This window comes from Haliotis cracherodii, unplaced genomic scaffold (genome assembly GCF_022045235.1).
Source record: "Haliotis cracherodii isolate W230 unplaced genomic scaffold, xgHalCrac1.p SCAF_4, whole genome shotgun sequence".
NCBI classification, from domain to species: domain Eukaryota; kingdom Metazoa; phylum Mollusca; class Gastropoda; order Lepetellida; family Haliotidae; genus Haliotis; species Haliotis cracherodii.
Genome location: NW_027266297.1, coordinates 65,693,816 through 65,954,234, shown reverse-complemented (window position 1 = coordinate 65,954,234; position 260,419 = coordinate 65,693,816). Strand labels below are relative to the sequence as shown.

The window sequence follows — 260,419 nt, the reverse complement described above, 5'->3', positions numbered from 1 at the left end:
AAAGAAGCCCGATGTACAGTAAGGATAACAAATAACACACAGGTAGTGAAGCACACGGGTAATGAAGCCAGATGTACAGTAAGGATAACAAATAACACACAGGTAGTGAAGCACACGGGTAATGAAGCCAGATGTACAGTAAGAATAACAAATAACACACAGGTAGTGAAGCACACGGGTAAAGAAGCCAGATGTACAATAAGAATAACAAATAGCACACAGGTAGTGAAGCACACGGGTAATGAAGCCAGATGTACAGTAGGAATAACAAATAACACACAGGTAGTGAAGCACACGGGTAAAGAAGCCAGATGTACAATAAGAATAACAAATAGCACACAGGTAGTGAAGCACACGGGTAATGAAGCCAGATGTACAGTAGGAATAACAAATAACACACAGGTAGTGAAGCACACGGGTAACGAAGCCAGATGTACAGTAGGAATAACAAATAACACACAGGTAGTGAAGCACACGGGTAAAGAAGCCCGATGTACAGTAAGGATAACAAATAGCACACAGGTAGTGAAGCACACGGGTAAAGAAGCCAGATGTACAGTAAGAATAACAAATAACACACAGGTAGTGAAGCACACGGGTAATGAAGCCAGATGTACAGTAGGAATAACAAATAACACACAGGTAGTGAAGCACACGGGTAAAGAAGCCCGATGTACAGTAAGGATAACAAATAGCACACAGGTAGTGAAGCACACGGGTAAAGAAGCCAGATGTACAGTGAGGATAACAAATAGCACACAGGTAGTGAAGCACACGGGTAATGAAGCCAGATAGACAGTAAGAATAACAAATAGCACACAGGTATTGAAGCACACGGGTAATGAAGCCAGATGTACAGTAAGAATAACAAATAGCACACAGGCAGTGAAGCACACGGGTAATGAAGCCAGATGTACAGTAAGAATAACAAATAGCACACAGGTAGTGAAGCACACGGGTAAAGAAGCCCGATGTACAGTAAGGATAACAAATAACACACAGGTAGTGAAGCACACGGGTAATGAAGCCAGATGCACAGTAAGGATAACAAATAACACACAGGTAGTGAAGCACACGGGTAAAGAAGCCCGATGTACAGTAAGGATAACAAATAACACACAGGTAGTGAAGCACACGGGTAATGAAGCCAGATGTACAGTAAGGATAACAAATAACACACAGGTAGTGAAGCACACGGATAATGAAGCCAGATGCACAGTAAGGATAACAAATAACACACAGGTAGTGAAGCACACGGGTAATGAAGCCAGATGTACAGTAAGGATAACAAATAACACACAGGTAGTGAAGCACACGGGTAATGAAGCCAGATGCACAGTAAGGATAACAAATAACACACAGGTAGTGAAGCACACGGATAATGAAGCCAGATGTACAGTAAGGATAACAAATAACACACAGGTATTGAAGCACACGGGTAAAGAAGCCCGATGTACAGTAAGGATAACAAATAACACACAGGTAGTGAAGCACACGGGTAATGAAGCCAGATGTACAGTAAGGATAACAAATAACACACAGGTAGTGAAGCACACGGGTAATGAAGCCAGATGTACAGTAAGAATAACAAATAACACACAGGTAGTGAAGCACACGGGTAAAGAAGCCAGATGTACAATAAGAATAACAAATAGCACACAGGTAGTGAAGCACACGGGTAATGAAGCCAGATGTACAGTAGGAATAACAAATAACACACAGGTAGTGAAGCACACGGGTAACGAAGCCAGATGTACAGTAGGAATAACAAATAACACACAGGTAGTGAAGCACACGGGTAAAGAAGCCCGATGTACAGTAAGGATAACAAATAGCACACAGGTAGTGAAGCACACGGGTAAAGAAGCCAGATGTACAGTAAGAATAACAAATAACACACAGGTAGTGAAGCACACGGGTAAAGAAGCCCGATGTACAGTAAGAATAACAAATAACACACAGGTAGTGAAGCACACGGGTAAAGAAGCCAGATGTACAGTAAGAATAACAAATAACACACAGGTAGTGAAGCACACGGGTAATGAAGCCAGATGTACAATAAGAATAACAAATAGCACACAGGTAGTGAAGCACACGGGTAAAGAAGCCCGATGTACAGTAAGGATAACAAATAACACACAGGTAGTGAAGCACACGGGTAATGAAGCCAGATGTACAGTAGGAATAACAAATAACACACAGGTAGTGAAGCACACGGGTAAAGAAGCCCGATGTACAGTAAGGATAACAAATAACACACAGGTAGTGAAGCACACGGGTAACGAAGCCAGATGTACAGTAAGGATAACAAATAACACACAGGTAGTGAAGCACACGGGTAATGAAGCCAGATGTACAGTAAGAATAACAAATAACACACAGGTAGTGAAGCACACGGGTAATGAAGCCAGATGTACAGTAAGGATAACAAATAACACACAGGTAGTGAAGCACACGGGTAAAGAAGCCCGATGTGCAGTGAGGATAACAAATAACACACAGGTAGTGAAGCACACGGGTAACGAAGCCCGATGTACAGTAAGAATAACAAATAGCACACAGGTAGTGAAGCACACGGGTAAAGAAGCCAGATGTACAGTAAGGATAACAAATAGCACACAGGTAGTGAAGCACACGGGTAATGAAGCCAGATGTACAGTCAGGATAAGGATAAACAGGATTAAACATTTGTGACAAGCTGATTTGATCATAAGGGGCAAAACCTACAGGCTTAAAGTTATCGGGCCTCGCTCATATAATATTAAATTCTAGTATGCTCCTTCATATACGAAGGCGCGGGGTTCTGAGTGGGGTATTCATGTTAAACTGTGACATGGTATCTCAGTGGGCTTGCACTATAAAATCGGCATCAGTCCGAACTAGTACAAGAAGACACACACACACACACACACACACACACACACACACACACACACACACACACATGCACGTCGCTATATAAGTGCAATGATCTTGGACGCGACGTTAAACCTCATTTCACCTCACCTTTTAAAGGGCAATTCAATTTTCCAGTCTGGATTGAAGAACTGCATAATTTGTTCACGCTTTTATGTACTGTCAATGACCAAATCATGTATATTCCATATTTACTTTGTGATCTCTCTATTGGAATCCATCTTCTGAAAAAGTCTTGATGTTATCGTAAGTTCTGGACCAGACTTATCAAATTCCTTATTAGTTCTACCCTGTGTAGCTATTCGTGATGACGTATACTTTAATGTGTAGATTTTGCAACATTGCCGCAAACATATATTTGACATGTGTTAGATGTGGGACACAGGTTAGTATGCAACACGCTTGATACTTCTGATTACGAATGGCTTAAACATGAAATTAACAGTCTACAATCACGCCACCAATGATACCATGTTTTAGAATGCTTTACATGCAGTCGTCATATTGCTGGCAGCACAGTGAAACATACTCAAACAAGAAAACAAACGTGTTTGTTTAAGTTTCCATTCCGAACAGCAGAATAGCATTCCGGAAGATGAAATTGTCTTCGATCAATTAAAGTGTATTTATGTTGAATCTCAAAGGCTTTAACACTCAAGCACTTCATTTTTTCCACGTTATTTCCACATTTTCGGGTGGCACGGGGTCAAGGAAGGTCGTCGCTGCAATTCGCTTTGCGGAGTTACCTCCCTTGGGCAAGCCAGAAACCTATGATTGTGGGTTCGAATCCCGGTTCGCCCCGATTATATTTCTAGATTGTCAGCACCATACCCGTGCACGTGGGTGTCACTAAAGTGGTAAACGTCTGAGACTTTCATCACTTTGGGTTTACTCCCACATTAAGCTGACTGATCGTGACATAACTGGATTACTGTCAAAAGCGGCGTTAAAACCCCAACTCCCCCACTCCTCATTTTTAGGGGACCGCCTCCGTGTTCTTGTGGTAGAGCGTCCGCCCGGAGAGCTGAAGGTCCGGGGTTCGGTCCCCGACCGCGTCATACCAAAAGATGTTAAAAGATGGTACTTGTTGTTACCCTGTCTGGCGCTCGGCATTAAGGGGCTAAAACAAAGGCTGCGGCATGGTATCTCAGTGGGCTAGCACTATAAATCGCACTAGTGAAAACACTCTCTCTCTCTCTCTCTCTCTCTCTCTCTCTCTCTCTCTCTCTCTCTCTCTCTCACGCACGCACGCACGCACGCACGCACACGTCGCTATATAAGTGCAATAATCTTGGACGCGACGTTAAACCCCATTTTACCTCACCTCACCTCATTTTCAGGGCCAGTGGATAAAACTAGAGCCGAGTTGCAGTTTGCCTTTTGCTCCCAGTGGAATCTGTTTGGGCGGAAAATCGAGACAGGTTCTTCTCTGGTGTTGACGTTTTTGTGTATACATACGTAAAATTCGGGGGCACGGGTGGCCCAGTCGTATAAGGCGCCGCGATTCGCTTTGCAGAGTTGCGTCCCTTGGGCACGCCAGAAACCTATCATTGTGAGGTCGAATGCCGGTTCGCCCCGAATATGTTTCTAGGTTTGTCAGCACCATACCCGTGCTCGTGGGTTTCATCAAAGTTGAAAACGTCTGAGACCTGCACCACTTCGGGCTTTCCTCGCCTCGATGTAACTGGAATACTGTTAAAAGCGGTGTTAAACCCAACTCACTCACTCGCTGTTTTCACTCTAGCTTGATAACAGTGTAAGGATCTACATTGAAACGTCGCTATCTGCAATAAACCAGAAGTTGTTGTCCATAAGGTTGTACGTTTTCTTACAATTTCTCCATCACTCTATAGTCATCCAATGGGAGCCCGTGTCCATCATTGTTTTCTTTGTCAAACCCTGGGGGGACAGTATTCGAAATGAGTTTCAAATTCACATGGATCCTCATGGACCACAATATATGTACGTCTCGATTTATCTGCCACAATAAGCTGCAGTGTTGTTGTTTTTGTTTCGAACACAACATGAGGACCCAGAACAGAATATGTGTCTGGCACTCTACTGCTTGTCAACCGGTGGGGATCCGGGTTAGAATGTGACTCCATCACTTTGGTGTGTTTCTCAACCCATGGTTGCCCGCGTAAGGATAGGTCCCCATTACTCGTCCACCCATTGTGACCTCGGTTAGGATAGGTCCCCATTACTCGTCACCCCATTACTCGTCACCCCATTGGGACCTCGGTTAGGAAAGGTCCCTATTACTCGTCATCCCATTGAGACCTCGGTTAGGATAGGTCCCCATTACTCCAGTCGTCACCCCATTGTGACCTCGGTTAGGATAGGTCCCCATTATTCCATTACTCGTCACCCCATTGTGACGTCGGTTAGGATAGGTCCCCCTTATTCCATTACTCGTCACCCCATTGTGACGTCGGTTAGGATAGGTCCCCATTTCTCCATTACTCGTCACCCCATTTGGACCTCGGTTAGGAAAGGTCCCCATTATTCCATTACTCGTCACTTCATTGTGACCTCGGTTAGGAAAGGTCCCCATTTCTCCATTACTCGTCACCCCATTTGGACCTCGGTTAGGAAAGGTCCCCATTATTCCCTTACTCGTCAGCCCATTGGGACTTCGGTCAGGATAGGTCCCCATTACTCGTTACCCTATTGTGACATCGGTTAGAATAGGTCCACGTGACTACATTGCTTGTCACTTCAATGGGACCAAGGTTAGAATAGGTCCCCATTATTCCCTTACTCGTCAGCCCATTGGGACTTCGGTCAGGATATAGGTCCCCATTACTCGTCACACCATTGTGACGTCGGTTACGATAGGTCCCCATTATTCCATTACTCGTCACCCTAGTGTGACATCGGTTAGAATAGGTCTACATGACTCCATTGCTTGTCACTTCAATGGGACCAAGGTTAGAATAGGTCCCCGTCAGTTTATTGCTTGTCCATCGATTGGGACCAGGGTTAGCACATGTCTCCATCATTCCATTGCTTGTCAACCCATGGGGACCCGGGTCAGAATGGGTCCTCGTCAATTTATTGCTTGTCACAACCTGCAGTCCATGTTAGAGCACCACAACAACCGCTACCCATCACTCTACTGCATGGGACCCTATTCGGACCTTGGTTAGAACAGGTCTCCATTCCTCCATTGCATGTCACCTCTTTGGGTGAGCATTGAAATTTTCCTTGTACGAGGAAACATTGGAATATGTCAAATGCCTCAATACGTTATCCATAACTTATTTTAAGCGCATACATGCAATGCTATATGGCAGAGAAATGTATTTTTATACATTGTTTGAATTTATTACATTATTTCTGTTAAGTTCATGACATTGTGTTTTAACAATAACTAGTTGTCAGAAAAATAGTACTGTCTAATGTAAGAAGTGGTGTGGAAGCTACTATATTTTGATGCTCAAGTGTCAAGTGTCGTCTGAAATCTTCTTGAGGAGTAATAGACTTATCCAGAATGGTATGGAGCTTTCTAGAAGCTATTTAGACAATGCAAGTGGGCAAGCGCATGCCTCTGCCATCTCACATTACATCTCACATTACACCAAGACCGGCAATAGTGTGAAGATCATATTTTCACCCTGGGTATCCAGCATGAGCCTATTTTAGAAGCTTGCTGCTGGATGAATATTATTGTCTCTGGCTTTATTTTAAGCTACCATTATAATTATAATTGTATTCTGTAGTGCCACACTATCGTGTACTGCCACTGTAACAACTTTGGAATAATTTGTCTTGAATGTAAACATAGTTTATTTTAGAATACAAGTGTTACTTGTATAACATCTCTTTGTTACTTGTTGCTTTCACACTGAATTCTTTAGCGTTTTGATTTCTTGGTCAACTTATTGTTTCAATTTGAAAGTCGACACGTAACAGTTAATGTTTTGTATATGCTCATATTACATGTGCTACAAGAATGATGATTATATATTGCCTTTACTATATCGGGCCTAAAAATAAAAACTAACCTGTGTTAAAAAACACAGAAATGTTATTGTTATTTGTCTCTTTTTCACAATAAACTATCGATAAGCAGGAATATGAGTAGATTCTGCACACTCCAACTATTCACTGGGTTGTGTACGAGTCGACAATGTATTCAGAAAACGACAATAAAGCAGGAGCTGGACTGTCTATGGACGTTTTCTGAATACATTGTCGACAATGTATGTTTTCATAGTTGGTTGGTTGGTTTGTTGTTTAACGCCGCACTCAGCAATATCCCAGCTATATGACGGCGGTCTGTAAATAATCGAGTCTGGACCAGACAATCCAGTGATTAATATCATGAGCATCGATCCACGCAATTGGGACCGATGACATGTATCAACCAAGTCAGCGAGTCTGACCACCCGATCCCATTAGTCGCCTTTTACGACAAGCATAGTCGCCTTTTACGGCAAGCATGGGTTGGTGAAGACCTATTCTACCCCGGAATCTTCCCGGGTCTGTTCATAGACATTCGTGTTATCGCTTTCGGTCAAATGTGTGTCGTTGACGGCGTCATTAGGCACGACTAGTCCCATTTTATATCTGAAATGCAAGATCGTTTTTTATTTATTTATTTATTTATTTATTTATTTATTTATTTATTTATTTATTTATTTATTTATTTATTCATATTTATTTAGTTATTTAGTTATTTTGTATTCATTCATTTATTTATTTATTTATTTATTTATTCATTCATATTTATTTAGTTATTTAGTTATTTTGTATTCATTCATTCATTCATTCATTCATTCATTCATTTATTTATTTATTTATTTATTTATTTATTTATCTATCTATCTATTTATTTATCAAATGAGTTTAATCCGTTTCCTATCCTCATCTATCCAGGCTTATCACAGTAAGAATTTTTCTCAATGTATACATTTCATGGATAATTGTTTCCGTGTTCATGATTCTTTCTGTCTTCATGCCGGAATATTATTTCGAATGGGGAAATGTTTCTCCAGGTGGTATTCCATTCCTCCGAAAAAGCTTTCCCAGCAGAACGTTTCATCGCTTACATTTGCAGACTCATGAATATTTTAGACCATTGTAGGTTTAAGGGCACAAACACACGGCAACGACGAAGCAGGCCGTGATATATGCTCTTAGACTAACGCTTAGTCTCTGAAAATACATAATTTTGATGAAAAAAACAACAACTTCACATAAACTGAAAAGTATCCCTAGTGAGATAGGCGATTCAGAACCTGTGTAAAATTTAGGCTTACTTCATTTAGGTCATTAAAAGAAAGTAATGTGGTTCAGGGCCTGTGAGACAGACCATAGTGGACTCAAATTCCCTTTGAACCTGCTTAAAGATTATACAACGTCACTGAAATATTACAACGGTACCATTTTAGGCAGACATCGTCGCTTCCACTTCTTTGTCTATAAGTATGAACACAAACTACATGCGATACTCTGGTCTTTGCATTGCTTCAATTTTGCTAAAAAACAGTGTTTGTGTTTGTTGTTTAACGCTGCATATTGTAATTTTGCATCTTTATGACAGCGGTCTGTAAATTGTTGAATCTGGACCAAACAAACAAGTGATTGATACTAGCAACGTCCCGCGAATATTCGTTCCTGACATGCCTGCAGGACGAAACTCAGCACAAACGTATTTCTTTTCTATTATGTTCACTGAACGTGCTGACTGGACAAGATTCACTAAACGTGCTGACTGGACAAGAGTCACTCGAAACGTGCTGACTGGACAAGAGTCACTCGAAACGTGCTGACTGCAGGGACAAGATTCACTAGACGTGCTGACTGGACCAGATTCACTGAACGTGCTGACTGGACCAGATTCACTGAACGTGCTGACTAGACAAGATTCACTAGACGTGCTGACTGGACAAGATTCACTGAACGTGCTGACTGGACAAGATTCACTGAACGTGCTGACTGGACAAGAGTCACTGAACGTGCTGACTGGACGAGAGTCACTCGAAACGTGCTGACTGGACAAGATTCACTGGACGTGCTGACTGGACAAGAGTCACTCGAAACGTGCTGACTGCAGGGACAAGATTCACTAGACGTGCTGGCTGGACCAGATTCACTGAACGTGCTGATTGGACAAGATTCACTGAACGTGCTGACTGGACAAGAGTCACTCGAAACGTGCTGACTGCAGGGACAAGATTCACTAGATGTGCTGACTGGACCAGATTCACCGAACGTGCTGACTGGACAAGAGTCACTCGAAACGTGCTGACTGCAGGGACAAGATTCACTAGATGTGCTGACTGGACCAGATTCACTGAACGTGCTGACTGGACAAGAGTCACTCGAAACGTGCTGGCTGCAGGGACAAGATTCACTAGACGTGCTGGCTGGACCAGATTCACTGAACGTGCTGACTGGACAAGAGTCACTCGAAACGTGCTGACTGCAGGGACAAGATTCACTAGACGTGCTGACTGGACCAGATTCACTGAACGTGCTGACTGGACAAGATTCACTGAACGTGCTGACTAGACAAGATTCACTAGACGTGCTGACTGGACAAGATTCACTGAACGTGCTGACTGGACAAGATTCACTGAACGTGCTGACTAGACAAGATTCACTAGACGTGCTGACTGGACAAGATTCACTGAACGTGCTGACTGGACAAGATTCACTGAATGTGCTGACTGGACCAGATTCACTGAACGTGCTGACTGGACGAGAGTCACTCGAAACGTGCTGACTGGACAAGATTCACTGGACGTGCTGACTGGACAAGAGTCACTCGAAACGTGCTGACTGCAGGGACAAGATTCACTAGACGTGCTGGCTGGACCAGATTCACTGAACGTGCTGATTGGACAAGAGTCACTGAACGTGCTGACTGGACAAGAGTCACTCGAAACGTGCTGACTGCAGGGACAAGATTCACTAGACGTGCTGACTGGACCAGATTCACCGAACGTGCTGACTGGACAAGAGTCACTCGAAACGTGCTGACTGCAGGGACAAGATTCACTAGATGTGCTGACTGGACCAGATTCACTGAACGTGCTGACTGGACAAGAGTCACTCGAAACGTGCTGGCTGCAGGGACAAGATTCACTGAACGTGCTGACTGGACAAGGTTGTATGTTCAACATGGTACCGGGATCACCATGAACTCACCCACCTTCGGTAGTCATGCACTACGCAGGCAACACATCGGCGGAGTCACACTGTAGCCATGGTTACATACCGGGAACACCATGAACTCACCCACCTTCGGTAGTCATGCACATACGCAGGCAACACATCGGCGGAGTCACACTGTAGCCATGGTTACATACCGGGAACACCATGAACTCACCCACCTTCGGTAGTCATGCACTACGCAGGCAACACATCGGCGGAGTCACACTGTAGCCATGGTTACATACCGGGAACACCATGAACTCACCCACTTTCGGTAGTCATGCACTAGGCAGGCAACACATCGGCGGAGTCACACTGTAGCCATGGTTACATACCGGGAACACCATGAACTCACCCACCTTCGGTAGTCATGCACATACGAAGGCATGTATCAACCAAGTCAGCGAGCCTGACCACCCGATCCCGTTAGTCGCCTTTTACGACAAGCATAGTCACCTTTTACGGCAAGCATGGGTTGCTGAAGACCTATTCTATCCCGGAATCTTCACGGGTCACATTTTCTACATGTTTTCTGTACGGTGGTACATCTAGACGGTTATACATCTCATAGCAACATGTGCATGTGATGCACAAATCCTGGTAACGGCGTGGACGGACAACGGTTGATGATGTAGGTGTCGTGTCGAAATGAACTTTCGTCTCTTCGTTACATTACGCCAATGTCAGCAATATCCCAGCAATTGCGTTGCAGCTGTACATATATGCTGGGGTGGTGGAAATGGCGCTTTCGGGTTAAGACCCCAAATTGGACGACCGAGGTTCGACTCGATCATTGGCCTTAAAATCCGTAATTACTCTCCTATAATGCGAAGGTATCTTTTTAAATCGTTCGAGTCGAACCAACTTTTGTCACATGTCCTGGAACATCGTTTTCTTACGTCCATTCATCATCCAAAATGGCTCCCACAGGAGATATCGCATCACAATGCTTTGCAGACCATTGTGACATCATTGGTTACCATGACGTCACAATCAAATGACATCATTAATGGCTCTGCTACTGATGCTGTTAGCAGTACTTTTTATTATTGTCTACAAACTGAAAAAGATTGAAATGATGTTGGGTGATGAATAAAATCTCACCCTTGTGTCTTTTGATATCAAATATATCAACTCGTTTATATATTTGATATCAAAAGACAAGAGGGTGAGATTCTCTAAATAAAAACCCAGACCTCATGTTTGTGTCGTGATGGAGAAATACTGAAGCCGACTGACCGGTTACTCATCCCTCTGTTGATTCTCTTCCTGTTCAAAGTGTTCTGTCTCTCTTGCTTCATCAAAAGGCTTTCACCGAAGTGGTAACCGTCTGAGACCTGCATCACTTCGGGCTTTCCTCCCACATTAGCGGACACGCCGTGATATAGCTGGAACACTGTTAAAAGCGGCGTTAAACCCAACTCACTCACTCATTAAAAATGTAACTGTTGAATTTGTTATTATGTTTATGTTTTGGGGGCGCATTTTTGCCCTTTAGCAGAACACATATCTGCCTCACCCGAACATATATCTGACTGACCAGTACAAACACTCCGATGACCAGTACAAACACTCCGATGACCAGTACCAACACTCAGATGACCAGTACAAACACTCCGATGACCAGTACAAACACTCTGATGACCAGTACAAACACTCAGATGACCAGTACCAACACTCCGATGACCAGTACCAACACTCCGATGACCAGTACAAACACTCCGATGACCAGTACAAACACTCCGATGACCAGTACAAACACTCAGATGACCAGTACAAACACTCTGATGACCAGTACAAACACTCTGATGACCAGTACAAACACTCAGATGACCAGTACAAACACTCAGATGACCAGTACAAACACTCTGATGACCAGTACAAACACTCCGATGACCAGTACAAACACTCTGATGACCAGTACAAACACTCCGATGACCAGTACAAACACTCCGATGACCAGTACAAACACTCCGATGTCCAGTACAAACACTCCGATGACCAGTACAAACACTCAGATGACCAGTACAAACACTCTGATGACCAGTACAAACACTCCGATGACCAGTACAAACACTCTGATGACCAGTACAAACACTCCGATGACCAGTACAAACACTCCGATGACCAGTACAAACACTCTGATGACCAGTACAAACACTCCGATGACCAGTACAAACACTCTGATGACCAGTACAAACACTCCGATGACCAGTACAAACACTCTGATGACCAGTACAAACACTCTGATGACCAGTACAAACACTCCGATGACCAGTACAAACACTCTGATGACCAGTACAAACACTCTGATCACCAGTACCAACACTCCGATGACCAGTACGAACACTCCGATGACCAGTACACACACTCCAATGACCAGTACAAACACTCCGATGACCAGTACAAACACTCTGATGACCAGTACAAACACTCCGATGACCAGTACAAACACTCTGATGACCAGTACAAACACTCTGATGACCAGTACAAACACTCCGATGACCAGTACAAACACTCAGATGACCAGTACAAACACTCTGATGACCAGTACAAACACTCTGATGACCAGTACAAACACTCAGATGACCAGTACAAACACTCTGATGACCAGTACAAACACTCTGATGACCAGTACAAACACTTCGATGACCAGTACAAACACTCTGATGACCAGTACACACACTCCGATGACCAGTACAAACACTCCGATGACCAGTACAAACACTCTGATGACCAGTACAAACACTCTGATGACCAGTACAAACACTCCGATGACCAGTACAAACACTCTGATGACCAGTACAAACACTCCGATGACCAGTACAAACACTCTTATGACCAGTACAAACACTCCGATGACCAGTACAAACACTCTGATGACCAGTACACACACTCTGATGACCAGTACACACACTCCGATGACCAGTACAAACACTCCGATGACCAGTACAAACACTCTGATGACCAGTACAAACACTCCGATGACCAGTACAAACACTCCGATGACCAGTACAAACACTCTGATGACCAGTACAAACACTCTGATGACCAGTACAAACACTCCGATGACCAGTACAAACACTCTGATGACCAGTACCAACACTCTGATCACCAGTACCAACACTCCGATGGCCAGTACCAACACTCAGATGACCAGTACACACACTCCAATGACCAGTACAAACACTCCGATCACCAGTACAAACACTCCGATGACCAGTACAAACACTCTGATGACCAGTACCAACACTCTGATGACCAGTACAAACATTCTGATGACCAGTACAAACACTCCGATGACCAGTACAAACACTCTGATGACCAGTACAAACACTCCGATGACCAGTACCAACACTCTGATGACCAGTACAAACACTCTGATGACCAGTACAAACACTCCGATGACCAGTACAAACACTCTGATGACCAGTACAAACACTCTGATGACCAGTAAAAACACTCCGATGACCAGTACAAACACTCTGATGACCAGTACAAACACTCTGATGACCAGTACAAACACTCCGATGACCAATACGAATACTCAGATGACCAGTACACACACTCTGATGACCAGTACAAACACTCCGATGACCAGTACAAACACTCTGATGACCAGTACAAACACTCCGATGACCAGTACCAACACTCAGATGACCAGTACAAACACTCTGATGACCAGTACAAACACTCCGATGACCATTACAAACACTCTGATGACCAGTACAAACACTCTGATCACCAGTACAAACACTCCGATGACCAGTACAAACACTCTTATGACCAGTACAAACACTCCGATGACCAGTACAAACACTCAGATGACCAGTACAAACACTCTGATGACCAGTACACACACTCTGATGACCAGTACACACACTCCGATGACCAGTACAAACACTCCGATGACCAGTACAAACACTCTGATGACCAGTACAAACACTCCGATGACCAGTACAAACACTCCGATGACCAGTACAAACACTCTGATGACCAGTACAAACACTCCGATGACCAGTACAAACACTCTGATGACCAGTACAAACACTCTGATGACCAGTACCAACACTCTGATGACCAGTACAAACACTCTGATGACCAGTACAAACACTCCGATGACCAGTACAAACACTCTGATGACCAGTACAAACCCTCCGATGACCAGTACCAACACTCTGATGACCAGTACAAACACTCTGATGACCAGTACAAACACTCCGATGACCAGTACAAACACTCTGATGACCAGTACAAACACTCTGATGACCAGTACAAACACTCCGATGACCAGTACGAATACTCAGATGACCAGTACACACACTCCGATGACCAGTACAAACACTCCTATCACCAGTACAAACACTCCGATGACCAGTACAAACACTCTGATGACCAGTACAAACACTCTGATGACCAGTACCAACACTCAGATGACCAGTACAAACACTCTGATGACCAGTACAAACACTCCGATGACCAGTACAAACACTCTGATGACCAGTACAAACACTCCGATGACCAGGACAAACACTCTGATGACCAGTACCAACACTCCGATGGCTAGTACAAACACTCTGATGGCCAGTACCAACACTCAGATGACCAGTACACACACTCCGATGACCAGTACAAACACTCTGATGTACTCCGATGACCAGTACAAACACTCCGATGGACTCCGATGACCAGTACAAACACTCCGATGGCCAGTACAAACACTCCGATGACCAGTACAAACACTCCGATGGACTCCGATGACCAGTACCAACACTCCAATGACCAGTACAAACACTCTGATGACCAGTACAAACACTCAGATGTACTCCGATGACCAGTACAAACACTCCGATGACCAGTACGCACCTGCCTAGCATGTACACACATTTAGTGGACCAGCACAAGTGCAAACTTTGCTGATCAACACACACACTTAGATGACCAGTGGACGCACATCTGCCTGCTCCGTACACACACTTGGATGACCAGTGGACGCACATCTGCCTGCTCCGTACACACACTTGGATGACCAGTGGACGCACATCTGCCTGCTCCGTACACACACTGAGATGACCAGTGGACGCACATCTGCCCGCTCCGTACACACACTTGGATGACCAGTGGACGCACATCTGCCCGCTCCGTACACACACTTGGATGACCAGTGGACGCACATCTGCCTGCTCCGTACACACACTGAGATGACCAGTGGACGCACATCTGCCTGCTCCGTACACACACTTGGATGACCAGTGGACGCACATCTGCCTGCTCCGTACACACACTTGGATGACCAGTGGACGCACATCTGCCCGCTCCGTACACACACTTGGATGACCAGTGGACGCACATCTGCCCGCTCCGTACACACACTTGGATGACCAGTGGACGCACATCTGCCTGCTCCGTACACACACTGAGATGACCAGTGGACGCACATCTGCCTGCTCCGTACACACACTTGGATGACCAGTGGACGCACATCTGCCTGCTCCGTACACACACTTGGATGACCAGTGGACGCACATCTGCCCGCTCCGTACACACACTTGGATGACCAGTGGACGCACATCTGCCTGCTCCGTACACACACTGAGATGACCAGTGGACGCACATCTGCCTGCTCCGTACACACACTGAGATGACCAGTGGACGCACATCTGCCTGCTCCGTACACACACTTGGATGACCAGTGGACGCACATCTGCCTGCTCCGTACACACACTTGGATGACCAGTGGACGCACATCTGCCCGCTCCGTACACACACTTGGATGACCAGTGGACGCACACCTGCCTGCTCCGTACACACACTTGGATGACCAGTGGACGCACATCTGCCTGCTCCGTACACACACTTGGATGACCAGTACAAACACTCAGATGACCAGTTCACACAGTGCCCGGTCCGCACATACACGTAACTGACCAGAACACACAATTCTGGCTGATTGTCAGAACAAAATACCACTGACATGGTCACATCAATGGCGCTACCATCTCTATTGTACTTCGATATCTTGTTATATCGAGTCACAACAACACAACTCCACAGTCATAATTTTGACATACATTTAAACGAGTTCAAACAAAATTGCTTTCATCTCGATAACTAATAAATATGCATATCAAATATCGCTCTACGTATTGCTTACCCGTGAAGATCCGGGTTAGAAGAGGTCTTCAGCAACCCATGCTTGTCGTAAGAGGCGACTAACGGTATGGTCAAGCTCGCTGACTTGGTTGATCCATGTCATCGTATCCCCATTGCGCGATCGATGATCCTGATGACAATCACTGGATTGTCTTGTCTAGACTCGATTATTTACAGACCGCCGTCATAGCTGGAATATTGGTAGTGCGGCGTTAACAAACAAACAATTAACATACATAAGCACAAATACATTTTAGTGAAGACAGGACCCGTTTCACAAAGCCATGATAACGCTACGACTGTCGTAATCAACATTATCACCGCTTTGTGAACTCGGTCCCAGGTACCCCCTACATACTTAATTTTGGACGTCCCTCGTACGTTTCTGCGCAGTGCGGAAATAGACTTTAATCGGTATTTAATTAGTTATATCACTTATTCATTTAATAATATCACTTGCTCCAAACTACAATTACAATAATTACTTATTCAGTTGGTATACCTTAACGCGGTATTGATTGGAGACCACATTGACGCCCATACCCCACTTTCATCTGTTTTAGGAACAAACATGTTGGGATCCTTAACTGAGAAAGTGGAGGATGAAAATTGTTGAGCAACATGAGGCCGAGTTACACGTTACTGTTGATACAGCTAAATCATCGTTACGCATGGTCGGTTCTATTCGGGACACCTTTATATGAGATGTCAACTCTCCTTTAAGAGGAATAGTATGGCTGGCAAACGTGTTCTCTAAATAAGATGTCTTCAAAAATGTCTACTTTGCTAAATGGGAAAATTCCACCAATCCAGAAGCATTCGATCACTTTAAAAATGTGCACTTGGCGTTTACTATCGTTTGATTGTGGGGATATAGCCAAACACTAGAAACGGATGTAAAGGAAGAATGATTCTCAGTCAATGCCAAAGAGCACATAGAAAAATCTACCGTGCATGGAGTCCCTGTTTTCTGAACATTTCATCAGAGTCTTTGAACCACTAACAGAGATTGTTTTGGTGTTTGATTTGAAATATAATAATATATGATATATAACTGTAATTATAGCCGATATGAAGTTTTATATCTATAGACTCTAAGAGGAAAAACTGAAGCTCTACAACTCTACCAGTGTAAGGAGCTGGAAACACTCAAGGGGAGATAATTCACGGGGTCAACGTCATCAAAAGTTAACAGACGGCATAAACAAAGAAGGTGAGTGTGTAAATAAAGTTATAAACATATTATTTATCTCAAATTCGTGTGGAATTCACAATTTCTTAATACGTTGATCATGGCATGGCTTCTATGTGACCCTTTTCAGTGAAAGAATTAGGCTTGATCCAATTATAATTGAGCTTTTTTTCCCGAAGGGAGTTTTTCATGTTCTTCTATAGCATGTCCTTCGTATCTTCATATGATTATTTATCCATTGTTACAATTACTAAACTAGAACATTTAAAACTGAAACATAGTGTCTCGTTTTTTTCACATTCAAATATAAATGATGGCTATAAAATCAGGGTTAGAAACTAACAGTTTTTGTCCACTAGTCCTTATAATGATAACATATTGACTAGTGCCAATTTCTAACGCTGGGCTATGTAAGGCAGATCTACACTGTAAGGTGACAATGTCACATATTTTCATGCAACTTGGACGGTCAGTTGAACGGGACAAACAAGGAATGCAATCTGCTTTGACTGCTTTGACATGTCACTGAGATGGTCATGAAATGCTGACTGTCAATACATTACAATCTATAGAGGGCCTATTTCATCCTAGTGTCACTTTTGGCATTCTTCTTTTGGTACTCTACAGGTATACAAGTACAACATGCGAACATAAAGAACTACTTGTATACATCTATTGTCTATCTGTAGAAGAAAGAAAAATTGTATGAAAAAGAAATGAAATTATTTTATGTGTAAAATTGTACTGTTTGTTTGTTTGTTTGTTTGTTTGTTGTTTAATGACACACTCAGCAATATTCCAGCTATATGACAGCGGTCTGTAAATATCGAATATGAACCAAACAATCCAGTGATTGACATCATGAGCATCAATCCACACAACTGGGATACAATGACATGCATCAACCAAGTCAGCGAGCCTGACCGCCTGATGCGGTTAGTCACCTCTTACGACATAGAATTGTACTGAACAGACTTGTATTTATATCTTGAAACAATCATAAATAATTCCTCCCAAGTGGTATTAATAGCAGTCATAAGAGGTGATCATGACCCCATTTCAGAAACAGATCATTGCTGACAGTAGTACTAAAACTGAGTATGGAAGTTACAAATCTGAACTCTAATCGCTTTGTGAAACTGGGCTTGTCACTTGACTGTAAGTGAAATGACAATTTAACAGCATTTTCAACATTTTCTGAGAAACTTGAATACTGAAATAAATAGTCTATTTTATTAAATTGAGAGGCAATGGAACAACTTAATAATCATAGCTACAAGAGATAAAGAATAGAGAAAATATAACTATAAAAAATTACTGAGACCTGAAATACAAATACAACTGGGACATGTTGCAAGATATCTTACCCCCCTGAGAGCTTTATCATCTTGCTTCCTGAAAAAGACTGCATGAGTTGTAGGGTCAAGTCATGATGATAACATTAGCGTACTGAGACACAAAGTCTACCTTGGGAGGCCAGGGTTTCAAAAAAGAAGACCAATAATATCACATGAGTTTCTGCTTGCACTGGCAGTACATGATATACAACTTACAGTAACAATGCAAAGGTATGCAACAATCCTATTTTCAGGGGTCAATATTATTTTGGGAATTTTATTGATGGAGGTGGTGTATGTGTATTTAAAATATTTATGTATAGAGTTGACATGGGTTCCACATTTGAAATAGCAATTGACTATGTCTTTTCTTAACATTTGATAAGACAGATTAGATATTGATTATAATCAATCATGAGAAGATTGCTCGTAGCATTACTCTGATAAGAAGAGCTATATATATTTAATAAGTCATGTGGAATACGCTTTCATTTTCTCCTGGGACAATATGACACCTACTCCTTCCTTATCTATTATAATTAGTCTTATTTCCGCTATCATTAGGCACACAATTGATTGGTTTGTAACTTTACCCTGCTTTCACACGTGTCATGTTCCTGAAGCAAGTTACATTTAGGGGAAATATCCATTGAAAAGTTAACTTTATCTTACAAATATATGAGTTAGAACTCATCTAACAAACTCCTTGACCTTTCTTTCTCGTGAAGTTGTCACATCTGTATCGGACAGCGAGATACACACTCCTTCCATACAGAATCTGATTTTGACCTCAGAACTTTGATAAACTTAATGTCACCTAAAAATGATAGGTGATATTATTTGTGATGCTGTGGAGCAGATTCAAAGTCTGATGTGAATAAAACAGAATACCTGATGTGGGGGTTTTGGAGTTTTCTATTTTAGATGGTTTGGAGTAGTGTTAGTTTATGCATAATAGAAGTGTTGGTTGATTTGGCATCTCCCCCTCACACTTTTCTCCCACACCATTGACACATTCTCAGCTAAATGTTGAAAAAAACATGAGCAAGGCCTTTTAAATCTAATCTCAAAATCTATTCATCACAAAAATACAGCTCTTAATCCAAGTCTTTGCTGAGGTTTTTCTATAGTTCAGGTTTGACATGAAGTGAAAAGACATGGAATAAGAGCTGTCCGATACCCCTTCTCAGTCTTCGTACAAATAGGATATTACTTTTCTTAGGTCTTTACCAAGCCAAGGTAGGATTTAATTTTGTATAGTTCTGTAGGAGTGTGGATCATGTCTAGTTTGTCATATGTGTTTTACCGAACAAACACAGTTCAAGAAAGCTGCGTTTAAGTGTTATCGAATGTGGATCAAGTTTTACAACACACCTTAAATAACAAATTGATCTGTTTCTTGAGTTTATGACTATAACTGTGTTGTTTTGTTTCGTTTATGACATGTCCATTACCAACCACGCCAGTTTATTGATCTCTGACTTGGCGCTTTTTGAATGTTTTCGTGTTAATGTGCTGCAATTAGTGTAGATTAACAAGGAACAAATGAATTATTGTTAGCAACTAGCCCCATTAGTTTGTGTTTTACCGTGCACTAATTACCTGTGTCGTCCGTCTCACCTTCCAGTTACACCTGTACCAGGCTTTGATGCTCACACCTGTGTCACACTTCCAGTTACGTGAATCATTACAGTAGCAGTTACATCTATCATTACGTCTTAAAGCTTACGTTGCCATGATGTGATCGATAATTAAGGGAAACGGTCGAGATACAACCCGTAGACAATAGCTACTGCCACTTGATTATCTATAAGCTGATAAATCATTGATGGTTGTGTCTCTAATTGCATGTGTGCAATTTAATTGAAGCCAGATGTTGGTTGTAACATGGCTGCATGTTTTGGAGACCAGCAATGAGTTTGTCTACTTGAGGCTGAAGTACACAATCACTCTAGCAGCAGTTTGACTCCATTGTCAATGATTCTCACGAGTTTTATAATGCCTATTGATTGAAAACAAAAGGATGGAAGCATGTTGCTATGGTAATCAGTAGTTTGTTTCCATGGCAATAAAGGAAGTTCCCTTGGACTTGTGGTGTGATCATATATAGGAGAGCGCATTATCAAGTCTTGTGTCATTTCATCTCCAGTCTCTGTGTGTGTTAAGTTTCTTTTATCTGGATTACACACCAACTTGGACAATGTTTAGAAGGTAAGGAATAAGGAACTCAATTAACTTCTGTACAATTACTATTGTTAAACATTAAGCTGTAGTTAGGTTCCAGGAAGTTTACAATTATGTGTATTATCATTTCAGTGAATCCCTATTAGAACAAGAAGAAAATTAATGGGCATCAAACTCTAGTGTGATGTTTTGAAGTGGTATGAAGATGTTCTAAGTGGTTAATCTGATGTTGATACTTTAAGATACTGATCCTAATCCTTAGCTTTAAATGGAATGGTTTAATAACATGTGTCTTAGGAATGATTCCCTCATTGTTTACATGTTTAAAGTAGTGCGCTGCATGAAAACATCCTGTTTGCTAATGATTGATGTATCACTACACAGCATAGAAATAACAATAGTAATGTGATCATTACAGCGGGAAAATATTGGCGACATTTTAGGCCAGCCTATATAATGTATAAATATCTTGTATTTTGTCAACAGAAAGTCATTGGGATGTCTTTGTATGGACATATGGCTAAGCTTTACCATGAACATAGATGATTGAAATATTGAACAACTCCTCGCAAGCCTGAAGTGTTAACACTGAAATAATGTTTCGAATATCTTATGTCATTACAGAAATTTCAAATTAATTACAACCCTACAGTAAAACAGATATCTTCATATGTAAACATATTCTATATAACACATTTCTCAGTTACATTTTGTGTCGATGCTTCAAAAGCTGTTGATAGAGATGTGGATAATACATGGTTTAATTACTTGGGTCTGTTATTTGTAACTTAAGGACCATAACAGGGATCCTTGACTTTCATCCACTGGTAATGCATCCAACATTCTAGGTGCAGGTCTTCAGATCAGTTCGTTTTCAAGAAAACCGACTTATTGTGGTCCAAAAGCCTGTGAAGATTTTTTTTCAAATTTCATAATGATATTTTATCTAAAGGTAATAAGATCATGGAAATGTCTTATTGCCATTTGATCCAGCAAATTCACTGAGGTGTGTAACATGTGGGTATGTGTTATCAGCATGATCAGGGATTATCTAGGATTTTTCACTAAGTACCCCTGGCAGGCAAATTTGGGGGAAATGGTTGTTTTGTTCCAAATTTGGATTTTCATAAATATCATATTTTCTTAAAGTCAGAGGTATTTTGTGATTGTGTAATAGTGCAATACTATAAAACGAAGTATTAAAACGTGTTCCTGTTTATTGGTTTTGTTACAAGTGCATACATGTTACTTCTACAAGAGGGGGCGTGGGTGGCCCAGTCATCTAAGCGCCTCGATTCACTGTGCAGAGTTGCTTCCCCTGGACACGCCAGAAATCTATGAATGTGGGTTCGAATCCCGGTTGACCCCGATTATGTTTCTAGGTTTGTCGGCACCATACCCGTGCTCGTGGGTTTCACCGAAGTGGTAAACGTCTGAGACCTGCATCACTTTGGGCTTTCCTCCCTCATTAAGCTGACACGCCGTGATATAACTGGAATAATGTTAAAAGCGGCGTTAAACCCAACTCACTCACTAACTACTTCTACAAGATCCATACAGGCATGAAAAGGCCTTGAATTTTAAGGTTGCTCTTGAAAAGACTTGATTATTAGTGTTAACCTTGAAAAGTCATGAAAATCACCAAAATAGCTTGAAAAGCCTTGAATTTTTTCAAAGTGACATAACCTTGTTAATATAAGTGTTTTAAATTAAAACATATAATAATTATACCTATGTACCAAGGATGTACAAGTGTGCTTTATAACATTAATAAAGCTATACAAAAGACCTTGAACAATTCATGACAGACTTAATTTCTTTTATTTGTTGGTTGTGAAAATCAGCCTTGATTAAAAATTTGTGATGTTCATACTGCTTTTTAAGTCTTACGACTAAGTATGCTGGGTTTAAACAAGAGTCAACAAGTGACAAATCCCCCCAGCCCCTACAAAATCGAAAGAGCGAATTATCTGCCTGTTAAGTCCACTTGAAGAATTTCTATCTGATCTGTCTGTCAGTATACAAGAGTAGTTATTGAGCTATCAAAACAATACCATAGAATTTGGATACGGAACTTTGTATTTCTATGTCATGTACACACCAACATGAACAGTCAAAGTCAAACTTGTTGCCAGGGAAACAGAAAAAAAATAAATTCTAACAATCCCTAAATAGCAAAAGGCACCAGATGACAAACTGGTCATATGTGTGCATAGTTTCAAGGAAGAATACCAATTAGTTTTAAAGATGTTGTCAAAGTCAAACTTCTTGCCATGGAAACAGGAAAAAAAAATATCTAAATTCCTACATAGCAAAAGGCACCACTTCAACCCCTGAATGATACATGTTCCAAGTTTGATTCAACACTGTTGATAAAAACTAAAGACAGACTGAGGCTTATAACCCAACTCAAAAGCCTTGAAAATGGCCGTTGAAAGGCCTTGAATTTTAGTGTTCCATATCTGTATGAACCTTGTTCAACAAAACCATAGCTATTAGTATTATTCATTATACATTGTAACATGCAGCATTAGAAACTAATATTTTTAGTCAACTTCTCCTTGATAATGATAACATGTAACAAAAGCCTTAAATATGGCAAAGTCCTTATGATACCTTTACTATTGGGCAGTTTGGCAAGGTTTATAGGACTAGTGCCAATTTCTAACACTGACAGCAATTGGGAAGTGTTTAATTCCTAATTGGGAATTTTAAGTGACATTTACTGCAGACCAGGTGCCTAATATCTGAGCATGTCTACATACTGCCCTGGTTATGGACAATAAGTAAGGACATGAATTGTATGTATGGACATGACATCAGTTTTATTGTTGTGTATTTATGCCTTCCTAATCATTTCACGGTTTCTGTCGGTGTACAACATGAGCAGACGGTCACAGGTGCTGTTGTAGAATAACTGTGTCTAGCGAAGTACAGAATATTCTGTTTGTCTACTACCTGAAAGGGTTATTACAACAGGCATGTGGACGTGATTAATAATTAATGCTGGTTCGTGCTAGCCATCTCTTCTGATTAATTAGGCATCTGCAAGACATGGCAATGTATAGATGAAGCTATCAGACAGTGGACACAATCTATTTCTTCATTGATCAGGGATGGATTAGCTACTTAGAGCTTGCATTTCAAAATAAAAGACCTTGTTGTTTTGATGGTTTGCATGTTTTAGACGACGAAGTAAAAAAAAGATTGATTGATTAGATTAACTGAAACAGATTGCCTACTCTGAATGTTTGCTTGGCACAAGTGTATCCTATGCAGAGAAAGATTAGCTCATCCCAGTTGGATTATTCGTTGTACAGATATAACTTGGCCATGATGTCCAGGAGAGGGTGGGGTGAGATGTGGGTGGGTGGATGTAATTTAATAGGTGAGGTGAAATGGGGTCAACATCGCATCCAAGATTATTGCATTTATATAGCGACGTGCATGCACGTGTGTGTGTGGCTGCAGCGCTTATACTAGTCCGGACTGATGTCGATTTATAGTGCTTATATAAGCCCACTGAGATGCCATGCCGCAGTTTAACATGAATACCCCACTCAGACACACTATACTGACTCCGAGTCGACCAATCCTTGTTTTAGCCCTTTTAATGCCGTGCGCTAGACAAGGTATCAACAAGTACCATCTTTTAACATCTTTTGGTATGATGCGGCCGGGTATCCGTTGAGGTATTTACTTAATCATGCATGGTTTGGAAAATATTGGTAAAGCTTCAAATGATTTCTTTGAGAGATGCCCATGAAGTAGATGCATACAAAGACTAAACTAAACATCTCGGCAACTAAAGATGCCACCACCTAGAATCACTTTCCTTTTGAGGAGCAAACAGGAGCTTCATCTTTCATGTTTATAAAGCAGTGGATATTTTACTTCATATTGGGTCTGAATTCCAAGATATGCACAGGCTCATATTTAAAAAGATAGAATGCCAGTGAGTTTTGTTCTTGTAAGTGATTCTCTGTTTGAAGAAAAAGGATGAGCCTGTTTAGCTAAACTGTAAAATGTTCCATTTTTTCTATCCTCAGTTGAAAAAAACACAAGACAGCAATGGATTTTTTTCCCCCTCTATTACATGTAACCTATTATATGATTTTGTTAGTCGTTACTGAGAATGTTCTTGTCCCCCTTTCTCTCTTCTCTCGGTCAGAGGGATGGGTACAGCTCAATATATTTAGAAGTTGACAATATATTTATTTATTTGTATATATTTATTTCAACCAACCTTTGTCACAAAGTACAATTGATTTGTATATCTGGTATTGTGTGTGCTTGCTAGATTTAACTCATGAATTACCCTTGATAGAAATCACAAGTATTATAACATTTCTGATATAAAACCTTACCCAGGTTTCAACATGTCCCTAGAGAGAAGACAAAGTGGATCAGGTGGTCAGGCTTTCTTGATTGCATGTCATCATACTCTGACACATTGGGCATTGCTCATAATATTCATCACTTGTGAAGATCCAGGGTAGAATGGGGTCTTCAGCAACCCATGCTTGCCGTAAAAGGCAACTGATGCTTGTCGTAAGAGGCGACTAACGGGATTAGGTGGTCAGACTCGCTGACTTGGTTGAAGTACGTCATCAATCCAGATTGCGTTGATCGATGCTCATGATATCAATGACTGGATTGTCTGGTCCAGACTCGATTATTGACAGACCGCCATCATATAGCTGGAATATTGCTGTGTGTGGCGTAAAACAACAAACTAAAACCAAACCAGACTAATGTGATAGCACTGGAATAATGCTGCCTACTAATGCTATGTTGAACAACAAACTAGAAACCCCTGTTCTGTTGCAGCTACTACAACTGGGGTGAGAGGTGGTATGTATGTACACCAATCATGGACAATCTAACTGCTGTCACTGCTGGGGGATCCAGTCTGTTTGACCTCACTGGGAAAAGGCTTGCCAACGCAGGGTCTAGCATCACCTCATTTGCCTGCGAACCAAACCAGGATGACATCAGACCTCCTCGAAGGGTGAGACGTGTTTGTGTGGAATGTCTTTGTCTTTCTGTTCTAAACATGCCAACATTGGGAGATCCTGCAAGACTTACGTTTAGTTTCTTAATATTGAATATTGAAAATATTTTGAAGATTTCTTTTGTTAAGTCGTTCGAAATATAATAGAAAGGAGCCCAGGGTGTATCTATCTTGTCAGGCTGAAATGGAAGAAATATAGACTTGCCAAAGTATTGTAGACTTGCTTGGGATTTTGAATATTTTTTTATTCAGTGTCTGTATGAGTTTATGTTTGTTTGTTGTTTAACACCACACTCAGCAATATTCCAGCTATATGACGGCGGTCTGTAAATAATCAAGTCTGGACCAGTCAATCCTGTGATTGACATCATGAGCATCAATCCATGCAATTGGGATATGATGACATGCAGCAACCAAGTCAGCGAGGCTGACCACCCGATCCCGTTAGTCGCCTCTTACAACAAGCCTGACCACCCGATCCCGTTAGTCGCCTCTTACGACAAGCCTGACCACCCGATCCCATTTGTGGCCTCTTACGACAAGCCTGACCACCCGATCCCGTTAGTCACCTTTAACGACAAGCCTGACCACCCGATCACGTTAGTCACCTCTTACGACAAGCCTGACCACCCGATCCCATTAGTCGCCTCTTACGACAAGCCTGACCACCCGATCCCGTTAGTCGCCTCTTACGACTAGCCTGACCACCCGATCACGTTAGTCACCTCTTATGACAAGCAAGTCACCTGTATGAGAGACTGTTACAATCTGTTTGTAGTTATTCCTGGATACCTTTACAGGAACAGTAGTCATTCATGCTGAGAGAATCTACGCAATTGTTACATTAGTGGGGAGACCTCTGCTACATATAATAGTGGTATGGATTCCATGTATGTCAACAGTATGGCTAGTGGGGACGTGTCAAGTGACCTTGATTTAGCGAGAATTATATAATTTTAATGTTGTAAGATATTTTGCTGCTCAATTGTAGGAGCGTGAGTTCCACCACACCTCAAACAGTGCTGTCATAATGATAGACATCAATTGATCTTTGTAGCCAATTAGTGCTAATTAACCAAAACAGTATTTGTCTCACCTACAGTCACTCATCTCACAACAACATGCAACTGCAGCAGATTATTGCATAATGTATGCCAGCAGGCAGCCCAGGTATCATAAAACACTCCGCCATGTGTACAATGTAAAACAGCATGTTAGCAAGTGACCTGGATTCACAGAGTCTGTGATATGTCGCTTGATCTTTGTAGTACCAACAGGATATTGTGATTTGTAGAAAATACATATAACAAGGGAACCAATCTGTGTTTTGAAATCACTTGCAGGGGTAGAAACTAACATATTTAGTCCACTAGTCCTTATAATGATAACATATAGCCAAACCAGAGACCATATAATCTATTATATGGTCTCTGGCCAAACCCTTAAAAATGGCAAATTTCTACTTGGCACGGACTACAGGACTAGTGCCAATTTCTAACGCTGACTTGTAATCCATGTGTCCAAGAGGGGGTCACCCTGATTATTTTCGTCACCATCGTCGGTCACAGGTAGGGGTTCAATTGTACTTCTTCCAAAATTACAGTTCATCTTCCATGAAACATTCACATTTCTTGATAACGTGAAAACTATTGTCACTGCTAGAGTCGGGTATATCAGCAAGTTGTGATCAGCATGCCACAAAGAGGAAGGAAGAAAGAATGATCGGTGCTTCCTCATTTGATACACAGATCAACTAATAAGACACAGAAAAGACTCACAACCAAAAAAATGAAAGTACCGAAACGAGAACAATAACACAACTGAAGAAATAGTAGTATGTTTCGCACTTTGTTTTCTTACCAAATAGTGAACTCAGTTTAGTGATGTAAATGGCAGAGCTGGAGATAAGCTCATGGTTATTTGGGTATTTTACCCAGGGATTTGATTTTGATTGGGTATCCCTAATTTTGAGAGAGTATTCAAATACTTTTGTACCCACCTGTTTCTTGACATTTGGGAATTTTGACTTGAATAGAAGTATACACGTCTGCTGTTTTTGTTTGTAGAACCTAGCATTGTAAGAAAGGTGCTGTTTTTTTAATCTCCAATCAGCGACTGTTTAAGATACAACATGTGCATTGACTAGGCATGATGTGCATTTCAATTGGCATCTATCAGTATGGTTGTTGCACAAGTTTTTTCAAATGCAACTGTCCGTAAGTGAATTTCGCGATCGACTGATACACGATCAATTTATCTAACAGTTGTAATATGCACAATCACTTTATCTGATGGTTGTAATATACACATTAATTATATTTTAATAGCGTATTTATAGTTTTTGTTGCAGATTTGATACGCTAGGATTTGATTTGTCTATGTATTTCAGTTTATTTAATGCATATTTTTTACACAGATATGCAGTTTATCTCGAGCTCTGAATGGCCTTTGTCACATTTCCATTGTTAATTGTGGATAGGAGAATGTCTAAGGAGAAGAATAAAAGGTTTGGTTTGCTTAGTGCAAATGGAGGGACGGGCTTTTTGTGCAATCAAGTGTGTAAAATTGGAGGTAATTGCCTCCAACAAGACCATATATGGTGCATCTCTATATATAGGCTCCGCCTCTGCTCTATTTTCATTTCAGCCTTTAAAGTTGATAGACAGGACAAAAGTTCAAAATCTCATTTATGTGCCTCTTTGCATATTTGCATTAACAATGTTACAATCTATCCAAATCTGCAAAGTTGCATGCACCCATGAGACTTGCACTTTAAAGAATGACAATGTTCCATAAATCCAGTGTAATTACACTTGACTTTTGTCCTTGTGTTTCATGACATGGGTTAATTCAATAATGTTTTTCTTTTCTTTGTTAATAATATTTATTAAAACAGTGTTTCCAGAGTGTGGAGATGTTTCAGGTGTGCTATGAGAACACGTACCAGCTGGAGCCTCCCGCTACGTTCCGACCTGACCAGGTGAAGCCCATCATAGAGAAGGTGCTCACCACTAACCTGTCAGGTAACAACATCTCTAACATCTCACCAAGCAGTCAAACCATCTCACCTACAGGACCACCTATCCATAGCCTCGCATCCAGGTCCAAACATCTCATCTACAAGTCCACCTATCCATAGCCTCGCATCCAGGTCCAAACACCTCACTTCCAGGACCACCTATCCATAGCCTCACTTCCAGGTCCAAACATCTCATCTACAGGTCCACCTATCCATAGCCTCTTATCCAGGTCCAAACACCTCACTCCCAGGTCCACCTATCTATAGCCTCTTATCCAGGTCCAAACACCTCACTTCGAGGACCACCTATCCATAGCCTCTTATCCAGGTCCAAACATCTCACCTACAGGACCGCCTATCCATAGCCTCTTATCCAGGTCCGAACATCTCATCTACAGGTCCACCTATCCATAGCCTCACATCCAGGTCCAAACACCTCACTTCCAGGTCTACCTATCCATAGCCTCGCATCCAGGTAAAAAAACCTCACTTCCAGGACCACTTATCCATAGCCTCTTATCCAGGTCCAAACACCTCACTTCCAGAACATCTATCCATACCCTCGCATCCAGGTCCAAACACCTCACTTCCAGGACCATCTATCCGTAGCCTCACATCCAGGTCCAAATAATTTCTTTCATTCACACTTCAGGTAAAAAGTATGATCCCATCGAGTGCTCGCTGCTTTGCAAATTTCTCTCTGATGACATCAAGGCAAAGGTGAAGGAACTTAATTTCAAACGGTAAGAAGTGATTCACTGAGAGTGATAGGGTATTATGGGACATTTATCAGTTTATCTGTGAATTAGTTATACATTTCAAGGGGTTGAACTTGAGGCAAATACCGCATGTGACAGGGGGGGGTAGTCAAGGAGCCTGCAGAGATGGGTGAGATCTCCACAGCACATTACTACACTTGCCAAGTAGTTCGATTTGTATATTAGAGAGAGTGAGTGACTTGACTCTTCACACTCTTGAACTTAACAGTATATTAGTCATATCTGTTGCATTATGTGAGGAAGACCCGACAAGAAGCAGGCTTTTACTCTGATAAAACCCATGAGCACTGACATATTACAGATCTGAGGGAGACTATTAAACTTCCTGTGACATCATATGAAACACATCAGTAGCCTAAATGATAAGATGTCAAATAAAACTCTAGTAGACTAACAGTAATACATGTATATTGCATAACTAACCTGAATATTGAAGGTTAAATTTGACGAATTACGACTATGGTCTTTGAATTTAACTCTTTTCATGCAGGATATAAATCATCAAAATGGATGTGAAAGATATTAATAGCATTTAGTGCTGAGAACTAATTTTTTTTCAAAGAAACAATTTTTCACTTCTTTTTTATTTTGCAAAGCTGACAATTCTTTGGGACCACCAACTCAATGGTAAGCCAGTGACTTTAAACAATAAGGCCAAGTAACAGCCGCAAGTTGGCTTTCTCCACTAAACAACTAAGTCATCAGATCACTATCTGATTTAATGAGGCCCCAGGTCTCACTCTCTAGCTGTGTGTATATCTGTCTGCCTTGTACCACTGCAGGTACAAGATCATTTCTCAGGTGACAATTGGGGAGAAGAAAGACCAGGGGGTTCGAGTGGGCAGCCGCTTCCTGTGGGATTCGGACAGGGACAACTTTGCCTCAGCAGAGTTTGACAACCGCAGCCTCTACGCAGTTGGAATGGTGTATGGGGTCTACTTTGAGTGACCATACCTTGTGTTGACCACATGTCATATCATGGGACTTGGACAAAATGGTTGAGTTTTGCATCACTGAGTCATGACATTTGTGATATATAAATATAAGTTATCATATTTGTGATGTCATTTGTTGGTCAGCTTTGAAAATGCCAGTGAGTTATTATGTGATATGCAAGATTATCAAGTCACTGGGTAAGCTAATGACATACCCAGTCCCATCTTCCCGTGGCAAGAGAGTTAACTGACTTTAAAAGTACAGTTTCCACCCTTGCCGAATTAGGCTGGAAGTACTGGGCTCGATCGTAGCGCCACCAGTGGCTATTACGAGTTATGTCCCTTCTAAGCCTCTCCTACGGACCAATCAGATTCCACTTCTCATATCACTTGTGTTTGCTTCACACAAAATGGTGGCGCCGAGTCAGGACGATCTGATCTATAATCAAGATCTATATTGTGATAAAACGGGTCTTACATCACGAAATGCATCAAATCACGTGAGCACCTTGATTAAAAACATGAAAAGATTTGGAAAATATCTGCTGACAACGGGTTGGCTGTGCACATGCTTTGCAAATCCTGCAATCGACCGAAATCTGCACGACAGTTTACGAACCAGATTTCGATTTCGGTGCGCGATTTTGATTGGACTATGCATAGACTCATTAGCCCAGCCAAAACGTAACTCCATAATACCAGCCAAGTTCGGCAAGGGTGGAAACTGGACTTTTATAGTCAGTTAACTCTCTTGCCTCGGGAAGATGACCCAGTCCAAGTATGCTCTGACTTAACAGATGATCCTTTGTCTCATGACTTCAATGCAATGACAAGGCTCCTGAAACAACCACCTACCATCAATGCATCGCATTTAGTCTATCATTCTAATGAAGTCAAAGGGCCATATGAATGAAAAGATTTCAATGCCTGAAGTCAAAATAGATAGTGCTTCATCTGATGTAACTAAATTCACAAGTGAATATTGGTCATTTTTTTATAAACTAGCATCTAGCATTTTGTTTACAAATTTCAAAAATAGATATACACTAAACTATGGTTATGACGAACTCAAAGGGACCACTTATTTTAGTTCGTTATAACCGTTTGTTATAAGCATATATGCAGCAAATGGCCGGGACCAAAAAATAAGTTCTCTATATCCATCAGTTTGTTATAAGAATGTTCATTATAAAACATATTTTACTGTACTTCACTCACGTTATAAACAAGACTGAATTAAGAACTAAACAGAGACTATGTAATGTTGTCGTGTGTTGATTTGAGTAGCCATTAATTGGACTAACGTCCAATGATTTGATACTGCTTAGTTTGTCCAAGGTAGTACACACTGGTCCACTTATCACCAGGAGCCTTGAGGAATGTCCCAGCTGGAGGTGTGAGTTCAGGTCAATGTGGTGTGATCAATACAGGCGTATGTCCATCGGTCAGCTGCACCTGCTGACCAGTAAGGTGTTACAGTATTAAATACATCAATACTCTAATGTTGGCTCAGCTCGAGTAGAGGTCTAAAAGGAGAGTTATTCTCGCACGTTGGAGTGGATTGGATTGAATAGTGGAAAACACTGACATTAAGTAAATACATGCTGAAGTGTATGCTTGCTGGTCGTCTTGGAAATATGTTTGTTTTACGAAGTCATTATTATATTGTACATGTTGAAAATTGTTTATGAGGGGTATGAAAAGTGCCCTAGTTGTGTTTGTGATTGTTTTATATTCAGTGACAACTTCTGCAATAAATGTTGTTTTTATTCTGCAAATCTTGAGTCTGTATGTTTGTAGTTAAAACATCACAAAATTTTGTTTCTTTATACTGTCATTGTTAGTCTTTACAGGAGATATGTGTTCAAGAATATCATAATATGAGAATTGCTCTCGTGAATGTTACTTTTTGTCAAGCCAAGTAGTTTCTTTGTTTGTTTTATAGTTTAAAAGTTGAAATTTAACACTTTGTTGAGAAGTTATTGTATGTCATACTCAAACTAATTTGAAAGTTCTTTTGTAATATAATTTATTTCTCTCCATTAAATAATAAATGATATACATTTTAAGAACATACTGATGTGTTCATTAGACTTTTATAATAATTATATGCAAAAGTTACATCGTAATTGAATTTGAATAAAGAAAATTTATACCCTTAAGTTTCCATCAAGCCAGTCACCAACCATCTTCCTGAGGCCAGGGAGTTAACTGACTATAAAAGTCCAGTTTCCACCCTTGCCTCGGGAAGATGGTCACCCCTGAAACAAGGCTACACAGTATCTCCCACACCTTCAAGGCTATGTGACTGTTGTCAAAGACTCCTTTCCCAAAATCTCTGGTACCTCCTGACAAGTGGGCCCCAAACTACATAGCATCCCTACCAGTGACACAGCGAACTTAACAGTATTAGCTTAAGACTGAGTGAGTGATTTGGGTTTTAACACAGCTTTTAACAGTATTCCACTTATATCATGGCGTGTCAGCCTAAACTGGGAGAAAAGCCAAAAGGGATATGCAGGTCTCAGACGTTTACCACTTTGGCGGAAGCAAAGATCATGGGTATGGTTCTGATAAACCTAGAAACATGTTCTGGGCGAACCAGGGTTCAAACCCATGGTCAAAAGTTACTGGTGTGCCCAAGGGACACAACGCTGCACAGCAAACGGAAAGGTAGATGACTGGGCCACCCACGGCCCCAGCTTGAGACTCAGAACCCTTGTGTGCAGCCATACTTTCCAGCTGGGCTGTTATTGATCTTGACACTCTTACACTTGTCTGTTTTCCAGAATAAATACAAAAATATATCAGACTTAAGTCGAAATTACTTTGCCAAGTCTATATTGCCTGAAAATTAAGCATTGGTTTTCTTAGATATCTATTTTAAATTAGAACTTTATTTCTGGGACTAAATGTTAGTCTGCCCTTCAACCTGAGCCTGTAATTTTGAAGCAGAACAACCAACTAACGTATGCTTCACGAACGCACTATGCTTTCACTTGTTGCATCAGTCAAAGTAGATTTGAAACAAACACTTTCTTCTTTCTTCATTCTCGGTTGTTGGATGTTGAGGATGTGAACTGTATAAGGTTATTGTGACTTGTGGTTAATTACCTCAGTGTTCCTTGTGGACTGGCAACTCGAAAAATTATCAGTCCCCCCTAAATTTTGCCAGTCCCAACTTTAAACAAATAAAAAAACATGTGACAATTATTTGGTTTTAATTCTTTCAACATCATGTTCAGTGCAAATATGTCATTTTTGAAGTAACTTAGTTAGGTCTATACATCATTCACCAAAACTTCAGTCCCAAGTTTCTCTCTTATTTTTTTACTATTTCAAGACAAAGTCGGTACAAATGGATATTTAACCTAGAAATAGACATGGGAAAAGCCTGATGGTAACAGAGAAGCTGACTTTGTTCGAAAAATGTACTTATATGAATATCACCGATGTTTTGTTCAACAACAAAGATTTATAAGGTACTTTATTTGCCACAGGGACCGGCAGTCACATGAATTACCAGTCCAAGCCTAATTTTACCGGTAAAAAACTGGTAATTACCGGTGAACAGGAACGCTGTGCTTGTCATGTATAATGTACAAGGTTATGGTGACATGCAGTTAGTTCATTTGCAAAAGAGAATTGCTGTCAAGAAAAACAAAACATTTATGTTTAAAGCAGGACAAATAATATTTAATTTTTCTTGCCTAAGTTCTGGTGGTGATTAGGTGCATTTTAACAAGAAATCATCAGTGCATAAGTGCAGTTAATGCCTGTTCAAACACAACATTATTGGTAGAACAAAAATATCCATTATCTAAGAGTATGTCCACATCTTGATCCACAGAAAAAGAAGTGAGTGAGTATGGTTTTATGCCGCTTTTAGCAATATTCCAGCAAGTTCACGGTGGGGGACACCAGAAATGGGCTTCACACATTGTACCCATGTTGGGAATCGAACCTGGGTCTTCGGCGAGACGAGCGAACGCTTTTACCACTAAGCTACCCGATCTCCCCCACAGAAAAAGGAATTTCAGAATCCAATCGTATATCACATATCGGAAACATTTATTTCAAGGTTATTACTAACATTGGTAGGTGCTAAAATAAAAGAGATCATGCTCAGTAGAAGTTTTCAAATCTTAGAATATTAAACATATCTGGAATTTATTACTAAATTTACTCTTTTGAGGACGGGCAACCATCAATTCATGTACCATTCGTCTCCATTCTATTATGATGAATACCCTGGACCCATCCGCTGCAATTGCTTCATTCTGAGTCAATGACAACACAATAACTAGCCATTAAGTCAAATTCCACCCGTGTTCCAGGGAATTCTGTCAGAAGTTACTGCTAAGGATGGAGATGGTGATGTCACTTCCCAAACTAAAGTACCAAGGGACCCTGGGTATCTACAACAATAGAAGACACTGGATAATCAACATCATATCCATGAATCCAAATTCAATTGCTGACAAATCAATATGAAGCACAACATATATTCCAACTTTTCACTAGGGTATGAATTTGTATACATGTATAAATATTTATAAAAATAGTAAAAATATTTAACAATGTATGTACAATCATTTATGAAATTATCACAATATTGAATCTATATATGATTAGTCTATTTTCACAGAAATCACATGTTTGATGAATAGAAATGCTAAGAAACTGAATGTTATCCACTTAATTGACTCAATCATATTAAGTCATCTTGGTTGTACATAATTATTCCATCAATATCATTCAAATTAGATTTTTTAATCCGATACAACACCTCTCTGATAGAACTAAGGCAGTCATATAATCCTCCTACACTATTAAGTATCGTTTCTATATAAAACAATCTGTAATGTACTGGTTACACAAGAAAATATGCACAGTTGCGTTAATGTTGATATTATTTCGGTGGGCTTGTAAAGATTACTGACAGACTGGTCAAGAAGTTAGTCTGTCGCCACTTGTTGGTGCAGGGTGCTTAATGTGGCAAATATGGTAATCGTAAATTCTACATCTACACTGAATTCGATTCTTATATGCCTTATTTCTAATATTCAAAGTATACAACATATTGCTCTTGAAATAAAGGACAAACGTGAAACAGTTTGTCAAATAGAAGGTTAAACAAACTTCAATACACCTTAATATTATACCCTAACAATTCTAAACAGGAACACAATGCAGTTCCTCTTGTGCCTCCTACAGAATATATATGTATCATCCATAGGATGCTATTCTGGCACACTGACATAAAATCGCATGCCCAGCTATTGGGATCGTACGTGGCAGGTAGTTGATGGCTGTAATCAAGGATTGGTAACTTTCTGACAGGAATTCTCAATGTGTGTCATATAGGGCTGGGACGGGTAACTCGGGTACCCGGATCGTGTGGGTACTAAGTAGGACCCGGGTACCCACAGGACTACCCGGACTTGTGGTTAGTCACGTGATATATTGTTTAATGGCAAAAATTATCTAGAACTCTATGGTAACACTACAAGTCACTAATGTTCACATTTCTTTCTGACTATGACCCATTCCTTCTGACTTTTCATGTGGTTGAATAAAGATACAACTTAATTCAACTTCAGTGTATAAATGACCAGATTGTTTAATACATGTATCTAAATACGTTTTGCCAGGTCTATCCTAAAAATGTTCCCAATCGGACATTTTGAGACATCTCCTTAGACCTACAGTGGGTACCCAGGTAGGGTCGGGTAATAGGGGGGCGGGTACCCGGGTAGGGTCGGGTAATAGGGGGGCAGGTACCCGGGTAGGGTCGGGTAATAGGGGAGTGGGTACCCGGGTAGTAAATTTGGACCGCTCCCAGCCCCAGTGTCATACACTGTAGGAGCCTGAATATTATAACACACACACACGCTTTCTATAAGGCTAAAGAAAATATAGTCTTGGTTGTCAGGCACCTCCCGCATCATCATAAAGTCTGCCGCATGTTTTGTTTTTATTTGCATTTTTAAAAAAATATATAAAATATTTATACTTAAAAAATATGTGATCCAACATAGCACGCAGTTACTTCCCTTTACATGCGGCGATAGGAGTTTGTATGATTGTTTTTATTGGGAGGTTGTTTCCCAGGTTGATTGTACACAACTGTTTATTTGGTTACATACTAGTTTGAACAAGCAAAAAAAAACACCGCCCACCTTTACTATATTTCCAAAGTCATTGCCTGAGAACCGATTCTTATATTTTGTTAAGCCTTATAAACATGATAGCTTACAAGCCATACAGACTTACAGACTTCAAGTTCAGATAAAACTAAACTGCATCAGACGATGAATCAGGATTCACTATCACAGTCATTATCGATATACTTCTGCTATTTCATTATCGATATACTTCTGCTATTGAAAAAGTTCCAGTAATAGCTGCTCAAGTAGATTGTGACTGAAGAAGAGTGATCTCCCTTGCAATGTTGGTCCGTGCTTGTTCTTCATACAACTGTGTGAACTCTTCTGTGGAGAAGATGTGTTCCCTAGTGAGGAAGTTCTGTAGGACCTGCAGCATGAAGGCGATACCAAGGATTGCTTTAAACTGACTAGTCCTGCACCATGACTGGAATTTATATTTCTGAGGTATTTTAATTTACTAAGAGCCTGGGCAAGTCTAGATCAAACTAACCAAGTCTAGTTTGCTTGAATCCACATATGAAGACAGCAGAAGAGGAAAGGTTCTTTCGAAGAAGAAAAAAATGAAATATATTAAAGACATGTTTTCATTGACTAAGTGTTAGTCCACAAACTGACAAACACACAACATGCACCATGTGCCTTATGTTTATATGCCTTAGAAATTCCTTTTTAAGACTTGGCCAGAGGACTAGTGTAAGCCTTATTTCACTAGTCCTAAAGTGTGTAGCTGGTCATCTTGAACGAGACGTATAATGTTTACTATGTTTACATTTTCTATTAGTTTTATTCAGTTCCAAAATAAAGCAAAATTAATGCATCGAGAACTGCTTCAGAGTTATAGCCCTCAAACAATACTTTTCGATGAGGACTACCATCACTGGATTTTTAACCTGTCCTCAACACAATTTAGTAGTCTCATGGTAGTGGACTAGCATTAATGTCAAAGATTTTTCTGCAATCTTCATAACAGCACAAATAGTAACATGTTACATCCATGACACATTATGTCATTGCAGTATTAAATGTGTTCGTTTGTTGTTTAACGCTGCACTCAGTAATATTCCCGCTATATGACAGTGGTTTGTAAATAATTGAGTCTTGACCAGACAATCTAGTGATTGATATCATAAGCATTGATCCACGCAACTGGGATATGATGACATGCATCAACCAAGTAAGCGGGCCTGACCTAATGTTGTTAGCTGCCTCTTACGACAAGCATAGTCGCCAGTTAAAGCAAGCATGGGTTGCTGAAAACCTATTCAACCCCGGATCTTCATCCAGTATTAAAACAAAAACATCAGTTACACCAGCTGGACAACATCCTGCACCAACATTTTGATATAGTAATCCAGTACCTGCCAGTAGTGACATCTGTTCATAGCTGACTTGAATACAATAATGACTGACATGCGTCCCAGACAATGTTTGAGTGGGTTGAAAACAAAATATTATTTTGCATACTTCCTTTATTGAAGGAAACTAAACATAAATATATACGATATATAATGAAACCACAAGATGAAATGATTTCGACAAATCTAGAGTAACAGCTATAGACAAATTCTATGTATTTGTTTGTTTGTTGTTTAACGCCACATTCAGCAACATTCCAGCTTCGTGACGGTCTGTAAATAATTGAGTCTGGACCAGACAATCTAGTGATTGACATCATGAACATCGATCCATGCAATTGGGAGATCAGCAAGTCTTACCACCCGATCTAGTTAGTCATTGAACATGGCTAGATAGTCATTGAACATGGCTAGATAGTCATTGATCATGGCTTGATAGTCATTGAACATGGCTAGTTAGTCATTGAACATGGCTAGTTAGTCATTGAGCATGACTAGTTAGTCATTGAACATGGCTAGATAGTCATTGAACATGGCTAGTTAGTCATTGAGCATGGCTAGATAGTCATTGAGCATGGCTAGTTAGTCATTGAGCATGGCTTGATAGTCATTGAACACGGCTAGTTAGTCATTGAGCATGGCTTGATAGTCATTGAACACGGCTAGATAGTCATTGATCATGGCTTGATAGTCATTGAACATGGCTAGTTAGTCATTGAGCATGGCTTGATAGTCATTGAACATGGCTAGATAGTCATTGAGCATGGTTTGATAGTCATTGAACATGGCTAGTTAGTCATTGAACATGGCTAGTTAGTCATTGAACATGGCTAGATAGTCATTGAACATGGCTAGTTAGTCATTGAGCATGGCTAGATAGTCATTGAGCATGGCTAGTTAGTCATTGCGCATGGCTAGTTAGTCATTGAACATGGCTAGTTAGTCATTGAACATGGCTAGTTAGTCATTGAACATGGCTAGTTAGTCATTGAACATGGCTAGTTAGTCATTGAATATGGCTAGTTAGTCATTGAGCATGGCTGGATAGTCATTGAACATGGCTAGTTAGTCATTGAGAATGGCTGGATAGTCATTGAATATGGCTAGTTAGTAGGGCTGGGACGAGTCAAAAATTTACTACCCGGGTACCCGACCCCCTATTACCCGGCCCTACCGGGTACCCACTGCAGGTCTCAAGAGTTGGGAACAAAATGTCTGATTGGGAATTGTTTTATTGCAGCCCTGGCCAAAACTATTTTGATTCTTGTATCAAACAATCAATACACTGAAGTTGACTGAAGTTTTACCTTTACTAAAACATACACCAGCCAAAAGGAATGTGTGCATCGTCAGAAAGAAATGCGAACATTAGCGACTTGTGGTGGAACCAATAAGCTATAGTGAGTTTTTGGCATCAAACAGTATATCACGTGACTAACCACGGGTCCGGGTAGTCCTGTGGGTACTCGGGTCCTACTAAGGACCTACCCGACCCGAGTACCTGAGTTACCCGTCCCAGCCCTACTAGATATTCATTGAACATGGCTAATTAGTCTTTGAGCATGGCGAGATAGTCATTGAACATGGCTAGTTAGTCTTTGAGCATGGGTAGTTAGTCTTTGTACATGGCTAGATAGTCATTGAACATGGCTAGTTAGTCATTGAACATGGCTAGTTAGCCATTGAACATGGCTAAATAGTCATTGAGCATGGCTAGATAGTCATTGAACATGGCTAGTTAGTCATTGAGCATGGCTAGATAATCATTGAACATGGCTAGTTAGTCATTGAGCATGGCTAGTTAGTCTTCGAACATAGCTAGTTAGTCTTCAAACCTGGTTAGTTTTCTGGGTTTGTCTTCATACTGGGCTGTGGGAACCAATGTCATGCTTTCACATAACACAATACTACTATTATTGTATTTCTATGTAGTAAAGTGTATTGTATTTCTATGTATTAAAGTGTAGGTTACCTGAGCTCTCTTGGTGTTGAATGTTTCTGTGTCCAGGTGACAGTACTCCCTCTGTATCTGACCAGCGTAGTCACGGTAACCTGGACAGTACAGTACTAGTTAACACAAACATATTACAGAAGCCGCCAAGCCAAACAAGCTCCCCCATGTCCCAGGTACCCCTTGAAGAAACAAAACATCCTTACTTTCAACAGTTTGCCTACGTTGTCGTTCAGGCAGTGTTGAGATAAATGAACCATTTTAATTATTTCTGACGATACAGAATATATATTCCTTCCAGACGCCTATAGCACCAGCACATCAGAAAACACATGTAAATCGGTGGTGACCACAAACAGTTATTGGTAATTTCCAGTTACCAGGGGTGAGAATCTTCCTGTATCCACAAATTTTCGTTACCACAATTTTGTTAAAATCTGATGGCTTCTCCATAAATACCCCCAATACCGCTCCATTGCAAATAAGTTTCAGCTGAAAAGGAAAATATCAATTCTTGTCCCTGACTAACACTGGCACAATCAAATTTCTCTAAACAAATAACATCATGATGTCATTGATATCATCAAATTCAACTATGACAGAACTGCCCAGATAGCAGAAATCAGAAATGTGAAGTAATATGAAGGGCTTCTGTCAAATATTAATTCATGTCGGCAGGTCAGTTTTTTTCCACAATTTTACAACTGACAAAAAGTGTATTCACACACCAAAATAAGTAAAGAATTGACAATATCATGTATTTTTAATAATAAAATAAATAAACCTATATTATTGTGAGTGACTGTCCATCTCACATGGAAAATATTTTTGTACCTTAGAATTGGGATAAATCATTTTAGTAACCATGGCAACAGGATAGAGGTAAGGAAACTGACAGCAAGATAACAAGGTTACCAATTATCACAGTAAAACTACGACAGACAGGTCAGTGGTCAACAGTAGCTAGCCATTGTTCTATCATGATATAACATTTACCGTATTCAACGTAATAAGCGCCCAGGGCGCTCTCAAAATTAGAAATAGGGGGCTCTTATTAAAATATTACTTTGGTGAAAAAAAAAACAGAGTTGAAAGATAGATTTTGTGGTTTATGCCGACAGCCTGAAATATTTTAATACGAGAGATACATTTTTGCAGAATTTAATTGCTCATAATTAAGGGTGCATATAACACAAAAGTGCGTATTATACGCAAATAAATAAGTATTGTGTACATTGATCAATCGGAAGTGGTGCTAATTGGGATTGTTCACTAGCCAATATATTAGCAAAAAAATGCCGTGGGCACTTATTAGAGCGGGGCGCTTATTACGTGGAATACGGTATGATGAGTTTTCATATAATAATTTGATCCACAGCAAGAGCTTTTATAAGTTATCATTGTGTAACATTTATACAACATTCCATATAATTATAGTTTAGCAAGTAATACATTAAAAATCAAAGTAAAATGCACATACAAAATATCAGTAGTTTCAGTTATAGCTTCGGTCTCAAAGGGTTGTTTGGGTTAATGAAAATGCAAGAATTTCCCTAAATGTCCTGTGTATGACGATACACGTGATCAGAAAGGGAATTCACTTGTCTGTCATATTGGGATTCCCGGACATTCCATACGTAGTTATAAAAGTAGTCCGCTTCTGTGGGCGTGGCTTAATTTTTTACATTCATTGGGAAATGAATGCAATAACACGTGACCAATTCAGCTAATCAGAATGCAGGAGTTACAAGGAACACAACGAAAATTTAATTATTAAGGCATAGATAATAATTTAATATGATATTATATAAGGACATGGCTCCATTATGACAGGCTCCGCTATCAGGCATGATGGTGGAACTTCAAATTAAGACAAGAGATATTATTGGATGAAATGGTCTCGGATGTGGAGGTACTGGTGGACTGCAGAAATGAGCTTAACCCCTGTTAAGCAACCCCAACTGCAGCAACCGCTGCCCTGCAACAACCGTTGCCAAGCAACCCATGTTGCTTACCGATGCAGAGCCTGCTGCCCTGCAACTACCGTTGCCAAGCAACCCATGTTGCTTACCGATGCAGCGCCTGCTGCCCTGCAACTACCGTTGCCAAGCAACCCATGTTTCTATGCAGCTATCGCTGCCAGGCAAGTACCATTGCCAAACCATGAGCGAGCTGTTTTCAAAATATATTTTACTCAAAATTATCATTTATGGCAAAGTCATTATAGTAGTATTCATCCTGTGGCAGTGAGTTGATCAAGGATTGTTGAGAAAAAAACATTTGAGAGAAGAAAAAAGGACGATGGTTCATAACAATTTTTACCTTACCGGTACTTTTCTAATGAAAACTGTTCATACCAAAGTACAGACAAAACTGATTAAGCCCAACCTGACTGGACTGATGATCAACTGCAAGATATACTGCACAAAGAAGTAAGGGATCATGAGTATTTTGGGGGATGCATTTTTTAAATGAAGGCTTCTATAAATGTGTGCAGAGCATAAACATATTTCATGATCTCTAACTTTTTTGTTCTGTATATTTCAACCTGATTGGACTGATGATAAACTACAGGGCAGCACTTTCCTATCGGGGGGGCACGGGTGGCCCAGTCGTCTAAGGCGCCGCAATTCACTGTGCAGAGTTGCATCCCTTGGCTACACCAGAAACCTATGATTGTGGGTTCGAATCCAGGTTCGCCCCGATTATGTTTCTAGGTTTGTCAGCACCATACCCATGCTCATGGGTTTCACTGAAGTGGTAAACGTCTTAGACCTGCATCACTTCGGGCTTTCCTCCCACATTAAGCTGACACGCCGTGATATAGCTGGAATACTGTGAAAAGCGGCGTTAAACCCAACTCACATTCCTATCGATAAATTTTTTGCTCAAAACCAAAACTAATGAAAGGATTTAACATATAGAATATACAAACGCTACATGCTACATGTTTGCAGGTCTGTTTGGGTGCATCGGCGGACTGAAGGAAGGGACATGTCTCTTGAAGACGGTATGTCCATAGGGTGTCACGGTAGACCGGTTGATCCACCCGGGAGCTTCCTGTTATTCCTATTGTGTTCTGTCAGGGTACTTGTACTGTTGTATATCTTGGGTTGATTGAACATGTTGTGTCCTGTCAGACGTGTAAACAAAGGTTTAGTGTGTCAGTCTCAAAACATTAAGCACCCGTGAAGATCCGGGGTAGAATAGGTCTTTAGTAACCCATGCTTGCCCTAAAAGGCAACTATGCTATAACGGGATCGGTTGGTCAGGCTCACTGATTTCATTGATGCATGTTATCGTATCCTAATTGTCTGGATCGATGCTCACGTTGTCAATCACTGGATTGTCTGGTACAGACACGATTATTTACAGACCGGTGTCATATAGATGGAATATTGCTGAGTCCAGCGTTAAACAACAAACAAATGAACAAACAAACCTGGTTGAACAAACACGAGGAGAAAGTAGGTTCCTGATAAAGACGTGAAGTTACTAAATTGATATACATGATTTCATTATATGATGATAGAAATCTTGTTACACACCATCAGCTGGTCGACCTAGCACTGCCATATCAAAATCCAGGAAAAACTTGAGGTCTCTGTTGTCATCGGCAACATTTGACAAATGAGTGATGGTTGCATCTATCAGTTGTATCGTTGCATCTACAAGATCTGCATTCTACAAAACAGAAAAATCAAAATCCTTTTGAAAGGGGATAGGTGTGATAGATCATAGAGCTTCATCATATTTTGCCGACTCCCACATTTTATGTAACATTTCTTCATGTACCTTTCCCCCCTATAATAAAAGACCATCCCTAATTAATGTTGAAAGTTATAACTTTTTTATTTAAAAAAATAGAACGGTGTTATTTTTTCATGCCCCTCCCTATTGTTCTGATAATTTTGAGCAACGCCCCTTTTTTGCTGTGTCATTTATCCATGACACCCCTCAGCCCCTTAATCTCACCCAGTTCACAGACTGTAGTATTGTATCAGCATATGTTCTTGGACAGGGACAAGTAACTCCGGTACTCGATCAGGTCAGGTGGGTGGGTTCTGCGTAGGACATGGTTACCCACAGGACTACCCAGACCCATGGTTAGTCACATAAATAACTAAGACAAAATTGTTATGGATGAGCAACTTCTTTATTAGAATTGGGCGACGTTTCGTTGTAGATTCTAACACCGTTATCAAGCAAATGATAGAATCTACAACAAAACGTCACCCAATTCTAATAAAGACGTTTCGGTGTAGATTCTAACACAGTTATCAAGCAAATGATAGAATCTACACCGAAATGGCGCCCAATTCTAATAAAGAAGTTGCTCATCCATAACAATTTTGTCTCAGTTACCATTCCAACTTCTAAATGCCACTCAAAGAAGAAACATAAATGACAATAACAATATAACCCCATGGTCACAATTCAAGTCGCTAACATTAGCATTACTTTCTGACAAATGAATGCATGCATTCCTTCTCACTCTTATATGTTTGAGTAAAGATAAAGCTTCAGTCAACTTCAGCATCATCAGATCGTTTAATACATGTACATGTATTAATGACCGATGTACTGACGCCCGCACTAAGCATTCCTATCAGAACACTTCATCCTGAATTCCCCCATTACTGTGAACGCATCCTGATCCCATCCTCGTCGCCAATGTGATGTATTTCCTTTAGTTCTCAAATTAAACTATCTACGTATCTATAACACAAATGCTGGAATACGATCATGGGTTTATATTTTCATCATGGCGTCAGTACATCAGTCTGCGCTGACGTCATCAGCTACGTCATAGCATGAGCTAGCTGGTACTATTTACTATAGCACTAATCACAATGACAATACACTACATAAATAGTTTTTGCCATAGATCCAGAAAAACAATTCCCAATTGGACATTTTGTACCCAACTCTTGAGACCCACAGCGGGTATACCCAGGTAGGGTCGGGTAATATGGCCAGGGGGTAGTAGATTTGGACTTGTCCCTGCCCTAATACATTCATATAACACTTACTAATTCAGCTTCAAGGGCAAAGACTCTGAACATCTGTATACTGTCTTGTTCATTGCATGAAGACTTAGGATCATACACAACGCTGAAAGAGACAATTGTTATTCAACATCATTATGTCAAAAATAGTCTTGCTCTGCAAAAGGTGACATAACTTAAAACTGAATAGAATCATTTAAAATACACCTTACCATGCTTAGTGGTCTAACACAGCTCTTTCGGGTTCGAGGACAGATAATTACTTGCAGGAATATAGTGTTAGTGTCGATTACCATTGTTTGAAATTTCTCAATTATCCTCTATTTATGTAAAATAACTACAGTATGTTTTCTGAGAGAAAACAGTTGACTAGCAGTCTTGTCTTACCAAGTTGAGTCTATTTTTAGTCAATACTATACTCAAACTGGGATCGAGTATCTAAATATAGAGGCTAAAAAGATTGATAATCGGAATTATCGTAGATGAGAAGAAATTAGTAACGAGTATCGATATGAAATTGTTGTCATCAATAAGTAACTTACATAAACTATGGTGATGAAAAAAAGTTTATATTTATTGAAACTGGCTTGTTATTGTCAATAATGTCAATTGTCAAAGACCAGAAAGCAAATGTTTTCATTATATTTCAAATGTCCACAAAGTAATCCATGCATAAATGTGTCATTGCTAACCATTGCCGTGGAATATGTCTTACTTGCATATTTGCTCAAGTTACTTCTCCGATTGTTATCGATAACTGATCGATATTTAGTTTGCGATTACCACCGATCTCCATAACCTACTGGTATTTCGATACCGGGTCCTGGTGAATATATCTGCATTTTTTAAAAACTAGCTACAACACAAGGCCAACTCACTCATGGAAGAATATTGCCAATGCGACTGCGTTGGAGTTCATTAATCGTTGATTCCAGCTATCGTAGAGCACAAACATGTCTGCAATGTGGTCAAGTGTGTGATAATGCCGCTGTACTTCTGTATATTTCTGTACAAGAGTTGTCCACCATTTGTCTGCTACTTGTGGACTTACGCGAATGCCTTGACAATGTTCTGTCCAAATAGCATGCAGTTCAGTAGTTGTCATTGCGTGTAGAAACCCGCTCTTGGGGTTCGTCTCAGATGTTTCAAAAGTCCCGCAAAATTAAGTTCATTCACTTCCCTGTTCGTGATCGTACTCTATTACGTGGTCCGATGTTCCGTGAAGTGGTCGACCAATGAAGCCATTGAATGGTGCACCAGACACTGGGCTTCAATGATGACTACTGTGGGGACGTTAAACGTTACATTGAAGTACGACCAGCCGGAAACAGCATGTGAGGAAGTGGCAATCAGCTGGTGACAGCTAAATTTAGGTTGTCCCGCGAAATCTGACTTTAGAGGTTTGATGGAGCAATTACTAGGGTTGTGATGGCGGTCGGAATTATGCATGAAACGACATATCTCGTATCATCAGTCATTCGACGATGACAACCTCAGCTACTTGCCAGTGAACAGGTGAAGGGGGTATATCGGAATATATCAAGTAACGTTTTTTCCAATTCGTTCTAATGCAGTACCATTTTAGCTATAACCCTGTTGAAATAATTTGTGACCTGTGGAGATCCGGGTTAAAACTGATCTTCAGCAAATCATGCTTGTTGTTAAGGAGCGATTAATGGGATCAGGTGATCAGACTCGACTTGGTTGATGCATGTCATCGTATCCCAATTGAGTGGATTGATGAGCATGATGTCAATCACTGGATTGTCTGGCTCAAACTTGATTATTAACAGACCGCTGGCATATAGCTGATTGCGGGGTTAAACAACAAACAAATAAAACTGAAATAATTTGTTTATGTATATATACATGTCATGCATTGTATCATTTAGTTAAGAGGGGACCCGTGAAGATCCACGGTAGAATAGGTCTTCACCAACCCATACTTGCCGTAAAAGGTGACTATGCTTGTCGTAAAAGGCGACTGACGGGATCGGGTGGTCAAGCTCGCTGACTTGGTTGATGCATGTCATCGATCCCAATTGCGTGGATCGATGCTCATGATATTAATCACTGGATTGTCTGGTCCAGACTCGATTATTTACAGACCGCCGTCATATAGCTGGAATATTGCTGAGTGCGGCGTAAAACAACAAACTAACCAAAGTTAAGAGGGTAAATGTGCTCCACCACCTGGTATCCTATCAATGTCTTAGCGTTGTTATGGAGACACTGCCTCTAAGTGAGTAGGGTAATTTGTACCTGTTAGACTGTTAAATGTAACACAGTTGAATCAAACTGAAGATCTGGGGTAGAATAGGACTTCAGCAACCCATTCTAGCCGTAAAAGGTGACTATGCTTGTCGTAAGAGGTGACTAACAGGATCAGGTGGTCAGGCTCCAACTGCGTGGATTGATGCTCATGATGTCATTCACTGTCTGGTCCAGACTCACTTATTATTTGTTTTTTTATCAGACCGCCATCATTTTGCTGGAATATTGGTGAGTGCGGCGTTAAACAAACAACAAACTAATCAAACTTGCTGGGATTGTCAGTTGGCCAAGTTTGGTCTCCAACAAGTCATCACACATGTGAATCATCTCGGCTGTATTCCAGATGCCATCCTGTAGAGGTGGGAGTTCCCAGGCGGCTAAAGACTGAACCACCAGCCATGACCGTGGTGTGTAAGACCGAGATGGGCTGGTTCATTGACCATCTACTGGCAGTGGACGTGGCCTATACAGGCCACCAGACCACCCCACACTACAGCCTCAAGTCAGCCATGTTTGATATGCAGTGTCCCTTCATGATGGATTCCCAGTTTGAGAAGTGGCACAAGTTCCAGGAGACGCAGCAGACTCCACAGACAAAGAAGAGAAAGGTGCAGTAACTTCTACTAAACTAATTTAAACCAACTTAAGAATAATCGGTGTGGACGCCATGCTTAAACTCACCAGCCAACCTCCCACCCCGACTGTTAACAACTGCACAGATTATCCAGATCTGCAGTTTCAATCGCACATGTTCTTCAAGTTCCTTCCCATCGCGTGACACCTTGGTTACACTCTGGTAACCATTATGGGCGCGGCCAATACAAGAATCTTGAAATTTGCCCTCTGACCCCAAACATAGTAACGTTTATACTCCAAGCATGGTTGTGACCACCTATCACAGTGGGGAGTTTTGACTGGTGGCAGCTATAGTATAGAGAGCTCCGCGAATGAGCTATCGCTGTGAGGAGCTTGACATGTTCCTGAGGCAAGGGAGTTAATTCAATATATAAGTCCAGTTTCCACCCTTACCAAACTAGGCTGGAATTTCCAGGCTCGCCACCAGTGCCTATTACAGGTTAAGTCCCTTCTATGTCCTTGCTATTGACCAATCAGATTCCATGTCTCATATCACATGTATTTACTTAAGACAAAATGTGGTGCCCAGTCAAGACGTTCTGATCGATACTCTTTATTGTAATAAAACGGGTGTTATCCCGTGAAGTGCATAAAATCACTTGAGCACTTTAATTAAAAACATGGCAGTACACATGCTTTGCAAATCCTGCATTTGACCGAAATCTGCGCGTTTAAACCCATGTTGTTTACGAACAGGATGTCTAGTTCGTTACACGATTTTGATTGGGCTATGCATAGACACATGAGTCGAGCCAAAATGTAACTCCAGTCTAATGCTACCAGGGTGGAAACTCGACTTTTATTATAACTTAACGCCCTTACCTCAGGAAGATGGTTCAATCATTGTCAAGCATGATGTTCTTAAAGGGCAAGTTCACACGGAAATGAACCATTTTTTCTTGTACTTTTTCCACATTAAAAGTGTTAACATAGAAGTGTCATAGACCAAAATATAAAAACATCATATTTAATTAACATATTTATTGCACTAAAACGATTTACATTTTTCACATTTACCAAGTGTTCTATTTCCATAACAAAAACACCATGGCTTATGCCCCTTGCAATATGACGTCATTGGTGCCAATTGATAAACATTATGACGTCATCATGCTTTGTTAGAGCCGCTTCACGTGGTGTAGGTACAGTTTTGTGATTCTAGCACTCTCAGATGCCAGCCAGAATTGTGTTATGCTGAGTCACCACTGCGCCGGAGTGTGTCGTAGACCATGTTGTTTTACCGCAAACTGGTCCTTGATAACTTTTGCGTTGAGAATAGACAGGGACCCAGTTGAATTGGCACCAATTACGTCATAATCTAAGGGGAATAACTCAGGCCTATTTCGCTCGTAAAACGAAGGCCTCACAACGGCATATCACTTTCACACTATTGTGAGCTTCCTACTTTCACTGTGAAAAAAAATGAGTGTATATTTTCAAACACAGATACTAACTAATTCTAAAATTGCGTTTTGTTTAGAAAAAGAAAGAAAGTGATTTTTGCGTGTACACTTCCCCTTTAAGTTGCAAAAAATGGAGAAATATCAATATTTATATCAACTCTTATGTTACCATGGTTACTGATACATGTAAGAATACATATTGAGTTTGTGACACCGAGATGTAACGTTGAGTAAACACAATTGTAGCGCTATGAGCATCCACTTGGTGAATGGAATCTGGCGCATTATAAATGCACTTATTATTATTATTATTATTATTAAGTATCTCTCGATGATTGCAGCGGAGGATACTAGACATGAGCCATGGCGGTGATACCAGCGAATCAAAAGAGGTTTGTACTTCCTGATCAAGTGATGTTGTGTCCAGTCTTTGTGTCATCAGCTCCAGCGAGGTTTGTCAGTGATTTATCTAGACCTGCTCCAAGTCTGCAGCAAATGTCATTAAAAATTCCCAAATTGGATTTAAGAAATTCCAAATTTCTTTAACTTTTCCCATCTCACACTATTCATTTCACGTTATGGTCTTTTACGACACAAGGCAGTGTTTCAGATATTATGTTTATTTCGCTGTTTAGCACCAGCTTCCTTGTGTATGTCTATGGTTGTAGTCACAAGGGTATCTGTGCTAAACCATCCAACCATGAGATAAGTGCATAGTGTGAGGTAGGATAGTTTAAAAATTTGATTTTTTAAAATAATAAATTGTATATTCATATATTTATCCTAACTCACACTTTATATGCCCCCCCCCCCCCCCCCCAACCATATCACGTCTCCTCTAGTCTGTTAATTCTGGGGGGCTCGGGTGGCCCTGTCGTCTGAGGCGCCGCAATTCACTGTACAGAGTTGCGTCCCTTGGGCATGCCAGAAACCTATGATCGTGGGTTCGAATCCCGGTTCGCCCCGATTATGTTTCTAGGTTTGTCAGCATCATACCCGTGCACATGGGTTTCACCAAAGTGGTAAACGTCTGAGACCTGCATCACTTCGGACTTTCCTCCCACCACATTAAGCTGACAAGCCGCGATATACCGTAACTGGAATACTGTTAAAAGCAGTGATAAACCTAACTCACTCACTCACTGTTAATTCTGGTGAAAGAGAATAATGTGACATGAGAAATCATATGATCTGGTCGTTATCATACGTATAGGTCGTTATACATGGGATTACAGTGCGTTACCTATTTGTTTTGGTGGTGACGATGGTGATGCTGGGATGTGTTCGGGTAAATTGTTTAGAGGGAAATGTCTGAATTGTATCAAAGTGGATCTTTTATAAATTCTTATCAAAACCAGGGAACGTCATTGTTCTCAGATGAGTATATAAGCTGATGACCAAATCATTTCCAGTGTAATTTAAGAAATACAGGTAAGGTCCACGGTGTCGTTGTACAAAGGGATCTTAGCGCTAAGGTGATCATAACTCCCATACCTTAACATAGACTTACGAAATGCGAACACTTATAGCCACCAGGGGTGCGTTGTACAAAGGGGTCTTAGCGCTAAGGTGATCATAACTCCCATATCTTAACATAGACTTACGAAATGCAAACACTTTTAGCCACCAGGGGTGCGTTGTACAATGGGGTCTTAGCGCTAAGGTGATCATAACTCCCATACCTTAACATAGACTTACGAAATGCGAACACTTTTAGCCACCAGGGGTGCGTTGTACAATGGGGTCTTAGCGCTAAGGTGATCATAACTCCCATATCTTAACATAGACTTACGAAATGCGAACACTTTTAGCCACCAGGGGTGCGTTGTTCAATGGGGTCTTAGCGCTAAGGTGATCATAACTCCCATACCTTAACATAGACTTACGAAATGCGAACACTTTTAGCCACCAGGGGTGCGTTGTACAATGGGGTCTTAGCGCTAAGGTGATCATAACTCCCATATCTTAACATAGACTTACGAATTGCGAACACTTTGGGCCACCAGGGGTGCGTTCTGCAAAGGGATCTTAGCACTAAGGTGATCATAACTCCCATACCTTAACATAGACTTACGAAATGCGAACACTTTTAGCCACCAGGGGTGCGTTGTACAATGGAGTCTTAGCGCTAAGGTGATCATAACTCCCATATCTTAACATAGACTTACGAATTGCGAACACTTTTAGCCACCAGGGGTGCGTTCTGCAAAGGGATCTTAGCACTAAGGTGATCATAACTCCCATACCTTAACATAGACTTACGAAATGCGAACACTTTTAGCCACCAGGGGTGCATTGTACATAGGGATCTTAGCGCTAAGGTGATCATAACTCCCATATCTTAACATAGACTTACGAAATGCGAACACTTTTAGCCACCAGGGGTGCGTTGTACAAAGGGATCTTAGCGCTAAGGGAATCATAACTCCCATACCTTAACATAGACTTACGAAATGCAAACACTTTTAGCCACCAGGGGTGCGTTGTACAAAGGGATCTTAGCGCTAAGGTAATGGTACCCCCATACCTTAATATAGCGCTAAGGTTGTTTTGTACAATGGCACCCGGGGGTTTAGTGTAAATATCTCTGATGCCAGTGTACAGTTGAAGATGAAGCCCTGGCTTGTTCATTAGCAACAATACATATTGTAATTGAAACAAAATTACCATATTTGACGTAATAAGCGCCCCACACTAATAAGCGTCCACTGCGATATTTGCTAATATATTGGCTAGTGAACAATCCCAATTAGCACCCCTTCCAATTGGTCAATGTACAAAAGACTTATTTATTCGCGTATAATACACGCTCGTGTTATATGCACCCTTAATTATGGGCAATTAAATTCTGGAAAAATATATCGGTCGTATATAAACATTTCAGTCTGTCAGCATAAACCACGAAATTTATCTTTCAACTCTGTTTTTTTTCTTCACCAAAACAATATTCTAATAAGAGCCCCCTATTTCTAATTTTTAGAGCATCCTGGGCTCTTATTACGTCAAATATGGTATATTGACAAAGTGCAAAGGATCAAAGTGAGCTACAGTGTCATCTCTCTGTTTTGAAGCTTGTTGAGAGACTGTCATCAGCTCACAAGGCACTAGTTGCCGCTGCTCGTCAACACAGACATCTGCTGGAGAGGAAGGGAGTCCCTAGCAACAACAACACTGCTGCCAGACTAGCAGCAAGTCTAGCTGGACCAGGGGATAGGCTGGCTGAGGTGGCCGAGTCATGGTCTAAGGGAGAGAACTCATGGCAGTCTCCACATCTCATCAATGACAGTGGAGCAGGTACTCATATTTTAACAGAAAGCTCCTAGTCTATTGTTTGAAGTAGTTGTCTAGATTGACTAAAGGCTGGCTTGTGGATTTGAAGACCTATTAATTTACCCCCATCCACCATTTTGAAAAATGTTTTCTGTTTCCGTTAAGCTGTTGAATATTTCTTGTTGACATTTGCTTAACAGATAAGCTGGTGCCTTTTAATGATTTGCAATTTTGCTTTTTTATTTTTTATGTATTCAAAACGACAAGATGACCAATACTGCAAATGAATATTTCTAGTTGTAATAGCTATACATTCTCTTGGTGAAAGGGTGCCTTTGGATGATTTGGGATATTGAAAAATACTAAACAGGATTATTTTTTTCTTCACTGAACTGAAGGTGTCCAATGGCGATGAACCAAAAATGGGGTACAGAAAGCCATATTCCATCTCTGCATTGCACCAGATCGGGGAGTGTGTCATCTCCTGGTGTCTTTTATTATATTTGATGTTGTTGTTGTTGTTGTTATTTGCCAACTTGTATTTATCACAACAAATGTGTTTTGATGCTGCTTGGTGCCTCTTCACTTGTCTCAAATGCCGACACTATTTTGTTACAGTCGTAAGTAAAAATCATGTGATATCAAAGCAGAATCTGATTGGTTGTGACGAACATACATTTGACAACCATTCACCCATCAAAATCAAGTTTGAAAACACTAAAATGTTGACCAACGTATTGGTGAGAATAGAAGCCGATTCTATTTCTTGCCACCAGTTTGTCAAACTTCACAAACGAGTTTGCATTCTGTTTTAATGTTGAATAAGGTCGAGTCAAGGTTCCTTGCTGTGCAGTGTCAACGCTGACATCAATTGTTGATATTGGCCTTTATGTTTGACAGCACTCAGCATGGCAGACGTCTTTCACCGGAGAGTGACATACAAGGGAGATAATCCTGTTGTCATGTGTCTTGATGGTCACCACTACCTAATTCCACCTCGGTCGTCATTCGTCATGTCTGACTTCAACCAGCTGCTGCAGAACTCCAACACTTTACAAGGTCAGGGGGAATAGTGGGAAAAGATTTAAAGAATAAGACATTTTGTATTTATTACTTGCCTGTGAAGAGATCACCTGTTTAATAAACATACAGCTGTATTACACATTGTGTAGTACCAAAGCTCATGCTTATGTACTGTTGGAACAAGTTACACTAACAAACATCGAAAACTCTCAACATCTCTTGGCTTATTCAACGACATTGCCTGAGAAGATAGATCACTGAGAGGAGCTTATGCACACTCAATGACCCCAGCAAATCCATTACTAACCTAATGTCACATGGCATTGTTTCACCCGTGGATCTTGCAACAAAATTCCACAAATCACGTCATTCAGTAGTGTGACGTGATTGTAAACTTTGTGGTGCAGATCATGATCTCAAATGAGTTCAAAAGTTGGTGACATTAATTAGGGCCCCTGCTCCTGCTTTTCAACTTAGCCTTCTCCATTTCATGGAGGATGCACTTTCTCACAAACTGATGAGGTTACGTCAATAAAAGTTTGCATGCTTATCTAAGAGTGTGGTCTATTGGCTGAACAGGCACACAGTGGTGTAGGGGAGGTAACTCTTCACATGCAAGGTGCGTCACACTCATTGAACTTCACAAGGGGTACAACACATGTGCTCGCTGGGGTCAGCCATCTTAAATGCTATGCATGACTAACATTCCTGAATAAACGTTTGAACCTGCTCAAGACTTACAACAAGGAGATACTTCTCAAGACTGAGATATATTTTTGTAGGGAAGGGGCGTTTTATGTGTATTGATTTGACATTTAATCATTTTTTCTGATGACATAAGTTGGCCCAAGTGCCTATCTCTTCTAAAGGGTTTATAGATTATATTCACTACAATTAGAAACAAAATTGTTATGTGACCCATCAAACACCTGGAATGTTGCTTAGTGCTGCTTTCAACAACAAAGAAAAGAAAACACTTCTATCATGCCTACTGCTGCTAGTGCTTTTATACTGTCACTGGCATCAAATGGTAATAGAATATGCTGTATGGGATTTTGGCCCTTCATTTTTTAAATAACCTAGAAATGATTGTTGCGTTAGTTCCAGGTGGGTATGACTTGATCGTTGTCGACCCTCCGTGGCAGAATAAGTCCGTGAAGAGGAAGAGGAGGTATGAGACACCAGGAATCCGAAAATCATATTAATGTTAATGTTCCAACAAAACTTTAGTAAGAAATAGAAAAAAGAAACTGATCAACTCACACGCCCGTATATGCCTGTATATGCCTGTCTATGCCTGTCTATGCCTGTCTATGCTAGTATATGCCCCTATATGCCAGTATATGCCCCTATATGCCTGTATAGGCCCATATATGCCCCTATATGCCAGTATATGCCCCTATATGCCTGTATAGGCCCCTATATGCCTGTATATGCCCCTATATGCCAGTATATGCCCCTATATGCCAGTATATGCCTGTATAGGACCCTATATGCCTGTATATGCCCATATATGCCCATATATGCCCGTACAGAATCACCATCAAATGTAAACATTGGGCCAAGATAGTCTGGGCCTACATTCCTGCGTGTTGTCCCACATCTCAGTTGTGAGACTTTGGCAAAGGGGCCCAGTACTAAGATCTAGCATCCACATGACACAGTGACTTCTGGAAGCTTGAAATACCAGCTTTACATACATGCTTTAAGGAATTGAACTAATGACAAGTTAGATTATTATGATTGTATAGATGACTTTCTTTCTCTCACTTTTACTCGTTCAGTCACTCACAGACTCTTTCTCACTCACTCACTCACTCACTCATTCGTTCTGTCACTCATTCGTTCTCTCACTCACTCACTCACTCACTCACTCACTCACTCACTCATTCATTCTGTCACCAGCTACTACAGTCTGGAGGAGGAGTCCCTGCTTCGGCTGCCAGTAGCTGACTTGGCCTCACCCTCCTGTCTCATTGTCGTGTGGGTCACAAACAAGCCTCGCCTTACTTCATTTGTACAAGACCAACTGCTGCCATGTTGGGGCGTCCAGCAGGTCATGCAGTGGCACTGGGTGAAGGTAAGGACGTCAGACACCTGGCCAACTGGTCACATCAGACACCTGGCCTACTGGTCACATCAGACACCTGGCTTACTGGTCACATCAGACACCTGGCCAACTGGTCACATCAGACACCTGGCTTACTGGTCACATCAGACACCTGGCCAACTGGTCACATCAGACACCTAGCCTACTGGTCACATCAGACCCCTGGCTTACTGGTCACATCAGACCCCTGGCTTACTGGTCACATCAGACCCCTGGCTTTCTGGCCACATCAGACACCCGGCTTACTGGTCACATCAGACCCCTGGCTTACTGGGCACATCAGACACCTGGCTTACTGGTCACATCAGACACCTGGCTTACTGGTCACATCAGACACCTGGCTTACTGGTCACATCAGACACCTGGCCAACTGGTCACATCAGACCCCTGGCCAACTGGTCACATCAGACACCTGGCCAACTGGTCACATTAGACACCTGGCCAACTGGTCACATTAGACACCTGGCCAACTGGCCATATCAGACACCTGGCCAACTGGCCATATCAGACACTGGTCACATCAGACACCTGGCCAACTGGTCACATCAGACACCTGGCCAACTGGTAACATAAGACACCTGGCCAACTGGTCACATCAGACACCTGGCTTACTGGCCACATCAGACACTGGTCACATCAGACACCTGGCTTACTGGCCACATCAGACACCTGGCCAACTGGCCACATCAGATCCCCGGCCTACTGGTCACATCAGACACCTGGCCTACTGGTCACATCAGACACCTGGCCAACTGGTCACATCAGACACCTGACCAACTGGTCACATCAGACACCTGGCCAACTGGTCACATCAGACACCTACCCATGAAGATCCCGGTTAGAATAGGTCTTCAGCAATCCATGTTGAAAGAGGTGACTAACAGTATCAGGTGGTCAGGCTCGCTGACTTGGTTGATGCATGTCATCGTATCCCAATTGCGTGTATTGATGCTTATGATTTCAATCACTGGAATGTCTGGTCCAGACCCAATTATTTACAGACCACCGTCATATAGCTGGAATATTGCTGAGGGTGGCGTTAAACATCAAACAAACAGACAAACATCAGACACCTGACTAACGGGTCACATTAGAAACATATTGTACAGTTCCAGGAGATGTACAGGATATTTCCTCGTCTGTGGTTACAGGTGACACTGGATGGGACCATGGTCTGTGATATTGCCTCCCCGACAAAGAAACCATATGAAACTCTGCTCCTCGGCCGATTGGTGAGGAAGGGAGGGGAGACAACTCAGGAAAAACAGGGTCCTCCAGACACTTCAGGTCACAGCTCAAGTTTTGTGGAGTCTCTCTCTGTGAAGGGTGTTAGTTCACCTCATTATGATCAACACACATCCGTCTCAATCACATCAAGGGCAGATAACTCAGATACGTCAGACCAGGACCTGTTGGCTTCATCAAGAGTAGATGACTCTGGTGTGATTGACCAGTATGTTGCCAAAGTCAAGGAAAATGACAGCTCAAGTCTTCTGCAGTCATCAAAGGGTAACAACTCTCATGTTACCCATGGTAACCTATCAGAGGGTAACATTTCAGATCTGCCAGACAATCGTGTGATCCTCAGTGTGCCTTGCAGTCTTCACTCCAAGAAACCCCCACTTCAAGGTCAGTGGCCATGATTAAAGTCAGTTTATTGAATTGTTAATAAGTCACGCACCCTGTTGTAGATTCAGGGGGCACGGGTGGCCCAGTCGTCTAAGGCGCTGCGATTCGCTGTGCAGAGTTGCGTCCCTTTGGCACGCCCGAAACCTATGATTGTGGGTTTGAATCCCAGTTCACCCCGATTATGTTTCTAGGTTTGTCAGCACCATACTCGTGATTGTGGGTTTCACTGAAGTGGTAAACGTCTTAGACCTGCATCACTTTGGGCTTTCCTCCCACATTAAGCTGACACGCCGTGATATAACTGGAATAATGTTAAAAGCGGCGTTAAACCCAACTCACTCACAATGTTATAGATTCACGTTATAACGATTTCTTCTCAGTGAACCTCAGCATCCATCTATGCATTGCTTTATTGTAACCTGAACACTCTGACGTCAGGATCCACACTTGTTATCACCTCAACATGGAGACTTATCACTTGCCTTGGCATCATCGTAGAACAAATTATACAATTACATGTTTAGTGCTTGCTATCGATGTAGATCTTAGAGATCGATAATCGTTAACCAAACATTGATCAATTATCGATAAATATCAGAGAAGTTACTTTCAGCAAATATACAAAAAGCCCAGAGACAAAACATCATATTTCACTTCACTGGTGACACATTTATACTTTGTGGACATTTAAGGTATAACAAATCACTTGCTTTCCGTCTTTGCCCCTGCACAAAAAAAAGTCTGCTTCGGTAACTTAAAAATTTATTTCATCACAATAGTTATGTAAGATATCAATGACACAATTTTCATATCGATTATCGTTTCTATTTCTTCTCATCGATGATATTTCCGATTATCGATCATTTTAGCCAGCCCTTGACATTCTAGAATAAAACGTATGAAATTAAACATTCAACCCCCTGAAAATATTGGACACAGACGTAACCACATCATCCATCTCTTCCTTGGTCAGCACAGAGTTGATTTTGTCATGGTAGAATGGAGATACCAATTGTCATTTCTATTTGAACACAGATGTGATACTTTTAACACGTTGGAATCTGAGACAGTGGGTTGAATTTATCGCCTAATTGTAAAATATGTCATCATTAGAACTGAAGCATGTGACATGTAAGTGATTATTACCTGTATTATTACCTGTGTATTGTGGCAGATGTTCTGGCGGAGTACCTACCGACAACACCAGCCTGTCTGGAGCTGTTTGCCCGGAACTTGTGGCCAGATTGGGTCAGCTGGGGACATGAAGTGAGTTACCTCCCTTTGTAAGGCACCTGCCAAGTTCCTTCCCAGCGTGTGACACCTTCGTTACACTCTCGGTAACATCGCTGCCACCAGTGTGGGTGTGGCCATTACAAGAATCTTGAAACTTGTCCTCTAACCCCATATGTAGTAACGTTTATACTTTTGCCATCATTTTGAAAAGGTTTATGACTGACCATGTTTTCCAGATGAATTTACTTTGTTGTTTTAATTATGAGATTGGTTCGAGATTGCAGACTAACGGAATATCAACCGACTTCTCCCTTACATTCTTACTATGTCAGTTAAAGATGATGGTTTTAATGAAATAGAAATTCAAATTGACAAACAAAAAAAGTAATTTATCAGCAGTAAGTGTATTTGGCGTGACAACAGCCGTCACTTGTTTGTAAACATAACGGTCATTCGGTTGGGAGTTCAACTCCAAGCATGGTTAGGGCGACCTATCACAGTGGGGAGGTTTGACTGGTGGCAGCGATAGTATAGAGAGCTCCGCAAACGGACTATCGCTGTGAGGAGTTTGGGCACCTGCCAATGTTTCTCCATTTCTTTCGTCAATAATAGCTGTACTTGTGATAGCCTGACCAACCATTTACAATTACATTTACGGTAAGAACGTTTACTTGTATTGCCCCAAGATTTAATCTGAGTAACATCAACATGTGCTATTAGAGAGACCTTGTATTGTATGTACTGCCAGTTTGTTCTGAAGGGGTGTTTGTCGTATGATGTAGTAAATAAATCTACCCAAGGTAGAACTCGGATACAGAAATGTACTTTACCAGGCAGTGCTAACAATGGGCATGTCAACCCCCATTCTGAAACGGGGCATCGGGTAGCCTACTGGTTAAAGCGTTTGCTCGTCACACCGAAGGCCCAGGTTCGATTCCTGACATGGGTACAGTGTGAAGCCCATTTCTGGTGTCCCCCGCCGTGATGTTGCTGGAATATTGCTAAAAGCAGCGTAAAACCATACTCACTCACTCACCCGTTCTGAAACCGGTTTGGTATTAAACTAACTCACGTTGTCCGCATGGATTTCCTTTCTGAGAAAGATAGCAACCACACACTAGATAATATTTATGATTTATTACAAACTAAAATTGACCTTGTAAATATTTAGGACTAGGTCTGTGAAAACAAAGAAAATAAACACAGAATTAGTGAATGCAGAATTTCAACAAACATATAACACGAGTGCATATTATATGTCCGGTAATAGGCGATCGGGTACCTGAGTAGCAAATTGGACTCGTCCCGGTCCTAATTTCTGTTGACCAAAATTGGACCGGGTAGATTTCTGAATACAAAAATTAACCTGGCCCTGATTTCTCAAAGCAAACTTAAGTTTTTACTCAAATCTCAAACTGAGATTGAAAAAAAACCTCAGCTGAGTTTTTAACTCAGAACTTAAGTTCGATCTCAGTTTGTTTTTGCATGCGATGTAAACGGCTTTGGCGCAGAATCTGACCAATGTAAACATGGAAGCGAGTCATCTTACGTTTTATCGTCTGCTGACATATCAGCAATGGCTGAAACAAGACTTCTATATACTACCTCGTACGACAATACTCCTCAGCGTCACTATGGTGATACCTAAATAGCGTGATGATTGGCACTGTGGTTCATAGCAAAGTTAGTGATAGGTTTTGATTTGGGTTCTTTTGATCTATTACCAGATTAACACCAGTAAAATATCCTGGATGTTTAGCTGTAGAGAGGAGTTGCCTCCCTTGCACAGTGCATCAATGTCCGAAGACTAATACTTGTAGCAATTGTGTGAGTGAGTGAGTATGGTTTAACGCCGCTTTTAGCAATATTCCACCAATAACACGGTGGGAGATACCAGAAATGGGCTTCACACATTGTACCCATGTTGGGAATCGAACCCAGGTCTTCGGCATGACGAGCGAACACTTAAACCACTAGGCTACCTGACCGCCTCTCAGCAAATGTATTTATCATTTTGGGGAGGAAGGGGCAGGGAGATAATAATGAGGATGGAAGGAGGGGGGTTCGGGGAGGGTCATGGAATTAAATCACACAATTATAGGTGTTTAAAGAAAAGGTGGCTCATTATGTTTCTATTGAAATGTTTATTACGTTCAAGTGGTTTTGGTAAGGATTACCAAAAATGAGTCTAATAAAGAAATACAAGTTAAAAATATGACAAGTTATTTCATGAGTCGGCCAAAATATTATTGTAAGAATGATGACATGTAGGAATCGGTCTCAGGAGAATTCTGTAGTCAAATTATCAAACTTCTGCAGTAAAAACAACCATTTCTCCCTAAAAAATTAATACAAACTCATTTTTCAAAAACTCAAATCCTAATCTGAAACGAAATGATACTACAAAATGTCATTATAAACAATTATCATGAGACATAACATCATGCAAATGTGCATAGTGTCACTGATATTTATTTATGGTCAGATATAAACATACTTTATATACCGTAGTCATAATAACATAACATTGTTTAAAAGTGAAAATTTGGTTTTATTGTAGGATTCATATTTTGTATGTTTGAATTGCTTGTTAAATGTATTGGCATATTCAAGTGCAAAATTTGATAGAAAAACATGAAAATTAGTGTGTTGATTGATGTAAAAAGGCAAATTTGCAATATTTCTGCAAGTTGCAGAAAATGTATCTGTGATTGCAGAATCGCAAAATTTGTCTAATGACTTATGAGAGATGGCATGTATGTTTCCTCCTAGGTACTTAAGCATCAGCACTTGGACTACTTTGAGGAGAAGACCTAGACCGTGTCTTAAAGGGGTATTCCACATAGACAACATGGCTGGTCCCAGTGATTGGCAGCTCAGGAGCCCATATCTTAAAGGGACGTTCCACACAGACATGGCTGACACCAGTGACTGACAGCCAAGGATCCATGTCTTAAAGGGGCGTTCCACACAGACAACATGGCTGGTTCCAGTGACTGACAGCCAAGGATCCATGTCTTAAAGGGGCGTTCCACACAGACAACATGGCTGATATCAGTAACTGGCAGGTTAGGACCCATGTCTTAAAGGGGTTTTCCACACAGACAACATGGCTGGTTCCAGTGACTGACAGCCAAGGATCCATGTCTTAAAGGGGCTTTCCACACAGACAACATGGCTGGTTCCAGTGACTGACAGCCAAGGATCCATGTCTTAAAGGGGCATTCAACACACAGACAACATGGCTGGTCCAGTGACTGACAGCCAAGGATCCATGTCAGCCATGACAGCTGGTTGGCAAGGTGGCAGCTGGTTGGCAAGGTGATAGATAGTTGGCAAGGTGACAGCTGGTTGGCAAGGTGATAGATAGTTGGCAAGGTTAGGTGGTTGGCAAGGTGACATGTGGTTCTCAAGATGACCAGCAGCCCACACACCTTCCTATGACAATGGGCAGCAATGGATGCTGGATTGTGTTACTAAACTGAGAGGACATGACTGAGGTTGTGACGGCTGCATGGTGACATTACCACACATTACCACACATTACCACACAGACACAGCATGACAGCAGTTCCAAGTAGTGCAACACACCAGTCCCATGACATATATAGTGAGGAGTGTGATAATGGCCTGTTTACAAACCACTTATCCCACATCCCTGAGGAAATCAGTATGGCTGGGATCAATCTGTTAGTCCACCCAGTCGTCTGTGCTGTGTTGGGAGACCCAGTCTTGAATATATTCCAACTGCAAGAAGATATTTTAAGTGCCGTTGTACAAAACAACCTTAGCACTACGATTGCCGTAAGTCTATGTTAAGGTATGGGAGTTACGATTACCTTAGCGCTAAGATCTCTTTGTACAACTACCCTGGACTGATCCTCTGTGCCACTGACGACTGTTATAGATACTGCCAAGTGGCAATATGTCTTACAGGCACTGGAGTTGTTCCTCGCAGACTTTCAGCAATATTGGTGTGACAGGAACTCAGTGAGGTGAGGTGAGGTGAAATGGGGTTTAACGTTGTGTCCAAGATTATTGCACTTATATAGCGACTTGCATGTACGTGTGTGTGTTTGTGGCTGCTTGTACTAGTCCGGACTGATGCCGATTTATAGTGCTAGCTCACTGAGATACCATGCTGCAGTTTAACATGAATACCCCACTCAGACACAGTGTACTGACTCCGAGCTGACCAGTCCTTGTTTTAGACCCTTTATGCCGAGTGCCAGACAGGGTTACAACAAGTACCATCTTTTAACGTCTTTTGGTATGACACGACCAGGGATCGAACCCTGGACCTTCCGCTCTCCGGGCGGACGCTCTACCACTAGACCACGGAGGCGGTCCAGGAACACAGTGAATGGAGTGAGGGGCTTCATGTTGTGACGAGCGTCTCACAGCAACAGATAAGAATGTGCTGCAGATAGAAGATGCATGGCTGAATGGAATAAAGATAATACTGAGACTGATCACAGTGTTTGATTTATCCTGTCTATCTTTGATAATGCTTGTTCAGACATAATGTGAAAACATTATCTTTGACACCCGTGGAGATCCGGGTTAGAATAGGTCATCTGCTACCCATACTTGCCATAAAAGTGACTTTGCTTTTCGATGAGGTGTCTAAAGGGATCGGGTGGTCAGGCTCGCTGACTTAGTTGATGTATGTCATCGTATCTCAATTGTGTAGAACGAATCTCTTGATGTCAATCACTGAATTGTCTGGCCCAGACTCTATTATTTACAGACCACAGTCATATATGTAGAATATTGCTGTGTGCGGCAGTCATATACCTGGAATATTGCTGAGTGCGGCGTTAAGCAACAAACAAACAAACAAACAAACAAACAAACGAAACATTCTATTTGATTGAACATGACCAAAACTCATTCGCGACCGGGATCCGTCTTAGCGCAAACGGGCATACCTAAAACAACAGTCAACTCGTTGCGTAATGGTTCACATATATTTCCCCATATATTATATATATTTCAGATGCAATTTAAAGTACTTCGGGACGTGCGGAATTATACAGTATGATTGAACACATTTAACTGTGTCTTTGGTATATTTTTAGATGCAAGACATTTCTGAGGGATTCATTTTTCTTGATTGTTATTTAAGTTCATCCAATGAGCATGATGAGGTGGTTTGGTTGTTGTTTTCAGTAGGCTACCAATGGCCGTCTACATCGTGAGTGAGTGTGTAGAGTTTATTGCCGCTAAGAGAGAGTTTTAGTTTCATGGCAACCTAACTCCCCAAGGGTCACAGGTCATAAATATTTCCCACTTTGCTGACAAACGGTCAGAATAAGGGATTCAAACTCACAATCTGTATGTATACCAGCAACCAAGGGAAGCCACTCTGCACAGAAAGTTACTGCACCTTAGAAGAACACTGCACCACTGGTGAGTCCTAGAATGTAGCAACATTGTGAGACATGGCTGGCTGTGTGTTGTGGTGCTTTCAAAGTCTGCCCTGCCTGGTCCTGACCTCGTCATTTACAGGCCATGGAGATATAGCTCACTCACTCACTCCGCACTACCATTGGTCCAGTCCTAACGTGTGTTTGTTGTTTAACACTGCGTTAACCAATATTCCAGCTATATGACGGCGGTCTGTAAATAATTGAGACTGGACCAGACAATCCAGTGATTGACATCATGAGCATGAATCCACTCAGCTGGAATATGGTAACATGCATCATCCAAGTCAGCGAGCCCGAGCATCCGATCCCGTTAGTCACCTCTTACAAGCATAGTTGCCTATTGCGGCAAGAATGGGTTGCTGAAGACCTATTCTACACCGGATCTTCACGGGTCGCAAGATTGTTTCAACTGTGTTACCGGTACATTTATCAGTCTAGCAGGTACAAATTACCCTACTCACTTAGAGGCAGTGTCTCTAAACAACACTAAGACACTGACAGGACACCAGGTGGTGGAGCATAGTTACCCCGGATCTTCACGGGTCGTATGTTGGTCTGAGCCAGTGTTCAGTGAACTGTCAGAGACTATCTCTGTTGTCTGGGGGCAGTGTTCAGTGAACTGTCAGAGACTATCTCTGTTGTCTGGGGGCAGTGTTCAGTGAACTGTCAGAGACTATCTCTGTTGTCTTGGGGCAGTGTTCAGTGAACTGTCAGAGACGATCTCTGTTGTCTTGGGGCAGTGTTCAGTGAACTGTCAGAGACTATCTCTGTTGTCTGGAGGCAGTGTTCAGTGAACTGTCAGAGATTATCTCTGTTGTCTTGGGGCAGTGTTCAGTGAACTGTCAGAGACTATCTCTGTTGTCTTGGGGCAGTGTTCAGTGAACTGTCAGAGACTATCTCTGTTGTCTGGGGGCAGTGTTCAGTGAACTGTCAGAGACTATCTCTGTTGTCTTGGGGCAGTGTTCAGTGAACTGTCAGAGACTATCTCTGTTGTCTGGGGGCAGTGTTCAGTGAACTGTCAGAGACTATCTCTGTTGTCTGGGGGCAGTGTTCAGTGAACTGTCAGAGACTATCTCTGTTGTCTGGGGGCAGTGTTCAGTGAACTGTCAGAGACTATCTCTAATGTCTGGGGGTAGTGTTCAGTGCATACCAGGCAGTCCCTTGACTTTATTCTATCATGTCAAAACGAATGAGTTTCTTTCATCAGGACATACCGTAAGCTATAAACGCAAAATCAGGTGTGCAAAATGTGAACATCAGTTTTATAAAAACTCCATAACCACGGCAACAATAATGACTTCACTGACTGGTTATTTGACCATTAACACACAAAAATTATGACAACTGAATAAAATCTGTGACATCATTTAGCACAGCAATGAACACAAGTCCTGCCCGTTCTGTAATCAGTCAATCAGGAAACAATAGCCTGTTAGTGGTCATGTCCTGATTTAAACAAAATTGTTGGTTAGCCAATCAAATGCTATGAGATCACTTGCAATTTATTTATACCCTAAACTACCGGTAGTAGTACCACCTGCTGGGATGTGGTATTAACACCTAGCCCGGACTAGTGCATTAACTAGCCGGCTGTTGTCCTAGGTTGAGGCTCCATGGCTCCATAAGGATCCAATCATCAGCTTCTATGAGATTTACCAGATTACATTGATGGAGTTGGGGACATGGCTGGCCAATGTAGTCAGAGCTTGCTGATTTCCTGACATGGCATCCCAGCTTCAGTGCCATGTGGCCTGGTCATTAACTGTGGTGTGTAAACAGCAATCTCCATGACACTGTTTAAGTGGCAGTAATACTGTTATGTCCGTCTATTTGTGTATAGATTATACAGTAGTTTCCATCTGTCAATCTGTCCGTGTCCAGTTACTTAACGCCCTATGTAGGTGTGACTCGCTGTTATCATAAAGCCTGGTGCAGTCAAACTCTTAGTTACGTGTAGGGGTGGTCGGGTAGCATAGTGGTTAAAGCGTTCGCTCGTCATGCCGAAGGCCCGGGTTCGATTCCCGACATGGGTACAATGTGTGAAGCCTATTTCTGGTGTCCCCCGGCATGACATTGCTGGAATATTGCTAAAAGCGGTGTAAACCATACTCACTCACTCCTTAAGTTGAATGTTGGATTTGTGGGCAGATTAGCTGATATGTCATTTATTGTGTGGGCTTTTAACCAACATTGGTTAATAAAAGCAAACTTGGTCCGTTTTGGTGTTATGCTTTTTCACTAAAGTACTCACGGAAATGAAAAAAACATGTTATTTCTATCTCAGATTTTAAATAAATGCAGTTAATATACAAAATATATAAATATTCAAACAACTCAATCAGTACTAATTGAGCCTTGGCACGAATACAGCGTATCAAAGGTTTTTATGTCATTTTACACGTAAAAGTGTTTAAAAATATGAACAAACAGGTGAAAACAGGTGCTTGAAACCCACGTGCATGTGATTTGTCAGTGGTTAGTGATTTGTTAGTGGCATTGTGGGATAGTGAATCATCGTCAAAATATCAGAACGTAAAAGTAACATATTTCTTCTCAAATAACAACTTACATGTCATTATTATTATGTACATAAACATAACTGTTATTTTTATTATTGTTTTGATAACTTTTTTTACAGGCTAATTTGCATAATGCCTATAGCCTGTTTCTGCGATGTCAATTTGGACTTAGTTTTATTTTTGAATGTTGAAAGTGCCTACAAATTACCTCCTGTAAAGTACATTTTGTATTGAGCACTGAGATATAACTAGCAAATCCAGACTAGTACTTTTCAAGTTGTTTTGTTATTTCGTATTCACATCAACGTAATGCTTTGTGTCGATTATTAAATCCAGCAAAACAGGGTTTTTTTCATTTCCATGAGTACTTTAGTAGTAGTGTGACCCATGAAGATCGGGGGTAAAATAAGTCTTCAGCAACCCATGCTTGTTGTAAAAGGCAACTATGATTGTCGTAAGAGGTGACTAATGAAATCAGTTGGTCAAACTCGCCAACTTGGTTGATGCATGTCATCGTATACCAGTCATGTAGATTCATGATCATGATGTCAATCACTGGATTGTCGGGTCCAGACTCGATTATTTACAGACTGCCTTCATATAGCTGGAATTTTGCTGAGTGCAGCGTTAAACAACAAACAAACAAACACTGGCTGTGCCAGTATACAGCGTTCTTTTAAATCCCAATGTTCCTTTGTTGGTACTGTAACCAGAATTGATTTCAGAAAGCATCCTTCACTAGTGGTAGCCACATCCATTGATTTCCCTTATCTTATGACCTCCACTAGTATTGAGACCGCCTCCGTGGTCTAGTGGTAGAACTTCCGGAAAGTCCAGGGTTCGATCCCAGGCCGTGTCATACCAAAAGACGTTAAAAGATGGTACTTGTTACCCTGTCTGGCACTCGGCATTAAGGGGCTAAAACAAGGACTCGTCGGCTCGGAGTCAGTATAATGTGTCTGAGTGGGATATTCATGTTAAACTGCGGCTTGGTATCTCAGTGAGCTAGCACTATAAATCGGCATCAGTCTGGACTAGTACAAGCAGCCACACAAACACATTCGTACATGCACGTCGCTATATAAGTGCAATAATCTTGGACGCGACGTTAAACCCCATTTCACCTCACCTCCACTAGTATTGATTCTCTTTAACAAGGCCATTGTGTTGATATGTCATTTAGTACATTGACATGTTTCATACCTCGCTCAACACCTGCTTCCAGACAACCTGCTGCCAAACACCCTGTGTAGAGGACACAACGCCCAACGTTTTTGTGTGTGCAGTAAACTACGGTTATAACAAACTCAAGGACCAACTTTTTTAGTTTGTTACAACCGCAGTTTGTTATATGCATATATATACAGCAAATGTACAGCCAAAATAAGTTTGTTAAATCTGTCAGTTCAAAGGTAGTTTACTGTATCTTGTATCTCAGAAAACTGAGACATGATGCACACATAAACCTATTTCACAAAACTCACAAGCATCATTTCATAATTGGGGAGAATCTGTGATCTTAACCAGCATATCCTGGAAGCAACAGGAGTCGACACAGCAAGTTGCAGTGGGATGGACCACTGGGCCACCGGTGCACCTTTTAAGGTACTCGTGTATCTGGGTTATAAAAGGTCTTCTGCAACCCATGTCGTAAGAGGCTACCAATGGGATCGGTTGGGCAGGCTCGCCGACTTGGTTCATGCATGTCATTGTATCCCATTTGTGTTGATCGACGCTCATGACATCAATCACAAGATTGTCTGGTCCATACTCACTTATTTACAGACTGCTATCATATAGCTGGAAAATTGCTGAGTGGGGCATTAAACAACAAAAACCAAACCAAACTTCTTAAGCTATAGAAGCTACCAAAGCTATAAAAAGACTATAATACAGTAAAACCACCATGAACATTAGAAAAAGCATGATCAATAAAAATCGTTTGCAAATTCCATTCTTGAAAGGTATTGCCAATTCTGTTGGTCACAAGTTTGATCTCTTCAGCTTCTGACCTAGGTTTATACGAAGGAGACAGTGATTGGTCCGCATACCAGACAGAATATCACTGATGTCATCATTACAGTATAATGTCAGTACACAATAAGTCTGAAACATCAGTTTGTTGGAGTCATAAACTTGTAGCTCCTCTCTTATCTTCCGTGAGGCTGTAACTTGGGGAGGCCTGACAAGCTGTCTGATATCAGCGAATCGTCTGGAATATCATGTTTTCAGAGGAAATCACCTTATCTCCAAATTCAGGACAGATAATTGAATGAAACTTGAGCATGAATTGTCTGTATGAATAATACTGGTGTTTGCAACTACTCGGAGTTGATTGCGATCCTAGTCTGGAGTTTTGAAGGTTAAGCCTTTCTCATTACTGGGATCTAGGCATGTATAGGATCTGCAGAGAGACCTCGTGGGCATCCTGGGTTAGAAAAGGTCCCCTCTTAAGATGCGACCAAATGGGTAGGGTGCTCAGGTTTGGTTATTTGTTTGATGGCATGTTATACCCAGACGGTGAAGATCGTTGCTCACATTATCAATCACTATTTTGTCTGGTCCAGACTCAATTATTTACAGGCCACTGTCATATAGCTGGAATATTGCAGAGAGCAGTGTTAAACAACAAGATAATATTGAGAGGAAGGTTTCCCTGTAGAAAGGCCTACAATTACATTGTTTTAAAGAGAGGATCTTTTGACTTTCTGACTAATTGTTTGATGTGTTGTAATTAAAAGTTCTGTCATATGGAGTGGCACATTGTTTCCAAGGACACCCACAGACTGGATTATTACTGCATGTAATGCTTACATGAGCACTGATTCACGCAACTGGAATTTGATGACATGCATCAACTAAGTCAGCAAGCCTGACCACCTGATCCCGTTGTCGCCTCTTACAACAGGATGTGAATGTCGCTTAATTAATGTAAAATATTGTACACATTTGTCCTGAAGTTTCATAAAAAATATCTCTGTACTTACAAAAGGTAGGTGTGTGTGTGTCTCTGTGTGTGTGTGTGTGTGTGTGTCTGTGTCTGTCTATCTTTGTGTGTGTCAGACGGTTAAAGTGTTAGTCCACTGAGATACTATGCTGCAGTTAAACATGGATACCCCTCTCACACTAAACTGACTGAGCTGAACAGTTTAATCCTCTGAATGCTGAGTGCAAGGCAGGGTAACAAATACCATCTTTAACGTCTTTATGACAAGGAGCTGCACACATTGTATCTACATGGGTAATTGAACCCATTTCATCATGATAAACAGAACACTTTCACCACCAGGCTATCCTTCATCTCGTGTCCTGTTCTGAAAGATAACTGCTGCGGAGGATTCAGGTTGAGTAGGTTCCCAATGTTGGCAGTCCGTGTCAGCCAAAGGGTTTGGGTGGTCAAGCTCAATGATCGTTTTGTTTGTTTGTTTGTTCTTTAAAACTGCACTCGGCAATATTCCAGCTTTTTGACGGCGATCTGTTAACAATCCAGTCTGGACTTGACAATCCAGTGATTGATATCATGAGCATTAATCCACGCACTTGGGATATGATGACATGCATCAACCAAGTCAGAGAGCCTGACCACACGACCCGATTAGTGGCTCTTACGACAAGCACGGGTTGCTGAAGACTAATTCTAACCCAGATCTTCACAGGTCCTAACTCAGTGACTTGTGTGTCATCGTAGATCAATAATATCAATCACTGGATACTGCCGTTATATGGCTGAGATACTGCTGAGTGCGGCTTAAACAACACACACACACTAGGTATTAGGGGGATAAACCCAGGACTGGTCGACTCGGAGTCAGTATACTGTCTGAGTGGGGTATTCATGTTAAACTGCTGCATAGTATCTCAGTGGGCTAGCACTATAAATCGGCATCTGCATACATCTACCATCGCTATATAAGTACAATAATCTTGGACACAACGTTAAACTCACTTTCACCTCACCATATGTGGAAACAAACCTTAGTCTTCAGCATGACAAGTCAGTGGTTGTTTAACCACAAGGCTGTAACACATTGTCAGTTGTGAGAAACATGTATGTGTATGGTCTTCTTGTATGGTCGGGCAGGGGACACAGGTGGCCATGTCGCCTAAGGCGCTGCGATTCGCTGTGCAGTTGGGTCCCTTGGGAACGTAAGCAACCTATGACTGTGGGTTCGAATTCTGTTTCGCCCCGATTATGTTTCTAGGTTTGTCAGCACCATACCCGTGCTCGTGGGTTTCACCGAAGTGGTAAATGTCCGAGACCTGCATCACTTCGGGCTTTCCTCCCACATTAAGCAACGTGATATAACTGGAATACTGTTAAAAGTGGCGTTAAACCCAACTTGCTCGCTCACTCTTGTATGGTCAATTTGCTCAGAAAAATGGACCGACATTGACATATACCACTGAAAAAAAGTTAAAGAACACCCAATTCTTTTTACTGTAGTTAATCTATCATTCGACAGATTAACAATATTGATATTAAAGAATTGAGTGTTCTTTCAACTTCTTTTGAGAATGTTTCAAATGTTTAACCTTTGTTTTACGATTATGGTTCTTTTTAAGCATTAAGTTTGAGAACGTACTACTACTTTATGCATAAACACTCTTGAGTAATCTGTTTTTAGTAAAAAAAAATTCTGTAATTGCTTAAGTTTATTCAAAATAAAATATTTTCAAGAAAGAGCTGTTAACTCTTCATCACAAAAAATATCTGATTACTTACTTTATGGACTGTTAAACTTTGTTTAACATGAAGATAAGTAGTTTCCTGTACCCACATAAGATAACATTCGTCTAACCAAAGAATGCTTCAGGAGGCCAGTCTTACCATGGAACTGTCGTACCATATGACCAGTACCGTATTCGACGTAAGGCGCTCTCAAAATTAGAAATAGGGGGCTCTTATTAGAATATTATTTTGGTGAAAAAAAGAGTTGAAAGATAAATTTCATGGTTTATGCTGACAGCCTTAAATGTTTATGTATGACAGATATATTTTTCTAGAATTTAATTGCCCATAATTAAGGGTGCATATGACACACGAATAAATAAGTCTTGTGAACATTGATCAATCGGAAGGGGTGCTAATTGGGATTGTTCACTAGCCAATATAATAGCAAATGTTGCCGTAAGCGCTTATTACGTCAAATACGGTAATACCATACTCTTAGGCGATAAGTTTGTTCACTCTTTCTAAGAGTCCTCTCCCATGCATAGTTTAGCAGCTTTTATAGTTGTTTGGTCAAACGTGTAATACATATTGCTAGGCACTCAGTGAATTTAATTGTGAGCTTCGGGACCCTAAATTTATTAGAACCAAGGTTAAGGTCAGTCCAAAGTTGGAGGGGGTTGTCAAGTTTGGGGAAGGTCTTGTACAAATTTACGGGTTAAACTTGACAAGTAGTACATTCACGGATAGAAAATCCACTCCAAAAATGTCCCACTCCAGATCAAGTTTGGTTAAAACAAGTATTTTGGCCTGGACCCTGTTCAAAGTGATGGCCAACAAAAGAGATCTCAAGTCCCATACCTCAGCATAGACTTACGATAGCGCTACGATCGCTTTGTGGAATGGGGCTCTGGCTTGTTATCATGATATACATCCAATTCCTGTGTTCCGCAGGATAATACTTTCTTAGGTTGTGAAAATCACAAGCAGGTAGCTGTCGCCCATGGCTGTCAACTACGGTTGTCCTATAGAAGCAGGTTTGTGCAGGGTAGTGTTGGGTACAGGTGTGGAGTAGGGAAGCTGATGTTCAATACGAAGGGTCCATGATGTCAGTGTTACCATGGTGATCGGGGAAGCTGGTGTGCCATGGACCATTCATATGTGTCGGTATGAAGGGTCCATGTTGTCAGTGTTGCCATGGAGATCGGGGAAGCTGGTGTGCCATGGACCATTCATGTGTCGGTATGAAGGGTCCATGATAACGGTGTTACCAAACTGATGGAGGTGATGTGGTAGCCATGCAGACAACAAACAGCGAGGCTTTATCATGACAGTTGAAGCAGACGTCACCCAGCGCCAGATAAATATATACAGAGAGAGATAGCTCACCATCACATTCATTGCCAGGAAAAATCATGCCAAAAAGGACACACATTTATCAATTTCATCCCAAACCAAATGCAAGGCCACATTTCAATGTCACTTGCAACATTTATACAAAACAATTCATTATCAACCAAAAGTTCTCCCATAAGGCAATGAGTGTGATAACATCTGCTGCCAATACGGCAGACGCCAAACCTTCAAGGTGTGGGTTGTCCAGTTGCTAGATCTGGCTTTAACTGGTTCTAACTAGCTGGTTGTGAGAGGCGAATGGAGGTAGCAGCAATGACAGAGGTAGAGAAGAAAGAAAGACGACAGCTGAGAGTGTTCTGTCCCACATCCAGGGATTTAATGTCAGCACAAGGTGAGTACAAAGGTTATTAGTGACAAAGACGTATGTACGTATGTACCAAGCTACATGTACACTACACTACGGCCAGTTGACAGGAAGTGATGCACCACAGAAAGAGTGCGCAGAAAGTCGTTATCAACTATTACTACAGCGAGCTCAATAGAAACAACAGATAGATGTCTTGCTAGTGCAGCACCCGTGTTGTGGTTTGACGTTGAAACATTTATATATGTGCATTACACATTGGCGTTGGCCAATCGGGCTCAAGGGCTGCTGCTGCGTCTAGATTAAATCGGTGCATGACAAATATTATCGTTTTATTACAAAATTGTACTTTAATATCTTCAGATTGCGCAATACAAGTTGTTTCTCTTAACGGATACATTATGAACTTTTCAAACATCAGAGGCTTGTAAATAACAATGGGACGCCTCAAAACAAAGGGCCCAAGGTAGAATTCAATAAATAAAAAAGCATTTATAAGAGATAAAAACTTTTCAAAACAGCCTGGTTTTATGTTGTTCCCATCAATGTTAGGCACAAAAGAACCCGTCTGGCATTATGCAAGACGAATCAGATCTTGGGGGTTCCCCCATCTGAGACGAGGGGTAGTAATACGACGTACATAATATATAGAATTTGTAAATATATATATGCAAATGACTGTATGAATCACGACATTGTCAATAGATTTGCCTAATAACAAGTTGATAGGTCGACATGGGCCTGGCTCAGATCTCAGAGAGGGGACTATTATTTTTTTCTAATTTGGACAGATCACCTCAATAATTTCTACAGACAGAATTGGTTCCAAACACAGACTGATGTCATGAATGAATCAATGGTTGTCATGGTTACATCTTCTCATCTTCACCTACCAAAAGAGTTAGTTTGTATAAAAGTACAAATATAAAATCTCCGTTCTGAAACATACACACCCTGTCCTGCCATTGACCATTCTTAGAAAAGTAGCAACTACAAATGGAGGAGGAGGCGGAGGCTGAACAGTTCCGTTCTGGAGACTCAGTATGTACAAAAGCTGTTGATCATTAAAACTGTCGTCTGCTCCAGGCCCGAGCCAACATTAAGTGAAAACCGCCACCAAGAATATGGAAATATGTCAAACAATGGCCGCGTAGGTGGATTTCAGATCAGGACATGTGCATCAACTAAACAAGGATGTTCCTTGAATTTATCCCAACCTGAACCTAGCTCTGCCGGTCAACCTCTCATCTCTTCCCAGAGGATGTAGGCCACATGTTCTTCAAACAGCGAGTTCATACATGTTCAAATTCAAAGCCAAATGCTAAAACTAATTGGGACTCAAATCAAAATAATCTCAAAATCAATGCCCAAGATCAGTGTTCAATTTGAAAATACTACTTGCAGAAAGGTCAAATGATACAACAGAAACCGATTCAATTCCACTTGGGCAGAGACCTCGCTGTACAACATCTGAGTTGACAATATTCCCAGATACTTTCATCAGAAGGGACTACAAGGCAATATAAGAATACTACAATAGATGGTCAGAAGATATGGAAAATTGATTCATTAAGGATTTACACTTATGGATAGATCAACTGAGAAATACACAGATAAAACACTCACTACAGATACAGAGAAACAAGGAGATACAATCAATCAGGAAATTACAAAGTTGTTATCGCTAGCAGCAAGGAGAGGCTAAGGGCGTATCTACAGCACTTTGTCGTGGGGCACCAACGCAACATCCCGTGACGGAGTGCGCATGCTATAATAACAATGGCAACTTAGCAAGTCTCGCGGCCACATGTCTTGTGGAATGCTGGGTAGCGAACGTAACACGAACTGGGCCATCCCGCCATGACAAGGCAGTTGCCATGGCAACATTCATCACATAGTCACATAATTTTTAATGATTACTTTCTTGACTTGGACAAGACGACAACGAGACACCAACAATCATCACCCTGGTAGTCACATGTAAAATAAATTCCCCATACAATAGTAACTCTCAAAATGCAAAAATATATATCGAAACCTCAGTATACTTGATCATAACACCAGAAATGCAAAAATAGAACTTACAAAATCATGGCCTAATCTACCGGCAAAACGACAGTGATCATCAGTACACTACCAAACAGCTGACCCATGGGATAAAAAAGAAACATGTATATCAACATCTCGCCCTGTCGTCTGCTTCACACACAAACAAGATGGCCGCCCCAAACCAGGAACGTGGGAACAAGGGAGGTTATCTTGATTGCCATGAAACAAGGGCTGATAGCCCAGAGTTTCTGACACCTGCTGAAGCTCTGAGGGGTATAAACTACCGGCAGCGTATCGCACAGTGCAGCCCTGGTTTCTTCTATCACAAACAAATGGATTTCTGAGAATAAAACCTGGCTAAAAGCCTGCTTAAGCGTAACCCCCCCACCAAATACTTTATTTGTAAAACATTCGAACACGAGAACATTGATTATGCAAGTAGGAAATAATAATAACAACTGATTGAGGAACAATTCAACAGCAGCGTCACAGAGGCCATCTCGTGAGGTAGTTTCCGACGACAGGTCCTGGTCTCAACTAGGCGACTAGACTTCAGGATGAAACAGTAACTAACGACAACATAACCTGTGTTTCACATCTCCGTACAAGGGTCGTGGGCAAGCAATACCCAACACTCTCTAGTTGTATGTTGCAGGACATGTCTTCAGACGCTGTTGCCATGGCAACACAAGAAGATCTGAGTGACCCCTAGTGTTGAAGAGTTCCGTAAGCAGACTTTTAGCCTAAGTTCTACAAGTGTGCACCAAAAACCGTGACCACACTGTTTTGTACGCTAATGGTTGGATATAAACGCTACTATATTATGAGCTCTTTAAAATATAATTCTCTCTCAAATTGACAAAACAATGCAAAACAGTACAATGAATTTGCTGCCTTTTCTTATGCACTGCAAACAACATAGCTTCAATCTTGTCTCGAGAAAAGCCAAATTCACTCTGGCCGGTCGCGGCTGTTTTAACGCTAGGTAGTGTGGGAACACAAGGACAGCCAATGACTGAACATAATGCACATTCCCTGTCGCCTGCTCGTCACCATGACAACCAGTGTTGTGTTGGTGATCGTGGTGTGACAGACGACACTACTAATGGAGGCAGAGATCCAACTGTTCAAACCCGTAGAGCAGACGCTGCTTTGGTTCATCTGTCCATCATTCTGTCTGTCCGACAACCACGCAGCAGGCAAAGGTGGACCAGTTGATCACCAAGCTGCAGCGTTTGTTAATCATGTCGAAGGCACTTGACCCCCGGAGTCAACAGGGCAGAAACTCCTCTCACAATGGGAGCTAGCTCCACGCAACAGGCAGGCGTGCGTCTGCTACTTCCATAGTTTGTACATTTAAAAATTTATCTTAGTCTCTGCAGCTGATCCAGTGATCACATGGTCAAAGTCACATTTGTATCATGGCGCAGACTGAATTCTAAATTGTGGATTTTGAGAAGGACACTCTCAGGTGGCTGTTTTCTCCCATCTGGAAGTTGTGCATAGCCTGCAAACAAACAGAAGATGATCAGTGATGTAATCCTTGCCGAGCAGACACAGCAGGCAACACAAACTATCAGTGTATTTCAGCTAACGTTACAGGGAATACTAATATCCTGATTCATAAATGTGATACAATTTTTGGGATTAAATGAAGCTGCTCAAATTCATCTACTGTTTTATCCTTTGAGGGAGAAATTAAACAAGAATGACAGAACTTTCGAGACATTATTAGAAATAAAAATGAAAATTTCACATAGCATCTTATAACGGCTGATTTTTTAGCGATTTTTGGAAGCAGCAAGTTGGTCAGGTACTCAGTAAACTGACGATTTGATAGAACAGCTTGGCAGTAGCCCTTCGGTTAGAAGCTAGGTTGTCATATGGTCCATTACAAAACTGTTCTTACTATTAAAGCCATGACTGCCTCATCCACAGAGCCCATCTGGATTAAGGCCATCTTTCTGTCTTTCCTGTAAACAAACAAAGCAGCATTTACTGAATGTGATGGAACACTGCAAGTCATCATTATCAATACATACTGACTTAGTTTGTTTGTTTGTTTATTGTTTAATGACGCACTCAGCAATATTCCAGCTACTGACTTAGTAAATGTACTCAAGCATATTTTGGTTTCAACTGTTTCACAACTGGTTAAACGTAAAAACGTGTGTTGACAAGTAGTGTGATCAATATCATCAATGCGTTGATATGCAAAGTGACACTTGTGTGTAATAATTATGAGTGTGCCACAAGCATGCCACTGGTACTTACGGGAAAAACTTGAATGCTTTAACAGCTCCGTGCTCGGCGAACTTTGTAGTGATTTCCCCTTCCTCTGTGTCTTTTCTGCAAGCAACAAAGTAATGAATGAGTAGATTATATTACTGTTATATCACTGCTTTGTTTGTTTGTTGTTTAACGCTGCACTCTGCAATATTCCAGCTATATGATGGCGGTCTGTAAATAATCAAGTCTGGACCAGACAATCCAGTGATTGACATCATGAGCATCGATCTACTCAATTACAATGACATGCATCAACCAAGTCACTGAGCCTGACCACCCGATCCTGTTAGTCGAAACTTAGACAAGCATAGTCGCCTCTTCCGACCAGCATGGGTTGCAGAAGACCTACTCTTCCCAGGATCTTCACGGGTCAATAGTATCAGTATTCAAAGACTGTCATATATTTGTTTGTTAAACTGTCGTCCAGTATGCAGTTTAAAGCACTATTCCCCCAAATTCACAACACGGACAGTCATAACGCATTTCCATACTGCCGCCATACAATGACTACAGGTTTATTCAGGCACATGACTGCATTGAGATTAACTTTTCTCCACTTACGGAATGTTGGATAAATGTAGCACTGCAGATGGCGGGAATATGTTCTGACAGTTCTTGGATCCTGGTCTCTTGAACCTGTGGAGAGGGGAGTTGACGTAGTCCTTCGTCAGACCAGCATCCTGCAACACACAAGAACACAAACTCATCTTACAGAACACAACACAACACAAGACAACTTAACAAACAGAATACAGTTCAACTAACACAACACAACACAACACAACACAACACAACACAACACAACACAAGACAACACACAGGGAAGGCCAGAAGCACATCCCTACACACGCCTACAGGGCAAAATTAACTACCCTTGTGAGTCTGCCAGACTAACCAAAACATTTTCAAACTTATTTCTTTTAACACTTTCAAACTGGGAACAGATTCACCTATTGTTTCATTTGCCATCATCAAATGCAAATCATGTCTCAGCACAAAGTAGATACAATTTATGGATAACAATTTCTTTAATACTGTAAAGGCGACATTTGTGTATAGATCCTTATTGTCAAGTAAGACTGACAATGGTATAAGGATCTATACCGAAATGTCGCCTTTACAGTATTTAAGAAGTTTTATCCATAAATTGTGTCTACTTTATCATCCGTCAACTTCTAAGTATGCCTATCAAACAATTCATGTCTGAGTTGTCATAAGGAAAACATTTCAAAATATTAAGGAAAAAAAAGAAACAAAATAACAGCATCTGTTGATGGCATGCTACTGAAACTCAAAGATTTACTGTAGTTGGGCGACATTAGAATGGAATCGTTCTACTCACAGGCTGTCCCTCCTTGGGCATCTGTACGACGGAGTGCTTGGATTGAGCCACCCGGATTGTCTTCCCCCACACCTTCACCTTGTCCAGGAACGTGATCGCTGCAGGCAGAAACATCCACAGTCACACACAAATCACACACAAGTCACAATGTCCACAACTCCCAACACGACATACTAGTGTCGCAGCTCACAGATTGATGTAGTTTTGGAAGGAGCATCTATTTTCTTTGCCGAAACTGATTTGTTTTCATATTTTTGGATGGAGAAATACATTGCTTGCACACTTAATTCATTCAACAATTGGCAAATGTTTCCCTTAAAGCTGAACCGAACACTGGTTCACTGAGGACCTTCAGGGTGTTTGCGTTTCTCCCCAAAGCTCTATACAGTGACACATGCCTCACTATGCAAGGAGGGCTTCTCACACAGGCAGCCTCGTGGTTTCCAGCACTATCATATCAAATAGTTGGTTTTTTTAAATCAAAATCAAAGTGCTTTCTCCTATGTAAAGAGGATATGAGTCTTGAGGGTTCAAGGTATTACACAACTCAAAAGATGCTGACATTAGATAATCTGAGTAGGTATTGCAACACACAGCCTTCCAATCGTGAGTCTTCTACTACTTTTGAGTAGTAAATTTTAAATCTGTAACTCCTGAGGTATTAACAGGACAAAATGAGCAAGACCCTTTAAACTTCCCCCATAATGTCTATCAGCGGCACTGGTATGTGGCTATCATACATGGTTGCATGGGGCCTCAGCTGTAACACTTTCTGGGTCCAAAGTGTTTTAGATGTGGTGGTGAAATGGAGCTTAACGTTGCATCCAAGATCATTGTCCTTATATAGCGACGTGCATGCACGTATGTGTGTGGCTGTTTGTACTAGTCCGAACTAATGCCAATTTTGAAGTGCAAGCCCACTGAGATACCAAGCCGCAGTTTAACATGAATAGTTGGATCCGGAGGTCTTGCATAATTGACAAAAACATCAATTTTGACAAAGATAAGTCTGTTGACTTAGCAGTGAGTGAGTTTAAATTTAACGTCATATCGGCAGTATTTCAGCCATGGAGTGACCAAAGGACAAACCAGAATCTGGAACTGTACATTTGTACCAGAATAAGGGGAGGGAAATGTGGTTAAACATCGCATCCAAGATTATTGCACTTATATAAAGACATGCATGGCTGTTAGTACTAGTCCGGACTGATGCCGATTTATAGTGCTAGCCCACTAAGATGTACCATGCCACAGTTTAACATGAATACCCCACTCAGACACAGTATACTGACTCCGAGCCAACCAGTCCTTGTTTTTGCCCCTTAATGCCGAGCACCAGGGTAACAACAAGTACCGTCTTTTAACATCTTTTGGTATGACACGGTCGGGCATCAAAACCTGACCTTCCGCTCTCCGAGCGGAAGTCCCACGACTAGACCATGCAGGCAGTCTGGTTCAGAAAGTGTCTTAGTGGGCATATGGTGTCCCTGTGTATGTCACAGGGTAATGTGTCTCAGGTCAAGCCACACCAGACTACTCCACACCAGTATGATGTGCGGAAATGGAGCTTAACGTCGCATCCAAGATCATTGTCCTGATATAACGATGTGCATGCACATATTTGTATGGCTGTGTATGTCACAGGGTAATGTGTCTCAGATCAAGCCACACGCTGTCTTGATCGATATGTTCTGTAACATCATCTGCCAGAGAATCCCACCAAAACAAACACCAGTATGAAGCCACACGATCAGCCAGGGCCAGTGCTACATCTCATGTAAGTCTATGTTTAAGTAAGGGAGTTACGATCATCTTAGCACTACGATCGCTTTGTGTAATGTGGGTCAACAACAAAAAATGGTCTTTCCCGACATCGAAATACTGATCAACATTAGCAACCACTATCACCAGTGGTTTTAAGAAAAAACATACATCTTGGCCTGAATGCTTCAAGATAACTTGCCGAAACTTTCAGCAAGAATTTTGGAGGGGAATACGACGATGCTGTAATTGATGAAACGACTCACCTAACTGCGCTTGGCTTGGTTCTGCCATCTGAATGAGTGCGTTATCCTTCTTATTAAAGAGGATCTTCACCCGATGTACGTCCCCATACACTCCTGCAAGTACAGCTAATAGGTCACACAAGTCCCACACAGACACAGGATAGACATTCTCGCAGCAATGTAAAGCGAAGCCAAGGTTTATCAATGTTGACAAAATTATATAAAGAAGAACTATCTCCACAAAAATCCCTCCAGGGCGGATTTACACACAATAGGAAGAGGAAACAAAACATACTCTTAACATTAGACAAATGAAATAAATCATGAGAATTGTTAGTAAGTTTATAAACTGGAAATGCAACAATATTTAAGCCAGAATTATTTATTTACCTCAAAGGAGAGACATTCATAAATACTCTGCGGAAGCGCAATATTACTGTGAGATCCTTTGATATTTGTGTAAGGGTGGGTAATACGGCCCCATATACAGCATTTCAGTTACAATGTTACATCTCTCTCCTGTGCGATATTATGATCTACATAAAGAGTGAGAGGAGTGCTAACGAACGTACCAAAAAGGGTAAAGAGAGCATCGGGCGTGACCGTCTACAGTAGACATAGACAGAGAGCATAGCATTGTCAGCAGCAGGAAGTAGTATGGACGAGAGATGATGAGTAGATCCGAGTAGGCGGAGTGGGCGAACCAAGAATAGACGAGCCAGCCACACGATGGATGTAGTAGACGTACGGCAGCATTGTAGTGGTGGATGGATGTATGGGTGTGGTGGACAGTGATTGGACGGGGGGAAAAAAAGAAAATGGGAACATTTTCATTAGAAGTGACGAATGACTGATTTGATACCAGCAAATTATTACTGAAGACACAGGGCTGGAATTGACCATGTGTCTGTCTCATTGTGACATTCACAGCTGGGCATTTGGATGACGGGGAGTGATCCACCCACAGAATAAGAGTCGGCTTCAATGTTGCTCGTTTCTAATCTAACATCGCAGTTGACATCGCTTTTTCCATCAGTGGACAGAAAGGAAATCTATCCTATATAGAAAATGCAAAATTGGTGCAAAAATGACTCGTGAACTGACAGAATTGGAATTCCAGCCCTGCATAACAACATAGAATTATTAATGCTTTACTATGACAGTAAGTTGAGAGTGACATGTGCTCCCGCCACTGTTAGTGCTGCCTCTTCCTCCGCTCATCAGCACATCGCTACCAACAGAGGTGGATCGGCGGCAACAGCGACAGACAAAATCATGCGATAGGCATGCACGTAACGTACTGACCCCACCTAGTGGAGCCGACCTACACCAATAAACATGGTAAGCAAAGATGGCTAATAAGAAGCAAAAGCATGCCCCACATTAACAGGAAGTGTCATGTACAATAGGGTGCCTACCAGACGGAGACCCACAACTCAAAACGTACATCGACAATCTCTACTTCTCCATCACAATAAGGAAAGCTTTTGTTAAATACAACTAGGTAAAAATACAAACAAATAGTTTTCAACATGTTATAGTTCTAGGTTTGGATTATACAGCTGTGGGACAACATACTATATCTGAGTGACCTCCACCAAATCAACAACAACAGCAGTAGTAGTACAGGACACGATAGCAGACGTACAAGTACAATTACGTCATAGTAAGGGAGATAATCAGAAGACTGCCAATATAACAAGTTAGTTTTTCAAGTTAGACAGCTAGGAAAGGGAGACAACATACCTGCTCATCTAGGTTGGAGACGAGGAGTACGGGACTGCCGACTTGAGCTTGGATGGGGATACCTAAACGGGCAGCGCCGTACGCTCCTGGAATTGGACCAAATCCAGTCATTGCAGGCATCGCCGAAGAGAACGGGTTTACACCTAAACAAAGGAAATGATACCTGTAGCAATAACATATATGAAGAACTTTGAATACCAAGGCAGGCCTGTGTCAAAACATCTACCCATGGTGCTTGTTTAGATTCCAGGTCCAGATTCCGGATTGTACAGCAATGTGTATCTGGTAGAATATTTCAATTTAGCCCGAGCGATCACACCGTCACTGTGCTGTAATTTGGTATTAATATATGGCAGGGCAATCCTGATGAGGACGCAGCTTAGATCAATATGTATGTTGGACTAGGACTTTGGTCATGATCAGAAATGAATTCATTGATAAAACTCTAAACACACTCATGAGAGAGTGGGGTTTTGACACAGTAGTAATTGAGACACGGTAAACGAGTGGGCGTGTCACAGAGGAAGCGTGACTCGTACATCCAATTATTAGAGAATTAGAATCCAGAACAGGAGAAGCTGAAACACAGGATGTGCACCATCAATTCATAACACCAATGTCAACAGCACACCAATGTCATCGATACACCAATGACACCAGCACACCAATGTTACCAGTACACCAATGTCACCAGTACACCAATGTCACCAGCACATCAATGTCATCGATACACCAATGTCACCAGCACATCAATGTCATCGATACACCAATGTCACCAGCACATCAATGTCATCAGCACACCAATGACACCAGCACACCAATGTCATCGATACACCAATGTCACCAGTACACCAATGTCACCAGCACATCAATGTCATTGATACACCAATGTCACCAGCACATCAATGTCATCGATACACCAATGTCACCAGCACATCAATGTCATCGATACACCAATGTCACCAGTACACCAATGTCATCAGCACACCAATGTCACCAGTACACCAATGTCATCGATACACCAATGTCACCAGCACATCAATGTCATCGATACACCAATGTCACCAGTACACCAATGTCATCGATACACCAATGTCACCAGCACATCAATGTCATCGATACACCAATGTCACCAGTACACCAATGTCATCAGCACACCAATGTCACCAGTACACCAATGTCATCAGCACACCAATGTCACCAGTACACCAATGTCACCAGTACACCAATGTCATCGATACACCAATGTCACCAGTACACCAATGTCACCAGTACACCAATTTCATCGATACAACAATGTCACCAGTACACCAATGTCACCAGCACACCAATGTCATCAGCACACCAATGTCACCAGTATACCAATGACACCAGCACACCAATGTCACCAGTACACCAGCATACCAATGACACCAGCACACCAATGTCACCAGTACACCAGCATACTAATGACACCAGCACACCAATGTCACCAGTACACCAGCACACCAATGACACCAGCACACCAATGTCACCAGCACACCAATGTCACCAGCACACCAATGTCACCAGTACACCAGCACACCAATGACACCAGCACACCAATGACACCAGCACACCAATGTCACCAGTACACCAGCATACCAATGACACCAGCACACCAATGTCACCAGTACACCAGCATACTAATGACACCAGCACACCAATGTCACCAGTACACCAATGACACCAGCACATCAATGTCACCAGTACACCAATGTCACCAGTACACCAATGACACCAGCACACCAATGTCACCAGCACACCAATGTCACCAGTACACCAGCACACCAATGACACCAGCACACCAATGTCACCAGTACACCAATGACACCAGCACACCAATGTCACCAGTACACCAGCACACCAATGACACCAGCACACCAATGTCACCAGCACATCAATGTCAACACCAATGTCACCAGTACACCAATGTCACCAGCACACCAATGTCACCAGCACACCAATGTCACCAGCACACCAATGTCACCAGTACACCAATGTCACCAGCACACCAATGTCACCAGTACACCAATGTCATCAGCACACCAATGTCACCAGTACACCAATGTCACCAGTACACCAATGTCACCAGTACACCAATGTCATCAGCACACCAATGTCACCAGCACACCAATGTCATCAGCACACCAATGTCATCAGCACACCAATGTCATCAGCACACCAATGTCACCAGCACACCAGTACACCAATGTCATCAGCACACAAATGTCACCAGTACACCATTGACACCAGCACACCAATGTCACCAGCACACCAATGTCACCAGTACACCAGCATACCATTGACACCAGTACACCAGCACACCCATGTCACCAGCACACCAATGTCTCCAGTACACCAGCACACCAATGTCACCAGCACACCAATGTCACCAGCACACCAGGACACCAATGACACCAGCACACCAATGTCACCAGCACACCAATGTCACCAGCACACCAATGTCACCAGTACACCAATGTCACCAGCACACCAGGACACCAGCACACCAATGTCACCAGCACACCAGGACACCAATGACACCAGCACACCAATGTCACCAGCACACCAGGACACCAATGACACCAGCACACCAATGTCACCAGCACACCAATGTCACCAGCACACCAATGTCACCAGGACACCAATGTGACCAGCACACCAATGCCATCAGACTCACAGATTACAGGAAATAAACAGTTATGTAAAACAGACAGATAGACAGCAGGAGAACTGAAAGAGAACAGAGAAACAAGAAAAGAAGTTTACATTAGTGAGGAACAACAAGACACCTGGAAAGTACGCTGTGAGCCACAACCTGCCAATCTCAATCAACACTGCACAACTGAGTACCACAGAGGGAGCCTGAGTGGTCTGGAGTCCATCTCCAGTCTGCATCTTGACCTTAATCCCTGCCAGGCTTAAATCTCTGCACTCTACTCCAGTCTGGCACATGAGAGTCAGGCTAAATTTGCAAAATTAGTCTACAGAGGACGTAAGTGTGCAAGCTATGCAGAGGCAATGAAGACTTTTCTTCAAGCGCTAGTCCATTAAATTCTTTTTCAAGAAAAATATCAATACGTCAAAAATCATTTTGTGCATGTTAAAGATTGCACTTCCAGATGTTGTTTTATCCAACATGCCGATCAACATGTGTGCTGAGTGAGGAGGACAGGAAGTAGGTGGTGCTATATGACCTTGACACTCACCTTGCAGACCACCAAACCCATGTGCTGAAGAGAAGAAAGGAGAGATACTAATGATCAGTTCCGCACATACATAAGGCAAGCAACTGGCTCGGAGGACATCACAAAATGCTCACGAAGCTGCTGCTGATGCTGCTGCTAAGCCGCCATGCTCCACCTTACAACCACATCAGGCAATGCTGGCTGAGACAAGTGTCAGCATTTCATTCTCAATCATAATTTTTCGAATGACGAAACATCATATTTTATATGGGAGTCAGAATGCAGGTATTCTAAACGGTTGCCCTGATGTGGCAGTAAGAACAAGACAAGCCTTAATTGAAATACATTAAATCATTCTACAGGCAAAATCAACAAAAGCACATCCAATTCAAGTCCCACATCAAGAGTCGTCTTTGTGTTAGTAGTGAACATCCCTTACTCCATCGATATAAAAAAAACACATTTACTGGATTACAGATCTGAAGTAAAGGGTGTTCATGTAAATAATGGCAAATATAATTTATTAATAAATATATGTATACACATGCACTAGCGTGAAGCCATACCTATATTAACACTGCACACAGATACTTCTAACAGCCCCATAAGTGTTCCAAATTTTACTGGCCCAGTACACCCTTATAAATAAACAGATTTGGATAGCAGTCAAGGACTTATTTCTATCCCTTACAGTTTACAAAATATATTCCAGCTATGATTAAGCTGTGAAGGAGCAACCCCACCCATCGTACCTCGTCCTGAATATATTTCCTTGTGCTTGTAAAATAAACAATATTTAAAATAATATCCTGAAAAGCAGGAAATATTTGCCTTTGTTCTCAATGTTTCGCGACTGAAACAAGTCCTGAGTTTGAGAGTCTGGTAATCAGGAAGAAGATTCCGCCAGGAAACAAGCCCTACACTGACACTAAGCTTTGTCCTCTGTACTGATGATGCGGAATGACACCCACAGATGCAACAGGGATGGTTCAGTTTCCTGGTAGGCACAAAGGCAGGGGGCTACACTGCTGAAGAGCTGTGCAGACAAATTAAAGTAATGAACAAGGCCATAGTGTCTGCTTACACAGGCTTCACCTTCGACGTCTACTTTGTCTAAGCACAGAAATATCTGCCTTCAGAATACACACAGTTCATATACCAGACAATCAGCTGTTATAAAGCAAGATCAGTCAAGAACTTAAGTCAAAAAACAAAGTTGGCTTATTGTCAAATCAAGATATGGGAGTGTTGAAATGACTGTTTCTTTGATGGTCAAATGGTAAATTGAGAATAAGGTTATAGGTCTGGATGGTTGTTTGAGGAATTCAAAAATAGTATTTCCCACTAAAGGTCACGAATAACAAACCTCCGAGAATGAAAAGCATTTGCCAATACAAAAGGTATCCTTTTTAAAAGATTGCCTACAATTCATCATCAGACAAGTGACATTCTCCATGGACAACTATGCATAATGTAGTAAGTTTACAAACGTAATATCAATATCTAGTATTTCTCTCTGTAGTCTAGTGGATAACTGTGTGCATTCTGGGCAGACAACCAGGTGTTACAAACATATATACACCACAAGGGATACAGCACAGGGCTGACAACAACTGAGGCAACCAATGAGATGTTAGTGTGAAAAGCGTGGAGGAGCATACCTGCAGCGGCTGCGGCTGCCGAAGGGGCACCATAGGCAGTTAGGGGGGCACCTCCCAAGCCCGGCATGGCAGCAGCGAACGGAGAGGCCATCACCCCCGGAGCACCTAACATAGTTGCAAATAACGGTCCACTGGTTAATGTGTATCACAGACTGGGAGACGGACAGATGGACAGTGGAGAGTGAGGAGGCAGGAGGAGAGACATACAGCAACTGGTTCATCTTATAGAATTCACGCATCAAAATATCACATAATCACAGCCATGTTTCATATACATAACCATCCCCACAATACAGATGTCAAAAAGTAACCCATCTTCCTCATCTGCTAAATAAATCCCCCCAAATCTTAAAATAACAAATCATCTCGAAATATTGCCGCGAGAAACACGATTTGGTGTTTATCACGTTACCATGCGCACAATGACCTCTCGCGTTTCTCACGTGATTACGAGGACTCGTAACACTGAGACAGAATCGTAAACATGAGACGAGGACAATTTTAATAATTTTAGAATATTTTTTTAGCGAAACATAATTGTGCGTTTCAGTTGCTTTGTGAGTGGGGAAGTACCCATTATTTGCCAAGGCATATGCTTGTTTCTATGGTAACTACGCCAACTCTAAAACCTCGTGAAGCAGCAGTGGCATGCAGTAAGTGGATGTCAGCGTATGTACACAGAACACGTCAGTAGAACCACAGCATTAGTGAGGAGATAATAGGGTACAGACATATATGTAGACTTGCCTAAATACATTGCAAACAAAATGCAATATACTGTTACATGTAAACATGGTTATACATATGTAAGAGAAAACGTACAAGAATGCCGTCTTGCGACCAAAATGATTTATGTATTCACTAAAAAGAAGAGTAATATTAACACATACACTTGCACCACATCAACAATGGCAGCCAAAACAGCTCTTGAAGAGAGAGTCAAGCTTCAGGATTTCAATTTCCGAAGCATTTTACCAAGACTGAGTGATCATGCTCGGACAGAAGAGACACCACAGTGAGGGTGTATTTCAGAGTCAGTAAGCTTTTTACAATTTCACCAAGATCCAGAAGATGCTTCGGCCATGTTGGAAATGGACCCCTGGGTATTTGGCGTAACTAGTGAGTGAGTTTGGTTTTACGTCCCTTTTAGCAATATTCCAGCAATATCGGGGGACACCAGAAATGGGCTTCATGCATTGAACCAATGTGGGGAATCGAACCCGGGTCTTTGGCGTGACGAGAGAACGCTTTAACCACTAGGCTACCCAACCGCCCCATTAGGCATAATGAGCAACTGATTTAACCACAATGAATGAATGAATGAATGAGTTAGGTTTAACGCCGCTTTAACAGTATTCCAGTTATATCACGGCTTGTCAGCTTGATGTCGAAGGAAAGCCCAAAGTGATGCAGGTCTCAGACCTTTACCACTTCAGTGAAACCCACGAGCACGGGTGTGGTGCTGACAAACCTAGAAACATAATTGGGGCGAACTGGGATTCGAACCCACAATCATAGCTTTCTGGTGTGCCCAAGGGACGCAATTCTGCACAGCAAATCACGGCGCCTTAGACAACTGGGCCCCCCGTGCCCCCGAATGAATGAATGAATGAATGAATGAATGAATGAATCAGCAGCTTTAACCACAAGGCTAAACCACTGTCCAATTCCAGACTGTAATGGAGACCATGCAAGGTTTGAACAGAGAGGTAGAAGGAGAGGTAGGCATATCTTAATGCAAAAGATGTTGATATTTGAGGATTGATTTGTACGGAAAAGTTCAAAACACAGCCAATGAGAAATGATTTCAACATGAACACAGTGAATCACAATCTGAGACAGTATGGAATATCGGAACTATACATACAGGCGGGAGCAAAGTAATCTGAAAGAAGAAAGTGTCTGTTTTACATCTGTTGCCATGACGATATTCCATCCAGCCATCACGTCCATGTTTCATGCACAGATACGAGGCAACTGCCAATAATCCAAACATCTTTTACATGCCTTGACCTTCCCTTCCAACCATTCAACCTTGCATCAGACGGAATCTCCACAACAATGGCAAGCTTATCAGTGATGTCAGTTCCAGATAGAACATGTTAATATTTCAATATATTTCTCCTTTATTTTCAAAGGAAAATGCAAAGCTGTTGCATGCAAACAAACTCAACACATGTGTTAACCGCCTCTCTTTCATTGTACGTACCCAGCATGCTTTGCTGCATGGTGGATTCTAGCGTCACTTCTCCCGTGGGCAACTCCGGTCGCGTGTAGTCTCGGCTCTTGTCATTGTTGTACTTCACATTGAGATTCATCAATCGAGAGTAGTCGATCTTCAGTGTGTCACAGCCATTGTAGACATTCTGACCATCCAGTGACTGGAGAAACAGTTGCACTATGTCAGTACATCATTCATACAAAATCTGAGCCACCAAATTAAGACCTTTTAACAGTCTTTTTATGTCTTAAAGTAAGACAAGAATGTTTGTTTGTTGTTTAACGAGCACTCAGCATTATTCCAGCTATATGACGCCGGTCTGAAAATAATCAAATCTGGACCAGACAATCCAGTGATTGACATCAAGAGCATCGATCCACGCAATTGGGATACGATGACGTGCATCAACCAAGTCACCGAGTCTGACGACCCGATCCTGTTAGTCGCCTCTTGATCTACAAGTATATTTTTACTTTCCTCATTGTCATAATTGCTCCATTTGTATACAAGGACCCTTTCAAAATACATAGGTCCACACAGCATTGACTGACTTATAGGCTGATCTTATGCAATCATGAAACTACTGGAGAAAAAATGTTTACAAAACCATCAAATCAAACCAATAACAGTTATCTCCCCTTGACCATCCATATTCTTTTCCAGGATTTTCACATTAACTGACTTGAGTATCAGGATCACTTACATCTTTAGCTGCTTTAGCCGAGATGGGGTCTGAAAACTGAATTAAGGCCTGGTAGGTGTCTGAAAGATAAAATATAAACTGTTAGCAATCATGTCAACCACACAGAGCCTTCTTTACACAACCAGAATCGTCAGTTACTGATGAACTTTGAAGGATTCAAAAGGTAGTGCTAAAGATATAAAATGAGTTTTGTTTTGCAGTTTAACATTGTAGTCAGCAACATTTCAACTACATCATGCAATTTAACACCACAGTATGTAATGTTTAAGCTATATTACATGGTTTTACCCCACAGTTAGAAATATTTCAGCCTGTAGTCAGCAACATTTCAACTACATCAAACGATTTAACACCACAGTATGTAATGTTTAAGTTATATTACATGGTTTTACCCCACTGTTAGAAATATTTCAGCCTGTAGTCAGCAACATTTCAACTACATCATGCGATTTAACACCACAGTATGTAATGTTTAAGCTATTTTACATTGTTTTACCCCACTGTTAGAAATATTTCAGCCTGTATTCAGCAACATTTCAACTACATCACACGGTTTAACACCACAGTATGTAATGTTTAAGTTATATTACATGGTTTTACCCTGCTGTTAGAAATATTTCAGCCATATTCCACAGTTTGTAAATAGTTAAGTCTAGACATTCCAATGTGAATTTTAAAAAAAGCTTTACTTACTGTTCTTGGTGAAAGTGATGATCTTGAGAACTTTTCCAAATCGAGAGAATAACTGAAAATAAATCAAGTATAATTGGTATCTGGTGTGATAAACTCGGAGGCTGGTGCTGCCATCTGGTGGATGCATCAGCAAGAGAATATCAACAGAAGGTTTTCAGATTTAGATGATACATATAGACATCATCTGCATCCTGGCCTACAGTTAATACACTTTGATAGATAGCAAAAGTCTTGAATGTATAAAGGAGCTAATACCTTGATTAGCAAGAACAACTCTACAGATGATAATCAAATTTCAATTTATGAATTATTTCAACCCATCCTAATCTGAAGACAGTGTACATCATGATTGCCCAGCAACAGAAACGTTTTTGATATCAAACAGACATGTCAATGAACATTCCCTGTGTAAGGCAGGGTATACGTACAGAGTGGAGCACATCGAGAGTGATGGGGTACAGGATGTTGTCAACGATCACGCGGAGCACCGTCTGATTACACTCATTTGTTTCGAGGAAGGCACCACTGTTGCCGCCGCGGGCGTGAATCACAGCTTGAGCTGCCTGCAAAGCCGCCTGAGCTGTGGCGTTCTGCAACATCAACATTTTAAGTCTCAGTGAGTTAGTCTGGATAAATGCTGCTATTATCACTAGTCCACTCACATCACAAAAAGCTTCACTCGGCTAAGAAAGGTATAATAGAAGTTGTAGACGTATCAACAAGGGCCTCCGGCTCCCGGCAGAGTGAGTGAGTGAGGTTTTATGCTGCTTTTAGCAATATTCCAGCAATATCACGGAAGGGGATACCAGAAATGGGCTTCACACATTGGACCCATGTCGGGAATCGAACCCGGGTTATTGGCATGACAAGCGAACGCTTTAACCACTAGGCTACCCAACCGCCCCGCTCATATAAAACCTAACACGGGACACATAAAACCACATGTACCCCTCGTGATAATGCTACAGCAAATTTATTTTACCAACATGTTTCAATATGACATTGTAAAATAAGTAATACAAATTCATAATTGATAGAAAACAGCTGTTTGATTGAGCTGAGTTTAACGTGTTGTATCACATGATTTTCAAGGACTCGGCTTTTTGCTTCAAAGCAGGGTGTAAGCGATTTATTCTCCCTCTCAGAAATCCATGTGCAGCCTGTTTTGGTCAGGGTGGGGTATAAAGCATTTATTCTCCTTTTTTAGAAATATATTTCCTTCCAAGGCGAGATGCGTAATATTTTATCAAAATCATGTGAACCATCAAGATCTCATCATTGTGACATGTAGGTATGATAAAATACTGTACACTTCTCCCAAGGTTGCCCTTACAATTCAAGAACTTATCGGTACACATTAAAGTACATTTTCAATATGCCAGTGTATATCCACTCACGGATATACAATGCATGTACAATTTTCTTTGTCAAATTGTGTTGGTATAATTATTGCTTGGAAAACTAACGGATCTGGGTGTGTAAATATCACTGGGCAAACTTGGACCGCCTCCGTGGTCTAGTGGTAGAGCGTCCGCCCGGAGAGCGGAAGGTCCGGGTTTGATCCCCGTCCGTGTCATACCAAAAGACGTTAAATGATGGTACTTGTTGTTACCCTGTCTGGCGCTCGGCATTAAGGGGCTAAAACAAGGACTGGTCGGTTCGGAGTCAGTATACTGTGTCTGAGTGGGGTATTCATGTTAAACTGCGGCATGGTATCTCAGTGGGCTAGCACCATAAATTGGCATCAGTCCGGACTAGTACAAGCAGCCAGCCACACACACACAAACACACACACACACGCACGTGCATGCAAGTGCAATAATCTTGGACGCGACGCTAAACCCAATTTCACCTCACCTCACCTAACCTCACTGAGCAAACTTGCTGAGTCTTCAAATGAGTCTTCATATGAACTATCTATATTCATGTGTTACGTTAATAAATCAATATAACAATTACTTTCATTATTAATGGATTTCTTGTTCTACATGGTGAACCCTACAACCCAACACTCTTCATGAATATTTATATATGACTTATTCCAAGAGCAGAAACAGGCTCAGAGAAACAGATGCCTAAGATACGAGTCCACAACGTTGTACTTATGTTGACCTGCCCTATATACTGTGATAGGTAGATCTGGCTAAAAAGACCAATAATTGGAATTATTGTCAATGGGAAGAACTATTAACGATACAATTTTTTTGACATCGACAATAACTTACATAAACTGACTATTGTGATGTTATTGTCAATAATGTCTATTGTCGAAGAAGGAAAGCAACTGTCTTTGTTATATAATAATTGATCAATGTTTAGTTCGTGATTATCGATCTCTATGATGTATATGGATAGCCAGCCCTAGTGCTAGTGTTGTGCCTCAGTCAGCCAGGGCAAACTTTCAGCTATATCATGGTGTAGAACACTAAGACAGGTTTCACTCATTGTGCCAACGTCTTTTGTTTGTTTGTTATTTAACAGTACTCAGCAATATTCCAACTATATGACAGTTGCTGTAAGTAATCGAATCTGGACCAAACAATCCAGTGAGCATATGCATGTCATTGAATTCCATTTGTGTGGATTGATGCTCATGATATCAATCAGTGAATTGTCTGGTCAAGACTTGATTATTTACAGACTGCCATTTACATACAGAGTGTGGCGTTACATACAATTAGGATGACCACTAGACTATGTAGATCAACTCGCCTCTCAGAACCAATATATAATCCACTTAGTTTGTTGTTTAACGCCGCACTCAGCAATATTCCAGCTATAAGACCGTGGTCTGTAAATAATCGAGTCTGAACCAGACAATCCAGTGATAAATATCGCGAGCATCGATCCACACAATTGGGATACGATGACATGCATCAACCAAGTCAGTGAGTCTGACCACCCGATCCCGTTAGTCGCCACTTACGACAAGCATAGTCACCTTTTACGGCAAGCATGGGTTGCTGAAGACCTAATCTGCCCCGGATCTTCACGGGTCTAATCCACTTAGTATGACAAGGAACAACTGCACTAGCTGATACCAAATAGATTTATGAAGTTCCTTATGTTACAGACATGTGAAAGCAATTTACACCACTTATAGCAAGTTATAGCACGACATCTCATTTTGTTGTCATGGAAACGAGGTGATTTAGAACAAATGATGATGTAAGCTGAGATGAAGACAATATATATTTCATGTCTTTCCTGAAACCTGAGCCTCAAAGAATTTAGATTACAAATTTGTCTTAACTTCTTTTTGTAGTTTAGAAACACTCCAGTAGACACCATAGATAATAAACATGGCAGGAATTCAGAACGGCACATCCCAAACGCCAAGAGATTTCTTTGAACAGGTATGGGGAGCCATATTCCAACTGACAAAGACGGATTTGTTTCAAGATCTCCTCGCCTGAATGACAGTGGGCAGAGAAGGAGCAGACTTATTCTCTCTCCCCCTCCCCCTCCTCCTCCCCCCCCTACACCTAAAGGATGTTATCAGAGCAACTGTTCCCTGCAGTGCAAACTCACTAATCAACTACTACTGAGGTGGCGAGACCACCAAAAATATTTAGGATTTGTTTTGGTTACAATAAAAGTCTGAAAGGGGAAATAAAGTAAGCCAAATTTGTGATTTATCTGGAAAGCAGGAGAGCCTGGGGAATGATAGTCACGTGAGATGTAATCTTGAATTGCAACAAAGGTGGGTCCTCTTCAAACGCAAAAGGCTTTGTTTTTCAGGACAGCTGTTTCTCACATACAGCTACCCCTTCAGCTAATACAGAAATTAATTCTCTTTCTTGCCACATCGACAGATCATGTATGGAAGAGTCAGTAACTGAAGCTAGAGCTTCCGAGGCAGTATGAAGAGATCTGGTGTCAGAATCTCAGGTGTGGACTTCAAAGAACTACAATCATAGTTTGGGAAGAATCTCACACAGCTAAATAAAATATTTCAACCTAAATTCAGGTGTGTTAGTGATAGAAACTAACACTTTTAGTCCACTAGTCCTTATAATGATAACACATAGGCAAACCTCAATAATGACAAATTTCTAGTAGTCCTTATAATCTATAACTATTGGGCAGTTTGGCAAGGACTATAGGACTAGTGCCAATATTTAGGGTTGTGTGTATGCGAGTGAGAGAAGTGGTTTAATGCCACTCTTAGACATTTCCAGCCACATCACGACAAAATGTTTCAACCTAAATTCAGGTGTGTGTGAGTGAGTGGGTGTGTAGGTTTAATGCCACTTTTAGGCATTTCCAGAAACATCACAACAAAATGTTTCAACCTAAATTCAGGTGTGTGAGCGAGTGAGTGATTAGGTTTAACGCCACTCTTAGCCATTTACAGTTTACGAATCGGATTTCGTTTTTGTTGCGCGATTTTGATTGGACTGTGCATAGACACGTTAGTCTAGCCAAAATGTAACTCCATAATATCAGCCTAGTTCGTCAAGGGTGGAAACTGGACTTTCATAGTCAGTTAACTCCCTTGCCTCAGGAGGATGGTAATCAGTAAGCACCACTCACCTGGTATGCATGTGAAGCATCAGTCTTGATACTGAGTTCCTTGTGGTTGGAGAACTGGACATAGCATGGTTTCAAGCGGACTTGGGAAGGCGTGGTCTGGTAGTAGGACACCATGTTGGCTGCAGACCCCTCGTCATTGAATTCCAGGAAAGCCTGTAAACGAACAACATGATTAGCATCTTTATTCAGGATTTCAAAATTCTCTGTATTGTATCGCCAACAGCACAGTTAAATTCATAAGAGTAAAATAAGTTTCTGTTGTCGTAAGTACACATCTAGAAATATCACTTTTAGCTAAAATATCGTGATGTCAATCACTGGATTGTGTGGACCGCTGTCATACAGCTGGAATATTGCTGAGTGCAGCGTAAAACAAAAAATGAGCATCGATCCACGCAATTGGGATAGATATCATTCTTCAACCAAGTCAACGAGTCTGACAACCCGATCCCGTTAGTCGCCTCTTACGACAAGCATAGTTACCTTTTACGGTAAGTGGGTGGCTGAAGACCTATTCTACCCCAGATCTTCATGGGTACTATTTTTAAGGCATTTTATCCATTTTTAAGGCCTTTTCAAAACAGATTCAACGTCAAGACCTTTCGAGCCCATGTGAACTTTTGGGTAGAATTGTTAACATGACCACATTCATATGTGAATACAGTCCACATGTTTGGTACTGAGCTAGTCGGTAACAAGAGGCTGGTGGAGATCTAGCAACGCTGGTTGTGACCAGTCACAAACCCGTGAATCAAGATGTACCAAGACTTACACTGATTCTTGTAATTAGCTGTATGTCAAATCTCACCACTCGCATGAGCTACTGGTCTAGACATTTGCCATAACTAATGACATAAGCCATGTTTTATGTCAATACTGACACTGGTCATGACCAGTTTTCTTGAAGACGCAGATTCTGACCAGTAATCTAACGGGGCTAAATAGCATCATAACAGATCTGGAGAGGGGAGATTTAGATCCTTCCCCAAACCTCACCCGTAACAATGTCCCCACTTCCCTGCCACAGGGCCATGGCCGTCGAGAAGCCCTATGAAATAATTAACTCTCTTTGTGAATTGCCAGACGATAATCCTGAGGCCGCAGGGTTTGGTCAGTGCCGTAGACTACGCTACAAGAACAATCGACACTAATGATAGCGAACTTGGCTATCGAGTTAATCGCAGAGCCAACCGTTACGGATGTGAAAGGCCTTGTGGCTATTCAAGCTGTTCTACCTTGCAGGGGGGATGAGACGACAACATCTATACCTTTGAGGAATGCTATCCTCCAACATGTCCGCCTCTAAGATGTGGCAATTTAGAATCATAATTGTCGGATCGATACTAACGATATATAATCTGTCAGACGTCAATACAATTCCCCAACTTTGCCATGTTTGGCAAACAGTAGGAAGATTTGGTAAAAATATCTTCAAGTAAACAGATTTAATTAAATTTGCAGGATTTAACCATATATATTTGGACCAGAAATATGAGGGCTATTTAGAAGCCTAAATGAGATGTACTCTCATAAAGAGTCTTGCCACAAATATGACTCTCCGTGTCAAGCAAGGGCTTTTGATTAAGTACATACAGCTAAAGTAGACCAGATGGAAAATAAATTGGCATGGTACAAAATCTCATTTCCCGTATTTCCGAGACAGAAACCAGAATAATATTATACCAGGATAATCATGATTTCCCTAAATTGTAGTATTCTAACAAATCTAACTGACCAATTCTTCTCATTTCATCAAATAAGGACCTAATCCATCACTACAATATTTCCACTCTGAAATAAAAGCTGTGCACACTATTAATCATGGAAGCCGTGTTTGCAAGCATCTGGCCTCAAATGACATGTTGGCTGTCTGTCAATTACTCTGTGATCTCCTCCTGACAGCCTCCAACTCAAGCTAACACAATAAAGGCCCACTCCAAAAGGCTTACACGCTATTCACAGATACACCATTGTACACGGCAAGTCAGTTCCAGATAGCTTCTTAATCTCGTCCCTCTCACAAGAAAAGATTCTTTCTTCATCGCTGTATCGACTCAAGACAACTGCCCTGCACATGAGTGGGAAAATCCACTCTTTCCATTTAAATCTCTTTCCTATGGGGACACTTGCTGTGAACTAGCACTGCCATCTATCAACACCTTCATTGAGAGTTGCAGAGAAAAAACGTGCATTTTACTGGCATCATTAGCACCGAAACTACAGGTGGATTGGCCTCAATCTATGGCCAAGCTCTTCAATCCTTGTTATCTCCATCCAAAAAGGTTTCTAGGATTTTCCAATTCTAAAGTTGCAAAATTCGTCAATGTCAATTTCTTGAACTGAATGAACAATACAAAGTTCATCAATGCAACCGACTGAATGAAGTAAAATAAGTTTTGTCTTCAAACAATCAGTGCCATCTAAGTCCACACATGTACTCTCTACTGTTCCCAGTCCACAAGTATTCTCTATGTCAAACATCTAACTTGAGGACTCAATAAATATATCTGTCGTATATAAACATTTCAGGCTGTCAGCATAAACCACAAAATTTACGATCTTTCAACTCTGTTTTTTTCCACTAAAATAATACTCTTATAAGAGCCCCCTATTTCTAATTTTGAGAGCGCCCTGGGAGCTTATTATGTTGAAGACAGTAATCAAGTCTTGACCAGACAATCCAGTGATTGATATTATGAGTCCTTCTTTAGGGAAGAAGGGCTTAGCAAATTCACTTGAAGCAGAACAACTGCTCTAGTCACGTTACAAGAAACTCAACCACCTCAACCAGCCATCTTGTGCAGCTTGTACATATTCTACCTTCTAGTTTCGCCCTCGAACTACCTCGTTCTATTTCTTAGACAAACAGTTAGTCCATGAAATATTTTATTCTCAAGTAATTAACCAAAATATTTAATCCCATTACAAAAGTTTTTTCTCTATCTCCACCTTCCATCGTGAACTGCTTCTTTCAATCATCTAGACTTGCTAAGCGTGGAAGGGAAACACACTGCAGATATTCCTGAGTGTCAGCCACCATGAACATACTTGTACACATATGTTCCATGGAGTCCACTGCCTCCACAAGAGCTGGAGGAGGACCTGGAGGAAACAATTTCCTGGCTGAGTGAATGTCTGAGCGATATCTCTCCTGCAATCTTTAGGGCCTGCGGAGCCCTGATAACAACCTCATACAACATGAACACAACACAGATAAGTCTCTCATTGCCTTCTCATTCCATGCTAGTGACTTTGCTGCCCTAGTCACTGTGTATCTTGGCAACTCACATAAACACACTTTGGCACTAAAAATCAGCTTTGAACTTCAACAAACCAATTATATTATGAAAAGAAATTAAGCATGGTTAAGATACAATCAAAACCTCAGAAAGAATGTCACAGATTGTTCAAAAATCTACTCTGGAAATAAAGTTTGCATTCTTCATAATGGCTGCACTTGACGATATTTCAGATATGTGATGGCGGTCTGTAAATAATCAAGTCTTGGTCAGACGATCCAGTGATTGACATCATGAGCATCGATTTATGCAAATGGGATACAATGACATGCCCTGAGCCTGACCACCCGAAGACAAGCATGGGTTGCTGAACATCAATTCTAACCAAGATCTTCAAAGGAAGAAATCAAGGTAACAGTGATCTTACCTATTTATCATTTTGATGACAATTGTGTTCCTACGTAATGCCACAATCGTGACAATTATGGTCCAAAATAAATTTCAAAGACATTTATTGATAGTAGATCTGGCAAAATATCAGATTAATATCAAATACCATACAAATGTTGAAGGTAATGGTAGTACAATACAAGATGAATGACAACTGTGACTGCTTCACAATGCTTCACAATGCTACATCAATGCTACATCAATGCCCACATGGCTAAAACAGGGGGCAGCACTTAAGGATCAAGCACCATAAAGGATTTTATATCAGCCTTGATCTTTCAATGAATTCAAGGTCATGTTCGGGCACTCTGGCCAAAGATATTGATAAATGCTAATCGCCAATTCTGCATCTTTGATGTCAGGGCAGATTGATTCTGCATCAAGTGCTAGATGACTATCTTTCTTTCATCATTTCTAAACTTCAATTTATAGTTGTCTGTTCTTGCATATCTCATGTTGTCCCAACTGCAGCTGAGAGCACACTTCTTGCCCGTGTCCCGTTTGAGGTGATCATGCAGGCTACTGCACAGATGTCTTTTTAAATTAATTATGTCATGTCATGAAATCCTCAGTGGCACGATTACATCTTGTACAAAGACAAACCTGGAAATATTGAGCTGCCAGATCGTTCGCACAAGGATTTATGACGCAGTGTTCTGGGGGATAGTTAATGACCATTCAACTGATTTGAACCAAGAAGGTTTTTTGTTCGTTTGTTATTTTTAACACTGCTGTATTCCAGCTTTATGACAGCAGACGGTAAAAAGGACCAGACAATCCAGTGATTGATATTGTGAACAATGATCTACACCGTCGGGTGTGATGATATGCAATCAACCAAGTCACCGAGTCAGACCACCCTGACCAGCAAAGGTTGTTGGGGGCGTATTTGAAACCAGAATCCAGAAAATCGTTTCAATTCCATGCATACATATTACTGAGCCGAATTAATGAATTAAATCTGCAATGAAAATAAAATAATCACTGGCGTATCAAAAATCTAATTTGTTTTGAAAATGTTCCATGTAAGACACCACAGCTATTTTCTCTTCGTCTCAAACGGAATACTCCCCATGGTACTACATCCTGGAGTAGGAAGTGTTTCTGTCCAATCATTGGCGAACATGTTTTTCACCTGCTAGGCAAGTGTACATGATTGGAAACAATTACAAGTTTATAATAACCCAACAGCTTATCATGTCTCCCAGCTGACCCAAACTTCTTTGAAATGAAGATTGCTTCATTTATCAAGTCTACCAAGGTCCATTCCTCGCAGTGTCCTCTACCAAGGTCCATTCCTCGCAGTGTCCTCTACCAAGGTCCATTCCTCGCGGTGTCCTCTACCGAGGTCCATTCCTCACGGTGTCCTCTACCAAGGTCCATTCCTCGCAGTGTCCTCTACCGAGGTCCATTCCTGGCAGTGTCCTCTACCGAGGTCCATTCCTGGCAGTGTCCTCTACCGAGGTCCATTCCTGGCAGTGTCCTCTACCAAGGTCCATTCCTCGCAGTGTCCTCTACCGAGGTCCATTCCTCGCAGTGTCCTCTACCGAGGTCCATTCCTGGCAGTGTCCTCTACCGAAGTCCATTCCTCGCAGTGTCCTCTACCGAGGTCCTGTGTGTGTGTGTACACAAACATCATACATTGTCAATGGCTGCCATCATAAATAATGTCCGTCAGTCAGTTAGTTTTATTGTCCAAATACTTCTAGCCATGAACTGTCAAGGAAGGATACATTTTACAGAACATGTTAATGATGGGGAGCAATCACATAGCAAGTCATCTTGTCATCTTGTCAACCACCAAAGGTTCCCCTCACCAAGGTCAGAGCAGCTGGATTGTTGTGCTTGTGTCTGTCCATTACTGTAACAGCGCTCTCCTCTTACCTGATTTTTCTGTTTGAGCAGTAGGACTTTGCTCATCTCTCCAAATGGTAATCCGAGCTGTACAATGTCGGTTTCCGCAACATCGTTGGGCAGACTGCGGATGTGAATGACCCTGGAAGGGGCATTTGTGTTGTTTGTCTGGTCTAGCTTCACCTGGCAACAAAAAAGGAAATAATTCAACTCAATCCTTCAATAAAAGTTTCAAATAACCCTGAAATATACACAGCATATATAGCATAATGTTATTACAAAACAAAACAAAATCAGACCCAGCATGATCGATCCCGAAGTCCTCCTTTCTGACAAATGCAATCAGATTATCTGTGAAACATGAGGACAATAACAAAGAGTTTGCTTTCCAGCGTGTATGAAATGTACAAAAATCCCTAAAACATTAGGATAATTATTAACTTTCAATTCATGTACATCTGCATTGTTTGTGTTCCAAGAAGCTAACACAACAGATAACAGACAAAGCGATTCCATTTCAGCGTAACAAAGAGACAAATGTTGTGAGTCGCAAAACATTCAATCAATGAACCACCATCCATCTTCCCATGATCCACAGCTATTTAAGCTAGCTGTCATCTTCTTCTACTTTCTATCTTATTTATGTGACAAGAGCAAATTTTCTCCACAGATATCAACGATATATGACTGCCAGCATCAAAAGCATGATTACCCCATTTGTATTACTTCGTTCAAAGCTCAGCGTGTGTGTAACGCAGCCTTCAAAGACAACAAAATCTGTAGATAAACAAGTGATGATTATGTTGATCACGGAACAAAGACAGATTGCGATTATCAACTCTATACAGCAATAGATGCAGCAGCACTGGCAGCACACAGAGACACTAATGGGTTATGGTGTCGCCTACAATCACTGTCAGTAAATGGAATTACGTGGCTGCCATACTGAAAACATCAACGCAGATCAAGACTCTGTAATCAAATTATAACGATCAAGATTGCAACTTTGAACTTGGTCAACTAACGAAATGTCACCTTCATCGGAGGATATTGGTAGGGATGAAAAAGATGGAATCAGAATAGAGCGGATCAAATACATCTCCCATAAATCTCTAAGAAAGCTATTGAATTCTTTTTTCTACCTTTTTATCTTTCATCCCTTTATTCTTTATCTTTTCAACTCCAACAATGTTTAACATTCACAACAGATTCATGAAAGACACTACACATCCTCGCTGATGAGAATGCTAAGGTATCCATGAATCCAAATAAAGTCACATGGCATGAATTGTTCATGTTGGTGACGTGACTGATTGTATAAGGAAATCACTTCTCGATTTTATATGATCCAGTAAAGAGAATTCCATGAATTATTGAAATATTCGTGTAGACAAGATGAGCAGTGAAAGCAAGTTAATTCTATGAAGAATCACTTAATGTGGTACCCATCAGCATATGTGTTAGCCGTAAGCTGTACTGAGGCTCTGATTTCACACAGTCTACTGCTCGTTGGTCAAAATTGCTTTTATTCCAGTTGTACATCAATTTAGAATAAAAAACAAGAGACAAAAGCAAAAACAAATTGTAACAATTGAGAGATGTTCCAAAATAAGCAACATTTTAAAAGCACCAATGTACTTTGCGACTGCATGGCACGAACTCCCATTCGCACCTTTCTACTTCAACAAACAGAATCTTAAAACACTTGATACTGTTTGGATGAAAATTAGGTTTATCTGACTGAAATCCAATTTATGTTTTGCCTTATCTAGTGACAAGACTGTTGGCGTCAACATAGCAACTACATTGTGCAATGACACCATCGCCCACTGCCTAAGTAAAAGTGTGATCACATAGCGGCCTTCTTTTCTGTCATATCAAAGCTCTCGGAAGCCACCAAGTAAAGCAGGAGTGTTTTTTATCATGTGATGAGATTTTGCCCCAAGAGAACAATTCGAAAGAAGTGTTACAGCAGAATACGTGGAGGAAGCTTCACAACAAAGCGCTGGGTAAATCTAAGCGTGGGTAATTGAGTCTCGGAGTTAATCAGGGCATCTGTTTCCCCTATTTACTAAACCATTCCTTAGGGGCAAGTTGGTTAGAAGCAAACAGCATTAGATGGAGGAAGAATTATTAATAAAGTATGGCAAAAAGTGTGAAATCATATCAATATGAATGTGTGAGGTGTGACTGGGACATAACAGATGAATATGATACAGGTTAGTATATGATCTCGTATTACACGTCTGGTATGCAGGCTTTATCTCTGTAAGCAGACTGGTTATGACAATTACACACACCAGAAATTCACAGCTATTTCCCTGTTGATTCATCAGAAACGTATCCGTTTTTTCACAACAGCAAAAAGTCAAGAAACAACTGGATACATCTTTTCAGAATCTATAGATCAACTTCATACAGATCTGTCAGCTGAGACATTAACAAGACATCAATAAGCCATGTTCTTCAGAATCACTCACTAAACAGCATGTGCTTACAAGAATCACCTGTGATATTCATTTCTTTGTAACCAGGAAAACTAGGAACTTGAGATTTATGCTGAATTTTGTGTAGTTTTTCACTGTTGCTACAAAACCTCTTGATCTGACTGTACGATATTACAGACACAATGTAGGAGGTTGTCCCAACGCTCGGGCAGGAGGGACTAGTTGGGGTTATAGTAGGAATGTCAGGCTTACGTTTATCATCTATTTGATACTAACAATGTTGATACACAGCCGGTGCTGATCACAGGGGAAATGTACCCTTCCTTAGGTCAATGTGGAATGTCAGACTGTTGAGCAGACGCCACCTGGCGGCCATCTTGAAACGGGTGAGAGAAGTGCAATTTGTGTCCTTTGGGAGCCATCTAGGCTGCACAATACGACTGCAATTCAGATGCAGATGCGTCTTTATCAGGTACCCTGTCACCACTGTTTCCTGAGCTGGATCAGCTAGATCAAGCTGGATCAAGCTGGATCAAGCTGGATCATGCATTGGTCTTATACGTTTCATTTGCACTTCATTTGAGAAAAACAAGTCTTCTGTCACAAATTGAAAACATCAAAAAGATGTTTGATCTTTACACATTCAGCCATGACACAGATTTGTGTATTCTTGCAGACTGTCCGTGGGGAAGAAAAGATGGTACCAGATTGCAAAACCCACTCAGTTCGGGAAAAAAGTGTACAGCGCCGTCCTGAATTGAATTAGGCTTAGACTTTTCACAATAGCGAAAGCAAACTACCTTTAACATAAGTATGTTTTTGTATCAGTGTGAAATTAACACTGTATCAACCTGCACAGCACTTTACAGTACAGAGGCGCCATCACCTATCTCGGGGGGACCACATCCAATTACCCACCATTAGATACACTCGCCACCCAGCTTGAATTAAACATTCTAGTGTCCTACTTCTTCCAGGGACAGCAGTGAATCAATACCAAGTCATAGAAATACTGGAAGGACTAGCCCACCAAAAACATAAATACAGGTTCAATGAGGCGGTATCATCCCCGCTGAACACAATGGTCTGATTCCAAACCCCAGAGAGGATGAGTCTAAGGGGACTTCATGGGTGTGTCAGGATGAAATGAAAGCAAGACTAGTTGCATTAATCCCTGCTGAGGAAGTGTCCCAGCGGACAGAGGGTCCAGATTGACTGACAATGCATCACATCTCCCACTAATGACACCACGTAGGCATTGGCACCAGCAATGCTGCAACCAATGATGAGAGTATGCAAGTAACAGTAGGAACATAGCCTTATGACCTAGCCAACTGAACAATATATACAGCTCCATAGACATCAACAGAACTAGCAAGACAGGAAAAGACATTTCAATCACAAAAACAAAGTACTGTATCTAACATTTATATTACATCAAGACGACTTGCAATGTAGACATTTCAATCACAAAAACAAAGTACTGTATCTAACATTTATATTACATCAAGACGACTTGCAATGCCATAGACAAGATTGCACTCCATGATTTTAGACGCCATCTTAAAGTTGGTATACATTGAAGTTCAATTTGGTGCACTTAGTTCATGACAGCCCATGTGTCTGTAAAATCTTATGTATAGGATAAAACACCTCAGAGGGGTTTTTTGAGATTCAAAACCCGTATCCATGGGTTTTAAATCTTGTAAAAACCTGAGGGTAAGTGTTATAAGCCAAAAAAAACAACTTAAAACAACATTTATCAAAACATTTATGTTTCAAACATACTTTCCATTAACTGGCGTAAAATATCTGTCGCTGGTTTACTTGGTACTTGAAAAAGATATTCTTAAAAGCATTGCCTCTGCAGCCTAGTGGTACGCTCACTTGGCTACACATACGAAGGTTGCATGATGGATCCGTGGGAATGTAAAGATAGCACTTGTCATTTAATGTTACATTTCATTACATTGTGATCAAATGCAAAATAAATTTCTATCATCACATCCGTGTTTTTGAGCCTTAACCCAACTGGAGAATAATAAGATCCTGTCACTGGAGGCTTATAAAAGCAGTAAGATGTTAGGAGGTACTGAGCTAAAATCTTAGCACTCAGGTGACTGTGGCAAGTCTATGTAAAAGTATGAGAGTTACAACCATCGTAGTAATGTGTAAGTCTATATAAAGGTATGGGAGTTACTATCGTTCTATCCCTATGCTAAGTCCATGTAACGATATGAGAGTTACGATCATCTGAGCATTGTAGACAGTCCCCATGAAAGTATGGGAGTTACGATCATTCCAGCTCTAAGTCTATGAAACAATATGGGTGTTACAATGATCAATGTTTTAAGTCTTTGTTAGAGTTTATGTCTCAGTGCTAAACCATCTTCAGGAATATGTTCCAGGTCCTGTTCAACAAATGATCTTATGGCTAAACAATGTCTCCCAAACACGAACATAGGGATAAGACAGTCATAACACAAGATCACATTGTGGAACGGGGCATCTATGTATAAGGCAAAGAAATAACCGCAAGGATATATTTGGAATAACAATTATTGCTTTGTGTAGGACACATCACCTAGCAACAGAACCCTCTGGTAAGCAGAATTCTATCCCACAGTCACCTAACCCATGCTGAATAGTTCCTGATCAGGGCAAGGCATTCATGTTGTGCTAATAAATAATATCTCTGACACTGAAATATTACTGCTGGGTAGCTTTTCATCTCTCTTGTCACCACACAAACCTATGGGGATCCACAAAGCTTGCACCAAACGAGGCTGTCTCTTTCATTTCCAATCAGTGTGGTGAGGTTTGTCTGGCGCACTGGCTTTCCGGCTATTGTACCAGCGACAAATGGAAACCATAGATACCAGCAGAGGGGTTGAGGTAAACACATATAAACTCACAGTCCGCCACTTTCACATAAATACCCTTCTAACAACGAACCAAATATTTGCAAGGCCCGAGACAGAAACCAATTCACTCAGCCATGAAACTGTCGCGGGACTTGCAAGGTATAGCAGTCCTCCCTAACATCATAAATATCGTTGTGGAAAGAAAGCAGTATCTGACCCCACGCTTATACACAATAAAGGTTTCTCCACCTACTTCCCTCACAACCAGTTCCCATCTGAAATCAATACATCTGTTGAATGTTCTCATAATGAATCTTCAGGCCGCAATGTTTCCCAACAGACACAAACAGTTTTATTATCATGTCAACAAATAAACAGCATATATTGCCATGATAATATCATTTGGCAGTACCTTTATCTCCCTAAACGACGCCTAATTCCTAAATTCATGCACGACATGGCAGGACTTAGAACGGGAAGAACCAAGAGTCAACAAGCTCATCGAGAAACACATATAAACATGTACAGCTTGTGAACCATTGCTTGGCATCCACTTAGTACACAAACAAAACATCTGGTTGCCTGGTTTGACGAGTTGCTAACACTTGCTGTAAAGGACCTCGAACACATATTTATTGAGTGAGATAAGGTTCAATTACACTATGAACAATATTCTACAAATATCACAGCATGGCTGCTTAAAGGTAGAAAAAAGCCCAAAGTGAAAAAAACCCAACTATTTCTGTTCAAATACTCTTTTTTTTAAGGAAGAGAATATATGGATGTTAACTTCTTTATTATGAGGAAGACACTATTTCGAAGTATATGCTTACTCCTTCACCTGAAGGAGTGAGTGAGTGAGTATGGTTTTGCGCCGCTTTTAGCAATATTCCAGCAATATCACGGCGGGGGACACCAGAAATGGGCTTCACACATTGTACCCATGGCAGGAATCGAACCCGGGTCTTCGGCGTGACGAGCTAACGCTTTAACCACTAGGCTACCCGACCGCCCCTTCACCTGAAGGAGTAAGCATATACTCTGAAACGTGTTCCTCATAATAAAGAAGTTGGCATCCATATATTTTCTTCCTTATGTGTATCACTTTTAAATGCCTTTCAAAGACCTGATACTTTTTCTTCGTCATATATCAAAATTGTCAATCAACTGGTCATGGAACCTAGTTTGCTGCCATTATTATAAGCACCATGTTGTAGGTTATGTATATTTAGTGATATGAGGTCATTGGCATTGCTGACATCCTAGAAACATTATCAGCATTGACTCAACAGCCCAATTCCCTTTGCTTCGGGAACTTAGGCCTTCTGTTTATTATTAGTTGATTTAAAACATATTTGGCTTAACCCTCTAGTAACCAGAACTATTTCTAGTTGTTCAAAAATTCTTAAAATCCTAATTTGACACACCTGTGGTCAAACTAAGACAGAGATGTGTTGATTTCCACTGTTTGTTCAATTGTTTACAAAATTTTGTTTGTATCACCTGTGATACGATGGGTATTAGTGTTTTGGGTTTGCCATGTATCACCTGTGATACGGACTGGAACTCAGCACTCAGGCCAAACATCTAAATAATAACAACTAAAAACATAGATAAGAGATTATTTTGGCTTATTATTCTATCATTTTCTATTTTTATGAACACAACCATTTTTCCTCTAGAAATCCTGAGCAACATGAAAAATAAATACAGTGAAATAATTGAATGAAATACAAACTGTATAATCACTTTCAGTGATTAACGACAAATCCTAAAACACTTTGCAGAAGCACAAAGACAGTCACTGACTGACTCCAAACAGTAACCAAACTCATGCAGGTTATTTCTCTCACTGAAACAGGTTCCTTTGATCAATTACAAGAGTCTATTTACAAATGTGGAAGTGTTCCTCTCTTTGACAAAGCCTGCATACTCTCTGCATTTAGAGCACATCACATATGTGAGGGGTGCACAGTTCCTGTTCTTGCATCGTTCACGTTTGACGGCCCACTCAGGAAGGTGAGACACTTGGTCCAAACAGACTACTGCAGGCAAGAGACCACGTCTTACTGTGCGTGATGGTGGAGGACTGAAGTCAGTAGCCCGAGAACGGCCAACCGTCTGCTTCCTGGACACCAAACTGCCAGCTATGCGTCCTTGAAATGTACATAGCTTCATGTGATGAGGGACACCAAGAAGTTTGCTGTGTCTGCGGTAGCGAAGCCAGGCATTAACCAATGCAATGTGGAGGGTATGGAACCAGATGTACATGTACCATCTCCTTGATTTGACTCCAGGTCTGTACAGAAATGTCAGAGAATCCAGCAGGTCTATTCCTCCCATGAATGTGTTATATTCCTGTACTATCTTGGGACAGGTGACCATGATATTCTTCTTCTCCTTTCTGTCAAAGCGCTTCACTTCACGCACAGGTTCCTGTCCAACATAGGTTGAAACCAGATCAACTGTGCGGTTGTCATACCACCTCAGTGCAATCACACCAGTGTTGAACTCTACTTTGGAGTCCATACTTCCACGACCTTCTTTCTTTAGGGTCTTCTGGTCTTTCAGTTTACACCCTTTCAGCCTGTTCATCCTCACTGTTCCAACATAGAGAATTCCTCGCTTGTTCAACTGGTCCACCAAATCTGGGGAAGTGAAAAGGTTGTCTGCAAAAACCTTGTAGTTTAGACCTTCAGGAATTGTTGATGTCATACGTATGACTACCTCACCTGTCATGCCAAGTGGGGAGCGTTCCGTAACATTCATGGCTGCTCCTTGGTACAACTCAAATTGATACAGTATTCCTGAGGCCCCAGCTCTGCCCCACATCTTGAACCCCCACTTGTGAGGTTTGTTCCTCATGTATTGTTTCACCGAGGACTTCCCTTTGAACGGGATCATAACTTCATCCACAGCACTATGTTCTTCTTGTGGGATCTCCTTACATCTCTCTTTCAAGGCCTCCAGCCACGGACATAGCTTCCAAGCAAATAAATCTAAGATTCTTTAAATATCCAAAATGTATCACTGCTGATACAAAGAAAAATAACATGTCCCATTGTATCACTGGTGATACAGATGTTTTTTTATTTGGTTGTATGTCACAAAATACAATTATTTTCACCAAATAATGACATCTACTTATAAACAAAACTATTCAAGAATCGAAAACAATACTTTATATACACATTTAAGTTGCCTTTACCTGGATGTCGATGGATTGACGACATACCCTTTTTGGCACCATGAGCACATGTCAAGAAGACCAAAACAGGAAGTGCCAAGTTAGATTTAAAATTAGGACTTCACTACAAAATGAAATATGATCTGAAAATATATCAACTTGTGAAACTACAGAAGGATTTGTTTACATATGATATGTTTATTAAGCTGACTCAGAAGAATTTAGAATCTGTGTATCACTGGTGATACGCTGGTTACTAGAGGGTTAAAGTTCAATTTTGGTGGTTGAATATATTTATTTTTCACAATGTAAACTTCCTGATTAGTACTCGTACTAATGAGAGAGAGACATGTTATAACATAGCAGCATATGGAATATAATGTTATTTTTTGGGTTAGAATATATGATTTTTTATGTCTTACTTTCCACATTTCTTATGAACAGCGATGATAAAATATCGTGTTTTTCTCATTTCACCAAAGTGTAAAACAGTTTCAGACAATTTTTGAGTGGTCAAAGGTTGTTTTTCCTTTTATTCTAATTTTAAGTTTTTTCTTGTCGGTTCGTCTCCTAAACCAACGAACACGTAAATACAAGGCCTTAACACAATCGCATCATCCTACTCTGTTGTAGCAGATCTCAAAACTGATGCATAATCATTTGCAAACACGATTTTGATGGGATATGTATGGAAATATATTCAACCTGAACACACGACCTGGCTCTACCATAAAGAACAAACTACAAAGTATCGCTGACATTTACAAACACAATTCAAGTTTTTGACATTTAGGATAGTAAAAGCTGTTGACAATATTAATTCTTTGGACTCCCAATTGCTGCTAATTTTGGAATCAATTATTCTCTGCTGTGACATCCCAGGGCATTGGGCTATTGCCTAGCAACAGCTTCTAGGCTGGGCGACAAAAGACCCAGGGACCAGCAGATATTGGTAGCTAATGTGCCTAAATGTTTCACACCAAACAGGACCACATTAAAAATTGATAATCTTGGTCCACCTCATAAATGTCACTAATACCAAGTCTACAAGCTTCTGTTTCATTGAGAATTCTTCACAATCATCACAGACAAATGTCAATGCTTTCAGTAGAAAGACTTTAAAAACATTTTGGACGAACAAACAAAACAGAATTCTCCATCCTCTCATTAGGTTCTGAAGCTAGCCTATTTTTCAAATATTGCAAGGGTTTGAAATCACACCACAAATGAATGCTCCATTCAGATTCTATCTGCTTTCAATCTTTGATGTCATGACAACAAGAATCATTGGTCTTTTATAGCTCTTGGCTTGTCAGTGATCAGACACCATAGACAAATTATGTATAACTGTTACAATTTGTTTTGTGGGAACCAATCTATATGATGCTGTAATGGCCGCACAGACATTTCATGGTCTCTTATCGTCAATATATGCAGGGTAATTACTCACTAAGAATGCGAGAAGAAACTGTCAGAATATGGTGTATGTCTGGTGTAAGACAGAGTTGTCGACTTATCAGTGCACTCAACATGGAGCAAGATGCCTTCATATTGTTCTCAAAACATACTCGAAACATCATAAATCCTTGTTCCAAATACCAACTTTTCACTAAAACAGAATTATCATACTTGCAAAAATATTATTTCAGAAAGTGTCAGATACCGAAGTGCTTATTCTGGCAGTATCTATACTGAACTGCACAAAGCAAAGGTCAAATGACAGTTATAGGCTATGCATGATGTCCTGAGGGAAGGGCAGATTAATGAAATTTTCTTCAATGCTGTTACAGGACTAACAATACCACTGCCACCAATGAATCTGGGAATTAGAAGTCATTACAATCCTGTATCACCAAATGTCAAATTGCTATAATATCTGAAGCTGACATTTTGAAATTCAAATGACTGGTTTCCTTTTGCATGGGCCTCTCTTCTAGGCCTCTAGTTACCATGCATGGCAGAGGGACGTAATGGCAGCCTTGACACCAGTCCTACTGTGGTACTCAACCAATTACAAGGCAAGCAAGCAATTGCACTGCAGTCCCCTTGCGGTAGGTACCATCTAGTCCCAAAATACAGCCTGCCCTCCATGGCACCAAGTGCACCTGTCGTTTCTTCTGCTAGCCACTCGACTAATGGCTTTAGTCTCAGCTGGAGGAGGGCACCTCAAACACACAATGCTGGTGTTGCTCATAAGGTGAAAGTACCAGTCACCACTCACATGTAAACTGTAGTATGTGAGATCTAAGTGCTGTCACCACTCACATGTAAACTGTAGTATGTGATGTCTAAGTGCAGTCACCACTCACATGTAAACTGTAGTATGTGAGACCTAAGTGCAGTCACCACTCACATGTAAACTGTAGCACGTGAGGTCTAAGTGCAGTCACCACTCACATGTAAACTGTAGTATGTGAGATCTAAGTGCTGTCACCACTCACATGTAAACTGTAGTATGTGAGGTCTAAGTGCTGTCACCACTCACATGTAAACTGTAGTACGTGAGGTCTAAGTGCTGTCACCACTCACATGTAAACTGTAGTATGTGAGATCTAAGTGCAGTCACCACTCACATGTAAACTGTAGTATGTGAGATCTAAGTGCAGTCACCACTCACATGTAAACTGTAGCATGTGAGGTCTAAGTGCAGTCACCACTCACATGTAAACTGTAGTATGTGAGGTCTAAGTGCAGTCACCACTCACATGTAAACTGTAGTATGTGAGGTCTAAGTGCTGTCACCACTCACATGTAAACTGTAGTATGTGAGATCTAAGTGCAGTCACCACTCACATGTAAACTGTAGTATGTGAGATCTACACTGGTCAATGGACATGTCTTGACAACAAAACCTAAAGCGGTCCTTGGACAGCAAAAGAAAGAATGAGTTTAAGAATTCACCCAACATATGACAACTTGTTTTCTGACAGAAATCCCACGCGGTAAGTACGGCAGCTTTCATGGTATTCTGATGACTTCCTGTCAGTCATTGTATCTTCAAGCTATTAAACTTAATCATAAAGAAAATCCTCTCCTAATATTCTCTAAATTGCTTTCCACTCCACGAGTGGATGTCTTCCACACAGAAACAGGGCTTAATGCCTACAACACAAAAACAGTAATCACCCAAATATCCAATTTCTTTGGTGCTGAGAACTAACGAGTGACACAGGAGAAGCGTCCATGCTGGTAGCATGTGCTGTGAACATTTGCAGGCATCAGATCCAACAACAATGAAACCAGGGCTGAGCATCACATCACTTCCACTGCTAACATGCACCAGTATGCCTGTGAGCACGTACAGATTCAGATACTGTACCTAGTGTCGAACATGTTGTATGTCAGCAGGAGACATACAGATAGATTGATTATACATGGTGTGGTACATGCATATGTCGATTGTTGTTAAAGATGCAGATTTACACGTATGTCAGGTTACAAACATTGAAATCTGCAGACAAGAAAGAAATCAGTAATTTTCCCTGAGATCGCTGAATCCTCCAGAGACTGAACAATTAATCCGACAAGCTGAACTGTAAAGCGTGATCTGCTGAAGGTTACTGAAGGCAGTTACAAACAAAGGTCATCTGGACCCGTTGACATTTCAAGGAGAGCTGGTCAAGAAACCGGACTTCAAACAAGAAATCAACCAAAACTTGTTCAACTGTAAGCATTACTTTAAGAGAGCCAACACCTAATTCCTATTTTTTTAGGGTCACAACCAAAGTGGGGTGGTAGGGTAGCCTTGTGGTTAAAGTGTTCGCTCTTTACGCGGAAGACCCAGGTTTGAATCCCGACAATGTGTGAAGCCCATATCTGATGTCCCCTGCCATGGTATTTCTAGAATATTGCTTAAAGCGGCGTAAAACCAAACTCACTCACTCACAACCAATGTCTTAATTGGGGAGCGTAACACACTTATTCCTACTTTTTGGGAGTCACAACCAAAGTCCTAATTTGACAGTGTCTGAAATTAAGTTCTAAGCAAACACCCAAGTCCTACTTGAGGGTTCTATAACAATTTAATAGAGCAACCTACCTTCTTGGCATCATTACTGATGTCAGAATTGTGAGCATGCTGAGGGCTCATCCCTGTGCCGTTCGTCACCATCGGGCTGTGCGACATCAGTTCTTCTGATCCTCTCTGCAAGACAACAACAAAAATACATGAATCACAAACAATAATCACAGATCATGAAAAAAAGTCACCATAATATGAACAAGTCACAAATAGGAAGAATGCAGGGATAGTTTCCTTATATAGATGTGGTTCACCATCACAGAAATGTTTTCTTCTGTAAAACAAGCAAGCAATAAATGTTCAATATAGAACCTCAGCACTAGCTACAGTAAAAACATGCCATATTCCCCCAATGACCTGTTGCTGCTGCTGCTGCTGCTGCTGCTACTGCTGCTGCTACTGCTGCTGCTACAATGTTACTGTTAACTGTTAACACTGGTCCGCAAGCTAGGCTTTTCTGAAACCGATGTCGGAACACTGTGACAACAGCGTGATATCCTCTTGTAAAGTAATATTCAATAACAAGTACATACAAACTATTGTCTCCTCGTCCTACTCACTTAATACAATCAGGCAAAATGTCACACAACAAACCATGTATTCTGCAGCAATATGGTTTGTAACAGCATCAATCAAATCTGATATTCGCCACCAAGAGACATGTTAAACAATAGCCAGGTAAATATTTCAACATTATCACGCGGCAAAAAGAAAATAGTACAGTTTGTTCACAAAGCACAACCTCATAATGATATCTGTGTAGAACACATCATTAATTGTTAATGAGCAATGAGGGATATTGAAACGGTTATCACACAGTATTCATCGGTTCAGTGACACAATATCCATCTTGAAATGACCACGACCAGGAAGACACATCATCTGTTCCAGCACATACATACTTCATATTTTGGCAAACATTTTACTGAAACAAGGTAACTACAATTTCCTGCCCTTAACAAAAAAAAAGGACATCTACCCCACCAGATTTACTTCAAGGCAGCCCAAGCCTTGTTTCTGGTAGAGAATATGAGATATTGTATCAAATGCATTACCTCCTTGTCACTGGTTTCTGGTTGTTAGGGGCAACAGTTGTTATGAATATCTCCCCAATCTACTTCTAACCTTTTGAGAATAATGTACAGCTCATAATCTGCTTCAATAATTCATGGCTGCTTACACCATTAAACACTTTACAACCCGATCACTGCAAGCCAAATAAAAAAAACACTCTAGCAAGTTCTTGATCAGATCACTATCAGTATGCATCATATAATCTATCAGTCAGATAGGAATCTATTAAGTTTTCATCATACTTCCAACATTCACATAAAGAACACCCAGACAAAAGGTGGTTTTTCCCCAATAATCCATGGAACTTTAATGGTCCTGTGATATAATACTGCAGAAAGGACATGATTATTTTATTACCCATACATCATATGCAAGCTTGATTCCACTCAACAAAGACCGGCATGGAATGGGTAGCCACGTAGTCACGGGTTTGCTTGTCAAGTGTGAGACCAGGTTCTATTCCCCAGCGTATAAAGTCCAGTCTTGGTGTTCACTTGCCATGCATATTGATGATGAAAACACCCTACTCACTCACTATTACGATTTGGAAAACAGTAAAAATATATTCTGCCATCATTAAACAAATGGCAGAAAATAAATGAATATGCCAAACCCAAAGATGGAAGAGTTTAAGGGTACAATCCAGCTCTGGCAGTACAAAGAATAATTCAAATCCTTCTCAGTATCCTAAACAGGAAACATGATAAACTATATTTTCTTCAGGGTTCAGGAAATTCTTATTCCTCCTTGCAAAAACTCAGTGATGGAACGCTATTAAAATCATTCTCTCTTAACAGCCATCACACAGAATCATCAGCAACTCTTTACCAGAGCCCAAGGCCCTTTCTCTCTCTGCATTTTTGTGTTGAGGTATTTCTTTGCTCTGTTTCTACACCCGACTACATGTACCACATTGTTACAATCGTAATCTTTCCCCAACATTCCTTTCTTAGCTTCTAACAAAGCAACCAGAGCCTAAGAATCTTCTTGGTGACAGATGTACATTAGTCCTCTCAGAACCATAATGGGATTCTCCCGGTGGATATCTCCACAGATGTAACCAACTAATAAACCTCATATTTCCCTATAATGTACCTGACATGACCACCCTTATTGCATATATCTTTATAGTTGTAGTATACAGAGAGCTCTATTGTATGTATCTTCATATCTACGTGGCATGGAAAGCCCTGTAGTACCGGTATACCTGTCGCCATATTCCTCCCACAAATGGAAATCTCTCTCTCTCTCTCTCTCTCTCTCTCTCTCTCTCTCTCGAGATAATCATTAGAACTAGGACACTGACACTCTTCATTGACTGGCTGAGATGAAATCGGAGCAGGTATCAGTATTGGTCATTATGAGAAAGATTGAACCGTGTATGGAATGACACGTCCAGTTGGAAGAAGTCCATAAAGAGATTTACTGTAATTTCTATCAGTCAACACTTCTCACTGTGATGGTTGACATGGCTCCCTCTTAGTCCGTGTATTTATAATTAACATCAATAGTATGCAGTTCCTCACTTCATAATGCCTCAGCAGAATATAGCATATATTCAGAACAAAGAACAAACCATCAATATTCAGAACAAAGAACAAACTGCATGTATAAATCAGGCCAAACAATATGCAAATTTAATTCAGTTTCAAAACCAGCAACGAAACAAGGATGTAATTATCAATTTCACCAACAGAGGAAGAGAGGGGGAAGCTGGGAGTCCAACTGGGATGATATCATATGCGAGTAGATGACTGTAAACAATGGCTGTGGACAGGCACTGCTTCCTGTCGATCGTATCAGTGAGGAACAGCTTGCTCCCTCCCCTCTTTCATCTCCCTACAGGACATCCAGGGCGAAAATCCTGGGCGGGGGGGGGTTATAGCTCATAAACACATCCCTGCCTATGCAGTGACCCGGATCGGCAGTGGAAAACAAGACCGAAATATGGATTGTTGAGGAACACAACACGTCAACCCATCACAGAGTGATGCATGAATTATCTTTACTATCATGTGATTATTCCAGAACTTGCAACAGATGTTGTGGACATCCAAGTTGTGAATTCCTAGTGCCATAGATAGCAGATGCTGCAGTCATATCTCCTGTTTTCACACGTTCTATGCACCAAACATAAAAACAGTTTCTGCACTTCACCACACTTTCAGTTGCCACATCGCTAAAACATCACTCACACTGATTGATTTTGATAGCATATTGCTAATCATACAAGCATGTCAGCATATATGGTGATTATCTGGCTGTTCCAAATGTTGGCAAACACACAAAGATACAGCACTGTAACAAATCCAACAGGACAGCCAGTTTGTAAAACAAAGAGACACCATGACAAGGAAATATATCTACTTACACACACAACAAAATTTATCAAAAGTTACAAAGACTTCAAGCCAGAAAAATTCTTTCTTCCACAAGCACACCACAGCAGTTACCAAAGGCATGGTAGGAACCATAATGAGTGTTCACACTAATAGCTAATGGTCCCATAAGCTCATAATGGTTTTGTGAAAATGAATATATGTTCTGGACCAAACAGATCCAAGTCATTTTATACCTCATTGACAAACAGCTCTCATTGCGAACACATCAAAACATCGTAAACATCAGGTGCTGTTCACTGATAAAACATGAAATGATTGTCACAATTTTTTAACAAAAGAATCCAACAAACAGACGAACAAAACCATCATGAACATTATCATCCAAACCATTGCGAGTGAATTGCACAACAGCAATCTACATTCTATGTGCAGATTAATCTATATGTCCCGTATGGCAAAACCAGGATATTAATCACATTCGTCATCAAAATGGCCATGGACACAACAAAGAGTAAAAAGTTAATATGGCTACAGAAAACGCTAGTACTAGCGTGATATTGTATATATGTCCCACCTTGACGGTATATATGACAGGCTGTCCAGGGGGGTAGTACATGTATTCTGGCGGCACCGGTGGGGCAGGGTGTGGAGGCACAACTGTATACATTGTAGCTATAGAGGAGCTGTGATGCTATAGTGCAAGCTGTGACGACTCTACCACTGCGCTGTACGGAGAATTGAGTTGGTCTCGCAAGCCCCACCCACAAGGACCAATAAGTGCCGGACTATCAGGAAGGATGTTATGACAAATACTTACATACACAGCACTGTGACTCACAACTGATGAAGATACAGGCAAATTAAAATTCCACCAAGATCTAATGAAGCCACTTATTTCAGGATTTGCTCATGTCAAAGAATTGATAGATACTGATTATTGCACGCTGGTAGTTACGACCCGGCGTACTGGGAAGCATTATAATCATTATTAACAATTTATCTTGCCGATGTGTGGAATCAGTTACTGCATATTGGATCAGGCATCGTTTGTCACTGGCCTAAATATGAGGCGGAGTATATATGTGAAGGTATTGGAATATCGGAGATACAACATATTCAATCCATTTATAACACATTGCTTGATTTGTGTACAGCGCATATTTCTCTTGAGGTTGCTCTTTGGTGTTTCTGGTCTCGAATGAAATAATTTTGACAAATATAGAAGTAAAAACATTCTTGACTGAAACAATTTTTTCAATTCAGATTACTTTTCCAGGCAAAACCCTTTTTCACGAAATCAGGCACTAAATTTGGGAATGGTGCAATAGGAACTTGAAGCTGCAAAAAGTGTGAACGCTATTACTCCTGCAACATCTGGACACTTTCAGGAGGCCAGTGCAGAATATACATAATGTCATCTGCTGGTGTTGGTCTCACACCTCTGCAATCAGCCACATGGGAGAAAGGTGATCATCTGATGTATTCCTGGCAGGGAAAATAGGGGTCAACCCAGCCCTAATTGATCCACTTCTGTGCAACCCAAGGTACCATGTGAAGTCATTGTACCAACATCCGATTTTGACCTTCGGTTTTGTCTGAGCGCAAGCACACATAGATCATTATCATAATTATGTTTCGGAGCAGTCATCATTTAAGTCAATTTAGGGTGAAATGTGTCTCGATTTGACACCCGTATCAAAGTGAGGTCTCAAATAAGATAATTCCCATTGGTAATGAAATCTATTTTTGACATAATTCATGACGGATAGCTTTGTGTTTGAAGTGAGCGATGGAGTGAATGAGGTTTCATTGAACAGGCAGAAACATTATACAGCTACACCACAGCTACTAATTACCAATCAAGCATTTTTAGGATTTGAAATTAACAAAGTCTGCTAATCCGGGACTTGTAAAATTCAGGAAGAAGTAGTGACATTACTTCGTGGACTACCACTTCCAGCTACTAATTACCAATCAAGCATTTTTAGGATTTGAAATTAACAAAGTCTGCTAATCCGGGACTTGTAAAATTCAGGAAGAAGTTGTGACATTACTTTGTGGACTACCACTTCCACCATTAGCTAGATGGCAACTCTGCAACAGAACTGTTTTGTGGACTTGACGATATATGTATTTCTAACTCTTTTTAAGACAAACCATTTGAAAACAGTCAGCGACAAATCACACTGATAGGATCCCTGGACACACAATCAGACAGGTCACAACTGACTTTATCATCCTACTTACACGTCACCAACCATTACGGCCCCACACAGTTTTTAGGACAAGATGAAGCGACTTAAGACCTCTTCTGTGAAATAATGTCCACAGGGTCGTGTAATAGCTTCTATGACACAATAAATAACATTAGCCAGAAAACATGGCTTCAATGACAAAAACAAGCAGTTTGATGTTCATCTGGAACGCCCTGAATGTCAGATCTGCCACCTACCCACTGAGCAGAAACGATGAATCTATGGGGGTGCTTTACGTAACAGACATGGATGGACTGCATAAGCCTCCACCTATTGTGCAGGTTCAATTACCCTTGAATCAACAGGCTCTTACCCTGCACTTGGAGAACACCTATCAAGCTCGCATCACAACACCACACGTCTCCATGTCAGTTTGATGTGGCAGCTCTCAACAATCTGGAGCTAGCTTTCATAAATCAGTTTGAACAAGAAATCATCACAGATCATGAAACCTTTATGAAACAGGCTCTTCTTTAACAGATCTCTTTCCTTCAAGAGATTCAGTTTACATAGTTTCTTTATTCCATGTGATTCTTGTAAATGATTAAGTTTTGACCTTTCAGAAGATGAAACAGCAATTAGATTAAAACCAAGAAGCCAGTGGGATGCCAAGATACACAATACAATATCACGTTTCTTCTAATCATACAGATTCTCTACATGGGCCTATTGACATTCTGGAACAATTTCCCTACAAATTAGCTGTGATATGGCCACTCCAGGTTCATTATTCATATTTACTACTCCCTAGTGCCATAACCATAAATGCCAGAAAAGGAATTCCACATTCTTTGTGTAAGGAGAGTTATATTGTAAAATGAGCTGCAATTACGCATGATGGCCTTTCGGCATGAATTAATACCATCATATACAATTATCATAATATGCAGATCTAACATCCAGGCAGTGACCGAAATAGAAAGTAATGTTGACCACATACTCCCCCGGTGGAGCCCCCTCCGTGGTTGTCAAGAGCACTCATAAACCCATTTTTTTTATGGCATTATTATTTCAGGTCTACTTTGTGGTTATGAAAGAATCATGAAACTTATCTGTAATTGCTCATACATGCTTCTGTTTTTGATCTATGAACATTGCTCTTTTCCATGGGGCTTTTCAGAGAATCAGCTCCTTGCTATGCTAACAAGGACAGACAGGTTGGTTGGTTTGTTGTTTAACGCCGCACTCAGCAATATTCCAGCTATATGACGGCGGTCTGTAAATAATCGAGTCTGGACCAGACAATCCAGTGATTAATATCATGAGCATCAATCCATGCAATTGGGATCGATGACATGCATCAACCAAGTCAGCGAGCTTGACCACCCGATCCCGTTAATCGCCTTTTACGACAAGCATAGTCGCCTTTTACGGCAAGCTTGGGTTGCTGAAGACCTATTCTACCCCGGAATCTTCACGGGTCTGGGGCAGGCAGGACAGGGCAGGACACTGGGCCTTCACTTCTATCATTTAACATAAATCATACTTAGAGGAACCTTGACACTTTCACAACAAACCATCCACTGCCACCATAGGTCACAAAGGGCAGAAGAAAAACACTGACATTTTTCAATTATTTTTAAAGAACCCTCTCTTGACAACAGCAGAAACTAACCATTACTACAGCATGGATATAGGCCTAATTCATTCCTAGTTGATAAGAATGCATCAACAACATATCCAGCAGTACAGCAATATAGAAAGATCTCCCCTGGTTGATTGAATAAACAGATCAGAGTTATCAAATATTTGTGCAGTGTCAGCGATCAGTCAGACATAGTCCTTCACGTGTGACTCTCCTTACTAGAAACACAACGTTTACATCAATCACATCAAATCAATTACTGTTTTCTCCTGAACGACATCAAAGTTAATCTCAATTCACGTCTTGCTGATGTCACTAATCACACATCCACAGTCACCATTTAATCTTGACAGCCCAACCAGTAGGGACAGACTTGATGTATGGCTCCTACATCCCAGGCGGGAGCATTAGGCATGTAGGACAATAACTATGTTTCACCAAACATTCTCTGAGTATGTAAAACAAAGTAGTAGTATTCTTTTTCTGAACAATTGACTTGTCTTTGCATGTGTTTGTGATGGGTGATGATGATTCATAAACACATGCTCATGAAATAGTCAAAATCGTACAATCAACTCTGCTTCACACACACACACGCACGCACACGCACGCACGCGCACGCACACACACACACTTTTAAGTGGTATATTGTCAGGTGTCAGTCCTTGTCCCTGATCACACACAAACATCCACTCACTGTGTGTCCACAAATCGGGGCACTGAACTCCACATGCAGGTCATCAACCAACGAGTCTCAACAAGAGCACACTGTTAATGTTCCTCGCTGGATATGTGAGCAAAGGCTCCTTGGAACACACTATTAACATGACAAGAGACAGGTTTCCAACAGAACTAGCTTAAACATTCATAGCTTTCCTTCCACATGAAGTCAACTTTTGTGATTGCACCCAAGTAACTTCTTATTCAAAGCTAAACGACCAGAGGAGAGGTCACGTGAAGGTCATTAGTGAGGAGGATGCTGGTTCGGCCCTCACTGAAGTTCTCATCCATCAAGTGATGTAGTACACTGCCCCATAGCACCACAGGCTACGACAATACATCAGCCAAAGTTGTTACATGTCTATGTTCCCTTCACACAACTATTTGCATACAGCCAAATCTATCTTTAAACAAATGGGCAAAGCAAATAACCACAAAACCACCCTCAATATCTAAGTAAACAAGAAAACTATTCAGATGCTCAATAAACTTATCCTACTTGTGATTATTATTTTCAACCCAACAATCATAAAAGTGTCTACATTCGGTTTCAACACCATTAAAAGCCAGCCTTCAAGATTGTTATCACTGTCATATTTCTCTAGACACAGGAAAGGTTACATTTTCTACACCAGATATTCAAGTTAAACCGGGAGTTCAAATTGAAAATTTCACCTGCACTGCACAAAGCTTTTTTCAATAATGAAGCCTCACGGAACAGAGTAAATCCTTTCAGCTATATCTGTCGAAACACATTCAAAGCGAAAGACTGTGCAGGACCGAGGTGAAGTACTTGTACCTGGTTTATTGACACGCAAATTATAATGGAGTCACGTACAATTGTTGTACCAGTGTGGGGGCGTTGGGGGAACAGAACTTGTGCAACAAAATGTTCTTATGATCATCAAATAACATCAAGCTCTTGATGACCTACAAACCTTTAAGAATTCAAATCTCAACAGGTGTGGTGGGCAATTGAGATAAAGGATGGTAATCTCACAATCAATAACATTTTAATTAATTGATGCATGATAAGTTCTATACACGGAAAACACTTCAAATTTATTTTTTTTAAATACGAAAAGGTCAGGCAGTAGAGGAGAGATCTCTTTGTGAGAATGATACCGGTACTTCAGCATGGTGGCCAGGTTGGACAAAGTGTTGCGTGTAAATTCCTCACAAGTGTGTTAGGCTCTCCTTGTCCCCCATCCCACACACCTTCCGTCACCCCAGCTGACATGAACAGGTTCCGCTCGTTCTGGGCATGTGAGGCAACTGCAAGAAGCCGTTGAGGGTAAATACAGCACACACGTGCCCATGATTAAGCCAACACCACACAATGTCCACATTCCCTCAAACAAAGACTTAAAGCCAATACAATCACTGTGATTACCTTCCGCAAACCTTGCTAATCCTCTAATCCTCTTACTTCAAGATGAATCCTTGCACACTCAACAACTGGTCACCAAGTCAGAGCTTGCAAGATGCATCAGCCTCAGCTTGGCAGGGAAATGTTACAATATTGCATGTGTAACAAGAGTGTTACAATACCACATGTAACAATAGTGTTACATTACCACATGTAACAGTGTTACAATACCATTTGTTACAATTGCATGCGTAACAATAGTGTTACAATACCACGTGTAACAAGAGTGTTACAATACCACATGTAACAATAGTGTTACATTACCACGTGTAACAGTGTTACAATACCGTTTGTTACAATTGCATGTGTAACAAGAGTGTTACAATACCACATGTAACAATAGTGTTACATTACCACGTGTAACAGTGTTACAATACCATTTGTTACAATTGCATGTGTAACAATAGTGTTACAATACCACACGTAACAAAAGTGTTACAATACCAAGGGTGTTTCAATCTTGTGTGTGTAAGTGTTACCATGCTACATGAACAATGTTACAGTTTCATTTGTAACAACAGTATGAGGAAGCGCTTAGTAACTGTTACAATTGTACAGCAACATACCTGGTGTAAAAACGACTTAACAGTCCATTTGGGAGTTTGGGAGTACTGAATATCATGTGACCAAACCTACTCAAGCCATAAACCATCCACAAAAGAAGTCTGTCCCGCCATTAGGCAGACTTAATCTGGTATACATGGAATCGAAATCTATGCACTGTTTTCCATTTTCTTCTCAACAATTTTTATCAGCAACCTGATACTCGTTAATGACAATTGACAAAATGATAACGCAATTGTAATCATAAAATAACCACAGACTTTGAAAATGAGTTGAATAGCTGGTCACTGAAGTGGCTATTTTAATATGAATATATCTACAAGACATCAATTATTAACTAGGTCAAAGAAACTTAATCGATTTCAAACTGGTATCCGACTATTAAGAAACTATCCCTTGGGATGCAAAGAATGGCCAGTGCCCTCACAACAACAGGCCTATCACTGAAACCATAGAAACCCAGCCTCGCCACCAATCTAGCTCATAACAGCAACAAAGCAAATTGACACTGCAAACATAATTTCCAATAATGTATAGAATTTGTGATTACAGGAAAAAGTAGAATTTATGCAGACACAGAGCTGAACTCATCCGCCTGTGTGCACGGAGCCAAATACACTACGTGGAAAATTGACAGCCATTACTTGCACGTTTAACATTATGTCTTGTCGATAAATCAAATATATCCAACGTGTGAGAAATAAGGGCGGGAAGTATGCAGATGATATGTGCACTCCAGAGAGATCAAAGGACAAATGGGTGTGTCCCTCTCTAACGACAGGTGTCACTCTGACAGGTGATGATGGCCACATTCCTGGAATCCCAACAAAACATACAGTACTTACATGATAATGCAACGTTAAAACTTAACGCAAACTGATGGTATGGCTGAAAACCTTCAAAGTCCATCTGACAAACGTTGGGTTTTGTGCGCATATGTACTCATGTGTAGATGTGTACTTATTGTATACAGCGAGAAGGCAGTCAAGCCTATCTCATGACTCAAACACAACAAAGATATTTCCAACTGGAGGGGTTTCTCACAGGTATGCAAGGCACAAATACACAGGTGAATATCCGTGTGACATGGAGGTCCTGGGAGTGAAGGAGTGAGTGAGATTCCCACTCCTCTACAAAACTGTATTTACACACAACTAGAATCAAGAATATGAGTGAGTCCTCTCCTTGTATTTACTTAAAAGTACACCCATACCTAGTCACCACACGTGCACGACAATACAAGTTCATACAATCCCAGAGGTTAATTAGGCATGAATACTAAGGAGGATTTGGCCTCTTACATAACATGCATCAAGAATTTTGATAGGGGAGCTTTACAACTGCCATCCCAGTGTCATGTGGGGTTCAACCACTTGTGGACTGTCAAATGGTATTTCAGGTTCACGGTTCACCGGTTAAGCCAACACATGCTACACTACTCATGGAGTTGGATGTCAGCACTTACCTCTAATAGCAGCAAGCAGATAGACGGCGAAGGCAGAGACAAGCAGAAAGAGAGACGGACAGATGGAGGGAAGGAGGGACAGATCCAAGTGCAGCAATACTAGCCAGGAAGGCAGGCCTCGACCGACCCAGTCAGCGACAAGATCCACCACTTCTATTGGCTTAATTCACCAAGGTGTGTTCTCCTTTCATTATAACGGGGCCATTCAAGCGTTCAGACCTTGGGCCACAAAAAGCAAGAGCTCGCTAAGGGCAACGGAGAGCAGCAGAAATATGTTACGCTGGTTGCTATTATTGCACACGGTCGTTTTTAACGACAAACCAAGTTACCAATAACAGTGGTTGGACAATCTATAGCCCACAATGCACTGTTGGTCCATTGATTTGACAACACATCCTGTACGTTACGGCCATTCTCATCACAGTGTCTGCTACTGGTTTGCTGGCTCGTTCACTCACAGGCAGGCTGGCCCACCAGTTCTGCACAATCACAGAGTTCTGCTGTGACAGCGGTCCCAACCGTGGAAGCAACTCGCCACTCAACTAGCCAGGAAGCCGTGGACACTACTGCTGCAGTCCGGCAGGCTTCACAGTGCCACACACTCTCATAAAAAATTGATATTAACATCAAACGAAGGATTACTACCTTACCAGTGGCATCAAAACCATTTCCACTTCCACTTGGCCGAGAGTCACCAGCAGTTACCATTTGCAACTCAGCTTACATGGCTATAAATTCTTAATGATCCCCAACAATGGAACTTACTCCCAGCGCCATCAATGCAAAGCTTAGAAACAGGAGACTTTCAAATCCCGGCTTTGCAATGGACACCAAACAAACTTAAAACCAAATCATCCATATTACATTGGGCAGTTAAGAGAAAAGGTCCTTATGAAGATGGAAATCGCATTCCCTTTGAGAAGAATTTATTCACGTGTTGCCATGGAAAAGTAGCAGGAAGAATTAATATTTTAGTGTTCTCGTGAACATTACTGACATCAACACACAATCTAATTATTCACAGGCTCATTCAAAGAGTATATTTTACAAAATTTAAAGAACTTGTAAGCTGGTGCATAAGGATGTATAGCATAAATATATCTTCCCCAAATACATTGACACAGATCATTTACATTAACAGGGGAAAAAAGCATAGCATAAATCTACAAAAAAATAAAGAATTCTCCAATAATCTTCCACAAAGAAAACCATACAACACAAAACATGAAAATCAATATCCATTTCAAAATGTGAATATTCAGATTACTTAACCAGTTAAAAAACAGTGGCTCAGGAATGCAGTACAACTTGTAGTGACAATACACGAAGTCAATACATCTCTGCTTCAGCAAAGGATGCAATGAGCCGCAGGTATTTGATGCACACAAACAAAGCATTCAAAAGAATAGCCAGGAAAACACAGTAATTGCATGTTACCATGGCAATCAATATCAACAACACCCTACATCAATGCCCCTGGATACACAAACATCCTGCTAAAAGCTTTTAGCTGAGCACCAATACCACCCGACACGGAACTACCCCATGGTCATGACGATGTAAGTTTTAATTGGCTTGAGCTATGGAGTAAGCCGAGGCGCTAAACATGACATACAAACAGCGTGACAGACAACGGCTTATTCCTCCCTAGCTACAAGCTAAACATACCTGTATCCGAGCAGCAACAAAAGCACCTGATCAAGCACCTGCTCTGCACTAGTCTAGGATTGCGAGTGAGTAGGGATCACATTCATACATCGTCATGTATGGCAGCAGTCAGTGCGGTGATGCCACATCATCAGACTAAATGTTACAACTGCGGGAATATTGAATGAGTCTCTTTCTCCTGTAACACGGAATGACACGTGTTGCCACTGTACGAGTCTGTCGCCATAAAATTAGATTTGGTTAAAATATCACCGACTCTGCCAATAGAACTGCCGAACACGAGTGGATTTCAAATCAATTCTCAATACACAGTACAGCAGTGAGCAACGTGATCATAATTGCCCACGCATGTCGACATGTTTATTTGATAAAGGAAAATCCTTTTAACAATGGTGACATATTCTTGTGTGTATAGACAAGAACTAGAAAACCTTATTTTATTCAAGATGATAAAAATCTTTCCAACTTTCAATTCCCAATGCAAGTAACTACACATGGATATTATTCTGACCATCTCAGTTTTATCATGCAGGTCCAGATACTGATTATGGTTATCAGTTGTCAACCAACTGATAAAGCTGATTCTCAAAAACAAACTGATGAAAGCTACTTGAGATGAAGAGGAAGATGCCCGTGGGACAAGGAATCGGATGATCACATCACCACACTAACACACGTACAGCTGGGCAACAGCTGTACAGCTGTCAATGCCAGTCATCTGCAGCTGACACGTTTTGCTTTTCCCAATCAGGTCCCGAACACTAGTTAAGGGACACTCAATTCCTGCCGACTGCCACCACACATTCTGTGACATACACACCTCCATCACGCCACTGTGACATTTTTACCTGTAACTAATATACCTGTCGTTAGCCCATCAGATGTTGCCTTGCCACTTTTTAAATAATCAATAGACACACAATAGGGACGAGCCTCCCAACAAAGGATTACTCCAACCAAACGCCATCACGTGTCAACATCAGTGTTTGGTACAACGTACAATATGGAACTTGATGCTGTGTTAGAAATTGGCACTAGTCCTACAGTCAATGCCCAACTTCCCGATAATTAGGGTATCATGAGGACTAGAAGAAATTTGCCATTTTTAGGGGTTTGGGTATATGTTATCATCATAAGAACTAGTAGACTAAAACTGTTAGTTTCTACTGCTGGACTAGATGGAGTAAATTGTTTGATAGGCATTACTTAGAAGTTGACGGATGACAAGATAGACACAATTTTATGGATAACAACTTCTTTATACCGTGAAAAGCGTTGTCTTGCTTGACAACGGTATAAGGATCTACACCGAAACGTCGCTTTTCACAGTATTAAAGAAGTTATCCAAAAAATTGTGTCTATCTAGATGGAGTAAGCTGGCCAGAGGGGACAGCACTACCTATTGTTACATGTTTCACAAAATACATGCAGTAGCCGATATGGCAGTCAGTAACAGATATAGATGGCTTGTGTCTCAGGAATACTGTATGAATAGAATAGGTAATGAGACCTAGCAATGAAATCTAAGTCAGATATTATGAGTGATGCCCATAAATTTCATGCATGTTGTTCAATATGGAACGAGAGAAACGAATATATAGATAAACCCATTAACTCCATCACTAAATCCTAGGACATAATAGGGTACAAGCAGCTATTTGCAAAAACAATTTTTTTTATTACAATTTCTAATTGTCTATCTCAAAGTAAACATTTTCTTCTTTTTTTAGAAATCTTCAATTAATTTCTACCTACTCGGTTATATTTAACATTAAACTTAATGTATACACACTTTTTATATATTGTTTTATATGAATAGCTCTTCCTGTTGTTGTATGACTGCTACTGGAAATGATAAGTATACCTGTCAAATTGTTAATGATCAAGTGTTGCTGGCAACAGATGGACAGGGCAGCAGCAGCTACAACTCAGCCACAAATCTTTCAGAGGGGGGGGGGGGGGGGGGGGGGGAGGAGGAAGGAGTCTGGCTACATTGAACTTGTCCCAGCAGCGACAGCTGCATATATACAAGTGTTTCACAAAAGATGGCAACAGCACATACAAATTAAAAAATTAAACAGCTTTTCCCAATGTAAATAGAGGACAGGTACCTATAAAATCAAGAAGGCTCTTGTGTCCGTGAAAGGGAGACAACTCTGTCAAACTGATGCGAGGCATTCTCCAGCCATTGAGGGAGACATTGATATCGGAACTGATACTGAATTGTGACTGTTCCTTTCCCCCAGGAGAGTGACTACAACGTGAAGCATCCATCTTTGCTCACTGACATTCAAAAGTATATTTTCACATTAGTGTCGACCCAACAAGGTGTGAGATGAAAACATAATAGGTTTGAAGTTTTTGAAGGTAACAATTAGTAAAAAAAGGTAACTAAAAGCCTGTTTAGAAAGTGGCCAACTGCAACAAATGTTATATTTGGGATACACTTTTTTAAGGAAAACACAAATTCTAATACTTTGTAAAGAGTCCTGTCCAGGATTCGTTGATGTGGGTTCAAATCCAGGAAAGGACTCAACCCCCAAAAGACTTTGTACTTTACAAGAAGTGTAATCCCAAATACAACATTTGTCTTGTAAAATAATTCATATCTTTGTAAAATCGTAGTAAATGCATGTAGAATTGATATTATCTTTACTTTTAAGTCATGGCTTATTTTTTCTTTGAGATTCTACAACTCAACTGATTAACACCTGTTTTACAATACTACGAATTGGTGTCTGCAATATTCAGATAGGAAAGTAGTTGTTAGGGATGGGATGACAAGGAAAACATCACCTCGTACAAGAGCCTGAATAAAAACTGGTGTGATGAAAACCTCATGAAGTAACGATTCTGTAACAGCTCCCATCGAACCAAATGCTTTATTGAAACACTTATTGGGAGAGTACAAAGCCAGAGTAGGTTTACACGTGAAACTAGCACAGGTTGACATTAGATTGCTCTCCATTCTGACAACAGGTGGCACCAGTGACTATGAATCATGCACCCTCATATCTAGCTGCCTGACACAACCTCGGAGGTGGCAGACGGCATTTGTGGCCCTGAAGCTGTATATTCATTGACACAGTCAAACATGTTCTGGGGAGATTTGAGATTTGGACGAAGAACTTGCAAACTCAGAGATTTCAGTTTGCTCATGAAAAATTGATAGAGGTGAGGTGAATGTTTGTACATAGTATCACCTCGTACGAGGGCTAATGAAATTTATACAAGATAAGAGATTAATGTCCCACTAGTCCATGAATTGTTGATGGCCTGGTGGGAGTTGCTGACGAGAAACAAAACCATAGTTCTCTAAGGAGCGTTCACATCACACCCACCACACCACAGTGACCTCTGTTTCACACATTAAACTCAAGTACTGGACTGGGACGGGGGAAAAAATCCACTAAATATTCTTCATACTCAACTAAATTCCAACAATTAGGCAGTCAATCATAACCTTACATGTTCCATAGATACCTCGAACAGACAACTTCACATAATTTGCTCATTCTCTAGAGAAAGTTCCAACTATGTACCATCATGCTCGTTTCATTCTAAACTTTCACCACTAACATCCAAGATAATGTCTATCGTCCAATGGATGCAGAGAAGTAAGCCCTAACAATGAAAATAAATTTCAAGTTTACTCAATACAAATTCTTTCTCTTTTTCTGTGCACTGCCACAATTGACAAGAAACTCAAGTTCTAAAACAGCAACATGAAAACAGAATCATCGAAATACAAACATGGGTGCCCTGAAATGAATTGACACTTAACCATCTGCAAGGGGTGTCACTTAACCCATTATGAAGTCAGTATGTTTGTTGAGTCATGACTGTTTTATTTCTTTGTTTGATGCCACGCTCGGCAATATTCCAGCTATATGATGGCAGCCTGTATAGATCAAACCTGGACCAGACAAACCAGTGATTGATATTGTAAGCAACAAACGATGACATGCCAAATCCCCAAGTCACCGAATACTGCCACTCATTCCATTTAGTCACCACAGACATACAAGACAAGGTTGCTGGGGACCTATCCTAACATCCACATGAGGAAGCAATATGATCAAAAGACTTTAGAAATCTGACCAATTTCTGTTGGGGGAGTTAAAATGTATTGTCGCATCAGCATTATTTCAGCCATATAGTGCTGCAATAAGAATTTCTGTTGAAACAAACCTGGTCTTTCAGCTCAATAGCATCTATCCCTTGTCTTCTTAATCTTCAGCTACGATCTACGGTTTTAATAACAAGTCACTCATGAATGCCAATTACCTTGAGCTCCTGGCCCTAAATTCATTCCTCCGTTTGACTTACCATGTTGTAGCAGGAACAGGTTGTCCTTGTGCGGCCACAATCTGCATACGTGGCAGTCTACAGAAGCTAACTACTCACAACATACATCCCACAACAAACACCCGTTTTTCTAATTCTTCCTGATGTCTGCAATCCATCTTTTTCACTCACATACAGAAGCAGCCTCATCCAACAGAACGTGTTACATATGCGTCTTGTAAATCAAGTCAGCTTCCAAGATTCACTCAAAATTCATGAAGATTTTTTAAAATGGAACCAATTATTACAAACTCCCCTCATGCTATTACCCCCATCCTACCATGAAACAACCTACATATTATCTGCGTTAGCGAGATGAATATTGCTCTGCTCCGCTTCAACTTTCTGAAACTCGAGGAAACAAATATCCACACACTAACTTAAAATGTTGAATCTCACAACATCCTGTGTTTTGAAATTTAATCACAAATCCAGATGTAGCCCGAACTCTTGAAGCAGTGATTGCATCATCAAGCTGGGAGCTCCCTACCCACAGGGAAGGGGGGAGGGGATGGGGCAGGAGGAGGGGAGGGAACAGGCTGATGATAAACATAACACTTATCGGCTGGTATCAGCATTTTTTGCCCTCAGCCAACATGCCAGGATAGCTACACCACATCCACAAGGCGTCCTCACCAGATGGAAGAAAATTCATTTATCACTAAAACATCAGCAAACAATTTCAATCTTAAGTGGCAATTTCGACAGATAAAAACATTTTACCTCTTTGAAGCTGGATGGAGTGGTATGTGTCGCTGCATGGAGTGTTGGCCCTGAATTACTACTTCCCTTGGCCAGGCTCACTGAACCATGTCCAACACACTCCCCCTCCCCCAGTGGGAAGCCCCAAAGTGAGGGTCATATATACCTCACCCACCCCCCTTCTGGCTATTCACCGGAGGATGACTAACCTATCTTACCATACCAGTCACAAATACCTCAAATTGTATTTTCCAGTTCAGCGACTTCCCCCCTAAAGTTTGTGAGAACAGTGAAGGAGTAATTCCACCACACCGGGAGAATTAACCACATGTAGGATTAACTTCATGTATAACCCAACCAAAATGTCAACAAAGTGTAGGCTCAAACTCAGACCAGATCAGGTGTCAAGAAACATGTGACCCACTGAGCCATGTGGCTGTCTATCAATGGAGTTGCTACTGTAGGAGTTTGTCCATGTGTTGCCGTGAGGGCTCATATGGGTTGAGCATGATTCATGTGTGTAACTGTAGACTTCAGAAACACCCATTACACAGCCTTGTGTGGGAAGACTCAACTGCTGCTGCGACATTGCTATATGCCAAAGTTCAGTCCATAATGGCCTCTGTGAACACAATGTTTTCAAGCTACTAAAGCCTGGAGTCAAAATTTGGGGAAATTGGAGACTATTTTCAAATTGATACTGTCAACTCTTAGAAGCAGCTATCCCACACTCCCCCTGGTGTAGCAGCCTCAAGGCCATCTGCCTAACTCATTAAGCTGGGATATTCATAGCCCCGGAGTACCTTGGCATACTTTTGTGAAACTCATTCAAAATTCAAAAGCTTTCTTAACAACTGAAAACATCAGTGAAATATATCATAACACTGCTGTTTCAAGCAATGCTATACATTTCGAAAAAATGTCAAAACTATTTGCTTTGGCAATTTAATTTAACATTTAATTTTTCTTAAAATGGAACTTCCTTTGAATCACTGCAGGCACGAGAAACACCAGCTAATGTTGAGTGATAGTGTTGCCATGGCTACTAAAATATACTCTTTCTAAATAAATGTTTGGGGCTTTCTTAAACCAAAACATGACTCAACAGCTTGATCGAATTCTGATACCTGAAGAGTACTGTAATAGCAGTACCATGTTAATTTTCACAAAATCATAAAAGAACCTTGGAACACAACTTGAGAATTTTTTTTGCGGAAGTGAAAATTTAGTATTGAAAAATATTGCATTGAAATATCGGGATATCCATATATAGTCAGGGTGTCAGGAGTAGAAAGTAACATTTTAGTTCACTAGTCCCTATAATAACATATAGTAAAACCCTAAAAATGGCAAAATTCTACTGGTCCTTTTGATACCTTATTTGGGCAGTTTGGGAAGGACTATAGGACTATGACCAATTTCTAACGCTGGACGTACGTTCTTGCACAAACCTGCGACACGACGTATTCACAAGCACAGGCAAGTTCAGCATAAGCATATACATATATTTCAATGGCAAGGCAAGATCTCAGTGCCCATGGTGCGATCTTCACACACAAGAACAGCCTCACACTGCCACTGCCAAGGCTTCTGACCTCACTTCATTTCACTTGTACTGAATCATGTCTATTTAGCTACTGTCAGGTTGGCAATACAAACAAAGGGCCAACACACTGAAAAGCACAAAAGCAGTGGCTATATATCCTACCCAAGGCCTAACGGTGTATTTGAAAGGTGAATGCTTCAATGGACATCTATTGAATCCATTAGAGCCAAGAACCATCTTTGCTCTTTTATTGATATTATAGTGTTAAAATATATCCCTTTACTCCACTTACTATAGCCCTCTGACTTTTACACCAAGTCAAAGGTACTACTATGTTCAAAGGCCAGCTTAAGCCTTTTGAACTTAAGGGAAAGTTTCCCATTGGTCAAAAGGTTGCACTGTCAATTCCACGTCTAAAGGATCATAATTTTCAGTTCAATCTATCTCAAGAATATTTAATAGTCATCTTAACTACCGAAACAACATGGTAAGAAACAATTATACACAATTCTAAATCACGGCAATGAGATTGGTCAAAGGAAACTATTTAAAGTCTTTGAGCTGCTTACTTTAATGTATATCTCAAGTGTAATGATGTACTTGAAGCGTGTACAAACATAAACCTTCCAAAGATCAGAAAAAGTGCTGTTTGTCTCAGCCCTTTGTATTATTCCACTCATTCTTCCCTTTGTCCGTATTCAACTTGTTTCTCTGCAGTGCCACGTCAATGTTTTATGGCTGAGCAGATCTGTTGGTACTCCCGCAGCGGATGGGGTTAGAGAGTACTACCATCTTTCACACCGTTTACTGAACCAGCCAGGACCGACCTGAGATCAATACTGTAACCATTCACCTCCAGAAGGAGTACGACTATTTATGCCATTGCTGGAAATGATCGTGTTATTCCAATTTGTGTGCCTGATGTTGTCAAAGCCACCACACCGAACCATAAAGCCCTTCCTTTACATGGGTAAGACTCCCAAACACAATAACTATGGAGTCTAAAAACAGTCGCACTGGCCTGTCTTGTTATCTAAGTAGGAGAGAATTTAATAGCTGTGGCAGAAGCATTTAAATGGCACGGTGGAAAAAGGGTGACTAACATGGTTTATTTGACAATCACACGTTATGCTGAATCAAGACTACAATTTGAAACCACTTCCAGGGAAGTTGAATTTTTAAACATTGAAGGTAAATAAATTGTTTTACCTCATTGCGAATGGATTGATGGTATGTCATTGTACACACATTGTTTGATGTTGTTCCTAATATCAATCACTGGTTTGTCTGGTCAAAATCTGATTATTTACGGAATACTACTGTGAGGTGTTAAAGAGCAAACAAATAAAGAAATAAAGATCAGGAATAATTTGGGGTGGGGTGGGGATTGGGGGGTGCCTTATGCTTTTAGCCCCTAAATTTGGAAAAAAAGGCCCTAATTTTCAAATACAATGGGGCATTTTAACATTGTGGTGTATGGTTGTACCTCTTGAATTTTGGAAATTTACAAAATTAAGGGCCATTCAGAACATTCTTAGAGTGAACCCCGTAAGAAATAACTATCTATCTGTATCAAACGATTTCATCATATCAAATTGTGAGTTAATCAGAAAAGTTTCAGGTTGGCCACGTTTAAACATGAAAGTCTACGGGGGCCATTAGGAAGCTGTCACCTCACCCACTGGGCCCAGGAGAGATACAGCCTTAGCCTGTGAGATCTCGTCTTACTTTGTGGTGACGAGACAGTGCAGCAGGTGTGAGGGGGGCAGCCAGACAGGTGAGAGGTTATCTAGTCAGACAGCCCATATCTTACGTCAAGACCTACTGAATCCAGAACGTGCTAGACAGTGTCAGACTCAGGTTCGTCTTCAGGGACACAGAACTGGGCGTATAATAATTACTTTTAAACAAGAGACATATTCTTTGCTTCAAACAAGTCAATCCTATTGTGAGTGCCATGACTTTGCAAGACAAATGTCATCAGAACACTTTCATTTTAGTAAATATTTATAGGACATTCCACAACAATAAACCTGCAGTGAGTATGTTTTATTCTTAAGCTAAATATATAGTGTCCATGCAGGGATTAGAAGTCTGATCTCAACACAGAAAATTTGAACCACTTGGCTACCCCATGTCTTGTCTAGCAACAATCTTAAAACATATATCCTCAAAATCTCTGGCAGGGCCATAAAGCATCTCTTGATAAAAATCAGCTTCTAAACATATAGTTTATGGAATACTGTCACTGTTTCGACATGGAACGCTTGTGCAATAAAATCTTGTAACTTGAATCTTGTACCATGAACACTTTCTTCGTGTTTCTTTCTATTGAAAATTAAAAGATAATTCAGTAATTATGTTCTTAAATTATTTTCATGTCAAGGACTAATTTAAATTATCAGTTGTCATTCACATACTGAACATAGTGCAAGTCAAAGATGAATCAACGGCATGTTAATCATTAAAAAAATTAAGCTGTGAAGAAACTTCCTTAATACATAGGCATAAACAACAAGATGCATATTGGACACCCTTGCCTCAACCCACAACTTGTAAACATGATGCAGTTTCAAACATTCCTAAAGGTAGCCAACCATGGCATTCCTCTTACTCTCTCCTTGATTTTAACACAAAATATTGTAAAAAAACATGTATCTTCAATCTTCATATCATATAAGCCTCTTTGACTTCACCAGGCAAATTGATTTAAATTTTAAAATCTCTTTAAAAAAAGAAAGGTTGTAAATAAATGTGGTTAAAATTAATTGCTAACATTGTAAAACTGTCAGTCCCTGGTTTCAGTTTTCACATTCTTTGAAAAGTTACAACGACCAAGAAGGCAAATTAGGCAGCTATGTTCCCAATACAAGTGAAACACAAGACTTCACACCAATAATGTATGATGCATACAGCTTATAGGTAAATATTGTGTTATCCCCACATACCTCAACTTTGTAGACGGGTAAACCAAGAAGGCAGGAGAGGCAATAACTATCCTAGTCCTGGAGGGAGGGAGCTGATATGGGAATACCGTCTCTACTGTCACCAATCAGCAGCACAATGTGACTCACGAACTCAGGATCTACCGGGTGAAAGTTCCAAAGAATTCTCGTTTTGACAGTGCGTGGAGCCCCAGTCACTAGGACTTAACCACTGGTCCGTGCATGCAGCCCTTCAGTGTAGGGGGCCTGGACAGAGGGAACAGCATTCCTTGCTGGCACTCGCTAGTCTTGGAGGAGTCAACACTATTAGCCTACTCTAAATTGCCAAATCTTTTCTACTGTGAGCTTGGATGGGAGTTCTAGAATTCCCACAGCATCTGTGAAAGCAGTTGTGTGGCAGCACAGGACGAAGGATGCAAAGTTTAATGGGAACAGTCTGACTGGAGGGAGAAGAGAGGGAGGGACCATCTCAGCAAATGACTCAAGATGTAGACTTGATATAGCCTCTTGTACTCCACACAGCTCACACTCTCCATATACAACCTACAACATTGTTACAACAGACACACACAACATGTAGACTTGATGTCTATTGTTACTAACTGCAACGCTGTGTACAAGTACATATCACACTATTGTATAATAACTATATTGGAATGCTTAGGGTAAAATGAAACTCAAAGGATAATCTTACTTCTAACATACCTTTTGTTACCGATATAAAATCACAGAGCGTTTCCAATATGGATGAGTATGAATTATATACCAGCACTGAGGGCAGTCTAGAATTATGACATACTTTGACATACTTATGACACCCACTCCTGCCCCCTCACTCCAGGACAACCTGACAGACAGGTGGTGAAACCACAACACACACTATTTGCCCACAGGATACATTTCCCTTCAGAAGCATTGAATTCCTTAAATGCCTCAGCAAATGTTCAGATGTACTAAAGAAATATCAATTATCTGAAATATCAGAGATGTAATATGTATGCAACAAATTGACTCTCTGGACAAATATATTACAGCAGCTTTGAAAAGTTTCAAAATTACATGGGTAAATAGAGAAAGTAACACAGTGAGTTGTTCACAAAGAGGATAATTGAATGATGTGATAAAGATTCTGAATGTACTAGTCAAGAGTCACCACGGGACCAGGGGACCAGGGGACCAGGGGACCACGGGACCACGGGACCAGGGAGAGTGTAGGGGCTCCAGTAGACTTTCACAAGTCTCTTAAGCAATCATTATAGGTGAGGTGAAATGGGGTTTAACGTCGCGTCCAAGATTATTGCACTTATATAGCGACGTGCATGTACGTGTGTGTGTTTGTGTGTCTGCTTGTACTAGTCCGGACTGATGCCGATTTATAGTGCTAGCTCACTGAGATACCATGCCGCAGTTTAACATGAATACCCCACTCAGACACAGTATACCGACTCCAGGTCGACCAATCCTTGTTTTAGCACCTTAATGCCGAGTGCCAGACAGTGTAACAACCAGTACCATCTTTTGATGTCTTTTGGTAAGACGCGGCCAGGGATCGAACTCCGGACCTTCCGCTCTCCGCGCGGACGCTCTACCACTAGACCACGGAGGTGGTCAGCAATCATTATAAGTTTAAATAAGTTCTAGATAATGTATATAATAAGAAAAAGTTGTCCCTATAAGAAACTAGAGTCCTTAGACTGTCCACATATCTAGACTTGCCTGGGGATAATACTACACATCCATGGACTTCTTTCAGTGACCACTTTCAACAAGTGACACAGCCACAGTCTGTGACGGCCAACTACAAAAGGGAGATCTGTGTGTGTGGGAGGGAGGTATGTGGGATGTAGGCCACATGTACTGCAGTCTCAGCCTGAGGAAGACTGGGACAACTCATGACCCCCTCTCCCGAGTACCTTGGTCATGAAACACCCTGGGGCAGAGGTTGTGAGTGAGTGAGGTTAATGTTGCATCAGCAATATGTCAGGGTGTAGTGACCTGGGTGGAGGCTGGTGGAGTGGAGCCAGGTACCTGGGGTACAGGTATGAGTCAGCCCTGTCCCCAGCCGAGTCCTGTGTGGGTGGAGGCCGAGAGCAACACCCTGGCAAGTCAGCCATCATAGGATCACATAGAGGGAGGGGATAGCGGAAGGAGGGGGGAGGGGATAGCGGAAGGAGGGAGGCGGGACAGCCATTAATTTGTGGGCATCAGGAACTGCTACTTTGAAGACAGTTGGGTATAGACACGATTTGTAGTGAGTATCATACAACTGAAAACATCACTGCAATTACCGCCTGCAATAACTGCCTGGCTCAGAATAAGTCTCCCACCCAAAAGTCTGTACATGATGATTTGTATGACATGGCCTGTACAATCACTTCAGCAGCGTGAGAACCTTCAAGTATTAAATTCCCTGCTTTTTCACTTTAAAACCCATGAAGCAGCAGACATCTTGCTGTTTAAGTGTGGGCCACAATGCTGAGTGACTGATCAGGTGGCCCCACAATCAGCAGTGGCCCTGCAGGAGAGGTAGGGTGGCTGTGCACGAGACATAGGGTGGCTGTGCAGGAGAGGTGGGGTGCTCCTGTAGGAGATTAAGGGTGGAGAGGTTGGGTGGTCCTGTAGGAGAGGTGGGGTGGCTGTGCAGGAAAGGTAGGGTGCTCCTGTAGGAGAGTCAGGGTGGAGGGGTAGAGGGGTAGGGGTGATCCTGTAGGAGAGTCAGGGTGGAGGGTTGGGGGTCGGTAGGGTGGTCCTGTAGGAGAGTCAGGGTGGAGGGTTGGGGGTCGGTAGGGTGATCCTGTAGGAGAGTCAGGGTGGAGGGTTGGGGGTCGGTAGGGTGGTCCTGTAGGAGAGTCAGGGTGGAGGGTTGGGGGTCGGTAGGGTGCTCCTGTAGGAGAGTCAGGGTGGAGGGGTAGGGTGCTCCTGTAGGAGAGTCAGGGTGGAGGGGTAGGGTGCTCCTGAGAGGTGGGGTGAAGCTGGCTGCAGTTCATGCCTGCACAAAGAGTTGGGGACATTGGGACAGAGTGAAATGTTCTCCTGGGACACATGGGGGACGGCGGCAGCACCAAACATGCAGCTCTCCACATCCACACAACACTCTGAACTCCTGGCACTCATCCCCTGTGAAGCTACTTTCAACACACCTAATACAACCATTTACTGCAGTATCACACAATGCGTTCACAAAGTCGAACAGATCCCACAAACCATGACACGTACCAGCGAACAATATGTCGGACAATTTTTTGCACAAAGCATATGCTAAAAGAAAATACATAACGCATATCATACTATTATGCAGCATGTGCGGAAAGCATTGATTATATAGAATGCCCCAGATACATTTCACGACAAATCTATACAAGATACACAATGTGTTGGAATATATTAACAAGTCATTAGTGGTACAATATCTGTATATGGCCGGCAGTGCTGGTTCTGAGTGGTATATATGGCGTTCTAACTTCACCATCAGCTGAAAGATATGTCTTGGTCTCTACCTTTATTTCTAGGCTTAGTCCAGGTGAATTCATTTGAACATAATGCTTTTAAAGTGATAAAATATTCAATATTAAAAAACGCATCAGCTGACAGTATTTTGCTATGATTTAGAGCCTTGTCTTTGTCGCCATCATCAACCAATACAAACCTACATCCTTTAATGCTGGTTCTAAGACGTAGAGTTATGTCTAAACATTTAATATTTATTTCTTGTTTGGTTGGTTTGTTGTTTAACGCTGCACACAGCAACATTCCAGCTATATGACGGCGGTCTGTAAATATTCGAGTCCAGTGATTGAAATCATGAGCATCGTTCTTGGTGCTGTATATCAAAATATTGTGTCCACATTAAACCTCCCATATCCATCCCTATCTGTATATATCCTGTAATGGCCTGAGTGAGGAAAGCCCACAGTGATGCAGGTCTCAGACATTTTCCACTTCAGCTAAACCCACAAGCACGGGTATGGAGCTGACAAACCTAGAAACATAATCGCAGGCGACCCGGGCTTAGTTCTAAGCAGATTAGATGTGTATTCCCTGGAGAACAAGCTCCAAGTTCAATATATTTGTATTTTGCCTACTAGGTGGTGTACATATCTGTGTATGTCCTCCCAATGCTGGTTCCATAACCGCCCTCACTGGATGATGGAGGGGTGTCAAGTTACCAACAACCCTTTCATCTCCTGCAGGTTGTGGCCAAGTCTGACAGAAGGTCAGAGGTCGGGTCAGAGGTCGGGTCAGGATGCTTCTGGGTACAAGGTGGCCTTTCAGTACTGATTTAACAGTGTGAGTTGTATTATGTCCAGCATCTATTTTAAGTGAGAAATTCAACATTCTGTTAACAACACTGTCACCACACATGCCTCAACATAATAATCTTATTAGACAGAAGAGTCCTATGATCAAAGAGTATGTGAATACCAAGTAATCTTATAACCTCACCCACTGCACAGCTTTGTTCTGTTTACAGCAGGTGCCTGTCACAGCAGGTCAATTTTAACAAGATTGTTGATCTTTCAAGGAAACAATGTTTGCAATGCAAACTTAGTTTCTGTAACACTGGCTAGGCGACGGGGTGAAGATCCGGGGTAGAATAGGTCTTGTGGAACCCAAGCTTGCTGTAAAAGGTGACTTTGCTTGATGTAAGATCGGTGGTCAGGCTCGCTGACTGGTTGATGCATGTCATAAATGCTCATGATGTCAATCACTGGATTGTCAGGTCCAGACTTGATTATTTACAGACCACCGTCATACAGCTGGAATACTGCTGAGTGCAGCGTCAAACAAACAAACAAAACTCTAGCTTGGCATCTGAATTGCTTGTTCATAGTTATAGCATACTGCCTGGTGACTATCTGGGCAGTGGGGGAGAAACCCTGGACTTTCTGCCGACAGTTGGGGACACTTTCAGCACACTGCACTGGAGTGAGTCCGGGACATGGAAAACATCAGCCCGCTGTTTAAGTTTAGTTGGTAAGTCTCCCCGACTCCTCGACTTGATCAAACTACAGTGGGCCAGCTGGCAATAAATGTCACATTGAACATTATTTCAGTTACAGCAGATCTTGTTTGATTAATGCTAATGCTGTCACGCAGATGAGACCCATCATTTTGGTAAAAGTTGGGATTTGGGCCCGTGGCCAGCAGATTCTAGCAGCTTTTGGATTCATGTCAGAGTCTAACACTAGAAACTTGTGCGAATCTCTACTTGGGAGGATGTCACTCCAAGAAATGCCTTCAACAACGCAAGGGAGGTAAATCTGGCAAACCTTCAAACACCAACTTAATGCTGTGTAAATACTCGGTTGACTGCATTCATATTTCACTTGGATGGCCAGGAGACCTGTGGGTGTGTGTGACCCTAACCACACTGGAGGGCCAGGAGACCTGTGGGTGTGTGTGACTCTAACCTCACTGGAGGGCCAGGAGACCTGTGTGAGTGTGTGATCCTAACCTCACAGGAGGGCCAGGAGACCTGTGTGTGTGTGACCCTAACCTCACTGGAGGGTAAAGGAGACCTGTGTGAGTGTGACCCTAACCTCACTGGAGGGTAAAGGAGACCTGTGTGAGTGTGTGACCCTAACCACACTGGAGGGCCAGGAGACCTGTGGGTGTGTGTGACCCTAACCTTGTTGGAGGGCCAGGAGACCTGTGGGTGGGTGTGACTCTAACCTCACTGGAGGGCCAGGAGACCTGTGTGAGTGTGTGACCCTAACCTCACTGGAGGGCCAGGAGACCTGTGTGAGTGTGTGACCCTAACCTTGTTGGAGGGCCAGGAGACCTGTGGGTGGGACTCTAACCTCACTGGAGGGCCAGGAGACCTGTGTGAGTGTGTGACCCTAACCTCACTGAAGGGTAAAGGAGACCTGTGTGAGTGTGTGACCCTAACCTTGTTGGAGGGCCAGGAGACCTGTGGGTGGGTGTGACTCTAACCTCACTGGAGGGCCAGGAGACCTGTGTGAGTGTGTGACCCTAACCTCACTGGAGGGCCAGGAGACCTGTGGGTGTGTGTGACCCTAACCTTGTTGGAGGGCCAGGAGACCTGTGGGTGTGTGTGACCCTAACCTTGTTGGAGGGCCAGGAGACCTGTGTGAGTGTGTGACCCTAACCTCACAGGAGGGCCAGGAGACCTGTGGGTGTGTGTGACTCTAACCTCACAGGAGGGCCAGGAGACCTGTGGGTGTGTGTGACTCTAACCTCAGGAGAGCCAGGAGACCTGTGGGTGTGTGTGACTCTAGCCTCACTCGAGGGCAAGGAGACCTGTGGGTGTGTGTGACCCTAACCTCACTGGAGGGCAAGGAGACCTGTGGGTGTGTGTGATTTTTCAAAATGTCACTGTCTGCCATTCGAGCTGACAAACATCATTGGATGGTTATTTGCCCGTGTAAAATTATCTTCATAAAATTAGATAAAGAAAACACAAAAATTCAATGAAACTGGATATGTAAGAGCATTTCTTTTAAACCTAAACTATTTTTTCACTCTATCCACAGCCCAGTGACATTCCCAAGGCAGATGTAATCTGATCAAACCACGACCAACCAATGTTGACAGCCAGCCAGGTTGTAAGAGAAAATAAGCCAGTCTCTGAGGAGATGGTGCTGCTCTACCCAGGCATTGCTCTTACTGTCCTTTGCTGACATAACGCCGATTTACCAGTCCACAATAAATACTGCAACTTCCACAAACTTATGCCATGAAGACATGATCCACAACTGCTCCACTTTACTGCAAATGGCAACTCCCGGTTGGCTTTGAGTTTTGTTGTTGTTGTTTTTGTTTTTTTATCGCCGCAACATTAGCATCAATCCACGCAATTGGAATACAATGGCATGCATCAACCAAGTCAGCGAGCCTGACCACTCGATCCCGTTAGTCGCCTTTTACGACAAGCATAGTCGCCTTTTACGGCAAGCATGGGTTGCTGAAGACCTTTTCTACCCCGGAACTTGACATTAAGGTAAAATGATGGCTAGATTTAGTTATCTAGATTGTGACATGGATATATTCCTCAAATAAAAGAGCATGATCAACCATGCCAACATTGCCATGAGCATAATATCATACACATCGAAGAGAATATTTACTTTTCCCTGAAAGTAGATGTGCTTATGATGTTCCAACTTCAGTTTTGATGGGATAACATTTGAAGTGTTATTGATAGCAACAAAAGCAAATATTGACAGTCCTGATACACACTGATAGTTAATGGCCAGCATTGAGGGGGAACAACTCCAGTCATGGTTTCATCAGGGGAGAGTCAGCCCTTGGAGCATCAACAATAGCAGGTGCTGGCCTACACCCCACCGAGCCGACTATTATCAACGCTCCATTCCATTCCACTCCATAATTACACAAATGTCTTCGTGATACACTCACAACAGCAAAACAGAAACACACCCTCACAGACTCACTGATACCTCAATCATTTAGGTTTCAATAATGGCAAATAAAAAGCGTTGAATTAACGGAAGTATTTTGTTAAGTTTGATGTGAGAATGTCTTGTGAGGAGATAAGAGGTTCATGTTAGTGGTGTTTTTATGTGCGTTCTAGTTCCTGCAACATTCCACGTCTATCAACGGCCCGACATTAGTGTGTCATCATTACAACATGTACACACTCTCAATGTATTTTCACACACTCTAAACCATTTGACCCTGAGGGAGCACTGAGCTCCTGTAGATGAAGACTGTTATGACTACAGCTGTCGAAGATGTTGCCAGATGAAGCCAGTCTGGCACTGCTCAAACAGCAGACGTCTCAGCAATCTTAAATAATCTAAACCTTCTTTAATCTTTTTCATTAATGAGTAATTATGAGGCAGATTTCTACTCCCAAGGCTGTGGGACTGCAGTATGGAGTTAGGCAGCTAATTACAAGGCTGCCTGGAGTCTCCCATGATTGTGGGAAGGTTTTCGTCCTCCTCCATTGCCACACCATCATCCATCACAGCAGACAGGCGATTGTCGACGGGCCAACAACACAATAACCACTGCAAACCACTTTTTCAGGTTGTCTTGTTGATTTACATATATTTCATTACTGTGTTGGTCTGTTAATCTCTCATTACTTCAGGACTGGGTCCTGCTTGTAGCTGGTGCCTTGTTGTGGGAGGACATCTTACATTAGAAGCATATGCTCTTAATTCATCACTTTGTGTCAGTTCATTATTCATCTGATCCAATCCAAAATATAATTCACTATCCATTATCTGTTATTAAGTTACACAAATAGTGTGAAGTCACTATTAACATAATTTTGACAAAAGTAACTATAAAAATCAGACTATTTTGTCCATTTAACTTGTCTTGTCATCTCTGCTCCCCAACATCTTCTACAGCTGACAACTGAACATTCTCCCGCCTCTTCTGATTGCAGCCAGCCTCTTGGGTCTGCCATTACACATTCCGACACAACAAGATAACCCCTTTCATCAAGCCCTACTTAAGGTCAGACACCCTGCCCCCACTGATAAACACTTCTCCCTGGGTCACATCTCTTGCTACTGCGATACAACACCAGCGACTCTCCCTCCCACATCGTGCGCCCCTTTCACTGCAACACTGTACTGCACAGCAGCCTCCACGCCAATACATTAGCCTCTACATCAACACATCAGCCTCCACGCCAATACATTAGCCTCTACATCAATGCATTAGCTTCTACACCTATACATTAGCCTCTACATCAACACATTAGCTTCTACACCTATACATTAGCCTCTACATCAATACATTAGCCTCTACATCAATACATTAGCCTCTACATCAACACATTAGCCTCCACGCCAATACATTAGCCTCTACATCAATACATTAGCCTCTACATCAATACATTAGCCTCTACATCAATACATTAGCTTCTACATCAACACATTAGCTTCTACACCTATACATTAGCCTCTACACCAATACATTAGCCTCTACACCAATACATTAGCCTCTACAGCAACACATTAGCCTCTACATCAATACATTAGCCTCTACATCAATACAATAGCCTCCACGCCAATACATTAGCCTCTACATCAATACATTAGCCTCTACATCAACTCATCAGCCTTTACACCAACACATTAGCCTTTACACCAATACATCAGCCTCTACACCAATACATTAGCCTCTACATCAATACATTAGCCTTTACATCAATACATTAGCCTCTACATCAATACAATAGCCTCCACGCCAATACATTAGCCTCTACATCAATACATTAGCCTCTACATCAACACATCAGCCTTTACACCAACACATTAGCCTCCACGCCAATACATTAGCCTCTACACCAATACATCAGCCTCTACACCAATACATTAGCCTCTACATCAACACATTAGCCTTTACATCAACACATTAGCTTCTACACCAACACATTAGCCTCTACACCAATACATTAGCCTTTACATCAACACATTAGCCTCTACATCAATACATTAGCCTTTACATCAACACATCAGCCTCTACACCAATACATTAGCCTTTACACCAACACATTAGCCTCTACACCAATACATTAGCCTTTACATCAACACATCAGCCTCTACATCAACACATTAGCTTCTACATCAACACATTAGCTTCTACATCAATACATTAGCCTCTACACCAATACATTAGCCTCTACATCAACACATCAGCCTCTACACCAACACATTAGCTTCTACACCAACACATTAGCCTCTACACCAATACATTAGCCTTTACATCAACACATCAGCCTCTACATCAACACATTAGCTTCTACATCAATACATTAGCCTCTACACCAACGCATTAGCCTCTACACCAATACATCAGCCTGTACACCAACCAATACATCAGCCAGACTATCACTCAATACACCCAGCAAAGTGCAGTAATGCAGTCTCCAACACGCAAGCCCAGCAACTACAGACGATACACAAGCATTAGAGGTGTAGGGACGCACATCAAGACAGCTTCCTTATCGATAATTGATCAATTAATGTTAGCTAGACTCGTGTGTGATAAAAAGCAGATAAAGAATTAACTGTAGGCTCTGCCGAGTCAATCAGACCAACTTGTCCTATCCGAGGCGTAAATGGAAAATGTTTCTCAATGAGCTCAATAAATTTAGACAGACGTAATTGATTGATCGTCTGTGAGATGTTTTAAGTCCCGTTCGATCCATACCTGTTTGCACCATCTTAAATATACATTACATTGACAGCACATATGTTTTCCGACTGGACATGGAATTCCAATTTGACAAGGGAAAAGACTGACATAAAAACATAACCTGTCAAAGCACAGTCGCTCTTTCTCCTTCAGGGTTGATGGCTTCTTCATAAGATACTACTAATCGTTTTTAATATCAAAATGTAATTTGGAGCTGAAGCCAGAAAAATGATTTAAATTCTGCAAATGAAAAGGAGATTAAAAGGAAAGAGAATTGTATTCTATCATTTCAACTCTTCATTTGTTTATTTAAAGTTTTATTTGATTCAGAAATAGAAATAACCTATGTTCAGAGACCAAAGCATGATATCAAGTAATATTAGAACATATATACTTCTTAATATATTCTCTAAATTTACTTCTCAATCCAAATATATTTTCTTACTATTTGCTTTCCTCCTCTTGACTAATTTGTCTTGCAATATGAAAATTTCTACCTTCATCACCAATAAGAGTTTACATAACAAGAACGTTCTAAACTGAAACATGTGCCAGGAATAAGCTGAATTAGATTAGCTGTCAAGCCCTTAATGCCTTAATGAGCTGAGGATGACGTGGTAATATCCACCACTATGGACATCTTGCCAGTCTGATGGGGTAAGTTGAGGAAATACGGCTGATTACTGACTGGTATCCGGCTAATAACATGAGGCTAATGGCTGTCTTACTGCAAGTACCGGGCCACTAATACTCATCCTAATGACAAAATGTCCTCGATCTACAACTCAGCCAACGATACAACCATTAATGAAGTGTCGTTTGTGACACAACCATCTTTCCTATCACTATTATTGCAGAGTGTCACAGGATACCATCTCCCTACAACACCATGCACTGCAGACAGTGACCACCTCCCTACAACACCGTGCACTACAGACAGTGACCACCTCCCTACAACACCGTGCACTACAGACAGTGACCACCTCCCTGCAACATCATGGACTACTGACGACAGTGACCACCTCACTGCAACATCATGGACTACAGACGACAGTGACCACCTCCCTGCAACATCGTGCACTACAGACAGTGACCACCTCCCTGCAACATCGTGCACTACAGACAGTGACCACCTCCCTGCAACATCATGGACTACTGACGACAGTGACCACCTCACTGCAACATCATGGACTACAGACGACAGTGACCACCTCCCTGCAACATCGTGCACTGCAGACAGTGACCATCTCCCTACAACACCGTGCAGTACAGACAGTGACCACCTCCCTACAACATCATGCACTACAGACAGTGACCACCTCCCTACAACACCGTGCACTACAGACAGTGACCACCTCCCTACAACATCGTGCACTGCAGACAGTGACCACCTCCCTACAACACCGTGCACTACAGACAGTGACCACCTCCCTACAACATCATGCACTACAGACAGTGACCACCTCACTACAACACCGTGCACTACAGACAGTGACCACCTCCCTACAACATCATGCACTACAGACAGTGACCACCTCCCTACAACACCGTGCACTACAGACAGTGACCACCTCCCTACAACACCGTGCACTACAGACAGTGACCACCTCCCTACAACACCGTGCACTACAGAAGACAGTGACCACCTCCCTACAACACCGTGCACTACAGACAGTGACCACCTCCCTGGAACATCATGGACTACTGACGACAGTGACCACCTCACTGCAACATCATGGACTACAGACGACAGTGACCACCTCCCTGCAACATCGTGCACTGCAGACAGTGACCACCTCCCTACAACACCGTGCAGTACAGACGACAGTGACCACCTCCCTACAACACCGTGCACTACAGACAGTGACCACCTCCCTGCAACATCATGGACTACTGATGACAGTGACCACCTCACTGCAACATCATGGACTACAGACGACAGTGACCACCTCCCTGCAACATCGAGCACTGCAGACAGTGACCACCTCCCTACAACACCGTGCAGTACAGACGACAGTGACCACCTCCCTACAACACCGTGCACTACAGACAGTGACCACCTCCCTGCAACATCATGGACTACTGACGACAGTGACCACCTCCCTGCAACACCGTGCACTGCAGACAGTGACCACCTCCCTGCAACACCGTGCACTACAGACGACAGTGACCACCTCCCTGCAACATCACTGACTACAGACGACAGTGACCACCTCCCTGCAACATCACTGACTACAGACGACAGTGACCACCTCCCTACAACACCGTTCACTATAGACGACAGTGACCACCTCCCTGCAACATCATCAACTATGGACACCATTTGAAATGGTGCATATTAACCCAGAACCCCCACTCCAGCATAGGCAGGTCTTTTAATCACTTCAATCACTATTGATAAGACAAATTAATTTCTTCCTTTTTTTCCCAAAAGCCAAATCGTCTTCTTTCAAACTTATAGTTAGTACACTTGGTTCATATTCCGAGGAGAAATAAAATCCCAAGTAAAATGCCGATATTGTCAAATAACTACTGCAAATTTCTTTTTCATTTTAATCGGCTAGATTTCAGAAACTATAGCAGCAAACATCTATCGCCAACATCAACACAATGATTTATATCATGTGACACGCCACGCCAACCCCTGCCAAACAATCACTGTACCTGCATGCCACCACACATTGTGCACACCTCACTGAAGAGGCCAATCAGATGAACGCTTTGAAGTGCCGTTACAACCCAGTCACAATTTTCTAGTGATCTAAACATCTTTGTGATCATCTTGAGTCATGAAGCTTTAGATATCTTGCATGCATGAAACAGAAGAAGCCAAGACGTGACAGGACACGTCAACATGTCTTATTAACCTTTTTGAAGTTGACTTCAGTCTTCGTGGTACTGTCAGTTGACCAATCACAGAGAGGAAGCTTTCATGCTTACCACCGCCTTACAATATCACCATGTATCTATAACGGTACGCCTGGCACACTATCTATTCATCAGCATTTCATTTCCTTCCTTACTGTTAGAAATCCATTCCTAACATAAGATAGCTGTAGTATTGAACACAGGAGCACAAAGAATTGTAACTCAATCATGCTTATCTCCCTTTCTTCTGAAAACAATGCAGGCCAGGGAAGGCCATTCCTTGCTTTCATATTGTCTTGTTTAACTCGACAAATATGCACTCATTGCTTTCAAACCTTCGATTACTCAGGTGAAGCTTTAACGGCTGATTTGTGGCGTGTGAATAGAAGGAAGAAAGACTGGCCTGACTGACACGGGCAGGACGTCACCTGGGTGACAGTACCTACGATCAATAACTGTACACTATACCCGACACACATCGCTAATGTTTGATAAATATCCCTCTTTACATATTTTAGCTGTCAATATCACCTCGATAGGTCCCAGCAGTGTGCTGTCCATTAAAGAGATAAAATATCTTGCCGAGACTCGCTCACAAACACACTTTCTGGCCTATGGAGTGTTTGCCTGCTCACAAACGAGGCCATATGTTTGAATTCATGTCATATCAAACACAGTTGTTTCCTCTATCCTGTGGTACATCTGACAACTGACACTGAGTACACAGATGTTTTTGCACTGTTACTTAATATGCTCAACCGAATTATTTTTTTCAAACCTTGTAATATTTGAACCTTGTAGTAATGCATTGAACAACTATTTTATGTATTTGATTAATATCTTTTATAAACAAATCCATATACAAGTTGACAGCACAAGAGTTGAATATATCAAGGGTCAGTGCAGCGGCTGAAGAAGATCTATCTTTAACCAATGAAAGATTCCTCACAAGAACTTTGCAAGAAATACTGACCCCATAGACAACAGATAAAAATCTTCATACTAATAGCATCTTCCTCACAATTTAAGCACATAAAGTAACTACTTCAATAGAGAACTATCTATAACCAAATCAAAGATAACAAAACATCTTTACACACTGGTAGACACCAGCGTCAAATTGATTACAAAGTAGTACATCATATTATCTATGCCAATCATGATGTACAACATTCTCAGCCACGTCATGCGTGCGGGAACTGCCCACGTCCCACCCAGCCATTGCCTTATCGGAACACACGACCATCAGCTTGTCCTTTCCCCCCGACAAACACTGGGAGGAAAGAAACTACAAACACAACATAATCATATGGTGTTAACAGTTATCTTGACCACGTCAACGAGACAAGCACTCACCTTCATTCTGATCAAAGTTTGGTGGCAAATGTTAACAGGCTGGACTATCGGAGGGCCATGACACACCTGAACAAAATACGACGTTGTCCCTTTCCGGCCGTAAACTGCAGGGTATTATCGCCGATATATATCAGTCTTCCCCAAACATGCTCGAGTGTCAATTCGAACTGTGTAGATAAGAGAACTAGGGAATCTTTGAGCCTTGCGTTACCTTGCACTTTCAAACAAAGGCAAATCCCATACAACGGGTGATAAAATCAAATTTTTTGTCTGTGGCTTGACGTGCTGCTTCGGGTGGTTTCAGGTGAGGCTTATTCTCCACTGACCACGCAATAAGCCATGAAATCTCCCTTACAGTGTACACAAGTTATTTCACTTCCTGGATCTTCAACAAGGGAACTTTGCACAGGTACAGGTATTTTTGGAATTATCGGATAAACTGTACACTCAATGTGATGTGATGTGCTCTTCTCCCCTCAGCTGACAATAACCTGCCAAAAGCTTTCAATGTCAAAATAATTTCATTAAAGGCTGCTTAATGCTTGACTAGGAAACCATAAAAGATGCTACAAAATCGACATTTGTCCACATACATCTACATGAGTAATTCAGTGCGTTTTCAAGAGAATAAAAGACTCACAGTCAACAGTCTGTAATTGGAGTTCAGCTGCCATGCTGACTTCCTTCTCAAGAACTTAATTCTACACCTTTGTATCATTGTAATTTATTATCACCCCTGAATAATTAATGAAATGAATAATTCTGGTTGCAGATCAGCCACAAATAAAAGCTATGGTGTTGACACAAACATGGCGGTAACTAAAGGCCAGAACACATCATGTTTGTGACAGGGTACAAGAGGTTGTCATGGCGGAAGAAAATTGTTCAATAAGAGTGAGGATCGTTTCACACTGCTTTTAGCAATATTCAACCAATATTACGGTGGCAGACACCAAGAAATAGACTTGCACAATGCACCCACATGGGGAGTGAGTGAGTATGGTTTTACGACGCTTTAAGAAATATTCAAATAAATATCACAGCGGAGGACACCAAGAAGTGGACTTCACACAATGTACCCACATGGAGAATCAAACCCGGTCTTCAGTGTGACAAGCAAACACTTAAACCACTGGGCTACCCGACAGCCCTGCTCAATAAGAAGAAGTCACAAACAGTTAGCATTAGGGTTGGCTAAAACGATCAATAATCGGAATTATCGTTGATGGGAAGAAATATTAACAATATTCAATATGAAATTTGTGTCATCGATAATATCTTACAGAAAACAATTGTGACGAAATAAAGTCTAAATGTACCGAAACAGACTAGTTATTATCAGTTATGTCAATTGCCAAAGACGGAAATCAACAGTTATTGTTCGAACGTAAATGTCCACAGAGTAATCCATGCATGAACGTTTCAAAAGTGTGGTGATTTCTTTTAGATTTTTTGCATATTTGCTCAAAGTTAATTCTGATATTTATCGATAATTGATTGATATTTAGTTAACGATTATCGATCAACTATGGATAGCCAGCCCTAATTAGCATTGGTGCATCTGTGAATCAGACCCAATCAGCCAAGAATGGTAGAGCCAAGGAGAAAACTGCATTGTGAAAGGCCCTGTGCTAGACATACGAAACACAGCATATCTGACAAGACAGATGATGGTTTTGACTCGAGACATATCAGAATCTTCTCTATTTTTTAGAAATGTGGTCATAAAACCTTCATCAAACTGTGAAAGATTGAAGTCCCAGACATAATTCTGTATCGTAAGGCTGTGTTGTCTTTATTAACAGCCAGAACAATCATCTCGTCTCCGTATGACAATTACATCACACATTAATGTCACCCTACTGACAGACAGCATTCATTAACACACAAAACATAAAAGGGCAACAACTAAATTCAAGGAGTTTGCACTCTTCGTTATTTCCCAATTCCAAGGTTGACAACATTGAACTTGATTTGATGATTTGCATTGTTTTGATACAAACCCAGTCCAGGAAAATTATTAAAATTTTTATACAACTGGAAGATTCACATTTTTCAGGATAAATTCTTATTTGGTCGTCTGCATTAAGATGTTTTATTATTGTTTTCCAAAATTGATGAATCCCGACACTGATAATAATCTTTGAAGAGGCAAATTAGACAGATGTTAAGAGATATTTGGAAACTATTTCACAAGCACAAAGTAGAAAAATATGAGTGTTGCACAAACTAACCGAGAAACAGTCTGTCTGGCATGGCCAATTAGCGTGCTGCGAAGGGATACAGACCCATAATTATTGTGTTGAAGAGTCATGAAGATTGTGAATGTGTGAGTAAGATTTTACACCTCTTTTAGCAATATTCCCAAAATTTCAGCGCTGGGGAGACCAGGAAAAAGCTTCACATATTGTACTAGATTGGCACAATCAAACCCAGATCTTTCATGTGACAATCCTTTTCCCATTGGGCTATCCTCCACCTCTGCAGATCTAGCAGCTGAAGAAACCAGCCTCCACGCAAATAACATTTACATTCAACTGCATAGCAAAGAGTACAGACATAAAATTGCACACATATACTGACAGTTTTCAAAATTCATTCCAGTATAATACTACCAAGATTCAACATTGCATTCTTTCATTACAGAAATGACGTGATGGGACGTGAAAGTGGTGGTACTTTCTGCCACCGACTGTGACAATGAAAGGAACCAATCTTCCCGAGTGCTCCAGCGGCCTCCCCCTCGACTGTTTACCTCCACAACAACACTGACAACAACTCAAACAGGTCTTACAACCTTTGTTTTTCCTGTATTTTATTACCAAGGTATACCGAATCAATGTGTGAATCACACATCAGCATTCCGCCTGTGAAGGGATCAGCTTTCTCTCACAACGGGGCCAGGGTTACCATTGGTACATTCTCCCGAACATGTCAAAGGAACTCCGCCTCTTCCCTTCACGTACACCAACTCAAACATACTCACCCTCGACACCCTGAACAACACACTCCTCCGAGCAGTTGCGCTCAACAAGGAATGAGACTTATCCTGCCCTGTCCCACGCAAACATTTACTTAGTCTATTAAGGCTGCCATTTCCCAATAACAGGTGGTTTCCATGGCATCAAAACAGAGAAATATACCAAGTTTGCTGACTAAGTGGCTCTATACACTTAACCTGTTGGCTTAATCATCCAGACACATTGCCTGTGCAGTTTACACTTGTGCTAATAAGACAAGCAAAAAAAGCTTACACAAATTAGACCACAAAGTCTTTGCAAACCCACCAAGACTTGCTAAGCCAAATTGCCAACAAAAATTGCCCTCTTCCGTTAAAAGTCAACCTTTTTACACCACTAAAGGCTGATGAAACAACACTGACTGAACGTAGAAGCCAGAAGACCAGGAAAAAATCAAACCACTTCATGTTAGGCAATCCAAACCAGACATATTCAATATAGTTCATGATCTTTACACACCTACATGCAAATTATCAAGTACAAAAGCCTCAAACCAACAATGTCAAAAAACACCATACCGTATTTGACGTAATAAACGACAAAGGGGCTCTCAAAATTAGAAATAGGTGGCATTTATTTAAATATATTTTTGGTGAAAAAAAACCTGTATTGAAATATCGTTAATTTTGTGGTTTGGCGAGCGAACGCAGAAAACGACTCATAGATATATGTGTCACTTATAAATAATACCACTTGCATGCATGCACGTATTAACTTACATACCTATGTATTTGTGATAACGCAACTCCACATAAACGATGAGCAAAAAATACCATTGTTCCAACGAGGAAGTACCGGTAATCAGCTGGTGAAGTTGGGCGCTTATTAGAGTGACACGCTAATTACATCAAATACGGTAAATGAAACCTGTCAAATTATGAAGAAGTAATACTATGATCCATGAAGGAGTCGTTTATCAGAAAACATTTCTAATCACACTCATGCGAACCAGATGTTCAAAACATGAACAGACAGATCTTATTTCAATATTTTAGGCCTCCAGGCCATACAACAAAATCACAACTGATAAATATCAAACATAACTAATACTATCTCTACTTAGCCATTGTAGAATGTTCAAAATGGAAGCTGTGACACCTGTGTGAGCAATATAAGATCAGTATATGCACTTTCATTACTTAACAGTTACCAATTAATATCTCACCAATATCGCAAAATTTATTTTCTTTTAGAGGTATATACATACACAAAGTATGCCATTAGTCCTTAGATGTGTGGGGTGGTTCCACTAGCCTGTCTGCAAACCAGTGGGAGGTGCATTTAGTTTACAAGAAACGCCTGTCCTTCAATGAGAAACACATGGCACCGAAAACATTATCAAATTTAATCCACCTATTGTTAAAACTCTTAAAGAAACTGCACTGAATGCTAATATACACTGGAGGGCAGGGACTGCTGTTTGCCTGCTCCTTGTCACCGACAGAGAAATTCTCTCAATTCTGACCCTGTCTCAACAAGCATATTCAAAAGAGAACTTGAAATACGACAGTATTTTACCTTTCAATCAATTCAAATTTGTCCTGGTCTGATTTGTGTTCAGATGCAAATGATAATACTAAGAAATACTCAGATTAACAATTCAAACTGCATGTAATAACATTTGCTAGCGACATCGTTAATGAAGGCTTACAAATCAATTAATCCATACCCTGAAACGACAAAAGAGGAGAATATTGAATCCGCTTCTATAACAACAAGCCATAGGTTATTCATGACCTGTTGTTCGGTTCCATGTCACGCTTGAGAGTTTAACGATTCGCACATTATTGACTGACAACCTGTGTCTATGCCTCACAAACATTGTTCATTCAAACCTGTTAATAATTGATTGCCCTTAAGAGCATAAAATGAGGAAAATGCAATCTTCCTTACTCTCAGTGGAAGTTAACTGCCTTTACTTCAAGAGTACCTTGAAGCATATGTTACACCATAAAACATATTTGTTGCATTACAACAAGTCTGACAGCATATGACATTATTTAAAAAACTGTCAATGAGGATAGTTTTTTCAAGGATAATTTACTACAATAATTTTGTATTTCAAAGGGTTTATTTTCCTTATATTGTTGTACCTCAGTAAGCAATATTCCAAGTATATCCAAAAAATGAGTGAGTTGCAACATACAACATACACATGATATACACAAACACAACAGCTTGGGCCAAAAAAAGAAAAATTTCGTCCATATTAATGTGTCTTGTTTAAGAAATGCAATGTTGATAGTTAATGAAACTGACATAATTCTGATAATGTTTTTTGAAAGAATGTCCCATTAACCAAGATTCATTTAAATGGGAATGTACAACTGCTCCATAAAATTAGACATTAAAAATGGATCTTTCAAGATCTTATAAGATATTCATATTAACAATACAGCTAAATGTCAGAATACAATCTCATACAGAATTATATGTGCAATTAATCGGCTCTTAACTCAAATCTGTATGCACACAACAAGAACGAATTCAACAGTGTTATAGCCAAATGTTCTCTGGTGGAAAAAAATATGCAAATCAAAGAAACACAACAGGTATGCAATTAAGTGGAGTTAGCCTTGGAAGCACATAATACCACATAATACCACACAACACCATACAATACCACACAATCAAGTAATGTTTGCTCTATATTGATATTGTGAATCGTGACGAACGCTTTGTTGTTTTCAGAAGTCAAGAATCACCAGCTCTAGCCAGAGCAGGTTTTGTCTGTGTCACTCATTCCTAATATTGTACATTGTGCTTAATACTGCTTATATTTACGCCAGATAGCATGTCGTAAAGTTTATCACATAATATGTCATAAAGTAATCATGTTGGTAGTTCTGTCTTTACTTCAGCTTGGTCATAAATATCACTGAAAAAGCTGGTCAGTGTGACATATATTTCACATTGACCTATTACTTTGTCGTTATTCCCTACTGAGCCAGAAGGATCACAGTATGATATATATATATGTGTATACACCATTTTAATGCTTATTTATCTCAAAACACGAAGAAATCCTAAGCCATATCAATATGTATACATTACCTAACATAATCTCACGTCTTTAAATATTAATATATTACAAACACACATTTGACTCTTTTTTTACACTCACTCACACACACAAAAATAGGACTTCTTTTTGCTGGCTTCATAAAGCAGATTCTAAATTCAGCAATTTTACTTCAGGTTGGTGTGGTATGACGAAGCACAAGTGGATTGTCAGCGACAAAGTCAACACACCACAGCCAGCAACCGACTAGCTCTCTGCTAGATGACAGTCCAGGGCTGGCTCTATTTGAGATCGTCAAACACACTACATGTATTTCATATTGACTTTGACCTGATATATTCTGACACTATTATCTGCAGCCCAGAAACTACCAAGGCAATGAAAGGGAAAATTTGCCAACAGGAAAATAAGTTTGAGCATTTGAAAAACATAATACAACAAGGAAAAGCTGTTTCCTTCTGTTAGCTATGTTAACAGAACTTCACGGCATTCTGTCAAGACTAACACAAGGAAATAATTATGACTGAAATTCAAATAATTTCCTCCTTGGTATCTTATTAATAGCAAAATAATCGACAACTGACAAACCAAGTTAAAGAATAATCATAAAACAAGAAGGAGAAAGTGATTAAAAATATTGCCTCTCCATACACATTAAAAAAGATAAATTCATTTGAGTTCCTTCATCCTTAAGATGAGGAAAGGGGAACCGAAACATCCCCACTGATTCCTGATCAATGTCAAACTCATCTTCCCGTGAGCAACCTTGAAACTTGACACAGAAGTACAGGTCCTCGTTTCTCACTTGACCTGGCCAAGCAAGCTCTACCACGTATGATCCCCACCATCTCATAAAAGAAACATTATACAAACACTTTGTAAAGAGACTCACACTCGGGGAAAAGGTGAATGTGATGCGTTTAATTATTGAACGGCGCGCCCGGCAATGGAAGGTAGTTTAATCACTTGATGCTGCCAGGAAGGCAACTTTTGTTCCTGTTTTCTCACACGCACCAGAACGCCAACACAGAGATAATAGCGTAAAGCCCACATGGGCTTAATCCACGCTGCATGGCGCTGTGATGGGGAAACATCTTATTAATTTCACATTACACAAAACAAAACTTATATATTATACAAAATCTCCAATTAAAGCCTGCCTCAGTGTTCTACATTTTTCATAGTTGGACATCACATTTGAAAGGAAGCTAGTTGTTTTTTGCCTTGTGCGTAAAATGGGAACTGTAATGAAACTGAATAACAATATTTTTCACCATTGTGAATCAATGAACAGTAACGTGTGTGAGGAAATGACATGTTTCAACACAATTCAGATGCATATTTTATAGGACTGTTATTATGGGGAAGGCAAAGGAAAAAGAACACACTAAAATCAACATACTAACTCCCTGGAGCAATACACTGAAAGGACTGTCAGTCTTCACGGTTGACAACCTTCAAGTGTCCGTTCGAAATTCTGCCACAATGACTTATCTTGCCACTCACTCACAATATGATTTATCAGAAAGTAAGTACATGAAATATTTCTCTAAAACCTATCTACTGCATCTGAATGAGGTAACAACGGCTGACACCAAATTGGTGAAGACTTGGAAGAATCACGAGGACTGTTATGGAGTAGTGATTGATAGCAAGACCAACATTCCATGTCAAGGGGGCACGATGGTACACAATCAGCCGGGTCCTACACATTTCGCACTTCCTTTTACCCATTTAGTCGACACCTAAAGCTGCAAGTTTCATTCAGATCTTTCAAACGCCATTTGTTTGTCTGCTTTCATCAATGTTGTTGTTTATCAACATAACAGTTACCAAAACCCCTGTCTCTGAAACCAAGCAAGGTAAGATAACAACCATCTGGAACTAAGCTGAACATGACGCAGTAGAGTCCCCCTTTAAAACTAGCTCAAGATACCAGAGACCTCTTCTGCCAGGATTCAGTATTGAGGATCATAGGAAAAACCTTGTCATCCATGCAAGAGATGAGATCACCCACTCGGCTACCAGACACCCCTTCAACTGTTCTATCAACAGAATTGCAGTGGGGGCCAAATTACCGAATACAGAATCAGCAATGCCGCCTAAGTAACTAAGCTACCACTAATTCCCCATCAACTTCAACAAGCAGTCGAGATCTCAAGATCCACTCGTTGACTCCATTAAGTCCACTCTGAGAATGTTGTAATTTTCCTAAACAACAGTCTTCTTCTCCCACTACCTTCCTCAACGACATTCTATTACCTCTTTTTGCCCCTGGAGAAATGAAAACTTTAGCCTAACCACCTGTTTCGTCCTTATTACTCAATTCAATTGAGTACTATCGAAAATGACAAAATCAGCCCGTAAACATTTTCCAAATATTAAAAGCTTTTTTAACCTTAGTATTGACAATACTGAACTTATTTAGACTCAATTCAGCAAATCCACTCAGCCGTGTCGGAGAATCAATAAGCATCAACAATTATTCAGCGACTTCAGAGCTGGTGCACCATAAACGCTTCGAGAGAGAACAATGAGCTTCGGAGATGCGGTATGAACACATAGAACAATACATAGAAAACACTAACCCCACATAACAAAAAAAAATAAATTGAGATGGTCTGAAAGGTTAAGGCCATTTTCAACTTGATACTCCTCCAATACAACATAGGAAATGCCAAACAGAAGCATGTGCTCTTTGTGTTAATACGACCAGCGATCAAATGGATGAGGTATATTCCCATTTTGTTGGGTTGCTGTCATAGGCCAGTAGAGTTGTCGGATTCCTCACATAAATGCTTCAAACTTGCCCCAGGCACGTGTGCATGCTTGAACCTTACTCAATCGCACAAAAGGCCTGTTGAAGTTTCTCAATGATCATATCTTTTATCACTCGTTTATCCTTTCAAACTTCACAGAACTGCGTACTGCTAAAAAATAAAAATCACACATATATTTCCACTGAAATCCGAACTACTGTCCTGCATATTTACTGTATACCATACTATCAAGTGCTGGGAAGTTTTCAACTTTATTATTTTCTATTTTCACTGTATCAGCGCAAATTTATTGGAGAGAAAAATTATGCTTTTACCCACTTGTGGCAAGAAATAATATTGTGAGTCACATCTGCCTCAACAATGTTGAAATCGTTTAGAAGAATGTTTCTACTCTTACTGGGATTCTTCCCGACCCTCTCCCATCACTTCCAACAGAGGAACATGTGCCACAAAGGTCAAGGTGACAGGGCGGGGCATGGTCTCCACATGTGCAACAAGTAAGCCAGTCCTCTGGTGCGCACCATCAGTGACCAGAACTGCTGCACCAAGGTGCTCATACAACATCATCAACTTCCACTACAGCAGGAGTTGTGACATTCCAAATCCCTCTCCTTGTCGGAATACATCGCATTCCCCTGTCAATCCAAGACTGGGTCTACTGCTGTGTAACTGCCTTGTTTCAGGGTTTGTTTCAACTAACAGGAATTCTTGCATGAAATTAGAAGGAAAATGCCAGGTCAGATATGTCTTCAGAGATAAGGTTATTGAATCAACCTGTGGACCACGGGATTAGTAACTCATGGAAGCTATGAACCACAGAGTGAGTGAGTGAGTGAGTGAGTTTAACGCTTCACTCAGCAATATTCCAGCTAAATTACGGTGGTCTGTAAATAAATGCATCTGGACGAGACAATCCAGTGATTAACATCCGAGCAATTGGGATCCTATGACATGCATCAACAAAGTAAGCGAGCCTGACCACCCGTTCCGTCAGTGTGAGTGAGTGAGTGAGTGAGTGAGTGAGTGAGTGAGCGAGTTGGGTTTAACCTGCTTTGAACACTATTCCAGTTATATCATCTACACATACAAAGAATTGGCAGAAAATGCATGGGAAATTTGTACAATGTGAGAGGTTTTCAACAATAAAAATCCTTGAATCTTCTCTTGATGATTCTATTTCTGAATCACTTACAATCAAGACAGCCTTAATTCAATCCTGCAAAGATCACCACATCCATCTTCAAATTTTGTAAATCTTGGCCCTTTCAGAATAGAATACGGATTCATGTTGAATTACAAAAGAAAGGTTAAGGTTATGCGATTTCCTTCAGTGGCTTATTGTTGGTGTATTGAAACACGCAGAAACATACAATATGCAGTTGCCATTTGCACTGCGGAGTCCAGAGTTCACAGTGACTCAAATAGACCCACAGTAGACAGAAATCACAGTTCACGTTTCCTCTCTGCTCTGTCAGGAAATACCAAATTCTCTGTCATTTTGTCAACGCCTCCCAACCAGCTGCACTGCAGCCAGTCATTAGAGGGTGTGGCCTTCCCCAAATAGACTGACTGCTTGTTTGAAGGCTCGCTGCTGGTAGCCAAAGTTTCGCAAGGACAGGGCGAGACTGGACAATGAGATAATTCTATTAAAGCATAAGTCCCAAGCTGCAACTGGCCATGGTAACCAAGCTTCTCAGAGTCGTATGTTTCGGGGGTAATCCTGATGCCAGCCCACATCCATGAGTAAAGTCATGATGTAGGGACAGTTTCATCAGCCACTGCTTTTGTTGTAAAGTGTGTATATCACAAGAATGGAAACTCCTCCAGGCAGGAGTATCCAGGTAGATATGAAATTTATACCCTACTACAGAGTGCATTTCAATCTCAGGATGCAAACAGGGATTTCACAGCATAAAGGCACTGGATCAAGTCCTTACCATATGCACTGTCTGCTTTCACTTGCACTGAATAATTAGAAAAGATCCCTATCATGTCAGACTGCTGTAAATCTTCAAACCAAAATGTAGCTCAACATCCTGTATTCAATGTCGATGGATCAAGCAACCTGCTCTCTCCTTCCCCCTCCCTCTCATCACCCTTCTGATAGTTCTGTCTGATGTTTAACGCTGCACTCAGCAATATTCCAGCTATATGACGGTGGCCTGTATAAAATCAAGTCTGGACCAAACAATCCGGTCATTGATATCATGACCATTGATCCACACAACTGGGATACAATGACATGCGTCAACCCAGTCAGTGAGCCTGACCACCTGATCTCGTTAGTCGTCTCTTAAGACAAGCATAGTCGACTCTTACGGCAAGCATGGGTTAGGATATCTACAGTTAAAACTTCATGTGCTCTAATTTGAATTAACTAATCAGTGACAAGCTCTGTTCGAAATCTTCAACATCTCTACACCATTGACCAAATACATTGCTGGCTCATAGGAACCTGGTATGGATAAGGGACGCAATATTCCTGAGCGAATTGAAACATCTCAGAGGAATGAGCCAGTTTGGCTCAAGGATAGCAAGGGCCAGATGACAATTTAGACCTCCATTAACCCTTTCGCCCCGACTGCCCGATTTATCGGGCAGCATAAACCGTGTCCCAGAACCCGGCTGCCCGAAAAATCGGGCGAGAACTGTCCAAGCCCCACACCCGGCTGCCCGATAAATCGGGCGGCGCGAGCGTGTTTACAAAATCGCTCTTTCTACTTCCTTTCTCGTGTGTAATCTCGTTCTAAATATGGAAACGAGATATACACGTGATTGACACGTCATTCTATGGAATTTCCCCGTCTTTTTGGCGCGAAAATCGCGGATGTCACCTGTTTTCGCGACAGGTATTTTTCTCGCTTGAATCGTAAATCAAGCGTAATGGCGGCCAACTACGATTCGGATAGCGATCAGATGATTAACAACGACTCTATCGGGAATAATAATGTGTTTGAATTGAATAATTCAAGCGAAGGGGAGAGGGAATTTCGCGAATATTTTGGTGAAGATTTTGACGGTTTCGACGAGGTGTCCCCCCCGCCAACTTTCAAGAATGGGAGTGGCAGAGGGACCACAACAGTGGAGACATGAGGGATTTTGAAGAGGCGACAGGACTCAAGAATATATATATATTGACACCTACGGTGAGTGAAGAGTCATGCTATTGATTTTTTCCAACTGTTTTACAACGATTCTGTGTTTGAACGGATTATCAGTGCGACGAATGAGAATGCAGCCTACACGTGAACGAGCGATCACAACAACAACAAAGGTGAGTGGCATGACGTATTTGTTTCTTTTTTTTAAAAATTATTTTTCTGATCGCAATCCGAATTGTAGTTTGCCGGTTTGTCGTATGTCCTTATATTTCGCTCAATTTGAATAAAATTTATTTCTATAATCATGTTTGTTCTCTTGTTTTTTACATCTTAATTTAAATTTTAGTAACTGTATAAATTATTTATTTATTAATTGATTTAATAAAGTACTGATTTAATTTATTATGCAGTTGTAAATAGCAGTGTATTGTAAATATGTTATCACAACTTTTATATTTGCAGAACTTGAATTTACGATCTTTCTGTCCTTTTACAATCTTTCCCTCTTCAGATCAATCTGTGATATCTTCCCTGTGATGTCATTCTTATAGTAGCTGTGGTTCAATGTTCATGTAATGTGATAAATTACTTTTTAAAAACTTAAATACTTAATTTTTGTTTCAAATCCTGAAAAAGAACAAAATAAATCAAATATTTGTTTTTACCTGTGTTTACGAGTTTACCTGCGTTAACAAGTTTACCTGTGTTAACGAGTTTACCTAAGAGGCTGTAGGTGTATCATAAGTAATATGTGACATCAGTATAGAAAACAAAGTCAGTACCAAGAGTTGTAAACTTGTTTATTTGTTTACAGATGTGCATGAAGAGAATTTACCTGTAACACCTGCGATTACCTGTGCCGTCCAAGATGACAAGACCACTGTGTTATGTTTACCTTGTATCTGTGATTTAGTTTTGTGATTTTTAATACAATTTGAGCCAAAATTCATTGTCTGTTTTCATTTTTTCAGTGTTTTCAAGTTTTATTTCACTTGTAAACACCTGTAATTAGATAATGACAAAGGTTAGAGACAATAACAACAAAGAATATTAAAGTATACTTAATCCTCTTTACAATGGTATATGATCAATGTATATTAAAAGCAAGTTTCTGGTAGAAAAAGTGCATCAAAAATGATGGTGTGATTTTCTAATAATACTGCCAGGGAGGCCAGTGTACAGGCCTTGTCAGTGTCAGGGACTGCAGGGTTTCAAGGGACATAACTCTGGGGCAGCCAGTGATGAAAGAGTTAAGAACAGCAATGAATGGAGAAGACACGTGTGATAGACTGAACACCCTTCCTTCCTGAATACATGTGTTCTGTCGATAGGGAGCAAGCTGCAGACTCGCTCACGTTATCTCACAACAATTAACTCCTGCATTACGGTACATTTAAAGCTGAGATAGACATATGGACTTATCATTGAAGGAAACGGAAAATATTGCTTCCTCAAATAACTAAATAGTTATTCAGCTAACAAGGCTGTCAAACTGGCTGTCACGGCTGTTTAAGAGCCCTGGTGGTAAAAGCATTATACACTACATCTGCAAACTGTATGGCAATGACATGATCTCACAGCCAGGGGAATATCTTCTAGTGGTTGCATCCACAATTTGGTCTCTTGCATCAGAGAGAAACAAACACAGATGTTTGCAGAAAATAAAAACACATGACCACTCGCCATATGCTAGCCGTGATTAATATTTTTTATATTTTCAAATCGACCCCAACATGTATCAATTTACAGTGCAGCATGAGCTGCGAACATGGGAAACTTGCAAACCAAAGGCAACTATGGGCATTCTTGGCATATGTGAAGTAATCTCCTGTATCACAATTACAGAAGACTCTAGTTGTTCCAACAACAAGATAATCCTTCCCGGGGACTTGTAGAGCTTGCAAGCTGGCAAACAGCTGACAAGCTTCCTTCAAATGTCAGGACAGAGAGTCGGATGACAGCATGGTCTGTACTTCCAGGCAGCGAGGGCTCTACTGGAGGTGGGAGCCGGTGGCAGCTGTGGACAGTACTCCTGCATCCACTACCTGCTGCCCATAATTGTTAACAGGCTACACCAGCTTTGGAACCGGTAAATCAGACAGGTCGCAAAATGAATGAAGAACATGCAATGTCCTCCATTTATGCTTGTTCCTGAAGGACATGGTGGACATCATGTCATCACCTACGCAGGTCCAAATTATCATAATGGTGGAGACATTTTGAAGTCAGAAAAAAGACATTGTGAAAGTGCAATTCAATAGGACACGACTGTAATACAGACCTTAGGAAAAATAAAATATCACTGCAAATACAGAAACGAAAGGTTAAGTCATTTGAATTTGTTTCTCATATGGCACTTTACAAGTGTTACAATTCTCCAGATTATGCATGGAAATGACATTCTGCCGAGTACCAAAACAGTTTGCTTTGTTTAAGTCATCATGATGATTACATTAAAATAACTGGTGCAAAGACATACATTTGCTCCAAACTGAAGTCATAGACCGAGCAATTGCCAATTTATCATTTGGTTAAGTCCCAAATTTAGCCAATAAAATAAACTAATTTTGGTGAAACAATTTTAAAGAGATGATTATTTCATTTAAAACATCAGTACTATCACATTAAGATCTCATAAACAACACTTGTGGCTGATGAAAAAGTCATAAAATTTGAAGAATTTTCCCTGGCTCCTGAAGCTCTAGCAATGCATGATGGGAAACAGTGTCAGTATCAGAAAATGATAGATTACATGGAATTTCTTGAAGATACTGGACACCTCATTACAAGGCCCATGTTCCAATTAGAGCCAATGAGGCGGTTCACTGTGGGAACGGTGATGCAGATCAGTGTATTTGCCACTCAACTCACGGTGTATTACATTAAGGATTTCACTGTGAGGTTGATCCGTCTCTTACATTCATGATTCCTATCAATATTTCAAAATAAAATTTACTTTGACATTTTCATTCATGAATGGCCTTTTACCTTAGCCCTTTTTCATTATTTAAGTATGCATATCTGCTGTGCAAGCAATGGCTGAGTTATTTGTATACAATATTCATGTCATAATAACTATATACCATATGCCATATCTATGTTAGCATTACTAGGAAAAGTAATATTTTCATGAAAACAAAAAAAGAACTAGAAATGATATTTTGTGGCAGTCTAAACTGTTATTATACCCGTCTCATTTCAGATGACAGGATCACACAAGCAGAAAGGCTGAGGTGAGCAAATTAGCAGAATGTGACTTGGGAGTGTAATTGCAGCCTGATCTGGACACACCTGCCTACCAGCTGACCATTGTGTCTGGCCAGCAGGTCCCCGACAGTAGTAATCAATGGCGCACGCTCCACATCCGTTACACTACCTTCTGAATGGGGAATTGGTAATAGCACCACTATTGGTGTGAAATCTGCATAATGTACAATTTTTACAATTATGTCCACTGCAGATCTGGCCTCGGCCATCACTGAGCTTGAACCAGGCAAGGTGAGACAAACAGCGAATGTGGGTCAGCCATTACTGGTGTGGGAAGGTGGACAGGGCTGGGCCCCCGGGTGGGGAAAAAGGAATTGAAACCACAATGGAAATGTTCCCATGACTGTTAAAAATGGATGATGATAGTGAACTGTGGACATCCCCATCACTCAAGCAGACAATCGACAAGGAACCCTACTCAACAACCACCAACAAGACAGTATCAGTAACAAATATCTCCAAAGCTGAGATCCCCTAATATGATCATCCTGCATGGCATCCCCACATGCTGAAGACAATCGCTTGATGTCACCTACTCCATGTCATAATATGGAACTGTCAGTGTGACAAATCATTTGACAAATACCACACACCCCAGTGGAATTATGTTGTTTCCTGCAAGCAACAAGGCAGGCCTACTTGTAAATATGGCCATCGACTGGAACATGGAGTACAAGAGAGGCACAAGTGGTTGGATGCGGCCTTCCCCCATCATGTGTTTCTAGGCCATCACCTAATTCCGTGCAGTCAATCCTTCTTGCCAAACCTTGCCCTACTCCTGTTTCAAAGGAAAGTGAAAACTGATATGGAGTTAAGTGTCACTGCTGATCAGTCAGCCCAAGCTGCTATAATTGACACAGCCCCTCTATTTTTCCAACTTCTTCAGGTTTCTGGTAGCCCTACAAAAACAAAGTTGCTTGGGTTTCTCAGGTTTTCATACTTCACATGGCCAATATGGGAAAGCACAGATTCTAGACTGAACTGCAGACCAACAGATGGTAGGTTCTGCAGCCTTAAAGCAACTGGTGATTAAAATCAGATTAAATTAATACAGATGACAGATTACTCAAATCCGGAATAAATATTGCAGATATCTTTGATTTGATTTCATTCTGACACACAGCTAGTTTTAGGTTACATAATCTAATTCATGCCATCATTCAATGGGTTTTTTTCAACCCAGTACTCAGTCCATATTTTTGCTTGGCTGAAGATACCACCAAATGAATGTCCCCATTCCTGGTTAGTGACACCAATGGATATAAAAACTACCATCTCAATAATGACCCTTCACAAAGGCCACTATTTCCATGGCTAAATACACCAAGTCCCTGTCTGACGTATACGACTTGATATCGCCCACTTTAAATAAGAGGGCTGCAATGATAATGGGTTTTTACGTTTATATCGGGCTGCGACATCGGCAACAAGCAAATATTGACCATAGCAGTTATTTAACATTGTACTGTAACTCAACTTTTATACTTTCCTGACCTCCAATTGATATGAACACTGAAAAAGAACATGAGACCCAATCTACCAGATCAGCCAGTCAAGGATAGAATTTGGTGTCATGTACCTAGAGATGTACCTTCCAATATCTACTCTATGAATTAACACACACCTGTCATACCTACATATAAACTTTCAGAAAAACAGAGTCTGACATGTAGTAAGGTGTATTCAACCCATTTAAGGTGTATTCAGCCCTATTAAGGTGTATTCAACCCTATTAAGGTGTATTCAACCCTATTAAGGTGCATTCATAGGTTTCTGGCGTGCCCAAGGGACACAACTCTGCTCAGCGAATCTCAGACATTTACCACTTCGATGAAACCCACAAGCACGGGTATGGTGGTGACAAACCTAGAAACATAAGTCCTGAAACCGGGATTCGAAACCCACAATCATAGGTTTTTGGCGTGCCCAAGGGACGCAACTCTGCACAGCGAATCGCGGCACCTTAGACGACTGGGCCACCCGTGCCCCCGAATGATGTCATAACCTCCAACAGACCAATACTCCTACCTCAAACTTACACGATTTCTCTTGCTCATGGTTATTTGATTGGACAGGTACTTTTAGAGTTGTGCCATTCAAGTCAGGCTCAAAAGCCATGCAATGGCAGCGAAAAGAGATAAATAATATCCACTGAATGATGTAGGATGCCTCTGTAAGTACAGAAAGTCCTTTGTACTTAGTTCCTTTTGGCATGGTATAACAAGCCACAGATGAGCGATACAAGGGAACATTCCTGGCAGTCTGCAGACTGCAGTTCTCCTAAGCACTCATATGACAGCCTCATCTCAGCCTTCTCCAGTTACCAATGTCAAGGAAGACACCTGAATCTGATTTGTCTGTCAAAACAACTTAGATCTATAGTCATAGTCTTTGAGCTATAGCCATGGGTGGTAATAAGCTTCTATCTCTGAACAGCAAATTACAGAGTAAGTGGATACATTTGAAACTGTTGCTGCTTATTCTTGCAGTTTCATCGGGGTAAGGCCAACTGGATAGTTTGATGCAAGCTCCACCCTGCTCTTGTACAAGTGGTTGCACCTAGTCAAGGGAAAAACCTCTGTTCATTACACGAGGAGCCATAAAACACCCTCCATGAAAGCTTTTTTCTTGCTCCACATAACTTGAGCATGCATGACTGCACTGTCCCTTACCATACATCAAAAGCTTATTTTCAAAACAGTTTACCCCATGTCAATTTTGACAAGAGCTTAACTATCAATTAAACTTATTGATTGCTGCAGCTTTATTGTCTACAATCTCTTCCGAAAATAACCAGCCACCAAGCAGGCACCCCTGTGTGACACAAAGCCGACGTCCCCATTATTTCATCCTGGGAATGTTAGAACAACGGCTTTTATGGAAAACCATTTGATTTTATAACCCAGAAAAAGCATTTAATACACATGGCAGGCTGTTAACAGCGATCTGAAGCAAATGAAAAGCACTATCAGGCCCAGCTGTGATACACAGCAATTAATCGGGCAGTCCAGGATATAAGGTGGTGTTGGCTTTCCAGTACCTAGAACTCCACCCTCAAACATCTACTCTATCAATTAGCACACTTTCTCCCACACGTACCTGTCATACATTCATATTATTTTTCAGACAAAACAAGTCTGACAGATGACCCTGTCAGTGAAACATGGCCCTCTAGAATCAACTTCCCTTCAAAATAATATTTTTCTATTACATTAGGCGGGATTTCTCACAGAACATTCTGAAGACTGAGGAACAGCATTTTGTTAATTAAAACTACCAGCAGAAGTAGAACATGACACAAGATACAATGAAAGATCTCCTGAATCAAAGCTAGAGCCACATCTTAAGTTGACAAATCAGTGGTGGATATTAATATGACAGGGAAAGCCTGGACAACTACCTGATGCTGACACCCATGTTGGGAAAAGGTACATTAATTCTGCACAGTTGCAGTTTCAGTGCCATTCCTGTAAGGATGTTTCCACAATCAATGATAAAGTGATAAAGTATTGACTCTTTTCCCGCTTTGTGAACATGGTTATAGTTGCACAATGATGCCAGGTGCAAAACAATTACATTTATATTTTAAAGATATGAATGCCACTTGAATTATTATAGGATGATAACCATCAATCCTTTGTTCTGGAGGATATAGAATAAGAAACTATTCAATCCTATTCTAACAATGAATCTAAATATTTGAATGCAACTGATATCTTTTATCCAGTGTATTGTGTGGAGGATGGGGTTGAGCAGCTGGGATGCAGGATAAGCCAAGCACTACTGGTCAGAATGGGGCCCTTCCTGCTGGCCTACACAACAACATTGTTCTCATTTCAACCATTACATACACTAGTTCTAGCCATTGTATACAGCTGTTATTCACCATTACATAACAACCTCATATCCCACTGTTGATGTTTGGCATTGATACTAATCTAGGTGGCTAGCCTTTGTCCCATCCAATTGACCATTGGTCAATTTGCAGCAGGTGACATCCCCGCCCCCAGCTGCTGTTATGTAACGTATCACACAGCAGTACATGTGGCCAAGATACCAGGATGGGAAACAACTGAGTGTAAGCAGAGGATTTGTTTCACAAAGACATTGCTCCTTGTTAGCACAGCAAACAAGTCAGCCAGAAGTGTAAATACACAGAGCGCCTTCTTATCCACTTGACAATGCAACAAATAAATATAATTATTCCATGTCAATACTAGAGATTGCATGACAATTTACATGGCGACATTGACTTATGTTATATGCTCAAATACAAAAGTCATTCATTCAGTAAACCAGGTTTAACACTTCCCCGACAGAACCAACTTCCCAACCTATTCCCATGAAAACAAATAAAAAAATCAGTCTCCACCAATTAATTGTAACAAACTTCCTCCAACCGAGCAATTTACTTCAATGTTCCTAAAGATCAGCTCTCTTTCCTCTTTCTTACAATGGAAATACCCTCTCCAATATACTTCCTCTTGCTTTGTAATCATGAATACCATGAATACTGGTTTTGTAGCTGCATAAACAACACCTGTTACCAAAGTCAGTTGGCTTTCAAATATTTCCGTCACTTAAATACTTCCTGTGCTGTTTAAAAACAATTTGAACATTTTCACTTTTGATTCAGAATTTCCAAAAAATATTTTATTTATTACCCAGTGCAGTGGACTATTTCCTGATGTGGTTAACACGTAGGCGATACTTTTGCTTTTGATAATTGAGCTATTACAGATTGCACAATCTTTGTTTGCCATGTCAATATTTTCAGACGAGATGATCCATATCAGGTTGGGGGGGGGGGGGGGGGGGGCAGATATGAGACAAAGCTCACACTATCACAACTTTTATTATGGGTGTACATTTCAAACAGAATTAGGGGTAGTCTGAGTGGTGTCCACAAATATATTTATGACATTTATTTGTAACGGGATATCAAGAGGGGGGTGCAAATATCTCTACCAGGAGCTGGGCAGAATTTATGATGGTATTTGCGTGTAGTGGTTTCACTGTGCGAGAGAGAGGTGTCTATACAATCTGGTCATAAAACACAGACCATATACCCCAGGCCTGAATAGCAGACACAATTCCCCGTCGCCCCTGACAACCTCATCTAACAATTCCTGTCACTTTAACATCCACACACACATTCAAGTAAATCTCTTTCAAATTCTATTGTGGTTAAACAGAGGTTAAGTCAGCACAATGGCAGAACTGACTACCACCTGACCAGCCGATGGTGGACCTGGCTCCCATCTTTCATTCATAGCCACGAGCACCTTACATCCCAGTGTTAAACACGTGGGTCACAACATCCGTTCAATTCTGGCTCCAACTTGCCTTCATTCATAGCGACAGAGGAATTGACACTGCCTAAATGTCATATCCCTCAATTATATGAATTTGGTTTTAAATGCTGAGTGACTGCAAGTCGTGATGGTGATTTAACAAGCCTTTCAATGCTGGCATATACAAAGCTCGTAATCAACAGATGTCTAGAACAGAAACTATCCTCATACATCGTATCTCACATCATGAAGATGTAAACACATTAACATAACCTGACAACACAAACCAAACTCTTAACACAGCAAAGCCCATTAAAGGACTCAAAGACAAGCATGTCACATCTCTCAAAGTAGTAATTTTCCCAGGTGAGAGAACCTACCTTTCTGGACACAGCTAACGGGGTGATGATGGATTGCTGAGCAGCGGCAGCAACGGCAGCGGCAGAGGCAGAGGTGGGCACCGGCAGGAGAAGATCCGCTGGGGAGGGGGCGGGTGTGGCTTGAGGGATGGCACTGACTGTTGGGGTGGTTTGGAGAGCAGTGGGTCCTGCTGATGGGTGGGGCAATCCGTAGTTGTACCAGCATACATACATAGTGGGTCACCTAAACTACATACATGTGGCCAGTCACTTATCCCTGGCCTGTGAGAGAAGAAAGAGTTGTGTGAGTGAGGGCTGTACACAATGAAGTAGCACACCCGGACTTGACCTATCACTGTGACGGGAGACCTATAGACAGCTGGCTTGTTGGCTGTTCCGGCAATCACTCCAGCCTACTGCTATTACTGCTAGTCGTGCAGTGATCAAACTGCTCATAGAAAGGTCAGTCACTGCTGAGCCCCACGCTTTCAACTCTCCCTGTATCCTGAATGTCAACACGGCCACGCTCTCCCGCTTCACGCTTTTTTCACAAACAATATCCCTCCCGCGTGCTGTTCCAGTAATTGCTGTCCCCCCTCAAGCAATGAGACAAGTTCTATAACGAGATCAGGCTGTCCACCCTCCTCTCTTCTATTGAAAGCCCAGGCTATGACAGGTCCGAGTCCTTGATAATGGGATTGGAGAACAGACAAATATTTGCTTTCTATGTGTTTCATAGGCCACGCATAACAAATAACCAGGTCAGGTGACACGACAGGTGCCGGGTGGATCAGGGAGAACCGCCACTAGGATCAATGGTAATTTTACTAAATGTATCCTGATGTGTCGTGAGCTTTTCTGCCACCTTCGCCAGGTAAGCAAGGAGAGCTATGACAGGTATTGGATGCAGAGGTTGGTCACATGATGCTCCACGCCAAGATAATAATAGAATCCATTTATGATATCTACTGTGGAATTTGCTGCAGATAGTATGCTTAACTACAGATGGAGTTGTAAGATAGAAATTGTGCAGGGGGAAACACCCTTCCAGCTTGATCTTCACATCACATCTCTACTCCAACCATTCACAGTATTGATCTTGCTTCAAGCTGGGACAAAACATCGCATTTTGTGTCATCTCTCTCCAACAAACACAGGATGACTTGGGTCAATAAAACACACAAGTTGAACACTAACCATCGCTCAGCAATCTTTGCTCAAATTAATACTAACAGGGACCAACTGGGCAGGTGTTGCTTCAGCCTACATGTTACATAACACTTCTCTAAAGGATAGACAGAAAAGCAGGGAGGAATATAATCAAAATTTTAACACAATACTTCACCAAAGCGTGGAAAGCTTGTCTGATTTTTTGCATGTGTATTGATTTCTATGTAACAAATATACATATGACATATTGCAACAGGTGTTTCAGAATAATAAAACTGAAACATGACATTTCAATAAAGAGATATTAACAGTTAAATAAACAATATGTAATTATCATGTCAATAGCGGTATGTTTTAGAAATATTTTTGTAACAAATTCTCCCTATATTAGTTTGGAGATATGTTTTCGTATTTTCCCTATTCATACAAACATATTGTGCGAGGCTTCTTCTTCCATGATATAAAAGGTGGCTTATATTTTTTCAGTAGGACAAAATATATTCGGTTTTAAGAGCATACTAAGAAAATGTACCTTTCGGTAAAAAACTGTCGCAAAAACAGGGTCTTGGATCATATTCATTACTAACATGCATGTCCTGCCATCCTGTACAGTGGAACCTGATTAATCTGCATCCCATTTATTAAGAACCCCTGACATCGGGACAAATACTGGAACGTCTACAAATACTACTCACTAGAAGTTAAATAAGAACTGATCAAGTATTCTCTTATATCATATATAACAATCAAGACATTCATACACTCATAAAATCGTTAATCCAGGAATGTTTCAATCCAGAAAAAATCATGGGGAACTCTCCAATCAAGATGAACAGAACGTCCCCGTACAAGACTGTGGCTTTCATTGCCATATAGATGCCTTAAGGGAATATGACATTCAAAGGTGTGTCATTATAAATGTCAAAAATAGGATTAAAATGCTAAAAAAAAATCTTGTTGTGAAAGCATTCTTAGGATCCGGCTATCATGAGAAACTAGCCACTGACATTAATCTATCATGAGAAACTAGCCACTGACATTAATTTGTCAAACTTAATTTTTCTCTTCATTTTAACATCACCGTGAAGACTTCAAACAACTCACCATCGACCACTAGCCCACATCAACAACCAACCATGTACATTCATCTCTCATCCGGCTCACATGGCAATTAATATTATTAACAGTAAACATGTATTTCCAGTAAAAGCTCATAATGAAGAACGTGTAAAGCCAATCCTATCCTACAATATTTTGAACTGTAAACCCAGCATTTCAGGTTGAGTGAACCCGCTAAGGTGGACATGGGGGGGTGGGGGGAGGAATGGGGGTGAGGGGGGAGAGACTGGGGAACACCTGTTACAGACGGTTACAGACTGTACAAGCCTATTTCTGCAACATCTTGTCACTATGAATGACATGACATGGCCACAATTACTGAAACCCTTCACTGTGCATGTTGGAAATGTTTGATATAAAAGTAAATTGATATCTGAAAAACGTCACATCAAACGCTCTCACCATAGAATAACGATCAAGTATCAACTTGGCACCATAATCAATAGGACTTTATATATTTCTGACACAATCACATGGAGATTTTTATTTTCTACCAGTCTATTTCAAAATATGGTTTATTAATTTTTACCAAGTGGGACTAATATTTTCATCAAGAAAAATTGTTATTGTATATGGAATATAGTGTACATTGATTGCTTTTATTTATTTTGACCAAAGCAATACAGTCAAGACAAATGAAAACTTACTGGACTGTCTTTAACCTGAATCCACAGAAGTATTGCAAAACAGTTCTGAATCAATAATGATCCAAAAAGATTTTCCCCAAATCAACAAGAGTCATCAGGAGTTGACATATGTCCCCAATCTGGTGCAATTGGGAAATGTAGTTTGACTTGTTCTCCACTTTTGACTCTTGGTCACTGCTCTCCATTATTTCTCCAAATCCCATATCATCAAATTGCGCCAGTTCACGACTAGACTGATCTGTACAGCAAGTTTCATCAAGAAATATGTACCGTGTAACAGTTTGAGAGTTCTGCTCCAGAAATAAGCACTACCTTCATTTTCAGTATATCTTAACATGTCATGAAAACACAGCGTTAGAATTTGGCACTAGTCCTGTAGTCCTGGTCAAACTGCCCAATAGTTAAGGTATCATAAGGACTAGTAGAAATTTGCCATTTTTAAGGGTTTTACTATATGTTATTATTATAAGGACTAGTTGACTAAATATGTTAGTTTCTACCCCTGAAACATGATTAAATTTTTTTTTTTTTTTAATCACTTATCATGAAACGGCACCAGTTCTCCACTAAACCCATCTATAGAGTTAGTTTTGTCTGAAACATATTCAACATTTTAGAGGTTCTGATCGGGAAACGAGGACAAACCTCATTTTCAGGGTAAGTAACTTATAGTCATGAAAACATGAAGAAATTCATCAGATATAAATATCGCTAATCATGAAAAGGCACCAGCTCACCACTAGACTGATCTTTGTAACAAATGACATCAGGAATATTCAACAGTTTTTGAGTTCTGCTCGGAAAATGGACGAAGGACGAAGGACGAAGGACAGACGGATGACATGCAGATAGCTTTACCTCCCAGTTATTCAAAGCAGGAGGATAACAATAGCTGTTGAGTAAATAAATATCTTGGTGTGTTCACACAATATATGCCAAGCATGTAATACATGGATATATACAATACTTGATTGCTGGTGATGTTGATCAATCAGTGCTCTACTACACGTATCAACACCTTCCCATCTGCAGCCAGCTCTGCAGCCGGAGGTATCTGAGGAAACGACACCACCATGATGGTGATGGATGATGCAGACATCAGCTCTGAGAAACTCGTGCAAAGTGGCAACTCAATATGAAATCATAAACCATCATCATAAACCGCAATGCTGAATACTTCACCATTAGCAATAAGTCTTCCACCAGCATGAATTTACTTCCCACAAGTTTAAAATGCATTTCAAGACCCGATTTCTCACTCAAGCTTTCGGTGTTCTCCAGGGGAATTTTATTAAATATTAACTTGTCCTGTTAAACTCTCATTATGTCCAGATTGCCCAAGTAGTCAACTGAGCTGGGACTGGGAAAGGGCTTGGGGACGCATCTAATGTAGACCGTAGCAATATCAATTACATACCAACAATAGACAGTATTTCCTCTAATTTCCTGATGGGAAGACTAGGCCCAAGTCCTTTATAGGACCAACATTGGCCCCTCGAGTCAGACTTGGGACAATGGGCTTTTGTGTGTGCCCAAAGGGCTCCAAAGGCTTTAGAAACTCAAATAGTTTCAGTGATTGTTTAAGCAGTGATTCTAGATAAGGGATAACCACAACTATTAAGGTCTTTACATCTTCATCACAATAATGTATTTGTGGACAAAAAATGAATTGTATGTTCGGATCAAAGAAGGTGTGCATGCGAGTGAGAGAGGAGGGAATGAGGACAAGGGATTACAAATAAAGGAATAAAACCTCCATTAAACGGTAATCAGCGATCAGGTGTGTGAACGTGAGACAGAAGATGGATTAAACAATGATCAAGGCGAGCAACAATGGATGCATAGATTAACTCAGAGCTGTGAATACCACCTGCCAGAGAAACATGGGACTTGATTTTGTCACAGTTATGTCACAATTTCAATTTCTTCAGCATGTGTATCACCTGTTTGCTGGGTGTAATACAGCTTTGGATAATATTGCGGCTAAATCACAACAAGTCAGTATAATTTGGGAAAGTGCAGAAAAGTTGTAAGTTGTGTAACACTTTAAAACTCATATTCATTGTAAGGATGCTGGCAAAACTACAAGCATAATAATTGCAGCAAATCTGAGTTTCAAACCCACAGCCAGCAGATCCTGGTGTAACAAAGGGGGACATCTCTGCAGAGCCAATAATAATCAGGAGATGATCTGGTGCATTTAGGAAATGGAGTCTGGCTACTCATACACCACCAAGGGTAAAATGCCATCTGATACCTTTGTTCAACATGTCCTTGATAGAGTTTGGGCAAATAAAGCAGAATGATACAGCTAAAAGACCACACAAATAATTGTGACGAAATGATTATCTTAAGGATGAAGAATTGTAATTTAATTAGAATTTTCTCTTCTCTGCCATAATTATATAATACCACCTCCCCCGCCATCTGGCACATGAGAAATTGAGGTGTTTACCTTAAGGCTGGTTTTCTAAAAGCATACACTGCAAACAGGATGCACAAAATCTAAAGCATGGAACTCCGGAAAAGTAATAATCAAAGCATTATTTTTTTAAGTTGGTTGTGACCGGTACGTCTCAGATAAGCTTGCAAAGTTTCAGGATACTTCAGTAGTTGCTGTGAAAACTTGTCCCCAATGCAACCACTATGCACTAAGCACCACTATGCACTAAGCAAAACAAGGAGACAAAAGATATTTCTTTTAGAAATACCACATCAAAAGGCACCAGTTAAACAGGTTTGGAGTTATCCTCCAATTCACCATGAGACTGATCTCTACAGCAAGTTTCATCTCGAAATATTCAACTGTTTGGAATCCTTGCTCCAGAAACGAGCACCACCCTTATCTAGAAACAAGCAGTATTGTACTTATTGGTTTGAAACAATGTGTCTGGTACTTGTCAGTTCCAATAATGGCCAGTAGTGTACTCAATGGTGGAAACATTATCTGGAGCACTGGTAAAATACTGGTGGCTGCAGCGAAAGGAAGCAATGTTCACATTGTCTCCAAGGTAGAACAGCAGATACAGACAGAGGAATACCAATATATTGTCAACTAAAAAACACATAAAAATGTCCCAAGTATAATTAAAGTACATGAGCTGACATCAAGAAACATCATTCTTCATATAAATCCTTTGGATTGTGAAAGTATCAGGTATCTCTCTTGGCGTTTAGTGTCTCGTAGAACACAGGTGGAACAAGTAGGGATTGTGTAGAACTTCACCATCAGCCACATGAAGATGTCCTTATAAGTTTCAGTTTTGTAACATTCCCTCCAGTTTCAGCGCATAGTTCCAGCATCTTTAGTTATACTAGGAACTGCCAGGTGCCAAGTTGCTGCACTGTTTGGTATTGGCTAGAAATTAAATTTTTATGAAATAATTTTTGAGAAGAATTTTAAAAAAGGTGTACAATACTAAAACATGGTAAAACAAGTTTCAAATGCCTTTCCATTGAACTTGTTGAATTAAAGGCACACACTCTCAAGGAAATATTATATCACAATCAGTTCTGTCAAAAAAACATTTGCAACTTTGTGTTCAAGTAGCCTCCCAGGTTGTTGCTTTGGCAACACTAGTATTAAGTTCTGAAACTAAGTAAAAAATCAGTATTGAATCAGTATTCATACTTGAATACATTTTTAAAAACAAAATAAAATGAATACTACAAAAGTAATGTGTGACTTTCAAACAGCTTGAAAATTAATGTAAATACATTGCCATGAAGATTGCTGATGGAGGATCCATTCTATTTTTTGTCTCTTTATCCATAAAAACGTTATCCTTTGATAAAAAAGCAATACCTTTTAGTTTAATGAGCCAGACATATTACACGGATGAGAGATCAATTGTGTTTGAAAATGGAAAACCGATAAACTGAGTTGTGAAAACAGAAGAGTGACCACTTTGGGGTCGGTGGGTTGGTTCTGAGTGGACTCGACGCACCTATTTTACCTTAAATAGAAGAACTTGGCAGGGCCATAGCTATGACCAATGGATGTTACATAAACTGGGAGAAAAACACCCTGCAAACCAAGCTGGAGAATAATTACTCCTTACAATCTGTACATAAGCATCTCTAACAGAAACAACCTGAACAGAGTCATCCATACTTCCTCCTGGAAACTGGAACTCCTTCAAGCAATGATGACATGCAATATGATCTTAACCTAATTGCTATTTCGGCAAACTAGATTAAAATACTAAAATGATTCACTATGATATCTTAACATTTACAAATATGAAATAAATTTCAGGTTGCCATGGAAACATTTCTTTGGGTTGGGAAAACGATATTATTACAGTAGTGGCAGGCTGTCCGCATCCACGTAGGTAATGTATCGCTGCGAGCTCTGAATGTCGCACCTGAGCTAACGCACCAACAGGTACACAGAGCCGAGTGACTGACAGTAACGGCGTGCCTGTGCGTCAACCAGTAAATAACTAATTCCCCACGCTGATCAACGAGAAGAAATACATTAACTTAATTGTTTCCATACATAATTTCGTAGACGACGATTTACACTCATGTAACTGACATAGGGAAAGTTCCAACTGACAAAGGCAACAGTTACAATAACATTTATTGATTATTATAATTAATGAAAACACCCAACGACTCTTTCATGGTGTGGCACAATGGCAGCAGCTTTCATCCTGGAGATAACGGTCAGGTCTTCCATCATGCCATTCCAGGAACTAACAATGGCCAATACAGAAATCAATGACATCATTTTGTAAGCCACAGTTGTTTTTATTTCAAAAGATTTCAAATTTTTATGACACTAAAAGCACTCATACAAAGAGGAAGCGTAAATCTCCTGACACATCACTAATCCTGAGGATGCAACCTGTTGAAGCCATTCTGTTTCACACCATATTGAAAGCAAAACTCACAAATAATAGTTGAAAATAAACAATTTATTTGTGAGAGTGAGGAGTTAAAATTAAACACTGCATCTGCTTTATTTCAGCCATACCTATCTTAATTCTTTCTTGTAATATTTTTTATAGCTGGAATATATATTTTCACAAATTTAAATCAACAAGTAAATTCAAAATTGAACAAAAGAATCTATGTGGAGTATGCCATGTTTCACCATCGTATGAAGGGGTGGTGACTGGCATGAACACACGAGAGTTCTCCAGCTAACATCTGTGGGGACAACAGATTGATTCTGATCAGATTCCATAATGTTGCATCCAACAATCTCATCATAAAATTTTCAGCCATCGACCATTACCCATTACAAATCAATACAAATAGTCTAAAATGGTGGCCGTTCATCTCTAGTCAGCAATTAAATCTGCATCAACTCTCGTCACCGAAACAGACGATTCTCGCACACCATTGTTGTCCCCATCAAAACTGCATCTCATCTCGATCATTCGACGGTCCTCTGAGAGGGCGCCACCGCTCTACCTTTGTTTGTTCTATAGTCTCCATATTACATTTGCGGAAATTGGGTGATGGGATAATGGACCAGGTTCTGGAAGAGTGTAGGTATCAACAACTGATTATGACACCAGTTACAGGCAGTGTGTGGAAAGCTCCGTCTGCAAACCATTCAACATGACAAGCAGCAGACAACTTTCTGCTTTAAGTCAGATTCAAAACTTTACACTTACCATACACATACCACGGCAACTTAAACCTGATGGAGCCATTGATATTTTGTCATTAGCTTGGTCCCAAACCAACCAGGGTCAGACAGGTCGTATCAAACAAGTCCATAGTTCAATGTCAATGTTGTTTGTCTGTTGTTAAATGCCAAACTTCCAAACGCAATATTCCAGCTATATGAGTGAATACGGTTTTTGCCGCTTTTAGCAATATTCCAGCAACATCACAGCAGGGGACACCAGAAATGGGCTTCACACATTGTACGCATGTTTCGCAGTGTCGAACGCACACTTTAAACCACTAGGCTACCCGACCATTTATCCCAGCTATATGATTGAGTCTGTAAATATTGAGTCTGGACCAAACAATCATGACAGTGACATCAGGGTTAGAAACTAACAGTTTTCGTCAACTAGTCCTTATAATGATAACATATAGCAAAACCCTTAAAATGGGCCAATTTTCTACCAGTCCTTTGGATACCTTTACTATTGGGCAGTTTGGTAAGTTCTACAGGACTACTGCCAATTTCTAACGCTGAGTGTCTGACATCATGAGCATCGATCTATGCAATTGGTCACCGAGTCTGATCACATGTTCCTGTTAGTTGCCTGTTACGACAAGCATAGTCGAAGCATACGGCAAGCATAGTCGAAGCATACGGCAAGCATGCTTGCTAAAGACCTATTCTGTACTCTTTAGGCTGTGCCAAACATCACCAACCAACCCCTAACTATCGTGATGACCTTGATGGGAACTTCATTTTACTTTTTGAATGTCTAGTATATTGATGAGCATTTCATCAGTAGAAATAAAAACAAACAAAAACATCACGCATGTTGATAACACACTTGCATAATGAGAGAGGAAACATGGATGTCAAGGTCAGGTTTATATGAAGGCCAGACATGTGAACGATGACAGGTTTGCTTTGATGAAGTCATGTGGGGAAACAGGCCGGAATGCAGCTAATTAAAAGCAGTTTTCAAAACTTTGGCTCAAGCCTCCTGAAATGTTGATTACATGGATGGTTGAGCTATCCATTAGCTGGGAGCAGGGTGTCCATCACAGCTATGTCAGGGTCGGTCACGGTAGGGGCACCTGCTGCATGGTGCAAGGAACAGGTTGGTAGCGGCCAGAATGCGGGGTTGATGTACGACCTCATCAACATGGCCCAAACAGTCATTGTTTGAGGACATCAGGTGTGAAGGGAGGCATCTCGTTCTTCAGCATTATTTTCTCAGCCACTGACTTCAATCACCTTCTTAACCCTTTCGCCCCGACTGCCCGATTTATCGGGCAGCATAAACCGTGTCCCAGAACCCGGCTGCCCGAAAAATCGGGCGAGAACTGTCCAAGCCCCACACCCGGCTGCCCGATAAATCGGGCGGCGCGAGCGTGTTTACAAAATCGCTCTTTCTACTTCCTTTCTCGTGTGTAATCTCGTTCTAAATATGGAAACGAGATCTACACGTGATTGACACGTCATTCTATGGAATTTCCCCGTCTGTTTGGCGCGAAAATCGCGTATGTCACCTGTTTTCGCGACAGGTATTTTTCTCGCTTGAATCGTAAATCAAGCGTAATGGCGGCCAACTACGATTCGGATAGCGATCAGATGATTAACAACGACTCTATCGGGATTAATAATGTGTTTGAATTGAATAATTTAAGCGAAGGGGAGAGGGAATTTCGCGAATATTTTGGTGAAGATTTTGACGGTTTCGACGAGGTGTCCCCCCCGCCAACTTTCAAGAATGGGAGTGGCAGAGGGACCACAACAGTGGAGACATGAGGGATTTTGAAGAGGCGACCGGACTCAAGAATATATATACATTGACACGTACGGTGAGTGAAGAGTCATGCTATTGATTTTTTCCAACTGTTTTACAATGATTCTGTGTTTGAACAGATTATCAGTGCGACGAATGAGAATGCAGCCTACACGTGAACGAGCGATCACAACAACAACAAAGGTGAGTGGCATGACGTATTTGTTTCTTTTTTTTTAAATTTATTTTTCTGATCGCAATCCGAATTGTAGTTTGCCGGTTTGTCGTATGTCCTTATATTTCGCTCAATTTGAATAAAATTTATTTCTATAATCATGTTTGTTCTCTTGTTTTTTTACATCTTAATTTAAATTTTAGTAACTGTATAAATTATTTATTTATTAATTGATTTAATAAAGTACTGATTTAATTTATTATGCAGTTGTAAATAGCAGTGTATTGTAAATATGTTATCACAACTTTTATATTTGCAGAACTTGAATTTACGATCTTTCTGTCCTTTTACAATCTTTCCCTCTTCAGATCAATCTGTGATATCTTCCCTGTGATGTCATTCTTATAGTAGCTGTGGTTCAATGTTCATGTAATGTGATAAATTACTTTTTAAAAACTTAAATACTTAATTTTTGTTTCAAATCCTGAAAAAGAACAAAATAAATCAAATATTTGTTTTTACCTGTGTTAACGAGTTTACCTGCGTTAACAAGTTTACCTGTGTTAACGAGTTTACCTAAGAGGCTGTAGGTGTATCATAAGTAATATGTGACATCAGTATAGAAAACAAAGTCAGTACCAAGAGTTGTAAACTTGTTTATTTGTTTACAGATGTGCATGAAGAGAATTTACCTGTAACACCTGCGATTACCTGTGCCGTCCAAGATGACAAGACCACTGTGTTATGTTTACCTTGTATCTGTGATTTAGTTTTGTGATTTTTAATACAATTTGAGCCAAAATTCATTGTCTGTTTTCATTTTTTCAGTGTTTTCAAGTTTTATTTCACTTGTAAACACCTGTAATTAGATAATGACAAAGGTTAGAGACAATAACAACAAAGAATATTAAAGTATACTTAATCCTCTTTACAATGGTATATGATCAATGTATATTAAAAGCAAGTTTCTGGTAGAAAAAGTGCATCAAAAATGATGGTGTGATTTTCCAATAATACTGCCAGGGAGGCCAGTGTACAGGCCTTGTCAGTGTCAGGGACTGCAGGGTTTCAAGGGACATAACTCTGGGGCAGCCAGTGATGAAAGAGTTAATTTATTCTCCTTACTAGAGTAAGGCTGATATATTTCAGTTTGATTTATTTTAGATTTGAATAGAAAGAAGACATTTTAATGCAAGTAATGTTGCCAAATATATATTTGAGCTTTACTATCATGACAAAAAATTGAAATATAACAGCATTAATATGAGGTGTCATCTAAACCTTTAGCTTCTCACAAATACCTTCAACAGTTGACAAACAATAACTTGCTTGATTTTAATCATTTCACATTATTTTAACATATTCCCAATTTTGCGTTCATTTCAACCCATTACATATCAATGAGACAATTACTAAACTCTGATCCAAAACTTGCCTGTTTAAATATCATAGTGCCCATTTCCTGCCTGGACAGAAAAAGAGCACTAATTTGCTATAATTTTAACTGACACTGTGGCCTGTAACAGCAATTTGAAATTCTAGGACAATGAGGCGAGTCACGTGACAACGGAGGGTATGTGCTGGATGGGTGGGGTCGTGTGGACAACCGTTTGCCTCCCAAACTGGCTTATCTGTGTTTGCATACTTAGAAGTGAGCTCCAACAACTCTGCAAACAGTTCCAGCTCCACACCTGCCCCTGCCACACTCACAACCCCCCCCCCCCTCCCTCCCCCCCACCATCCTCACCCTCACCCTCCCTTAACACCTGTTGCTATGACTGCTCTCTAAACACTTGACTCAATTGTGTTCTTATTAGCATGTATGTATGTAGTCTAAAGTTTATTGTTTGTCACTGTTTCTAGAACACATATCTACCATGATCTAAATGAGTGAGGGAGTGAGCGCTCAGGCTAAGTGACTTGGCTGATTGCATGTTATTGTATCACGGTTACATCAATGTTCATAATATCATCACTGGATCTTGTAGTCAAGACCTGATCATTTACAGCTGGAATATTGCCGAGTGCTGCATAAAACAACATCAAAAGAAAAAAATGCTGATTTTCATTTATTAAACTACATGTTTTCAAATATGATATTGTAACATATTAATCCCTTTTAAATTATTGTTTTGGGCAATGGTCAGTAGGTGAGGAAACATCTAAGTAAGCGAGCTTGAATAATACTGGGTTTCAAGCTGTGTTTTCTACTAAAGTCCCTGGAAGATTAATAATGCATAATGTTAACGTTTCTTTGTCAGTCTTAATTCCAAAACATAGAGCCCTTCATACCTTTCATTTTGCAACAACTATTTTTCTACCCCATATCCACAAGTCCTGTCTGACCCCTTTTTCTCACACTTAGGCTCTTCAATAACAGCCTGCTGACCCTCATTCTGCCCCTCATCACAGAGCACTTTAATCCCAATCCCCAAACAATTCACATACTTCCTTTCATAATGGATTGATTTTTATGAAGTTTTCCCATGAGATAATCATGTTTCATATTCACAGACATTAGCCAACACAATGGTAGCAGATCCAGATCTGAATATTCCACATCAAGCTCCCCATGTTGAGTACAACAAGCGCGCCTGATCCATCAGTGTTTGGTGGCTACTTGTTCCTGATCGCTGGAAACCGGAAGGCACCGACGGCCCTAATCCAGGCCTGACACCTGAATGGTCGAAGGCTTGAGCTACAGTCTCAGTGTGGGGGACCAGTACCAGAGGAATAGATCTCAGTTTTATCACATTCTATTGCCCTTGATTAACTTGCACCGCAAGCAGACTGTCTGACTGTTGGATTACTTGGTGCTACATCAATTTACATTAACGATGTCAGCAAGAATTTAATATGCAGAACTGAATAGAAATTTCATTTTCGCAACCACCAGTCACTGGATTGTGCAGTATTTTATTTCAATCAGAAATGGACAAATTGTAACAATGAGAAACAGATAATATCCGGTACTGCATTCCCCGAAGGAAGATAAGTTATTAGAGACGGGGCATTTGCTGACGGAACAAAAGGTCACTATGTCGCTAAAAGAGTCATGAAAGGACTGTGTCTATCCTTGCAATGTTTTACTTAGATGCTCGCTTTGATGAAAGCTTGGCCAACAATAACAATTAGCGCATGCTGTCCCAGACAAGACTGTGTCATATTTGTTGTTATCACATGGTCAGACACTGAAGTATCACATTAGGTATTGAGTAACACCTTGTATCATATTAGGCATTGAATAACACCCAGTTTCAACACCAGACAATGTTGTGATGACCGGAGTAGCCATTCAAAATAGCTTTGGGTGAAGGTCTGCAAGTGAGTGAGTGGATGGGTGAGGTTTGTGCAGCATGTGTAGCTCTGCAAGTGAGTGGATGGGTGAGGTTTTGTGTAGCATGTGTAGCTCTGCAAGTGAGTGGATGGGTGAGGTTTTGTGTAGCATGTGTAGCTCTGCAAGTGAGTGGATGGGTGAGGTTTTGTGTAGCATGTGTAGCTCTGCAAGTGAGTGGGTGGGTGAGGTTTTGTGTAGCATGTGTAGCTCTGCAAGTGAGTGGATGGGCGAGGTTTTGTGTAGCATGTGTAGCTCTGCAAGTGATTGAGTGGGTGAGGTTTTGTGTAGCATGTGTAGCTCTGCAAGTGATTGAGTGGGTGGGTGAGGTTTTGTGTAGCATGTGTAGCTCTGCAAGTGAGTGGATGGGTGAGGTTTTGTGTAGCATGTGTAGCTCTGCAAGTGAGTGTATGGGTGAGGTTTTGTGTAGCATGTGTAGCTCTGCAAGTGATTGAGTGGGTGAGGTTTTGTGTAGCATGTGTAGCTCTGCAAGTGATTGAGTGGGTGGGTGAGGTTTTGTGTAGCATGTGTAGCTCTGCAAGTGAGTGGATGGGTGAGGTTTTGTGTAGCATGTGTAGCTCTGCAAGTGAGTGGATGGGTGAGGTTTTGTGTAGCATGTGTAGCTCTGCAAGTGAGTGGGTGGGTGAGGTTTTGTGTAGCATGTGTAGCTCTGCAAGTGAGTGGATGGGCGAGGTTTTGTGTAGCATGTGTAGCTCTGCAAGTGATTGAGTGGGTGAGGTTTTGTGTAGCATGTGTAGCTCTGCAAGTGATTGAGTGGGTGGGTGAGGTTTTGTGTAGCATGTGTAGCTCTGCAAGTGAGTGGATGGGTGAGGTTTTGTGTAGCATGTGTAGCTCTGCAAGTGAGTGTATGGGTGAGGTTTTGTGTAGCATGTGTAGCTCTGCAAGTGATTGAGTGGGTGAGGTTTTGTGTAGCATGTGTAGCTCTGCAAGTGATTGAGTGGGTGGGTGAGGTTTTGTGTAGCATGTGTAGCTCTGCAAGTGAGTGGATGGGTGAGGTTTTGTGTAGCATGTGTAGCTCTGCAAGTGAGTGGATGGGTGAGGTTTTGTGTAGCATGTGTAGCTCTGCAAGTGAGTGGATGGGTGAGGTTTTGTGTAGCATGTGTAGCTCTGCAAGTGAGTGGATGGGTGAGGTTTTGTGTAGCATGTGTAGCTCTGCAAGTGAGTGGATGGGTGAGGTTTTGTGTAGCATGTGTAGCTCTGCAAGTGATTGAGTGGATGGGCGAGGTTTTGTGTAGCATGTGTAGCTCTGCAAGTGATTGAGTGGGTGGGTGAGGTTTTGTGTAGCATGTGCAGCTCTGCAAGTGAGTGGATGGGCGAGGCTTTGAGTAGCATGTGTAGCTCTGCAAGTGATTGAGTGGATGGGTGAGGTTTTGTGTAGCATGTGTAGCTCTGCAAGTGATTGAGTGGATGGGTGAGGTTTTGTGTAGCATGTGTAGCTCTGCAAGTGATTGAGTGGGTGGGTGAGGTTTTGTGCAGTATATGCAGCTCTGCAAGTGAGTGAGTGGGTGGGCGAGGTTTTGTGTAGCATGTGTAGCTCTGCAAGTGAGTGGATGGGTGAGGTTTTGTGTAGCATGTGTAGCTCTGCAAGTGATTGAGTGGGTGGGTGAGGTTTTGTGCAGCATGTGTAGCTCTGCAAGTGATTGAGTGGATGGGTGAGGTTTTGTGTAGCATGTGTAGCTCTGCAAGTGATTGAGTGGGTGGGTGAGGTTTTGTGCAGTATATGCAGCTCTGCAAGTGATTGAGTGGATGGGTGAGGTTTTGTGTAGCATGTGCAGCTCTGCAAGTGCGTGAGTGGGTGGGCGAGGTTTTGTGTAGCATGTGTAGCTCTGCAAGTGAGTGGGGGAATGAGGTTTGTCCTTCAGAAGAAGGTCTGTGCGTGAGCATTGTTACTGTCACTTAGATAAGTATTTCAGTTATATCACTGAATGTCAGCAGAATGTGAGGAGAGCTTAAAGTGATGCAGGTGTCAGACATTCACCAGGCACGTGAAAACCACAAAGATTGAGTATGTTCCTGACAAACCAAGAAATTTTATCAAGGCAAGCATAAATTCGAATCCACAAACATGGCTTTCTGGAGTGAGTGAGTTAGTGAGTGAGTGAAGCAAAGTTATAGCTTTTTCAATAGGTGATATCATGCATTCCAAGCCGGGGCTTCCGAGTGGAGGACTGTAAAGCAGGCCCTAAACATATTCCAATGAAATACTTCATTTCCACATCAGTGTTTTCATTTACCAGCAATTACCAATTCTGAAACCAGTAGAATAGATGAAGAGTTGGAAACGTCCGGCCTAGGGCATCAACTGAAATTATACCTGATCATTTTACCAGATCTTGCATTGAGTGTTCAATGACACCTTTAGCCCTTGCAACTCATTAGCTTCAGGAAGTGAATGTCTAAGCTATTTTACCAACATGTAATTCCATTGGTATCTGATGCATATACATAGTGACATCCAGCATGCACTTTTGTATCAGTTCCACACACATGCCAGGTGTGGAGCAGTGATCATGTAGACATATTTCCGATCTTCAGCAAAACTGGATTAATGCTGCCAACAGAAGCAGAGCTGGTGAAGCAGATCCAAATTGGAAAAAATCTCTGCCTGAGACAATACCCACCACTACCCATATCTCCAGCCCCATACCCATTACCCATGACCCACATCCACACCATCATCACCCATATCCTCACCACATCCACATCCACACCACCACCACCCATGCCCCACCACCACCCATGCCCCACCACCACCCACACCACAATCAACCATATCCCCACCACATCCACACCACCACCACCCATGCCCCACTACATCCACACCACCACCCACATCCACACCACAATCAACCATATCCCCACCACATCCACACCACCACCACCCATGCCCCACCACATCCACATCCACATCCACACCACCACCACCTATACCCCACCACAACCCATACCCATACCCTACCATCACTCAAACGGTAACACCCTTTACAACTTACCAAGAGTAAATTTACTGACACCTTACAAAGTTAATGTTGTTCTCTCCAATCAGATCCAAGTTACTGCTATTCACACACCCTTACACTTCACTGTAGGTTAATTTCAACTTACTACAAGTAAACTTGATTACACTTCCCAAAGCATGTGTTGTACTGTCCACTCATGATTCCAATTACACGATCATGGTCACCAAGGGCTTCAACATGAAGTAACTCAAAGGAATCTCTGAACAGATAAGTCAACACTGACTTGAACCATCAGGCTGACGAGCTGCCTCCATAAATGACAGATTTAAAGACATCTAACACTATAAAAATGTCAACATTTGCACAAATCTTGTCACAAAAACAATCATGTAGTGCAGTGAGTGACGACCGAGTGAAGTCTATATTATAGCAATTTTTGCAATATTATAAGCAAATCATGCAGCAATAGAAATTGGCACTTTTCCTATAGTCCTTGCTAAACTGCCCAATAGTTAAGGTATCATAAGGACAAGTAGAAGTTTGCCATTTTTAAGGGGTTTGCTATATGTTATAATCATAAGGACTAAAAATCCTAGTGGACTAAAAATGTTAGTTTCTATCTCTCATCATGGCAAGCAGGACTAACGAGATGGGTTTCACACATTGTGCCCATGTGGGGAATCGAACCCAGGTCTTCAGGGCCACCTAACCTCCTAAGTGTAAGAAGACAGTCATGTCATCATTAAACAGGACTGATTATTGATAAACACTTCCAGATACCAGACACACGACATATGCATTTACTTGATTTAGCACAATGAAACTACATTCTTTGAGTCAATCTAGCCCAGCAAAATGATAAATCCAGCTATATTTGGCAGCTCACCTTTCCCAATCTCATTAAGCGGGAAGACATTGCAACAATGTATCATATTAACTCACAAATGCCACAAATACCCAGTGTTATCTAAGTTTATTACACTTATTTCATCAGGCGGAGACAAGACGGGTCTATTTAAATCCAGCCTCTCGGCCTGACTGTCGATGACAAATCGCGATGTGTCCTTCTGGGATGCACTTGATGGTCGCCATTACAATTCCCCCCTAATGGCTGCTCATCACCAACCACTTTGCTTGCAAGGAAGGCATGAACTGGAGCACCTCTCGCTGCCTTAATTAGGCAAGCGTCACCCAGAATGCATTGTTCACCTACGGCAGATGGACCAAGTACCAACAAATCACTTCTGAAGCTCACCTGGTCAAACCTAATCACCTTACTTAAACTGATCTCATCTGTAAAGTGAACATTTTTTATCTCTTCTGAGCATAGATTTTCAGACGTCAAACGTTTTCGGACGGCCATGTTTATCGCGATTACTTGGGCTATAACAGTGGTGTAGCATCGCAGACATTGTAAATCCTAAGATACAGAAATTGTAAACCCTCAGATGATGGCTTGTTTTTAAGAGTAAGTTGTCTTCTAAAAAAGTGAATGAGATGTTTTACAGTTGTTGTGATTAGAGAGAAAACTATGAATGTTTCTCAAGCATCCAAAAATCCTTAAATTTTGTTTAGATATAACTGGCTGAAACTATAATAATAATATCTCTCTCATAAGATGATTTGAAGTTTTGTAACAATCGCACTTGCCAAAGTCTGTTGAATGCTCTGCTTGACAAAATTTGGAATCCTTCCAAATCAGTTTAAAGTTTATATAACAAGAACCCTAAACTGTCCTGCCCTCTCCCTTCGTGTAAGGAGTGTTGCATGTGCAGTCTGCAGTGACTCGTCACTCTCAAACTGCATGCATGACAACTAATCATGTGTCATATCCTGGAAACGTTGAGGTGTTGGTGTGTTGATGGATCCGATACAAGCCTACAAGCTGGTCCCCATGTGCCAGATGTCATAAAAAACATCATCATCATCATCATGAAGTTTGTTATCAGACGCTTGCTATAACATCCAATCTCAGTCTAATGCGCATGTACCAGTTACAAGTAAGTCCTGGTCTCAGACCACCATCATATAGCTGAAATATTGCAGAGTGCAGCTTTAAACACAAACAAACAAAACCAAATAAAAACTATACCTCATACCACGGTTTCTGAACAGAACCTAGCAGGCAAACACTACAGTGCATGTGACCGTAGAACTCAGAACGGTGTTTTTTTCAAAGATACAAACAGCAATGGTGTTAAATTTGGTTGGAGACTAGCCTCACACGCTCGAGATATTACGAAAAATAATTTTTGAATTTCACAAATTGCTGAGCATTTATTATGTTCTGTAGAAATGCAACGATAAAGTTTCCAGTTTATTTACACTTCCCATTACCAAAGAAAAGCAGTTTCAAAGGAAGCAATGCATAAAGTGTAAGTTTCTTTTTTTTAACGACATATGTGTGGTGTACTCTGTTGGTTTGTTTGTTGTTTAATGCCACTCTCAGCAATATTCAAGCTCTACGACATCGGTCTGTCTGCAATAGAATCTGAACCAGACAATCTAATGATTGACATCATGAGCATCGATCTGCACAACTGGGATACAATGACATGCATCAACCTACTCAGCAAACCTGACCACCCATTTAATAGTCACCTCTTACGACAAGCATGGGTTGTTGAAGATAATTCTAACGCATAATCTTCTCGGGATGTACACTGCCGGCATGTGACCGAACATATAAAACTCTTTCAAAATAAAATATGATATATTTTCAGACACTATCACAGTTACTTGTGTTGGTATATTTGCAATAAATCGGGCATCTCATGTGATGCTGGAACATCTTCCTCATAGGACAATGAAACCCTATGCAAGGAAATCGCAAGCACAACCGAAAATGGAACTAAAACGTGAAACACATAATTTCCCGTTCATTGTATAAATACTCAAAGGTCTGCTCACGTCACATGCTTGGTCATGCTATCAGAATTTGCTCATGATAAAAAAACAAAAAAAAACAATCAACTTGATTCAATTCGAATGAGAAAGAAATTCAATTACTAATCCAGGGTATTTTGGCCCCAACAATACACTAGCAGTGTCTACATAATTCATTACATTGTGTCAGAACTGTAGTCATAAAAAACCTGTTTAACATTTGTACCAATCAATGCCAGCTATTGATTTTTTGCCAATTTCATACACTATCAATACTTTTCAACTTACTTCTCATGTGTGACAAAAAGGTTATTATTTGTTTATGTGGGTTGCCATGGAAGCAGGTGCTAATCCGACTCGGGAGAGTGAACGTGTGGGAGATTCGGCTGGGTTGGTAGCAGCGCCCTCTGGTGGAACTGATTAGTACATACATCAGTGTGGACCGTTATTAATACCATGCTCTACTGATCTGCCTATCAATAAATCGTTACCTCCCATGGTGCTCCCGTGGCTCGGGGTTTCTATCCCTTGCTGTCACAGGTCTGACTTTCATGGCCAGCATCAGTGTTTACCTACTCTTCCACTACGATGACAATCAGAGAAAATGGATGCACACACGTCATTATCGGACATAAACAGTATCTTTTCAATCATCAGTCGCTTCACAACCACTCAATCATTCCAGCATATCAATACGACATACATAATCACGATTTGCAGCCATCGGGGACCCATTTCTACCTTCCCATGCCATACACATGTTCAATTGAAATAATCAATTTTTAATACGGCATTGGCGACAGGGACGCTTCTTTACGCCGAACCGCTATTCATCAACTTTTCTCTATTAAATATTTCATCTATGATAACAAATCGGAAATGAAATATCAATAAAGTAGGAAGCGATGCACCACATATAACCTCTCTCGATAATTATGTGTGAAAAAGCATCCAATCTACTTTGCCTAAATTCTGAAGGAAATTCAAAATTGTTAAATGGTGTTGAGGATGTTTCTGTCTGCCAGTCCACATGAATGGTTCCAACCTTCGGTGCCAGGTTCTGTCAGGGATAACTTCATTACACGGGAGGAACACCATCGCAGGATCACCAGGAACCTGTCACTTGGAGATTCTGGATACATGAATTACATTTGCAGCAAATTCATGTCTGTCAACTGTGTATATATGTTTTCTGTTTGTCTGGAACTATTTTATTTGTTATTGGTTTTGTTGCATAGTTTTTGTCAAAACTGACTTCAGTGACTGAGTGAGTATGGTTTTACGCCGCTTTTAGCAATATTCGAGCAATATCACAGCAGGGGACACCAAAAATGGGCTTCACACATTGTACCCATGTCGGGAATCAAACCCGGGTCTTCGGCGTGTCGAGCAAACGCTTTAACCCCTAGGCTACACGTCCGCCCCTCAAAATTGACTTCAAACCTGACCATACTTGCCAATGAAACTCAAAATTTGAATGGGGCAAGGATGCTTAAAAGTGAAAAAAATAATACATCCTTTCTTTGAAAATGTCTCTAATTACAGAACGCATGAAAACGATACTCTTAAAGCACAAGGGGGAAAAGTTGATTTTTAAAAGATTGCAACTTTACTGGGATCTGAATTTGCCATTTTAGAGTTAAAAATTAATACAAGTAGATTATTTTTTAAAGACTTTTACTCCTTGTAAACACTTTACTGGCTCCTTTTTTAATGATGTGTCACAGTGCTCTTGGCCACTGATCTGAAACCTTGAATATTATTCCCTCCACAAAGATTGCAATCAGTCACAAGGGTTCTCCTGTTTCACTATCTCATGCACAGAGTGAGAGATTAGATACAGGGAAATAGCATCCATACCAGAACACGACCTTAAAGAGCAGAAATACCGATGCAAAAAAAATAGACAATGACAAGATATAGTTGACATTTTAGAAACATCAAGAAACCTTGGATATAACGACATCAAAGTTCACCATTTTCTGTATCAACTTTTTATTAACTCGGGGATAGCAATTACCATTTGTAGCCTGTCACCGACATTTAACTATTCAAACATTTCCCCACTAAAAGGGTCATTTTTCTCTCCAAACAGACGACTGTCCCCTCGTGATAAAACTGATAAATTAAAAGGATTTAATTTGTTGGTGCAATAGCTAGACGGGATCAATACTGCGTAAAACACTGGGTGTCACTGAGCAAGGACAGTGGTGTATAAATCTTCGTGATATACCCCAAGTTGATCCCAGTTTGACTGGCGGGCTTAATCACCTTGGTATACTTCTGTCTCTCCTGGCATAGCAGGAATAAAGTTGAACGCAAATCATGGTCATACACTTTTACAAACACTCGTACAATCTACTGTCAACAAATACTTATACCCTGCACGAACCAAACTAAACATCTCTGAACATGTCTCCCGCTCCCACCCTCCCTTTCCACTTTTTAGGTGAGAGTGATCCTTTCCAAACACCATGACTGCCTTACATCAGCTCACTAATCACCAATTATGCTGTTGTTGCTGCTGCAAAGACAACACAGACGACCACAAGTCTTTCTCTCCCAGCGTCACCAGAGAGGAAGAAGTAGAGGAGGCATGCTGATAATTAAACAGACACTATCACTAGACCTCCTGACATTTTCCTAACACTTGGACTCCATCTTGGGACCTCCACAGGTGGTGACTTTCAACGGAATGTTTAATTCTACGTTCAGTTTCATCAAAAACTGTACTGTTTGAGATGGATACAGGAAGAACCATGATAGTATTACCTGATTGATTTCTAGGCAACCATCTACAGGGATTGTCATTAAACTGGTGATTTGTTTGTTGTTTAACGCCGCACTCAGCAATATTCCAGCCATATGACGGCAGTCTGTAAATAATCGAGTCTGGACCAGACAATCCAGAGATTAACATCATGAGCATCGATCCCCGCAATTGGAACACGATCACATGCATCAGCCATGTCAGCGAGTCTGTCAACCCGATCCCATAAGTCGGTTCTTACAACAAGTATAGTCGCCAAGAATACCTGATCTTCATGAGTGAGTGAGTCCACTTCTAACACTATTCCTGTCATATGGCTGTGGACAATGACTGGGCTTCACATACCATGTGGGGAAGTTAACCTGGGCCTTTGGCATGATGAGTCAGTGTTACAACCATTACACAACCCAACACCCCTCTACAGGACAGCGGTATTGCCTTTGGACCAAACTAACCAGTGGTTGATATCATGAGCAACAATTGCAGTCAAGGTATGATGACATACAGTCAGTCATGTCATACATTACAATAACCCAATCCTAGTCTGCTCCAAATTACCACAGATTGACAAGCATGAGGCACTGGGGACTTATCCTGCCCGATACCAACGGGGAGACAAGCATGAGGCGCTGGGGACCTATTCTGGCCGATACCAACAGGGAGACAAGCATGAGGTGCTGGGGACTTATTCTGCCTGATACCAACAGGGAGACAAGCATGAGGCACTGGGGACTTATCCTGCCTGATACCAACAGGGAGACAAGCATGAGGTGCTGGGGACTTATTCTGCCCGATACCAACAGGGAGACAAGCATGAGGCGCTGGGGACTTATTCTGCCCGATACCAACAGGGAGACAAGCATGAGGCGCTGGGGACTTATCCTGCCTGATACCAACAGGGAGACAAGCATGAGGCGCTGGGGACCTATTCTGCCCAATATCAACAGGGAGACAAGCATGAGGCACTGGGGACTTATCCTGCCTGATACCAACAGGGAGACAAGCATGAGGCGCTGGGGACCAATTCTGCCCGATACCAACAGGGAGACAAGCACGAGGTGCTGGGGACTTATTCTGCCCGATACCAACAGGGAGACAAGCATGAGGCGCTGGGGACTTATTCTGCCCAATACCAACAGGGAGACAAGCATGAGGCGCTGGGGACTTATTCTGCCCGATACCAACAGGGAGACAAGCATGAGGCGCTGGGGACTTATTCTGGCCGATACCAACAGGGAGACAAGCACGAGGCGCTGGGGACCTATTCTGCCCAATACCATCAGGGAGACAAGCACGAGGCGCTGGGGACCTATTCTGCCCGATACCAACAGAGAGACAAGCATGAGGCACTGGGGACTTATTCTGGCCGATACCAACAGAGAGACAAGCACGAGGCGCTGGGGACCTATTCTGCCCGATACCAACAGGGAGACAAGCACGAGGCGCTGGGGACCTATTCTGCCCGATACCAACAGGGAGACAACGATGAGGCGCTGGTTTATCTCCATGTGATACGTGAGGCACAATGATTCTGTTCTCCTTGTTATGTCAGGTAACCATCACACTGTCATTAGAAACAAACCTTTCCGTTTTTCATGTTCAGTAGGAGTCTGTCATTCAAGGATGCAAGTATTTCATTCTGTGATGTTAACATTCTCTTTCTAACAAGTTTTGCAGAATAAAATCTTGAATTACAATTAAATATCTCAGGTTTTAGTAATCTAAGAAACTGCTAAACATTCAAGAATAAAAAGTTCATATCAATAAACAACTTTATTTAACAAATTAAATTCAAATGACATTCAAAAATATTTTGCCTCGACAGCAACTCAGTGCAAACCAATTATAAAAAGCACGCCCAGTTCCAAACTGCCTGCAGTCCTCTTAACAGGAGTATAATTTCAAGGGGCAAAATTCAACTTTACTAAATCAATACTCCATTCTAATGAAAAAACTCTCATGAATGCTGTTTACATAATAATTTAGTTAAAATTCCTCTGCCTGTGCCCTGTGCAAAATGTAATGCTATTAATCACCGCATAAGAATAGATAACATTGCAGAATCTGTTTTCATTATGTTCCAACCATGTTGCCTACGGGTGAAGGCACCAAGGATTACCTCTTCCGCAAATATCACTCACAACGCAAACACCCTTGTGCCCATGGGCCAAGCTAGGGGGGGATAACTGCATTAACATTTTGCATGTTTAAACTTGGATGTTTGGTTATGTAATTCTAACACTGGCAAAATAAATATGTTCATAAGGTCTCCATGTACAAATGTTAACCAGTTGATTGGCATTTACAGTGGACAAAGAGGATTAAGCTAATCCTATTACAGATGGAAGGGCTGAGCTTTCGATAGATGTCACATCATATCATCATTGTATGATTGTGTTAAACTAAATCCTGTTTTGTTTGTTACATTTCATCAGTAAAAGGTGACTGCTTGTTGTAAGAGTCGACTCTGCTTGTTGTAAAAGGCGACTATGCTTGTGGTAAGAGGCGACTAACGAAATCTCATGATCAGGCCCGCTGGTTAATGCATGTCATCATATCCCAATTACTTGAATTGATGCTCATGCACTGGATTGTCTGGTCCAGACTCGATGATTATCAGACTGCCATCATACAGATGGAATATTGCTGAATGCTGCGTTAAACAACAAACAATCATCAGTTTGACTTCTTGATCCGATAAGCCATTATAACGATGTATCGATGCACTCATCGTCATCAAGACAATTCGGAACAGACTTTTAATATTTCTGGATTACAGTGTGCACATCAGTTTTAAAGTTTAACCTCCATAAACCTACTGAAGTCAATTCATACCCCCCCAAAAAATCAACAATCAACTGCTTATTTAATCCTAGACACATTGTGGACAATACAACCAGTGACATCATTCAGTGCAATATTCCACCCACGCCCCACCTAGGAGTAGCCCTCTAGTGGGCCTGGCTTATTGTTGGGGATGAGGTGACGGTGGTGTTGAGCCCGTTGCCTGGTAAGCCAATGAAGGCACTTGCAATTTATTTGTGAATCGGTAACTTATCTTCATATTTTTTTACTCTGCATTGATGTGATCAGTTTACATATGTTCATAATCTGTAATTAACTTTTGCTCGGTATAAATTCATGTTCAGTTACACACATTCTTAAGTATAATTTTTGGAATAATTATTTCACTATTGTCACTGGACCAAAGTGAGTGAGTGAGTGAGTGAGTGAGTGAGTGAGTGAGTGAGTGAGTGAGTGAGTGAGTGAGTGAGTGAGTGAGTGAGTGAGTGAGTGAGTGAGTGAGTTGGATTAAACGCCGCTTTTAACAGTATTCCAGTTATATCGCGGTGTGTCCAATGTTCAAGGACTGAGATTAATGCCTAATGCAAGTGGTTACCCCTCTAGAACACAGACGTTACAGGATAACAAATATCAAACACAATATAAGCTCTAACTTAATCAACAATTTAAAGCTCCATTATCAATTTGAAATTTAGATGTATTTAAAAAAAGTGAGTGAGTATGCTTTTACGCCGCTTTTAGCAATATTCCAGCAATATCACAGCGGAGGACGCCAGAAATGGGCTTCACACGTACCCACGTCAGGAATCAAACCCAGGTATTCCTAATGACGAGCGAAGGCTTTAACCACTAGGCTATCCCACTGACCCTATCAGACAGAGAAATTGACAAAGATATATTCTGGCCAGCGAGTGAGTGAGTGAGTGTCATGCCAGCCAGCCAGCCAGCCAGCTCTGTCTCAGGTGTATCTCCACAGCCTGTTCCTCGGGAGCATGGGCCATGCAAACCAGTCGAGCTGTTCCCACAGACTTCTTGCATGTTTTGTGGATTCCTTTTCCCCAAGGAGCAAATCATCAAATCGGTGATCGATTGTTTTCCAATGTAAGTTCATTGTAATGAGATTGTAATGGAAATATATCTGTTTACATGGTTTCAATGCCTGTTAAATTGTCTCCCTCCCACATGTGAGGTGCATAATAAACATCCTCTGACATGAGGAATGCTAAGAAAGATTCAATTAAGTTTAATTCTTGGAATTTTAATATACATTTTGTTATTCATGAGCAAGCAGGAATTTTTCAGACAATTCCCAACACCTTTCATGACAATATTGTGTCCTCAACAGACACTGTGGTAATATCAAACCTACTGCTAACTACTCAAGATCAATCTTCTACTACTTGTCAATAACCTTGTCAATTAAACATATCTCACCAATTAACATAACGAAAACAATTTTTTTAAATATTACGTCAAAATATTTCTTTTTCAACTCAAAACAAACCTGCGTCCGGTCGTACACAAGATATACTTTCCTTACTGTTTTAACTTTTTACCTTTCCATAAAATATAATCATTATTGATTCATTAATGGCTGTCAATGCAGGCTGCCGCTGAAGGAATTAATGTTACATCTGCAATTGGGCCTATGAGTCGATAAGGTAAACAGAGTTATTCCCCCTACATTGTATTTGTCAGTGTCAGCACTTCCTGAAAAATAATTGTTCTTAAAAATGCTCTCACTTGAAATTTAAACTCCTTGGTCTTTTTCCAGTGATCATCTATTTATTTTATTTCTACTGGAATGACATTTACAATCCATTTAACAATATCCTCTAATGATCCTTCTCTTGAAATAATACACAGCTTCATATAAATCATGGTTTCCAAAGGAAATTAACTTCTCAAGCTGTAAGCTGATCTGCCATCACGTTGAAAATGTGAAGTTTTGTCTTCATTATGCTGGTCAAGGAAGCGCAATTAGTTCCTTCATATCAACATCACAACATAATAAAGATTCAGAACTAATGAAGGACTGATTAATTCCTTGCCCTTCATTCCTGACACATGATTGAAACAGAAGATTGTACAGATGAGATGAATAAGAAAACATATTGGCCCTATCCCTGGTTACTATAAGCCATATCAGAATGATTTATAGCTATTATCAAGTTCATTTGATCATATGGTATAAGCATCTGTGTCTTTTTTGTGTTATCTAGAAGTAGTGTCTGAATATTTAAGTGAACTGTCTCCTCTGGTTGAAACTGGGCACAAGCAAAATCTCTCTAGAGATGAGTCATTATTAACTGTTGAATTGTCATTCTCCATTATCATATTGTCATTCTCTATTTTTGTATTGTCATTCTGTTGTAATGGCGTTCTCTACTGTTGTAATGTCATTCGCATTGTCATTCTCTATTTTTGTATTGTCATTCTGTTGTAATGGTGTTCTCTACTGTTGTAATGGCGTTCTCTACTGTTGTAATGTCATTCGTATTGTCACTCTATTTTTGTATTGTCTTTCTCACTGTTCTCTATTGCTCTATCATTCTCTTCTATTCTACTGTCTTTCCTATTGTTGTATTGTCATTCCCTACTTCTGTTTTGTCATTTTCTAATTTTGCATTGTCTTTCTCTATTGTATTGCCATTCCCTACCTTTCCATTGTCACTATACTGTTGTATTGTCATTCTCTATTATAGTATTGTCATTCCCCACCTTTCTATTGTCATTCTCTATTGTATTGTCATTCCCCACCTTTCTATTGTCATTCTCTATCATTGTATTGTCATTCCCCACCTTTCTATTGTCATTCTCTATCATTGTATTGCCATTCTCTATTGTATTGTCATTCACAATTGTATTGTCATTCCCCACGGTTCTATTGTCACTCTACTGTCTCTACTGTTCTCTGCAGTTGTATTGTCATTCTGCTTTGTTGTACTGCCATTCACTATTGTATTAAAGTAAGTGATGTTGTAAGCTTAGTCGAAGTAGACCTGTCGCTGACCTAGCCCTACCTGCAATGGCTTTATGTGAGTTACTGACTACAACTAGACAATGTCTATTACTGCCCCAAAAAACTTGGTTTCGAATATAAGATAACTATTTTCTCAGGGTTTGGGATTTGTTTGGCTGTCACAAACAGCTTGAAATAAAAATGTTTAATAAGTACGTTGAAAGATTGTGCTTTTAATGTTTCATCAAAATAGGATATCTACTATTAATAACAGTGCAAGATATAACCTTCATAGAGAGCATTAAAGTTTGTTTGAACCAGAAAAGTTTCTTTATGCAGTTAGATGTAAATATGCATATATTTAAAAATATTATTGCCACAAATGATACAGAACAAACAAAATCACTATGCCTATTTATTGATCATGTGTATGAAAGAAGAAAGTATTTGTTAAAAAATGTTTGAAATTATGTATTTTGCCACTACAATACTTGCAAACTGTTATTTGTATATGGGCAAATAGCCTTCATACTGAATAAAGTATTGATTGAACTGAATGGACTGAATACTGTTGTATTGTCATCGTCTTTAGGTAACCTACATATATCATTCAGTTCCCAGCTTGCATATATGTACACAGCATGCACTAGTATCTCAAGTAATGGTTCCACTACAAACTATACTAATGAACAACGGTCCATGAATCCATCTTATGTGAGTGAGTGAGTGAGTGAGTGAGTGAGTGAGTAAGTAGTGAGTGAGTGAGTCAGTGAGTGTGAGTGAGTGAGTGAGTGAGGGTGTGAGTGAGTGAGTGAGTGAGTGAGTGAGTAGTGAGCGAGTGAGCGAGCGATCAACACTTCTGTGACCAGTATTTTAGCTCTACTCGTGTGTCCGAGTTTTGTGGGAAGAAGACTCATGGTGTTACTGGTCTGACCATGGACAGCCCTTTGTACTGACAACGCAGCAAAGTGCTACAAACCATACCAACACAACACCAAAGGCAGCTCTACTGTCCAGGGTGAAGAGGTCCATTCCCCTGGGTCACTTGACGGCAACTGGTGTGACTCTTTGAAGCAGTTGACAACACAATTACAGCAACATAACAAGAAATAACACAAAGGCAGGTAAGTTTGTTTGGTTTCTTTAATGCCACTCATCCACTACAAGTCCCCCCTGAAAAATGGCCATTACATGCCTGCTAAGTCTAAATATCCTGTCTTCCAACCGAGTCAGGTTCTTTCAAGGGATATCCATTTCATCCTATTAACTACCAGCTAACAAACTTCTTGCTGTCAATTATATAACCTGACAAGTTTCAATATATACACTGAAAGAAACCTAACAGCTTGCCTGCATGAGATCACCGTTTTCTTATACTAAAATACATCAAATCCTGCCAATTTCAACTCCACAAACTTGATAAATCATAGGATAAAGTGATTTAATGGAGTATCCTTAGTGATAATATGATCACAAATTGACACTCAACTTATCTCGAAATTACACATACATAAATATATTTTTGATTCGCCAGGAATGAGTCCGCTGACTCAGCATGGATCATAACTCCAGCTGACAAGCCGTGCTTTGTACCACCCAGACCATATTACCTACCATGATTACGGACCATTGTGATAAATAGACATTATCAGCGTCTTCATATCATAAAAATTATATACTAGGAATAAAAATGGTAAAAAGCAAGATTTTGTTATAGTTACTATCTTTAATCAAAATATTTTTACTAAACAAAACACACAAAGTTACAATCTCTTTAACCATCTCATTTGTAAAATAATCAAAGTGAACCGCCCCATGCTTTAGTGCCAAATGATATGCAAACATACTTGTTAACCAAACCAGAACCACTATCTAATCGTTATGGAAAGTTATCCAACAGTTTTTGAGCAAGTAATCACCACATCGATGTACAGAGCTTATTATTAGAGTAGTTCCTATTAGGTGACTATATCTGATCGTGACACCAAGGATATTGGATTGGTTTATTGCATCGCTAACCCAAACCAGCATATGATTGATAAAGCTGTGACACTGCTTGGTTAACGTTTGTTTGTTTGTTTGTTTGTTTGTTGTTACACACTCAGCAATATTCCAGCTGTATGACGGCGGTCTGTAAATAATCGAGTCTGGACCAGACAGTCCAGTGATTGACATCATGAGCATCGATCCACACAATTGGGATCAATGACATGCATCAACCAAGTCAGCAAGCCTGACCACCCGATTCCGTTAGTCGCCTCTTACGACAAGCATAGTTGCCTTTTACGGCAAGCATTGGATGCTGAAGACTTTTTCTACAGAACATTCCCTCAGTGTATGTTCTCACTATTGTTGTCCCACCCCACGTCTCTAGATGTTTGCCGATTTCCTTGCACATTGATAGATAATCCTACTTTAGAGGCATAATCAAAAAGCAGGCATATTGATCACATACCAGAACAAACAAACCCTGTATCAGAAAAACATACACTAAATTGATTTACAAGGCTGGAGAGCCATGGGTTTATTGCTGACTGCAGATATTACCAAGATATGCTGAAATAATTACCTTTTATCTGTACTCTATCTTAACACAAACAAAGACAGTTGTTCAATGGGTTGAAAGACTGCCCGCCTTTGATTATGATTTGTCCAATCAAGCGGAAATTAATAAAGGGCGTGGCTGGCGAAGCACTCCGCATATAATAGATGGAAGTGGAATTAAAGCATGAATAATGTCCGTATTAAAATACATCAACATGCATGGCAAAAATATCAAAAGCTGGAACGTGTAAAAATAATAATCAACATTTCAATTTCTTTTCTTTAATAGCAAATTAGACCGATACCCAAATGATCGCCATGTTGTGTGGACGTGGCATTTCCTGGAGGTGAGCATGAAGCTCACAGCGTGTTAATCATCACGGGGTGTTTATTACTCATCTGAACACATAACACAGTGTGTCATCTTCTGTTGCAATCTTCCCCTGCACTTGGTGCGCAATCACACGGCAATGTATTGCAATAACCATCCTTGAAATCTTCTCAATACCTTATCTTACCTTACCACACAGTTAGACATACTTACTAGTCCAGAATTGCTAGTCACAAGTTACCTAGTCGGAATATCAGGAAGGATTAATGTTTAAGCCAAAGCCAGAGTAAGAAATAAGCTGTGGACTATTGTATTCAAATCCTGGTGTCTTACCCTGTGTATTACATTTGGTTGTTGTTCAACACCGCACTCAGAAATATTCCAGCTATAGGACGGCGGTCTGTAAATAACTGAGTCTTGACCAGACAATCCAGTGATGGATATCATGAGCAATGGTCTACACAATTAGGACACGATGACATGCATCAACCAAGTCAGCGAGCCTGACTACCCAATCCCGTTAGTTGCTTCTTATGTCAAGCATAGTCACCAGTTATGGCAAGCATGGGTTGCTGAAGACCTATTCTCTACCCGGATCTTCACCGGTTGTGTGTACTACAAACATATTGATGGTGAAGGGAAACATTTGTTTGTTTCAGGCAGGAGGAGATGGTAATGTGACTGTTAAGCTTAAGCTTAAGGTTGTATACTCCCCAGGGAGCAGAGAATGAAAATCAAGTACACACTACTCCATTGATTATAATAATAAAGCGCTTTGAGCATTGAGCTTCAGGGTGTGGATTTCATGCATTATAAATATGCACATTAATATCATTTATTGGCTTGGGTAGATAATCACAAGAAGCAGCTGTTTCAGTGTAACGCCCCGGAACCGATTTTGACGTCTTCAACTATTGAAAGTCTTTTTGAAAATATAAAAGTTATTATATCTGAAATGCTTGCAGGGCAAAGACCTGGCTTGATTACAAATATTGTTTTAATTTTGTAAGTTCGCTACAAATAATGCAGCAGAAATTCATCAAATAATCAATCAAAAAGCCAATATTGACAGGCTAAATAATTTGTTTCTGCCTGAACACTCTTCAAAACAAACGATGGTACCATTACAAAATTTGCATAGCACACAGACAAGGGGAGATAACAATGAATGTTTCCACAGCTTTGCATTGTGGAAATGAGTGGAAGATGGTTCTGATGTGGAAAAGATCAGTCCACTGGTTGCCAGAAACCAACAGTTACTAATCAACACCTACTATTGATGATTACAGACAGACAGAACTTGTGTAAACTTGGGACAAGTACCGTATTTGACGTAATAAGCGCCCAGGGGGCTCCCAAAATAAGAAATAGGGGGCTCTTATTAGAATATTATTTTGGTGGTAAAAACAGAGTTGAAAGATAAATTTAGTAGTTTATGCGGACGGCCTGAACTGTTTATATACGACAGATATATTTTTCCAGAATTTAATTGCCCATAATTAAGGGTGCATATAACATACGAGTGCATATTATACATGAATAAATAAGTGTTGTGTACATTAATCAATCGGAAGGGGTGCTAATTGGGATTGTTCACTTGCCAATATATTAGAAAATATCGCCGTGGGCGCTTATTAGAGCGGGGCACTTGTTACATCGAATACGGTATTTAAGTTTGGTGTTTCTGCATTGGGATCCCACGGTGGCCTGTGTAATGTGACTGTCACACAAAGATGGGCAGGAACAGGTGGCAGGTGCAGCATATGTGACACTGTTTACTGTCGTATTCATCCACCTCACAAATATCATCTGACATTTTTTCACAGCTGTCAACCTTTCTATTGATTTTTGGAAGTGCTACTTGATAAAAAGGCTTTCTTGATGACAAAAGTCACGATGTCAAGTACGGTTTCTCCCTACATAAGCCAGGAACAGTTTTGATTTCCATGACATTATTTACTACTACTGTAGAATATTGTGACATAGTTCTTCATTGTAAATCAAACATTTGCTAGGATTCTGTTATCAGGAGAATCAAATATAAATTCCTGTTTCCACCAAGTTCTGATAGCAGTGAGTGAGTGAGTGAGTATTGTTTTACCCCGCTTTTAGCAATATTCCAGCAATGTCACTGCCATGGACACCAGAAATGGAGTTTAGACATTGTACCCATGTGGGGAATCAAACCCGGGTCTTCGGCCGAATGAGCGAGTGCTTTAACCACTAGGCTACCCTACCTCCCCTCTGATAAGACATTTTTCTCCATCATACAAATTTTGACAAGAATCCTGTTTACATTCGAGACCTCACCCTTGCATCCTGGCACAATATCGGGAAAAGGCACATTTTATCAAACTCTTTGGGAGCCCTTTTATACTTGTAATAACACTGAACAAACCATTCAGGTAGCATTCATTTTCAGTAGTTGATAAAACATATTTGCTACAGTTTGCTACAGTTTGCCATCTACCTAATGATAAATTGGTCATTCACATGTCTTCTGAACTAATCTCAGACTACCAGTCGTTTAGTAGTTTAGAATCCTGCATATATTAACACTAAAATCTACAGAAAATAATACCACAAGACAAGTTGAGCTCAATGGCTTCTTATGGTTACGGAAAGGGTTTTGTCCCTCCTTGTAATCAAGCCCAAACTGCCCCAATAGAAGAGTGAACTGGTACTTAGGCTTGCTTCACCCCAGACATAGATAACACTAACAGGATACATTGGATATGTTTACTTCTGTATTGTTCACACTAGGGGTCACCTGTGTCCATGAGGAAACACAGGGGCGAATTCACTGCTGGCCCGTTGGCCCATGACCAGTTAAATTCTGAAGAGCTTGCTGAAATGTCAAGCAGATGGCCCGACCCACTAGTCAAAATGACACCCCTTCTCTGTGCTATGTTCAATTTTTTCAATTGGATTATCGCGGCAAAATGAAATGTTGTAAACAACATCATTACTTGCTCATAAATTACCGCAAAATGAGGCAAATGGAAGCCAAGATTTAATCTCAGAGTGCAGGAAAAAATGTTTTAGAGGTGAGGAGTTATAAATGTTTTAGAGCCCTACTAGGTGACTATGTGACCTAATGTTCGGCCACTTTGTGGCTTCCGTGCGTGAGTTTGGAGAAGGGCCACAGTGACTTTTAGAAGGAGCAAGCCCTGCCGGCTACACACATATATGTTGTTAAATCTACCCCTGGAAACATGTTTGTGAGCTGTCATGTGTTCAGATCTCAGGACCTACCACACACAAACCATTGTCCTAGATCTCATTTAACTCCATACATCATACAATAATGCAGTCCTACGTGTACAATGTTAAGCCATGGAACATTACAATTGACAACATTCATGTTGTTATCAACCATACCTCAAACAAATCTTTTGGCTGACAATATGTGTTAAAATTATAAGTCTGACAAGATTAATTCATAAACATAGCCATTCTCTTTTTTTCACACACTAGTGAGTTCTTTTAATGAATGTCTTATTAGTTTATTAATAATTTCAGAGCGAGAATGAAAGGCTTCAGCAACAAGTAATTGGATGCAAGATAATGGATGGAAGATGAAGTATGAAAACAATCTGAAAATGAGTAGGGTGTAAATAAGGTTGGGAAAAGTTGATGCAAGACGGTTAGGTACATACCTTAGTGCCAGATGCTAGATAGTCCCTGAAAAAGAGGAGAAGAGGTGAAGGTCAGATAAGGTCAAGGTCGGGAGAGATGCAAGACAAAGTCAAGAAACAGTTTCAAATCAGGCTTGTGGCAACTTTTAATCCCAAACATGAGAACAGTCTGGTGGCTTATCATAACACGAAACTCTTCACGTCATCATTGAATGTAAGACTCTCGTAACAGTTGGGTTTCAGTTAGCCATTGCAAACATTTCATTAATAATTCATATATAGATTATTTCTAATATCAAGTTTATTTACAAATACACATAAAGTTCAACTTTCATCTAAGAAATCTGACAATGTTTGAGTAACGATACCTGCATTCGAACTTTGTTGGGGATGAATATTGCAGATTCAGTTGAGTCACCATGTATTTTTATCTACACTTGTTCAGAGGCAGATATTTGGCCTTAAGTCTACAGCAAATGTCGGCAAACATTCCCCAATTGAAATAAATAAATTACCAAACTCATGTTAATATAGTATGGTCTTACTCTGCTTTTAGCAAAATCCCAGCAATAGCACAGCAGGAGACACAATATACAACCCAGGGTTTACAGCAAGATGACCAAAACAAGACCAATAAAGAGGTGACATTATTGTATTGAATGCAAGTTAAAATACTAAGTGATAGTTAATATAAACTTCTTTTTAAGTTATTTGCATAAAATACTTATTTTTTCCCAATCTCCCTGCCAAGGGCACTTGGTTACGAATCCCAGACAAATCCATGTTTATTTAGAAATGTTTTAGTGGGAATGGTAGGTATCACTAGTGTTAAATAACAAAGACACAAATATATGAGGAATTTGATATGTCAATGTTGCCACAAACGTATTTGAAGACAGTTTGAACATGGAAGCAGTTGACCGCAGTAGCAGGGTATACACTGAAGGAGACAAGTACAGCGAGTTGTTGCATAGTGGTCAGATTCCCAGGAACAGAGTCAACAGAAGAAGCAGGTCATACTAGCATACCAGACTGTGCTTTCACCTGACCACAACCACGATCAAGCAGGTCTGTCATGGCTTGTGAACATGGCCATGATCCTATGATTCTAGCCACATGACCACAACCACGATCAAGCAGGTCTGTCATGGCCCGTGGACATGGCCATGATCCTATGATTCTAGCCACCTGACCACAACCACGGTCAAGCAGGTCTGTCATGGCTTGTGAACATGGCCATGATCCTATGATTCTAGCCACATGACCTCAAATGAGTGAGTGAGTATGGTTTTACGCCGCTTTAAGCAATATTCCAGCAATATCACAGCGGGGGACATCAGAAATGAGCTTCACACATTGTACTCATGTCGGGAATCGAACCCAGGTCTTCGGCGTGACGAGCAAACGCTTTAACCACTAGGCTACCCTACCGCCCCCACATGACCTCAACCAGGATCAAGCAGGTCTGTCATGGCTCGTGGACATGGCCATGAACCTGGGCTTCTAGCCACATGACCACACCCCAGAACGTCTTTGAGCACCAATGAACATAGAAATTAATGATAGAGCAAAAGGACATACATGTACTCGTTTTTCATGGCCTGAACAGAAATGCCCAGTCAGGCACAATTTAAAAAAAATAAAAATTTATGACCAGATCAAGTGTGGCGAGTCATGAACGGAGAACATGTAATGGAAACATAATTGTATGTCGAGCCCACTGGTCATAGATGATACCAGAGCAGAGACTAATGGCTACCTAGTACGAAGTGTTAATACTGCTGGAAGAAAACAAGCTGTTGATCTCAAGACCAGACAATCCCATGCAATGCTCTGTCACAAAATATTTGTGCAAAGACACCCACAAACAGTTTAGTATTTCCTAAGGCCTTTGACAAAGAAACAAAATCACAGTATTTCATTTTATAATGTTCATGATGTTTAAGTTCTTCTAAAAATACAAAACGACACAGAATTTTTTCTGGATTTTTCACAAAATATTTTGAAGTGTATATATAACCTTGGTGAATGTTTGAAAACCAGCACCATCCAACGGTCACTCATGAATGTTGGAGGACCACCTCAAGTGAAGCTGTAGCTGTTGTTCAGATGCCAATAGCCATACTGACACCCAGGGATAGGTCTGAGTGAGTGAGTGAGTGAGTGAGTTGGGTTTAACGCCTCTTTTAACAGTATTCCAGTTATATCACGGCATGTCAGCTTAATGTGGGAGGAAAGCCCCAAGTTTACCACTTCGGTGAAACCCACGAGCACGGGTATGGTGCTGACAAACCTAGAAACATAATCGGCGCGAACCGGGATTCTAACCCATAATCATAGGTTTCTGGGGTGTCCAAGGGATGCAACTCTGCACAGCGAATCGCGGCGCCTTAGACAACTGGGCCACCCGTGCCCCCGGATAGGTCTAAGGCTGACACACCAAGTATCATAACTGGGTTGAACCGAAACCAGCGGATCCTGGTATCATTTTGGTTGTTGTTTTACGCCACACTCAGCAATATTCCAGCTATATGACAGCAGTCTGTAAATAATTGAGTCTGCACCAGACAATCCATTGATTGACATCATGAGCATCAATCCACACAATTGGGATCAATGACATGCATCAACCAAGTCAGCAAGCCTGACCACTCGATCCCGTTGGTCACCTCTTACGACAAGCATGGGTTGCTGAAGACCTATTCTACCTCGGATCTTCATGAGTCAAGGCAAGGGACACAAGTGTGATGTGGCATGGTAGATCACACACACCCTTGATCATGACTGTATTGACATAACAACCAGTGTCATTTGAGAAATGGTCAAATGTACAATAATTCCCATGTAATTTAACAACCACAGTGTCATTTGAGAAATGGTCAAATGTACAATAATTCCCATGTAATTTAACAACCACAGTGTCATTTGAGAAATGGTCAAATGTACAATAATTCCCATGTAATTTAACAACCACAGTGTCATTTGAGAAATGGTCAAATGTACAATAATTCCCACTTAATTTCTACTGTGTATTCTACTTTGTCTACAATATCTCAATATGCTGTGTAACACTGAGCATGGTAAATAATATATTTTGAACAGAAGAAAAATATTTCCGAAAAAAGAGTTGTGTGTGAAATAAATAGACTCTACCTTTATAAAGAACTAAAAAGCTTTACAAAACAAAACTGACTTTTGCAGAGGTGGAATAAGATTAACTAGCCGATAACATTCATGATTATCTACAATGCTGCCAATCCAGGCTCGATCAAGATGCTACACAGTAAACATGCATGTCATCAAACATCACTGCCTGCACAAGAAACTCCTACAGATGATTCACTCTAACACTACAATGCAATATATCATGATACATTGAAAGCTAACATACATAGAATGATAGATGAAGATTTTCCTACGATGACAGATCTTGATTTCGAGGTCCACCAAGGAAGTGTCAGGCACTGACTTGGACACACTTAGAATGACAGTCACCTACCTGGTAACACTGCTGTCGTGTGCCTACATGCCGTACGATCAATGAAGATCAATGAAATCCGTCTTAACAGTAACCTGATCGGTGCATCTCCATATACCATAGTCACCTGTGACTCATTACATTTTACTTTCAATACAGCTAGCTTCAACACCTTGCACTCTATTTATAAATACAGTGTGATCGACATTCTTGTGAGGAATATGTCGTACGGCCGTCTGATTATACAGCACAGGCAAGTTGTGCACGATGCCTATATTGGCATGCAGTGTTCAGTCTCACTGGTTATTATGTTTTGTTTGTTTGTTTGTTAGTTAGTTTAATGTGGCACTCTGCAATGTTCTCGCCATATGACAGCGGTCTGTAAATAATCGAGTTACCAGTCATTCCACTGATTGACATCATGAGTGTCGATCCATGCAATTGGGATACAATGACATGCATCAACCAAGTCAGCAAGCCCGACCACCCAATTCCGTTAGTTGCCTCTTACGACAAGCCTAGTCACCTGTTGCAGCAAGCATGGGTTGCTGAAGACCGGATCTTCACGGGGAATGATGTAACAGCCAAGGCTGGTTTGTGAGGTTACCAAACAATCATAATCATACTGACATTTAGTTCATGCTTAAGATATACAACTCGAGAGAAGTTAAAGAGAACCCGATTCTTTCAAAATTACTGTAGTTACTGTCAGGCCAGAGACGGTGGTGTAGCCTAGTGGTTAAAGCGTTCGCTCGTCACGCCAAAGACCCTGTTCGATTCCTCACATGGGCACACTGTCTGAATCCCCGAGATATTGCTTGAAAATTGCTAAAAGCAGCGTAAAACCAAACTTACTTTCATGCCATGACAGATTCACTATTGTAATATGACAGAAGCAGGTGATCTTTAACTTCTTCGAGACGTACGTACAAAAAATATTATTCAAAGCTTAAATCATTAACTATTGAAAAAAAAGTTAAAAAATTCCAGGTTACATGTAATAGAAAAAACATACATACCATTGTTAATATTCTATGCGGACATTACACTGTTATTGACAGTTTCTTTTAATTCTTTAGCAAGATCTATCACACTGTCTAGAACAATGTTTATTCAAGGTTACATAGATTAGATATATACTCATTTTATTTAACATTGGAAAATATTATTCAAGAATATAACACTCCAGGATGCATGTAGATGTCACGAGAGTATTTAAATCAGGAAACCGATATGATTGTCAGTTGCCATGGTAATAACATCAGATGGCCTGAGACATCTCACCCTGCAGTCTGTCTGTCCCCTGCTTGGCAGTTAGATTGGTTCAACTTTCTCAATGACTGTGTTTAAAGAAGGAGACTGCCCATCATACAGCTTCCATAACTGCCCTTAACTATACATTCTGAGTCCGTGAATACTCGGGTAACACACTTTCACAGACAACCTTACCTTGTGAAGCTTTCCATGATAGTTTTGCTGACATAAAAAACTACCGATGTAAATTCCCAAGTCTGAGGCTGATCTGAGAATGTAGCCTAACAATGGCCCTGAAACAATGTCTAAGTGCAGAAAGACATGGGTGCAACAGTAGCAGAAGCTTCCCATGAACCTAACCCCTCCGTTCTCATGATCAGAACACAGAGGAAAGAATATAATCCCTCTGCCCCATGCACACTGTAGAAACTTAGCAGATTGGAACACTGAATCTGTTTAGCAATCACGAAAGCGATCTCTGAGCCCAGTCCATTGAATAGGCATGTTCGTACCTTAACACACAATATCCCAATTTGGATGGATTATCTCCCCCTTTTCTGTCATGGGTCAGCAGATACAATGCCAAAAGAAGCCATTGTGTCAAACTTCCCAACTGCCAGGTATTGTCACGCCATCGGAAATAGTTATGGAAATTATTTCCATATATACATGTATATGGATTACAAAATAGGACAATAGTTCCTTCACCTCACATTCCAACCCTCTCCTACCCCACCCCAAATTAACATGACAAGCGGCATGACCTGAATTTCAGAAGGGTGGGGGGACCGAATGGAAATCTCTTTCTTAAAATAGGATCACAAATAATTTTTTAAATGATGGCTCTCACCCAAGCTTGTGACTGTTATGACAGCATGCATTTCCCCATCAAGAATTCCACACAAGCCCACTGAGCCAATGCTGACTTCAATTAGAAGAGCATCATACATTATACAGTCTGTAAGTGAATGATAACCTATTTACAAATTCTGTCATTTTTCAACATCACTGATGGCTTCCTAATGTTGTCTTGTTTACCTTTCAATTTACATTTCAAAGGGTGTGTTAAATCGGTGCATGATTGCTTCAGTAGTGAAGGGTTTGTACTTGAGAATACATAGATTGAGCAACCCCTGGACGAGGATCTATTATTTGTTGTATACACACAGCCATGTGTAAAATATATATATCATCCTCACTGTAGCAAGAACAAACTTGCAAAACACATGGAAGAATAAGGCTCAAACAATCCCTGTAAAAATATTTGGCAATTTACAACAGTATCACAGACAAAACCAAGCACCAGCCTTCTAGCTGAAACCAACCTAGATAATGGGAATCTATTTCTACATCATGTTTCAGGCTTTAGATATTTAATGTTGACATATACTTCTGCTACATACTTTATTTATCAAATGGTACAATTGTTTTAATTCATTAGCCAAACTCTTGAACAATACATCCTGTGTGTGAATCACTGGGTATATAAGGGTTTCATTGATCAGCAGCAAGGCCTCTGATGAAACATATCACAATATCACAACTACAACCAACACGGGCAGTGTTTGAAACTAACAGGGTCTGACAAGGACGGCTATCTTATGACAGTAGGAGGTCGAAATTAGGCATGACAGTTTAGGGGGGTGTAAATATCGCTTTACGTGGCATCAGCAATCTTGCAGCCAAAGCCACGGAAGACTGGAAGAAAGCTGATAGGGCGTAAAACAAAATTTACTCACGCCTAAACTTTCATGCATGAAGGATTTCGACCACTGATTGACATCGGATATTTACTCGTGAAATCACGATTATAACTTAATGCTACACCTTGTGTGACATGTAATCAACGGATGGACGAGCTTTCTGCCTAGTTAAAACCAGTCTATATGTTTCTACATCCACATGTACAAAGATTGTTTCCATAGATTCCATTTTTCTCAACAACCACATATTCAAACACATTAATATTACAGTCAACTGCAACTTCCCAAATGCTTGCATAAACTCCTCCGGGAGTCAAATGCTGTGTTTGAAATGTGAAACATTTGTCCAATGGCTTCTAGAAGTACATGCAAATTAATATCAAACTAGCAACTTCATCATTAATTCCTTCACAAACACCTTAGGGAATTGGGAAACAGAGCTGGTCGAAAGATTTATTCCCTATCACCATATCACCTATCACCAACTCACTATTCACAGCAACCACGGTTATATTACCGCTATTGACGTCGTGAAACGAACCTAGTTGACAGAGAATGGATACTAACATATATCGTAACTGACATACTTTGACTTATTAATAGTTATATTAGTTGTAGTTTGACTATCATATGTCAACCTATTGTTTCTGCGATGGAAATAGCAAGATTGTGCGAAACATCAACATTGATTTGTCAAATTGTTCCATGCAAAAAAAGTATCAGACAATACACAAAAGTGTTATCGCATAACCCTGGTTATTGTTATCATCATTTTGAAGATATATAGTATCAACTAAAATAACATGATATTAGAATATATATTTCGTAGTAAAAAACAGTAGTCTGAGATACTATTTTTTCTGATCATTGCATCAAATTCTTTTCCATGATATTATAGGGTATATTTTAACACAATCACCAGTAGATTGGGAGAATATGTGTGTACAGCTGGATGCTATATTCCAGCTTAGTTTATGAGACAATACACACGATAATCTTAATCCCTACATATAAAACAATGCCAAGCATAACAAGCGATACAATCAAAATGGTAAATCATCATGACGTTTAATCGCAAATTTCACATTTTCATTGACAAAGTTTGTTATAGCATTGTTCATTCACCTGAAGCGATACAATGCAGTGTTTTTTACCAACAGAAAAAGAGCTTGATTTCTACAGAATCTTTTTTCTGGACTTCAAAATTTGGCTGATCTACGTTCATATATGGTAGTTCTGTGGTGTGCGGTGCATGGGAGCCATGGTTTGTTGAGTTGACTAAATGAACAGTCACATAGTTCTGTTTTAGTGACAGAAGATACCAATAGCTTTATCCAGTCCTCATGATACATGAATTTTAATTTGAAGGGAAATACAGCTGAGGCTAGCTTATCACTGGAAGTACAAAGTTACACAAGGAGGTGCTGGCAAGCCAAGGATCCCCAACAGTCTTCAAACCCGAGAGCAGACGATCCTGCCGCACACACAGAAACGTGTTTCTCCAACATAGTCTTCAAACCCGAGAGCAGACGATCCTGCCGCACACACAGAAACGTGTTTCTGCTTTAGAAATTGGCACTGGTCCTAATTCCCACCTGCCCAATAAGTAACCTAAGGAGTCCTGGACTAGTAGAAAAATGCCCTTTCAAGGGTTTTTATATATATGTCATCCTTATAAGGACTAGTGGACTAAAACAGTAATTTACTATCGCTGTCAAAATTGCCCTACATCTTCGATCTCATCTACTTAAAAAAATGTCTTCAGAAATGTATGTGCTGTCCGTCATCTCTGACAACATGTCACTGTTTGTCAATGCTACAGGAGAGGGCGTGTCGCACTACCACCCAGCCAGCCGGCCTTCCTGTCCCTGCCACATCCTCAAGGTCAGACAGTGGGAGTTCACTTACCAAGACAAAAACTCTCCGGAAGCAACTCCTTGAATGGCTTGGTTCTGCAGCTTCATTAATGACATCCCGACAGTCTGTTTTCTGGTACTAAGCTGCATGTTTCACATCAAGCAGCGATGTAATAGGTGGGCTATACACAGAAACAAGGATCACTGATTGCTATGGGTCAGACCAATAGATCTCTTATGAACAATTAATTCACTTCATACTGCAACGTTTGGGACAAAGCTGTTGGTGAAGCCAACATGATTTGACCTTTGACTGATTCTGATTCATGACATCAAAATACCTAATTGTCTGTTTATGGTGGATTTTATAACTCAGCCGGTGACAAATCCCATCAAAGAGGTCAGCCAAAATATATAAAGATATCTCAAATGCACCTGCGATAATCTCACACATCTCATATACTCTAACAGTAGTCTTGGGTAAATAATGTCTACAGTCTTATAACAAATCTAAGCATTCCGACATTAAAATTCATGCTCTAAATCCCAAAGGCATTTCAATGCAATAGGTTAATGTGTTTGGTATTTAGATGATCCGTGAAACATCCAAAAACTGTTTTGTCAAAATGGTCACTTGTACTTATGATTAGTTCATAAAAACACACCTGTATTGCACATTGAATCATTCCTTATCCCAAAAGCCTGTAAAAGAGCTAGGCTGTGACAGAAGTTCAACTGACTTTTCGGAAGGTAGGGTTAGAAACTAACAATTTTTGTCCACTAGTCCTTACAATGATAACATATAGCTAAACCCTTTCCAATTTCCTTTCCCTAAACCCTTTCCAAATGGGCCAATTTCTACTAGTCCTTAGGATACCTTTACTATTGTGCAGTTTGGTAAGGACTACAGGACTAGTGCCAATTTCTAATGCTGGAAGGCACTGAGCTTGTTACTGAGTCTAGGCCAAACAAACAAGTGGCTGACATTGTGAGCACTACCATCAGTATCAGTTTATGATGACACAATTAACTATGTTGCTGGAGATGACTTCTACTCTGGAGTGAGTATTGTTGCTTTTAGCAATATTCCAGCAATATCACGGTGGGGGGACACCAGAAATGGGCTTCACACACTGTACCCATGTCGGGAGTCGAACCCGGGTTTTCAGCGTGACGAGCGAAAACTTTGACCACTAGGCTACCCAACCTCCCTTCTGATAGGACATTCTTCTCCATCACACAAAGTTTGACAATTCAGTGTTCATTCCAGACCACACCATTGCATTCCGGCCCAATATGGGCAAAAGACACATTTTATCAAACTCTTTGGGAGCACTTCTATGTTTGAAATAACACTGAACAAAATGGTAGCACAGGTTGCTTGAGATCTACCCTGGAATCCCCACTGAAGTACACTGCCATCTAATCTTGACTGGCTCTTCTCTGGCCTTGACTTTTCATATTTAAGTGTTGAAGCCATGGCCTCAGCAATGAAAGGGAAATGAAGTTCCCACACAGAAAACAGCTTTATTTTCTCAACATTTGATCAAATAATAAACATACTGGCAAACAACTGAAAATAAGAACTTTCCATTCAATAGATGATCCTCGCTTTTAATGTGACAATTTCTTAAGATAAGGTCATATTTTATTGCATTAACAATCCATTTAGGATCAGTTGTATGACGGCAACGAATATAAAAACATTAATCTGACAAGCAAATCAACACCCAAATGGGAAACATGGCCAGAGTAGGCGGAGTGATGGTGTGCACTGAGCTACATACATTTATGGACATTGTTAGATTGATTGATTGATATGGTATGAAAGAAGTCATAAACATTCCTATCTGCTAGTAATAGAGTCATCATTTGGATCATTAAAATTTCTATCACATTTTCTTTTCCCGATTTATTGTAATTATCACTGGCTAAAATAGATCTGTTTGTGATCTGGGGAAATAATAAGAAGCAGCAGCAGGTTATCTGTTATGCTAACTGAACAAAATTCTTTTATTAGGGACAGTAGTGAGTGGGTAGGTGGGTGATCTCCCCAACCACCCAGCTAAGGAACCATTGACTAATTGATAGAAGCAACAACGTAAGTAGTCGCTTCTAACCTCTTTCATACCACCAGACAATAGAGTAAGAAGTCGATACATCTTTATTTCAAATAGTACCTCTCCATATGTAGTGTAATGTTCTGGATCAATACTCCATGACAACTCCAATCTTTGATGAGCTGAGCAAGTCTTCAGATTACGAATATTTTCTATCGACAAGGCCCACTGCTGGGAACAACTACCTTCAGCAATGTAAGTGCAGGATTGCTGGCCAGGAACAGAACAGAGGAATCTTTGTTAATCCAAGTCAGTTGCTCCACAATGAAGTCGTTCATTGATATGCATAATATTCATATCTGGCGATCCAAAGAAATACAAATGGTGCCATGACAAATATCTGATTTGTCCATGGGGCCCTGTCAACAATGAGATTGTTCATTCCTAAACCTATCCCTGATGACTGAGGTGCCTTTACATCAATGCTCCCAGTTGATAGGGAAATATATTTTATATTCACTTCCCCTTTCTCAGCTGAACCTTCTTTCGTGTTTCATAGTACACTTCTTCACAGAGCATGATATGTTCCAATCTGGTCTCCTGGAAACATGCCTGACATGTCGGGTAGAGCAATCACACATGTTTAGGCTGGAAATCTGTGCATGGTGTTCTACCATGACATGTCAGGGCTGACAATCTGTGCATGGTGTTCTACCATGACATGTCAGGGCTGGCAATCTGTGCATGGTGTTCTACCATGACATGTCGGGTAGAGCAATCACACATGTTAAGGCTGGAAATCTGTGCATGGTGTTCTACCATGACATGTCAGGGCTGACAATCTGTGCATGGTGTTCTACCATGACATGTCAGGCTCTCTGTGCATGGTGTTCTACCATGACATGTCGGGTAGAGCAATCATACATGTTTAGGCTGACAATCTGTGCATGGTGTTCTACCATGACATGTCAGGGCCTGGCAATCTGTGCATGGTGTTCTACCATGACATGTCAGGGCCTGGCAATCTGTGCATGATGTTCTACCATGACATGTCAGGGCTGACAATCTGTGCATGGTGTTCTACCATGACATGTCAGGGCTGCAAATCTGTGCATGGTGTTCTACCATGACATGATGGTGCTGGCAATCTGTGCATGGTGTTCTACCATGACATGTCAGGGCTGACAATCTGTGCATGGTGTTCTACCATGACATGTCAGGGCTGACAATCTGTGCATGGTGTTCTACCATGACATGTCAGGGCCTGGCAATCTGTGCATGGTGTTCTACCATGACATGTCAGGGCTGGCAATCTGTGCATGGTGTTCTACCATGACATGTCAGGGCCTGGCAATCTGTGCATGGTGTTCTACCATGACATGTCAGGGCTGACAATCTGTGCATGGTGTTCTACCATGACATGTCAGGGCCTGGCAATCTGTGCATGGTGTTCTACCATGACATGTCAGGGCTGGCAATCTGTGCATGGTGTTCTACCATGACATGTCAGGGCCTGGCAATCTGTGCATGGTGTTCTACCATGACATGTCAGGGCTGGCAATCTGTGCATGGTGTTCTACCATGACATGTCAGGGCCTGGCAATCTGTGCATGGTGTTCTACCATGACATGTCAGGGCTGACAATCTGTGCATGGTGTTCTACCATGACATGTCAGGGCCTTGCAATCTGTGCATGGTGTTCTACCATGACATGATGGTGCTGGCAATCTGTGCATGGTGTTCTACCATGACATGTCAGGGCTGACAATCTGTGCATGGTGTTCTACCATGACATGTCAGGGCTGACAATCTGTGCATGGTGTTCTACCATGACATGTCAGGGCCTGGCAATCTGTGCATGGTGTTCTACCATGACATGTCAGGGCTGGCAATCTGTGCATGGTGTTCTACCATGACATGTCAGTGCTGTCATTCTGTGCATGGTGTTCTACCATGACATGTCAGGGCTGGCAATCTGTGCATGGTGTTCTACCATGACATGTCAGGGCTGACAATCTGTGCATGGTGTTCTACCATGACATGTCAGGGATAGCAATCTGTGCATGGTGTTCTGACATGACATGTCAGGGATAGCAATCTGTGCATGGTGTTCTACCATGACATGTCAGGGCTGGCAATCTGTGCATGGTGTTCTGACATGACATTGTCGTAAGAGGCAAGTATGTTGTCATAAGAAGCGACTAGCAAGATCAGGTGGTCAGACCTGATGACTTTTATGCATGTCATCATGTCCTATCAGGTCAGGGCTAACTTTAGATGCACTTGTCATGGCAGGGGAGGAATATGCATGTTATGTCCTACATTCAATACACCTGTCATGGCAGGGGAGGAATACGCGTGTTACGTCCCACATTCAATACACCTGTCATGGCAGGGGAGGAATACGCATGTTACGTCCCACATTCAATACACATGTCATGGCAGGGTAGGTTACGCATGTTACGTCCCACATTCAATACACCTGTCATGGCAGGGGAGGAATATGCATGTTACGTCCCACATTCAATACACCTGTCATGGCAGGGGAGGAATACGCATGTTACGTCCCACATTCAATACACCTGTCATGGCAGGGGAGGAATACGCATGTTACGTCCCACATTCAATACACCTGTCATGGCAGGGGAGGAATACGCATGTTACGTCCCACATTCAATACACATGTCATGGCAGGGGAGGAATATGCATGTTACGTCCCACATTCAATACCCCTGTCATGGCAGGGGAGGAATACGCATGTTACGTCCCACATTCAATACACCTGTCATGGCAGGGGAGAAATACGCATGTTACGTCCCACATTCAATACACCTGTCATGGCAGGGGAGGTTACGCATGTTATGTCCCACATTCAATACACCTGTCATGGCAGGGGAGGAATAAGCATGTTACGTCCCACATTCAATACACCTGTCATGACGGGAGGAATACGCATGTTACGTCCCACATTCAATACACCTGTCATGGCAGGGGAGGAATACCCATGTTACATCCAACATTCAATACACCTGTCATGACAGGGGAGGAATATGCATGTTACGTCCCACATTCAATACACCTGTCATGGCAGGGGAGGAATATGCATGTTGCATGTTACGTCCCACATTCAATACACCTGTCATGGCAGGACAGGACTACGCATGTTACGTCCCTCATTCAATACACCTGTCATGGCAGGGGAGGAATACGCATGTTACATACAACATTCAAAAAAGCTGTCATGGCAGGGTAAGAATACATTTAGTACGTCCCACATTCAATACAGCTGTCATGGCAGGGGATGAATACGCATGTTACATCCCACATTCAATACACCTGTCATGGCAGGGGAGGAATACGCATGTTACATACAACATTCAAAAAAGCTGTCATGGCAGGGTAAGAATACATTTAGTACGTCCCACATTCAATACAGCTGTCATGGCAGGGGATGAATACGCATGTTACATCCCACATTCAATACACCTGTCATGGCAGGGGAGGAATACACACGTTTTAGGCTAACTTTGGAAACACTTATCAGGGGGTAGAATATGCTTATCGTGTTCTCCATCCACTTTTTGGGAACTTCAAAGACATATGAATTAACTCTTTGATCATATATACAAACACAGATCTTGATTTAAGGCTATGACAGAAGTTACGAAATTTGTAAATACCACAAAAACAACCACCATCACAGGTGAAAGCCATTCACTCGCTACACTTCAGCTTTAAATCTGCCCACACCTTATTTCAAAACTTTTTCCTTGACTGGCTTCATTCTCAAAAGGCCTAGAAGATCTAAGGCCAAGACATGTGTGGGGAAGTGTCACCTGTCAGGCACATGTTTCACACCCACAGTCCCTCCCTGCAGTGTGTGACTCCCTGTGAAGAAGACACAAATCAATTTCACATCTTGGTGCAACTAGGCCAAGCATCCAGGGTGCTCCAGCTATTTAGTGAATCAAAGCATGTGTCACGGTTTGTGTACAAGCTTCAGCAAACATGGCCTGTGTTAGGTTTTCGTTTCTATTAATGACTGCCAATTAATCCAAATAAGAACTAGAATGTGTTTTTACTCAAAAAACAAATCCCCCATCTTTTTTTTCCTTGGATACATTAGTTACGCTGTAACTATAAATGTGACTGTAAATTGGAAAAACAATAACAGCAAATTACAGCATGGAAAGATAATGGTTTCATGCAGAAATATTCATTAGCTGTAGAGCTTGGCGGGAAAGCAAAACGCTACTTGATTGAGACTTAGTCCACAACAAATTTAAAAATATAAAAATTTAAATATGAAAAGGCAACTGTCAAGCACGTTGTCACTGCACATGTTTAGTTTCATGCAAACATATTCTTATAAGTTTGAAAGATATGGCTCAGAAACAAAGCCAAGAGTTGTTCGAGATTAAGTCGAATTGCTTTCATAGAAACACAAGAAAATAAGTTTAAGAATAATTTCAAAATAGCAAATGGCACCAATTAAGGTGAGTTTTGTGGAAAAAACATTGAACTGTTTTCAAGTTACAGTTCGGAATAGGATGGGAACACTGACCCCAACCCTAACAGGAACCGAGCCAAAAACAATTTGTTTCCGCTCCCTTTGTTGGGAGGGAGGAATAATTTTCTTCGAAACCATTTGAAGTGAGGTTAGTTTACTTGCTTAAGATTTCTACCACTGCCACGTCAGTATGAAGCTTATGTATAGTAGCCATAGCAAGAGGTACACACACCACAGTTTATCACGACCAACAGGGTTGACTTGACTTCAGTAAATGGGTGAAGATCATATCTATTATCTGTTCAATCCAAAACATTTTAGCAATAAATACATAACTGTGACATGACATACATGAATAACACTTCTGGACCCACTTGCACAAAGTGATCTTTGCGCTAAGATGATTGTAACTCCCATAATTTAACATAGGCTTACAATAGTCCTAATGCTAAGATTGTTTTGTGCAAGTGGGCCCAGTTGTTGTTTCTGATCAAAAACTGTTGATTTGCTTATTTGTATCTTTAAAATATTCATAACAATCATCATGCGATGCAAATCACCTATGACTAACCCGAGTTGGGAGTTTTTAATTCTAATTTGAAAATATTAATGAGCTGTGGCCTGGTTTAGAATGGCTCTGAGAACACCGCCATAAATCCCTGTTCTAGCACAAGCAATCTCATTAATGTGGTCTCAGGGTGCCTGTTGTTGAGAGCAGTAAAAGACTTAGATTTGAAACTGACTTTCTGACTTCATTGTGTTAGCTAAGTACTCACAATCATATCACAGGATAAGTGACGAACACGGGCGAGTGAGTTGTGAACAGTAATTTGGTCATACCATGGCGTAGCACCTTTATATGGAGAGAAAGCTCATGCTGGTCTTCTACGCATACCATTTTGGAAAACACACAAGCACTGCTATTGTGCAGACAAACCAAGTTTCAATAAAGAATCTGAAATTCGAGCCCTTGATCACAGAATCCACACATTGCTGAAACTGATGTCTACATGTTCCACTTGGATCCACACTTCCAGTCACTTGGCTGAAGCCAAGGTGAAAATTTCCACACCATTCCACACACTGCTGAAGCTGAGGGTAATATTTTCAACAGTTCCCCTCATCACTGCAATCCAGGTTCATATGTCTTATTTCCACACAGCTTACACAACTGTCTGTACGTTCCACATTTCAGTACACTGATGTAGTTGCACATGTTCTTGAAGTCACAGTGAAAAGTTCCAAAAGTATAGCTGAAACCAGGTCACACTTCATATATAGCTGAAAACACTGTCTATATACTCCACATTTCCATAAAATTATGTACTTGCACCCACTGTCCAGGTCAAATGTTCCACAAAGTTCCTTACATAGGTGAAATCTGATGTCATGTTTTCCACAAAGTTCCACACACACACCTGAAATCTGGTGAAATGGTCCACAAAGTTCCACACACAACTGAAAACAATATCTGATAATACTTGCAGAAAAAGACACCACATACAAATGTGACACAGATAACACAAAATAACACTGGGTGATAACTTGATAAGAAATTTACAAACTTTTAATCATACTATAGCTCCAGTCTTGACCACAAGTATGTATTCTTCTTGAAAAGAACTTAAAGAACACCCAATTATTTCATATTTCTATTGTTAATCTGTCATGGCATGAAAGAATGAAGTGTTCCTTAACTTCCCTTGAGTAGTATATATGACACCGGTGGAGGCAGCCAAGTCAACGGTAGTGTTCTGGCCTATTTTGCATGCCCTCATTTTGCAGAGCTACTTAATCATTCAGGAGAGATAACTAGTTCAATCAATACCACTATCACAAATGTCTGTCGGAGTAATGTAGAATCATCATCAAGTCTCTTCCTTATTACATTCATTCAATGATTGAGTGAGTGAGTGAGTATGGTTTTACGCCGCTTTTAGCAATATTCCAGCAATATCACAGCGGGGGACACCAGAAATGGGCTTCACACATTGTACCCACGTCGGGAATCGAACCCGGGTATACCGCGTGACGAGCGAACGCTCTAACCACTAGGCTACCCGACCGCCCCATTCATTCAATGAAAAACTAGGGAACACAAAAAGTAACAAAAATAACACATCACACTGATACAACAATAAGTCCCATGATTGACATATAATTCAGTAGCACTTAACCTTCTTATCCCGGCATGGGATCTCTCCTTGCAGCCATTCTTCAAAGCAGGCAAGTGCTGGTAACATTTTCATAACTTATCTCCATTACAGAATATTCTTGTGAAACTCAAAAACACATTTACAAACATGCCAAATGTACAATTTAATTTTGCTGTTTCCAGCAAAGGATAACACGGATGAATATCAGAATCTGCACGTCACAGAGCTTCAGTTCTACAAAGATACAACCCACACTGTGTGCATACCCCTCTTCTTGAAGAATACGAAACATCTATGACATGGCCATGACAGTTAAATGATAGTTGCCCACCTCGGTTTGTCTCCTATCTTGGGACTATCTGCTTTGTCATGGATTGATCTATAGATGGAATATTGCTGAGTGTGGCATAAAACAACAAACAAACAAATACTGCACCAGAAATGGGCTTCACACATTTTACCCATGCAGGGAATCAAACCCTGTTCTTCAGCATGCCAGATGAATTCTTTAACCACTAGGCTACCCCACCGGCCCAAAATACTTAGAACATAACCCCACCGGCACAAAATACTTAGAACACAACTCCACCAGCCCAAAATACTTAGAACATAAGGCATAAATAAATTATGTTTACTTGTTGCTTAACGCCACACACCAATATGCCAGCTATATGACGGCGGTCTGTAAATAATTGAGTCTGGACCAGACAATCCAGTGATTGAAATCATGAGCATCAATCCACTCAATTGGGACACGATGACATGCATCAACTAAGTCAGCGAGCCTGACCACCCGATCCAGACAGTCGCCTCTTACGACAAGCATGGGTTGCTGAATACCTATTCTACTCCGGATCTTCACGGGTTGAATAAATTATGTGGGTCTGATTAACTGACCAACCCTAACAAAGTGTCCTGACCACAACTTGTTTTCAGTGGTATTTGATTGCACTATTCATAGCAAAAACACCCCATGTTTGAAAATTTATACACATCACTGCTACATCATAACGGCTCCTCCAACTTCCCTGCAGGTTATTAGGCTAAAGAAAAAAATAGTCTTGGTTCTCAGGCACCGCCCGCTTCATCATAAAGTCTTGTTTTTATTTTCATTTTTAAAATGCCCCAAATATCCTTAAATATTCCAAATCCAACAGTAGTCAAATACTGTATTCTAGTATTTTACTCAGCAAGGAATACATTTATGTAGGGAGGCCCTTTCCCAGGTTGATTGTATACAACTGTTTATTTGGTTACATACTAGCTTAAACAACCAAAAAATCGGTATTGTGAAATACCATGCCCAAATGTTCTCCCAGGTCAGCTGTGTTACAGACAATAGTTTATTAACGTCTCAATTCTGTACATACATAAGACAGCTTTGTACAACTTGACATAGATTGAACCATTCAATAGAATTATCAGAGACAAATTATCACAGAATTTATACATAAATGATATAAAGATGATATAGTAAAAAGTTATCCATTTAAAAGATGTTTTCTACGATAAAGAATAAAAAAGCAGACTTTGGCAAGTATAAAACACACACTGGAGTCACTGAAAATTAAACAAAGTTTGCCGATATCAGGTATATCTAAAACATTATAAGATTTAGCAATACATTCATTAAAAAGAGTTGCCCTGATATCGTCATAAAATACGCAGTGAAACAAAACATGGACCTCTTCTTCCATGCTGTCATTACAGTGAAAACATTTTCTATTGTTGATGGGTACACCTTCGTACCGACCGGTTTCCACTCGAATAGGAGCCACGCCACATCTAAACTTGGCTAGTGCTGATCTATAGTTTCTGGGCATCTTATTACACTGGTTATTGGTGTGTAATCCCTTCCCCTCATACTTACACCAACTAATATTTTGTCACGTCAGCAAATAATACTGAATTGCTAAATCCACACTTTTTCTAAATCGTTATAGTTGGCAAAGCCATAACTCTCTAGATTTTTTGGCAGAGATGTTAAATCCCAATGGATCAAGTTCTTCTATGGTCGACATAACTTGGTACTGTTGAACAATTTAAAGTTCTAATGGTTGAGAAATGGTGGGATTTTATCATTGATTGTTAGTCCCAACTGTTTTGTTCCAACCAATCAATCAATCAATAATAATCAGTTTCTTTTTTTCTGAAACTGTACGCCAAATGTTTTACCATTTTTTTCTAAACTGAAACTTAATTGAACTGAAATAGTTGACTGGTTGCATATTGATATTGACTGTGAAATTATTTACAGCTAAAAGGAATGTTCCAAACCGTAAAACATATTTTTTCTCTGGAATCTTACACTTGATCACTGCATCCTTACAGGTCCTGAGAGTAGCAAATCTTTTATTACAATCCTCAGACCAGTACTAGTTCCAACACAATTTGAAAAAAACCTATTTTAACAGTCTGCCTTCATAGATCTCACCAGACTAACAGATTAAAAATAATTGCATAAGTGGCAAAACATGTTTAAAAAAATACCTTTCATATACAAAGGTAGCTAAATCCAAGCCGAATAACAGGATTTAAAATGACAAGTCCTATCTCGTCAAATGCAAAAAAAATCTATGTAATTGTAACGCCTTAAATATGAAGTGAAAATTGTGAAGATTAATTTCTCAACAGTGTCATCAGAACACATAGATCTACATACTGGCAATCAAACCAGACACTGGCAATCAATCATTCATGATTATTATTATCAGTATCATGATGAATTTCCTTTTTAAATGTTTTCATAACTCAATGAACATTTAGTTCTATCTTCAAGGAAAGGCAAGTGGTTCATAAGTTATTTATATGAAGGTGAATAAGGTAAAGCTGCATGGTGAGAAATGACCTCTTCGCGAGAAAGCGGATATCATAACTGATGTGTCCGTCCATTCAAGATGCATTCTGACGTCACAACTGAAGGGGAAAATGAGTTAACAATCAAAGGGAATCTCCCACCAGTCCAAGAATTGGTCTCTAACACAATATCTGTTTAATTAGTTAATCCAATCACCAGAAAGATCAAACTCGACCTGTAGTCTGTACACTAATTAGGCTAAGTCAATACACACTGAGTACACACACCAGTTCCCCGTGTTTTGACAAGTTGACCAGGAAACATGCTGGTAGATTCGTGGCGCTTAGCGGCAGCACAAATGGCTATATCGCCTCTGTCAAGCATCGGAAAACATTGGCAGGGGTCTATCTGAATCAAATTATTGTCTTGGTGATGGAAAACATATTCTGATTTGTAGGACAGTTGTGTAATCGGCGAATTACCGGGTCTCCGTGATCCACATGTGGCTAGATGACGAAGCATGGCGACACTAACAAAGAACACAATGACGACAAATGACAGCGGTTTTTATACAAATACAAATCAATAAATGACTTTTTTATATATGGTCGAGCAGGACTCAAGTATACAAACTGCTGTCAAGCCCTAGACTTACCCGTCCATATCTCTTCCTCAAATATAACCGTTTCAAACTTCGGTCTTCTACACACAAACACTGGGTTCTCTTCAAAATGGCGGTAAACTGAGCCACGAGAGGGCGCTGTCAAATGAAAACATTGAGAAACTTCGATATGGATTTTGACAATATGGTATCGTTGTTCAATTGTTTAATATTTTTTACGATGTGGCTGTGTATTGTGGTTAATTTATCAACTGTTAACATTAGCTGTCAATATTGATTCTTGACCTCTGACCTAGAAACTTGACCTAGTCATGTCGTTGTCACACCCGTGTCGCCCACTCACAAAGACGCGAGCTGGCGCGCTACTCATGAACAATCATGAACAATATTACCGAGACTTTCACTGTAATAGATGAAATGCCATGGCCACTGACAGAATTACCATCAGTTATGAAGATCTCTCCAAAATACTATTTAGGATACTCGTGTAGATCTATTTTCATCGAAGCATATGACAACAATATGGACTAATAAGCAATCGGTGAAACACGTTTCAGGACAATATATTGGCTGCATACTTATGTAGATTGAGACTTTTACAATCGTTTTGCTAAAATACAAAGCCATGCATTGACATTTTATTAAAACAGCGATTTCTAACAAATCAAAACTTCTCACAATATGGTCAATAACTGCAGGTTGCAAAACTGCCAAATGTCTATCGTTCGATCTGCAGTAGCCATTACTTCGTGATTGTATAAAGTATGAAACAAAATTTAACAACTTAGTAAGAAGATGATACTATATGTTAAGACAAGCTATGTCATCTGATACACCTAAAACTGCTAAACAACACATGTATAATGGTAATGATAAAACTTCAGTAAACAGGTTCGAGGGGAGAGAGACGTTGCATGCTTTAAAAGTAGAGTGTCATGGGTGGAGGTGCACTGTATACGTAGACATTTGGTTTGGTTGGTTTGTTGTTTTACGCCGCACTCAGAAATATTCCCGCCATATGACGGCGGTCTGTAAATAATCGAGTCTGGACCAGACAATCCAGTGACTGATTTCATAAGCATCGGTCCACGCAATTGGGGTCGATGACATGCTTCAACCAAGTACGCGAGCCTGACCACCCGATCCCATTAGTCGCCTTTTACGACAAGCACAGTCACCTTTTACGGCAAGAATGGGTTGCTGAAGACCTATTCTACCCCGGATCTTCACGGGTCATCTTGTTAGGCAACGTATGTGAAATAATAAAAACACATTATTGTGAATAAGTCTTTAAAAAAATGTTAATCAATTAAGATCTGTATCAGTTTATCTGATATAATCAAATATACCAATTTTGGTATATTTGTAATGTCAGTATGTAAATACTTGATAGTCCGAGTAGTTAAGATTTAACTCTCATGCAGTAGGGATGAAATACTCGGCCCTAAGAGGTTATAAAACCCAATAATAGACCATGAGTTCAAAAGTGTGTAATTTCGGTACGTTTAAGAGATCGAGGTCCCGAACACATGACTAATTGTATGATTACCTACTTGTTAAATAGTGTACTACTCTGTTTTGAGAATGTTTATCTCCAGGTACTGATCCGCCGAATGTTCTTGAATATATAGTGCTGATAGGTCGACAACTTATTTCTTTTTCTTATTCTTGTGGATAAAACAGTGCTCCGCCTATTAATGACAAGTGAATAGTTTACAAGCATAGATTTCATGATAACAATGCAATAAACCTACACATGGGTGAGGTGAGGTGAGGTGAGGTGAAATTGGGTTTAAAGTCGCGTCCAAGATCATTGCGCTTATATAGCGAAGTACATGCACGTGTGTGTGTGTGGCTGCTTGTACTAGTCCGGAGTGATGCCTATTTATAGTGCTAGCACACTGAGATACCATGCCGCAGTTTAATATGAATACCTCACTCAGACACAGTATATACTGACTCCGAGCCGACTAGTCCTTGTTTTAGCCCGTTAATGCCGAGCCTCAGGCAGGGTAACAACAAGTACCATCTGGTATGATGTGGCCGGAGATCGAACTCCAGACCTTCCGCCCTCCGGGCGGATGCTCTACCTCTAGACCACGGAGGCGGTCCCTATACAGATGAACGATCAGATCCACTTCATTCTAGGCATTCGATCGCTATTCCACTGTTCAAAGTTGGGCAGCTTTAAACTAAGGCTGGGAGAACAAGGCCTGATGACCCTTGGTCGTCCCTCAACTTCCATCAACAAATATTCAATGAAGGAGATAGACGTATTACCATTGCTGAACTTGAGGAAGACACAGGTCTAAGCCGTTGATCCATTGAAACTATTATTCATGAACATTTACAGATGATTAAGAAGTCTGCTCGTTGGGTGCAAAAGTTTCTAAATTCTGATCTGAACAGAGAGAATTTAGAGCAAATTGAGGAGGATTTCGTCAAATTCAAAAAGAAATTAGTAACGGGGTCTACATGGGTCTACCACTATGACCCCAAGTCAAAACGTCAGTCCATAGAATGGCACCAAAGAAATTCATGTCTTCAAGATCAGTGAAGAAAGTTGGCCAGTGTATTCTGTGATGCAAAGAGGTGATCATTGTTGATTACCTAGAAAGTCTAGAGACGATTACCGGTGCCTACAATGCTGATTTGCTTCATCGCCTGAGAGATTCAATCAAAGAAAAGCGACGAGGAATTCTGACTGCTGGAGTTCTACTAATTCATGACAACGCCTTTTCTCACACCTCTCGACTTGCAAAGGTCGCCGTGCAACAATGATTGTTCGAAGAGCTTCCTCACCCTCCATACTCGACAGTCATGGCACCAAGTGATTTCCACCTGTTTCCTAAACTGAAAAAAACACCTTCGTGGAAAGCACTATGACGATAACGATGACCTCAAAGCTGCCTTGAATATGTGGCTTCAGAAAACCTCTTCCTCACTGGAAATTGAAAAGCTTCACTATCAATATGAGAAGTGTATTAAAAAGCAGGAGATTAGTTTGAAAAATACAATGGAAACACTTTCACAATTGTTGATTTTGTTTGATAGGCTTAGAGGTTGTTAACCAGCCATCGGATCTGTTGTTGTGTACCAACCTCCACATGTATATATATGATATATAAAAAACACTCAACACTCCCTCGAGATTTCTGTGGTGCGATCTATAAAAAGAAACATAGAAGTGAGAAACTGAATTAAGAAACCTAAAGTTTTTGCAAGGTAATCACGACAGGGTACACAGTGGGCGTGCTGTCAGTATCTCACTGACAACACTGTCACCTTCATTTCAGTGTTACACACCTTCACTGAATATGTTTGTTTGTTGTTTAACGCCGCATTCAGAATATTCCAGCTATATGACGGCGGTCTGTAAATAATCGAGTCTGGACCAGACAATCCAGTGATTGATATGAGTATCAATTCACGCTGTTGGGATACGATGACTTGCCTCAACCAAGTCAGCGAGCTTGATCACCCGATCCTGCATGTTAGCATCTTCCCGGGGCAAGAGAGTTAACTGACTTTAAAAGTCCAGTTTCCAGCCTTGCCGAACTAAGCTGGAATTCCTGGGCTCGATCGTAGCGCCACCTGTGGCTATTACGAGTTATGTCCCCTAAAAGCTTCTCCTATGGACCAATCAGATTCAGCATGTTGTATAACTTTCATTTGCTTCAATTAAGATGAATATTGTGATATAACAGGTCTTACATCGTGAAATGCATCAAATCACGTGAGCACCTTGGTTAAAAACATGAAAAGATTTGGAAAATATCTACTGACAACGAGTTCGTGGTACACATGCTTTTCAAATCCTGCAATCGACCGAAATCTACACGACAGTTTACGAACCAGAAATGGGCTTCGCACATTGTACCCATGTCGGGAATCGAACCCGGGTCTTCGGCGTGACGAGCGAACGCTTTAACCACAAGGCTACCCGACCGCCCCTCCATACAGTATGTGAGTCAAGTCTGTGAAACGTCAAGATTAATTTGTTTCTTTGTGTGTTGTTTATCGCCGCACTCAGCAATAGTCCAGCTATATGACGGCGGTCTGTAAATAATCGAGTCGGGGCCAGACAATCCAGTGACTGATATCATGAGCATCGGTCTACGCAATTGGTATACGATGACATGCATCAACCAAGTCAGCTTGACCAACTGATCCCGTTAGTCGTCTCTTACGACAAGCATAGGTTGCTGAAGGCCTATTCGATCCCGGATCTTCACGGGTCTATCCTGAAGTAAATTGACACCGCCTACAATCAGTTTAAGTTTGCGACAACAAAGGTTTTTTGTTGTTTTTTTAAATTCAGATACTAAGGACTGACAACAAAACCCGGGGACGTTTATAATAGAAACAAAGTCAATGGGAGCCTTCCATACTATATTATTTAACCTCGTACGAGAGGACGAAAATTTACAAGAAGTTAAAATAATGTAGGTAAATCAAATAAATTTGCTTAGAACTTCGTCTTGTTTTACTGATGCTTTTTCTACTAAAAACTACACCAAGAGTAAGATCGTACAACGCGCCGTGGTGATACGTTAATACTTTCTGTCTGGAACCTAAGACCCAAGTGACTGAGGCGGGTTGATCACTTCTGGTGCACACGCCTTGGTAACCAAGGTAAACTATCCTATCACATTTCGACAAATCGACTTCCGCGTTGAGACCGGTGTACATTCAAATTCGTTACACCTGAAAATACATTCCCCTGTTGAGCAAAACAAGACTCCGGAAAACGCTGATTGTAGGGCTTTTTGACACATATTATAGATTTGCTGAGCTATCGTTGTGATAGTGTTTTCAAATGTTTGGAAATGACCTTCTAATTGATTTATGAACAATTTTATCGAGTGACTCTTGAAGTCCTTATTAGAAGAGGGTGTTGACAAATTGCTGCTCGTAACGCGGATATCACCGCTACATTCAGAAGTTTTCAAAATGGCCACTTGTAACACTGTTGTTTTACTACTGTCTCTGTTAATTAATGTCGACCAAGTGCTAACCAGTGACTATGTTTTCAATGACCAACAAACACCAGCATTTAAAGACTATGAGATGTTTCAAGATATTTTCCCTTTAACTGCGGGAAATTTCACGGACTTAGTGATAAATCGCCCCGACCCGTGGGTCGTCATTTTTCACAAGGGGATGCTGGAGCGAGGCTGGAAGTCGCTGGCCGTCAGCTTGAGGGGCGTGGTCTGGGTGGGCATGATCGACCTCAACAACAACAACGAACAACTGCTGCAACAAATTGTAAATAACATTGTTTGTCATATTAATTACGGCGTGTTTATTCACCAGTGCAATAAATCCTTTGACGAGTAACCAGGAATAATTGATTTCATGAATTTTTAATGGCATCGATATTGTGTAATTCAGCCTTTGAAATGACGTAGTAGTGATGTCACTGAACAATCAGATGATGTCACATGCACTTTAAATTTTCATTGTTTACGAATTTCGAAAATCTACACAAACTGCAGAATAAGTCATCTGTAGGAGAATTTTCACTACTAATTTGTAGCCATGGAAAAAAGACATTGCCATCTCATAGACAAACTTCATGGTGAACTTAGCTGTTAAATGTTTTTTTTAAAAATCAGAATATTTTCCCCACTTATTTGACCGAACAATCTTCATGCCAAATAAAATGAAAAATAATTAGCTATATTGGTTTATAATTTTGTTTCAATCTACTCCTATCTGTGAACACAAAATTTAAAAAGTGTTGCCTGAATATAAGCAGTGTTCAAATAATTTTCAAATCAAACAAGACAGTCGGGCAGGTGATCCATAAGTGTTGCCTGCCAATCTTCAAAGTTACCAGGTGGGTACAATGTGTGAAGCCCATTTCTGGTGATATTGATGGAATATTGCTAAAAGCGGCATAAAACCATGCTCACTCACTCAAAGTTACGAGGGGGCATCTAAGGCGCCACAATTCGCTGTGCAGAGTTGCGTCCCTTGGGCACGCCAGAAACCTATGATTGTGGCTTCGAATTGCCCTGATTATGTTTCTAGGTTTGTCAGCACCATACCCGTGCTCGTGGGTTTCACCGAAGTGGTAAACGTCTGAGACCTGCATCACTTTGGGCTTTCCTCCCACATTAAGCTGACACACCACGATATAACTGGAATACTGTTAAAAGCGGCGTTAAACCCAACTCACCCACTCACTCAAAGTACCTGCCCACATTCAGGCATTATTAATATCGATAAATTACAAAATCAAAAAGACAAATCACGTCTTGATTCAGTTGAAATAATGCAAAAATGAGAATTACTAAAGAATGTACAAGGAGTTATCAAAAAAATGAATACATAAGTAGTCTTAAAATTGTCTGCCTTGTGCAGGTGGAGGAAAATTGCAATCAGCCCCACAGAAAAGTTAGCAGCCAGAGGCAGGCAGGCAAGCAGTTATTTCGGACACTGAACATAAGTATTATGTAAATCCACTGGAATAACATCAGTTAATGAATTCATCCAACAAACTTTACTGAATTATAATAAGACAAATATATTTGTCATCCAAAACTTGTCTCCACAGGATATATTGCATTGGTGAGATCATTGATATCTCCTAGGAAAGAGGGGGCACGGGTGGCCCAGTCGTCTAAGGCGCCGTGATTCGCTGTGCAGAGTTGTGTCCCTTGGGCATGCCAGAAACCGATGATTGTGGGTTCGAATCCCGGTTCGCATGGGTTTCACTGAAGTGATAAACGTCTGAGACCTGCATCACTTCCGGCTTTCCTCCCACATTAAGCTGACACACCGTAATGTAACTGGAATACTGTTAAAAGCGGCGTAAAAACCCAACTCACCCACTCACTCACTCACTCACTCCTAGGAGAGATCACTGCAATGAAACTGCATCCAATCTCATTAAGATTTTATCTTAGTTCTGGCTACTGCTAAGATCTGATTTTAATGAGATTGAAACTACATCTCAATGCTTTGCAGACCATTGTGACACTCTTGGTTACCATGACATCGCAATCAAATGACAACCCGTGAAGATCCAGGGTAGAATAGGTCATGCTTGCCGTAAAAGGCGACTATGCTTGTTGTAAGAGGCGACTAACAGGATCGGGTGGTCAGACTCGCTGACTTGGTCGATGCATGTCATCGTGTCCCAGTTGTGTTGATCGATGCTCATGATGTCAATCACTGGATTGTCTGGTCCAGACTTGATTATTTACAGACCGCCATCATATAGCTGGAATATGCTGAGTGTGGTGTTAAACAACAAACAAACAAATGACATCACTAATCTCGCTGCTACTGGAGCTGGTCAGCTGTATATTTTACACACAGGCCACCGCTTATTACTGTCCGTCTTCCCGAGGCAAGAGAGTTAACTGACTATAAAAGTCCAGTTTCCACCCTTGCCAAACTAGGCTGGTATTATGGAGTTACATTTTGGCTGGACTAATGAGTCTATGCATAGTCCAATCAAAATTGTGCACCGAAAATCCGGTTCATAAACTGTCGAGCAGACTTTGATCGATTGCAGGATTTGCAAAGCATGTGCACCGCCAACTCATTGTCAGTAGATATTTTCCAAATCTTTTCATGTTTTCAATCACAGTGCTTATGTGATTTGATGCATTTAGTGATGTAAGACCCTTATTTTATCTCATTATAGATCTTGATTATCGATCAGATCATCCTGACTTGGGTGCCACCATTTTGTGTGAAGCAAACGCAAGTGATACGAGAGGTGGAATCTGATTGGTCCATAGGACAGGCTTAGAAGGGACATAACTGGTAATAGCCACTGGTGGGGCTACGATCGAGCCCAGTAATTCCAGCCTAGTTCGGCAAGGGTGGAAACTGGACTTTTAAAGTCAGTTAACTCTCTTGCCTTGGGAAGATGATTACTGTCTACAAGCTGGACAAGTTTAAAGAATCATGATGACTAATAAATAGAATTTCACCCTTTTGTCCTTTGATGTTAGATATATTGACACTCGTCAACTTATTGTGGTGTGTTTGATATCAAAAGAAATTCGGGTGAGATGCTCTGTATGTCAGATGTATATTTGTGATAGAATGATTTGACTTTGATTTAGCAATGGCATTGATCTTCTTAAATGTTTCTGGGATAGCCTTGTATTTAAGGCATTCATTTGTCATGCCGATAGCTTCTATTCCAGACTTTGGTACAATGTGTGAAGCTTGTTTCTTGTGATGGTATCCCTCTGTTGTGATAGGCATTTAGAAGTTGGGAGAACTTGAATACATGACACTTTTTATGGATACTGTAAAACTGGAAATTAATGCGTCTCCAAATTAATGTGACTGCTGAACCCTAGCCCAAAATGTGACTCAATATCATTGCTGCTCACAAAAAAGTGTTTGTGTTTATATTCAAGTTGGTATTTCTGCTTTCCTAAGTGTTCAGTGATGCCGTCTTATTGTTGATAGCCATTTGGAAACATAAAGGTGAAATTAATTAGTGCGAGCAAAGACCACTTGCATTTTTTGCATTTAATTCACGCTCGCATTAATTTCATGATTTACAGTAGTAACTTCTTTTTTATTCTTTGTATTATGTATCAGAGCTAGAGTAATATATATATATACTCTTCAAGAAAAGAAACTTGACACTGACTTTCAAAATGTAATATAATGCGATTGTTTCAAAATAGGACAGAGAAACCATAATTGAAACTCTGTTTGAAGATCAATGTACACAATGTTCAAAACAATAATCGTGTCACCTAGACAGACACAAGTACACGATACGGTTAATGTCACAGGGGTACAGAAAATGTCAGTATCGGTTGTGCTCACCACATGCATCAATCACCGCTTGACACCGACGACCCATAGATGCAATCAAGTTGTCAATAACACGCTGTTGGATGTGCTGCCATTCATGCTGAAGTGCATCAAGAAGCGCCGGAAGTGTTTGGGGCGATGGATTCCTTCTGCGAACGCGTCGATCCAACTCGTCCCACAGATGCTCAATCGGGGACAAATCTGGTGACCGGGCTGGCCAAGGTAATGTCTGGATGTTGTTGTGGTGTAAGAAGTCCTGACAAACACGTGCAATATGTGGTCGAGTGTTGTCTTGCTGGAACTGTCCACCATGAACGTTAACGTGAGGAAGAACGTAAGGCTGTAGGATCAAGGTTCTGTAACGCACACCTGTCAATGCACCTGCCACATGCAAGAGAGGCGTCCAACCACCGTGATGAATTCCGGCCCATACCATGACACTCCCGCCGCCAAATGGGACAACCTGCTGCACACATTTAGGGGCGTAACGTTCACCCCGACGTCTGTAGACACGTACGCGCCCATCAGCACGTGTGAGTAGGAAACGGGACTTGTCAGTAAACAGTACATTTCTCCACCTTGCACATTCCCATCTAACCCTCTGTTGGCACCAAAGCAGACGGTCCGCCAGATGACGTGGGGTCAATACATGACGTCGAACAGGTCTTCGTGCAAAAAGTCAAGCCTCCCTCAGTCTGTTGCACACTGTTTGATCTGATATTCTGCACATCCCAGGGATCTGTGTGGTTGTAGACATGGCTGTGGATGTGCGGTCTCGGAGGTGTCGCAGCCAGATGTATCGATCTTGTGCTTGGGTTGTCACCCTTGGTCTTCCTGACTTTGGTCTGTCATCAACTCTGTTGGTGTTGTTGTATCGGGTCCACAGTGCGGAGATTGTCTGTCTGGATACGCCAAAGTGCCTGGCCACTTCTGGCTGAGTTGCTCCAGCTTGTAATCTCCCAATGGCGTTGTTCCGGTGAGCTGCATTTAGTCTTGGCATTCTGTCACCGCCTCTACTGCCGTTATAAGGACTGTATGAACAGCCGTTGATGTGGATTTTTATACCCATTCAGCAAGGGGGCCTGCATGCCTAAATGCAGGATCCTGTGCTGCACGTTTTTTACAGGCGGTTGCGTTTGGATGAAGCTGTAAAATTGATCCCTAAACGCTACGTTTATGTGCTTTGCATGTGTTTTCGCGAATTATAGACACATCATCTTTCTGTTTGATTTATTTGGTTCTCATTCAATGTAATTATTTTAGATATTTGGCAAAAAGTGGTTTTACATCTATGTCAAGTTTCTTTTTATGATAATTCAATAATTGGAGTAAGTATGAACACAGTTTTAATTGGCTAGCACTTTCAACTCGTACCACATATGAGCCCCAATCCGGCCATAACTGAATAACGGACATGAAGTAGTGACATATAGTTATGTGACGTCATAACATTTAGAACTATGACGTCACAATACCAAGGTGACAATGTACAAATAACGTATGCCTTTACTTTTAACTTAGGCACGTATTTATGAATGAAATGTTGCTCTTTTTGAAATAATGAAGGTTCATGATCAAAATTTAGCTTATATAGTTCAGGTTGCTGAAGACCTATTCTATCCCGGATTGTCACAGGTCTTACTATTACTGTGAAACTGGGGCCCATATCTGATTTTCAAAATGGGCAGGGTCTCAAACACTATGAACTGCTTTGAATTAAACTTTGGTTTGTGCAAACCAGCATTCATCATATTTCGTTAAATGTCACTTGCCAAAGAAATAGCCATGAGTTTGACATAAGCTTCAGTACCTTACGATAGTTACAAGGATTACCATATTATAGGAAGCGGTCAGTTAGCCCATTGGTTAAAGCGTTCGCTCGTCACGCCGAAGACCCGGGTTTGATTCCCGACATGAGTACAATGTGTGAAGCCCATTTCTGGTGTCGTGATATTGCTGGAATATTGCTAAAAGCGGCGTAAAACCATACTCACTCACCCACTAACTCACTCACCATATTATAGTGTTAAGGTGATTAGGTGCCTCACTCTGGCAGCAAGGGTACTTTACTAAGAAAGTATTATGCCAAGGATAACATTTGTTACATTTGACCACTTTCTATGGCCTTGTGTATTCATAGCTTTCAGCCATGGTAGCTGTGCCAATTTACACTTGTCCGAGGGGTACTCAAAGTACGTGATCTAGACTACCAGTTGTGAGACTTGATTTGTGGAAGCCTCGAAGGCTGAGTGGGTTTGAATCGCAGATGGTACTCAACCCCAAAAGTACAAGCTTTACTAAGAAAGTGTTATATCAAATAAAACATTTGTTACCTTACAGTATTATACTGAATGAGTATGGTTTTATGCCACATTTGGCAATATTCCAGCAGTATCACAGCGGGGACACGAGAAATGGGCGTCACACATTGTACTGATGTGGTTGATGAATACAGGCCTTCGGTACGACAAGTAAAAGCTTTAACCACTCGGCTACCCTACCGCCCCTTATAGTATTATGATATAGCAGCAATATTGAGTACATGGGCAATATATGGAGAAAGGTACCGTAAGCGCTTCAAAAAGATGAGTCAATTTCAATCTCCCACACAGATGAAGGGATGTGGTTTTATGGCTGGGTGATTAGCTCTTGGCAGTCTTTGAAAAGGAAATGGAAAAACGGTTTATTTTCAAGTGCATTATAAAAAATGAAAATCTAATATAATGCATGAGTTGTTAAATTGGAATTATGATTGATTTTGTCAGGGTATTAATATTTGATGTGCCTCAAGATCTATAAAACATTAGGAATTTTGCTAATTGCTCTTACAAAAAGATTACAAAACATGTCAATGATCATTGAATGAATCTCTCTTTTTGGGTGGTATGATTATTTCCAGGATTAAAATGATTGCTATTGTTTGTGAATTTCTCACATTGGTATCTTGTGAAGGTCATCGTGGAATCTCCTGCTGGATAGTGCTGCAACAGAGGTTCAAGTATTATTTAACCTCCCTCTTGAAATTGTATTATACTTTTAATTTTTTAACCTTCTGTCTAAAATTTTGGGTAAACAGTTAGTAAAGCAAAAACAAAAAGTTGACCCGAAAGAGTTATTCCATCTTTTCTACTTGAGCGAAACAGTTCAAGCATGATAGGTGGGGCAGTTGATGGATTCAAACTCATAGCCAACAAATTCTGGCAAGGGAGGTAACTCTACACAGCCTTAGCCCACTGGGCCAAAGGCCCTCAGATAACAATAGAGTCCTTGTTGGCACACAACCAAAGATGGAACTTCCATCTTTGACCAAGTTTGTTATACCTGTTTATTCACCTGAATTCGCTGAAGGGATACGATAACGCTCATCAATTATTTGGACCCTGATGGTAGCATTGTTTGTTTTTTAAAATGTCCGGACAGAAAAACTTAAATGTCTGGTAAGCAATATTTTTAACCGGACATTTGAGATTCCCAATTGGACAGAAAAAGTTAAATGTCTGGTAAGCAATATTTTTAACCGGACATTTGAGATTCCCAATCGGACAGAAAAATTTAAATGTCCGGTAAGAAATATTTTTAACCAGCACCCTCATTTTAAGCGTATTCTTTTTACTCAAAGTAAACCGCCATACTCATGTTGTTTGCACACTGATGTTCATAGAAAACAAGTGCAGTGGGGTAGCCTAGTGGTTAAAGTGTTCACTTATCACGCCAAAGACCTGGGTTCAATTCCCCACATGGGTAAATGTGTGAAGCCCATTTCTGGTGTCCTCTGCCGTGATATTGCTGGATTATTGCCAAACGTAAAACCAATCTCACTCACAGAAAACAAAATGGTGGGTATTATTTTAAAATGAAATTCTAAAGTTCAAAACATCCAAAGTTTGATGTTTGGAAGAGCAAAATTATTTTTTCCTCATAAACAACAAAACCAAGAAATCACTATGAATATGATTCATAGTGTAAAATTTCATTATGTAGTTATTATTTATAAAAAAACGAGAAAACGATTTAGATTGTATTTTTACAGTTCTCCTCAGACACCTCAAAGAGAGGCCACACTTTGAGGTCATCTAGCACTACAATATTTTGTTCATGGCGTTTGGATTCAAACTTTAATTAAGGAATGAAAAATAAAAAATTAGAAGCTGATGAGAATCCTATTCAGAAACCAGAAGCCTGAGAGACAGACGAAGATCACTGCAGATGATAATGGCCTAAGGAGTCGACATCAGAACTCATGTTTTCCATTGAGGATGTTTTACTAAACCAACACCAAACATAAAAATGAAATCGATTTTTTAAATCATGATATTTCCCATTAAAGCTTCTTTGACTATTACATTAAATACACTACATCCTCTGACACCAGTAGCAGATCACTTTACACAGGCAATTGATGGAAACGCAATGAAAGTCTCCGAACCGAAATGTCACACTTCCCTAATTTCGATGGCTGGTGTCATACACTCGTAGATCCCTGCAACTGTGTGACCATGGATGTTTCTTCTCACAATGTAGCCAGTGGGACACAGTCTTATTCTGCTGTCATGATAATAAACCAGTTCGTTGTATTCTTTACACATAAGGGGCGGTCGGGTAGCCTTGTGGTTAAAGCGTTCGCTCGTCATGCCGAAGACCCGGGTTCAATTCCCGACATGGGTACAATGTGTGAAGCCCATTTCTGGTGTCCCCCACCTTTATATTGCTGGAATATTGCTTAAAGGGGCGTAAAACCATACTCACTCACTCACTCACTCACATTTGACCATTTCCCAAATGACACTGTGGTTGTTAAATTACATGGGAATTATTGTACATTTGACCATTTCTCAAATGACACTTGTTGTTACGTCAATACAGTCATGATCAAGGGTGTGGGTGATCTACCATGCCACACCACACTTGTGTCCCTTGCCATTATCATGGAACTGTTCTAGGTGAACAATACCTTCCAAATGACGTGCTGGTTTTCTTGGGGAATTAGTCAGCAAAGAGCCAGAGTCACAGGAGACTAATCACAATTTTATTTACAAGAACAATTAACAATTTATACTTAGATAATAACTGAGGGTGCCACAGAGAGTCGGTACACACTCTGGGCTGTGGGAGAGAGGTCTGCTTTGTAAGAGAGTCAAACCCCTTCTCTGCTAGAACTTGGCTACAGTATGTATTTAATGAAAGTTTGAACAATAGAAAGGAATGTGATTGGTTGATACACGATTGGTTGTGTCCTATGCTAAATGGATGGCTGGACAGAGGGAAATACTAAATCATGTTAATCCTGTTGGACTGGCACTAATCTTGTTGACATATTTACTGGATGCTTTGAAAGAGATTAGGGTGTCACTATAGATGAGCTTGTGTGGGGCTAATCCTTAATGCCCTATAGACGAGCTTGTATGGGGGCTAATCCTTAAGCACTATAGACGAGCTTGTATGGGGGCTAATCCTTAATGAGTCTTAATTGAAGTAATGTTATTCTAATATACCCCGGTAGGTGATGACAGATATACTTAAATAAATATCCTTTGTCTGGGAGATGGGATCTTGATACCTTAGGCTAGCAACCATCTAAAAAGCTATAACTGAAACTACTGATATTTTATATATGCATTTTACCTGATGATAATTATTACTTGCTAACTATAATTATATGAAATGGTGTATAAATATTACACCATGATAACTCATAAAAGCACTTGATGTAGATCTAATTATTATAAGATAACTTAGTATAAATGTTAACCATGATACCTTGATGCCAGGATCCGACTCATGAAGATCCGGGGTAGAATAGGTCTTCAGCAACCCATGCTTGTCATAAGAGGCGACTAACAGGATTGAGTGGTCAGGCTTGCTGACTTGGTTGATGCATGTCATCGATCCCAATTGTGTGGATTGATGCTCATGATGTCAATCACTGGATTGTCTGGTCCAGACTTGATTATTTTACAGGCCGCTGACATATAGCTGGAATATTGCTGAGTGCGGCGTTAAACAACAAACCAACCAGCCACATGGGTAGTGTGTGAAGCCCATTTCCGGTGTCCATAGTGATATTGCTGGAACATTTATAAAGACAAAGTAAACAATACTCACTCTCTATAATTGTTTTGTTTAAAATACAGAAAACTTTGACCTTCATCCCAAGAATTTCAAAGTCCTTTTATTAAAATTTTTAGTTGCTCCATCTCCTCAAAATAGGCTTGACCTTTCTTCGACTAGAAAACAAGACTTGTCTATAACTTCTCATAAATTGATTTAAACTTGGAGGCACGGGTGACCTAGTGAGTTGACGTCATATCTGTTGTGTTCCTTAGCTGGACAGGGGGCACAGGTGGCCCAGTCGTCTAAGGTGCAGCGATTCGCTGTGCAAAGTTGCCTCCCTTAGGCACGCCAGAAACCTATGATTGTGGGTTTGAATCCCGGTTCGCCCCAATTATGTTTCAAGGTTGTCAGCACCATACCCGTGCTCGTGGGTTTCACCGAGGTGGTAAACGTCTGAGACCTGCATCACTTCGGGCTTTCCTCCCACATTAAGCTGACACGCCGTGATATAACTGGAATACTGTTAAAAGCGGCGTTAAACCCAACTCACTCACTCACTGACTTAGCTGGACATGAGGGCACGGGTGGCCTGGTCGTCTATTGTGTCGCAATTCGCTGTGCAGAGTTGCCTTCCTTGGGCACGGAGAAACCTACGATCATGGGTTCGAATCCCAGTTCACCAATTATGTTCCACCAAAGTGTTAAATATCTGAGACCTGCATCACTTAAGGTTTTCCTCCCACAGTAAACTGAAACGCCTTGATGTTACTGAAATAATCAGTGCTGTTCAAAGTGGCGTTAAAACCAACTCACACACTTAGTTGGACAAGGGCGGGAAACCCAGATTCACCTCTCCTGACTTTTCCTTGATTTCACCAAGTTGTTCATGCCTGTGAACTGCTTGACTTAAAGTTATATCTTAGAATTCAACAAACACTCATTTAGAAAGTAGCATAGTATAGGTGTGTGACAATGATAGTTGTTGTTTGCAGCATGGAAAAGTCATCTAACAGGGGACATTAATGACGTGGAAATGACACTTACGTGTTGGGGAGGCAAATGGAAATGGAGATAGAAATTAAAAAACCAGCTCTAATTGTATTTTCTTCCCATCTTTTTGAAGAAGTGTCACATTCTCTCAATTTTGCAGGGTTACAGTGCTGACAACGACAGTGATGCACGTGTGTACAAATATGGCACCCAGAAAACAAAATTAAAATCTTGGCGTCGAGTTAGCGACCCCAACACTGCGAGATCAACGGCTGTCAGTTCCATCCCAGATACAACCTTGCAGCTGACCTCAGATGACCTTGAAGACTTTTTGATTGACAGTTTCATGTCGAAGCCGTCCCGATTCCCTGCTGTCTTCATAACAGGTAGCGGCAATTACATTTATATAAGTCCAGGTCATTAATGTGGCTGATAATTAATGTGAGTCAGGTTAACCTGTGTCTGACCCACTGGGAGTGGAACGCCACGACCATGCAGTTAGATTGATGTGGGTGACCCAGGCTTGTCTCCCACTTCCGCCATGATACAGCAGTTCTGCGATGACAACATTATTCTAACTCAATATCAATATCAATATCAATATCAATGATTTCAAGTGAAATATAGCAATGGTATTTTCACCAAAGAAATAACAAATGCAGGTAGTAATTTTCTGTATTTTTCTTTATATTTGAGAATAATTTTCAATGTTTCCATGGAGACTTAATTTTAAAATTTTTGATTACTGAAAATGATTAAATTAATCAGAGATAGACACAGCCACTCAGCCGTCCGAAACTAGTGAAAATGTAGAGGGAATAGTTGTCCCAAAATATAGTTATTTTACAGAAACTATTAGTCCACAATAGCCGTGGAGTGGTTGGGGATTGGCAATGGTGTCTCTCCTTGTATTAAAGCGAGCAGGAAATCGGTGCGAAAATTGTAAGTACCCCTTGCTCGCAATTTGTCTGCCTCCTTTTGTTTATTGTCATGGAGGATCCACTGCACATATTGGAAACAATGACATACTAAACTAAGCTCCCAAACAAACAATGTAATTTAGTGCTAGACTTGGTGTCTGTCACTGGTCATCATGTCAAATCTGGTCATAAGTTGATCAAATGGTTCGTACTTGATTTGTTGTTGGTTAACTCAGCTGGTAGTTCAGCTTTATGACAAAGGCCTGTAGATAATTGAGCCTGGCCCAGACAATCCAGTGATTGATATTTCCATTTCGTCTGGGGTATGATGACATGCAATTAACAAAGTCACTGACTCTGATTGCCCAATCCATTGAATCGCTTTTACGACCAGAATGGGTTGCTGGGGACTGTTTCTAACCCGGCATTCCCACAGGGTTTCGCTTGGGATATTTGTAAACTACGGTTATAATCACAGGCAGAACACTGCTCCTCCATGTTGTGAACATTGCATGGCTTATGTATATACACAAGATTATGCTTAAAGGTTTAACAAATTTTGGAACCGTTCCTTGATCTTCGTTCTGATTTAAATACACTCAAACACTGTTGTGTTAAACTTTGATGTGTCAAAGATATAGTTGTCTTGAAATAAAAGCTTTGTCCCTGCGTATTCCTTATTTATTTATGATTTTTGGATGTGTCGAACATCGGATTACTCAAAGTATTTACTGATGTTGTGGAATATATATTTGGATGTCAGATGTTGTGAAAATCATACTTGGATGTCAGATGGTGTGGAATATATACTTGAATGTCAGATGTTGTGGAATATATACTTGGATGTGACATGTTGTGGAATATATACTTGGATGTGAGATGTGGAATATATACTTGGATGTCAGATGTTGTGGAATTTACACTTGGATGTCAGATGTTGTGGAATATATACTTGGATGTCAGATGTTGTGGAATATATACTTGGATGTGAGGTGTGGAATATATACTTGGATGTCAGATGTTGTGGAATATATACTTCGACGTCAAATGTTGTGGAATATATACTTGGATGTCACGCCAGAATCCTGTGATTGTGGGTTCAATCCCGGTGCGCCCGATTATGTTTCTAGGTTTGTCAATACCATCAGGGTAAACGTCTGAGACCTGCTTCACTTCAGACTTTCCTCCCACATTAAGCTGACACACCTGATATAACTGGAATAATGTTAAAAGCAGCTTTTAACCCAGCTCACTCACTCACTATCATAGACAAAGCGTATAGTCCCATGGTTTGGTTGGTGGAGGGAGTGGAATGGGTTGATGTTAATTTGGCAGCAGGATATGACAGTCCTCTGAGCCCTGCCGGAAGGAAGACAGGGAGGCCTAATTTGGTCCACTAAGCCAATTTGTTTACTTCTTAATTTGATATTGTAAATTAATCATGATTTAATACATCCCAGGGGCTAATGGCTAAATTCTGGGAGTAACACAGTAATGAAACCGGCACAAGGGCAGCTTATCTATTGACCTGCTGTGTCCTCGATTGGCCGTTTCTGTAGGGTTTGTATGTTTGTACCAAACAGTGGTCAGCTAACCTTCATGTTATGGCTTAAGGTTAGGACAGACATGTTTCAGAGTTCAAACACTACCTGTATACAGCCTTCATAACATAGTACTTAGGTTGTATCAAGTCTGCATTCACACAGTACTTCTATCATGTGTAGATTCTTATAGTACTTCTATCATGTGTAGATTCTTATAGTACTTCTATCATGTGTAGATTCTTATAGTACTTCTATCATGTATGGATTCTTATAGTACTGCTATCATGTATGGATTCTTATAGTACTTCTATCATGTGTAGATTCTTATAGTACTTCTATCATGTGTAGATTCTTATAGTACTTCTATCATGTGTAGATTCTTATAGTACTTCTATCATGTATGGATTCTTATAGTACTTCTATCATGTATGGATTCTTATAGTACTTTTATCATGTGTAGATTCTTATAGTACTTCTATCATGTGTAGATTCTTATAGTACTTCTATCATGTATGGATTCTTATAGTACTTCTATCATGTGTAGATTCTTATAGTACTTCTATCATGTATGGATTCTTATAGTACTTCTATCATGTATGGATTCTTATAGTACTTCTATCATGTGTAGATTCTTATAGTACTTCTATCATGTATGGATTCTTATAGTACTTCTGTCATGTGTAGATTCTTATAGTACTTCTATCATGTGTAGATTCTTATAGTACTTCTATCATGTATGGATTCTTATAGTACTTCTATCATGTGTAGATTCTTATAGTACTTCTATCATGTGTGGATTCTTATAGTACTTCTATCATGTGTAGATTCTTATAGTACTTCTATCATGTGTAGATTCTTATAGTACTTCTATCATGTGTAGATTCTTATAGTACTTCTATCATGTGTGGATTCTTATAGTACTTCTATCATGTGTAGATTCTTATAGTACTTCTATCATGTATGGATTCTTATAGTACTTCTATCATGTATGGATTCTTATAGTACTTCTATCATGTGTAGATTCTTATAGTACTTCTATCATGTATGGATTCTTATAGTACTTCTGTCATGTGTAGATTCTTATAGTACTTCTATCATGTGTAGATTCTTATAGTACTTCTATCATGTATGAATTCTTATAGTACTTATATCATGTGTAGATTCTTATAGTACTTCTATCATGTGTGGATTCTTATAGTACTTCTATCATGTGTAGATTCTTATAGTACTTCTATCATGTGTGGATTCTTATAGTACTTCTATCATGTATGGATTCTTATAATACTTCTATCATGTATGGATTCTTATAATACTTCTATCATGTATGGATTCTTATAATACTTCTATCATGTGTAGATTCTTATAATACTTCTATCATGTATGGATTCTTATAGTACTTCTATCATGTATGGATTCTTATAATACTTCTATCATGTGTAGATTCTTATAGTACTTCTATCATGTATGGATTCTTATAGTACTTCTATCATGTGTAGATTCTTATAATACTTCCATCATGTATGGATTCTTATAATACTTCTATCATGTGTAGATTCTTATAGTACTTCTATCATGTATGGATTCTTATAATACTTCTATCATGTGTAGATTCTTATAGTACTTCTATCATGTGTAGATTCTTATAGTACTTCTATCATGTGTAGATTCTCATTGTACTTCTATCATGTATGGATTCTTATAGTACTTCTATCATGTATGGATTCTTATAGTACTTCTATCATGTGTAGATTCTTATAGTACTTCTATCATGTGTAGATTCTTATAGTACTTCTATCATGTATGGATTCTTATAGTACTTCTGTCATGTGTAGATTCTTATAGTACTTCTATCATGTGTAGATTCTTATAGTACTTCTATCATGTATGAATTCTTATAGTACTTCTATCATGTGTAGATTCTTATAGTACTTCTATCATGTGTGGATTCTTATAGTACTTCTATCATGTGTAGATTCTTATAGTACTTCTATCATGTGTGGATTCTTATAGTACTTCTATCATGTATGGATTCTTATAATACTTCTATCATGTATGGATTCTTATAATACTTCTATCATGTATGGATTCTTATAATACTTCTATCATGTGTAGATTCTTATAATACTTCTATCATGTATGGATTCTTATAGTACTTCTATCATGTATGGATTCTTATAATACTTCTATCATGTGTAGATTCTTATAGTACTTCTATCATGTATGGATTCTTATAGTACTTCTATCATGTGTAGATTCTTATAATACTTCCATCATGTATGGATTCTTATAATACTTCTATCATGTGTAGATTCTTATAGTACTTCTATCATGTATGGATTCTTATAATACTTCTATCATGTGTAGATTCTTATAGTACTTCTATCATGTGTAGATTCTTATAGTACTTCTATCATGTGTAGATTCTCATTGTACTTCTATCATGTATGGATTCTTATAGTACTTCTATCATGTATGGATTCTTATAGTACTTCTATCATGTGTAGATTCTTATAGTACTTCTATCATGTATGGATTCTTATAGTACTTCTATCATGTATGGATTCCTATAGTACTTCTATCATGTGTAGATTCTCATTGTACTTCTTTCATGTATGGATTCTTATAGTACTTCTATCATGTATGGATTCCTATAGTACTTCTATCATGTATAGATTCTTAAAGTACTTTTTTCACTACATGGATGAAAGGTTAGTCAAATAACCTTGGTATTAAACAACATGCCATTACATAACCAATTGCACTTTCACTATGTCAATATGAGTATGTCACTATGTCTATTTATCATGGAAGCATACAGTCAGCGGTGCTCAATGATTTTCCAGGTGTCCATTATTTCTAAGATGTCCAACCTTTCTTCAGTGAAGGTTCCAGGTATCATGTCAGTAAGAATCAATACCTATCAGGCTTGTCAGACTGCATATGTCAGGCCACTCTCATTTCGTGCAAGGACATAGGTGGCCCAGTTAATAAGGCGCCACACTTTGCGGTGCAGAGTTACGTCCCTTGGGCACACCAGGAACCTATAATTTTTTGGTTGAACCCTGGTTTTTTTCTCTTAGTTGGTTTAGTCATCTGCAGACTTTTACAAATGTTGAATACATTTTTATGTATACTATCTTCCTGCTAATCCATGATAATACAATTTTATGTATACTATTTTCCTGCTAATCCATGATAATCCAATTTTATGTATACTATCTTCCTGCTAATCCATGATAATACAATTTTATGTATACTATCTTCCTGCTAATCCATGATAATACAATTTTATGTATACTATCTTCCTGCTAATCCATGATAATACAATTTTATGTATACTATCTTCCTGCTAATCCATGATAATACAATTTTATGTATACTATGTTCCTGCTAATCCATGATAATACAATTTTATGTATACTATCTTCCTGCTAATCCATGAGCTTGGTATGTTGTAGATCTTTGTCCTCCAGCAATTTGTTTTAAAACTTGTCTAATCTGAACATATGATTATCATATTATCATAACACATGTTCAACATGATTCTGGCAACAGCAAAAGTAAAATCAAAATAGTTGTCACAGCAGAATATTGTTTTAAAGAGTGCGTCCTTTGTGGCACCATCTTCTCTTCAAAACCATTTGAAATACTGTTCAGGTTATAAGGATCCTTCATGAGACGGCAGCCATATTGAAAAAAATGTTTATGGGAATTCCTATGTTCTTTTTGTTCTAAATTTAATAGATTGGGAGCATGTTTAATTAGTAGTAGGTCTCAACATATATATATGTCCAGGTGCGTGAGATGTTTTAAATTTGTCCTTAATTTGACCTTTGAACTTTGATCATACAGAAAACTGAATTTAGTCTGGTTGTTACCCAGCCATTTTCTTTCAAAATGGAATGTGCATGAAATTTGGTATATATGTAGAAGTAGTTGGATTCAATGTACTCCAAAATGAATATCCTTGCACTCTACACATCTCACCTTAGAAACCACTTAACCAATAAAGATGACACTTCACATGACATCTGATTTGGTTAAGAGGATTCGATACATGACAGCCATATTGAAAAATCTACAACCTAAAAACCTATGCTGTGCCATTTATGTTCAAAATGGAATGAAATTTGTTTCCTGTGTATATTGTCAAGGGGCTCATTATATACTTGTGAAAAAAAGTAACTGTGCTTCATTCAAAGTGGTGTAAATGCTGAAATATTGCTAAAAGCGGCGTAAAACCATACTCACTCACTCACTCACTCACTCAAAGTGGTGTAAATGTCTCATCAAAATATTTTCATTGACAAAACTCATACCTGGTAAAGGGATACAGAGCAATATGCCCAACAAGTAGGGTGGTGTAACAACTCATATAACAATGTCAATATCGGGTGTGACCACTATTTGCGTTGATACAGGCGAGGCAGTGGCAGTGCATTGAAGACACCAGGTGCTTGAAAACAACACGGAGGATGTTGTTCCAAATGTCAACCAAAGATTGGCCCCACTGGTTCTGGTCCTATTGTAAGGGTTGTTCCATCTCATCCCAGATATCTTCTGTGGGAAGAGGTCTGGAGAAACAGCCAGCCATGGCAGTACAGCAATGTTACGCTGCCTCAAAGAATCTGTTACCACGTGCAACATGTGGGCGGGCAATATCCTGCTACAGCGTGATGTTATGTCCCTGCATTTGCACTAAGGGTAGGACATGATCTTAAACAATGTCATCTCTTCAGAAACCACTTGACCAGCGCTTGTTCCAACTAATGACGACACCTGTTAAAGAAGTTTGAATCTAAATATGGCCACCATGGCAGCACATTGAAAAAGCTATTTATTGCCATTAATCGGCCATTTTTGGTTCAAAGTGTAATGAAATTTGGTGTTTATTTACCAGTAGTTACTTGTTGGATTCAACACGTTTCTTCACAATTTTCAAACATTTGGACCTTTTTTACCATACACTTCATTTCTTTAAATATGCATATTTGGCTTTGTGACTCCTGAAATTACAATCATCCAATTTCAAAGAGACTCTTGTATTGTAAGGGACCAGTGTTACTTACAGTGATTCAACAATGAACAACATGGAAAACATGCCGCCGACTGACTGTGGCATTCTTTTTCCAAATTCCTTCTGTTGGTCGTATAGAAGGCTCCACCTTTTTAATGCAAGGGGCGTCTGACTGTCATATAGAAGGCTCCACCTTTTAAATGCAAGGGGCATCTGACAGTCTTATAGAAGGCTCCACCTTTTTAATGCAAGGGGCGTCTGACTGTCATATAGAAGGCTCCACCTTTTTAATGCAAGGGGCATCTGACGGTCGTATAGAAGGCTCAACCTTTTTAATGCAAGGGGCGTCTGACGGTCCTATAGAAGGCTCCACCTTTTTAATGCAAGGGGCATCTGACGGTCCTATAGAAGGCTCCACCTTTTTAATGCAAGGGGCGTCTGACGGTGGTATAGAAGGCTCCACCTTTTTAATGCAAGGGGCATCTGACTGTCGTATAGAAGGCTCCACCTTTTTATTCCAAGGGGCGTCTGATGGTCATATAGAAGGCTCCACCTTTTTAATGCAAGGGGCGTCTGACGGTCGTATAGAAGGCTCCACCTTTTTAATGCAAGGGGCATCTGACTATCATATAGAAGGCTCCACCTTTTTAATGCAAGGGGCGTCTGACGGTCGTATAGAAGGCTCCACCTTTTTAATGCAAGGGGCGTCTGACAGTCGTATAGAAGGCTCCACCTATTTAATGCAAGGGGCGTCTGACAGTCGTATAGAAGGCTCCACCTTTTTAATGCAAAGGGCATCTGACGGTCGTATAGAAGACTCCACCTTTTTATTCCAAGGGGCGTCTGACGGTCATATAGAAGGCTCCACCTTTTTAATGCAAGGGGCGTCTGACAGTCGTATAGAAGGCTCCACCTTTTTAATGCAAGGGGCGTCTGACGGTCATATAGAAGGCTCCACCTTTTTAATGCAAGGGGCATCTGACGGTCATATAGAAGGCTCCACCTTTTAAATGCAAGGGGCGTCTGACGGTCATATAGAAGGCTCCACCTTTTTAATGCAAGGGACATCTGACGGTCGAATAGAAGGCTCCACCTTTTTATTCCAAGGGGCGTCTGACGGTCATATAGAAGGCTCCACTTTTTTATTCCAAGGGGCGTCTGATGGTCGTATAGAAGACTCCGCATTCTTACTTCAAGTGGCTCCTGTTGGTCATATAGAAGGCTCCACAGTCTTACTACAAATGGCTGCCACTTCAAACTGCCAGTTTGCGTATATTGAGAGCATTCCATATCCCTATTTAGGGAGTGTGAGAATTCCAACAACTCCATATTCCCCCCAAGTAAGACCTGGATTAAGTACCAGCATTTCCTCAAGAGATGGTGGTGCACTTCCTCTGACATTTGACCTTCAAGAGATGAATGCGTTAATGTTTTGCTCTGTAAGTTGCCACTAATGACTAAAGCTGTTGCAGGGGTGAGTGAGCCCAGCATATCCATTCAGTCAATATTGATTTACCCCAAATAGGAAATTGTCCGTTTCTGAACATATTGATTTGCCATAAATAGGTTGTACAGCGTTTCTTCTGTTGATATTATGCCATTACTTAGACAAGGAAGAACACCCTTCAGGTATTCTGCCTCTCATCACGCACAGATATGGAATCATGGGACACACAGGTGACAGATGTCAATCATGCAGCCACACTGGGCAGAAGCAGAGATACATTGTTGGTGGAGATGGTGCAGCGATTGGCCGTAGGAAAACACACGTGTCTTCTGGTCAGGTACAATGATTGACTTCAAGATAAACATGTGTATCTTCATGCTTGTATATTATTAATCAGGTACATAGATTGACTTTAAGTGAAATGTGTATCACTAGGTCGGGTACAATGATTAACTTTAACTGAAAGGTGTATCACTAGGTCAGGTAAAATGATTGACTTTAACTGAAAGGTGTATCACTAGGTCAGGTAAAATGATTGATTTCAACAGAAATGTGTATCACCAGGTCAGGTAAAATGATTGATTTCAACTGAAATGTGTTTCACTAGGTCAGGTACAATGATTGACTTTAACAGAAATGTGTATCACCAGGTCATGTACAATGATTGACTTCAACAGAAATGTGTATCGCTAGGTCAGGTACAATGATTGACTTCAACAGAAATGTGTATCACTAGGTCAGGTACAATGATTGACTTCAACAGAAAGGTGTATCACTAGGTATGGTGCTTTAACTAGGTGAGTTAAAGTCAATCATTGTATCTGACCTAGTGATACACCTTTCTGCTAACGTCAATCATTGTACCCGACCTAGTGATACACATTTCACTTAAAGTCAATCTATGTACCTGATTAATAATACAAGCATGAAGATACACATGTTTATCTTGAAGTCAATCATTGTACCTGACCAGAAGACACAAGTGTTTTCCTATGGCCAATCGCTGCACCATCTTGACCAACAATGTATCTCTGCTTCTGCCCAGTGTGACTGCATGATTGACATCTGTCACCTGTGTGTCCCATGATTCCATATCACTAGGTCAGGTACAATGATTGACTTCCACAGAAATGTGTATCACCAGGTCAGGTACAATGATTGACTTCAACTGAAATGTGTATTACCAGGTCAGTCACAATGATTGACTACAACAGAAATGTGTATCACTAGGTCAGGTACAATGATTGACTACAACAGAAATGTGTATCACTAGGTCAGGTACAATGATTGACTACAACAGACACACTTGAATCATCAATTCTGATCAAATGCACCTGTTTAGATCAGTTCTATGTTAAAAAGCCCCAAAATCAAAACAGAAATCAAAATGGATGACGGATTTGATTGTTAATTGTTTGTCATCTGCCTCTGCACCTGAAGAAGTTTTAAACATTTAGATTTCCTCATCTCCTCCAAACCACAAGGTCTATGGTGTGGAAAGTTATATGAAATTTAACTTACAGTGGTCTGCATAATAGAACTACTTATTACCTCCATGCACTATTGTGCTGCCATGTTGAAAGATCTTTGTTTGGCCCTTGGACAATAAATTGTCTACAAATTTGTAATTAAAGCATGTTGTTAGGATGACTGGTCTGTTGAAACTTATGTTACATATTTTTATTTGTACATATCCTTGTTTACCTTTGAATTTTGACTCTTAGCGGGTAGCCTAGTGGTTAAAGCGTTCGCTCGTCACGCCGAAGACCCGGGTTCGATTCCCGACATGGGTACAATATGTGAAGCCCATTTCTGGTGTCCCCCGCCGTGATATTGCTGGAATATTGCTAAAAGCGGCGTAAAACCGTACTCACTCACTCACTTAATGTTGCAAATATTGAAGAAAATGTTACCTACAGCTAGTGCCAAGTTACTCAGTGCCAAGTTACAATGCTTTATTTATTACATTGAATACAAAATATTTTTCTAATTAAACATCTCATATGTATCAAGAACTTTGAAATATAAGTGAAACTCATCTTGAACCCAAGATTAAAGGTAACACGATGGGGAGACAGAAGAACAAACATTAGCAAGGGAAATTAATCTGAAATCTCCTCATTAACTGAAAACTGTCAATCGTTCTACAGTCATTTGATCAGTCTACTCAAACAGTTCATTGGCTGTCATAGATGCAACACAGGGATATAAGAAGTAGGAAGGTGGCCATATTGAATGCATTTCATCAGTTTCATTTTATGTTATTTGTTTGTAGTATGTGCAATAACTTATCTATATTTATTTTAACTGTTGCCTTCAAATTAACTTCACATACCCCAGGGGGCACGGGTGGCCCAGTCGTCTAAGGCGCCACGATTCGCTGTGAGTTGCGTCCCTTGGGCACGCCAGAAACCTATGATTGTGGGTTCAATCCCGGTTCGCCCCGATTATGTTTCTAGGTTTGTCAGCACCATACCCGTGCTCATGGGTTTCACCGAAGTGGTAAACGTCTGAGACCTGCATCACTTTGGGCTTTTCTCCAACATTAAGCTGACAAGCCGCGATATAACTGGAATACTGTTAAAAGCGGGGTTAAAACCCAACTCACTTACTCACATACCCCATAAATGTAGTACTTCTGTATTTTGTATATCGCATCTGAAACTCTGGAAGTGTTGTGTATAATATCCTGTGGAAGTCTCCAAAAAGGTGTCATCCACTTTTTACCATGCTAGCCTTGGTAACCATATTAAAAGTGTCATGTTATCCCACATTGGCTTGTATCATTTTGAAATTGAGTATGCATGCAGCTGCAGTAAAAGATTTCTTCAATACCACAAGTTATGTTTTCTCTTATAGTTTCGAAACAATTACCCTACAGTGGCCACATGTCGTGATGTATGCCCGCATATCTAATTTTTTGCATTTTTGCATGCACTAAAACCACTGAGTGTACAAAGTTGAAATATTAACTTTGAACACTTGACCTGCCTTTGCATGTGTTTGTGATGTGTGCCACTGAAGGGCAGGATATGTTCATTGTGTTGTAATTGTAATGGGGGTATGTGAAGTTAATTTATCACACATGCTACGTGTTGTCAAGATTAGATGACTCTTAGATGACTGCAATGCTCTTCAGATGACTGCAATGCTCTTCAGAGGACTGCAATGCTCTTCAGATGACTGCAATGCTCTTTAGATGACTGCAATGCTCTTCAGATGACTGCAATGCTCTTCAGATGACTGCAATGCTCTTCCGATGACTGCAATGCTCTTCAGATGACTGCAATGCTCTTTAGAATGGCACCATCGCAATCAGTCACCTGCAATGCGTGCAGAACTCCCGACTCCCTTATCGCCAGAACCATGTCAGCTGATCACATCAGACCAGTTCTGCATAGTCTCCATTGGCTTCCTGTCAAACAACGTAAAAAAGGCAAACTCCTGACCATCTCCTACAAATCACTAAACATGCCTGACCACCTTAACTACATCAAGAGCCTGCTGTCAACACATAAGCCAAGCCGCACTCTACGGTCAGCCGATCTGATGCGTTTATAGCTTCCAGAGACCAGAACAAATCCAGGAGACAGATCTTTTTCTGTTGCAGTCCCAAACCTATGGAACTCTCTTCTTCTCTCCATAAAATCAGCTTAGACAACTGACCACTTCCGATAACTGTTAAAAGACTCATTTGTCACCTATGTGCCGTAGAGAATAAGCCTCTTTTGCTCCCCTTGGGCTCCCTACAGTGCCACTGAGCAGCTCCGCAGCAGCTTTATTATTATTATTATTATTATTATTATTATTATTGGCTGTATTCCTGGTAGCAAACCCGGGTACCCTCCCAATGTCAGTCAACATCTTGGGAGGTACAATGGTAACCCAAGGCACCGAGAACAATGGGGAGTCGAACAACTTAGTACTTGGGATGCAAGCGGGACATTTCAAAAGCGAGGTCTGCGTATTTGCCATGTTTTTCCTGAATCTTGTTAATCACCTTTGTGTCAAAAGGGACAGAAAATTCAATAATATAAATGATTTCAGTGTATTTATCAAGATCAGGTTTGTTGGCCTGGATAGGTCTGATGAGGCTGTATTAGGGCCTATTCCAAAGAATTTTGTATTTATCATTTTCCATGACGCCCTCTATTATTATTATTGTTGTTGTTGTTGTTGTTGTTATTATTATTATTTCGCAAACACCTGGTACTAATATGGGGCGGTCGGGTAGCCTAGTGGTTAAAGCGTTGGCTCGTCACGCCGAAAGACCCGGGTTCGATTCCCGACATGGGTACAATATGTGAAGCCCATTTATGGTGTCCCCTGCCGCGATATTGCTGGAATATTGCTAAAAGCGGCGTAAAACCATACTCACTCACTCACTCACTGGTATCATATATTTGATATTGATTCATAAACATATGCTTTTCATATGGTTCGAATCATACAATAGACTCATGTGATTATTGAAAGTGTTTTGTTGCTTGTGTTTTGGATTGCGGCTCTGAAAGTTGGTAAAAGAGTTGGTCAATATGTGAGTGTTGATATTTTATGCTACAGTTAGCAATTTCCGTCATGATTATATTGGCAATGATAACGGTGATTAAATATAAATATACAAGGATGATGATGATAGCGGTGATGATAACGGTGATGATAGCAGTGGTTCAATGTCAGTAGGTGAGGTGAAAGGATGAAGGATGGTGGTGATGAAATGTCAGGATACAATGATGAGGATTATGATAGCGATGATGAAATGTCAGGACACAATGATGAGGATGATGATAGCGATGATTAAATGTCAGGACACAATGAGGAGGAGGATGATAGCGATGATTAAATGTCAGGACACAATGAGGAGGAGGATGATAGCGATGATTAAATGTCAGGACACAATGATGAGGAGGATGATAGCGATGATTAAATGTCAGGACACAATGAGGAGGAGGATGATAGCGATGATTAAATGTCAGGACACAATGAGGATGATGATAGCGATGATTAAATGTCAGGACACAATGATGAGGATGATGATAGCAATGATTAATTGTCAGGACACAATGAGGAGGAGGATGATAGTGATGATTAAATGTCAGGACACAATGATGATGATGATGATGATAGTGATGATGAAATGTCAGGACACAGTGATGATGATGATGATGATAGTGATGATGAAATGTCAGGACACAGTGATGATGAGGAGGATGATAGCGATGATTAAATGTCAGGACACAATGATGAGGATGATGATAGCGATGATTAAATGTCAGGACACAGTGATGATGATGATGATGATAGTGATGATGAAATGTCAGGACACAGTGATGATGAGGAGGATGATAGCGATGATTAAATGTCAGGACACAATGAGGAGGATGATGATAGTGATGATGAAATGTCAGGACACAGTGATGATGATGATGATGATGATAGTGATGATGAAATGTCAGGACACAGTGATGATGAGGAGGATGATAGCGATGATTAAATGTCAGGACACAATGATGAGGATGATGATAGCGATGATTAAATGTCAGGACACAGTGAGGAGGAGGATGATAGCGATGATTAAATGTCAGGACACAGTGAGGAGGAGGATGATAGCGATGATTAAATGTCAGGACACAATGATGAGGATGATGATAGCGATGATTAAATGTCAGGACACAGTGAGGAGGAGGATGATAGCGATGATTAATTATCAGGACACAATGATGAGGATGATGATACCGATGATTAAATGTCAGGACACAATGAGGAGGAGGATGATAGCGATGATTAAATGTCAGGACACAATGATGAGGAGGATGATAGCGATGATTAAATGTCAGGACACAATGATGAGGAGGATGATAGCGATGATTAAATGTCAGGACACAATGATGATGATGATGATGATGATAGCGATGATTAAATGTCAGGACACAATGATGATGATGATGATGATGATGATAGCGATGATGAAATGTCAGGACACAGTGATGATGATGATGATAGTGATGATGAAATGTCAGGATACAATGAGAATGTAACCTGTCAAGAATGTAACGTTTATATCAATTGTGGCGATGTCAGGTAGCCATTGACAGTATTCCTGCTGATGCATTGTTTGTGTCAATCAATTCCCACATCACCCCATCGCCAAGCACAGCTGTCACATAGCTTTATAATGTAAACACATACTTTAACGATTATTTCTCTGTACTGCTAAGAAATAAATCTTGTCATGCACAGCTGACAATGAAAGAACGTCTTTGAATATTCAAGGGCTTTTACCCTGGCTGAAAATATAAATAAAAGGAAGTACTGATTGTGTAGCTCTCTGTGTCGTACAGACCTGTGTATTGAGCCACCGCAGGTCGCCCTGCAGGGTTCACATAGCCTTGCTCCAAGGCTGTACTATAACGAAAGAAAAGTCCATGGATGTGTAGGAATTCCATCCTCCAAATAGGCAAGTCTATGTATGTAGACAGGAAAGACTCCAGTCTCCTATAGGGACATCTTACAACTTTACATTATCTAGAACGCATGATTTAAACTAATAATTATTGCCTTAGAGACTTGTGCAAGTCTAGGGATCTCTGTGCTGTATTAGGAATAGTGGAGGCCATTATGTTCAATGAGGGAAACGGCTTGCTCTGTAGTGTTGAGTACTTACCGGGATTAATATTCAATATTTTCATTATACTTTATGGATCCAGAGACATATATGTAACACACCTGCAGGTGTGCCTGGGTCTTACATGTAAACATCTGTGATCAGGTGTGGGGTAACATATGTTTCACATGGGCAACACACTATGTTTCTGGAATCATCAAGATGGGGATGTAGATCTCTGTCATGTAACATGGATTTGAAAGATGTTGGAATGAGATTTATTGTAAATGGTTGGTTGGTTTGTTGTTTAATGCCGCACTCAGCAATATTCCAGCTACATGACGGCAGTCTGTAAATAATCGAGTCAGGACCAGACAATCCAGTGATTAATATCATGAGCATCGATCCACTCATTTGTGATCGATGACATGCATCAACCAAGTCAGCGAGCCTGACCACCCGATCCCGTCAGTCGCCTTTTACGACAAACATAGTCACCTTTTACGCCAAGTATGGGTTGCTGAAGACCTATTCTACCCTGACGTCTTCATGGGCCTATTGTGAATGGGGAAACATGAGTGTTGAGATAGAAATGTAGTGTTCTTTTTTCCAACTCTGATGCCGAAAGGATTCCATATAATTCAGAGTAAGGCAAAAAGATGAACCATGTTAAACCAATAACGTAGTTTTGTTGTAGGGGATATATTACACTTTCTTGCTTTCAGATTGAATTTTAATTCACCAGATCAACTGGAAGTCAATTTTATTGGCTTTGTAAATCAAGAGGTGACAAATATCAATATTTGTGCTCCATTAGAAGCCTGGTGGTGTGTTGGCTGGGATATAACTGATTTCCTCTGAGGGGCGTGCTCTGAGAGTGGTAGCTGTTTCATTTCAGCAATGTGCGGATGTCAACAACTTCTTTTTGAGCACTGGACAAGATATTGCATCACTATGGCGCTGCGATCTATCTCGGGGTGTCACAGAGCTCCGAATTATCACTTATTTGAAAGCACGCTCATGATTGGATCAATAATGTTTTTGTTTGTCTCTTTTTCAGAGGAGAAGGAATCTTCAGCCATGATGAAAGCTCTGTCACTTCGCTTCCAAAAATACTTCAATTTTGGCAAGATTGTGCAGCCATCTTCAGCGGGTCTTCGTGGCCTGGGAATGGAGAGGTTTTATAAGGACATGCCTACTCTGCTTGTTCTCATGGCAAATGGAGAAAATATGGAATCCCCACAATTCAATGCCATACCCTTTGATAAGAAAGCAATGGGAGAGCTGAATTATCCAAACATTTTAGCGTTTTTGTTTTCTGTTAATCGTGAGTTCCGTCACCTGATGCCGGGGGAGAATGGGTCTGATCGGAGAGAGACGGTTGAAATGGATGACATAGTAAAGATTGAATCGCTGAGGTTCGATGTCAAGGGCCTCCATCACTCCACGGAGAGCAGGAAGGTTCTTTATGAGGAAGTCAGTGAGCTACACATGAAAGAAACCGTCCAGAAAAGATTACCTGATGAGTTATAGAGCAATATCTACATATGACAACAGCCATAATGTCTACATAGTATGTTGTCTGATATATATCTACATGTGAAGTTAACAGCCATAATGTCTACATGTGAAGTTAACAGTCATAATGTCTACATGTGAAGTTAACAGCCATAATGTCTACATGATGTTAACAGTCATAATGTCTACATATTATGTTGTCTGATATATATCTACATGTGAAGTTAACAGCCATAATGGCTACATGTGAAGTTAACAGTCATAATATCTACATGATGATGTTAACAGTCATTATATCTACATGTGAAGTTAACAGCCATGTCTACACGATGATGTTAGCAGTCATTATATCTACATGTGAAGTTAACAGCCATGTCTGCATGATGTTAACAGTCATAATATCTACACGATGATGTTAGCAGTCATTATATCTACATGTGAAGTTAACAGCCATGTCTGCATGATGTTAACAGTCATAATGTCTACAACATGATGATGTTAACAGCTATAATGTCTACATTATGACAGTCATATCTACATGATGATGTTAACACACATTATATCTACATGATGATGTTAACACACATTATATCTACATGATGATGTTAACACTCATTATATCTACATGATGATGTTAACACACATTATATCTACATGATGATGTTAACAGCCATAATATCTATGTATGATATTAGCAGCTATAATGTCTAATCATGGTGTTCACAGACACAGGTATAATATCTATATGGTGTTGTCATACATTATCGACATGATAACAGCTGTGCATTTGGTTCCAAATTCAATTTAGCGCTGTTAAATCTACAAGTAACCTAGCACTATATTGAAAACACAGTATGTTTATCTCCTAATTA

General features: G+C 40.7%; 8 protein-coding genes across 22 annotated transcripts; 4 read left to right on the top strand and 4 right to left on the bottom strand.

Moving 5' to 3' along the window:
• Window positions 1-12,578: 12,578 nt before the first annotated feature.
• Window positions 12,579-14,054, bottom strand: LOC139479606 (Kruppel-like factor 18; the record flags this gene model as incomplete). Its single annotated transcript, XM_071262447.1, has 2 exons — window positions 12,579-12,626; window positions 13,710-14,054. Coding segments are annotated over 2 exons (393 nt in total), but the record flags the coding sequence as incomplete, so codon positions are not given.
• Window positions 14,055-14,093: 39 nt separating this feature from the next.
• Window positions 14,094-14,841, top strand: LOC139479605 (uncharacterized protein PFA0635c-like). Its single transcript, XM_071262446.1, has 3 exons — window positions 14,094-14,184; window positions 14,388-14,646; window positions 14,742-14,841. Exons 1-3 carry the CDS (start codon window positions 14,094-14,096, stop codon window positions 14,839-14,841), a joined length of 450 nt encoding a protein of 149 aa, XP_071118547.1.
• A 6,050-nt stretch (window positions 14,842-20,891) lies between these two features.
• LOC139480446 (dynein light chain Tctex-type 5-like) lies at window positions 20,892-30,706 on the top strand. The gene is made up of 5 exons (XM_071263522.1): window positions 20,892-20,973; window positions 25,777-25,957; window positions 28,884-28,983; window positions 29,632-29,722; window positions 30,541-30,706. Exons 1-5 carry the CDS (start codon window positions 20,963-20,965, stop codon window positions 30,704-30,706), a joined length of 549 nt encoding a protein of 182 aa, XP_071119623.1. The 5' UTR covers window positions 20,892-20,962.
• A 6,398-nt stretch (window positions 30,707-37,104) lies between these two features.
• LOC139480416 (uncharacterized) lies at window positions 37,105-46,311 on the bottom strand. Its single transcript, XM_071263484.1, has 5 exons — window positions 46,057-46,311; window positions 45,203-45,284; window positions 43,718-43,853; window positions 40,191-40,270; window positions 37,105-37,230 (listed from the first exon to the last, which is right to left on the bottom strand). The coding sequence occupies exons 1-5, from the start codon at window positions 46,281-46,283 to the stop codon at window positions 37,105-37,107; spliced, it is 651 nt and encodes a 216-aa protein (XP_071119585.1). The 5' UTR covers window positions 46,284-46,311.
• Window positions 46,312-46,525: 214 nt separating this feature from the next.
• LOC139480127 (N(6)-adenine-specific methyltransferase METTL4-like) lies at window positions 46,526-61,649 on the top strand. The gene is made up of 10 exons (XM_071263156.1): window positions 46,526-46,693; window positions 47,796-48,060; window positions 49,833-49,883; window positions 52,563-52,785; window positions 53,662-53,820; window positions 54,886-54,955; window positions 55,690-55,864; window positions 57,046-57,523; window positions 58,698-58,789; window positions 61,529-61,649. The coding sequence occupies exons 1-10, from the start codon at window positions 46,626-46,628 to the stop codon at window positions 61,571-61,573; spliced, it is 1,626 nt and encodes a 541-aa protein (XP_071119257.1). The 5' UTR covers window positions 46,526-46,625; the 3' UTR covers window positions 61,574-61,649.
• Window positions 61,650-73,426: 11,777 nt separating this feature from the next.
• Window positions 73,427-226,792, bottom strand: LOC139478473 (polypyrimidine tract-binding protein 2-like). 15 transcript variants are annotated; one of them, XM_071260949.1, is made up of 20 exons: window positions 226,691-226,792; window positions 206,243-206,267; window positions 113,632-113,736; window positions 101,125-101,277; window positions 95,552-95,704; window positions 91,444-91,605; window positions 91,016-91,067; window positions 90,323-90,381; window positions 89,608-89,779; window positions 89,266-89,283; window positions 87,399-87,503; window positions 85,759-85,782; window positions 82,529-82,671; window positions 81,355-81,388; window positions 80,804-80,896; window positions 78,777-78,874; window positions 77,996-78,114; window positions 77,420-77,494; window positions 77,055-77,118; window positions 73,427-76,652 (listed from the first exon to the last, which is right to left on the bottom strand). In XM_071260949.1, exons 1-20 carry the CDS (start codon window positions 226,696-226,698, stop codon window positions 76,584-76,586), a joined length of 1,731 nt encoding a protein of 576 aa, XP_071117050.1. In that variant the 5' UTR covers window positions 226,699-226,792; the 3' UTR covers window positions 73,427-76,583. The 15 variants fall into 15 exon arrangements, 14 of the variants coding, with proteins under 14 accessions (XP_071117050.1, XP_071117053.1, XP_071117043.1 ...); XM_071260952.1 differs by lacking the exon at window positions 206,243-206,267 and having other exon boundaries at window positions 226,691-226,783; XM_071260942.1 differs by lacking the exons at window positions 206,243-206,267; window positions 226,691-226,792 and adding an exon at window positions 171,484-172,294.
• On the bottom strand, window positions 108,281-110,023 carry LOC139478324 (piggyBac transposable element-derived protein 3-like). Its single transcript, XM_071260750.1, has 3 exons — window positions 110,015-110,023; window positions 109,138-109,387; window positions 108,281-109,053 (listed from the first exon to the last, which is right to left on the bottom strand). The coding sequence occupies exons 1-3, from the start codon at window positions 110,021-110,023 to the stop codon at window positions 108,281-108,283; spliced, it is 1,032 nt and encodes a 343-aa protein (XP_071116851.1).
• A 4,818-nt stretch (window positions 226,793-231,610) lies between the features above and the next one.
• Window positions 231,611-260,027, top strand: LOC139478474 (uncharacterized). The gene is made up of 3 exons (XM_071260958.1): window positions 231,611-231,925; window positions 242,658-242,883; window positions 259,090-260,027. Exons 1-3 carry the CDS (start codon window positions 231,611-231,613, stop codon window positions 259,560-259,562), a joined length of 1,014 nt encoding a protein of 337 aa, XP_071117059.1. The 3' UTR covers window positions 259,563-260,027.
• Window positions 260,028-260,419: the final 392 nt, after the last annotated feature.

Coding starts and splice junctions, on each gene's coding strand:
- LOC139479605 (XM_071262446.1), top strand. CDS start 14,094: ATGACCAGTACAAACACTCTGATGACCAGTACAAACACTCTGATGACC. Junction 14,185..14,387: donor TACAAACACTCTGATGACCA/GTACAAACACTC, acceptor ACGAATACTCAG/ATGACCAGTACACACACTCC. Junction 14,647..14,741: donor TACCAACACTCCGATGGCTA/GTACAAACACTC, acceptor TCCGATGACCAG/TACAAACACTCCGATGGACT.
- LOC139478324 (XM_071260750.1), bottom strand. Junction 109,054..109,137: donor CTCCCCACTTGGCATGACAG/GTGAGGTAGTCA, acceptor TCACTTCCCCAG/ATTTGGTGGACCAGTTGAAC.
- LOC139480446 (XM_071263522.1), top strand. Junction 25,958..28,883: donor ACATCAGACCTCCTCGAAGG/GTGAGACGTGTT, acceptor GAGATGTTTCAG/GTGTGCTATGAGAACACGTA. Junction 29,723..30,540: donor AAGGAACTTAATTTCAAACG/GTAAGAAGTGAT, acceptor GTACCACTGCAG/GTACAAGATCATTTCTCAGG.
- LOC139480416 (XM_071263484.1), bottom strand. CDS start 46,283: ATGACAACTACTGAACTGCATGCTATTTGGACAGAACATTGTCAAGGC. Junction 40,271..43,717: donor GCTAGGTCGACCAGCTGATG/GTGTGTAACAAG, acceptor TGTACTGTCCAG/GTTACCGTGACTACGCTGGT. Junction 37,231..40,190: donor TCAACACCAAGAGAGCTCAG/GTAACCTACACT, acceptor TTCATGCTGCAG/GTCCTACAGAACTTCCTCAC.
- LOC139480127 (XM_071263156.1), top strand. CDS start 46,626: ATGAAACGACATATCTCGTATCATCAGTCATTCGACGATGACAACCTC. Junction 52,786..53,661: donor CATCAATGACAGTGGAGCAG/GTACTCATATTT, acceptor TATGTTTGACAG/CACTCAGCATGGCAGACGTC. Junction 55,865..57,045: donor TGCAGTGGCACTGGGTGAAG/GTAAGGACGTCA, acceptor CTGTGGTTACAG/GTGACACTGGATGGGACCAT.
- LOC139478474 (XM_071260958.1), top strand. CDS start 231,611: ATGGCCACTTGTAACACTGTTGTTTTACTACTGTCTCTGTTAATTAAT. Junction 231,926..242,657: donor AACAACTGCTGCAACAAATT/GTAAATAACATT, acceptor TCAATTTTGCAG/GGTTACAGTGCTGACAACGA. Junction 242,884..259,089: donor CCCTGCTGTCTTCATAACAG/GTAGCGGCAATT, acceptor TCTCTTTTTCAG/AGGAGAAGGAATCTTCAGCC.
- LOC139478473 (XM_071260942.1), bottom strand. CDS start 171,696: ATGTATGTATGCTGGTACAACTACGGATTGCCCCACCCATCAGCAGGA. Junction 85,783..87,398: donor GGCAGCCGCAGCCGCTGCAG/GTATGCTCCTCC, acceptor TCTTCTCTTCAG/CACATGGGTTTGGTGGTCTG. Junction 77,495..77,995: donor CTACATTTATCCAACATTCC/GTAAGTGGAGAA, acceptor TGTTGCTTGCAG/AAAAGACACAGAGGAAGGGG.